This window comes from Macaca fascicularis, chromosome 7 (assembly GCF_037993035.2).
Source record: "Macaca fascicularis isolate 582-1 chromosome 7, T2T-MFA8v1.1".
NCBI classification, from domain to species: domain Eukaryota; kingdom Metazoa; phylum Chordata; class Mammalia; order Primates; family Cercopithecidae; genus Macaca; species Macaca fascicularis.
This window is the reverse complement of record NC_088381.1, coordinates 35058663-35342475: the sequence shown is the minus strand read 5'-3', so window position 1 is coordinate 35342475 and position 283813 is coordinate 35058663. Positions and strand designations below refer to the sequence as shown.

General features: G+C 39.3%; 2 protein-coding genes, 2 non-coding genes and 1 pseudogene across 17 annotated transcripts; 4 read left to right on the top strand and 1 right to left on the bottom strand.

Moving 5' to 3' along the window:
- Positions 1-18422: 18422 nt before the first annotated feature.
- MINDY2 (MINDY lysine 48 deubiquitinase 2) lies at positions 18423-103361 on the bottom strand. 13 transcript variants are annotated; one of them, XM_065547971.2, is made up of 10 exons: positions 102425-103361; positions 85816-85873; positions 71347-71411; positions 63291-63449; positions 55786-55888; positions 54323-54445; positions 45827-45969; positions 28440-28613; positions 23645-23839; positions 18423-21205 (listed from the first exon to the last, which is right to left on the bottom strand). In XM_065547971.2, the coding sequence occupies exons 1-10, from the start codon at positions 103265-103267 to the stop codon at positions 21077-21079; spliced, it is 1992 nt and encodes a 663-aa protein (XP_065404043.1). In that variant the 5' UTR covers positions 103268-103361; the 3' UTR covers positions 18423-21076. The 13 variants fall into 13 exon arrangements, 8 of the variants coding, with proteins under 8 accessions (XP_065404043.1, XP_065404044.1, XP_065404045.1 ...); XM_065547972.2 differs by having other exon boundaries at positions 18423-21202; XM_065547973.2 differs by having other exon boundaries at positions 63393-63449.
- Positions 103362-114694: 11333 nt separating this feature from the next.
- Positions 114695-114908, top strand: LOC123574993 (small nucleolar RNA U3). The gene has a single exon (XR_006700164.2). It is a non-coding gene; the product is annotated as a small nucleolar RNA U3 (small nucleolar RNA).
- An 11256-nt stretch (positions 114909-126164) lies between these two features.
- Positions 126165-283225, top strand: ADAM10 (ADAM metallopeptidase domain 10). 2 transcript variants are annotated; one of them, XM_065547970.2, is made up of 17 exons: positions 126165-126461; positions 126904-127145; positions 159762-159912; positions 195130-195248; positions 198173-198331; positions 212907-213007; positions 231657-231806; positions 233861-233953; positions 236895-237078; positions 244501-244664; positions 250286-250469; positions 256510-256660; positions 265777-265960; positions 266671-266779; positions 267266-267486; positions 278553-278679; positions 280653-283225. In XM_065547970.2, the coding sequence occupies exons 4-17, from the start codon at positions 195146-195148 to the stop codon at positions 280745-280747; spliced, it is 2025 nt and encodes a 674-aa protein (XP_065404042.1). In that variant the 5' UTR covers positions 126165-126461; positions 126904-127145; positions 159762-159912; positions 195130-195145; the 3' UTR covers positions 280748-283225. The 2 variants fall into 2 exon arrangements, with proteins under 2 accessions (XP_065404042.1, XP_065404041.1); XM_065547969.2 differs by lacking the exon at positions 126904-127145.
- LOC141407204 (putative heat shock protein HSP 90-beta 4) lies at positions 184273-187034 on the top strand (annotated as a pseudogene).
- On the top strand, positions 278044-278147 carry LOC123575030 (small nucleolar RNA U13). The gene has a single exon (XR_006700199.2). It is a non-coding gene; the product is annotated as a small nucleolar RNA U13 (small nucleolar RNA).
- Positions 283226-283813: the final 588 nt, after the last annotated feature.

The window sequence follows — 283813 nt, the reverse complement described above, 5'->3', positions numbered from 1 at the left end:
CACTAAAAGTTTCCTTGTGCTCTTTCCCGGTCATCCTAAACCACATCTCCAGCCCCAGGCAACCACTTATCTGCTTTCTACCACTGGAGACTTTGTCTCCTAGAGTTCATATAAACAGGATCATACAGTAATGTCTTATTTTGTGTCTCGTTCCTTTCACTCAGGGCAGTGTTTCTGCAATTCAGCCATGTTGCTGTATCAGTCATTCCATCTCTTTGTTGCTGTGTAGGTTTCCAATGTATGGATGTACCACAAGTTTTTGTGCATTCACCTATTGATGGAAATTTGGTTGTTGACAATGTTTGGCTATTATGAATAAAACTGCTATGAATATTTGTGTACAAGTCTTTGTGTGGACACATTTTCTTTCTTTCTTTTTTGAGACAAGAGTCTCACTCTGTCACCCAGGCTGGAGTGCAATGGCACGATCTTGGCTCACTGCAAGCTCCACCTCCCAGGTTCATGCCATTCTCCTGCCTCAGCCTCCCGAGCAGCTGGGACTACAGGCACCCGCCACCACGCCCAGCTAATTCTTGTATTTTTAGTACAGACGGGGTTTCATCATGCTAGCCAGGATGGTCTCGATCTCCTAACCTTGTGATCCGCCTGCCTCGGCCTCCCAAAGTGCTGGGATTACAAGAGTGAGCCACCGCGCCCAGCCGACACGTTTTCATGTCTCTTGGGTAAATAGGACTGGATATATGGTAGTGTATATTTAACATTACAGGAAACTGCCAAAGAGTTTTCTGAAATCGTTGTGCCTTTGTGCATCAGCAATGTAAAGGATTCAAATTGCTCTACAGATGCACTAGCACTTGGTATTGTCAATCTTTTCAACGCTACCCTTTGTTAGTGGGTATGCTGTACTATTTCAGTATAGTTGAGTGTAGTTTTGTTTGTTTTTGTTTTTGAGATGGAGTTTTGAGCTTGTTGCCCAGGCTACAGTGCAATGGCATGATCTCGGCTCACTGCAACCTCCACCTCCCAGGTTCAAGTGATTCTCTTGCCTCAGCCTCCCAAATAGCTGGGATTACAGGTGCCGGCCACCATGCCCCGCTAATTTTTTGTGTTTTTAGTACAGACGGGGTTTCACCATGTTGGCCAGGCTGGTCTTGAACTACTGTCCTCAGGTGATCCACTGGCCTCGGCCTCCCAAAGTGCTGGGATTACAGGCGTGAGCCACCGTGCCCAGCCCAAATGTGTGTACATATTTTTCTGACTAATGATGGTGAACATGTTTTTAATGTGCTTATTGACCATTAATATATCTTCCTTTGTGGATTATTATTATTCTTTGAGATGGAATCTCTCACTGTTGGCTGGGCTGGAGAGCAATGGAACGATCTCAGCTCACTGCAACCTCCACCTCCTGGGTTCAAGTGATTCTCCTGCCTCAGCCTTCTAAGCAGCTGGGATTACAGGTGTGTACCACCATGCCCGGCTACTTTTTTTTTTTTTTGTATTTTTTAGTAGACATGGGGTTTCACTATGTTGGTCAGGCTGGTCTCAAACTCCTGACCTCATAATCCACCCTCCTCAGCCTCCTAAAGTGCTGAGATTACAGGCGTGAGACACCATGCCCGGCCATGAATTATTTATTTAAATCTTTACTCCATGTTTTAACATTTTTGTAAATTATTTTATTCTTTCACAATGATTTAGAGAGACTATCTTCGAGCCAGTACAAATATTTCATAAATGGTATGTGGCCGTTTTCTAACCAGTTGAATAATGTGTTGCACAATAAGCCACCTCACATCTTTCAGCAAGAAATCAGATTAAATCTGAATAATAAAGACATGACACACTGAATTAATATACAACTAAAATTTGCTTTAAATATTTCTTTGGGGGAGTGTTGTGGGAAGTCAGGGACCCTGAACGGAGGAACTGGCTGGAGCTGAGGCAGAAGAGCATAAATTGTGAAGATTTCATGGACATTTATCAGTTCCCAAAATTAATACTTTATAATTTCTTATGCCTGTCTTTACTTTAATCTCTTAATCCTGTTACCTTTGTAAGCTGAGAATGTATATCACCTCAGGACCACTATTGTACAAATTGATTGTAAAACATGTGTTTGAACAATATAAAATCAGTGTACCTTGAAAAGAACAGAATAGGCCGGGCGCGGTGGCTCAAGCCTGTAATCCCAGCACTTTGGGAGGCCGAGACGGGCGGATCACGAGGTCAGGAGATCGAAACCATCCTGGCTAACACGGTGAAACCCCGTCTCTATTAAGAAATACAAAAAACTAGCCGGGCGAGGTGGCGGGCGCCTGTAGTCCCAGCTACTCAGGAGGCTGAGGCCGGAGAATGGCGTGAACCCGGGAGGCGGAGCTTGCAGTGAGCTGAGATCCGGCCACTGCACTCCAGCCTGGGAGACAGAGCGAGACCCCGTCTCAAAAAAAAAAAAAAAAAAAAAAAAAAAGAAAAGAACAGAATAACAGCAATTTTCAGGGAACAAGGGAAAATAACCATAAGGTTTACTGCCCGCGCAGTTGGGCAAAATACAGCCATATTTTTCTTCTTTCAGAGAGCCTATAAACTGATGTGCAAGTAGGAGAAATATCACTGAATTCTTTCCCCAGCAAGGAATACCCTGGGGAAGGCATGCATTCCTGGGGGGAGATCTATAAACGGCCACTCTGGGAGTGTCTGTCTTATGTGGTTGAGATAAGGACTGAAATACTCCTGGTCTCCTGCAGTACCCTCAGGCTTCCTAGGATCGGGAAATTCCAGCCTGGTAAATTTTGGTCAGACTGGTTCTCTGCTCTCGAACCCTGTTTTCTATTAAGATGTTTATCAAGACAATACATGCACAGCGGGACATAGACCCTCATCAGCAATTCTAATTTTGCCCTTTGCCTTGTGATCTTTGTTGCCCTTTGAAGCATGTGATCTTTGTGACCTACTCCCTGTTTGTACACTCCCTCCCCTTTTAAAATCGCTAATAAAAACTTGCTGGTTTTGCGGCTCAGGGAATATCACGGACCTACCGATATGTGATGTTACCCCTGGAGGCCCAGCTGTAAAATTCCTCTCTTTGTACTCTTTCTCTTTATTTCTCAGACTTGTTGACACTTAGGAAAAATAGAAAGAACCTAGTTGAAATATTGGGGGTTGGTTCCCCCGACAGAGGAGAGGACAGCACCCTCTACTCAATAAAGACAATTTTTTTTTTTTTTGAGACAGAGTTTCGCTCTTGTTGTCCAGGCTGGAGTGCAATGGTGCGATCTTGGCTCACTGCAACCTCCATCTCCTGGGTTCAAGCAATTCTCCTGCCTCAGCCTCCTGAGTAGCTGGGATTACAGGTGCCTACCACCGTGCCTGGCTAATTTTGTATTTTTAGTAGCAATGGGTTTCTCCATGTTGGTCAGGCTGTTCTCGAACTCCCGACTTCAGGTGATCCGTTCGCCTCAGCCTCCCAAAGTGTTGGGATTACAGGCATGAGCCACCATCCCTGGCCAAGAGAAACATTTTTTACAGTGCAGAAGTCTTTTATTTTTTTTTAAAACACCTATTATGCTATGAATTTGTAGGGAAGAGGTTCCAGCAGCTCAGGCTCCTTCCTATTGGTTCTCACAAAGTGTGCTTCTCTGGGTACAGGCTGCTGCTTCAGGTGAACCCAGGTGCTTTTCTCTTTGACTTCTTTCTTTTTCTGATCATTTTCCTTCACATGTTTCAGGAAGCTATCTTGGCTTTTAGAGTGCTTAATGTGCTCAATACACACATTAATTCTCTTGGCAAGAATCTTGCCCTTAACTTGTTTACAACAATGCCAACAGCATGCTGGGTCACACTGTAGACTCTCCAGTTTAGCCATGGTAACATTTGTGGGGCATTCCTTTTTGAACAGTACCCATTCCCTTGATGTCTACAATATCACCTTTCTTATAGATTTGCATATATGTGGCCAAAGGAACAACAACAAGTTTACTAAAAGGCTGAACATATACTGGGTGCCTCTCCTCTTTCCCTTTGTGTTCATCATTTTGGCAAATTACTGGAAGATGGTGGTTCTGGCCATCTTTAATTGTATTTTTAAATTTCGATGAAGTGGGCTGGGTGCGGTGGCTCACGCCTGTAATCCCAGCACTTTGGGAGGCCAAGGTGAGTGGATCATTTGAGGTGAGGAATTCGAGACCAGCCTGACTAACACGGCAAAACCCCATCTCTACTAAAATAAAAAAATTAGCCAGGCATGGTGGCGGGTGCCTGTAATCCCAGCTACTCAGGAAGCTGAGGCAGGATAATCACTTGAACCCAGGAGGTGGAGGTTGCAGTGAGCCAAGATTGTGCCACTGCACTCTAGCCTGGGCAACAGAGTGAAACTCCATCTCAAAACAAAACAAAACAAACAAACAAAAAAATTACGATGAAGTTAGGCTGGACACAGTGGCTCACACCTGTAATCCCAGCACTCCGGGAGGCTGATGATGTGGGAGGACTGCTTGAGCTCAGAAGTTCAAGACCAACCCGGGCAACAGTGAGACCCCGCAACTCTATTAAAAAATTTTTTTGATGACGTTCAGTTTATCAACTTTTTTTCTTTCAAGGTTCATGGATTTTCTTTTGGTGGGGGGGGGGTCCTATCTAGGAAATCTTCACCTACCTCATGATCACATACTTTTTTTCTCCTATGTTTTCTTCTAGAACTTTTATAGTCTTAGTTTTTATAGGTTATTTTGTTGAGACAGGGTCTCCCAATATTGCCCAGGCTGGTCTTGAACTCCTGACCTTAAGTGATCCACCTCAGCCTCCCCAAGTGCTGAGATTATAGGTATGAGCCACTGCAACTAGCCTTACATTTACATAAAATCTATTTCGGGCCAGGCAGACTGGCTCACACCTGTAATCCCAGCACTTTGGGAGGCTGAGGCGGGTGGCTCACCTGAGGTCAGGAGTTTGAGACTAGCCTATCCAACATGGTGAAACCCCATGTCTACTAAAAACACAAAACTTAGCTGGGTGTGGTGGTGTACACCTGTAGTCCCAGATACTTGGGAGGCTGAGGCAGGAGAATCGCTTGAACCCAGGAGGCAGAGGTAGTAGTCAGCCGAGATCTTGCCACTGCACTCCAGCCTGGGCGACAAACTGAGACTCCATCTCAAAAAAAGAAAAAGAAAAAAGTCCATTTCTAATTAACTTTTGTATGGCATAAATTAAGGATTAAGGTTCATTTTTATCTGTATGTGTACCAGTACATTCTCACATTACTATAAAATAACTGAGACTGGGTCATTTATAAAGAAAAGAGGTTTACTTGGCTCATAGTTCTGCAGGCTGTACGGGAAGCATAGAGGCTTCCGCTTCTTCGGAGGCCTCAGAAAATTTACAATCACGGCGGAAGGCGAAGGGGAAGCAGGCACATACCTGAGCAAGAACCTCTTGCTCAGAGCAAGAGCAAGACAGCGAAGTGTGGAGGTGCCACACACTTTTAAACAGCCTCCTCTTGTGAGAACTGTATCACAAGAACAGCACCAAGAGGAGGGTGTTACACTATTCATGAAGGATCCATTCCCACGATCCACTCACCTCCCACCAGGCCCCACCTCCAACTCTGGGGATTACAATTTCACATAAGATTTGGTGGGGACACAGACCCAAACCATATTAATACGGATATCCAGTTTTTTCAGTATTATTTGTTGAAAATACTTATTTTCCTATCCGGGCATGGTGGCTCATGCCTAGTAATCCCAGCACTCTGGGAGGTTGAGTTGGGTGCATCACTCGTGGTTAGGAGTTTGAAACCAGCCTGGCCAACATGGTAAAACCCAAACCAGCCTGGCCAACGTGGTGAAACCCCGTCTGTAGTAAAAGTTCAAAAATGAGCCAGGCGTGGTGGCGGCCCCCTGTACTCCCAGCTACTCAGGAGGCTGAGGCGGGGAAAATTGCTTGAACTGGGGAGGCGGAGGTTGTTGTGAGCCAAGATCGCGCCACTGCACTCCAGCCTGGGCAACAGCACGAGACTCTGTCTCAAAACAAACAAAAACAAACAAAACCCAAAACCAAAAAACAAAACAAACAAAGAGTACTGAATCTGTCAACCCATAAGTAGCGTCTCTCTTCATTCAGCAGGCTGTAGGCCTTCATTAATCTCTCTCAGTAATGTGTTATAATTTTCATTGTATAGGTCTTACACATTTTTTTTCTAACTCTCACTGCATCCCAAATGGAAGGGACTGTTTTTATTTTGCAAGATATATACATTAAAAGCAATAATAACTACCAAGTGTACTTTTACCATCTTTTCCTAAAAGGACATTTTAATGCCAAAGAAACAGATGGCAGGAGGTCAGAGTGGTTACAGTGGCTGAAATCTACCTATATGGCACCCACGCCGGCTCCTGTTCTGAGGAGTCATGAAAAACGGAAAGGGAGTAACCCTGAGGCCGACAAATCCCATGTTAGTTCTACTCCACATCCAGTTCACCCTGTGTTCATCTCATCTCTATGGCAGACAGAAAAATGGCCCAAATATGTACCTGGCCTGATACCCAGAACCTGTCTCACAGGCCAACAGGGACTCTGCAGATGGGAGAGAATTAAGCATTGACACGGGGAAACTATCCTAAATTATCCTGATGGGCCCAGTCTTATCACAGGCATCCTACAAAGTGACCACAGGACTAAAGAGGGTCAGGGTCAGAGGAGTGACAGGGAGACGGAAGCAGAGGTTGGAGTGCAGCACTCTGAGGACAGAGAAAGGGCCATGAGCCGAGGAATGCAGGCAGCCTCTAGGACCTGGAAAAGGCAGGAACCGGATTCTCCTCTAGAGCCTCAGGAAGGAATGTGGCTCTGCAGACACCTTGATTTTGGGCTCTGAGACCCGTTTTGGACTTCCGACCTCCAGAACCATAACAGACGTGTGTTATTGGTACGCCACTGGGTTTGTGGTGATTTGATACAACCCACTTTAGGGAACACTGACCCAGAAGGAGGGTGAGGATAGAGAAGCCATAATCAGCACAGAGGTGCCTGGAGGTGGGAGCAGAGGAGGGGTGAGCTGTATCCCAGATAGTAATGGGGGAGAGTGTTTGGGGGCTGGTCAGGTTGCATAAGAAGGCAGATGGGGCCGGGCGCGGTGGCTCACGCCTGTAATCCCAGCACTTTGGGAGGCCGAGACGGGAGGATCACGAGGTCCGGAGATCGAGACCATCCTGGCTAACACAGTGAAACCCCGTCTCTACTAAAAATACAAAAAACTAGCTGGGTGCGGTGGCGGGTGCCTGTAGTCCCAGCTACACGGGAGGCTGAAGCAGGAGAATGGCGTGAACCCAACCCGGGAGGCAGAGCTTGCAGTGAGCTGAGATTGTGCCACTGCACTCCAGCCTGGGGGACACAGTGAGACTCCCTCTCAAAAAAAAAAAAAAAAAAAAGAAGGCAGATGAACGGGGCCACTGGGTTGGGTGGCGCAGAGGCCATTGGGTTGGGTGGCGCAGAAGCCACTGGCAGCCTTGACAGGAGCTGCTCCCTCTGGAAGAAAGGAAGGACGCCCTGCTGCCGTGGACTGAAGGCTTTTGCTCGCTTTGCCTCACCTAGACGCCCCCTTTCTGCTGCTACATCCCAGCACCCAGCAGGCACTCCGTACACACCTACGATGAACACCCGACTGCTCTGACTCTTCACCCTCCCACCTCCGGGGACTCCAGCCTTACTATTAACACTCCCTTATTCACGGGCCCCTCTGCTGCTCGAGGCGCCTCAGGGCCTTTGCACTGGCTGCTCCCGTGGCCTGGACCACTCTTCTCAGAGATCTCTGCGTGGCTGCCCGCTGCTCATCACCCAGGCCCCACACAGCAGCCTCCCGGCACGTGAGAGTGTCACGTATTGAGAGGAAAATATTTTGAAGACATTAGGGTCAGTGAAGTAGGTTATCAAAACTAAATTCACCGGTTTCTTTTCACCTTTTTTAACGTGGCGACTAGAACACGTAAGATGGCGTCTGCGGTTCACATTACACATCCTCCCTGGGCAGCGTACTCCTAAGCCAGGCTGCAAGCTTCCCCTACAGGGCCAGACAGGAAATGCTTCCAGCTTCTCAGGCTGTCTGTCGTAGTTACGGTGGCAACAGTCAGCCACAGATGACGTAAGTGAATGGGTATGGCTGCGCACCAAGACTTCACAAAGACAGGTGCTGGGCTGGGCTAGGCGGGCCCCAGACAGTGAGTCGGCCCATGCCTGCTGTGTGGTAAAGAACCCAAACCTGGGGCCCGGAGCGATGGCTCACGCCTGTAATCCCCGCACTTCGGAAGGCCAAGATTAGGTGGATCACCTGAGGTCAGGAGTTCGAGACCAGCCTGGCCAACATGGTGAAACCACATTTCTACTAAAAATACAAAAAGTTAGCTGGGCGTGGTAGCGGGCGTCTGTGAGCTCAGCTACTCATGAGGCTGAGGCAGGAGAATCACTTGAACCCGGGAGGCGAAGGTTGCAGTGAGTCGAGATCATGCCACTGCACTCTAGCCTGGGCAACAAGAGCGAAACTCTGTCTCAGAAAAAAAAAAAAGAAAAAGAAGAAAGAAAAAAAAAGAATCCAGACCTGCCCAGAGAGAGGCCTGGCTTTTGCCCTCAGCCCCTGGGAAATCATCTCTGAACCTCTGGTGCCTCACGCATGAGGAGGGTCTGACTGCCTGGGGGCCTTAGGCCAGCCCACAGCAAGATGAATTTGGGGTGGAGTTTGGGCCAGATGGTATCCCTGAGCTTGGGGGGGCTGGAGGCTGAGGTCAGCCACACAGAGAGGGGAGGAGTCCCCAGTAAGAACAAGAACCCAGGGCACAAGGTCTGAGGAGCGTCCCTGGCTGGCAACACTCCCTGCGTGCCGGGAGGAGTGAGGGGAGAGGACAGCTGATACCCAGTCTCCGTGGAGCCTTCCGCGCCCTCTTCCCGGCTGCTTCCAGCGCGTCCTTCTCTATGATAAGCGTGACTGTGAACATGGCTGAGTCCTTCTAGAGAACTCGCAAGTATGCCAAGGTCTTGGGGGCCCTACCGACTTGCAGCTGGTGTTGGATGGAACCCCACATGGACTGTCCCTCTGCGCCGTGGCCTCCCCACCATGGGTCCCACTGGTTTTCGGGGGCTAAGCGGCGGTCTTCCCTCGGCTTCCTCGTGGCTTCCCCGCTCCCCTGCCTCCTCCCCTCCTCCGTCGTAGCCCCGTCAGGCTCACCCAGAACAACTCCAGCAGGGCCACCGCCTCCTCCCCGCTGCACACCCAGGCCTGCGTGTCAGCGGGCAGCGCGCTCAGGAACTGCTCCAGCACCAGCGGCTCCAGGACCCGCTCCTTGGTCTGCACCTCGGGCCGCAGCCGGTCCCGACACAGGGCGCGGAGCAGCCCCAGCGCCTCGTGGGGGCCCGACGCGTCGCCCAGGTGGAAGCGGCGGAAGCGGTGCCACGAGGAACCCGGCGCCAGGCCCTCGGCCTCCTGCTTCACCGGCACCACCGGCTCCATGGGGCCTCCTGGATGGCAGCGCCTGCCCCGCGTGGCCCAGGGGGCAAAGAGGTCTCTGTGAGGAGCGGCGCTCACTCGGGCGGTGAGGAAAGGGTGTCTGTCTCGTGGGATTCCACGGAGTCAAGTCCCGGCTTCTCGCTGGGCCCCCTTCGCGGCTTCTGTACCTCAGTCCTGCAGCTCCTCCCGCAGCCTGTCCTACAGCACAAAGGCTCTGGAGCAAATTCCAGCTCTGCCTCCCACCAGCTCTGTGTCCTTGGACAAGGTACAAGGCACCTTTTGTGATACACTGTATGTCCATGTCCTTGACTCACTCAGGCGAGGCTCCCCAAGACCCCTTACCTCCCCGCACACGTGCACAAAGCTCACCGGGACTCCTCTTACACATTTTTCATTATTCGTTGCCGGTACATAGAAATACAATTTTTTGTGTATTGATCCTTCTATCCAGTGACTTTGCAGAATTTACTTATTAATTCTAGTAGCTTTACTTTAGATGACTTAGGGTTTTCCATGTATACGATCATGTCTTCTGGGAATGAAGGCAGCATTATATCTTCCTTATTAATTTCAATGCCTCTTCTCCCCCTTGCCTTACTGCATTGGCTGCTATCTCCAATAGAGTGTCAAAAGAAGTGGCGAGGGCAGACATTCTTGCACAGTTCCCAATTCTAGAAAGAAAGTATTCGGGCTTTCACCATCACTATGTGTGGTGTCAACTTTGATTTTGCCACTTATATCCTTTATGAGGCTGAGGAAATTCCCTTCTATTCCTGATACGCTCAGAGTTTTTATTACAAATGGGTATTAAATTCTGTCAAGGGCCGGGCGCAATGGCTCACGCCTGTAATCCCAGCACTTTGAGAGGCCTAGGTGGGCGGATCACGAGGCCGAGAGTTCGAGACCAGTCTGGCCAACATAGTGAAACAGCGTCTCTACTAAAAATACAAAAAAAAAAAAAAAAAAAAAAAAAAAAAAAAGCCGGGAGTGGTGGCAGTCGCCTGTAGTCCTAGCTACTTGGGAGGCTGAGGCAGGAAGATTGCTTGAACCCAGGAGGCGGAGGTTGTGGTGAGTGGAGATTGTGCCATTGCACTCCAGCCTGGGCAGCAGAGTAAGACAAAAAAAAAAAATTCTGTCAAATGCTTTTTCTATGTCTGTTGAGATGATATGATGATATTGACAGGGGTTTTCCTCTTCATTCTGTTAATATGGTTAATTACACTGACTGATATTAAAATATTAAACCAATGTTGTAAGTTGGGGAAAATTGACACTTGGTTATGACACTGGGTTCAAGCAATCCTCCTGCCTCAGCCTCCCAAGTAGCTGGGACTATAGGCGACTGCCACCACTCCCAGCTATTTTTTTTTTTTTTTTTTTTGTATTTTTAGTAGAGACGCTGTTTCACTATGTTGGCCAGACTGGTCTCGAACTCTCGGCCTCGTGATCCGCCCACCTAGGCCTCTCAAAGTGCTGGGATTACAGGCGTGAGCCACTGCGCCCGGCCCTTGACAGAATTTAATACCCATTTGTAATAAAAACTCTGAGCATATTAGGAATAGAAGGGAATTTCCTCAGCCTCATAAAGGACATAAGCGGCAAACTCAAGGTTGGCACCACATGTAACACACATATATATATATATGTAAAACCAAATCTTACTGGATTTGATTTGCTAAAATTAAAACCTTTTCTTTTTCAAAACCATTTTTTTGGCCTGGTGTGGTGGTGCATGTCTGTAATCACAGGACTTTGGGAGGCTGAGGTGGGCTGATCACTGGAGCCTAGGAGTTGGAGACCAACATGGACAACATGACAAAACTCTGTCTCCACTAAAAATACAAAAATTAGCCGGGGGTGGTGGTGCACGCCTGTAATCCCAGCTACTCAGGAGGCTGAGGTGGAAGTCACTTGAGCCCAGGAGGTCAAAGCTGCAGTGAGCTAAGATCGCATCACTATACTCCAGCCTGAGAGACAGAGCACGACCTTATTTCAAAACAAACAAAAAACAAAACAAAACAACAACAACAAAAAAGTTGGTGCGGTGATTCACAACTGTAATCCCAACACTTTGGGAGGCCGAGGCGGGTGGATCACCTGAGGTCAGGAGTTCGAGACCAGCCTGGCCAACATGGTGAAACCCTGTCTACACTCAAAATATAAAATGAGCCAGGTGTGGTGGCACACACATGTAGTCCCAGGTACTCGGGAGGCTGAGACAGGAGAATAGCTTGAGCCCAGGAGGTGGAGACTGCAGTGAGCTGAGATGGAACCACTGCACTCCAGCCTGGGCAAGACAGAGCAAGACTCTGTCTCAAAAACAAAACAAAACACACACACACACACACACACACAAATTATTTTATTGAGATAGGATTCACATGCCATACATTTCAAATCAGCCACTTAAAGTGTATAATTATTTTAGTATATTCTCAGATACACACCATTATCACCACAATGAATTTTAGAAGACTTTCATCACCTCATGAAGAAATCCTATACTATACTTCTTTTTTTTTTTTTTCTGGTTTCGCTCTTGTTGGCCGGGCTGGAGGGCTGGGATTACAGGTGTGAGCCACCACCACACCTGGCCAGAAATCGTATACTCTTTAGTTGTCACTGTTGACCCTCTCTTCCCAAGTCATAAGCATCCACTAATCTACTTTATCTTCAGAGTTTACTGTAGAGATTTTATTAAATGAAATAATATAAAATGTTATCTTTTGTGACTGACTTTTTTCCCTTAGCATGATGTTTTCAAGGGTCATCTGTGTTGTGGTATACAGCAGTACTTCATTTCTTTCTAGAGTTGAATAATGTTCCATTGTATGATCTACCACATAGTGTTCATCCATTCATCAGCTGATGGGCATTTAGGCTGTTTTCACCTTTAATCTATTGCAAATAATACCATTATGAACATTCCTGTACAAGTTTTTATTTTATTTTATTTTATTTTTTTGAGACGGAGTCTCCCTCTGTCGCCCGGGCTGGAGTGCAGTGGCGCGATGTCAGCTCACTGCAAGCTCCGCCTCCCGGGTTCACGCCATTCTGCTGCCTCAGCCTCCCGAGTAGCTGGGACTACGGGCGCCCGCCACCTCTCCCGGCTAGTTTTTTTGTATTTTTAGTAGAGACGGGGTTTCACCGGGTTAGCCAGGATGGTCTTGATTTCCTGACCTCGTGATCCGCCCGTCTCGGCCTCCCAAAGTGCTGGGATTACAGGCTTGAGCCACCGCGCCCGGCCACAAGTTTTTATGTTTACATGTGTTTTTATTACTCTGGGAGTATACATCTGGGAATGAATTGCTGGGTCATATGGCAACTCTCTCTCTCTCTCTCTCTCTCTATTTTTTTTTTTTTTTTTTTTTTTTTGAGACGGAGTCTCGCTCTGTGGCCCAGGCTGGGGTGCAGTGGTCGGATCTCAGCTCACTGCAAGCTCCGCCTCCCGGGTTTACGCCATTCTCCTGCCTCAGGCTCCTGAGTAGCTGGGACTACAGGCGTCCGCCACCTCGCCCAGCTAGTTTTTTTGTATTTTTTAGTAGAGATGGGGTTTCACCGTGTTAGCCAGGATAGTCTTGATCTCCTGACCTAGTGATCCACCCGTCTCGGCCTCCCAAAGTGCTGGGATTACAGGCTTGAGCCACCGCGCCCGGCCGGCAACTCTGTATTTAATCATTGAGGGAACTGCCAGATTGTTTTCCAAAGTGACTGCCCCAATTTATATTCCCATCAGTCATATATGAGGGTCTGTTTTTTGTTTTCTCACCAACACTTAAGCTTGTTTTTTGACACAGGGTCTCACTCTGTTACCCAGGCTGGACTGCAGTGACATGATCATGGCTCACTGCAGCCTCAGCCTCTTGGGCTCAGGAAATTCTCTCTTTATCAAAAGTTGGCCCAAATATTCTAAGAGTTATAGGTAAATGTGAATCAATATGTCAGTTCCCCATCTCCCTGCTCATCTTTCTGAACTTTGTAGCTCAATTACATGAATATACAGAGCAAACAGACTTTGGTCTAAATATCAAAGTTTATTGAAATAAAATATAATCTATAATAAAAAATACTACAGGTGTTATTCACTGGTTACAGTTTTAAGTATATTAACAAAAACAGCCAACATTTTAATCCAACAATGACACTATCTTTGTGGTACAATAACAAACATGAAAGTAAATGTTGAATAATACTGAATAATTCTGTCAGAAATATTTTATATTTTACCATCTATGTATGCCTTTTTAGGAATATCCTCCCAAAGTGAAACTTTTGAAACTGAAGACACTGTTTTTAAGAATTAAGTAGTTTTAGAATAATTAGTATTTAAAACAAATTTATTTCACAGAAATTCAGTTCAACCCTAAGCTGGGTAGATGGTTTAGGTATCTTTATTAAAAAAATGTTTTTCAATGCTCTTTCCTATGAATCTCTAGGATTGCTATTATTCCTCAATTGAAATTAAAGCTGGTCATAAAGCAAAACAGATTAATTATTTCAGAAGTAAAAAGGGTATTAAGACAGAAAATGAAAGGAGGAAAAAATAGGCACTCATATGCAATCTATATATTTAAACGCTTTGAGAACTCAGTAGCCAATCTTGGCCTGGCACAAAGAGATCTTTGCTATGTCACAGCAAATTGACCCAATTAGTCCAACAATAAAGTGGAGAAAGAAAACTTATTTCTCTTCCTTGCTATATTTCAAGATAATTTTCTCTGTAGTCATTATACCATTCCACTTGCTACTCCTCAAAATATGTGCCTCAATCCAATTATTCTGCACAATTCAAGGAAAAAGATTCACATGCACTAGCTTCAGGAAATGACTTTCAGGGTACCTCTGAAGTTTCACAAGCAAACATGATCCCTTTTGCTGACTGCTGTGAGGCAGTCATACACCAATCTCCTGTTATATTGTCCTACTTGTAATGTGTGAATCTGTAACAAGTTGTCATTTATTAAGCAAGATAGTCTTTTAACAAAAACCTCTGAGGGCTTTTCAAAAACTCATCTTTAAAAATATGTAAAACAAAGATACTCTATATACCCTGAAAAAAATGCTTATTTCACATATGTGAAAAACAATAATAAAAATTCTGACAAAATTGAGAGACATACAAGACAGGTCTTCAAGGATTAAATACTGTTAAGTCTTAAAACATGTTGCAATTATGTTCACAATGTAAGGTTCATTAAACATTTTTAAAAAACACATTGCATTAGTTAGAACTGCTTCGTAAGGTATTTCAGTTACAAGGCCTATTTTGACAGGTCACCGATTTGAGAACTTAACTGAGAATTTCAGTTTCTTGACTTTTTTTTTTTTTTTTTTGAGACAGAATCTTGCTCTGTCACCCAGGCTGGAGTGCAGTAGGGCAATCTTGGCTCACTGCAACCTCTGCCTTCCAGGATCAAGTGATTCTTGTGCCTCAACCTCCCCAGTGGCTGAGATCACAGGCACATGCCACCACACCCTGCTATTTTTTTTTTTTTTTTTTTGTATTTTTAGTAGAGACAGGGTTTCACCATGTTGGCCAGGCTGGTCTTGAACTCCTGACCTCAGGTGATTCTCCCACCTCGGCCTCCCAAAGTGCTGGGATTACAGGCATGAATCACCGCGGCAGGCCAGTTTCTTGACTTTTTATTTACAGTTATAAAACAATTATGAGAGCCAAAGGAGCCAGGATCACCTTCCAAAACATTTTGTTTTGTACTTCCCTGATTTATGAGGCATTCTTCTCAAAGCAGGATATTACAGTGCAGATTAAAACCGGATATTAAAGTTAATAGTGACAAATTATTAAGTGGTTTGAAGAAATCCTTAGAATATTAGATACAGTAGAGAGACTTACTGGCAGAATAAGAAGTCTACTGGGGTTCAAAGCTTAGATTTTATATTTCTGCCATGGTATCTCAACACTTTCTCTGGGATAGTACCATGCCCTAAAAAATACCTGTTAGGCAGACAAGTCTAAATCTCCTTTTTCAGGACAATAGGACAAAACTGAACTTGAGGCAATAGTTGAAGAATTTTACCCTGTTTTTCAAGTTTAATTTTTTTGAGATCAGAAAAGTAAAATTAGAAACTAGAATCCTTCATGTAAAAAAATATATGCATATCACAATTTATTAAACTCTAACATCTAACAGCAGAAACACCAGGATTAAGTAAGAACATGCATGAACTAAAATTTAGATAAGATATTCAAAATAAGTTAAATTTACCAGAGTCCTGCATTTGGCCTCTCTCATGTTATTGTCTCTATTTTGCAATTTGTTTTGTTCAGGAAGCCTCTGATTTTAATATTTAAAGTGTCACCTGAGAAGAGTAACCTCAATTCTTCATGTTTTCTCAACAGTCTTAGAGGTGTTGGACATCATTAATAAAAGATACTAAATCAGAGAACCTAAGAACTCTAAGATTCTGTCGAGTTCCTTTACCATTTTCAGTCACTTTCTAAAAGGGATTTAACTTCACATTATCAAATAACATTTTACACTAAAAACACAATTTATATAGCCCTAAAATAACAGCACTTAAGAGATCTAAATGAATTCCACCAATGCAAACAAAGGTTATATACTGTATTAGTAATTTTATACCACTGTACTTTATTTCATGGAGAAAAAGGCAAAGAGAATCTAAATATTTAGATCTGTGAAAGATACTAGAAAAAAATAGATTTTTAAATGCTTCTGATCCTCCCAAAATACTCTTGATTTTGACTCTATAGTCTATAGAACACAAAAGCAACTGTAAAATGCATTTGGGAAGAGATGATGCCATACTCAAAGAAACTACAAATTTTGACAGCATTAAAAAAAACTGACAAGATACATTTTGTTATTGAGAAAAAAGTGTGCACACTGAAGAACATAGGATGTGTAATATTTGTGATAATTTAAGTCATACTTTGTGCTTATACTATGCCCTTTATTCAGGAGTGCAAAACACTTAATCAAAAAGAGCATCCTTCACATATTTAGAGTACACTGAGGCACAGAAAGTTTGCCCAAGGCAAGATAGAAAGTCAGGTTTATAGACACAAAATGATCTAGAATTGTTCATGTCCAATTCCTTAAAATACAAATTGTAGACTATTCGTTATGCCTCCATCTTATTTTATCAAACATTAGTAATTTTACTAAGTTTATGCATAAGTACTGTGTGATAGGTAATGCCCAGAAGGTTTTTATCATGTTTTAAAATAACTAGTGCATGGAATAGGAAAAGTTAATCAAATGTAAATCAATTCACTTTTTTTTTTTTTTTTTGAGATGGAGTCTCGCTCTGTCGCCCAGGCTGGAGTGCAGTGGCAGGATCTCAGCTCACTGCGAGCTCTGCCTCCCGGGTTCACGCCACTCTCCTGCCTCAGCCTCCCAAGTAGCTGGGACTACAGGCGCCCGCCACCTCGCCCAGCTAGTATTTTTGTATTTTTTAGTAGAGACGTTTCACCGTGTTAGCCAGGATGGTCTCAATCTTCTGACCTAGTGATCCGCCCATCTCGGCCTCCCAAAGTGCTGGGATTACAGGTTTGAGCCACCGCGCCCGGCCACACTTTTGCTTTTTAACAAAACTTAAATAAATGAGCTATTTGCGGACAGTTCTGGAAATTCTTGCCTTGATTTTTCTCCAGCAAGATTTTAGATATGTAGTTCACATGTCAATGTTAATATATGAATAATTATTTTCTTATTTATTGGACTTCTAGTTCTCCTTCCTCTCATGATCCATCTCTTAGTGAACTGACTTTCTGATTCATTGAAAGCAAAATGCTAAGAAGGTTTTGTGCAAGTGCAAAATGGTTAATCTTGGGTTTGGTCAACTAGTCTCTGATATTAACTTCTTTAGTTAAGCCAAGATCAAGAAGTATGAGAAAGAACTTGAAATATGAGAATTTGACACATAATATGGGATAAGTAGTCAATATTAGAAATATGAGACAATAAAAACAAGATATATTCCAAAGCCTAATCCTAAACTTAAATCTACGCTTCATTCAACTCTGAACCTGACCTTGAAACACGGAAGAAGTTACTTTACCTAAGCACACTGGACCAGTGTAAAACCAATGCCAATTTTAGCTGCCTCATACTGCTTAATGTGTATATGTACACATGTATTCTTAAAATGGTGATTCTTAAATTGAAGGGAAGTTCTGAATTCTTTTGAGACTCTAACAGAGGTCCTGATAACTTGCTTCAGAAACACACACGTACAGTAAGTGTTGATCATGTACTACAGATCACAGCATTGTGGATGCAGTGGGATTAGACATGAAGAAAAATTTTAGATTTTCAGTAACGACTCTGGTTACTAACCTTAAGGAATATACTTAGACTCGGAAAGTAAAAGGACAGTGCAGTGACCATATTTGTTCATTCATCTGCCTATTTTCAAATCTAACGATGATGTGCTGGATGCAAATGTGTCCCTAATCTAGGCTATAAATGATAAAAACAAAGATGTTTAAGTTCTAACTTTTGTTAGCAGTATACATCTAATAATTTCCAAGTATTACAAAATACTTGGAAGGAGAGACTTTAATATACCACTATCAAAATCCTATGTACCCAAACCAGCAATGAAATGGCTGGATATATAATGTTACCTTGGGCAAAATTTAAGAAAATAAAGACACAGTAGCGCTACATTTTTTTTTTTTTTTTTTTTTTTGAGACGGAGTCTCGCTCTATTGCCCAGGCTGGTGTGCAGTGGCGTGATCTCAGCTCACTGCAACCACTGCCTCCTGGGTTCAAGCGATTCTCCTGCCTCAGCCTCCCAAGTAGTGCCCACCACCATGCCTGGCTCATTTTTGTATTTTTAGTAGACATAGGGTTTCACCATGTTGGCCAGGCTGGTCTCGAACCCCTGATCTCAGATGATCCACCTGCCTCGGCCTCCCAAAGTGCTGGGATTACAGGCATGATCTAAATTCTTTATACCCTTTAAGGACAGGAAACCAGTATCTCTGAAAAGTTTGTGTGTTTTAATACAATTTACATTTCATTTTTCCCCCCACAGTAATCAAAGCAAACATTTTATCATTATTATTCTTGGTATATCAAACTAAATTCCAGGAATGTAAGAAAGTCTGACTTGGAAATATTACATAGAAAAAGGCTGAATTAACACATTACATTTTTTAGTTTTTCCTCGTAAGTATATATTGACATCTACTTATCTGATAGCAGCACTGCTGGTTTTGAGTGAGTTTTGTTTTGTTTTGTTTCCTTCCAGAGGGAATGCAGTATGGCAGTATTTTCTTTGGAACAAATTAAGAAGATAGTAACAAATAACAGAAGAAATACTTCTACACATATATTTTCCGTGGGCAATAAATAGATAAGTATATAATTATGAAAAAATATGCCTCAACTATGCTTTTTAAAATTTCTCAAGGTTTACTGGTTTTTCTTATTAAAATATAATGCACTATCACTACTATCTGTCCCGAGAAAAACAAACCCTGAGGTTTGAGTTTCCACCTTCAGCCAATAGTGATATCAAGAGTAAACTTGGATTGAGGTCAACCTGTTTGAGCCAATAGAGAGTTCTGCAGTATATCGGGTTATTATTACTAATGTATACATATTCTAGGTTATAATCAAGATACTCATGAAATATTTTCTATCAGAGTTTTATATCCCAAACAGGTTCTTTGATGATTTATCATACTACCATAGGAAATTTGAAGAAATAACGAATTGTATAACAGAAATAGACATGCAATATAGAGGACATAAAAGATACAGCTTGACCCTGGATTTTTCCCTTAGAATAATTCCTTCCATAAATAAGACTTTATTTTTACATATAGATTCATCCTATAACTGGTCTAGGATCATAAAGTTAATGACGTAGTTGAAAAAATCCAGACCACACATTTCTGTGGTCTTTTGTCACCCTAGACCACACACACAAAAAAACATTCTCCAAGTGGATGCTCAGGTCAGATGATGATGCTCTTAAATAAAGAAATGTACTGAAGCTTAGAATGTAAAGTACACAACTATTTGCAGCAGCAATAGTCTTTCAAAATGACTAAAACAAACTTTTAAATATAAGGCATATAAAACAGACTATTGAGGACAGTTTTCCAAACTATATATAGAAACACAGGAAAATATGTGTGGCCTCATAATAAAGTTAAATAAATAGTATTTCTGAGTTCTATAAACACTATAAGAGGTTATAGTTTTATTTGGTTCCCATAAGTTAAAAACTCTGATTGCTTTTACATTAATTCCTCCAAATTCTTAGCTACTCTCAGATTATTATTTTTTTTTTTTGAGATGGAGTCTCGCTTTGTTGCCCAGGTTGGAGTGCAGCAGTGCGATCTCAGCTCACTGCAACCTCCGCCTGTCGGGTTCAAGCAATTCTCCTGCCTCAGCCTCCTGAGTAGCTGGGACTACAGGCGCCCGTCACCATGCCCGGCTGATCTTTTGTATTTTTAGTAGAGATGGGGTTTCACCATGTTGGTCAGGCTGGTCGTGAACTCCTGACCTCAGGTGATCCGCCCGCCTTGGCCTCCCAAAGTGTTGGGATTACAGGTGTGAGCCACTGCGCCCGGCCCTCTCAGATTTTTATTAATGTCTTTTCACAAGACACAGAGATTATCTCTAACTTCCTTTCAGAAATGTGCTTTTTCATTGGTTTTAATAAGTACATTTAATTTTCGAGCAATAAACATGACTTAAAATTTAAGGTTCAAGGTAATACTAGAAAAAGGTAGACACTGAACTATCTGCTTTTCTACATCCCCATATTTACAAGGCCTAGCATCCACTGTGCTTTCCTCCATATACTCAATCACATTGCCAATAAATAGTAACTGTGGTCCAGGTTACCTATGATAAAGACTCCAAAATTCCTCAAAATTTTACAACACTACAAAGTCATTAATATCTGATATTGATAGGTTATAAGTATTAGTGTTATGCAACCTTTTGCTATTGGAAAAGAAATACAAATCTTTATTTTTGCTATCTAAATTAAATCTAAGCTCCATGATCAATTCTCAAGATAATACCTAAAATGTACATTCCTAAATAAAGGTAAAGCTGTTTAAGGGCTGAACTAGTCCAATATACAATTAAGGGTTATTTATTCCTATTATTTTGTTTGTTTTTGTTTTTTTTTTTTTGAATCCCTATGTTAAACCCGTGGTTTCTCATGGATTAGATCATAATTTAACATTGTAAAATTTCAGAAACTATTGTGCTAATATTTAGATTTCAGGAAGGAATCAGACTAAATCAATTACCTCCATTCATTGTTAGAACAGAAGATATAATAGCTTACTAACTGATATGAGTTATGAATGTCACTATGACACAAAATTTGCTGTGATTTGCTTATCTGGCTACAAGTGCAGTATTTTTCATGAATGACAACACACAGCATTTCCAACTTGTAACACGAAACTCCAGCTCATAAAGAGTGTATTGTGTGACTTGAAAAAGTCTGATTGTAACTAAGTAACAACCTTTCCCCTGAAAAAACATGAACAAAATCCATTGGGAAATCAGGCACAGACGGTATTGATCGGGTTTTCTTCCTTTCCTCCTGTGGTTTTGTTTCTCAAGACATATAGGTGGTTCCAACAGAAGCCAACACTTGTTACAAAATAACACAGCTATTTTTTTCCTTTTCTTTTTCTTTATCTTTTTCTCGCGGTTCCTTCCGTTTACGTTCACTATTCCCAGATTGTCTTCCACTTGATGGAGAGGCTTGTGCTGGCTGGCCCTGCTTTAAGAAAAATACGCAGGAAAAAATTAATCTAAGGGACTTATTCATGGTTATATAGAAACAAAAATCATAACAGTGGAAGGAATCACTGATGGAAAAAGAAGTTAGCTATTGGTATACAGATTTGTTATATTACGTGGTATATGAGCAGTTGCCTCTACCATTCTGGATATAATTAATGCATTCATTATTCTAAATAAATAAAATTTCTTTTTTTTTGAGACAGAGTCTGGCACCGTTGCCCAGGCTGGAGTGCAATGGCATAATCTTGTCTCACTACAACCTCCGCCTCCTGGGTTCAAGAGATTCTCCCGCCTTGGTCTCCCACGTAGCTGGGATTATAGGTGCCTGCCACCACGCCCGGCTAACTTTTTGTGTTTTTAGTAGAGACGGGGTTTCACTATGTTGGCCAGGCTGGTCTCGAATTCCTGCCTTCTTGATCCGCCCACCTTGGCATCCCAAAGTCAGTATTTCAAACAGTAAATAACATAAGATTATATTGCCTAAAGTCAAATTGAAGACACATTTGTCAAAAGTTTAGAAAATGTTAAAGAAAGTGACACCTTTTGATAAACTATAATAGTTCTTCAAAACCTCACTAAATTCCATAATAAACAGATTTGTTTTTTTTTTTTTTTTTGAGATTGAGTCTCAGTCTGTTAGACTGGAGTGCAGTGGCATGATCTCAGTTCACTGCAACCTCTGCCTCCTTGGTTCAAGAGATTCTCCTGCCTCAGTCTCCTGAGTAGCTGGGACTACAGGTGCATGCCACCACGCCCAGCTAATTTTTTATATTTTTAGTAGTGACAGGGTTTCATCATATTGGCCAGGCTGGTCTCGAACTCCTGACCTCGAGATCCACCTCTCTTGGCCTCCCAAAGTGCTGGGATTACACGTGTGAGTCACGGCACCCAGCCATAATAAACAGATCTTAAAAGGAGAAAAGAACCCCTGAGAACTGGGAGTGTGGAATGTGAAATAAGACACCTTTTTTGAGTGAAAAGCTAGGCATAACGTGGTAGGATTTAACTATTAAGCTTGGAGTAGTCAATATTTGAGCTAGAAATAGAAATTTTATACTTATTTTAATGGGGACTTCTATATTTAGTTTTATGAGACTTAAAGGGGCATCTTGCTTTTTTTGTATGCCCAAATCAGAATTTCTTGTATATCTGAATCAAAAGGAACAGTCTAGGCCAGGCACGGTGCCTCACGCCTGTAATCCCAGCACTTTGGGAGGCCGAGGTGGGTGAATCCCTTGAGGTCAAGAGTTTGAGACCAGCCTGGCCAATATGGTGAAACCCCATCTCTACTAAAAATACAAAAATTAGCTGAGCGTGGTGGCACACACCTGTAATCCCAGCTACTTGGGAGGCTGAGGTAGGAGAACTGCTTGAACCCATGAGGTGGAGTTTGCAGAGAGCCGAGATTGCACCACTGCACTCCAGCCTAGGCGTCAGAGTGAGGCTCCATCTGAAAAAAAAAAAGAACAGCAGTCTGACATGGTATAAATATAAAAGGAGGGGAATATTTTTAACTTAATGAAATGAGATTTAACATGTAGAATCTCACCATTATATTTTGAGTGCTTTAAACGGTTTACGGAAAGTGAAAAGTAGGGAGATGTCAATCTTTGTTGAATACCTAGTACATGTTAAACATTGGGCTAAGCCCTAATATTATTTGTTGTTCACAACAAACTTAAGAGTTCTTCATTTTACAGATAGGGAAAATGAGGCTAAGAGAGGCAGAGGATGTCATCCAAGAGATTGCAACTAGAAGGAAAGACAGGAGCAGGAAATGCAAATCTACATTTATCTGGATCCAAAGTCTATATTTTTTCTAGTAGTACCTCATACTGCCCTCTAGTTGATAGAAAGGACTTCGTCCAAATTGACTTATTTTCTTGGCAGCTATTACGAATTTTAGAAATAAATTTGAAAATCAGAACCTCAGGAGAAAATATTTTACTAAACGAGATACAAGCTTAGGACAATGTCATAAAACCCATGGGTGCTAAATTCCTAACAAAATGGAAGAGTTAATACCTAATTTAAAATTTTTTATCTCAAGTGAAATTTACTGCTAAGGTGATCATCGCCTTTTTTTTTTTTTTTTTGAGAAGGAGTCTTGTTCTATCATCCTGACTGGAGTGTAGCGGCACAATCTCAGCTCACTGCAACCTCTGCCTTCCAGGTTAAGCAATTCTCCTACCTCAGCCTCCTAAGTAGCTGGGATTACAAGTGTTCACCACCACGCCCGGCTAATTTTTGTATTTTAGGTAGAGACGGGGTTTTGCCATGTTGGCCAGGCTGGTCTCCAACTCCTGGCCTCATGCAATCTGCCTGCCTCGGCCTCCCAAAGGGCTGGGATTACAGGTGTGAGCCACTGCACCCAGCTGTGATCATCACATTTAAGACTCAGAACACTAGTTTTTACCTGAGCCTGTGTAGAAGCAGCAGCAGCAGCAGCTGCTGCTTGTTCCTGTTCCTGATAGTATTGAGAAGCCCGTCTGTCCTCTTCCTCTTGGAGTTTCTTTGCTAGTTCCAAATCACTGATTCCTTCTGGGATTTGTTCCCAATTGATCTCTTGGCTCTGCTGTTCTTGTTGTAGAGATAATGCCATAAGATAATCCTAAGAAATTAAATTATAACCATCATTAGCCACGAGATTTTGCCCAAGAATGAATGACTGCAAATATAGATGTTATATCTATAAAGCTGTAAGAATGGCTTTAAAAAAATATGCCACGCCCGGGCAATATAGCAAGACCCTGTCTCTACAAAAAAAGTTTAAAAATCAGCCACGTGTGGTGATGTGCACCTGTAGTCCTAGCTACTTGGGAGGCTGAGGCAGGAGGATTGTGTCAGCCCAGGAGTTTGAGGTTACAGTGAGTTATGATCTCCTCACTGCACTCCATCCAACACGGGTGACAGAGACCCTGTCTATAAAAATGAATAAAAACAAAAAAAGAAAAAGAAAACAATATAAAATGACAAATAATTAAAATAAAATAAAAACCATTTTATTTTAAATATTAAAATGACAGTTATCTTCCTAAGTATTTCCCTTGGGGAGCTATGAACTTATTTCAGTGATTCTGTCATTGTTCTAAATATTTTTGGAGGCCAGGTGCGGTGGCTCACGCCTGTAATCCCAGCACTTTGGGGGGCCAAGGCAGGTGGATCGCTTGAGCCCAGGAGTTCAAGACCAGCCTGGCCAATATGGTGAAACCCCATCTCTATGAAAAACACAAAAATTAGCCAGGTGTAGTGGTGCACACCTGTAATTCCAGCTACTCGGGAGGCTAAGGCAGGAGAATCACTTGAACCTGGGAGGCGGAGGTTGCAGTGAGCCAAGATCATGCCACTGCACCCCAGCCTGGGCGACACAGCAAGACCCGGTCGCAAAAAAAAAAAAAAACTGGGGGGAACGTATTTGAAATTGTTTTTGGAAGCCATATATAGGCAGTCAAGAAAGCTAAAAACAAAACAAAACAAAAAGTAGAGGGGAGCCAGGTACAACGGCACACACCTATAATCCCAGCACTTTGGGAGGCTGAGGCAGGCAGGCTGCTTGAGCCCAGGAGTTTGAGACCAGCCTGAGCAACATGGCAAAACTCTATTTCTGCAAAAAACACACAAAAAATTAGCTGGGCATGGTGACACATGCCCGTGGTCCCAGCTACATGTAGGGGAGGCTGAGGTGGGAGGATCACTTGAGCCCAGAAAGTTGAGGCTGCAGTGAGCTGTGATCACACCATTGCACTGTAGCCAAGGTGACTGAGACCCTGTTTCATGTATAAATAAATAAGTAAATTGGTTTAAAGAATTTTTAAAAGTTCCCCATTTACAAAAGAAACACATGCTTATAGGCAATTCAGACAAAACTGAAAACCATAAATAACAAAATTTAAATCACCATAATATCATTACACAGAGACAACTACTGTTAACAGTAGTTTATTATTATTTTTCTACATTCCCAAACAAATTCAAACCAACCCTCTGAAACTACTGCAATGTTTTCTTTTCCATTTAGTGTCCTAAAAGTCTTCTGTTTTAAAAAATAAGAATTTCCCAAGATTATTAAATATTCTTCTAAAAGATGATTTTTAAAGACAACATAGTAGCCATCATATAGTCTTACTCAGTTATTTAACCATCTCCTTCCTACTCCCATGTACACACTCAGATTACTTTCTATCAGAAAAAGTGCATTTTGGTCAAGCGTTAACTTAATATCCACTTTATTAAGAGTCAGTGCTGACTAAAATTTGACCAGTCTGTGTACCTCCTCCCCCATCTACCCTCAAAATAAGATAATTTTAAATAATACAGAGGATGGGTAAACGGTTTTTGCCTGTGGCCAGGTGGGGTGGCTCACGCCTGTAATCCCAGCACTTTTGGGGGCCAAGGCGGACAGATCACTTGAGCCCATGAGTTCGAGACCACTGTGGGTAACATGGCGAAACCCTGCCTCCACTAAAAATACAAAACTTAGCCAGGTGTGGTGGCACATGCCTGTAGTCCCAGTTACTCGGGAGGCTAAGGTGAGAGAATTGCTTGAGCCTAGGAGGTGGAGGCTGCAGTGAGCCAAGATCGCACCACTGTACTCCAGCCTGGGTGACAGAGTGAGACCCTGTCTCAAAAAATAAAAAAGGTTGTTGCCTGTAAAGATCTTGTCATACATATAGCATGACTATCTCATGGATATAAAGATATAAATAATTTGTCCTTCAAGTTCTTCTGATTCCTCAAACTCTGCTCTTTACAAAGCCTCATGGTCTTGAATCCACTTCTTCCTTGCTGCTTCCAGATAACAATCTCAACACCTTATCTGGACTACTGTGACAATCTATTGCTTTGCCTTCATTCCCCTGCTCCAATTTTTTCTTGGCTCACTGCAACCTCCGCCTCCCGGGTTCAAGCGATTCTCCTGCCTCAGTCTCCCAAGTAGCTGAGACTATACAGGTACATGCCACCATGCCCAGCTAATCTTTTGCATTTTTTAAATTAGAGATGGGGTTTCACTATGTTAGCCAGGATGGTCTTGATCTCCTGACCTCGTGATCGGCCCGCCTTGGCCTCCCAAAGTGCTGGGACTATAGGTGTGAGCCACTGCGCCTCGCCTTTTTTTTTTTTTTTTTGAGACAGACTCTTGCTCTGTCACCCAGGTTGGAGTGCAATGGCACGATCTTGGCTCACTGCAACTTCTGCCTCCTGGGTTCAAGCGATTCTCTCACCTCAGCCTCTCGAGTAGCTGGGGTTACAGGTGCGCACCACCACACCTGGCTAATCTTTGTATGTTTAGTAGAGACAGGGTTTCGCCATGTTGGCCAGGCTGGTCTTGAACTCCCAATCTCAGGTGATCCACTCACCTCGGCCTCTCAAAGTGCTGGGATTATAGGCGTGAGCCACCATGCCCGGCCCAATATTTTTGATATATAATATAACGCTTAGAAAAATCCCGCACATTTCTCTTAACATTTAAAACACAATACCCGTGTATAGCTTCTGAAGGAAAATGAGCACAATGACTTTCAGAACTGTTTTTCAAAGAAAAGTCCTAGAAGCATATTTGTTTGAATTAAATATTCTTTTGTGTACTTGATACCTGCTCTTCAAATTGCCATTATAGGACTTAACATATAACATGCGTTGGTCAAATATCTTCCTCCCCTACTAGGCTCAGCATCTTTAAGGACAGGACAGAATGATTTATCTTTGTATCCCTAGGACCTAAGTGTCATGCCAGGAATACAACTCCTCACTGAATATTGGCTAACTGAACACAGTCTTTGTGCACTTAAATTGTTATGAGTGAAATATATGCCAACTGTTGTTTTTTTTTGTTTTTTTTTGTTTTTTTTTTTTTGAGATGGAGTCTCGCTGTGTCGCCCAGGCTGGAGTACAGTGGCCGGATCTCAGCTCACCGCAAGCCCCACCTCCTGGGTTTACGCCATTCTCCTGCCTCAGCCTCCCGAGTAGCTGGGACTACAGGCGCCCGCCACCTCGCCCGGCTAGTTTTTTGTATTTTTTAGTAGAGACGGGGTTTCACCGTGTTAGCCAGGATGGTCTCGATCTCCTGACCTCGTGATCCGCCCGTCTCGGCCTCCCAAAGTGCTGGGATTACAGGCTTGAGCCACCGCGCCCGGCACCAACTGTTTAATATGACCATATTTTTGCTTCAGTCAGGGAAGAATTCACATCACCATCATGCCTCTAATAATAAACAGACCTGTGGCTCCAAGCCTGCCCACTTATGGCAGGCAAAAATCTCATCTGTCAAAAAAAAAAAAAATCTCATCTGTCTCATTTCTAAATGCAAGTTCTATTCACTAGTGTGCCTCCTGCTATAAATGTCTACTCCTTCTTACCTTGGCCTCTAAGGTTTAGAATATCCACCCATTCTTTATACAGTATATGCTACCTTCCAGATTCTCTCTCCTCTACTTTTTCTTTTTTTTTGTTTTTTTGTTTTTTTTTTTTGAGACGGAGTCTCGCTCTGTCGCCCAGGCTGGAGTGCAGTGGCCGGATCTCAGCTCACTGCAAGCTCCGCCTCCTGGGTTCACGCCATTCTCCTGCCTCAGCCTCCCGAGTAGCTGGGACTACAGGCGCCCACCACCTCGCCCGGCTAGTTTTTTGTATTTTTTTTAGTAGAGACGGGGTTTCACCGTGTTAGCCAGGATGGTCTCGATCTCCTGACCTCGTGATCCGCCCGTCTCGGCCTCCCAAAGTGCTGGGATTACAGGCTTGAGCCACCGCGCCCGGCCTCCTCTACTTTTTCTAACTAGTCAAAATATAACTCAGATATGTGCTCATCTCTTCATCTTTGCCACCGAAGGCTAAGCCATCATCAGCTCTTGCTTGGACTGTTTGTCTCTGCTTAAACCTGTATCCTTCCTATGTATTCTCCAAATAGCAGTCTTTTAAAAAGGTAAAGAAGATCCCATCACTTCCATGTTTAATGCTTGACATAGCTTCTCTACTGCAATTAGAATAAAATTCAAACTTCTCACCCTAACCTTCACAGTTCAATATGATCTGGCCTTCTGCACCAAAGTACATAATTAATGTACATGTAGAATGATCACCAACTATTCAGAAGTGTCAGGAAAATTTCACAAGTATATTGATGAATTAATCTTTAGTTGAAAAATTTTGGATAACTGAATTCACATTTGAAAAAAATCAGCATTTTAAGCACTATAAAGAAGACAATACAAATTTACCTGATCTATCTGATCTTGTTGTCCTTTGTATACAGTTTCAGGATCTGAAGGAGGCCGAAGACGAAATTCTGAGTCACAGAAATTTCCATCACCATCTACGTTGTGTAGGCTTTCCCAAACAACTTTTTCTTCAGTAAGAAACCCCTGGTCCGTTACCAACAAATACAGTTGACCCTTAATAAGAAGTAACAAAAGAAAAAAGACTGTTAAATTGATCAAAACTAGAAATATAGTATTTAAGGAAAGTTTTATAATCTATATCTTCAGAATGTATTAAACATTCCTACTGTTTAGATCTGTACAACACGATAAATAGACCAAGTAGATATTTTACTTCCTCAAATCCACTCGGCTTTGAATATAGTTTTTATTTGGCACACTACACTATAACAAGAAATAAGAGCTCTTGGCATGCTCAGCTAATGTATGACTTATAAACACCTTTGGGGGGTTTATATTCTCATTTCACAAAATAGAAAAACACCATACAAATTCCTGAAAAAGATATTACAGTCATAAAAAATGATACCATGTTGCCTATTTTTTTTCCAATTAAGCCTATATGACTAATCCAATCCATACCAATTTTTCCTTTCTCTGCACCATTAGTTACTCTTGTTTTATACACCAATAATACTTTTCACCTACTCTGTATTATCAATGTACTTCTTTTGTATACCAATAATACAGATACAATGCAATTGTTTTGTACTTGTTTTGTATCACCAAATTGCCCAGTATTGATTGTATTTTCCTGCCTTATCCCATAGCCTCTGTACCTACATAAAATTTTTTTTTTTTAATTTTTGTGGATACATAGTAGGTGTGTGTATTTGTGGGTTACTTGATTTTTTTTTTTTTTTTTTTTTGGAGAAGGAGTCTCACTTTGTCACCCAGGCTGCAGTGCAGTGGTGTGATCTCAGCTCACTGCAACCTCTGCCTCCCGGGTTCAAGTGATTCTCCTGCCTCAGCCTCCTGAATAGCTGCGACTACAGGCATGTGCCACCACGACCGGCTAATTTTTTGTATTTTTAGTAGAGATGGGGTTTCACCGTGTTAGCCAGGATGGTCACGATCTCCTGACCTCGTGATCTGCCCGCCTCAGCCTCCCAAAATGCTGGGATTACAGGCGTGAGCCACCGCGCCCAGCCTACATGGTATTTTGATACACGCATGCAATGCATAACAATCATGAGGGTAAATGTGGTATCCATCCTCTCAAACACTTACTGCTTGTGTTACAAACAATCCAATTACACTCTTTTAGTTATTTTAAAATGTAAAATTAAATTATTTTTGACTATACTCACACTCTTGTGTTAGCAAATGCTAGGTCTCACTCATTCTGTTTTTTTTTTTTTTTTTTTTTTTAACATCCATTAACCATCCATCCCGCCTGCCTCCAAATACCCATCCCAGCCTCTGGTAACCATCATTCTACTCTCTTATCTCCAGGAGTTCAATTGTTTTAATTTCTAGCTCCAAAAAAAAAAAGAAAGAACATGCGAAGTATGTCTTTCTGCGCCTGGCTTATCTCACTTAACATTATGACCTCCAGTTCCATCCATGTTGTTGCAACTGACAGGATGTCATTTTGTTTTGTGTGTGAATAGCACTCCATTGTGTATGTGTACCACATTTTCTTTATCCACTTGTTTGTCAATGGACACAGCTTGATTCCAAATCTTGTCTAGTGCAAATAGTGCTGCAATAAACATGGGAGTGCAGATACCTCTTTGATACACTGATTTCCTTTCTTTTGGGTATATTCTTAGGAGTGGGATTGCTGGACTGTACAGTAGCTCGATTTTTAGTTTTTTGAGGAACCTCTAAACTGTTCTCCATAGTGGTTGTACTGATTTATATTCCCATCGACACTGTATGAGGGTTCCCTTTTCTCCATATCCTCACAAACATTTGTTGTTGTCTTTCAGAAAAAAGACATTTTAATTGGGGTGAGATGATATCTCATAGTTTTGATTTGCATTTCTCAGATGACCAGTGATGTTCAGCACCTTTTCACATACCTGTCTGCCATATGTATGTCTTTTTTCTTTAAGATGGAGTCTCACTCTGTTGCCCAGGCTGGAGTGCAGTGGCATGATCTTGGCTCACTGCAACCTCCATCTACCAGGTTCAAGTGATTCTCCTGTCTAAGGCTTCTGAGTAGCTGGGATTACAGGTGCCCACCACCACACCTGGCTATTTTTGTATTTTTAGTAGAGATGGGGTTTCACCATGTTGGCCAGGCTGGTCTCGAATTCCTGACCTCAAGTGATCTGCCCACCTTGGCCTCCTAAAGTGCTGAGATTACAGGTGTGAGCCACCACATCTGGCTCCATTTGCATGACTTCTTTTGAGAAATGTCTATTGAAATCATTTTGCCATTTTAAATTTGATTTAACTGATGAGATTTTTTTTTTTCCTAGAGAGCTGTTATATATTCTGGTTATGAATCCGTTGTCACATGGGTAGTTTGCAAATGTTTTCTCCCATTTGGTGGGTTGTCCCTTCATTTTTTTTTTTTTTGTTTTTAGGCAGAGTCTGGGTCCCACTCTGTCGCCCAGGCTGGAGTGCAGTGGTGCGATCTCGGCTCACTGCAGCCTCAGCTTCCTGGGTTCAAGTGACTTTCCTGCCTCAGACCCAAGTAGCTGCAACTACAGGAGCACACCACCACGCCTGGCTAATGTTTGTATTTTTAGTAGACAGGATTTTGCCATGTTGGCCAGGCTAGTCTTGAACTTCTGAGCTCAGGTAATCCTCCCACTTCAGCCTCCCAAAGTGCTGGGATTACAGGCATGAGCCACCACACCCAGCCACTTTGTTGAAGGTATCCTTTGCTGTGCAGAATTTTTTTAACTTGATATGGTCCCATCTGTCCACTTTCACTTTGTTGCCTGTGCTTGTGGGGTATTACCCAAGAACTCTTTGTTCACTTCAGTGTCCCAGAAAGTGTCTCCAATGTTTTCTTTTAGTCATTTCATAGTTTGAGGTCTTGGATTTAAGTCTTTATTCCTTTTTTTTTTTTTTTTTTTTTGAGACAGAGTCTCGTTCTTGTTACCCAGGCTGGAGCACAGTGGCATGATCTTGGCTCACTGCAAGCTCTCCATTCTCCTGCCTCAGCCTCCTGAGTAGCTGGGACTACAAGCACCCACCACCACGCTGGCGAATTTTTTTTATTTTTAGTAGAGACGGGGTTTCATTCACTGTGTTAGCTGGGATGGACTTGATCTCCCGACCTTGTCATGATCCACCTGTCTCAGCCTCCCAAAGTGCTAGGATTACAGGTGTGAGCCACCATGCCCGGCATTTTTTTTTTTTTTTTTTGAGACAGAGTCTCGCTCTGTCATCTAGGCTAGAGTGCAGTGGTATGACCCCAGCTCATTAAAACCTCTGCCTCCCAGGTTAAAGGAATTCTCCTGCTTCAGCCTTCCAAGTAGCTGGGATTATAGGCATGCACTACCACACCCAGCTAATTTCTGTGCTTTTAATAGAGACAGGGTTTCACCATGTTGGCCAGGATGGTCTAGAACTCCTGACCTCAAGTGATACATCTGCCTTGGCCTCCCGAAATGCTGGGATTACAGGTGTGAGCCTGTAGAGGCGCCTGACCGCTTTAGTCCATTTTGGCTTGATTTTTGTATATGAGATATGGGAGTCCAGTTTCATTTTTCTGCATGTGGATATCCAGTTTTCCCAGTACCATTTATTGATGAGACTATTCCTTCCCCAACGTATGTTCTTGGCACCTTTATTGAAAATGAGTTCATTGTAGGTGTGTGGATTTGTTTCTGTGTTCTGTATTCTGTTCCATTAGTCTATGTGTCTGTTTTCTTTTTTTTTTTTTTTTTTTTTTTTTTTTGAGACGGAGTCTGGCTCTGTTGCCCAGGCTGGAGTGCAGTGGCCGGATCTCAGCTCAAGCCCCGCCTCCCGGGTTCACGCCATTCTCCTGCCTCAGCCTCCCGAGTAGCTGGGAGTACAGGCGCCCGCCACCTCGCCCGGCTAATTTTTTTGTATTTTAGTAGAGACGGGGTTTCACCGTGTTAGCCAGGATGGTCTCGATCTCCTGAACTCGTGATTCGCCCGTCTCGGCCTCCCAAAGTGCTGGGATTACAGGCTTGAGCCACCGCGCCCGGCTATGTGTCTGTTTTCATGCAAGTGTCATGCTCTTTTGGTTACTATAGCTCTGTAATATAATTTGAAGTCAGGTAATGTGATTCCTCCAGTTTTATTCCTTTTGCTTTGGATAGCTTTGGCTACTCTGGCTGTTTTGTGGTTCTATATAAATTTTAGGATTTTTAAAGTATTTCTTTGAAGAATGTCATTTATATTTTTATAGGGATTGCATTGTATCTATAGATTGCTTTGGGTAGTACAGAGATTTTTAACAATACTGATTCTTCCAATACATGAACACAGATCATCTTTCTATTTTTTGGTGTCCTCTTCAATTTCTTTTTTGAGATGGAGCCTCTGTCATCCAGGCTGGAGTGCAGTGATATCACAGCTCACTGGAGCCTTGAGCTTTTGGGCCCAAATAATCCTCCCACCTCAGCCTCCAGAGTAGCTAGGACTACAGGCATGTGCCACCATATCTGGCTAATTTTTTATTTTTTCTAGAGATGGGGTTTTTCTGTGTTGCCCAGGCTGGTCTCAAACCCCTGGGCTTAAGCAATCTGCCTGCTTCGGCTTCCCAAAGTGCTGGGATTACAGGTGTGAGCCACCATACCTGGCCTTCCTAACATATTTTTAATACCCAGCTTGGGTCTACCTCATCCTATGATAATTTAAGAGAAAAACAAAAAGTCCTTTCCAGCTAATTTTCCACTGAATAGATCTGACCCTTCTCTTTATACTTATCACAACTCATTTCAACATATCATTTAATATTACATAATGTCTCTGTTTTACAATTTATGTAGATCATATATTACACTGGCTATTTTCCAACCATAATCTTATTAGTAATTTTCCCCCAGATGATGCTTTAGTATGAGGGTTCTTCTCTTTTTTTTTGAAACAAAGTCTTGCCCTGCCACCCAGGTTTTAGCACAGTTGGGTAATCTTGGCTCATGGCTCTGCCTCCCAGGTTGAAGTGATTCTTGTGCCTCAGCCTCAATAGTAGCTGGGACTCCAGGCGCACGCCACCACACAGAGCTAATTTTTGTACTTTTAGTAGAGTCAAGGTTTTGCCATGTTGGCCAGGCTGGTCTGGAACTCCTGGCCTCAAGTGATCCGCCCATCTTGGTCTCCCAAAGTGTGGGGATTACAGGCGTGAGCCACAGCACCTGGCCACGTGAGTATAAGTTTTAACTAAAAGGGTATTCCTTTCTTGGTACAGCTGATCTGTCTTCTCATAGATCATCAGCCTCAATTTCCTCCTTAGATTTTGATATTTATTTTTTGTTGTTGGTGGGTTTTTTTTTGAGACAGAGTCTTACTCTATCACCTAGGCCGGAGTGCAGTGGCACGATCTCAGCTCACTGCAACCTCCGTCTCCCAGGTTCAAGTGATTCTTGTGCCTCAGCTTCCCAAGAGTAGCTGGGATTACATGCACTTGCCACCACCCCCTGCTAATTTTTGTATTTTTAGTAGAGACGGGGTTTCACCATGTTGGCCAGGCTGGTCTCGAACTCCTGACCTCAGGTGATCCACTGCCTCAGCTTCCCAAAGTGCTGGGATTAAAGGCATGAGCCACTGTGCCCCACCTGACATTAATTTTTTAAAAAAACTATAACTGGTTCACTGTCAACAATGCAGATTATTAGTCAAAAGTTCCTTTATGTAATTATAGCATAGAAGAGCAAAATATCTGTGACTATAGTACTAGTTTAGGCCCATCTGATCCTGAGAGTCTACGGTTAAATCACTAACAATAATATTTCTTGCATTGATATTCCAGCACTTTTGCTACATTATGCAGTCAGTGCTTTCTTAACATTCAAATTTTCCAATTTCATTCATCAGTTTTTAAAATACTGAAAAATTTCATAAATAATAATATAGAATAGGTTTTAATGCATTAAATTCTTAATTATGTATTAGTTCATATTATATAAAATGTCATATTGTCACAATTTGTAAATTTATAAAATATTATTAAATTTGACAAGTTTTCTTCATCAATTTACAAATTGTGATGATATTGTCAGGTATGTTGTTACTGCAAGTGACTACTCCATGTAGAATTAATTTACGAGGGTATTTTTATATAGAATAGGTTTTCATTCAGTGTTCTTTTGTGATCCAATATGGAGGAAAGCACTGGCTAAATATTTTTGGTTAACTAACTTGTATTCAAATTACTTAACATCTCTAGGTCGGGTGTGGTGGCTCATGCCTGTAATCCTAGCACTTTGGGAGGCTGAAGTGGGCATATCACTTGAGGTCAGGAGTTTGAGACCTGCCAGGCCAATATGGTGAAACCCTGTCTCTACTTAAAATACAAAAAGCCAGGTATAGTGGTATGTGCCTGTAGTCTCAGCTACTTAGGAGGTTGAGGCAGGAGAATCGCTTGAACCCAAGAGGTGGTGGATCCAGTGAGCCAAGACTGTGCCACTGTACTCCAGCTTGGGCGACAGAGCGAGACTGTCTCAAAACAAACAAACAAACAAACAAACACCAAAAAACCTTTAAAAAATTACTTAACATCTCTAGACTTTAGTTTTTTCTTCTTAGAAATTTTGAAGTTTCTAAGGTACTTTATAATTTGAAAATGTATACATTTCTAAGAGAGTTTCTAAAGTATTTTAAGTACTCAAAAATGAACTTACTACTCCTACTTAACAAACGTAGCCTTATCCACAAAGCACTTTCTTATCCACCCAGACAGGCAGTGAAGCATAGCTGTTGACTTGAAAGTCAAGTTGAAAGTCAGATTGGAAATGCTTATAAGCTAAGTGGTCTTGGGCAACTTACTTAGGGTCTTTATGTCTTCCCTCAGCTTAGGGTCTTTATGTCTTCCCTCAGCTATTAAGTGATAATAATAATATCCACTCCTCACAAAGGAGTTGTGAAGATTAAATGAGATAATCAATATAAAATGCTTAATAAAGTACAAGGCCCCTAACTGCTTCATAAACAGAAGATATATTCATGAGTATCACCTAAATCGATCTCAATTTCTGCGTCTATCTGCTTCTGTCTCCTATTTAAGAGAAAAAGATGAATGTCTCTGCTTGTACTATGGAATCATCACTTTCCTTATTCCAGTTTCCAATTCCCCCCCTCCCCTTTCAATTTAAAAAGTGACAATTTTTGATATATCAACCAGCTTTAAAAATAGCTAAATTTAATAGATTGTTACTTAAATGTAGCATTCTGTGGAAAAAAATTTCTACTATAGCATTAGTCAAAGAGGAAATAGAATAAACAAATTTATTTCTTTAACATGGTTTTAGTATTTATCCAGAATTGTACCTCCTTCTAAACTACTTTTCACTTCTAATCCCTAAACATAAAGTAAAAAAGCAAACAAAACCAACCTCAAAACTCATCTGGCTGAGTTTATGGTAAAAAATAACAACACAACAACCAACCTCAAAAACCTTGGGACTGAATATGCTTCAGAGAGATGTCAGTAATTGAAAACCAAGAGATAGGGGAAACAGTTATGACATGAATATAAAGGTCGATATGGTAAAAGCACAATCAAGGAGTCATAATAGGAAAAGAGCTATACAGATATCATTATATGAACCAAACATCTAGAAGCTATGTGATCTAGACAGGGGCCATGTCATCTTAGTTAAGAGCAAGCAGAAGTTATCAGAGGGTGGTGAAGGCGGGCTACGAAAATGAAATGGAACAACTAGACCTAGGATACAGAATTAGGTAAGGATAGGAATCCAACAGTCATGATCATGAAAAGCTAAACTAACTTAAAATATGAAAAGCTAAACTAACTTAAACGGGTCTGTTTCTAGAACAGAAATGGTTTATTTACAACCCATCTTTATACTTTCAAATTTCCTGCATGGATAAATAGTCATCTCACTATCTAGACCCACAGGAAGAGTCCTGAAAGCATTTGCCCTCTTATGGTCTCCTCACTCTGCTCGTAGAAATCAATCTAGTTATGCTGTTGAAAACCATAGATCAGTCGGGCGCGGTGGCTCACGCCTGTAATCCTAGCACTTTGTGAGGCCAAGGTGGGAGGATCACCCGAGGTTGGGAGTTCAAGACCAGCCTGGCCAACATGGTGAAACCCCGTCTCTACTAAAAAATACAAAAAATTAACTGGGTGCAGTGGCGTGCACCTATAATTCCAGCTACTCGGGAGGCTGAGGCAGGAGAACCGCTTGAACCAAGGAGGCAGAGGTTGCAGTCAGCTGAGATCATGCCACTGCACTCTAGCCTGGGCTACAGACCAAGAATTTGTCTCAAAACAAGAAAAAAAAAAAGCACAGATCTTCACGCTGGGCGTGGTGGCTCACGCCTGTAATCCCAGCACTCTGGGAGGCCGAGGTGGATCACCTGAGGTCAGGAGTTCGAGACCAGCCTGACGAACATGTTGAAACTGTGTCTCTATTAAAAGTACAAAATTAGCCAGGCATGGTGGCGTGCACCTGTAATCCCAGCTACTTGGGAAGCTGAGGCAGAAAAATTGCTTGAACCCGGGAGGCAGAGGTTGCAGTGAGCCGAGATCACACCATTGCACTCCAGGCAGGGCAACAAGAGTGACACTCTGTCTCAAAAAAAAAAAAAAAAAAAAAAAAAAAGGCATAGATCTTTATAGAATCATGAGCCTCCCAAAGTGTTGGGATTACAGCCATAAGCCACTGTATCTGGCCCCCAAATTAGCCGGACATGGTAGTGCGTGCCTATAATCCCAGCTACTCGGGAGTCTGAGGCATGAGAATCTCTTGAACGCGGGAGGCGGAGGTTGCAGTGAGCTTAGATCATGCCACTGCACTGTAGCCTCGGTGACAGAATGAAAGTGTCTCACACACACACACAAAATAAAAATAAAAAAAATAGGCCAGGTGCGGTGGCTTACACCTGTAATCACAGCACTTTGGGAGGCTGAGGCGGGCAGATCACAAGGTCAGGAGATCGAGACCATCCTGGCTAACACGGTGAAACCCCATCTCTACTAAAAATACAAAAAAAAAAAAAGAAAAAAATTAGCCGGGCGTGGTGGCGGGCGCCTGTAGTCCCAGCTACCCGGGAGGCTAAGGCAGGAGAATGATGTGAACTCGGGAGGCGGAGCTTGCAGTGAGCTGAGATTGTGCCACTGCACTCCAGCCTGGGTGACAGAGCAAGATTCCATCTCACAAAAAATAAAAAAGTAAAAAATAAAAAATAAATACAATAGTGAGGTGAATGTATATTTTGCAAGGATGATCTGCCCAGTTTAATTGTAGAAGACCAGGTGGATGTACAAGGAAAGAAGTGATACAAATGACAGCAGAAATTAGGGCTATTCCTATTTGTTGCCAATGGATAGATGAGGAATAAAAAGTTTAATGAAGAGTTCATGGAGGATATTACAAGTAATAACTAACAGAGATGGATTTCACTTTGCTAATAATGAAAGAAACACAAAGGTATTTTTCCAGAATTTAGCAACAGTAAACCACAAAACTAGGAATAAAAGGACTTTCCAACAATAGGAAGTCAATTAATATCTGTGGTCAGAGAAAATGTCCTGTGTAATAAAAATCATTGTTTGTACCATATTCGTTCAGAAGTGTGAAGTTGATTGGTAGATACTATTCACAAAAAATGAGTCAGTTTGATTAACACATCCATTGTGACCTCATGATGGCAGAAGGCTTAAAAAAGTCTGTAAAGATAAAATCAAGGCTAAACATGGTGGCTCACGCCTGTAATCCTAGCACTTTGGGAGGCCAAGGTGGGCAGACTGCTTGAGGTCAGGAGTTCGAGACTAGGCTGGGCAACATGGCAAAACCCTGTCTCTACTAAAAATACAAAAAATTAGCTGAGCGTGGTGGCACACACCCGTAATCCCAACTACTTGGGAGGCTGAGGCATGAGAATTGCTTGAACCTGGGAGGCAGAGGTTGCAGTGAGCCAAGATTGCTCCACTGCACTCCAGCCTGGGTGACAGAGTGAGTCTCTGTCTCAAAAAGAAAAAACAAACAAACAAAAAAGATAAAATCAACTGTGGTAAAAATAAATAAACAGATGAAGATGAAATCATGAAGTTAATAAACAGGGAATACTTTGTCCAGGTATAGGTTTTAGAAACATTTATATACTTTTCAATGGTTTGGTGTATTGAAACACCACCTAGTGGTCCTCTAAACACCACTTTGGTGTATAGAGGGTCACCAAAAAGCCTAACCCTAGGCTTATTATTATAAGCCCCTAGGCAGGGTGTGGTGGCTCACACCTGTAATCCCAGCACTTTGGGAGGCCAAGGTGGGTGGATTGCCTGAGGTCAAGAGTTTGAGACCAGCCTGGCCAACATGGTGAAACCCCGTCCCTACTAAAAATACAAAAATTAGCTGGATGTGGTGGCAGGTGCCTGTAATCCCAGCTACTCGGGGGGCTGAGGCAGGAGAATCACTTGAACCGGGAAGGTGGAGGTTGCAGTGAGCCAAGATTGTGTCACTGCACTCCAGCCTGGACAACAGAGTGAGACTCCATCTAAACAAACAAACAAACAAACAAAAAAACTCCACAAAGAAGAGTCTAACTTAACAGAGAATTCGCTCTGCTTCTATCCAATACCTTGAGATGGGAGTTAGAACAAAGATGTAATACTAAACAACACCATTCATAACTAGAAAGCATGTATACCTCCCTTACCCTCTTGTCAAAGAAGAGCCCACAGCTCAAACATCTCTAGAATTCCAAAAGACTTTGGATGACAAAAGATTTTAACACACACTAAAAAAAATTAATTAAATAAATATTAAAAAAAGCTTTCCATAAATAGGGTTTAGTAAATTCCTATGGAAATTGGTACAACCAGTAAAGAAACTGGAGGTTTCCTGGGTAATCATTTTTGTCCTGCCATCATGGACTTTCCCCTGTTGGCCTAGGTCTTGATAATGATATAAGATAATCATGAATACCTGGAAGCCTAAAGATCCTCTCTGAAAAGTCGTAATAAAAATTAGGCCACGCTCAGTGGCTCACGCCTGTAATCCCAGCACTTTGGGAGGTCAAGGTGGGCGGATCACTTGAAGGCAGGGATTTGAGACAAGTCTGGACAACATGGTGCAACCCATCTCTACTAAAAAAAAATAAGCCGGGAGTGGTGGTACCTGCCTGTAATCACAACTACTTGGGAGGCTGAGGCAGGAGAATCGTTTGAACCTAACAGGTGGAGGTTGCAGTGAGCTGAGATTGCGCCACTGCACTCCACTCCAGGCAACAGAGTGAGACTCCATCTTTTTTGTTTTTTTTTTTTTGAGACGGAGTCTCGCTCTGTCGCCCAGGCTGGAGTGCAGTGGCACGATCTTGGCTCACTGCAAGCTCCGCCTCCCAGGGTCACGCCATTCTCCTGCCTCAGCCTCCCGAGTAGCTGGGACTACAGGCGCGCACCACCACGCCCGGCTAATTTTTTGTATTTTTAGTAGAGATGGGGTTTCACCGTGTTAGCCAGGATGGTCTCGATCTCCTGACCTCGTGATCCGCCTGCTTCGGCCTCCCAAAGTGCTGGGATTACAGGCGTGAGCCATGGCGTCCGGCTGAGACTCCATCTTAAAAAAAAAAAAAAAAAAATCTCTAAAAAGTAGCCCCACTAACAAAATAATAGAAGTATAGATATTTATGTCTGACTGCCAGTTTATTATAGACTGGCAATTTATTATTATAAGCCCATAGGTGTAAACACCACTGAGGTAAAGCATTCTATCTAGATGTTAAATTTGTTTGTTGAAAGTATATCTTTTTTGTTTTTTTTGAGATGGAGTCTCGCTCTGTCACCCAGGCTGGAGTGTAGTGGCATGATCTCGGCTCATTGCAACCTCCGCCTCCTGGATTCAAGCAATTCTCCTGTCTCAGCCTTCTAAGTAGCTGGCATTACAGGCACGCACCATCACGCCCAGCTAATTTTTGTATTTTTAGAAGACATGGGGTTTCACCACGTTGGCCAGGCTGGTCTCAAACTCCTGACCTCAAGTGATCCACCTGCCTTGGCCTCCTAAAGTGCTGGGATTACAGGCGTGAACCACCACGCCTGGCCTGAAAGTATATCTTGAATTCTGTGGGATGAAATGTATTTATATGACAGATGTTTCAAAGAAAAAGAGTTCACAGGAGTAGAAAGATGGAAAACATGGTGACCATTAAATATAATTTTTCCTTTTTTTTTGAAACAAGGTCTTGCTCTGTCATCCAGGCTGGAGTGCAGTGGCACGATCACAGTTCACTGTAGCTTCAATCTCCTGGACTCAAACAATCCTCCCATCTCAGCCTCCCAAAGAGCTGGGATTATGGGCATACACCACCATGCCTGTTTTTTGTTTTTTTGTTTTTTTTAAAAAAAACGTTTTAAAAGTTTTTTGTAGAGACAAGGTATCACTTCATTGTCCATGCTGGTCTCTAACTACTGGGCTCAAGCAATCTTCCCACCTCAGCCTCTTAAAGTACTGCGAACACATGTGTGAGCCTGGCTGGTCATTAAATATGAAAGCATAAGATGTCCCTAAAAACTCAGAGTTCCTCAAGAGTGAAATGCTAGAAGGCAGTAGGAAGATATGGAGGATGTAGCTTTGAAAGTAGTCATAGTTTGTTTAAAAAAGGTTTTTTTTTTTTTTTTTTTTTTTGGTGCCATCATGGCTCACTGCAGTCTCACCCTCCTGGGCTCAGGGCTCAAGTGATCCTCCCACCTCAGCCACCAAGTAACTGGGTCTATAGGCACATACCACCACACTGGCTTACTTTTCAAAATTATTTGTAGAGACGGGGTCTTCCTATGTTGTCCAGGCTGGCTTTGAACTCTGGGCCTCAAGCAACTGTTCAGCCTTGGCCTCCCAAAGTGCTAGGATTACACGCATGAACCGCCTTGCCCAACCTCTATTTTTAAAAATTATTATTTGTGTCCTTACTAAATTACACATTCTCTGGGGCTCAAGTTTATAAAGAGCTACAAACAACTCAGGAATTAGTAGGACAGAGTAATAGTCTTAATGCTGAACAGCCTTAATAGAACAAAGGCACAATCCTCTCTCTGCCTTATTCCCTTAATGAGCAAATGGACACCATGCTGGAAGAACCCCTTCCCTAAATTTTATTTGGCATTTATTTAGTAATTTTAAAGTATTCCTTTAGGGGTTCTATTCTATATCAACAGCCAAAGTGTTATAGATTCTGTTGTAAATCAGGTAATCTGTCACTGGGTCAATGAAGAAGACATAATTTTGACCCTTATAAAGAATGCACTCATGTCTGGGTGCAGTGGCTCACACCTGTAATCCCAACACTCTGGAAGGCTGAGGTGGGCAGACTGCTTGAGTCCAGGAGCTCAACACCAGTTTGGACAACACAGGGATATCCTGTCTCTAAGAAAAAATTTTTAATTTGCCAGGTGTGATGGCATACACCTGTAGTCCCAGCTGCTTGGGAGGCTAAGCCATGAGGATCGCTTGAACCCAGGAGGCAGAGGTTGCAGTGATCTGAGATTGCACCAGCACACTCAAGCCTGGGCGACAGAGCAAGACCCTGTTTCAGATGAAAAAAAAAAAAAAAAAAGGCACTCACTGGGTACTCTGTCAGAAGTAAAGCAGTGTCTTATCTAAAGACTGAGGATTGGAAAGCTGGTATAATAGGAATACAGGAAATAGAACCGAGAACTGTAATGGGTCATAAATAATCGCCCAAATGCCCATAGGATCCCTGGAGAACACAAGATTTGGATCATATTAAAACGGAGTTACTCTATCAAATGCAATGCATGGTCTTTGATTAGATCCTGGTTTGAACAAATCATCCATAAAACTATTTTGGGGACAAGTGGCAAATTTGAATATGGACTAGATTTTAGATATTAAGAATTATAGTAGCCACTGCGCTCCATCCTGGGTGATGGAGTGAGACCCCACCCTGTCTCAAAAAATAATAATAATAATAATTATAGTTAAGTTTGAGATGCAATAGGCCGGGCGTGGTGGCTCACACCTGTAATACCAGCACTTTGGGAGGCCAAGGCGGGAGGACCACAAGGTCAGGAGATCAAGACCATCCTGGCTGACAGTGAAACCTCTACTAAAAATACAAAAAAATTAGCTGGGCGTGATAGTGGGCGCCTGTAGTCCCAGCTACTTGGGAGGCTGAGGCAGGAGAATGGCATGAACCCGGGAGGTGGAGCTTGCAGTAAGCCCAGATTGCGCCACTGCACTCCAGCCTGGGTGACAGAGCAAGACCTCATCTCAAAAATAAAAATTAAAATTTAAAAAAACCCCAACACTTTACAAGATCTAATCCCTGTCTATCTATTTAGCCTTTCTTCATTCCTTTTATTTGCTATGCTTCAGGCACACTGACTTTCTTTTAATTCCTCAGGAGTCAAGCTCTTTCCTTCCTCAGGGCCTTTGCATACATGCTCTATCTGCTTAGTTACTCTTTTTTGGCCAACTTATTAAACTAGAAGATTCACTTTTTAGGTATCATTTTATTTTTATTTAATGAATTAATTTATTGAGACAGAGTTTTGCTCTTGTCACCTAGGCTGGAGTGCAACAGCATGTTCTCAGTTCACCGCAACCTCTCCCTCCCAGGTTCAAGCGATTTTCCTGCTTCAACCTCCCAGGTAGCTGGGATTACAGGCGCCCACTACCATGCTCAGCTAATTTTTGTATTTTTAGTAGAGATGGGGTTTCACCATGTTGGCTAGGCTGGTCTCGAACTCCTGACCTCAGGTGATCCACCCGCCTCAGTCTCCTAAACTGCTGGGATTACAGGCATGAGCCACCATGCCCAGCCTCAGGCATCATTTTAAATGTGACCTTCTCAAATATATCTTTCCTGACACTCCCTAAGTTGTAAGTCCTGATAAAAGCAACTAAGTTATAAATCCTGATAAAAACACTCATAGCTTGTGATATGTATCCTTAACAAAATGTATCTCAGTAGAAATAAATTAACAATTATTTGTGTAATTATTTAATATCTGCCCCTTGTCAAACTAGGAGGTCCTTAATAGGCAGACACCATAGCCGCCTTGCTCGTGCTGTATTCCGACTACTAGTGAGCACCCAGACATGACACCTGCTCAATAAATATTTGTTAAATAAATGAATAAATCCTAGACTTGAAAGGTCAGGTTAAGTAAGAAATAAAATGATTTAGCAGTATTCACCATGTAGCAATAAATCTGATCCTTATATCCTTTGGCCTCAGAATTCTGAGGAGTATGGATGACTCTGGGCCCATATCTGACCTAGATATAGCTAAAATGTTGAAGTTATACAAATGAGCTGTTGCTATAACCAAGATAGGGAGAGCCAGGGCTTTAAGGGTATTCTTACACAGGCAAACAAATCATTATTTTATACTACTCTGTGTAATTCACTGACTAAAGTGTTGAAGAAAATATGAAGATGTAATTCATGACCTTAATAAGATACTTTCGTTTAGGAAAAAAAATGACACATTTACATGGAAAGAAAACTGGTAACTAGGTATTAACCAATAAGGGCTAAAAAAAGATGATGTAGCCAATAACAGCTAGATGATGGTTAGACAATTGTACTCTGCCTTAGCTGCACATTAAAATCACCTGAAAAGCACTCAAAATTAATCATGCGCAGATCCCACCTCCATTTAATGGAGTTGGTGGTAGGTTCTGAGGACTGGCATTTTTAAAAAAGCTTCCCGTACAGTTTTAGCATACAATTTGGGTTGAGAACCAGTGGTCTGAGGAAAGTAGAAGTAGCTTTACTAAAGAGTTAGTATTTGAAATGTTTCTTAAAGGATGGGTAAAATTTGGACAGGCAAAAAGGAATGAGAAGAGCTTTCCAAACAGGGCTTAAGGAGTGAGATATGGCAGGAAAGTGCAGAAATTAGAAGGTATAATGTATGTATGGGATGGAGGGTTATCAGTGAATAGACACCATTTTGGCTGAAGTAAAGTATTGGTGAATAGAACATATCTTGTATTTTTATCCCCATGCATGAAGTGCTACTGAACATTTTTGGTATATTATTGACGGCATCAGTACGGTATTCTACTGTACTATTGAAGGAATCTATACCTTCAATAGGTATAAGGTGACAAACTTCTGAACTAAGTGAAAGCTCTAACAACAAAAAGAATGGCTATAAGAGATAAAAAGAGTAAACCAGTAAATGACAGAGCCATAAATGGCACTATAGGAAGAATTTAAAGCTACACATTATTAAAGAATTTAATGTTTGGTCACACCAAATTCATTAAACTTTAGTAATAGCAAACCATCATAAAGGCAAATCATCTAAATAAATAAAAAAGTTTATTCTAAATTCCTTTAGCACTGAAATATAAACTTCCATCATTAGATGTCATCCTAGTTCTGGCCGGGCGTGGTGGCTCACGCCTGTAATCCCAGCACTTTGGGAGGCCGAGGCGAGTTATCACCTGAGGTCGGGAGTTCAAGATCAACCTGACCAAAATGGAGAAAGCCCGTCTCTACTAAAAACACAAAATTAGCCAGGCATGGTGGCGCATACCTGTAATCCCAGCTATTCAGGAGGCTGAGGCAGGAGAATTGCTTGAACCCAAGGTGGAGGTTGTAGTGAGCCAAAATCACGTCATTGTACTCCAGCCTGGGCAACAAGAGTGAAACTCCATCTCAAAAAAGAAAAAAAAAAAAAAAAAAAAAAAAGCCTGGGCATGGTGGCTTACGCCTGTAATCCCAGCACTTTGGGAGGCCAAGGCGGGTGGGTCACCTGAAGTCGGGAGTTCGAGACTAGCCTGACCAACATGGAGAAACCCTGTCTCTACCAAAAATACACAAAAATTAGCGGGGTGTGGTGGTGCATATGCCTGTGATCCCAGCTACTCGGGAAGCTGAGGTAGGAGAATTGCTTGAATCCGAGAGGCAAAGGTTGCGGTGAGCCGAGGTCGCGCCATCACACTCCAGCCTGGGCGACAAGAGCAAAATTCCATCTCAAAAAAAAAAAATAAGTCATCCTAGTTCTATCTCTAGGGTTTATCTTTTTTTGATTCTTAGAAAGAAAATAATAAAATACTTATTGCAAAGATCTGTGAAAAAGAAGTGGAGAATTAAAAAACAAAAAGTGATTTGAGGTAACACTTCAATTGTTAATCCATCCCATCCTTATAAAGTACTGTATTTAATAATTACCTTCATAATTTGATGGTTACAAAATATTATGCTAAAATCTTTTATTTATAAGCAGATCAAAAGACATCTCTAAATCAAGCTCTTTTGATTTAGAATCACAATTAAATAGCTATTTCTATATCATACCTTGTATTTGGTCATGGTGCTAAAATGATTATTCCGAAAGAACACACAAAGTTCTCCTTCCTGAACCGTTGAAGTTAGTTCACATAATCCATGGTATGTCAGTTGAGTGGCTGTGTTATTTAGAAACTGCTCAGCTACAAAGCCTATAGAACCAATGCATAATATTAGATAGAATAATTTCAAAATTAAAAAGTTATTCTTTTTCTATTTAAAGTGTGTTCCAAGCATGGAAAAAGGCCTATCATTATAATACTTTCCCTACTACTTTATGATGACTCCAAATTGGACATCTGTGATTTTAATTTTGCTATGAAATATGTGTATACAGAAATTCCTAACCTAAAGAAATAGTTACATGAAATTCTTTTTTATAAACAAATGAATTTACTTATACCTCACCTACTATTACAAAGGATTTCATGCAGGTTGCAGTAAAAAAGCAGACACAATAAAACTAAAACTCATCAAAGCAAATAAAAAGACAGGTGTCAGGCAATTTTAAAAATGGGTAGGAAAGAAAAATGTCAGTCAACAGCTACCTTCCCAGTAGCAAGGTGTTTTCACATTAAAAGATTTTACAAAAATCCTAGATAATTCTTAAACTTCTCAATTCTTAATTGTAAACTTCTCAATTCTTGCTTTAAAACTACAAGTAGGCATAAGGCTGAAGAGAAAGCCGTGGGATAAATGATGCCATTTGTAATGGCTTTTTATGCCATTTTTATTCTAATCTCCTCCAACATATGCCACTCATGTAGCTGTATCAAGTTTGGAAACAGATCTTATGGCTTTTGTTTTTGAAATACAATAAAATATGCAGAAGTGATCTGGGGTATAGTTTAAAACATATATATACACACACACACACGCACGCACACAGCTGATCTTCATAAACACAATTGATCCTCATTGCAAGTTCGTATCTGCAAGTTCATCTGCTGGCTAAAATTTATTTAGAACCCTCAAATCAACACTTGCAGCATTTTTATGCTTGTTTGTGGACATGTGAAGACCGGTGAAAATTCTGAGTGGCCCAATGTGCACATTCCCAGCTGAGGTCAAACAAGGCAACATTCTGCCTTCTTGCTTCAGCTCTCTCACATACTGTAAACAAGTGTCCCTTTCATGGTCTATTTAGTGCCAAGTTTTTCACATTTTTATGCCTTCTGTTGGTGATTTTGCTGTTTCAAACAGCATCCAAGCATAATGCCAAAGTGCTGGCTAGTATTCAGTAGACAAAGGCTGTGATGTGCCTTACAGAAAAAATACATGTGCTAGGTAAGTTTCGTTCAGGCATGAGTTATACAGGTTGAGAGGCTAAGTATCACTTATCTGAAATGCATGAGACTAGAAGTGTTTTGGGTTTGGATTCTTTTGGATTTTGCAACATTTGTGTTATACTTATCAGCTGAGCATCCCTAATCTGAAAATGAGAAATCTCAAATGCTCCAATGAGCATTTCCTCTGAGCGTCATGTTGGTGTTTAGATTTTGGAGCATTTTGGATTTTGGATTTTCAGATGAGGCATATTCTATCTGTAGTGCTGTTGGCTGTGAGTTTAATGCTAGTGAATCAACAATGTATATTAAATAAGGTGTGTTTAACAGAAACACACATAAAACAAGTTTATGTATTGATCAGTTGATGAAAATGTTGTTACCAAAGGCTCCTTGGAAACTAACTCATATTTATCCTAGGGACAGTGGTTCAGCATTCACTAATTCAGTGTTCACAGCAACTTTATAGAACATAGCTATCATAAATAATGAGAATCAACTGTATACATATTTTTTTAAACTTGTATTTCTCTTCTTTGCCTCCTTCCTTTTGGAGTAAGGAGAGATGTCTCAGAAGCAATGGAAGAGGAGGGAAGGGAATGCCCTAAAAAGTTTCATAAGTGATCTGAGAGATACAGATATAAGGACTAAAGATAAATCTGTGGTATGAAACTAACACTTCAACAATAAATTTAAAATAAAACTTGGTAGGGCCAGAAGCAGATAACATAGGTTTATTCCACTCCCTAGACATCCCTTAGTGTCAAACCATAGTACTTCAAGCTACAAAGTAGTTGTAAAAAGTTACCACACTATAGTTATCACACTACTGCAAGGACTTTGTTATGACAGAAAGTACAAAAATTATAAAGAGGTCTATAGTCAAAAGAAATTCATTGAATACTTGCAACTTTTTCGGTTTATACATTTAGATATAAGAAGTTTCTCCACCTGATTACTGTTGTTACTTTGCCAAGTACTAAGTTACCATATACTAATGAATAGCATTTATGATGTACACTAGTAAATAGCATTTACTATTATGTAGCATTTAAAGAGTAGGCATTATGCCTGTGCTGAAAAGTACCACTGCTATCTGTAGTATCTGTATTACTAAATGTTCCCTTCACAAAGATGTTTTTAAATGCCCCTTCCATACCTTACTCACACAATATCCTCTCTACAGATCCCTCTCAAAAAGATAGAGAAATTCAGTAGATATATAGCACATTACTTTCATGTTAGTGTGAAATTCAAAAATTCAATATTAGAAAGGTCTTTCTCTGCTACTTCTTTTTACAGAATAGGACATAGGCTCAGAGACAATAAGTGACTTGCCCAAGGACATAAAACTAGTTATGGCAAAGTGAAGACTGTAACCTAGGAGAATTATTATGGGTATTAAGTTTTAAAATTTATTGCAGATGAGTATTATAAATGCCACCTGAATTGTATCTCTCCCAAAACCATAAAGCATAACTTATTAAAAACTAGGAAAAACAATGTTTCGTAATTCTCCTGTCATCTCTTAAACAGTGGTTTTAGTGGAAAAGGCTAATCTAGTTTTAACTTTTTACAACTATTTAAACAAATTTTGGAAAACAACTCTAAGTGATACACAGTGGTTTATTTATCTGTAGACTTATCAGAGCATCATTATAATGCTCAAAGAGGTGTTACTGATTCAAATAATCCATGGTTTATTTACAACATTCACATTAAATCTCAATTTTATTGTTAGATACTGTTATTGATGATACTAAAGGTAAAAAAATTCACATAATGATAATAGAGTATTATTCATGAGAATAAATGTAAGCCCTATTTTCCTGAGAAGATTACTATATTTGAAAATATTTCTTATATTCAGAAATTCAAGGCTGGGTGCGGTGGCTCACGCCTGTAATCCCCGCACTTTGGGAGGCTGAGACGGGCGGATCATGAAGTCAGGAAATCGAGACCATCCTGGCTTACACAGGGAAACCCCTTCTCTACTAAAAATGCAAAAAAATTAGCTGGGCATGGTGGCAGGCGCCTGTAGTCCCAGCTACTCAGGAGGCTGAGGCAGGAGAATGGCATGAACCTGGGAGGCGGAGTGTGCAGTGAGCCGAGACTGTACCACTGCACTCCAGCCTGGGCGACAGAGACTCTGTCTCCCAAAAAAAAAAAAAAAGAAAAAGAAAAAAGAAATTCAATAATAAATTAGTTCATTAAATTGTTTTCCTCTATTACTGGACAGTTATTAGAGAACATGAAAGTAATGAATGCCTTAGAGATGGTGAAGTTAGAAAGACAGGTACTATCATTAGGTAAAAAGGAATAGAATGTAGAAATAGGAAGGAAGGAAATTTGATTTATTTAAAAATGTTGCCTAGATGTGGTCCTGTCTGAGATTTGTGTTCAAATTTAAGCTTAGTCAGAACTTAACTTGTCACTGTGACAGCTTTAAACAATCTAATTTTAAAGAATTTAATCTATATTTAAGTTTCAAAGATCAAATACATTATATGAATGTATTTTTTTCTCAAAAGGATGGGCAAAACAATTTATTTTAATGACAAATGCCCAGATTTTACTTGAAAAGATAAAAGCTCATACAATTTTTTTTTGTTTTTTTTGAGACGGAATCTCACTCTGTTCCCAGGCTGGAGAACAGTGACGCTATCTCGGCTCACTGCACACCTGGCTAATTTTTTGTATTTTTAGTAGAGACAGGGTCTCACCATGTTGGCCAGACTGGTCTCGAACTCCTGACCTCAGGTGATCTACCTACCTCCCAAAGTGCTGGGATTACAGGCGTGAGCCACCGCGCCCAGTCCACTCATATGATTTGATTCCAGGAGTGCAGTAGGGAGCCCAGAACATTTTACTGTGCCAAAAAATAAGTGCTCAAGGAAAGATGAGGAGATACAAAAGAACACAAGACCCAACTTGAGGGCATCCCACTGGCCATATCATATTTAGAACAATTAAAGCATCAAAAAGAATAATGATAATGGATTATAATACACTGAATAAAAAGGAATCCATGAGTTTATATTGATATAATTTTTTTTAATGGGGAAGGAGGAGAAGGAAGAGAAGTGAAAACTGTTCTGTTACAGAAGAATAACAACTAATAAATAGAAGGAATAACAGAAATTATGACCACCACAGTAATAATTGATTCAGGCAAGAATCAATGGATGCCAGATCTACTGGGTGAAAGATTATTAAGGAATAGCATATTCACACAGTTCAAAGAATAACATCACAGGTGACTCATTAACTACCAAGGGAAAAGGGCATCTTTACAGTATTAAAACCTGGCAGATATTATCTTATATTTGAACATCACCAAGAATGAGATAATCAGGCTCATGTGCCCCCGATTTGATGCACTGGGAAAGACATAATGTCACCTATGTAGCATCCCTGCCAAAAATATATAACCTGAATCTACTAATGAGGAAATAATCAGATGAATCCAAATTGAGGAATATTCAATGGAACAACTGGCCTGGACTATTTTAAAAAGTCAATGTCATAAAAGACAAAAAAGGAAGGAAAGGAGGGAGGAAGCAAGGAAGGAAACGAGGGAGGAAGCAAAGAAGGAAGGAAGGGAGGAAGCAAGAGAGGAAGGAAGGAAGAAGGTTATAGAACTATTCTACATTACAGAAGACTAAAGAGATGTGACAACTAAATGATTCTTAATTGGAGCCTACATTGAAAAAAATTAAAAGCTGTAAGGGGCATTACTGGGAAAATGGGATAATTCTGAATATGAACAATATATTAAATAATATTGTATAAATGCTAAATTGCTTGAGATAATTGTATCGTGATTATATAGGAGAATTTATATAAGAGAATTCCTTGTTTTTAGGAGACAAATGATGAAGCATTTACGGACAAAGTGCTTTATTTGCAATTAATTCTCACAAGATTTAGGGAAAAAAGAGTGTGTGGGGCTAGGTGCAGTGGCTCATGCCTGTAATCCCAGCACTTTGGAAGGCCAAGGCGGGCAGATCACCTGAGTTTGGGAGTTTGAGACCAGCCTGACCAACATGGAGAAACCCCATCTCTATTAAAAATACAAAATTAGCTAGGTGTGGTGGTGCATGCCTGTAATCTCAGCTACTCGGGAGGTTGAGGAAGAAGAATCGCTTGAACCTGGGAGGCAGAGGTTGTGGTGAGCCAAGGTTGCATCATTGCACTCCAGCCTGGGCAATAAGAGCAAAACTCCGTCTCAAAAAAAAAAAAAAAAAAAAAAAAAAAAAAAGATTATGTGTTCGGTGTGTAGGAATACAGAAAAAAAGAAAACATTCAATATATTAACAATTGGTAAATTTAGGTAAAGAGCATATAAATGTTCATTGTGCCATTATAATATTTTTTATGGGTTTGAGATTTTTCAAAATAAAAGTTGAAGAAAGAAAAAGGAAACCAATATTATTTAATAAAAATAATAAGCCAAACTATAATGTTCAGTATTTATGGCACATAATAAAGGCTCAATAAATATTTTAATAAATGAGTAATACATATCCTAGAAATATTTTTATAAGTGTATTTTTGTCCTAGGATCAACTGTTAAAGAAACATTCCTAGGCCAGGTATGGTAGCTCACACTTGTAATCCCAGCACTTTCGGAGGCGGAGGTGGGCAGATCAGCTGTCAGGAGTTTGAGACCAGCCTGGACAACATGGTGAAATCCTGTCTCATCTAAAAATACAAAAGATTAGCCAGCGTGGTGACGTGAGCCTGTAGTCCCAGCTACTTGGGAGGCTAAGCCAGAACAACTGCTTGAACCCAGGAGGCAGAGGTTGCAGTGAGCCGAGATTGCACCACTGTACTCCAGCCTCCAGCCTGGGCAACTGAGCAAGACTCTGTCTCAAAACAAACAAACAACAACCACACACACAACAAAAAAGAACGATTCCTGAGAGCATCTGGAATTAAATGAATAGCTCTGGTGAAGTCTGGCTGCTGGTACTGTGCTTTTTTTAAACTTGCTGATTTTTGCTGCCATGAAAAATCAGCATCATCACAACCAGATTCAAAAAGGTATTGTTTCTATTCATCACTATACTGGAAAAAAAGTAGAAAATAAAAAAGGTATCAACACCCAAAAGCACTGTGTTCTACAAATAAGTATTCTACGTAAAGTAAAAGTTCTATACCTTTACTTACAAGGTATTTGCATCAAGAAAAGTGAATGTTATCTAAAACAAGTTGAAAGAACACCTAACTCTATTTGATTATTTGCTAAATAACATTTCTTTTTCCTTAAAAAGGAATTTGAGGGAATATATTTCTTATTCTCCATACCTTGATAGGAAATAAAATGTGTGAATTTTTAAAAAGTTATCACCTGTGACCAAAACTTATTATTATTTTTTTAATAAAGATTAGAAATAAGTCAGCTTTGAGGTATTATACTGATTTAAAGGGAAAGCTACAATTGCAGGCTAAACAGAAAAAGAAAGCAGATTATTTCAACTGAACACCACTCAAGATAATATGATATATGATGGGCTGGCTGAGGTGGCTTATGCCTGTAATCTCAGCACTTTGGGAGGTCGAGGCTGGCAGATCACCTGAGGTCAGGAGTTCGAGATCAGCCTGGCCAACATGGTGAAACCCCATCTCTACTAAAAATACAAAAATTAGTCAGGCATGGTGGCACATGCTTGTAGTCCCAACTACTCGGGAGGCTGAGGCAGGAGAATTGCTTGAATCCAGGAGGCAGAGGTTGCAGTGAGCCGAGATCATGCCACTGCACTCCAGCCTGGGTGACAGAGCGAGACTGTCTCAAAAAAAAAAAAAAAAAAAAGATAATATGATGAAGAAAAATGATGAAGGAAACCTAATTGCTAAAAAGTAAGTAAAAATGTCTATTATGGTCTATTATGGCCTTTTATTTTCCATGATTTCTTAGTGTTTTATACAAGTAACCATTAGTGTTAAGTAATTATTTCAAATGAACTACATACTTGTAGTCACTTATGAACAAATATCTAGTTTAGCTTTTTAATTATGCTGAATGACACATATAATTATTCTTTAATATGGAAATCTGGCATGTAGAATTTCACCACTATGAAATTTATATATCAAGGAAGTAATCAATAAATATACCCAGTAGATATTCCCTAAAAATTCTATACCATTTTAGAGGGTTTCTTTCTTTGCTTTTACCATGATGTTCTTCCTAAATTATCAATAACACATATATTAACTATAGTTTTTCGTTATCCTGAGGAATCAATGTCAGAAAAATAATAATATTTGTGACATCAGGTTAAGGAAAAAGAAGTAATGAAGGGATTGACTTTTTTGTTCATTTTATTAATTATTGTAGTACTAAGTCCCATCCTTACTGTATTTGTAGCCATAATTGGGAAAGATGTTAAAAGTGTTTCACATAACTTCATACTCCATAAGTCAGTTTATCCAAGTATTACTTCTTGGCTAGCATTCTGTCTGTTACCACTTTCTGAATCATATTGTTCCTTCAAGTACTACTGAATAGCATACTCTAGTATACTGGACATTACTGAAGAAGGATTCCATAGATAGACATTTTTAAAATAGGAGCTTCTTTTTAGTAATATATCTATGGTAATGAGAGCTTGTATAGGAATGCAAACTTCTAGTGAGTGGAGTTTTTCCCCCCTACAGTCTAGTTCATTGAGAAGGAATTTTGTTAATTGAGATAAAACACTTTTCTAACAGTTTTTGTTGCTTCTTTCCCTCCTAAAATTTGAACATTGCTGCCTCATGCTGTAACGAAAGAGTTGTCAGAGAAATCAACGATCAACGACTGTATAATGTTTTTTGCTTTTTGTTTTTTTTTTAAGACAGATTCTATTCTGTTGCCAAGGCTAGAGTGTAGTGGCATGATCTTGGCTCACTGCAGCCTTGACCTCCTGGGTTCAAGTGATCTTTCAGCCTCAGCCTACCAAGTACGTGGAGCTACAGGTGCCTGGCTAATTTTTTATTTTTATTTTTTAGAAATGGGATCTTGCTACATTGCCCAGGCTAGTCTCAAACTCCTGGGCTCAAGCAGTCCTCCTGCCTCAGCCTCCCAAAGTGCTGGGATTACAGGTGTGGGCCACAATGTCCAGCCTGTCCCTGTATCTTTATATGTTTATTGCAAGTAGAAGACTAGCATAAACATCCCAGCCTGATCAAGACAAAATCCCATCTCTACGAAAAATACAAAATTAGTGCATGCCTGTAATCCCAGCTACTCGGGAGGCTGAGGCAGGAGAATGGCTTGAACCTGGGAGGTAGAGGTTGCAGTGAGCTGAGATCGCACCATTGCACTCCAGCCTGGGCAACAAGAGTGAAACTCCATCTCCAAAAAAAAAAAAAAAAAAAAAAGATTAGGATAAACCTTAACTAAAATACTATGCATTTTCTTATTATTTTCCTCTTTTGCAAAAATGTGTTAAACTTCTGGATAATTAAGTAATATAATTAGTTGGGTTCTGATTAATATAGATGGAATTCATGCACATATCTTTTATATGCTCATATGTTCTTGTAGTCGTCAGTTTTAATTCTTAAAAATGTGATTATTGTAATAAACTTTCATTATATCTTATGTAAAATAATTGTGTGTCTGAGACAGACTAAAACTCACGCTCTACTTCTCATAATTTCTCTTTCTTTTTTGTTTACCTTTCATAGAAAGAAGAAGTATAGCCTCAGTATTTGTGTGTATTTTTGAAAGAGTAAAATGGGGACTAAGAAGGTATATCTACATGCTATGCCTTTTGATAGCATTCTGTTTCAAATCTCCACTTCTCATCATTGACTGGAACACAGTTGAAAAAATATTAAACTGATTTTGTGATGATGAATTTAGGAATTCCAGTTAGCTAAGGATTAGGAAAACTGATTTTCAGAGGCATATTTTGATCCAGAATGGGGCTTTAATATATTATATTATACTGAAACGTAAGGCAGTAGTCTACTAAAATAGAGTACTTGAGCACCATAATACTCATCTCAGTCAATTGAAGTATTCAGGATCAATGATAAAGTCCATTCAGTACTCCTAAATAATAAACCTTTTTTAAAAAAGTAATTATCAGTAACCTCTGGGTACATGACCATACCAAAGTTAGCAAGTGATTCCAAAGATTTTTAATAGAATTGAGGCCTGATTTTACAAGTTAAATGAAAAAGAATTCTAGGAAAAACCTTTCATTGGCACCTTTATGAAGGATTACTTCTTTTTTTTTTTTTTTTTTTTTGATACAGAGTCACTCTGTTGCTCAGGGTGGAGTACAGTGGTGCGATCTTGGCTCACTGCAACCTCCGCCTCCTGGGTTCAAGTGAGTCTCCTTCCTGCCTCAGCCTTCTGAGTAGCTGGGATTACAGGCATGCGCCACCATGGCCGGCTAATTTTTTGTTGTACTTTTAGTAGACACGTGGTTTCACCATGTTGGCCAGGCTGATCATGAATTCCTGTCCTCAGGTGATCCACCTGCCTCGGCCTCTCAAAGCGCTGGGATTCCAGGCGAGAGCCACCATGCCCAGCCTATGAATGGTTACTTCTTAAAATTCATACAAGTAATATGACATGTGTTTTTTAGAAGTCTTATTTAATAAATTTGAAAGATATTAAATTATTAGAAAAATTGTCTTGCCAAGAATTTCAAAAGTCAGGAAACAGCAGCACTCACCCACCTTCACTAACCAGCTCACTATTGTCTGACTGTTTACAAGAGATGATCTTCTCCACTAGTTGGTTGTAGCTGCAGTTACCAACAGCTTTTACGATGTCATCAATCTAGAAAACAAATGACTGTCTCACTAATCATGGTAAGATTAGAAACAAAACAAAAGAAAGCCATATCACTCTTTATAATTTTATTCTAATACTAAATATAAAACTATTATTTAAGAAAAACAAAATCAGCACTAAAATCAACACCCAACAGTTTCCAAGTTTGTTTACAGCTCAGTATGACACATTATGAAAAATACTGCAGTTGTATTATTTTAATTATGCAAAAAAAGATTAAATAGGATTATTACATGCAACTTTATTTCTTAAGGTCATAAACATGTATTTAAGTGATCAAAATAAAACATAAACTATTTCAGGAGAAAAAATAAGAAAATATCAATTTTTTTCCACCCAGCATAAACTACCAAGCAACAGTTTTTTTTTTTTTAAAGTAAAAAACAAATGTTGCACATTTAAAGCAAGGCAACTTTAAATATGTTAATTTATAGGATTAATAAAATTATTACATTTTATTACTTATTTCCTAGAGAAGTATAGTGGAGATGTGAGTAGAGATAACTAACGTTATTTTCCTGAAGAAAAGTATGTTAATCAGGAATGGTATCTGCTTCATGGTTCTTATTTAATCTTTGTTTTTGGAGGTACAGCAGAAGAGTAAATTTAAACTTTTAAGCTACAGGAAAATAAAATTGGGCTTCTTTTTTTTTTTTTTTTTTCAGACGGAGTCTCGCTCTGTCGCCCAGGCTGGAGTGCAGTGGCCAGATCTCAGCTCACTGCAAGCTCCGCCTCCCGGGTTCCCGCCATTCTCCTGCCTCAGGCTCCCGAGTAGCTGGGACCACAGGCGCCACCACCTCGCCCGGCTAATTTTTTGTGTTTTTAGTAGAGACGGGGTTTCGCCGTGTTAGCCAGGATGGTCTCGATCTCCTGACCTTGTGATCCGCCCGTCTCGGCCTCCCAAAGTGCTGGGATTACAGGCTTGAGCCACCGCGCCTGGCCAAAATTGGGCTTCTTTACTCTGTCTCCATTACACTTTGCTTTGACTATAGAAGAAAAAGAGGTTTCTACTGTCTAAACAACTTACATAGTTGCCTTTCCATACATGAAAATATATTTATTTATAAATTATTTACATGTATTGCTGTATTAACAAGTTATATACCTAATAGATACAAATTTTAGAATTATATAAATAAAAATAAGAGGGCCAATGTTTTCTTCCTACATTCAAATGATCACCTTGAGGACTTACTCTTTGAATACCACAGGTCTCAACATATATCTGCACATACTCAGCAGTGGTTTTCAAACTTGGGGAGCTTATTAAAAAGATGTAAAAGAATTTCAGGCTCAAGTTGCTTCTCAATTGTGTAAGTTTTCATTCCACTGCGCAGGTGATTCCGATGCATAACAAGTTTGAGAACCACCATTCTAGGCTATAATTTATTTTCCTTGTTTATGAAAAAGTCTACAATACTAAGAGACTCTTAACTCATACAACTGGAACTGATGATTGGTTGAGACGACAATCAGTTAATTCAAAACGTCAAAGCAGGAAATTGTGGAAAATGTTTACAGGCATAGATATCTTAAACATTTTTTTTAGTCGGGGGAATGGAGTCTCATTCTCTTGCCCAGGCTGGAGTGCAGTGGTGTGATCTTGGCTCATTGCAACCTCTACCTCCCAAGTTCAAGTGATTCTCCTGCCTCAGCCTCCCGAGTAGCAGGGATTACAGGTACCCGCCACCACACCTGACTAATTTTTTTGTTTGTTTTTAGATGGAGTCTCGCTCTGTCACCAGGGTAGAGTGTGGTGGGGCAATCTTGGCTCACTGCAACCTCTGCCTCCCAGGTTCAAGCGATTCTCCTGCCTCAGCCTTCCTAGTAGCTGGGAGTACAGGCGCCTGGCACCACGCCCAGCTAATTTTTGTATTTTTTAGTAGAGTCGGGGTTTCACAATGTTGGCCAGGATGGTCTTGAACTCTTGACCTCAAGTACTCTGCCTTTCTCAGTCTCCCAAAGTGCTGGGATTACAGGTGTGAGCCAATGTGCCTGGTCCATATCTTAAACATTTCATATTAACTTAAAACACAAAAATGTATTCAATGGTCAATCTTTTGATGCAGAGCCAAACAAATCCTTTTCTTTGCGAGAGGATCCTTGGGATAAGATTCTATGTAGATCGCACAAAAAACATCTATGAGTTCCAGCTTTGATTTATGTAAAATGAGAAGTTAGACCCTTAAGAAACAATTTGAGGGCACAATCTCTTCAGATGTTATTTTCCTCAACACCTTTACTTTATAGTGCTTTTCATTAGTGACTCAATTTCAGTAAGTCTTTTTAAGAATCTGAATTTTCAATTCTAAGAAATCCACAAAAATACAGCTACAATAAGTTGGCTGTGGTGGCTCACACCATAATGCAAACACTTTAGGAAGCTGAGGCAGGAGGATATCTTAAGGCCAGGAGTTCAAGACCAGTCTGGGCAACACAGCAAAACTCCTGTCTCTAAAAATAAAATAAAATATTTTTTTGAGATTTTTTTTCTTACTCTGTCTCCCATGCTGTGTCACCCACAATGGAGTGCAGTGGTGTGATCTGGGTCTCACTGTGTCACTCTTGCTGGAATGCAGTGGTGTGATCAGAGCCCACTGCAGCCTCAACCTCCCAGGCTCAAGCAATCCTTCCACCTCAGCCTCCTGCATAGCTGGGACTATAGGCACACGCCACCACACTCAGCTAATTTTCAAATTTTTGGTAGAGACAGTCTCATTATGTTGTCCGGGCTGGCCTCAAACTCCTGGGCTCAAGCAATTCTCCCACCTTGGTCTTTCAAAATGTTGGGATTACAGGCGTTAGCCACCATGCAAGGCCTCTAACAAAACATTTTTTAAAAAATTAGCTGGACATGGTGGTGCACGTCGATAGTCCCAGCTATTCAAGAGGCTGAGGCGAGAGGATTGCTTGAGTCCAAGAGTTCAAGGCTGCAATGAGCTATGATCATGCTACTACACATCAATCAGCCTGGGCAATGGGGCAAGACACTGTCTGTAAAACAAAACAAAACCCCCCAAAACCCAACTACAATAATAAACACAAGATCAACAGGCTGGGCATGGTGGCTTATGCCTATAATCCCAGCACTTTGGGAAGCTGAGGCGGGCAGATCACCTGAGGTCGCGAGTTCCAGACCAGCCTGGCCAACAAGATGAACCCTCATCTCTACTAAAAATACAAAAAATTAGCCAGGCGTGGTGGTGGGCACCGGTAATCCCAGCTACTTGGGAGGCTGAGACAGGAGAATCACTTGAAATCGGGAGGTGGAGGTTGCAGTGAGCCAAGATCACGCCACTGCACTCTAGCCTGGGCAACAAGAACAAAATGCCATCTCAAAAAAAAAAAAAAAAAAAAAAAAAAGACCAATATACAAGAATCAAATATATTTCTCTAGAGTAGCAATAAAAAAGATTTCAAATATTCATAGGCAGAATCCAGAATCTGTACATTAGTGTTTCACTCAAGGCCAGGTGTGGTGGCTCACGTCTATAATCCCAACTTTAGGAGGCTAGTGGGGGAGGACTGCTTCAGCCCAGGAATTTGAGACCACCCTGGGCAACATAGCAAGACATTGTCTTCACAAAAAATACAAAATCTAGCCAGGCATGGGAGTGTGTGCCTGTAGTCCCAGCTACTCAGGAGGCTGAGACAGGACTGCTTTAGCCCAGTAGTCCCAGGTTGCAGTGAGTTATGATCATGCCACTATACTCTAGCCTGGGTGTCAGAGTAAGATCTTGTCTTCCCCACCCCAGAACTCCATTCATCCAATTTATTTGGATGTCTATTACATACTACTACATACAAGGTGCCATTAGAGAATCTATACACACAACAGTGAACAAAATAGTTTATGCTTTCATAAAGCTTATATTCTAGAGTAATAATAAACCAAATCAACAAATACATAGTGTAAGGTTGTTGTATATAGTGGTATGCACATGTTTGTTTTCATTGTAGTATAGTATTCCATAGAATATACCATAATGTGGTTATTCATTTGTCTTTTGATGGTTATTCAACTTGTTTTCAGTTTGGGATTATGGCAAATAATACTGCTGTGAAAAACTCTAGGACATTTATCCTGTTCCACTCATCAGGAGTGTATGCCTTGCCAAATTGCTGGGTCTTAAGGAACGCTTAGCATCAACTTTAATGGATAAACTAAACTGGCTTCCAAAGTAAATGGTCAATTTCCATTCTCACCACAAGGAATGAGACTTCTCCATGCTGCACATCTTTGCCAACATTTAATATTGTCAAATTTTTATTTTTTTATTTTTGTTTTTTGAGACAAGGTCTCACTCTGTCGCCCAAGCTGGAGTGCAGTGGTGCATTCTCAGCTCACTGCAACCTCTGCCTCCTGGGTTCAAGCAATTCTCTCTGCCTCAGCCTCCGAGTAGCTGGGATTACAGGCACCCGCCATGACAACACCCAGCTAATTTTTGTATTTTTAGTAGAGACAGGGTTTCGCCATGTTGGACAGGCTGGTCTCGAACTCCTGGCCTCAAGTGATTCACCCGCCTCAGCCTTCCAAAGTGCTGGGATTACCGCGTGAGCCACCAGGCCCAGCCTACAGCAGTTTTATCATGATGGCCAGGGACTGGAAAACGCCCAGATGCTCTTTAACAAATAAAAGCACAGTATGTCCACACCATAGAATAGTACTCAGTAATAAAAAGGAACAAATTATTGATAGATGCAACAATCTGGATGATGCTTTGGAGACTTATGATGAATCTGAAATGCCAATCCAAAAAGATTACACACTGTATTATTTTGCTTATATAATATTCCAGAAATAACAAAATTATAGAAATGGAGAAAGATTAGTGGTTGTCAGGGGTTAAGAAGAGGGTAAGGGTGTGAAAGAAGTGGGTGTGGATATAAAAGGGCATCAGGAGGGATTCTTGTGTTAATAGAAATGTTCCGTATCTTGACTTTATTTGTTTACTTATTTATTTATTTTGAGACAGGGTCTCGCTCTTTCTCTCAGGCTGGAACGCAGTGGTGTGATCACAGCTCACTGTAGCTTCAACTTCCTAGGCACAAGTGATCCTCCCACCTCAGCTTCCTGAACAGCTGGGACTACAGGCATGTTCCATCATGCCTGGCTAATTTTTGCATTTTTGTAGACATAAGGTTTTGCCATGTTACCCAGGCTAGTCTTGAACTCCTGGGCTCAAGTGATCCTCTTGCCTTGGCCTCCCAAAGTTCTAGGATTATAGGCATGAGCCACTGTGTCCAGCCATGTATTTTGACTTTATTAATGTCAATTTCCTAGTTTTGATATTTTACTAAATTTTGCAAAATTACTAAATTTTCCCCTTGGGGAAAACTGGGTAAAAGGTATGAGGGATCGTTCTTTATTATTTCTTTTTTTTTTTTTTTTGAGATGGAGTCTTGCTCTGTTGCCCAGGCTAGAGTGCAGTGGCACCATCTTGCCTCACTGCAAACTTCGCCTCCTGGGTTCAAGAGATTCTCCTGCCTCAGCCTCCTGAGTAGCTAGGATTACAGGTGCCCGCCACCACACCCGGCTAATTTTTGTATTTTTTAGTAGACACGGGGTTTCACCATCTCGGCCAGACTGGTCTTGAACTCCTGACCTCATGATCCACCCGCCTCGGCCTCCCAAAGTACTGGGATTACAGGCGTGAGCCACTGCGCCCAGCCCATTCTTTATTATTTATTACACTGGCATGTGAATCTACAATTACTTCAAAATAAAAAGTTTAATTTATAAAAAAGGTAAATTCTCACCTCATACCATAAAACAAAATAAATTTGAAAGGCATTGGCTGGTAGGAGTCCTTTGTCTTTTTCTTTTAAAGTTCACAATTAACCAATATTATTTTGAAATTTGAATCTTACTTATGTTAAAAAATGTAAGTAAGTGAAAATAATATTACAACAGTATAGGAATAGACATAACAGATCAGTGGAAAAGAGAAGACTCTAACCTATATAAAAATTTAGTATGTGATAGTAGAATTATTTTTTCCTTTCATCCTTCCAATTGACTCTCCATTTCTTCTCTATTCGGGAGACTAACCTCTATGGACTGCAGCAACTGGAATTCTTACTTTCTAGTTATCAGCTGAGTTTGGCCACTGGGAGCTACTGGAGGAAATCAGAAAGTGGCAGTCAGAGAATGTTTTACCTATGCTCTTTCCCTGCCGGGCCATAGCTTGGTGGTAGTATTCTGCTCCTGCAGGTCACATCTCCTGGTCAGGAGCTCTGTGCTTTACTAATCAATCTTGCTGTGTTCTGCTAAGTATTCCCTCTCCTTGTCTCTTCAGAGTTAGGAGTGGCAATCGTTTTCTGCTGTTGCTAGGTCTAAGATGCTTCACCAACCTTTGCTTGTTCCCCTTAATTTTGTCCACACCTTTGTAAGTAGTCTCTTCATTAAACTTCTGACAGTTATCCTTAAGTGTGTCATCTACTTCCTGCCAGGACCCTGATACCCTTGACAAGAGGCAAAATCTGGATTGCTAGAATGGAAAGATGGCAGTGCCTTTTTAAAATAAATGTTTGGGTAATACAAAATCTCTTTTCAAAGCTATGCAATAAAGAATATGGTCTTGCCCAAAGAGAGGTTTGACCTTTGTCCCGGCTCCTATGAAATAACTTCTAAATCTTGGCAATTCCGTACCAATAGGACTAACTGTGTTATTTATCGTGGGCTCCTTGGGCCACACCTGCAGTTTATACTAATGATGGATCCCTTGAACCACATGGTGTCAGCTCAGCTTCCAGGGAGGAAAGGGTAGGAGTCTGGGTTCAATTACATGGGCAATAAATTAAATCATACCTACATAATGAAATCTCAAGTAAAAATCTGAACACTGAAGGTTGGGTGAACTTCCAGGATTGGCAGCACTCCATGCATATTGTCATACATCAATTCCAGGAGGGTATGATGTCCTGAGGATCCAAGGGGAAGCTTCACAGTTGGAACCCTCCGAGATTCTGCCATATCTCTCTCTTTCCTTGGCTAATTTTAACCTGTACCTTTGCCCTGTAATAAACTGTAATGGTGAGTATAATAGGTTTCAGGGAGTCCTGTCAGTCACTCTGGTGAATTACTGAACCTGAGGGTAGTTTTGGGAAACCTCTGAACTTGTGATTGGTGTGAGAAGTAAGGGTGGTCTTCTATGAGCTCTTCCCTCTAACCTTGTAGTTGGGCCCTAGCTCCTTGCAGTTGGGGTCAGAGGTCTTGGGCAGACTTAGTAGTCTGGAGGACTGCGCTCTTAACCTCATAGTTTGGCTAATTCCAGGCAAAAGTGCAAAAAAAGTAAGTAACAAAAAATATAAATTGAGATTAATTTTCCAAATTAATACATTTTTCCTGCATTTGTGTTTATATAATTTAAATTCTTTGACTTACCTGAGGGTCTACTAACCACCCATGGTACAAAGGAATATCAAGAAGATCAAATACTATGCATTCTGGTGTATATTCAAACACTCGAACACCAGTGAATCTTACATTTACATCCAGGCCTGTCTGTAGTTTGTGCAGAATTGCCATGGCATCACTCATATTCTGAAAATAGAAAAGGGGAAAGTTGTAATTCAGAAACATCAAAACACGAACAAAAAAGATATTCAAGTACAAGTACATTTACTTTTAATTTTCCATTTTATCCAATAAATTCAATTCAACATATTTTTATTATTGAGTATCTACTATGTGTCAGGCACTAATTGGAGTTTGAAAGATATAACAATGAATAAAACAGACACTGAGGTGGGCGGATCACTTGAGGTCAGGAGTTTGAGACCAGCCTGGCCCACAGGGTGAAACCCTGTCACTAAAAATACAAAAATTAGCTGGGCGTGGTGGCATGTGCCTGTAGTCCCAGCTACTTGGGAGGCTGAGGTGGGAGGATCACTTGAACCCAGGAGGTGGATGTTGCAGTGAGCCGAGATTGTGCCACTGCATTCCAGCCTGGGCAACTGAGTGAGACTCAGTCTCAAAAAAACAAAACAAAACAAAACAAAACAAGACAAAGTTCATGCTCTTATGCAACTAATATTCTATTGAGAGAGATAAACATGTATATATATAAAACAATGTCAAGTATTAGCAAGAAAAACTGAGCAAGAAGAGGTTGTAGAAAGTAGGAGAAATGAAGGACCTATGTTAGACCAGAAAGTCTAAAGTCAAATGTTTTTAAAGTCAAAGAGGAAGGCCTCTTCTACTGTTGAATCTAAAATAATTGAAAGTAGGATCTTGAAGAGATACTTGTACACCCATGCTCATTGCAACATTATTCGTAATTCTTTATCTATTCTTAGTTACAACTGACAAATGAATACAGAAAATGAGGTATATACATACAATGGAATATTATTCAGCCTTAAAAAAAGAAGGAAATCCTGTCATATGCTACAACCTGGATGAACCTTGAGGACATCTTGTTGAGTGAAATAAGCCAGTCACAAAAGTAAAAATACTGTATGATTCTACTTATATGAGATATTTAGAGTCATCAAAACCATAAAAACAGAAAGTAGAATGGTTGTTTCCAGGGGATTGGAGCAAGTGGGAAAGGGGAGTTGTTTGATGGATATAGGGTCTCACTTTGCTGCTCAGGCTAGAGTGCAGTGGTGTGATCATGGCTCACCACAGCCTCAAACTCCTGGGCTCAGGTGATCCTCCCGCCTCAGCCTCCCATGTAGCTGGGGCTACAGGTACACGCTACCATGCCCAGCTAATGTTTTTGATATTTTGTAGAGATGGGCTCTTACTATGTTACCCAGGCTGGTCTTGAATTTCTTAGCTCAAGTGATTCTCCACCTCATCCTCTCAAAGTACTGGGATTACAGACACAAGCCACCATGCCTGGCAAGTTTCAGTTTTAAAGATGAAAAAGTGGCCGAGTGTGGTGGCTCACACCTGTAATCCCAGCACTTTGGGAGGCTGAGGCGGGTGGATCACGAGGTCAGGAGATCGAGACCATCCTGGCTAACATGGTGAAACCTCGTCTCTACTAAAAATACAAAAAATTAGCTGGGCATGGTAGGAGGCAACTGTAGTCCCAGCTACTTAGGAGGCTGAGGCAGGAGAATGGTGTGAACCCGGCAGGCGGAGCTTGCAGTGAGCCAAGATTGCGCCACTGCACCTCCAGCCTGGGCGACAGAGCAAGACTCCGCCTCAAAAAAAAAAAAAAAAAAAAAAAAAAAGGATATATTTTATATTGTGTGGTTTCTAACACAATTAAAAAACACAGAAATGAGCTATCAAGCCATGAAAAGACACAGAGAAAACTTAAATGCATATTAGTAAAAAAACAAGCTAATCTGAAAAGGCTACATACTGTGTAATTCCAAATGACATTCTGGAAAGGGCAAGACTATAGAGACAGTAAAAAAGATCGGTGGTTGCCAAGGATTAAGTGAAGGGAGGAGTGAATAGGCAGAGTACAGAGAATTTTTAGGACAGTGAGACTATTCTGTATGATACTGTAATGATTGATACGCATCATTATACATTTTTCAAAATCCACAGAATATACAAAACCAAGAAAGAGTAAATTATAGACTCTTGGTGATAATAATGTGTCACTGCAGGTTTATCAATAAATGAACCACTCTGGTGCAGGATGTTGATAGTGGGGGAAGCTGTGTGTGTGGGGTTAGGAGGAACAGTGTAGAAATTCTCAGTACTTTCCATACTCAATTTTACAGTGAATGCACTGAAAAGGAAGGAAGGATGGAAGGGAGGGAGGGAGTGAGGGAGAGAGAGAGGAAGGGAGGGAGGGAGGGGAGTGGGGAATGTAAATGGGAGAGGAAAGAAGGAGAGGGAGGTGAGGGAGACAGGCCTCTTTGAAAATGACACTAGAATAGAGACCACAGTGAGCACTGACTCTTAGGAAGCTCTGGACAAAGAGCATTCCAGACAAAGTAGACATCAGTGCAAAAACAAGTTTATTACTGTGTCCGTGGAATAGCATGGGGCCCAGTGTGGCTGGGACAAAATAAAAATGAAAAATTGTAGGAGATGAAGTCTAAGAGACAGGCAGAGGCTGGATCACAAACACTTGTTTGTCAAATTAAGGAGTCATTCTGTCCACATCAGTTTTCTCAATAAATGTAGTCATATACATCTGGAATAAAGACTATTTTTAAATGCTTTTCTAAGCATGTTAACACATTAAATATGGACATATGTATAGAAAGTACACTTGAAAGAATAAAGAAAAACCGATACATAAAATGTAACACTTTTACTGAATCCTTACTGCTAATCAGACACTGTACAAGATACTAAAGACACAGAATATGAACAGTAGACTACAGTCTATAGAGGGGTTTGATAATAAAAAGGGTGAAAATGAAGGAAATCTTCTTATATTAAAACTAGGATTCTCTTTCAAATTTGAAAAAGACAAATTTAGGTTATAAAAACAAAGTTCTGTTTTATGAAATAATTCATAAAATTCCATTCTAACAGACTGTACACACTGTAAACAGGAATCATTCAAATGTTTTAAATTCATGAATGATACATTTATAATAGGATAACATTGTTATACTGCAGCCTTTTACCTTTGTCAGTTTCATCTCTTCCTACTATGTATGTTTCCCCCAAACAATGTATTTTCTCTACCTTCCCAAAAATTGAACCCTTAAAAACAATCAGCTTACATTTTTTGCCTTAAGTGTTTTCGAACTTTTCTTAAATCTATAGCAATGATGAATCTGAAAAAATACTAACAATAGCAATCTAAGAATTATAGTTTTACAATCACCAGATTTTCCTCTATTTTTGTAAATTCTTGGTTGTCAACCACCCAAATTCCTTCAGGGGCAATATGATTTCTAATGGCTCTGGGTTCAGGCTTATTCCTTCGTATATTTGCTACATTATTCCCCCTTATTTAGTATTAAAACAACTGAGTTAACACCATTTGATATCTTCATAAAGATTACTAAAACTGATGAAAGAGGCCAGTCACAGTGGCTCATGCCTGTAATCCCAGCACTTTGGGAGGCTGAGGTGAGCAGATCACTTGAGCCCAGGAGTTTGAGGCTGCAGTGAGCCACGACAGCACCACAGCAATCCAGACCATGTGACAGAGTGACAGACCCCGCCTCAAAAAAAAAAAAAAAAGGCTGGCACGGTGGCTCACTCCTACAATCCCAGGCAGGCAGATCACTTGAGGCCAGGAGTTTGAGACCAGTCAGGCCAACATGGTGAAATGCCATCTACACTAAAAACAAAAAAATTAGCCAGGAGTGGTGGCACGTCTGTAATCCCAGCTAATTGGGAGGCTGAGGCATGAGAATCCCTTGAACCTTAAAGGCAGAAGTTGTACTGAGCTGAGATCGTGCCACTGCACTCCAGCCTGTACAACAGAGGGAGACTGTCTTTGTTTTTTTGAGATGGAGTCTCGCTCTGTTGCCCAGGCTGGAGTGCAGTGGCGTGATCTTGGCTCACTGCAACCTCCACCTCCTGGGTTCAAGGGTTTCTTCTGTCTCAGCTTCTCAAGTAGCTGGGACCACAGGCGCATGCCACCACGCCCAGCTAACTTTTTGTATTTTTAGTAAAGATGAAGTTTCACCTGTTAGCCAGGATGGTCTCGATCTCCAGACCTGTGATCCCCCCGCCTCAGCCTCCCAAAGTGCTGGGATTACAGGCGTGTGCCACTGTGCCCGGCCGAGACTCTGTCTTAATAAAAAACAACAACTGATAAATTAAACAAACTTATTTTAAAAGGGTTTTAAACTCTTGGGTAAGTATTTTACCACTTTGTTCCTAATTCTGAATTATACTTAATATTATAAAATACAAATGTGAGCTATGGTTGCTTGCCTTACAAGAAGGGAGTACTACTGGAAACTTTAAGGCAGTGGTTAAACTGTTTCTTAGAACTCTTTTCAAAGGAAATTTTAACATGGTCAAATATTTTAAATTTATTTATTTATTTTTATTTTTTTATTTTTTTTGAGGCAGAGTTTCACTCTTGTTGCCCAGGCTGGAGTGCAATGGCACGATCTCGGCTCACCGCAACCTCCGCCTCCTAGGTTCAAGCAATTCTCCTGCCTTAGCCTCCCTAGTAGCTGGGATTATAGGCATGTGCCACCAGATCCAGCTAATTTTGTATTTTTAGTAGAGACGGGGTTTCTCCATGTTGGTCAGGCTGGTCTCGAACTCCCGACCTCAGGTGATCCACCCGCCTCAGCCTCCCAAAGTGCTGGGATTACAGGCATGAGCCACTGCGCCCGGCCTAAATTTAAATACAAAATATATTTTAAGAATATATTTGCACTCATTAAAAATTTGTTATGAACACACACACATCATGTTTTCTTGTACTGTCAGTATATTATTAGACAAAACTGGAAAAAATAGGCTCTTTGCTTACATTACAACTTCTGGTAAAGAGTTTTAATTGGGAATATTGCAGCTCTGTGTTGGTCTTTCTAAAATTAGATTTGAAGAGGTCTGCTCAAGTAAAATTATACAAAAAAGAACACTATTACATCACACTTGTGGAACATTACACATTAGCTCAGACCGAGCCCAGCCATATAAGCTTGACATACACTATTTTCAAAACTAACGGTAATGTAATTATAGCACCTTACAGTTTCAGTGTTTATTTTAAAAGCAGGGTACTTTTTGCCTGATATGTTTATGAGAAATGCAAGCAGTTGTTAGATATCCTTTGTTTCAACTTTGAGCCAATATTTCCAATCTCTCTTTAAGAATCCTGATCAGTGTAATGGGAATGTATTCTAAGACTGCAAGATGGACTTAAACCAAATGCTGATAACATTTGCAAGCATTTTTATTTTTCTTTCTTTCTTAATTTTTTGATATGCAGTCTTCCTATATCACACCCAGATTGCTCTTGAACTCTTAGGCTCAAGTAATCCTCCTCCCTTAGTCTCCTGAGTGCCTGGAATTACAGCTGCGAACCACTGTGACTGGCTGCCAACAGTTTTCTTTTCTTTCCTTTTTTTTTTTTTTTTTTTTTTTTTGTAACAGGGTCTCACTCTGTTGTCCAGGCTGGAATGTAGTGGTGTGATCTTGGCTCACAGCAACCTCTGCCTCCTGGAAGGGATCCTCTGACCTCAGCCTCCCAAGTAGCTGGGACTATGGGCGTGTGCCACAATGCCCAGCCAGTGTTTTGTATTTTTTGTAGAGATAGGGTTTTGCCATGTTGCCCAGGCTGGTCTCACTCTTGGGCTCAAGCGATCCGCCTGCCTTGGCCTCCCAAAGTGCTGGGATTACAGGCATGAGCCACCATGCCTGGTGCCTGCAAACACGAAAATTAAGATTTTCTCATTTCAATCAAGATTTTCTCAGGATTAGGCAACGAAAGTAAGATGAATTTGGAGGTTGATATCAGACTGCAACTATCATCCACAGTCCCTAATTTTAACTTTTTAATCAAAATAGCTTCATGATTTCAGTAAGAAATGATATAAATTTCATAAATACATGATATAAATTGAACCACTTTATACTTATCATGTACTGGTTTTATATACTGGAAGGTGGATAAGATTTCATTTGAAAAGAGGTTTCTATTGCTAAAAATGTTTAAATATCACTGTTTTAAGGTACAAATTCCCCTGATAAAATTTAAATGACTTAGAATACAAATTTGGCTTTAGCTGTAGATTTCCTTTCTTCTCCTTCTCCTTTTTTTTTTTTTTGTTGAAAAGGAGTCTCGCTCTGTTGCCCAGGCTGGAGTGCAGTGGTGTTATCTCGGCTCACTGCAAGCTCTGCCTCCCGGGTTCACGCCATTCTCCTGCCTCAGCCTCCTGAGTAGCTAGGACTACAGGCACCCGCCACCATGCCCGGCTAATTTTTTGTATTTTTTTTTAGTGGAGATGGCGTTTCACCATGTTAGCCAGGATGGTCTCGATCTCCTGACCTTGAGATCCGCCTGCCTTGGCCTACCAAAGTGCTGGGATTATAGGCGTGATCCACTGCCCCCGGCCTCTTATTATTATTTTTTGAGGCAGAATCTCCCTCTGCTGCCCAGGATGGAGTGCAGTGATGCAATCTCGGCTCACTGCAATCTCTGCCTCCCTGGTTCAAGCATTTCTCATGCCTCAACCTCCTGAGTAGCCGGGACTACAGGTACGCGCCGTTACACCCAGCCAATTTTTGTATTTTTAGTAGAGATGGGGTTTTGCCATGTTGGACAGCTGGTCTCAAACACTTGAGAGTGACCCACCCACCTTGGCCTCCCAAAGTGCTGGGATTACAGAGCCACAGCATCTGGCCTAGATTTCGTATCTTATGATATGATGCAACGTAAGTTGTTGATTCTTCTTCTTTTTTTTTTTTTTTTAATGAGACAGAGTCTCGCTCTGTCACCAGGCTGGAGTATAGTGGCGGGATTCCAGCTTGCTGCAACCTCCTCCTTCTGAGTTCAAGTGATTCTGCGGCCTCAGCCTCACGAGTAGCTGGGACTACAGGCGCGCACCACCCTGCCCAGCTAATTTTTTTTGTATTTTTAGTATAGATGGGGTTTCACCGTGTTGGCAAGGATGGTCTCCATCTTCTGACCTTGTGAACTGCCCGCCTGGGCCTCCCAAAGTGCTGGGATTACAGGCGTGAGCCACCACGCCCAGCCAACTTGTTGATTTTTCAAATTCTATAGGACTAGATTATCTGAACATTAAATTCAAGAAATTTTTCAAGACTGAAATGAGTTATGCTTTCTTTTTGCAAATCTGATACTGGTGAAAGCATGTTAAAATGGTTGCTTTGAAAGTAAATGTGAAGGTTCCAACGGTGTCTCTTTCTTCCCTGGCTGATACTTCCTTCCACTCTAAGAAGCCAATCCCTTCTTGCCTTTGCCAAGTAAAGGAAGAATACTGACGAAAATAAAACTCCGCTTGCTTTTTCCCAGCACCAACAATTTTGAGCCTAGTGATACCTCCTACAATGCAGAACAGGATCTCTAAAGAACATGTCAAGGAATGTGGATACTGAAACTATCAAATAGCAAAACTTGCCCTAATGACATTCCATATACATCATTTGTTCAACTCTCTCCTGAACATAACTTAATTACAAAATATAAATAAAACTAGGAAAGATACATCAATGACAAATTCACCTGGAAGTCAGTTTTTCAAGAAAAACACTAGGTTTGATCCGTCATGGAATGAGAAAAAAAAGGAAAAATATTGAGGAAAAAAATGAGAAGAAAAAGGAAAAAAAAAAAGAGAAAAAAAGGAAAAAATCTGGCTGTGAGCTAAAAATGGATTTTATATTTCTAAAGAGGTATAAAAAAAGAAAACAAAGAATATGTAATAGAGACTGACCACATGTGGCCTGCAAAGTCTAAAGTGTTTACTATCTAATCCTTTATAGAAAAATGCTGCCAGCTACTAATAGAGACCAATGTATATATTGAAACTTTCAAATTATATACTTAATATACTTTAACAAAAATTGTGTTTATTACCTGTTCATAATTTAAACGTTGAATTTCTGAAATTTCTTTTGGCTTTGCATCAAGCATGTAATCTCCTGTAAAAAAAAGAATTGTAAAATTGCCTTTTAAAAACTTTTTTTTTCTGATTACAAAAGTAATAGATCTTAATTATAAATGTTAAAACACTGTAGTTATAGCTAACATATAAAGTTGACTCACCAATCCTACCCAGAGAGAATCAATGTTAACTTTTCCTATCACCTCAAATATTTTTTCAATGTATATACTATAGTGCTTTTGAACTTTTTACTTCCATTTTATAATATATTTCAGCAGCATTCCACGTTACTATGTATAAAGGTCCAAAAGGTTGTACCAAATTTCATTGCTGTCAACAATATAACTATTTCTGATTACCTCACCAACAATGGGTATTATCAGTCTTCTAAATGTTTGCAACCCTGAGAAGTAAAAAAAAAAAAAATTTAGCATCTGGCCGGTTTGGGTGGCTCATGCCTGTAATCCCAGCACTTTGGGAGGCTGAGGTGGGTGGATCACCTGAGGTCAGGAGTTCAGCCTGGCCAACATGGTGAAACCCCAACTCTACTAAAAATACAAAAATTAGCCGGGCATGGTGGCGGGCACCTGTAATCCCAGCTACTTGGGAGGCTGAGGCAGGAGAATCGCTTGAACCTGGGAGGCGGAGGTTGCAGTGAGCTGAGATCGTGCCACTGTGCTCCAGCCTGGGCAACTGAGTGAGACTCTGTCCCAAAAAAAAATTTTTTTTTTTTTGCATTTAAAAAGATGGTATTTTTATATATGAGTTTTTATTTGGTATCACCTTTTAAATATATGTATAACCTTTTGGTATACGTGGCAACTTTTTAATATATGTAGAACCTTCTAAAAATATGGATCACAATTTTAATACTTTTAAATCTATGTATTATCTTTCAAATTATGTATTAACTGTATGTACATACTTTTTTCCTTTGAATTATCTACCTATATAATTTTTTTTTTCTTTTTTTTTTTTAAGAGATGGGGTTTCGCCATGTTGCAGCATCCCAAAGTGTTGGGATCACAGGCATGAGCCACTGTGCCTGGCTTATCTTTTCTTATTGAACTGTAAAAGCTAAACTGGGCTGGGCATGGTGGCTCATGCCTATAATCCCAGTGCTTTGGGAGGCCAAGGAGGGTGGATCACTTGAGGTTAGGAGTTCAAGACCAGCCTGGCCAATATGGTGAAACCCTGTTTCTACTAAAAATACAAAAATTAGCCAGGCGTGGTGTTGTGCACCTGTAGTCCCAACTACTCAGGAGGCTGAGGCAGGAGAATTGCTTGAACCCAGGAAGTGGAGGTTGCAGTGAGCCAAGATCGCGCCATTGTACTCCAGCCTGGGTGATGGAGCCACACTCTGTCTCAAAAACAAAAACAAATTTTATTTTTTTAAAATCTTGTCAACTGGTTAATCTGTCTCTACCCTTCCAGACAACTAGTTAACTGATTTTTTGTGAGATCTAGACTTAGTGACGTAACTGAGACTGCACATTTTAGAAGACTTTTTTTTTTTTGAGACGGAGTCTTACTCTGTTGCCCAGGCTGGAGTGCAGTGGCGTGATCACAACTTGCTGCAATCTTAACCTCCCTAGGCTCAGGTGATCCTCCCACCTCAGCTTCCTGAGTAGCGGGGACTACAGGCATGTACCACCACACCTGGCTAATCGTTTAAAAAAATAAATAAATAAATAAAGCTAAACTGGATGCAGAAAAATAAACTTGGAAAGGCAATGGGAGAAAAAGCATCTTTTGAGGGGAAGAATGAATGGAGAAAACACATATAAGAAAGATCATGTCACATGGACAACTTATAAGAAGATTTAATACAAAAGATTTATATTGTAAAGTAGTGGCAAACACGGTTGAATGAGTAAACTTGAACAGATTTTAGAAAATCCTAAATAATATGCTGATAAGTTTGGCTGACTGTAAAAGATCACACGGATCTTTATACTATATTAAGTAGAGAAGTGAAGGATGAAATTGATGCTTTAGGAAAAGCACACTGATATGTAGGCTAATTTAGAGAACAAAGAATGATACAGTCTGCAGGTAAATCAGGTTGTAAAGTATCAGTATACAGAAACAGAAAAAACTTCAAGGAAAGAATATAACCTTGCTACTAATGGGATATTTTAGATAAACAGAAAACAAGAAACCAAAATTTGACAGCTACTTTAGGCCAAAAAAATGGAAGAGACGGTTTGGCATAAGTTTACTAACTTATACCAGGTGAACATTTGGAAAAAGGAAATACAGGCAACTCTGGGAGAAATTAAAATGCTTCAACATTGACCTGTCTTTATAGCGTATTTATATTCAACAGATAAAATAATTTTTTCAAAGTCAGACAATGCCACCATCTCTATTATTTTCCTTACTTTATACTATGCCAGTCTTATCATCATACTAACAATATCAGATGGCTGAAGTCACAATATACATTCCAGTTTATGTTGAGTTTCATATTCCTGCTCATTTCCTGCCTTCTCCCTCCATCTCTTCCCCTACCTTACTTTATTACTCTTCCTAACACTTCCTGGGTATAGTGTTTCTTTCTCTATGCCAAAGCCCTCCAAAAAGCCATGTCCATGTCTGGCTCTGCTCTCATATTCTAGTAACAGAAATTTCCAGATTGAAATTCACCACTCTTCTAATCTTTGCCAATCAAAATTCCCATTTCCTTGGGGTACTTCAGCTAGGCACTAGGAAAGCAATTATTAGTTTCTCTTACAATCCCTCTACTAGTGTTTGCTTTTTAACTAAAAAACATCTTTTTTCTCCAGAGAAATGGAGTAATCTCAACAGGAGAACATCTAAATAGCTTAGAAAATTAAACAATTTGTTCTGGCACGATTGACCCTGAGTAAAGTTTACTTTTGGTGAGGCAGAGCCTTCAGAATTTATTTGCCTACACCGTTCTTGTTCACTTCTCCCCCATATCCCATTAAAATATTACTTTTACACTGTCACTAATAGCTAAGTCCTCTCACCAGTGATTCCCAAACCTCTTTAGCTATACCAGGTCTAGCTATTTCCCCACTAATTTTTCTTTTTCCTTATTAAAGTTATCTATCCTATGTTCTGCTTCCTCAGGGCTTTGCTAGCTAAGAGTTAGATAAATTTAACACACCAAGATGTGTTAACTATTTCTTTTATTACTCTTTCCAAGAAAAATACCATGCTGACATTTTCGTGGTTAAAGTACACTTATGCAGCCACATTAACTACATGTTGACACCTCCAAATAACTAGCTCACAGTACATACTCAGTAAATATTTACTGGATTGCTGGGCGCGGTGGCTCACGCCTATAATCCCAGCACTTTGGGAGGCCAAGGCGGGCGGATCACCTGAGGCCAGGAGTTTCAAACCAGCCTGGCCAAGATGATGAAACCCCATCTCTACTAAAAATACAAAAATTAGCTGGGTGTGGTGGCAGGCACTTGTAATCCCAGCTACTTGGGAGGCTGAGGTGAGATAATCGCTTGAACCCGGGAGGCGGAGGTTGCAGTGAGCCAAGATTGGGCCATTGCACTCTAGCCTGGGTGACAAGAGTGAAATTCCATCTCAAAAAAAAGAAAAAAATTTTGCTGGATTAAAAAAGGCAAGAAAAGGGGCTGGGTGTGTGACTTATGCCTGTAGTCCCAGCACTTTGAGAGGGCAAGGTGGGTGGATTACAAGGTCAGCAGTTCAAGACCAGCCTGGCCCACATGGTGAAACCTCATCACTACTAAAAAAAAAAAAAAAAAAAAAAAAAAAATACAAAAATTAGCTGGGTGTGGTGGGGGGGGCGCCTGTAATCCCAGCTGCTTAGGTGGCTGAGGCAGGAGAACTGCTTGAGCCTGGGAGGCGGAGGTTGCAGTGAGCCAAGATCGCACCATTGTACTCCAGCCTGGGCAAAAGAGCAAGACTCAGTCTCAGGAAAAAAAGAAAACAAAAGAAAAGAAAGAAAAACACAAGTAGAGGAAATTTCAAACACCAAAAATACTTTGGGATGATAGAGGGGTAAGAGGGATATATTTTTGAGTACATGAGCTTTCAGCATTCTTTAAATCATAGAAAGTGCCCAGAGGGAGACAGCACATTAACTCCTCTAAACATCGGTTTCCTCATCTGTAAAACAGAGGCATTACAATTTTGTGATGGCTTTATTTTTCCACCAATCTCATCCTTTGTACTATTAGTATTTCTGCACTTATGGCTCTACTCATCGGTTCTCTGCCACCACAACTGTATTTCTTCATTTGCAGAACTCATGGCAAAAGAGCTCATTTTGTCTCAGAAGGTACGCAGACAAAGTCAAGTAGAGTGCTAGTGATAATGAGCAGGGAAGAGGTTAGGTAAACGGCATCAACTTGTGATAGCACAGAAAGTAGAGCCAGAATGAAGATAAGAGCTATGGAGTGGCAGCACAGTTTAACACTGTCCAGTCGAAATATAATGCAAGCCACAAATTTGAGCTCAAATGTAATTTTAAATTTTCTAGTAGCCACATTAATAAAAGTCAAAATAAATAGGTAAAATTAGTTTTTGTTTTGTTTTGTTTTGTTTTGTTTTTTGAGATAGGGTCTCACTTTGTCACCCAGGCTGGAGTATAGTGGCACAAACATGGCTCATGGCAGCCTTGAACTTCCAGGCTCAAGTGATTCTCCTGCCTCAACCTCCTGAGTAGCAGGGACTACAGGTGAGCTTTATTACACATGGCTAATTTTTAAATTCTTTGTAAAGACAGGGTTTTGCCATGTTGCCCAGGCTGGTCTTGAATTCCTGAGCTCAAGTGATCTGCCTGCCTCAGTCTCCTGAAGGGCTGGGATAAAAGGCATGAACCATCACACCTGGCCAAAATTAATCTTAATAATATATTTTATTTAACCTAGTATATGAAAATTTCAACAATCAATATTTTAAAATCACTGATATTCTTTTTTAACCAAGTCTTTGAAATCCGGTGTATATTTTACATTTACAGAACATCTCAATTCACACTGGCCACATTACAAGTACTCGATAGCCGCATGTCCCTACCGGCTACTATATTCTTCAGTGCAGGTTTAGGTGATATATGGTAATGACCTAACAAAGAATAGTAAATGAGTCCAATTTGACTCAATCTGCCTTACACAATTCCATCTGAGAACAAGGAAAGGAGGGTTGAGAGTGGATGGATATGGAAGAGCTGGATAGGAAACAGGGTCAGAAATACATGTAACTCATTACTTAAATTATATATAGTTATATATAAATGGCCAGGTGCGGTGGCTAATGCCTATAATCCTAGCACTTTGGGAGGCCGAGGCAGGTGGATCACTTGAAGCCAGGAATTCAAGACGAGCCCAGCCAACACCGGGAAACCCCGTCTCTACTAAAAATACAAAAATTAGCCAGGCATGCTGGCGGGCACCCGTAATCCCAGCTACTTGCGAGGCTGAGGCAGGAGAATTGCTTGAACCTGGGAGGCAGAGGTTGCAGTGAGCAAGATCATGCCACTGCACTCCAGCTTGGGCAACAGAGAACCAGTTTCAAAAAACAAAACAAAATAAAACTACATTTAACTTTTTATTATCCCATTTAGGAAACTAAAATAGATTAAGCATCCTATTACAGTAAATTCAAACTTCCTGCCTGGCTCACAAGACTCTCTTGCCACAATCTACTTATCTCTATTTCTTTAACTATACAACATGCAGATTTACCAAGTATAGTCAAATTAGACTCATACACTGTTCCTTCAATATGCCTTACATATTTCCACCTCTAGCTTGAGCTTAAGATAGTTTCCACCCAGCCCTCAAACAACCTTTTTTATTCTTTACAACAGCATAGATTCTAACTATCCTTCAAAGCCCAATACAAGTCACATGTTCTCCTTTAAGCCTTTTCTACTCCTTACCCACTTCCCATACCCATTTGTGCCCAAACTTCTCAAAAGTTTTCTGCCCTTGAGGCTCCACTTCCTTACCTCCCAGACACTCTTCAACTCACCACTCCATTTCCATCTCATCACTGCAGTGACACGGTTTGATGAAGGTCACAATAACCTTCACACTGCCAAGTCATAACGGGAGTATTCTCCAGTATTCAATACCCTTTCTCCTTTCTTCTAACAATCTTCACCTTCTCTGGGCTTCATTATAGCACTCTCTCCTGGCTTTTCTCCTATCTTACTACCAGCTACTTCTTCACTATTTCTCTGTCCTCTACTTCATTCATTTTAGCAGAGGTGATGTTGCACCTAAAGGAGCAAAAACTGGTTCTTGGTGCAGGAGGGTGGGTGGCAAAAAAAAAAAAAAAAAAATCTTAGATAGTATAATGGCTTATAGCCTTCAAAGGGCCACAGTACAAAAAAAACCCATACAATAGAACCACACAAAATGGCTCAAGCCTGTAATGCCAGCACTTTGGGAGGCCGAGGCGGGCGGATCACGAGATCAGGAGATCGAGACCATCCTGGCTAACACGGTTAAACCCCGTCTCAACTAAAAATACAAAAAATTAGCTGGGCCTGTTGGCAGATGCCTGTAGTCCCAGCTACTCGGGAGGCTGAGGCAGGAGAATGGCATGAACCGGGAGGTGGAGCTTGCAATGAGCTGAGATCCAGCCACTGCACTCCAGCCTGGGCAACAGAGCAAGACTCCATCTCAAGAAAAACAAAACAAAAACCAAAAAACACATACAATATATTTACATTATTAAAATGTCCTGAAGTGAGCCATTAGGACAAAAGTGTCTATAAAGGCTCCTCAGAATGGCAATAATGAAAAGAAAGTTGAAACACTGCTCCACCTAATCTCTACACGCTGGGAAACTTCAGGGGAGAATCCTGGACCCTCTTCTTTTCTCTCTCTATTATCTTATCAACTTCCACAGATTTAAATACCATTTTTATACTGATGACTTCTAAATTCTTATCTCAAATTTCAGTGTTCTCTGGAACTCATAGTCTGCCATTAGCAAATTCCCTAGATATTCAACTTCTCTGAATGTTCCCTTCACCTTACTATCTGAGTATCTGGCTCTGTCTTGATGACAATGCAGTTCTCTTAAGTGATAGTTCTGTTCTCTCTCATACTTCTTTTACCAGTGAGCCTCAAAGTGGAATAGGTACCCACTTGTTGTTGAAAGTAAGAGGGAAGGTATAAAATAATTGCCTAGAGAAATGGGAGAGTGAATGGATTAGAGAGCTGTGGTATGATTTTGGGGTGTTACCTTTGAGGTTATTCTCTCCCTTCTTCCTCCCTAAATTCCTCAGTTTTAAAACTCAGATAATTCTACCCATTATCTACCCACCTTGTTGCAGTTATCTACTGAGCTCCAGGCCAATACCCTTTATTCTTAGCTCCTTTCTCCAACACAAATCCCGTCATTTTTGGTAATTTCAATAAGCACGGGGATGTCTCTTCCAACACCCTGCCTCTCTGTTCCTTGGCCTCTTCTCCAACGAAGATACTTTATTCTTAAAACACACCCACACACACACACACCCAGAAAAACAACCTTTTATTCTACTTCATCTCAGAAACTCATTTCCCATGGTAATACGTTTCATTATTACCAAAAATTCCTCAGCTGTATCAGGAATCGAGACTTACAATCCATTAATCTCATTACGTTTTCCTTCCACACACTTACATCATTTCCTCTTTACGCAGCTTAAATTCTATGGCCCATGATTATAATCACTCTCTATACACACCTTCATACCTTAGACTACTCCCCTCATCCCCCACCGCACAACCCTGGCCCCACCACTGACGACATGTAGAGCAACATACCCTAGATTCTTTCGTCAACACACTCATCAGGCAAAAATTCAGCTCTGGTTAAATCCTGGCCTCCCATCATTCAGACCTGGACTCGTGCAGCTGAACACGACTGAGAAAACGTAACGCCATCCTAGCTGGTTTCACTAACCTCAAAGGTAACATCCCAAAATCCTACCACAGCTCTCTAATCCATTCACTCTCCCATTTCTCTAGGCAATTATTTTATACCTTCCCTCTTACTTTTAACAACTCCTCCCTCGTCCTCACTCCCAATTGATGACTTTGTTTCCTATTTCATTGAGAAAATAGAAGTACTCAAGAGACTAGCTACAACCACATCCACCCACTTACCTGCACCTCTTTGTAATATGTTCTGTCTTTCCTCCTATTACCATGGATGAACTATCTAAGGCTAGATTTTCTATTTGTATAAAGTACTTTCTGCAGCTCCTTTTCTCTAGTTTTCTCTTTTATAAAATGGCTTTGAAGTATAATCCACATCCCATACAACCTACCCACTTAAAATGTACAATTCAATTATTTTTTGTAGTATATTCACAGGATTATGAAACTATCATCATGATCTAATTTTATTATTGACTGATTGATTGATTGAGACAGAGTCTCACTGTCACCCAGGCTGGAGTGCAGTGGTGTTATCTCTGCTCACTACAACCTCTGACTGCTGGGTTCAAGCGATTCTTCTGCCTCAGCCTCACAAGTAGCTGGGACTACAGGCATGCGCCACCACATCCGGCTAATTCTTTGTATTTTTAGTAGAGACAGGGTTTCGCCACGTTGCCCAGGCTGGTCTTGAACTCCTGAGCTCAAGTGAACCACCCACCTCAACCACCCAAAGTGCTGGGATTACAGGTGTGAGCCACCGTGCCAGTCCCATTTTGGTCCTCCCTAAAAGAAACCCTGTACCCATTAGCAGTCAACCCCCATTTCACCCAATCTCTTTCCCAACCCTAAGCAACCACTAAACTACTTTCTGTCTCTATAAATTTGCCTATTCAAGTTTTTTTAAATTTTCATTTTTTAGAGATAAGGTTCTTGCTCTCTTACCCAGGCTGGAATGCAGTGGTATGGTCATAGCTCATTGCAGTCTCAAACTCCTGGGTTTAAGTGATCATCCCACCTCAGCTTCCCAAGTAGCTGGGACCATAGGCATGCACCACCAGCCTGACTAATGGATGTTTCATATAAAGGGAATCATACACTCTTTTGTGACTTTGCCTCTTTCACTTAAATGTTTTAGGGTTCATCCATGTTATAGCATGTATTCATACTTCATAGCTTTTTATGGCTGAATAATATTCCATTGCACAAATTTACATTTGTTTATCTGCTCATCAGTTGATAGACATTTCAGTTGTTTCCATTTTTTGACTACTAAGAATAATGCTGCTTTGAACATATTTTTTTTTTTTCCCTGAGACAGAGTCTTGCTCTGTTGCCTAGGCTGGAATGCAATGGCATGATCTCAGATCACTGCAACTTGCACCTCTCGGGTTCAAGTGATTCTTCTGCTTCGGCCTTCTGAGTAGCTGGAATTATAGGCACATGCCACCACGCCTGGCTAATTTTTATGTTTTTAGTAGAGACAGGGTTTTACCACCTTGGCCAGGCTGGTCTCAAACTCTTGACATTGTGATCCACCCGCCTTGGCCTCCCAAAATGCTGGGATTACAGGCATAAGCCACAGCACCTAGCCCGAACATTTTTATACAAGTTGTACGGACATATGTTTTCACTTCTCTTGGGTAAATACCTAGGAATGATATTTCATGGTCATACGGTAATTCTCTTTAACTTTTTAAAGAATTGCCAAACTGCTTTTCAAAGTGGCTGTATTATTTTACATTTCTACTGGCTAGGTGTGAGGGTTTCCAGTTTTCTCTTGTTTCCAGTCAGGTTTTCATCCCATACTCTCATCAAGGTTACCAATGACTTCCTTATGGCTAAATAGTCAATTTTTAGTCTTCCTCCTGTTTGAGCTATTAGCAGCATTCGATTCAGCTCATCTCTCACTCTTCCTTGAAACATTTCTTCATTAGGATTCTAGGAAATCACAGCCTCCTATTTTTCTTCTACCTGGCTGGGCATGCTGGCTCTTTCTCCTTCCCCATCTTCTAATCACTGGCATATCTTGGACTCAGTCTACTGACCTTTTCTTTTCTATCTACTACATTCCTTCCCTTAATGATCTCACCCAATCTAACTACTGTTTATATATGTTGTCTGTAAATACATATTTATAGACTAGACTTGTACTGTCTAATACAGTAGCCAGTAGCAATATGTGGCTATTAAATTTAATTTACATTATATAAAATTAAAAATTCATTTCCTTGGTCACATTACACACACACACACCCAAACACACATACACACACACAATTTTGAGATAGGGTCTTGCCCTGTTGCCCAGGGTAGAGTGCAGTGTTGTGATCTTGGCTCACTGCAGCCTCTGAATCCTGGGCTCAAGCAATCCTCCCACCTCAGCTTCCCAAGTAGCTGGGACTACAGGTGCACACCATCACGCCTGGCTAATTTTTGAATTTTTAAGTGGAGATGGGGTGTCACCATGTTGCCCAGGCTGGCCTCAAACTCCTGGGCTCAAGACACGAGCTACATTTTAAGAGCTTGAGGGCCACATGCGGCTAGTGGCTACTAAACTGGACAGTACAGATACAGAACATTTCTATCATTACAGAAATTTTAATTGTATAGTGCTGATCCAGACCTCTCCTCTGAACTCAAGATATATATATATCTCTCTCAATAATTGCTTTCCTGATGGCTCCATTTTTTTTTTTTTTTGAGATGGAGTCTCGCTCTGTCGCCCAGGCTGGAGTGCAGTGGCGCGATCTCGGCTCACTGCAACCTCCGCCACCTGGGTTCACGCCATTCTCCTGCCTCAGCCTCCTGAGTAGTTGGGACTACAGGCGCCCCCACCACACCTGGCTAATTTTTTGTTTTTAGTGGAGATGGGGTTTCACGGTGTTAGCCAGGATGGTCTCAATCTCCTGACCTCGTGATCTGCCTGCCTCGGTCTCCCAAAGTGCTGGGATTACAGGCGCGAGCCACTGTGCCTGGCCTGATTGTTCCGTTTTGATGTAGATAAACATCTAAAAACAAAAATCCTGCAATTTCTCCCTAAAAACCTTGCCCCTTCCATTTTTTCCTATTTCAGTTTTCCTATTTCCATCCTTCTACTTGTTCAAACCAAAAACGATGAGATAACCCTTGACTCCACCTTCATTCTACATCCAACTGATCAGCAAATTCTGTCAACTCTCTATCCAGAATCTAACCGCTTCTTACAAATTTCACTTATTTTACCTTGGTTAAAGCCACCATCTGTTGCTAGTTGTAATAACTTCCTAAATGGTTTTCCCGCTTGTCCTTACCCCGCTAAGGTCTATTGTCAACATAACTGCTAGAGAATTCTTATTAAATCCAAAGTTAGATCATGTCAGTCCTCTGTTCAAAATCCTCCAACAGCTTCCCAGCTTACTTATGGCAAAAACCAAAATTGCTGTTACATCCTTAGGGCCCCATATGATCTGACTGCGTCAACTCTCTGATCTCATCTCCTACAACTCCCCTTTGTGTACTCCTTGGCAGTCATATTGGCTATTCCTCAAAATCACCCAGTATATTTCAGCCTTCCCCATAAAATATAACTTAGGAATCACTAACTTTAAGAATCATTTATCAAGCAGCGTCCCGTGGGAAAAAAAATAAAAACTTTAAATAATAATAAAAATTAAAAGAATCACTAAGCTAGCCTAAAAGAGGGATTTTCTTTTTAAACCAATTTGCAGACATCTAGGTATTCAGAGTAATCTACCCTTAACTATGAGGTCCCTAGCCAGTGAATGGGGATTAAATGATACGAATTATATTTTCTTTTTTTTTTTTTTTGAGACGGAGCCTCGCTCTGTCACCCAGGCTGGAGTGCAGTGGCCAGATCTCAGCTCACTGCAAGCTCCGCCTCCTGGGTTTATGCCATTCTCCTGCCTCAGCCTCCCGAGTAGCTGGGACTACAGGTGCCCGCCACCTCGCTCGGCTAGTTTTTTGTATTTTTTAGCGGAGATGGGGTTTCACCGTGTTAGCCAGGATGGTCTTGATCTCCTGACCTCGTGATCCGCCCGCCTCGGCCTCCCAAAGTGCTGGGATTACAGGCTTGAGCCACCGCGCCCAGCCTCCAATTATACTTTCTAAAATAAGGGTCTTCCTGCCGGGTGCAGTGGCTCATGCCTGTAATCCCAGCACTTTGAGAGGCCAAGGCGGGCGTATCGCTTAAACCCAGGAGTTCAAGACAAGCCTGGGCAACACAGTGAAATCTGATCTCTACAAAAATAAAACTTGACCAGGCACGGTGGCTCACGCCTGTAATCCCAGCACTTTGGGAGGCCGAGGTGGGCGGATCACCTGAGGTCGGGAGTTCAAGACCAGCCTGATCAACATGGAGAAACCCTGTCTCTACTAAAAACACAAAATTAGCCGGGTGTGGTAGCACATGCCTGTAATCCCAGCTACTCGGGAGGCTGAGGCAGGAGAATCACTTGAACCCAGGAGGTGGAGGCTGTGGTGAGCTGAGATCATGCCATTGCACTCCAGCCTGGGCAACAAGAGTGAAACTCTGTCTCAAAAAAAAAATCAAAAATCTAAAAATTAGCTGGATGTGGCAGCATGTGCATGTAGTCCCAGTTACTAGGGAGGCTCACGTGGGAGGATCACCTGAGCCTAGGGAGGTCGAGATTGCAGCAAGTCATGATCACGCCACTGCACTCCAGCCTGGGCGATAGAGTAAGACTCTGTCTCAAAAGAAAAAAATAAAAAAAGAGTCTTCTAAAATTTGCAGTGTCAGTTATATCACTAAGTCTGTATCTCACAAAAAAAATGAGTTAACTAGTTGTCTGGAAGGGTACGGACAAATTAACCAGTGGACAAGATATTTCTTTTCTTTTCTTTTTGAGATGGAATCTTACTCTGTCACCCAGACTGGAGTGCAGTGGTGCAATCTCGGCTCACTACAAGCTACGCCTCCCGGGTTCACATCATTCTCCTGTCTCAGCCTCCCAAGTAGCTGAGACATCAGGCGCCCCCCACCACGCCTGGCTAATTTTTTTGTATTTTTTAGTAAAGACAGGGTTTCACCATGTTAGCCAGGATGGTCTCAATCTCCTGACCTCGTGATCTGCCCACCTTGGCCTCCCAAAGTTCTGGGATTACAGGCATGAGCTACCGTGCCCGGCCCCAGGTGACAAGATTTTTAAAAAATAAAATTTGTTTTTGTTTTTGAGACGGAGTCTCACTCCATCACTCTGGCTAGAGTGCAGTGGCATGATCTCAGCTCACTGCAACCTCCACCTCTTGAGTTCAAGCAATTCTCCCACCTCACCCTCCCAAATAGTTAGGACTTACAGGTGCATGACACCACACCTGGCTAATTTTTGTAATTTTAGTAGACACAGGGTTTCACCATGTTGGCCAGGCTGGTTTCGAACTATTGACCTCAAGTGATCCACCTGCCTTGGCCTCCCAAAGTGCTGGCATTACAGGCGTGAGTCACCACACCTGGTCTTAATAATAATTTAAATACTAAAAAAACTGTAAGAATACGGATTAAGATTTCCTATTTGGTAATAGTATAAATATATAAATTCTTATTTGCCAGATTATAAAAGGCCACAATGTGATGTACAACTGCCTGCTCTCTAAACAAGTTCAACTCAATGTAGCCAGTCTACAAACTATATTACTGGTCTGTTTTGAAATAAGCAGCTTAGGCCGGGCGCGGTGGCTCAGGCCTGTAATCCCAGCACTTTGGGAGGCTGAGGCAGGCGGATCACAAGGTCAGGAGATCGAGACCACGGTGAAACCCCGTCTCTACTAAAAATACAAAAAATTAGCCGGGCGCGGTGGCGGGCGCCCGTAGTCCCAGCTACTTAGGAGGCTGAGGCAGGAGAATGGCGGGAACCCAGGAGGCGGAGCTTGTAGTGAGCCAAGATCGCGCCACTGAATTCCAGCCTGGGTGACAGAGCGAGACTGTCTCAAAAAAAAAAAAAAAAAAAAAAAAAAGAAATAAGCAGCTTAGAGAAGAATGCAATTCAATACATTACTTCCTTCAACAAGAAAATTTTCCTATAAAAAATTTCAGTTGAAATGAACACTGTGCTTACTAATGTAAATATTTTACATCCTAGGAGAAGATTCTATCTCACTGCAGACTGATAACTAACATTTTGTAGACTGGCATAGGTCCATGAATCACACACTTTCAGTAGCACTGCTCTAAATCACCTCCTTTGTCTTTAATTCAAGTCTACCCAATATTTTTGAACACTTTCCACATGCAATGTCAGCGATTCTGTGCCATCTCCCATTCTACAATTTATTGGGATTAAGATGTATCTTGTTTTCTAGACGTTACCTAGATTCCTCATGTGTATTACAGAATTTCAATGCTGGTCAGAAAGAAGACTATACCATCTAAGAACAGTAACATACTGATAAAAATTTTTAATTAGCCGATTCAAAATTGTAATTTTAAAATAGATTATATAATAGCACTTCAGAAAGGTGAGACTGGGTAATAAACTAGCTTTGAAAATGTTTGTTTTGAAAGAGATATAAAATCCACTTTTCAACACTAACCTAAATATTCCATCAGCTGCTCAGCAGTTATGATTTCCATCATCGGTGGAAGTTTCACCTGAAAAACAAAATATTATTTCTATAAAATTAAATGTTTTAGGTGACTAAAGTGTTTCTTGCAGTCAGAAACACAAATACTTATGTCTATATTATGGATCTACTATACTTATACATTAGCATTCACATATATTAGAATCTTTATAGCCAGTCTTTTTTTTTTTTTTTTTTTGAGACAGAGTCTCTCTCTGTTGCCCAGCTGGAGTGCAGTGGCGCAATCTTGGCTCACTGCAAGCTCCGCCTCTCGTGTTCACACCATTCTCCTGCCTCAGCCTCCGAGTAGCTGGGAATACAGGCGCCCGCCACCACGCCCGGCTAATTTTTTTGTATTTTTAGTAGAAACGGGGCTCTATGTGTTAGCCAGGATGGTCTCGATCTCCTGACCTCGTAATCCACCCGCCTCAGCCTCCCAAAGTGCTGGGATTACAGGCATGAGCCACCGCGCCTGGCCTATAACCAGTCTTTACTATATTATTCTATTTATTAGGTTGATACAAAAGTAACTGTGGTTTTTGCTATTAAAAGTAATGCAAAGCTTAAAAACAGGCAAAATTTAACTATATTGTTTAGAGCTGCACATATACGAGAAAAAACTATTAAGAAGTAAAGAAATGGGCTGGGCACAGTGGCTCACGCCTGTAATCCCAACACTTTCAGAGGCGAAGGTGGGCAGATCACTTGAGGTCAGTAGTTAGAGGCCAGCCTGGCCAACATGGTGAAACCTCCCGTCTGGGCAATAGAATAAAAAGAAAAAAAAAAAGTAAAGAAATAGGCTGGGTATAGTAGCTCACGCCTGTAATCCCAGCACTTTGGGAGGCTGAGGCAAGCAGATCACTTGAGGTTGAGAGTTCAAGATCAGCCTAGCCAACATGGTGAAACCATCTCTCTACTAAAACTACAAAAACTAGCTGGGCATGGTAGCGCATGCTTATAATCCCAGCTACTTGGGAGGCTGAGGCAGGAGAATCACTTGGACCCAGGAGGCGGGGGTTGCAGTGAGCCAAGATTGTGCCACTGCACTCCAGCCTGGGTGACAAGAGTGAAACTCCATCTCAATAAAATATAAATTAGTAAGTAAAGAAAAGGATGCTATAAAAAAAAAATCAAGATTACCAGCTATCTGTGGTAACAGAAGGAGTTATAGTTGGAAAGGGGCTTTTAAGGGGATTCTGACATGCTGACAACGCTCTATTCTTTGACCTTCTTGACCTGCAATGGTAGTTCCACTGATGTTTGCTTTATAATAATTTATTAAACTGGACATCTATTTTATGTATGTTTCTATGTGTTACATTTCACAATAAAAAGTTTAAAAGTAAATAGATACATTACAGTGATATTTAAACTAAAAACCCCAGAAAATCCATTAAAATTAATTCAGCTGCAACAACACATTAGTCTAAATTAATTTTTCAAATGCATTGTCAAATGAATGACATAGATATTACAGTCAATGACTGCAAATACTTTAACTGACAGTCACAAGCACACTCCAGGGTATATTTATAGACTAGGAGAAAAAATAAATACTGTAGGATGGACACTCAAAGTAATTACTGTATCAATGATAGAAGAATAGTAACATTGTTAAAAATTCTTCAGCAATTATTTTGTGTTCAACTAAGGAAATCCTTTAAATCAGCGATTCTTCCAACAATTCTCCCAAATGTTGAAAAAGGTCCTCTAGGTGTTTATGTTATCAAATGTAATAATGTCACAATTTTGTTTTAATCAACAAGTAAAATAAGTTTTTAAAAAGACCCCTATAAAACAGAATGGTCTGAAGCCCTCTGTAAGCATAGATGACAGTCAATAGTTATAATTAGTCATCTAGTAAATTTATTATTCAGTAAAAACCAAGAGATGTCTTTGAGGTTTGATCATCATTTCATTCTAAATTATTTTTATTGTCTGTGACTTTTTTTTTTTTGAGATGGAGTCTCGCTCTGTTGCCCAGACTGGGGTGCAGTGGCGCGATCTCAGCTCACTGCAAGCTCCGTCTCCCGGGTTCATGCCATTCTCCTGCCTCAGCCTCCCGAGTAGCTGGGACTACAGGCACCTGCCACCATGCCCGGCGGGTTTTTTTTTGTATTTTTTAGTAGAGACGGGGTTTCACCGTGTTAGGCAGGATAGTCTCGATCTCCTGACGTCGTGATCCGCCCGTCTCGGCCTCCCAAAGTGCTGGGATTACAGGCTTGAGCCACCGCGCCTGGCCGTTTGTGACATTTTTAAATAATTTCAGGTCAGGCCCGGTGGCTCACACCTGTAATCCAGGAGGCTGAGGTGGGCAGATCACTTGATGTCAGGAGTACGAGACCAGCCTGGCCAACTTGGTGAAACACCGACTCTACTAAAAAAACACAAAAATTGGCCAGGTGTCGTGGCGCACACCTGTAGTCCCAGTTACTTGGGAGACTGAGGCAGGAGAATTGCTTGAACCCAGGAGGCGGAGGCTTCAGTGAGCAGAGATCGTGCCATTACACTCCAGCCTGGGTGACACAGTGAGACCCTGTTTCAATTAAAAAAAAAAAAAAAATTCAATAGACTATTTTTTTTAAAGCAGTTTTAGGGTTTACAGAAAAACTGGGCAGAAAGTACACAGAGTTCCCATAAATGACATATTTTTAAATTGAAACTCTGGCAAATTACTGTTGACTGTTTGTTTTTCTAAATAAACTTTCTTTTGGAACACAGTCCCTCTCATTTGTTAATGTACCGTCTTTGGCTGCTTTTCCACTACAATGCAGAGATGAATCTGCGCAGCAGGGACTGCAGGGTATGCAAAGCCTAAAACATTAGTATTTACTATCTGATCCTTTACAGGAAAAGTGTGCTGATCTCTGCATTAGATGATTTTTTTAGAAGCAAATACACAAATATTTCAACTCACTTATTTACAAGCAGTCAGTAGTATATTCATTTCCTGAATTGTAGCCAGTAAAGTACTTTGGATGTTTATTAAAACTAAAAAGTGCCTACTTCACACTAATACTATGGAGCCATCCACAGATCTGAATTATTTTTTTTAACCATTTAAGATCTTCCCAAAAGCTTGCTTCTTTTTTTTTTTTTTTTTTTGCTTTCCTTCACCAGCATCACCTCAAAAGCAAGTGCCAAGGGTTTTGTTAATAACCTAATAAGGCTCTGTTAATAACCTAAAAAGAGTTGTAAGTCTTTTTAGATTTTTTCAAAGGAGAAACAAGTTATGAGATAGCTGGCTAAGAATATAGAACTAACAGTTGTGGCAGTCTGTCTGAATCTCTAAATTTTAAGTTTTACAATGAAAAAAAATAACTGGCTGGGTGCGATGTCTCACGTCTATAGTCCCAGCACTTTGGGAGGCTGAAGTGGAAGGATCGCTTGAGCCCAGGAGTTTAGACCAGCCTAAGTAATATAGGGAAACCCTGTCCCTACAGAAAAAACCCCAACACAAACAACAAAACTTAGCCAGGTGTGGTGTTGCATGCCTGTAGTTCCAGCTATTTGGGAGGCTGAGGTGGGAACATCACTTGAGCCCAGGAATTTTGAAGCTGCAGTGAGCCACTGTCATGCCACTGCACTCCAGCCTGGGCAACAGAGAGAGACCCTATCTAAAAAAAAAGAAAGAAGAGAAAGAAAAAAATGACAAATCAAGTATGACCTCTTTTAGTAATTATCTACAACATATTGTTTATAATAAATGAGTACTTTAACAAATACAAAGGTACTTGGAAGACACTTTAAGTAGTTTAAATATTCCTCCTAAAATCTGAGCAAAGTATCTCAACATATATTAAAAAATAGCTCCCAATTAATAGAGGCCAAATAAATTTTTATTATCTAGGAAAATGTTCTACCCTATAAATATTACTGAATTAACTGGATTTCCTGAGGAAATTATTATTATTATTTTTAAGACATGTTCTCACTGTCCTCCAGGATGGATCGCAGTGGCAGGATCATAGCATACTGCAGCCTTGACCTCCTGGGTTAAAGCAATCCTCCTACCTGAGCCTCCCAAGTAGCTGGAACTACAGGCATGCACCACCACACGACTAATTTTTGTATTTTTTGTAGAGGTGGGGTTTTACTACATTGCCCAATCTGGTCTTGAACTCCTGGCCTCAAGCAATCCTCCCACGTCAGCCTCCCAAATCACTGGGATTACAGGTGTGAGCCACCGCACTCGGCCCTGGAAAATTATTAATATAAGCACAAGAATATTTAAATCAATAAAAGAAAAAAGCTACTCAGACTCCAAATGTTCCACTATAAGGTAAAACCTAAAAAATCTAGCTCAATTATTCTATCGTCCAGGCTAGAGTGCAGTGGCAATATCATGGCTCGTTGTAGCCTCGACCTCCCCGAGCTCAGGTGATCCTCCCACCTCCACCTCCCAAGTAGCTGGGACCACAGATGTGTGCCACCATGCTTGGCTACTTTTTTGTATTTTTTGTAGAGATGGGGTTTTGACATGTTGACCAAACTCCTGCTTAAATCTGCCTACCTCAGCCTCCTAAAGTGGTAGGATTACAGGTGTAAGTCCCCATGCCTGGCCCATTCTGTAATTCTTAATCATCTAAAGAAGAAAGTAAATCTGGGAATAGACTCAAGCAAGACCAAAAATAGTAACAACAAAACCTTCTGTTTAAACTGTAAGTGAAATCTTAAACAGGAATGTGAAACATCCTAAGAATGATATGCCAAGGTTTTGACACCTGTGATTTTGATAACCCAAAGGAAAAGATAAATGCAGAGGACTCAGCAATAACTAAGAAATAAGAAGTACTTTATATAGGTGATGGCAAGTACAAAAATTACTACTAGCCAAATAATGTTTTTAAATGCTTAACAATTAGAATACCAATATAATAAGTATTCAAGAAACACACACTTTGAGTTCCAACACCTCTTCAAAGTTGGGAAGATACTTGAGAAAATATAAAATTGAGTTATTTGCCAGTCTCTGCTCTTTAGAAAAGAGAAGTCACGGGCTGGGCAGAGTGGCTCACTCCTGTAATCCCAGCACTTTGGGAGGCCGAGGTGGGTGGATCACCTGAGGTTAGGAGTTCAAGACCAGCCTGGCTAACATGGTGAAATCCCATCTCTACTAAAAATACAAAAAATTAGCCAGGCGTGGTGGCAGGCACCTGTAATCCCAGCCACTCAGGAAGCTGAGGGAGGACAATCACTTGGGCCAGAGAGGCAGAGGCTGCAGTGAGCCAAGACCATGCCACTGCACTCCAGCCTGGGTGACAGAGCGAGACTCTGACTCAAAAAAAAAAAAGAGAGAGAGAGAAAATTACATATATTGAACATCTACTAATTGTCATTCAATTTTATGTTACCTGAATCCCCAGCAATCCTATGAAGCAGGCATTATTAACCCCATTCAAAGAATAAACTAAGGCTTTAAAACGTTAATTTATCCAAAGTAAGTAGAAGTACTGTGATGGGAAGTGAGATCAGACACCAAAGCCAATTGCCTTTTCCATTATACCAATACTCACAGGCTTTTCTAACAACAGCAGAACACTTTCCACTCAATGAAATCTTATATAAAACATCATCTGTAACATATTTTAAATCAATAATTGATAGAACTTTGTGACCAGGGAAAAGTGGAGCATCATGGGGAAAGAATAATCAAAGTTGACTCTAAGGCTCAGGAAACTAAAAATCAAGATCCATACAATTGATAGCAATGGAAATTTGGCAAGTGAAGATAAGTTTGTAGAAGAAAATGATGTCTGCTTTGGAACTGTGACATTTTTAGTTTGACATTCAAACAGGGAGTTGAGTTTGGAACAAAGAAGATAACATTTTTATATTGCAGTTTATTTTTGTATTACTTACGTATGGCAAAATGGACCCACTAAATAATAGTCAAATTTCACTAATATGAAATATGCAGTGTTTACATGCATATGTGTGTATATATGTAGCATTTATATATTCGGCATGAATATATAGTATTCATGATTTTTTAGTTGAAATTGTAAAGAAATTATTCTTTAGAAAATATTAGAAGTAGGCCGGGCGCGGTGGCTCAAGCCTGTAATCCCAGCACTTTGGGAGGCCGAGACGGGCGGATCACGAGTTCAGGAGATCGAGACCATCCTGGCTAACACGGTGAAACCCCGTCTCTACTAAAATACAAAAAAAATTAGCCGAGTGAGGTGGCGGGCGCCTGTACTCCCAGCTACTCAGGAGGCTGAGGCAGGAGAATGGCGTGAACCCGGGAGGCGGGGCTTGCAGTGAGCTGAGATCCGGCCACTGCACTCCAGCCTGGGCAACAGAGCCAGACTCCGTCTCAAAAAAAAAAAAAAAAAAGAAAAAGAAAATATTAGAAGTAATAATGGGAATCAAAGAGAAGCTTTACCCACTTTTTTCAAAATAAGGACTCAAAAACTTAAGGATTCTTTCAACATGCCTTTAATTCTGGCTCCAGCAAATAAAAATGTATGTATTATAATCTATTACACATCATGCTTTACATTTTAATTTCTTGTATGTACTATTTATTTACTACTAATAATATAATACTTACTAAAAAATACTCAAATTCAGACTTTTTAGTAAATCTAATTGGCTTTCTACTTGCTATCAGTATTTCTTTCTTTTTTTTTCTTTTTTTGAGATGGAGTCTCGCTCTGTCACCCAGGCTGGAGTGCAGTGAGATAATCTCGGTTCACTGCAAACTCCGTCTCCTGGGTTCAAGCAATTCTCTACCTCAGCCTCCCAAGTAGCTGGGATTACAGGCACCCGCCAGCACGCACGGCTAATTTTTGCATTTTTAGTAGAGACAGGGTTTCACCACCTTCACCAGGCTGGTCTTGAACTCCTGACCTTGTGATCCACCCACCTTGGCCTCCTAAAGTGCTGGGATTACAGGCATAAGCCACCGCGCTCCGATGCCATCAGTATTTCAAAACAGAAAAATTTTATGAGACAACCCACAAATTAAAAAGGCTTTGAAACTCTGAAACACTTTTGTCAGTTTTTAGCATAATTTAGACCCTATCCTCAGAGTAAGACCAAGGCCTATTTAAAACTGTCAGACACTGCAGATATATTCACACATATTAAATTTGCAGGAAAGTCTTATTTTATAAGCACTTCAAAGTGTTTTAGAGCAATAAAGAATGTTGTTGCAGTGAGATTTACTAATAAAAGATTTACTAGTAGGCTGGGTGCAGTGGCTCATGCCTGTAATCCCAGCACTTTGGGAGGCCAAGGTGGGCTGACTGCCTGAGGTCAGGAGTTCGAGACCAACCTGGCCAAAATGGTAAAACCCTGTCTCTACTAAAAATACAAAACAATTAGCTGGGTGTGGTGGCAGGTGTCTGTAATCCCGGGTACTTGGGACACTGAGGCAGGAGAGTAGCTTGAACCCAGGAGGCGGGGGTTGCAGTGAGCCGAGACTGCACCATCGCACTCCAGCCTGGGCAACAAGAACTAAACTCTGTCTGAAAAAAATATATAAAAATTTACTAGTAAAAGAAGGCATCTTCCATTCAGAATTCACCATGTATATTTAAGAAGCTCAGCAAGCTTACTATGCTGAAAAATCTCCTCCCCAAAATATTAATAATTAAACTTTTACATTAATTGCTTGAAAGATAGATGAGAATAGGGTAAGGTAAGAGACCATTTTGAAGGCTACTAAGGTAGTCCAGGTGAGAGATGAAGGCCTGAACTAGGGTAGTGGCAGTAGAAAAAGAAGTTACTAATTGCTGAAAAACATCTAAGAATGTATTTAATAAACTACAATGGGAAAGTCAAGTTTATTCACCATAGTACCCCAAAGAGACTCTGAAATTAGAAGTGTCAGACACTTCAGAAGACGTAAGATAAAGCACAGAGAGCTAAAAACGGGAGTCTGTATAAAGAGCAACTAGTACCAGATTGCAGAATTTGATCTAAGAAATAATGAAGTCTATTTCTGCTTCTCTGACTTTATCATTGGCTCTCCCATCCTGTTTTGCCCCAGACCTATTGTCCACCAGACTTAGTGCTATCTTGAACTTTATCTTCCCAATCAAACATCCTGAGTGAGAGCTCTGGTTCTAGAGTAGGTGATAATCTTACCTTGGGCTAGTTATTTAAACTTTATGCACTTCAATTTTCTTTTTTTTTGAGAACGGAGTTTCACTCTTGTTGCCCAGGCTGGAGTGCAATGGCATGATCTAGGCTCACTGCAAACTCCGCCTCCCAAGTTAAAGTGATTCTCCTGCCTCAGTCTCCTGAGTAGCTGGGATTACAGGTATGCGCCACCACGCCCAGCTAATTTTGTATTTTTAGTAGAGATGGGGTTTCTCCATGTTGGTCAGGCTGGTCTCAAACTCCTGACCTCAGGTGATCTGCCTACCTCGGCCTCCCAAAGTGCTGGGATTACAGGCATGAGCCACTGTGCCCGGCCTCAATTTTCTATATACATAAAATAAGAACAACAGTCTACATAAGGATTTCATGATGTGGTTGAGAAAATTAAAAGAGAAAACATACAATGCATGTAAAATAATGCACAGTATCTGGACACAAAAATAATTGAGTACTTACTATTATTATTCAAAGTCCCTATGATTGTTAGTACCACCTGTGCCCAAATGTCCTTCACCTGGGACTCAACAGATAAGGTTGGATAGGGAGTGAGAAGGTTTTTCACTAAAAGACTACTCATATCAAGGGGAGAAGAAGAAATGAACACATCTATCACTATTAGAGGGCAACTCCTACTGGCAGTATTTATTCTCTCCTCAGCCCTTGTCTACCTTATCTTACAAATCCAGAGTTACAACACCAATTCTTGGAAAAGACTGGGAATGAAAGCCTCAGAAATGTTCTTAAGTCTTTTGTGTAAACAAAACCCCACAATTGTGTGAAGTTTTAATCTCTTTTTACAGGATCTATATTTAAAAACAAGGTGGGCAGAGGCTAAGATGGAACCTTTGGCTCACCATCTGTTTTTCCTTTTTTATAAGTAATAAACACACTTGGAAAACCTCAAAAGAGCTCTGTGCTTACTTCAGGAAAAGAAAATTTGTGTGATTACAATGTTTCTGCAAGTCAGGGGAAAAAGCATAACCTAGATGGAAGTTAGAAGTGTCTGTGAAAGGATATGAGGTAAAAAAGTCATCAAGGAGGGAGGGAGAACTAGAGAAAAAACTCACCCCTGGCAAAAAGCTCACCTTCATCGTGCCTCACTTCGCAGGTGATAATGAGACAAAAGCGTATGTCCATTTGAACTTTGAATTTTCTGTTAATAGCCTTTTGTTCATTTTGCCATTGTGCTGCTCATCTTTTTCTAATTTATAAGGGCTCTTTGTAAATTAAGAAATTAGGGTTGGCCATGGTGACTCACGCCTGTAATCCCAGCACTCTGGGAGGCTAAGCCAGGATTACTTGAGGCCAGGAGTTCAAGGCCAGACTAGACAACATGGTGAGACACATCTCTACAGAAAAAATAAAAAAGAAACTGGTTGGGCACAGTGGCTCACACCTGTAATCTTAATACTTTGGAAGGCTGAGGTGGGCAGATCACTTGAGGTCGGGAGTTCAAGACCAGCCTGGCCAAGATGGTGAAACCCTGTCTCTATTAAAAATACAAAAATTAGCCGGAAATCGCATGAACCCAGGAGGCAGAGGTTGCAGCGAGCCAAGATCGTGCCACTGCACTCCGGCCTAGGCGACTGAGTGAGACTCCGTCAAAAAAAAAAAAAAATTAGGTGGGCATGGTAGCACACACTTGTGGTCCCAGCTGCTCAGGATGCTGAGGCTGGAGGACTGCTTGAGCTCGGGAGGTCACGGCTATAGGGAGCCATGATTGCACCACCACGCTCCAGCCTGGGTGACAGAATGACAGTCTATCTCAAAAAAAGAAAAAGAAAAAAAAAAAGGGAAATTAGCCCTTAGATAATCCAGCAAATAGTTCTCTTGGTTTAGTGGGTTTTGATTTAGTTTGTGTCTGTTCTTTTTTTTTAAGCTTTTTTATATTTTACAGAATCAAATATATGAATCCTTATTTTACAGTTTATAGGTTTGATGTTTGGAGAAACCAACTTTACATTAAAAATCCTTCTTCAGGACCCCAGCATCCCTCCCATGACTTGGAACAGGAGATAATCTCAGCTTATACTAAGCAAAGAAAAAAACCGGGAAAAGAATTCCCTACCAAAAACAGTTAAGAAGGAGAGGAGATGTGTTTCCAGCATCTTAAATTAGTGCATTCATTTTTCTACTAAAATGCTATACAATGATTAAATATTGCAATACTCTATCTTCTCTATCACAACATATAATATAGGTTATATGTAAGTTTTTTTGTATGTATATTGGCCTCAGAACCTATAACATTCTAAAAGAAAAAAAAAAGTATAACCAAGTAGGGATTCCCTCTATTATTAAAGAAATACCTTTGTAAGCACTAAAATATATATGTTATTTACCTCTAGCTTAACTTCATAAACACCTAATTACATGGGTTACAGCCCTCAAATATACCTATAAAAAGCATTTTTTTACAGCTAAGATTTTAAAAAATTATTAAAAATCAAACATAGTCAAAAAGAAGCAAAATAAAAATGTATTCTAAGTGATACATTTGATACATTTTGATAAGTTTACCTGGTATAATTTGTAATTTGAGCCCAGGAGTTTGAGACTAGCTGGGGCAATATAGTGAGACCCCATCTCTACAAAAAAACAATTAAAAGGAAAAACACAGAGGTAGATGAAATTATCTCTTGAAAATGAGAGGTAAACAGAATTATAAATTTGAGCTTGAATTAAATGTAATAGATTTCTTTCTTGATTTGTTAAATTATCACAGCTCAACTATTTAATAGATTTTCTTTTTTTACAATTAAAAAAAATTTTTTTTTCTTTTATAGAGATGGGGTCTCATTATGTTGACCAGGCTGGTCTCAAACTCCTGGGCTCAACTGATCCTCCGGCCTTGGACTTCCAAAGTGCTAGGATTACAGGCGTGAGCCACAGTGCCCAGCCAACTATTTAATAGATTACGAATGATCACCTACTCTCTATCAGTTCTGAACCAATACTTTCAACTCAGTCCTTACCCTGTTTGATCACTTTTACTGTCACTTCTCATCCAGAACTACTACACTTATGCCTTTGCTCAAATCCTCCCAGTTTGTTCAGTCTATTGATTTTCTAATAATTTCATCCTCTCCCAAAAGAGATGATCAGCTGTTTTCCCTTTCAATTCTCTAATTCTCTCCCCCTACACCCCAGGTGTCAGTTCTTGAAAGAAAAGCCCAAGTCTTGATAACTCTAACCAGTCATTCTTCCTGCTCCTATTTCCAGACATAAGCAAACTAGGGAAAGACCAAAAACAAAGCAAAACTGATAATCTAATCGTTTTTAAAGGATACCTCAATTTATCCATGCTACTAATTGGCAGTCTTTCTGTTTGTGCCTCAAATTCCTAAGCATAATCTCCACTGAGATTCTTCTTTAAAATGCAATATACTTTTCTCACAAAATTCACCCCGTCAAATGCTTTACAATCTTAATTATTAATGAGTTCAATAGTTACTGCTTATGAGTTCAATGATTATTTTGCCAAACTGAAAAATACAAGGCTTCAGTTTTCATCTACCTCTCTTTTTTTTCCTTATTATTATTTTTTTACAGACATGGGGGGTCTCACTACATTGCCCCAGCTGGTCTCAAACTCCTGGGCTCAAGCGATCCTCCTGTCTTAGCCTCCCGCAATGCTGGGATTACAGGCATGAGCCACCACACACGGCCAACCTCTCTATCTTAACGTGACCTTGTCTCTGTATTTTTCTTGTTCCATTCCTCCCAATACTTCAGAAAATACAGTTGTTGTTCCTTTCCTCTAAAGACAACTGAGGATTCCATGTTATCCTGACTTTTCAGTGACCTTGTCCCTACACCTGTCATCTTCGGCAGAATCTTCCCTACTCCATCAGCTCTCTGATGCTGCTGCATTTGACAATAGTAATGTACTAAATTTTTAATACATTATCTTTCTCTGAATACTCTCATGACATTGCCCTATTTCTAGTTCTCATTCCACATCTCAAATTGTGCCTATGCTGGTTTTTCACTCCCTCACCCTTAATATTCTTCCCTTCCTCCCCCAATTTGATCTTTATTCCTCTGTTTTCTCTCTGTCTCCTGGAGAATGAGGTAGGGGAGGAGAGGGAGTGGGGAAATTGAGGCAGGATGGAGAGGATGTTTCTGCTGGCAATTTGTCACTCTCACATATTGGGATGGCAAAAAAAGTTGAGAACTATTGCTCACTACTCTCTGGAGAATTCATTTAGTCTCAGAACTACCATATTTACTCTAGGTAGTAATTCTCCAATTTGATTTTTCTCTATAATTTTATAGCCTCTTGCAGGTGGATCACCTGAGGTCAGGAGTTCAAGACCAGCCAGGCCAACATGGTGAAACCCTGTCTCTAATAAAAATACAAAATTAGCCGGTGTAGTGGCACACGCTTGTAGTCCCAGCTACTGGAGAGACTGAGACAGGAGAATCACTTGAACCCAGGAGGCATAGGCTGTAGTGAGCCGAGATCCTCCCACTGCACTCCAGCCTGGGCAAGACAGAGTGAGACTCTAGAAAAAAAAAAAAAAATCAGCCTCTTTCCTGAGACCCAGTCCATGCTTCTAACAGCATAATGAATATTTATATTTTTATGTCCCACTACTGGACATTTCCAACTAAACACAACCAAACTTTGGCATCAACTTCCCCATCTAAAATAATTCGCTTAATACCTTCCCTATCTTTTGAAAGATCCAACCAATCTTTGTTACTCAGGTTTGAAAAATGGTGTTACTGTCTTCACTTCTTATAGCCAGTCAGTGATGAAATCATCATTGGGAATGCTACATTATCCTCATCAAAGAGAGGGGGCAAAGAACTCTAACCAAAGCGCTATCCGCATCAATTCTTCCTGCTACACTCACTACAATCTTACTTCTAGCCTAATATCAAAGTAAAAGACCACTTTCTTCATGTCATTTCTTTATCTAGCAATTTAGAATAGCTCCAATATCAGCTATATATAAAGTCTAAACAGCTACATCAATGGATCCTCTGAAATCTGACAACCACCTTCACACCCCATTTACTATTTTTCTCTACTAGAGCATTTCTCAACCTTTTTGTTCCCAAAGCCCTTTACAGTCTTAAAAATGATTGAGGACCCCCAATAACTTTCATCTATGTGGATATCTATCTATATCCACCTTATTATAAATTAAAATTGAGAAAAATTTAAAACACAAAGTACAGAGGCATACACTGCATTAACTGTCAGAGCGATGCCATTACATCATGTAGCCTGAAAAACTCCATGGACACTTGTGAGAGAATGAGAGTGAAAAAGGCAAACAGGCCGGGTGCGGTGGCTCAAGCCTGTAATCCCAGCACTTTGGGAGGCCGAGACGGGTGGATCACGAGGTCAGGAGATCGAGACCATCCTGGCTAACACGGTGAAACCCTGTCTCTACTAAAAAAAAAAATACAAAAAACTAGCCAGGCGAGGTGGCGGGTGCCTGTAGTCCCAGCTACTCGGGAGGCTGAGGCAGGAGAATGGCGTGAACCCGGGAGGCAGAGCTTGCAGTGAGCTGAGATCTGGCCACTGCACTCCAGCCTGGGTGACAGAGCAAGACTCCATCTCAAAAAAAAAAAAAAAAAAGAAAAAAAGAAAAAGGCAAATAACTTCTTAGTATTATTATAAAAATAGTTTTGACTTCTAGTACCCGGCTCACTTTGAGAATACTGCTCTACTTTGCTTCTCTCATCCATCTCTTTATCAATCATCAATGATTACTTATGACTGGTTTTTGTGTGCATCAATAGGCTGGAGGAAAAAAAAAAACACTGATAACCACAGATTTACAAAATAATCTCCAAATTCATTAGCATGCTTGCTGATTCATAATCTGACAAAACCTGTCAATTTTATTTCCTGCTATTACCACCATTTCCTTTACCTCCTATGCTGCACAATTCAACCCAGGTTGAAGGTCCCAAGTAGAAGAAATCCTTTTCTGCTTCAGTATCTTTTAATACACTATTCTCTTTGCCCAGAAGGTCTTCTCTCACTCATCCTTTGGATCTAGTTCACAGGTTATCTCTTCTATGAAGTCTTCCCTTGATAATCCCCTCCCCAATTACCCTTTTCTCTGGGCTTCCATAGCATATTAGAGCTTCTCACATTGCACTGTAATTATTGTTTATATGTCTGTCATCCCACTAGATAGCTACGTGAAGGCAGGTTTGCATCATACTCATCTTTGCATTTCCTTTTTTTTCTTTTTTGGGGATGGGGTTTCGCTCTTGTTGCCCAGGCTGGAGTGCAGTGGCTTGATCTCGGCTCACTGCAACCTCCACCTCCTGAGTTCAAGCAATTCTCCTGCCTCGACTTCCCAAGTAGCTGGGATTACAGGTGCCCACCACCATGCCCGTCTAATTTTTTTGTATTTTTAATAGAGATGGGGTTTCACTATGTTGGCCAGGGTGATCTCGAACTCCTGACCTTACGTGATCCACCCGCCTCGGCCTTCCAAAGTGCTAGGAGTACAGGTATGAGCCACTGCGCCTGGCCTCATCTTTGCATTTCTAGTACCTCACACATAGTGGGAACCCAAATATTTGATCATTCACTTGAATCTGTCTGAATTGAATGAGTCAGTTTAATATGCATCTATCCCCAAATACTCCAGACCACAGTACTTGCCCTTTCCTCTGAATTTCTGCAGTACTATATCAGAAAAAGGACTACAGGAAAGTAATAGCTATTCCTTCCTACAAAAAAGATTAGGGACTCTGGCCCATTAGAGCAAGTCTAACTCCCCAGTTGAGAGCCTCTATCACGTGGCTCTTCTTTACCTTTTCAACCTTATTTTTCATTATTCTCCAACATTAACTTACCACCTCTGTCATTTAATAAACATATAAACACACAATATCCATTCTATTTTCATTCCTTTGGTTTATACTCTTCTCTCCCCTGGGAATTCCATTTCCCTGTTATTCTAAATTCTCTTCCTTAAAAGATCTGTTAAATTGCTCTAATGGTGGTGTCTTTTTAAAAAAGAAAGAAAAAAAAAAAGATTGGTTCAAGATCCATAAATCCCATGAAGCTTTCTAGGACTATGCCATACCAAATGAAAATTTCCCCTTTCTGAATATCAAATGCATTTCCACAGATTTACCACAATTTACCTACCACTTGTCTCATAGAACTTACTATTTCTTGTTCTTAAACAGTTTCAAGTAAGTCAATGATGCCACCTCAAACAGCTTGACAGCCTTTTAAGGGCAGGTACTGTCTTCACTCAAAACATCTCAGTGCCATTATGCACCAGACAGTGGCAAGGTTTCTAATTTTATTTCTTTTGTATCAGCCCTTGCTAGTGACAGGAAAATAAAGGCATGTTTGATAAACACTATTCCCTTTACGTGATTTTCTTCCTAACTGTTCAGAAGAATCCAGGTTATTTTTTTCTTTTCTTTTTCTTTTAATATAGGGTCTCACTATATTGCCCAGGCTAGTCTCAAACTTCTGGGCTCAAGCGATTGTCTTGTCTCAGCCTCCAGCGTAGTTGAGCTTACAGAGTAGCTGAGATTACAGGCGCACACCACCACACCCAGTTTGGGTTATTTTTTTTTCTAGGAAACATTGCATCTATAAATATAATTACCAATTTGAAAATAAAATAGGTGCTGTGAGATGCATCTTCTTAGCACCCTAACACTGCAAGCTTAAATACGACACTTCATTTTACAGGTAACTCTCTCTGAGTCCTCATCATACCTATTTTTAAGGGTCCTTCCTTTTTTTGCTCCTTCACCTTAGATATATCTTTTCTTACTTTAGTTTTTAAGAGTTTTAGCTCCTTTAACACATTCGGATGCATGGTTACTGGTAATAATGCCAAACCATTTGAGAGCCAAAGAAATGAGGCAAGTAAAAATCATGCATAAAATGAAAACAATCTTTGAAAACCAAGAAGTTATGGTAATTGGGTCTCAGACCAATGCTTTTCCTTAAATGGAATTTGTCTAAAGAGCCACATCTTTCCCATCACCATTCTCTTAAGTATCTACACACGAATGGGGCATTAGTTGGAAATCAGACTAAACATAACCATCAAAACTTAGTCCATGATATCACGGATTGATGGTAACTTCTGAAGAATACTTTCTCCAATTCTTCACTTTTTTGCATATGTGATAAAGTCGGCAAGAAAACATAGGAAATTATAGTTTAAAATAATCATAAGATTAAAGATACTCTAAGTCCTTCTTGTTTCTAAGTGTATCAACCACAATTGAACGCTGAAACAACACTACAAGAGAAAACGGAGGTTAGGGGCAATTCTTTTCGATATATGTACAAGGGAATATTCTTTCAACATGGAAGTCTTGGAATGAATTTCATGTAAGAAGGGGACTGATGAATGAGGAAAGAAAGGAAGCCATCACCTGACATGCAGCAGCTCCCTCACCCCGTTTTCCTCCACCCCAAAAGCTGTAGGAAGTAGAAAGCTGCAGAATGTACCTTCCAGGCCAGGAGCAAAACATTGAGGATGGCCAGCAAGGGGCAGGGTCCGTTCTCATTCTGGGTGATGATGGGTGTGTTCTCTTCCTTCCACTGGATCCACTTGATGTGATATACAGACTGTCCCGGGAAGCGTTCCTTGGAGGCCGCCAGCACCTGAGCGGTCTCCTCCTCCTCCTCCTCCCCCTTGCACAGAGGAACAGCCCCGGGCAACACCGCCGCGCCCTCCTCCTCCTCAGGGACCCTGTTCTCCGCTCCCTCCTCACTATTGAACTCGCAGCTACTGGGAAAAGAATGCAGGTTAGAGAACGACTCCAGAGAGTCCAGGCTCGGCGATTCCCCAGGAGGGGTCGGGTCGCTGCAACTGCTGCTGAGGCCGCCGGCGCTGCTGGGCTCTTCGGAGCCGGCGGCCGTCAGCTCTGCTTGGCAGGTGCCGGCGAGATCCGGGCGGTCTCCCGCGTCTCCGGCGGGACCCAACTCATGACCCACTCCGGCCACGGCTGTCTCCGGGGAGGCGGTCACCTTGTACTGCCCTCTCAGAGGCGCCTCGGCGGCAGCAGGACTCTCCACACCACTATCCTTCAAGTCCAAACCCGGGGAGGAGCTGCAAGGTCCGGGAACCTCAGGAGAGCCCGCGGGAGAAGCCGAGTCCGGGAGGCTCCTGCTGGCGGCCGCCGCCCCCAGCCCATTCCCGCCGCTGCTCTCCGCCGCCCATACCCCAGGACCATCACCAGCGGCAAGCCTGGTCTCTTGTAGCCCTTCCTGCGAAGAACCTGTCCCTGACGCTGGCCCGGCCGCCACCCCGTGTTCTAGCGGCTGCAGGCTCTCGGGGCTGCTCTCCATACCGGGCCGCCCGCCCCCAGCTCTATGGAGACCGCGGCCAGTTCTCCGCAGCCAGCGCCTCGGACGCCATGACAGCTGTATTGGCAGCAACAGCGCCCTGGCGCGGCCCCGGCCAGGCACGTCACCGGGGAGGGCACTAAGAACGCGCGCGCGCGCGCTACCGCGCTCTCCGTGCGCTCTGAGCTTGCCTCCGCTTGACTGCGCGCTGAGGGGCGAAGGCGAACCACTCAGCAGCCTCCCACGTGGCCCAGCCCCTTCCGTGTGCCCGCCCGAGCTCGCGCTCCGAAGGCCGGGCGTGGAGGGCGTGGCTAGGAGGGCGCGGCCGGGGGGCGCGCCCCCGCGGCTCAGCTCCAGTAGGAAAACATCCTCTCACTATGTGGCCGGAAGTTGAACTCCGGGGCAGCCCGCTTGTGTGCGGCTTCTTTAAAGGCAAAGCAGGCGGCGGAGAGCTTGGTTGTAACCCTTTAGCGCTGGGTCGTGTGTGGCCCACCCTCGGGCTCAGGCGTTGTGGAGTGGTTGGAGGTGGTTGTAGTATTTGGCAAAGAACTTGTCCCTGAAGGGCTCAGGAGACCTGTTTTCTCAGCTCCTAATATGGAAAATTGAAGGCATTTCTTACGAGATGCAGATTTTAAAGCGGGCATATCTACTCGAGGGGTTTGGATTACTGCACTGCACAAGTTCCAGTATCTCTCGGTTTTGGCTGAGAAGAGCTGTGCTTCTCACCAGCTACTGGTGAGACACTCGCCCTACAGGCAGAGTCAGTATGGTTGTGGACATTGACCTGCGCAGCAAAAGAAAGTGGCTAATTTGCGCCACTAATAATAAATTAGCTTGTGTTTGAATTAGCCAAGTGTTTGCGGTTTTGCTAACTTGGCTTCACTTTGCATGGAGTGGGAAGTGCCTGCTTCTGAAAAGGTGACTTTTTTCCTAATTAGAATAGACTCCTCTTAAGGCCATGCAGTTTTCAAAGAAAAAAGACAAGCTGGACGTTTTTTAGTAACAAAATGTATGTGGGTCCTATTCTAACTTGTTCCAGAAAAGGGCTTTTCCCCCCATTTTTTTCCTTTCAACATTTTCTGGGCTGTTGGGGATACAAAATTTAACAAGACAGGTCTTCCTTCGCAGACATATAAATACCTCTGTTGGTTAGAGAAGGCAGACAAAATTGCAAAGTAGTATTTCATTCAGTCGTTTAATACATTTTAGTACCAAGTAAGTTGCTGGATACTGTCTGGCACTGGAGATGCCATAGTGGATCACAGAGCTTATATCTTCGTGGAGCTTACTGGGTTTGTGTGTGTGTGTGTGTGTTTTTTTTGTTTTTGAGACGGAGTCTCGCTCCGTGGCCCAGGCTGGAGTGCAGTGGCGCGATCTCGGCTCACTGCAGGCTCCGCCTCCCGGGTTCATGCCATTCTCCTGCCTCAGCCTCCCGAGTAGCTGGGACTACAGGCGCCTGCCACCACGCCCAGCTAATTTTTTGTATTTTTAATAGAGACAGGGTTTCACCGTGTTAGCCAGGATGGTCTCGATCTCCTGACCTCGTGATCCGCCCATCTCGGCCTCCCAAAGTGCTGGGATTACAGGTGTGAGCTACTGCACCCGGCCAATGTTTTTTTTTTTTTTCTTATTGCTATATTTTTAATGCCTACTTAGATGGTTTTTTTTTTTTTTTGGAGACGGAGTCTCGCTCTGCCCCCCAGGCTGGAGTGCAGCTCCACCTCCCGGGTTCAAGCGATTCTCCTGCCTCAGTTTCCCAAGTGGCTGGGACTATAGGCGCCTGCCACCAGCTAATTTTTTCTATTTTTAGTAGAGATGGGGTTTCACCATGTTAGCCAGGATGGTCTCGTGATCCGCCAGCCTCGGCCTCCCAAAGTGCTGGGATTACAGGCGTGAGCCACCGCACCCGGCCACACTTAATATGTATTACATATAATACACGCATGTTTAATACTTATATTCTTGTTTACCTGAGAATGCAGAAGACTGTGCCTTTTTTTTTTTTTTTCTCTTGAGACGGAGTCTGGCTTTGTCACCCAGGCTAGAGTACAGTGGAGCAATCTTGGCTTATTGCAACCTCCACCTCCCACGTTCAAGTGATTCTCCTGCCTCAGCTTCCCGAGTAGTTGGGACTACAGGGGCACACCACCATGCCTGGCTAATTTTTTTTGTATTTTTAGTAGAGATGAGGGTTCACTAGCTTGGCCAGGCTGGTCTCGAACTCCTGACCTCATGATCCGCATTGACATGATACTATGATATATGTCTAACTGTGAGGTCCAGCCCTAGGGAGCTTAGCGGGTATTCTCCCCGTGTGCGGAGACGAGAGATTGTAATAAATAAAGACACAAGACAAAGAGATAAAGAGAAAACAGCTGGGCCTGGGGGACCACTACCATCAACATGCGGAGACCGGTAGTGGCCCCGAAGGGCTGGACTCGCTGATATTTATTGCATACAAGACAACTGGGCAGGGTAAGGAGGGTGAGTCTTCTAAATGATTGACAAGAGAAGCAAGTCACGTGATTACAAGATAGGGGTAGCTGAAGCCTAGCGAGAAGGCAGCATACCTCAGCGTTTTCTTCTCTGCACTTGTAAGAAAGATCAAAGACTTTAAGACTTTCACTATTTCTTCTACCGCTATCTACTTACGAACTTCAAAGAGGAACCAGGAGTATGGGAGGAGCATGAAAGTGGACAAGGAGCGTGACCATTGAAGCACAGCGCCACAGGGAGGGGTTTAGGCCTCCAGATGACTTCGGCCAGGCCTGGATAATATCCAGCCTTCCACAAAAAGCTGGTGGAGCAGAGTGGTCCCTGACTTCTCCAAGGAAAGGACACTCCCTTTTGCCGTCTGCTAAGTAACCAGTGCCTTCCCAGACATTGGCCTTAACCACTTGACCAAGGAGCCCTCAAGCGGCCCTTATGCGGTCATGACAGGAGGCTCACCTCTTGCCTTCTAGGTCACCTCTCACAATGTCCCTTCAGCACCTGACCCTATACCTGCTGGTTATTCCTGGGGTATATTAGTAATGCAACAAAGAGTAATATTAAAAGCTAATAGTCAATAATGTTTATAATAATGATTGATAATCGTCCATAATCATCTCTATATCTAATTTGTATTTTAACTATTCTTATTCTAACTGTTTTCTTTATTATACTGAAACAGTTGGTGCCTTCAGTCTCTTGCCTCCGCACCTAGGTAGTCCTCCGCCCACATCCAAATCTTGGACAACAGGAACATTATAAAAGATAATGGAGAGCTTTTTCAGAATGTTGAATTTAGGAGTTGTGTGTGCTTTTGATCTTCATTGTCAATCCATAAACAATAAATCTTGTTCTTAAATTTGAATTTGTTGCCTAAAATAGAATTGGAGATGTTAATAGATTAAAATATATGCTGCTGGTTTAAGCATTTTATGGTATTTTAGGCCATGAAATATAAATAAGAATAGTACAGATTTCAAGGCTGGGCGCAGTGGCTCACGCCTGTAATCTCAAGACACTTTGGGAGGCTGATCACCTGAGGTCGGGAGTTCAAGACCAGCCTGACCAACATGGAGAAACCCCGTCCCTACTAAAAATACAAAATTAGCTGGGTGTGGTGGCACATGCCTGTAATCCCAGCTACTTGGGAAGCTGAGGCAGGAGAATCGCTTGAACCTGGGAGGCGAAGGTTGTGGTGAGCTGAGATTGCGCCATTGCGCTCTAGCCTGGGCAATAAGAGTGAAACTCCATCTCAAAAAAAAAAAAAAAAATACAGATTTCAGGAAATTTAGAATTTAGCATGGTACCTCAAATGTAAAAAGGAAATCTATAAAGCTGTGTTATATGAATAAATTAAATGAATGAATCATTTATAGGCCAGTGGGCCATAGGAGAGCCAAAAATCATGGCATACACTTCTCAAACAATGGCCTTTCACCATTTTTCAAAACCTTTACTTGGATAAACCTATACTTGCTGTGGTAGTTTTTCTTGGTATGTCTTTCAGCTGCTCACATGGCATCATTTAATAATTTATTTGTAACAAACAGAACCAGTTTTTATTTTCATGTGTTGTCAACAATTAAGCCTAGATAAACAGCTGTGAAAATATAGTTAGTTATTTAAGTTCATGAAAATATACATAGTTATTTTTTAAGGGAGGTGAGGAGTGGCGTCTAGGGAGAATACCAGAAGAGAAACTGATATTTTATTCTTATTTTGCGTATATGTATCTTTAGGTAAACTCGGAGGTAAGATTGCCATTTTTAAGTTAAATAGTTACCATCCAAATTTAATTAAATTAATTTATTTAAGACAGGGTCTCACTCTGTCACCCAGGTTGGAGTGCAGTTGCACAATCATGACTCCCTGAAATCTGAACCTCTCAGGTTCAAGTGAGCCTCCTGCCTCAGTCTACTGAGCAGCTGGGACTACAGGTGTACACCACCATGCCCTGCTAGTTTTTAAAATTTTTGTAGAATATGTTGCCCAGACTGGTCTTGAACTCCTGAGTTCAAGCAATCCTCCCACCTTGGTCTCCCAGAATGCTGTAATTATAGGCATGAGCTAGTGTGCCTGGCTACTATCCAAATTTTAAAAATTATTTTTCAAAGTATCAGATGTAATAGTCTTAAAAGTTAAATAATTTATATAAAAACAAAGCAGTTCCCTGTTCTATCCTTCCAGACCCTTGAGTCCTGTTCTTTATAAACAGCCTCACAGTCTCTTTCAACTCATGATCATCGGTATGACTGATCATACTGCTAACTCTGTGGCTAAATTAGTGGGAAGTGAAGAATTAAGCAAATAAAATAATGAGGCAAGTGAGTAATTTTTGTTGTTTGTTCTTTTTCATTCTTTGAGACAACTGTTAATTCCAAGACAGGCAAAAAGCTTAACACAAAAATAAATCACAGTAAAATACCTGACTTAGCGGTGAATACTTACGTAGCTCTAACGCTTTAATCTTTGAGTATGTAATCAAAAATTGTTTAATAACTGGAAGATTGGAGCAATAGGAGGAGCAATGATATAAAAGGAAAGAACTAAATCCTCATCTTCCATGGGAATAAATCAATAAACAATATATACAATTATTTTTTTCTGTCTAGTGAATGGAATACTGTGTTTTGGGTTTTATTCTCATGATTTAACTCATGATCAGTTCCTTTTTTTTTTTTTTTGAAACAGGGTCTCACTATGTTGCCCAGACTGGAGTGCTGTGGCTATTCACAGTGGCTGTTGTGGCACACTACAGCCTCTAACTTGGCTCAAGCAATCCTACTGACTCAGCCTCCAGAGTAGCACAAACTACAGGTGCTCACCACCACACCCAGTCTCATAGCTGTTCGTTAGCTCTTTGTACCCTTGTTTCTGAGAAACAAGTTTACACTCTGGTTTCTTCATTTAACAATTGTAGGCTGGGTGCTGTGACTCACTCCTGTAATCCCAAAACTTTGGGTGGCCAAGGTTGGAGGATTGCTTGAGCCCAGGAGTTCGAGGGTGCAGTGAGCTACAATGGCCTGGATAACAGAATAAGACCATCTAAAAAATAAAACCCAAAACACTGTATTCCATTCACTGGACAGAAAAAAATAATTGTATATATTGTTTATTGATTTATTCCCATGGAAGATGAGGATTTAGTTCTTTCCTTTTATATCATTGCTCCTCCTATTGCTCCAATCTTCCAGTTATTAAACAATTTTTGATTACATACTCAAAGATTAAAGCGTTAGAGCTACGTAAGTATTCACCGCTAAGTCAGGTATTTTACTGTGATTTATTTTTGAGTTAAGCTTTTTGTCTATCTTGGAATTAACAGTTGTCTCAAAGAATGAAAAAGAACAAACAACAAAAATTACTCAGTTGCCTCATTATTTTATTTGCTTAATTCTTCACTTCCCACTAACTTAGCCACAGAGTTAGCAGTATGATCAGTCATACCAACTTATTCCTCAGGTCCATGTTAATACTATATACATTCTTCCTGGAACAGTCACTTCTTTCCCTCTGCTCTGGACTTTTCTTTTATAAGCCTGCTACACAGGTGTCATCCTGGGATTTCTCTTTATCACTTTTTGAGGAATTCCTTCTTCTGTGTTGATTCCTTTGTTTCTTGGATCTCCTTTTTCTTTAATGATGCATATTTTTGCTTTTTTTAAAAAATAATAGAGATAGGGTCTCCCTCTGTTGCCCAGCCTGGAATGCAGCGACACGATCATGGCTCATAGCACCCCCAAACTCCTGGGCTCCTGTGGTCCTCCTGCCTCAGCCTTCCAAGTAGCTAGGATTACAAGCACATGCCACCATACCTGGCTCATTAAAAAAATAAATTATTTGTAAACATAGGTTCTCACTATGTTGCCCAGCCTTATCTCAAACTCCTGGCCTCAAGTGATCCTCTGCCTTGGCCTCCCAAAGTGCTAGGAATATAGGTGTGAGCTGTGACACCCAGCCAACTGTATTCTTTTATTTTTTATTTTTTTGTGGGTCGCAGTCTCGCTCTGTCACCAGGCTGCAGTGCAGTGGCATGATCTCAGCTAACTGCGATCTCCACCTCCTGGGTTCAAATGATTCTCCTACCTCAGCCTCCCTAGTAGCTGGGACTACAGGCACGTGCCACCATACCCAGCTAATTTTTTACTTTTAGTAGAGACAGGGTTTCACCACGTTGGCTGGGATGCACTTGATCTCTTGACCTTGTGATCTGTTCGCCTCAGCCTCCCAAAGTGCTGGGACTACAGGTGTGAGCCACCACACCCAGGCTTTTTTTGTTGTTGTTGTTGAGATGGAGTCTAGCTCTGTGGTCCAGGCTAGAGTGCAGTGGTACGATCTCGGCTCACTGCAACCTCTGTCTCCTGGGTTCAAGCAATTTTCTGCCTCAGTCTACCAAGTACCTGGGATTATAAGCACCTGCCACCATACCCAGCAAATTTTTGTATTTTTAGTAGAGATGGGGTTTCATCATCTTGGCCAGGCTGGTCTTGGACTCCTGACCTTGTGATCCACCCGCCTTGGCCTCCCAAAGTGCTAGGATTACAGGAGTTAGCCACCACGCCCAGCCCAAATGTATTCTTAATTAGCTTCCTGAGGAAGAGTGCAAGGGAAGTAAATTTTTGTAGACCTTGTAGGTTTTTACATTTTATAGTTTGGCTGGGTATAAAATTGAAGATTGGAAATACTTTTTCTTCATTTTAAAGTAATTTTTCAATTGTATTCTAGCTTCCAGGTAATTATAGAGAAGTCTGATATTATTGTGACTCCACAACCTTTGTCTATAACCTCTTACTTCTCTCTGAAGTTTATTGATCTTCTCTTATTCTTGATGTTCTGACATTTCAGTATTTGATATATCTTTGTGTGGTCTTGCTCTGTTTATTGGGCTGGCTACTTGTGTGATCACATTCCGTGTAGAAACTTACGTCCTTCAGTTCTGTGAAATTATCTGGTTTTATTTTATAATTCTTATCTTTTCTCTGATTTTACACTCTTCATCTTTTTATTCTACTTTGCATGTTTAATTTCCAATAAATCATTCTAGTTTTTGTTTAATGGCATCCTGACCTTTTATCATCTTTTAGAATATTGATTATAATTTTTAATATATCCTTTATATTTTTCAAAACATATCTGAACCATACACTTCAGAAAAGTATACTTAGTGAACATATAGTTAGTGATTGTGCTAGAGAGTGAGATATGGGGGATATAAGTGTAAAACATTGGACTTATTTTTTGGGAGTACAAAGTTGTTTGGGGAATTAAGAAGTATGTTCACATGAAATGATCATTGAGAATACTCACTTTATAATTAACCCTAAATGACTAGCACAAACAGTAAATGTTATAAAAGTTCAGATGAAGAAAAATGTTTTAGTGTGAAATAAGGAAGATTTAAGCTATACAGTGCTTGTCTAATTAAAATAACAGGCTGATTACTACCTCAGGCTTAAGAAATCCAAAAAATACATCAAAATGATTCTTTTAAAATTCAGTTTTTCTTTTTTTTTTGAGACAGAGCTTCACTCTTGTTACCCAGGCTGGAGTGCAATGGCATGATCTCGGCTCACTGCAACCTTGGCCTCCCAGGTTCAAGCAATTCTCCTGTCAGCCTCCCAAGTAGCTGGGATTACAGGCGTGGCCATTTATATTTTTAGTAGAGATGGGGTTTCTCCATGTTGGTCAGGCTGGTCTCCAACTCCCGACTTCAGGTGATCTGCCCACCTTGGCCTCCCAAAGTGCTGGGATTACAGGCGTGAGCCACCACGCCTGACCTAAAATTCAATCTTTCTTAGTTGAATTGTATTATGTTTGGCTATCATGACAGAAAATGTGGTGCCATCTTTGATTTTTACGCTAGTTTACTGATTATTATCTCATCGATAAGTCTTGCTGATATTATATACCCCTTTCCTTAATTCCCTTTGGGGCCACTCCTGAGTCCTTATCTCCTTACCACTAGAGTGTAGCAGCATTCTAATTATTCTCCAGCCTATGATCTCTTCCTTATCTTATTCTGCATAAACCTACAAGAGCTATAGTTCAAACATCTTGGCTTTGTTATGTTGATGATGCTATGGAAAATAAACTGATCGTTCTTTATTGTTAGCTGCGTCAAAATTAGCTCAGACCAGAAGATTGCACAAGTACAGGGCATATATACATTTACTCCTCCTCTTTTAGCCTTCTATTCAAGATATGTGAGAAAATTCTGAGTTAAAAATCAAAGGTTTCCATGTAACTCAAATTGCCCTGGCTCTGGCCTTCAACTGCTTGCAGAAACTCCAGCCTCCTGCAAAGAACATCCCCGACTCAATTATTTCTGAGAGCCCCCATGGGGAGTCCCACACCTGTTTAGAAATAAGTCCAATCCTATGATATTCCACCAGGTGCTGCTTCTACTCCATGCTGCTTTACCAGATGCCCATCTGTCCTGGTAATGTTAAAAATACTTGATGGTGAATGGAGGGAAATAATTTTCTCTTCCCTCTTATTATAGCCCTAATGTGCGACAGTATTAATGAAACAGTTCTCTCAGTTTTACTTATGTAGTCCTTTATGTAGTCCTTTTTCAAAGTGAGGGCAAAATGTGATTCCAGGTAGGTTGCACCAGAAGTGAACGTAAGAAATATATAACATCTTCAACTTAGAATCCCTGCTTCCCTAGTCTTATGGCCAATGGTTAAAATTTTGTCATTGGATCACGTATATTATGCCTGCCTCATTCTTTCCTTAGAACTTTTCTCAGAAATACTTCTGCCCTGCCAGCCCACCAGTTTGTCAGACATCTGTCAACTCTAGTTCTCAAAGTATGGTTTTTGGGTTGGTAGTATCAGTATCACCTGGGAACTACTTAAAAATGAAAATTCTCGAGCCCTACTCCAGATCTACAGAATCAGGAGCTGTGTGTTTTTTTTTGTTTTTGTTTTTTCTTTGTTTTTGAGACGGAGTCTCGCTGTGTCGCCCAGGTTGGAGTGCCGTGGCCGGATCTCAGCTCACTGCAAGCTCCGCCTCCCGGGTTCACGCCATTCTCCTGCCTCAGCCTCCGGAGTAGCTGGGACTACAGGCGCCCGCCACCTCGCCCGGCTAGTTTTTTGTATTTTTTAGTAGAGACGGGGTTTCACCGTGTTAGCCAGGATGGTCTCGATCTCCTGACCTCGTGATCCACCCGTCTCGGCCTCCCAAAGTGCTGGGATTACAGGCTTGAGCCACCGCGCCCTGCCAGAGCTGTGTGTTTTAACAAGACTTCTGGGTGATTCTGATCTTTGATAAAGTTTGAGAATTACTACTCTAGCATTGGGGGAAGCAACCCCTTCTGACTTACGTGACAAATAAATAAACCTGAGCAAGAGACAGCGAGAGGCTTCTAAATTCACCCTCCATATTCACTGTTATTTTTCATTACTCTTCTGGAACTATGCAATCCTCCAGAACTATGCAATGCTCTTTTGGCTGTGTTTTTCTATATACTTTTCCTTGAGAGGGGTGTGTGTGTGTGTGTGTGTGTGTGTGTGTGTGTGTGTGTGTGTAGATAGATATACTTTCAAAGTAATGTCTAAGACTATATTTATCATTCTGACGTCAAATTGTTTTTGGTTCTTGTCTGTCTCATGTTTTTTTTTCATATTAGTATCATTCTCTCAGTCAGTCAAGTGGTTCTGTTTTATTTTTCTCACAGTCAAGAAGTCCTATTTTGAATTTGAAAGGTTTCATTCTTTCGCCCAGACTGGAGTGTAGTGGCACAATCAGAGATCACTATAGCCTTGAACTCCTGGGTTCAAGCAATCCTCTCACCAGTCTCCTGAGTAGCTAGGACTATAGGCATGTACCACCTCACTTGGCTAAAGAGAATGGGGTCTTGCTATGTTGCCCAGGCTGGTCTCAAACTCCTGACCTCAAACGATCCTCCCCACTCAGCCTCTTACAGTTTTAGGATTACACCACGCCTGGCCTAATTTTGCTTTCTTAAGACAAAACCTAAACATACCCATTTTATAAAAACTAGTAAACCACTGTTTTCTTCAAAGGCTACTACTAAATCAATGGTGTATCTTACAATTGAGGGTATCTTAGAATTGGGGAAATATGTCCTCTCTTCTGCTGTTTTTATGCGTTGACACTGACTTTCCAGCACTACCTGGTCTTTTATTTTCACTACATCCCTTACTATGTTTGTTTAAAACCGCGGTTGCCAAACTTTAGTGTAATTAACTCCCATGTGGGAAGTCTATTAAAATGGGTTTCTAGGCTCTATCCCCAGGAACTCTATTCAACGGAACTGGAGAAAAGCTCTGTAATCTGCAGGGGTTTTTGTTTGTTTGTTTGTTTGTTTTTTGAGATGGGGTCTCACTGTGTCGCCCAGGCTGGAGTGCAGTGGGGGTATCAGGGCTCACTGCAGTCTTGACCTCCTGGATTTAAGTGTTTCTCCCTCCTCAGCCTCCAGAGGAGCTGAGACCACAAGGGTGCGTCACCATACCTGTCTAATTTTTAAATTATTTGTGGAGATGAGTTCTCTCTATGTTGCCCAGGCTGGGGACTCTGCGGTTTTGATAAGCATCCTAAGTAACTCTAATGCAGTTATTTCCTGAGCTATACTTTGAGGAACACTGACCTAGAATGATATCAGGCAAAAACTACTTGCATCGTTGAGAAGTATAGTTTTGTTAATATGCAAACAGTAAGAATTCGGACCCATTTGGTTTATAATCACAATAATGAACCTCATAATTTTCACCGACTGTCTACGATGTGGTGCTTTGGGGCACAAAAGAGAATATGAAGCATAGTCATATGGAGGCAACCCAATGTAGCCAAAAGTGTGATGAATGGAGACTACAAGAACCTGGTCCTGCCACTGACTAATTTTACAAGCTTGGGTAAAAGTAAATTCATAAATTTACTTCAGTTTTCACATTTTGTAAAAGAAACGAAAAAAGGAAGACTATACTTTCAGGGATCATTTCTATAGTTCGTTACTAGAGAAGTTTCTCTGAATGTGTAGAACATCAGAAGCCATGAGGAGGAGGCAGTGTTGTCTCCCGAGCGTGAAGCCGGGTCCTGGTGTTGCTTCGCTGCAACTGCCATTTGCCATTGATTATAGTTTTTCTCTTCCTTTGGGTAAGTAAGAGGGAAAGGATGCAGTCTGAGTGGTTCCTATTAAAAAAAACAAAGAAAGAAAGAAACAAAAAAACCAGGAGGAAAATAGCTTGGATGATTTTGCTATGTGGTACTGTAGATGAAATGGAACTTATAATAAAGAGTTTATAAATTATAAATATATTTTTAAATATATTCTTATTGCCACTGCCCTCAAGTTGGTTAGGAAGACAAAACGTAAGTGTCTATAAGTAAAATAAAAATATGACCCCTATAGGCAGTGCTTAAGGGGTAGTATGAAGTGCCTCTCAGATAATTAAATAACCAAATCAACAGAATAAATCAGCTTAGCTATTTTTATTTGTTTGTTTGTTTGTTTGTTTTAGATGGAGTTTCGTTCTTATCACCTAGGCTGGAGTGCAATGGTGCGATCTCAGCTTACTGAAACCTCCACCTCTTGGGTTCAAGCAATTCTCCTGCCTCAGCATGCCTGGCTAATTTTTTCTTTCTCTTTTTTTTTTTTTTTTTATAGACGGAGTCTCACTCTGTCGCCCAGGCTGGAGTGCAGTGGCACGATCTGGGCTCGGCTCACTGCAACCTCCACCTCCTGGGTTCAAGCAATTCTCCTGCCTCAGCCTCCCAAGTAGCTGAGACTACAGGTGCCCACCACTATACCTGGCTAATTTTTTTCTTTTTTTTTTTTTTCTGAGACAGAGTTTCACTTTTTTGTCCAGGCTGGAGTTCAGTGGCACGGTCTCGGCTCACTACAACCTCCGCCTCCCGGGTTCAAGCAATTCTTCTGCCTCAGCCTCCCGCTTAGCTGGGATTGCGGGTGCCCACCACCACACCGGGCTGATTTTTTTTTTTTTTTTTTTTTGGATTTTAGTAGAAACGGAGTTGCACCATGTTGCCCAGGCTGGTCTCGAACTCCTGAGCTCAGGCAATCTGCGCATTTCGGCCTCCCAAAGTGCTAGGATTATAGGCGTGAGCCACCGTGCCTGGCCTAATTTTTTATATTTTTAGTAGAGACCAGGTTTGACCATATTGGCCAGACTGGTCTCAGAACTCCTGACCTCGTGATCTGCCCACCTCGGTCTCCCAAAGTGCTGGGATTACAGGCATAAGCCACCATGCCTGGCCTAATTCTGTGTTTTTAGTAGAAACAGGGTTTCACCATGTTGGCCAGGCTGGTCTGGAACTCCCGACCTCGGGTGATCCACCTGCCTCAGCCTTCGAAAGTGTTGGGATTACAGGCGTGAGCCACTGTACCCGGTCAGCTTAGCTATTTGTAACAGTTACCTTAGAAGACAGGATTTGTTCAGTGTTTAAAAGAAGTGAGAGTAAGGCTGGAAATAGAATCAAAGTCTGAATAAATGCAAAAAAAAAAAAAGTGGTCTAATCAATTATATTATTTCTAAAGAAATCATATAATAACAGGAAGGGAGATAGTGGTCTGCATGGAGTCCAGAGAATATCCCACAGCATAAGGGTTTGCTGAAGTGTGCTTTGATCACCATCTATTGTGGAGGTCCCTGAACATGTGGATGGTCTGGTACCAATCTATTCCCTCGATAGATTCGATTGTGGCATAGTAAGTTGAATAGTTGGATGAATTAGCCAGAAAAATCATTCAGTTAATTTTTTCTTCAGTGATGCCTTGCTTACTAAGCCACTTTGAATTATGCTTTAGCTTATCAACTATTGATAAGACATAATGCATTGACTTGCTAACGTGAATAGCTAACTTATAAAATTATGAGGTGACATTTTAAGACCTAAGTCCCTCAAGAGTTTATCTCCTTGTCATTTGATCAAATCAGGTTGCACTGAGAAAAATCTAGCTTCTGGGTCTTAAAAGCTAACAGGTAGATTCTGTACCATGGCAATGATAATAAGGATGGATTTACCCAGTAATTCAAAAGACTAGACTACAAGATTTGGAGTCAAACAACTTGGGTTAGAAGCCTGGTCTGCCTGTTTCCTCATCTGTTAAATGAAATATATCTACTTCAAAGCATTGTTACAAAGAGTAAATGGAATCATGTATATAAATTTCTTATCAAGGTGCCTGGTACCATGTCAGGAATATTGTTTTGGTAATCTGGAAATCCTCATAATAGGAACAAAATAAATACTTGTCAAATGAATGAACGATTATTATCATCACCACCCTGTAAGCTTTTGGGGTGCCCTCTGCTTTGCCTCAAACTTTTCTATCTCTGCTCTCTTTAACACTGGGATAATAGAATTTCCAGAAAGTAACACATGATTAATTGCAGATGAGAGATATAAATAATAGGTGTTTCAGGCTAAAATGTGATTGAGATTACTATGGCAAGGGGGATCTAGGAAAAAACTTCAAAGACTATTGTGAACTTGGTCTAGTTTTTAAAATGGGTCATATACTCAAATACTGACAGGGATAACTGGGGTGGGGTTAGATTAGACAAACCCAGACCAAAGAGGGCAGCCTCTACTCAGTTTCTGCCAATTGATTCTGTGCAAGGATCTAGGTTGGCTTGACCTTTCAGTTTCCATGGAAAATCTAGAATCTTGGTTTAACCATGAAACCTTACAATTATTTAATATTGATGAATAATTGAGAAAAAAAATTTTGACCAGACGCAGTGGCTCATGCCTATACTTCCAGCACTTTGGGAGGTTGAGGAGGGAGGATCACTTGAGCCCAGGAGTTCAAGACCAGCCTGGACAACATACAGAGATCCTGTCTCTACAAAAAAAAAAAAAAAAAAAAAAAAATAGCCGAGCATGGCAGTGCATCCCTAATACCTATATTCCCAGCTACTTAAGAGGATGAGGCAGGAGGATCACTTAAGCCCAGGAATTTGAGGCTGTGGTGAGTCCCACTATACTCCAGCCTGGGTGACAGAGCAAGACCCTGTCTTAAAAAAAAAAAAAATAGAATGGGGATGATATTTAAAAAAATACAATACAGTTTGATAAAGCTACATTAGAATTATATAAATGGTAGCATTAAGTTTTGTCTAGAGGGGAAGTTTAAAATTTTACAGAAAGGAAGAAGCCTAAGCCATATATTTAACAATGTCTATTCCTTTACATTTTAAAGGAATGCCTTCTAATTGCTGTAAGTTACAAACACCATATTTCACCGTTCTCCTTTCCCCAGACGTGGATTTTTTTTTTTTTTTTTTTGAGACAGGGTCTCACTCTATTGCCCAGGCTGGAGTAAAGTGGTGTGATCACAGCTCACTGCAGTCTCAACCTCCTGCACTCTAGTGATCCTCCCACCTCAGCCTCCCAAGTAGCTGAGACTACAGGCGTGTGCCACCATGCTCGGCTAATTGTTTTATTTTTTGTAGAGACAGGATCTCGTTGGTCAAGCATGGTGTTTCATGCTTGTAATCCCAGCACTTTGGGAGGTTGAGGTGGGCAAATTACTTGAGGTCAGGAGTTCAAGACCAGCCTGGCCAACATGGTGAAACCCTGTCTCTACTAAAAATACAAAAGTTAGCCAGGAATGGTGGTGCATGCTTGTAATCCCAGCTCCTTGGATAGCTGAGGCATGAGAATTGCTTGAACCCAAGACACAGAGGTTGCCTTGAGCCGAGATTTCACCACTGCACTCCAGCCTGGGTGACTAAGTGAGACTCTGTCTCAAACAAACAAACAAACAAACAAACAAAAAAGGCCAGGCACGGTGGCTCATGCCTGTAATCCTAGCACCTTGGGAGGCCGAGGTGGGTGGATTGCTTGAGCTCAGGAGTTCGAGACCAGCCTGGGCAACACGGTGAAACCCCTTCTCCACTAGAATACAAAAAATTAGCCAGGCGTGGCAGCGTGTGCCTGTAATTCTAGCTACATGGGAGGTTGAGGCAGGAGAATTTCTAGAACCTGGGAGGCAGAGGTTGCAGTGAGCCCAGATCGTGCCACTGCACTCCAGCCTGGGCTACAGAGCGAGACTCCATCTCTTAAAAGAAAAAAGAAAAAGAAGACAGGGTATTGTTATATTGCCCAGGCTGGTGTTGAACTCCTGGACTCAAGAAATCCTCCTGTTTTGGCCTCCCAAAGTGCTGAGATTACAGGCATGAGCCCCTGTGCCCAGGCCCAGAAGTAGTTTTTTAAAGTCCTTTTCTTCTCTGATTCTTCTTTTATACAGCAAGTAAAATCCTAACCAAAAAAGTGTCTTAAAATGAATTATTGAAAGGATTCTCTGAGCCTAATTTCATAGAATTTATAGGATAAATGGGAAAAGCATTTCTCCTGGAGGGAATAACAAGTGCAGAGATGTCAAAGAGGGAAGTGATGTGTATTTGGGAAACCAACTGCAGTTGAACAGCAGCATATTGTGATTAAAGCACACGCTCTTGAGGCAGATCTAACTTTAGGCATTGGTTCTGCCATGCACCAGCTTTCTGACTTTGGGCAAGTTATTTAAGTTTCCATTACCTTACCATTCCTCGAACTCCTGACCTGCTATTACTGTTATTCTAATTTTTGTAACTGCTACTTTTAGAAGATAAAGTAAGAAAGAGCTGGCCATTGGGGACAGCAGACTTTTCATCCTAGAAACATGGCCCAGTTTGTCTAAAACCTTACTGAGAAGGCCCCAACACCACCGATGAACACTGCCGTGACTTACTTGAAGACCTGGTTGGCTATATTTTGGCACTGTGCCAAGGTTGAGCTGGTTCCTCCAACTCCTGCTTAGATTCCTAGTTATTCAGAGCTTACAAATAATAGCTGGGCATGGTGGCTCACACCTATAATCTCAGCACTTTGGGAGGCCGAAGGGGGTCAGATCACTTGAGGTCAGGAGTTCGAGACCAGCCTGGGCAACATGGTGAAACGCCATCTCTACTTAAAACAAAAAAAATAGAAAAATTAGCCAGGCATGCTGGCGTGTGCCTGCAATCCCAGCTACTTGGGAGCCTGAGGCAGGACAATCACTTGAAGTTGGGAGGCGGAGATTGCAGTGGGCAGAGATCATGCCACAGCATTCCAGCCTAGGCGGCAGAGCAAGACTCTGTCTCAAAACAACAACAACAAAAATCACTCAGTAACACTCAAACTGATAGCTTGAAACAGCTCACAGTTAAGGAAGCTATGCTGAATGGTTTGGTGGCCACTGAGGTGTGGATGTGATTTCATATCCAAGAATACAAAGGCAAACATGACATCATTGGCTATAATGTTTGAAGACCAACCTTAAACATCTGATTCTATTTCATTTATTTTTTGAGTATTCTTGGACTATGTGTGATCAGACTGCTATGTGTCAAAAAAAAAAAAAAAAAAAAAAAAAAAAAAAGAGGAGTGGTGAAAGACAAAGCTGGCAAGGAAAACAATGACTAGATCATGAAGATCTTGGTGTTTTTTGTTTTTTTGTTTTTTTTTTGAGATGGAGTTTCTCTCTCGTTGCCCAGGCTGGAGTGCAATGGTGCAATCTTGGCTCACCGCAACCTCTGCCTCCTGGGTTCAAGCGATTCTCCTGCCTCAGCCTCCCGAGTAGCTGGGATTACAGGCATGCACCACCATGCCCGGCTAATTTTGTATTTTTAGCAGAGATGGGGTTTCTTCATGTTGGTCAGGATGGTCTTGAATTCCTGACCTCAGGTGATCCAGCTGTCTCAGCCTCCCAAAGTGCTGGGATGACAGGTGTAAGCCACTGCGCCTGGCTGAAGGTCTTGTATTTTATCTTGCAGATAAAAGGATCTGTATTTTCAAAAGACTGGCAGGTGGGGAAGGGGTGGGCAGGAGATCAGGCAGTGGGTATGTGAGAGAGGAAGACCAAGGCTTGGGCTGTGGCAGTAAAGGTAGGTAGAGGGACTTCATATGCTGGAGAATAAAGATGACTTGATGATCTATCTACTGGGATGGGAGTTTAGGTAATTGAGTGAATGGTGTTGCCATTAACCAAAATAGGGAATTTAGGAGGAAGAGAGGTTCGGGTAGGTTGATGTAGGGGTTTTTCCAGTTTGGGACATGTTACGGGTATGGCTGTGTAATTTCAGGTAGGAGATGACTAGCAAGAGTTGGATATGTAATAATAACAACATCTAAAATATTTTTATAATAGTAATTGTGTGCTATGCACTGTTCTTAGTACTTTACATCTGTTAATTTATTTGACCCTCATAGCGACACTCTGAGGTAGATACCACTATTTTCCCCATTGCAAAGATTAGGAAACTGTGGCACGGGTGCCTTAACTTACCTAAGGTTAGGTGGCTAGGAAGTTGTGCAACTAGTATATGGGTCTTGGGTTTGGGGGCATAAGAAACGTCCCAAGAAAAAATTATTGGAATACTGTTCCAGGAAACTTGCTGACAATGTGCACAATGTGCTAGGCATTGTCAAGACAGACTCAGGCTTTGTTTCCATGGAGTTTATAGCCTAGTGAGCTGTATACATTTGGGGGTAGTAAAATATCATGCAAGTGAAAATGAGAAGAAAGCTAAGGGTAAAATCTTGAGGATCACTAATACTTATGTGGTAAAGAGAAGAAAAAGTCACAGGAAAAAGATGTAGATGAAACTACGACTAAAAGTAAAGACGAAAGTCAAGAGTAAATGAAGGTTTATAAACTATTAGAAGAGGGAGTTCTGAGGAGAGAGTGTTTTCTGAAAGGTCCAGTAAGGTAAGGAGTGAAGGTGTCTAGTGGAATTGATCACTAGCAGATCTTTGATGTCTTTGATGGCCCTAGCAAGAGTAGCTTCTTACAAAGCTAGGTGGGAACAAATTGCAGTGGATTAACAAGAAGTTTGAAAGCAAGACCAAAAAGAAGAGAGACTGGAGTAAGGGATATAAGTTAGGAGTTCTGCAGTAATCTAAGCAAGATAAAATATTATAATTAAAGTAAAGCAGTGGTTCAAACTTGTAACACTGGAATACCCTCAGAGTGCTAGCCAATCAGAGCAACAGCAATGAGAAGGGGAGCATTAAAAGCACAAAGACATTTTTAGGGAAGAATCAATATGACTTGGTGACAAAGGAATAATCTAAAATGATGCCCTCCCTGACTTTTTTTTTTTAAATAGAGACGGGACCTCACTATGTTGTTAAGGCTAGTCTCAAATTCCTGGACTCAAGTGATCCTCCAGCCTTGGCCTTCCAAAGTGCTAGGATTTCAAGCGTGAGCCGCTGTGCACAGGCTAAAATGATTCCAGATTTCTGGGATAGTGGTAGTGCCAGTATCAGAGATAAGAAGTTAAATATATTGAGTTTAGCATGACAGTGGGACATCCAGCAGGCAATTTAGCAGAAGTTGGAAATTCACAATGTAATTGTTGAAATGTTTACCAGCATTGGCCTTCAGTCTGTGCAACAAACATTCTCCTCTAGTGTTACTTGTCTATTACACTGTATAATATATGAGCATTTGCTTACAAGGTGAATTTCCCATTACTAAAACTTGAGGATAACTTTTATTATACTGGTAATATCAAAACTGTATTGTTCCTGAGGAACTAATGCTATTAAAATAATTATTGCTTTCAAGTGGATGTTTGAGTGTTCATGCAGTAACCATATATTTATATTTTTTTACTTAATAGTCATATAGCAAGTATTATATGCCAGGTATATTATTACAATTGCTTTATAGATATTAACGAATTTAAATGTAATCATTAAAACAATCTGCTGAGGCAAATATTTTTTCATTGTCATTTTACAAAAGAGATATTGAGGCCAGGTGGAGTGGCTCACACCTGAAATCCCGGCCCTTTGAGGGAGACAAGGTGGGCAGATCACTTGAGCCCAGGAGTTTGAAACCAGCCTGAGCAACATGGTGAAACCCCATCTCTACAAAAAATACAACAAATTAGCCTGGCATGGGGCCCCCGCCACCTGCAGTCCCAGCTACTTGGGAGGCTGGATCACCTCCGCCCTGGAGGCTGAGGCTACAGTGACCTGTGGTTGCACCACTGCATCCCAGCCTGGGTGACAGAGTGAGTTCCTGTCTAAAAAAAAAAAAAAGAAAAAAAATATTGAAGTTAGAAGTCAAAAAAACTTGGCCAAAGTCACACGGTTTATAGATGGCAGAGAGCTAGGAGTCAAACCCAGGCAGTCTGTGATAGTGCAGATGCAGATCTTATACTTTAACATTTCATCAGTTTTCCAAACATTTGCAAAATATCAATAATGAATTAAGTTAAAATAGTAGCCCAAACTTGTAACACTGGAATACCATTCATTATGATGCTGGTATGTAATGCCATTCGTGCTTTGCAAATAAAAAAAATACAGTTTTTCTTTTTTTTTTTGAGACAAGGTCTGTCTGTGTTACGCAGATTGGAGTACAGTGGTGTGATCGCAGCTCAATGCAACCTGAACCTCCAGGGTTCAAACAGTCCTCCCATTTCGGCGTCCTGAGTACCTGGGACTACAAGTGCATACCACTGCACTGGCTATTTTTTTTATTTTTAATTAATTAATTAATCAATTTTTTTTGAGACAGTCTTGCTCTGTCTCCCAGGCTGGAGTGCAGTGGCGCCATCTCGGCTCACTGCAACTTCCGCCTCCCATGTTCAAGCGATTCTCCTGCCTTAGCCTCCCGAGTACCTGGGATTACTTGCCTCAGCCTCCAGAGTAGCTAGGATTACAGGCACATGCCACCATGCCCGGCTTTTTTTGTTTGTTTTGAGACGGAGTCTCGCTCTGTCACCCAGGCTGGAGTGCAGTGGTGCGACCTCGGCTCACTGCAAGCTTCGCATCCCGGGTTCATGCCATTCTCCTGCCTCAGCCTCTCGAGTAGCTGGGACTACAGGCGCCCGCCACCACGCCTGACTAATTTTTGTATTTTTAGTAGAGATGGGGTTTCACCATGTTGGCCAGGCTGGTCTCAAACTCCTGACCTCAAGTGATCTGCTGACCTTGGCCTCCCAAAGTGCTGGGATTACAGCTGTGAGCCACCGTGCCTGGCCAAAATAAATTTAAAAAATTAAAAAAAAATACAGTCTTTATAAATGTAATTTTCAGTAATCACCTTGGTAATGCAAAATATGGTTTTGGAGTTTTTTTCCAGTTGAATTTTAAGGGAAAGTGTCATTTGCTTCTAATCACTGGAATTCATTATAAAAATATTGTGCAACAGAAAACGTGCTACAAGGTGGTTTAAGAGCTAGAAAAGGCCGGGCGCGGTGGCTCAAGCCTGTAATCCCAGCACTTTGGGAGGCCGAGACGGGCGGATCACGAGGTCAGGAGATCGAGACCATCCTGGCTAACACGGTGAAACCCCGTCTCTACTAAAAATACAAAAAACTAGCCGGGCGCGGTGGCTGGCGCCTGTAGTACCAGCTACTCGGGAGGCTGAGGCAGGAGAATGGCGTAAACCCGGGAGGCGGAGCTTGCAGTCAGCTGAGATCCGGCCACTGCACTCCAGCCTGGGTGACAGAGCAAGACTCCGTCTCAGAAAAAAAAAAAAAAAAAAAATACAAAAAACTAGCCGGGCAACGTGGCGGGCGCCTGTAGTCCCAGCTACTCGGGAGGCTGAGGCAGGAGAATGGCGTAAACCCGGGGGGCGGAGCTTGCAGTGAGCTGAGATCCGGCCACTGCACTCCAGCCTGGGCGACAGAGCGAGACTCTGTCTCAAAAAAAAAAAAAAAAAAAAAAAAAAGACCTAGAAAATAAAAATACCATTTGTTGACAGCACTACCACAAGACATTAGTAAAAAGCACAGGTAATATGTGATGTAATGTCTGCAGGTAACTATTTCCTAAGACTGAGTATTTTAACGAAGGAAAAAAAAAATTTGTGAGATTCTGCCATCCTCTGATGATTCCATGTATCTCATTATAAATGGATACAATTATGATGGTTTTGAAACGTCCATTTTTGAGCTTATTAACGTTGCAGCAAAAATAGAATCATTCATTTCTCAAACTGAGAATTAAAGAATATTCTTATGGCCGGGCTCGGTGGCTCCTGCCTGTAATCCCAGCACTCTGGGAGGCCGGCGGGTGGATCACCTGATGTCGGGAGTTCGAGACCAGTCTAACCAACATGGTGAGACCCCGTCTCTATTAAAAATACAAAAAAATAACTGGGCGTGGTGGCGCATGCCTGTAATCCCAGCAACTTGGGAGGCTGAGGCAGGAGAATCGCTTGAACCTGGGACGTGGAGGTTGCGGTGCGTCAAGATCACGCAATTACACTCCAGCCTGGGCAACAAGAGCAAAACTCCAGCTCAAAAAAAAAAAAAAACTTGATTTATGTTAATGGTAACAAATGGTATAAAATACACAGGCAACAGTATAGGAATTCCAGTTTATTATGGTATCAATATTAAGGCCAAGCGCAGTGGCTCACGCCTGTAATCCCAGCACTTATGGGAGGCCAAGGCGGGAGGATCGCTTGAGTTGGAGGTTACAATGAGCTATGATCACACCACTGCACTTAAGCCTGGACGAGACAGCAGAGACTTTGTGTTTAGAAAACAAAACAAAACAATTTACACACATACACACACACTCCCTAATTCAGCCTACTCAAGCACGATACCAAATAGATGAAGAATATCTAATTAAACGGCCATAAAAAGTTCTAGTTCATGACATGCAAGTTTAAAGAATCAAAATGAGTTACAAGAAAACAAATACAAGCTTTAAGAAGTTGGGGAGAAGATGTGCGAGGATTCGCTTCAGAGATGTGACAGAGAGAGAGAGGAAAGAGGACATTTTCTGGACTGGAGATTCAAGACCGTCTGGTTCAGGCTGCATGTTTTTGCAAAGGCTAAAGCCTTAGTCTGTGAAATAAATTTGTAAAGAGCTCGGAAAACTACATCTCGGACATGGTGTCTTTTCTTCCTGCTGCTTGAAGGTCTTTGCATGTTCCGATCACTAGGGCAGCTGCCGCTATAATTACTGCTTGCTGGGAGTTTTTGTTTACTTGGTAGCTGTGGTGCACCAGGAGAGGCAGAGAAAGAAGAAACAAAAACCTCTGTTACTTGTGACGTTAAGAAGCGGAAAGCAGCCCCGCTTACATCTTCCATGGTCCATTTTAGCCCAAGGGAAGGTCCTCAGCAGCTCTAACACGTAGCGGAGCACTACCTTCGCGTAGGAGCGCACCCGCCTCGGGGCGGGACCAAGACAAACCCCGCCTCCGAAGCCCAATCCCAGTTCTCCGCCGGCGGACAGGAAGCGGCGGCGGGTCTAGCAGCACGGGAACCGTCCCCCGCGCGCATGCGCGCGCCCCTGAAGCGCCAGGGGGACGGGTAGGGGCGGGAGGTAGGGGCGCGGCTCCGCGTGCCCGTTGGGTGCCCGCGCGTCACGTGGCGAGGAAGGAGGCGGAGGTCCGAGTTTACAGGGAGGGGGGGAGAGAAGAGGGAACGAGCAAGGGAAGGAAAGCGGGGAAGGGAGGAAGGAAACGAACGAGGGGGAGGGAGGTCCCTGTTTTGGAGGAGCTAGGAGCGTTGCCGGCCCCTGAAGTGGAGCGAGAGGGAGGTGCTTCGCCGTTTCTCCTGCCAGGGGAGGTCCCGGCTTCCCGTGGAGGCTCCGGACCAAGCCCCTTCAGCTTCTCCCTCCGGATCGATGTGCTGCTGTTAACCCGTGAGGAGGCGGCGGCAGCGGAAGATGGTGTTGCTGAGAGTGTTAATTCTGCTCCTCTCCTGGGCGGCGGGGATGGGAGGTGAGGCACGACTGCGAGCGCCGGGGGCGCCGCGACCACGGCGGAGCGGCGGCCGGGCCGAGAGGAGCCCAGTCGCGCCTCGCGGCGTGCGCGTCAGTCAGCCCAGCCGGCCAGCGGCGCCACTCTGGCGGGCCGCGCTCCCCGCTCCCTATTGTCCCCCGCGCCCCGACCGCTTTCCCTTCGGTGGCGGGCCGAGGAGGCTCCCAAGCCGCCGGCGAGGCCTTCCCCGCCCCCCACCGCCCTGGCGGCCCGGGAGGCGGGGGTCGCCTTCCAGAGAAGCGAAGTCGGGGCATTCGCGTCGCCTGGCGAGAGCGGTGGAACCCAGGCTGGTGGCTGCATCCCTCCAGTCTGCTCGGCGGGTGCCCGTGCAGGCAGCCGCAGCGGGGCTGGCGGTCTCGCCGTCCTCGTTCAGCGCTCATCCTGCTCACCATTCCTCCCCCAGCCCCTGCCCGGTAGCGGATACCGAAGTCCTCTCCGCCGCCGAGACCCGCCGCGCAGACTCGTGGGAAGTTATGTTGTTTGCGGCTGGGCTCGTGTATTGTTCTTTACCGGGCGCGCGGATCCTGACCGACCCCATTCTGCAGAGGGGCCGCCCGTGGAGTGGCAGCAGTCATCACCCGCGTGTCTGAGACTAGTGGCCTCGGTTCTTCCTGTGTCCTGTGTTTGGAGAGAGATCACAGGAGGGTGTGTTGGTGTTCAGTGAAAACATTCTGTCGCCCAGGGGAAGGGTAAACCATTTGGGGATGTTCTTTGATTTGTAGGCTGGATTGGGTCTCCTAGAGTAGAAGTTCGGTCCCTGGGTGACCCAACTTGAAGTTTCGTTAAACTCTCAGGTGGAGTAGATGTGCAGTGTAGTTAGTGGGTTGTCAGAACGGTGCCCCCTCCCCCCTACAAATGAAAGTTAAATTTGCTAAAAGCATGTCATTTCTTGTTTCGGATTTTGAAGACGACGATTTTTATTTCCGGTGTATCCTACGACCAGCTGCATCATTTTATTCTTGTGTAAAGTGCTTTATTTTAGGTAAGCTTTTTGACTTGCCCCAAAGCAAACTTGAAAACCTCAAAGTGTGCCTAAAAGCAACGAATTGAAAAATTTTGAGGAATGCTTTGGATGAGTATCTGTAGCCTTTGATAACTTAGAAAATATCTATTTCATGTATTGTTTCTGTTTTTTTCTTTGCCACTTTGACTTATGACTGCAGGGCCAAGTGTGTTTCTGTCCTGTATTCTACCGAGTCCGAGGGTGGTACTGCGTAGGCAGACTTCTGTTATAGTTTGTAGTGTTCGGTTTTTTTGTTACACATTTTGTTTTATTTTTTTCAATCCAAGTCATCAAGCAAGATACACATTTTAGATTCAGATCTGATAATAGATGTTTAGTTTTAAAAAGGATTATGTGCGGGAGACCCCGTTAGAGCCTTTTCATCTGACATTTGTTATTTCTGTTCTAAACGTGGCTTTCAACAAATCATTTTCCTATCTGTTTTCACTTTTTGTGATTAAATTCAGGAGTTAAGACACTTCTCTGTAAGGTAATAAAAAGTAAGACAAACACATGAGGCACTTTACTGAATAGCAGTATAGCAAATGTTCTTTTAAAAATAATGAAAACAGTAAGAAACTGATGTAGTCTTATGTTTGAAGAAAAAACAATTGAATAACATAATGTTTGTGGGTTAAAACCTGTATACAAAAATTTTCTAAACTCAGATTTCCAGAGTCCTTTATTGCATTAAGCATTGATTAAAAGCCTAAGTTTTGGTATTTCTGTTAAGCAGAACTTTTTCAAAAAACAGAAGACAAGTTTTATTAGTTTTATTTTAAAATTAGTATCAAGATTTTAGCTTTTGGGTACTTGAAGATACTTGTAATTTTATTGTAACTGTGAGGTATTTTTATTTACTGATCTGAACTGTTTATGGTCACTTGTAAGATCTTTGTATGATGATTTGTAGACTTCAGCACATTCAAATTGAATGTGTCTTTTAGCATATGAGAGAAAGGAGAAATTTGTGTAGATTAGAAGTTGTGGCGGAGATTTAACTTAAAGTAGAAATCATTTTCAGGTAGTTAATAAACCCTTTTTGTTGCTTCCACCTCCCCAATTTGTCAGTCGCTGTTGTGTGTGAAAATTTTCTTGCTTTATATATTACTGGGATGGGAAGCTGGAAGGAAGAATTAATGTAGTTAGAATCATAAAACATAAACTTAATGTAGTTAGAATCATAAAACATAAACTTTCCTAATGGTGTCCATTTCCAGCACAGCCCCATCCTATGTTGTAGTTGTAGGAGCATACCATGTTTTTTTATTTTATTTTTTTAATTTAATTGATGTGTTTGAGAGCACAAAAGGTATTTCAACTGTAGCAGTAAATCCCATAATGTTTTGGTTTGATGAAATCATACACGAAATGAACTTGAGTATAATATGTCTCTTATATTTAAAAATCTGGTGTAAGTGCTTAGCTTTGTACAGTATGCTCAATAGAAATAAGTTTTCTGGAAACTCGACCAGAGCTTTAAAGGTAGTAGAGCTGAAGCAGTTAAACCTTCTCTTACTCTGACTCGGAATCTACCAGCAAATAAGAGTTTAATGAAAGAGACAGACTAATTTTGTCTTTATCCTTAAGGATCTCTGACTCTTCATCTTTTTTAAAACTTCAGTTTGAGTCCAGTTAACTCCATCATCTTTTTTAAAATTTGTTTTATTTATTTATTTTGAAAAGTATGACAGGGTCTTAATATGTTGCCCAGGCTGTTCTCAAACTCCTGGAGCCTAGCGACTCACCTACCTTGGCCTCCCAAAGTGCTGGGATTGCAGGCATGAGCCACCCCGACTGGGCAATTCCTTCTCTTGTTAAGACATTTTTCTTAACAAGAAAAATTTACATATTACATATTACTAGTAATTTACATATTTCTAGGATGGGAAGCTGCAAGGAAGAATTAAAGTGTTTAGAATTATAAAACATAAGCTTTCCTAATGGTGCCCGTTTCCGGCACAGTCCCATTCTATGTTGTAGTTGCAGGAGGATACCATTGCCTACATTAACAGTATTTTCTGTGTGTATGTATACAGCCTCTCCCAGCAGGCATGGCAGGCACTTCTCTGATGTGCTTTTAATAACTTGTTTAAGACCTTCAAGGATGTGTATTATCTGATCTCTTTAAAATTTTTCTAAGGACCTTAAGAATTTTGGGGGGTAGGGTGAATGGAACGTTTCTGTGATGCCTTTTGTGTATCTGAATACTGTGTTAGGAGTTTCACTTTTCAATAGTTATGAGAGAGGGGTGATACGCAGTTGAAGAAACAGACTTGAAAATACAGTTCTTCTAGCATCATCCACCACTTATTTAGACATTCAAACTCAAGCTGGTTTGACCTTAAACCCTAATAAGCTTTTTTATCCATTGCCCCCTCATGCGTTTTTGAAAGTGGCTTTCATACATTAGCTCAAAGGTGGCCACTGGACTAAACTACCTTAGAGGTATATTTTATTTGCATTGACTTTAAGTTTGAACTAATGATTAACATTGGGATATTTCTCAATGAAATTGGGAAAAATTGGGATATTTCTCATTGAAATTCATGGATTTCTGGATTTTAGGGGAAGACTTGGAAATCCAGGTACTAGGGGGCTATATTCCTATTGTCCAGAGCTGAGCAGTAGGGCAGTAGCCACCCTCTTTAAACTGGGCATGTGCGTACCCGTTACTGCAGTTCCCATCATTCCTGATGATACATCTGGCCTTTTTCACTCATTTTTGTTACCTGCCTGGGTGCTGTGGGTATGTTGTTCACATCTCTGCCTATCTTGTATAGATACCTCCAACTTTTAAAAAATGTTTGACTGTGACCTCTTACTCAACTTTTAATGTTTTTTTGCAATGTTTTTCTGTAGTCTTAAAAATTGGTTTAAAAAGAACATGGCATACACCATACTTTTTATTCAGCATTAGGTTATTAGATTTAAAAAAAAAAAAAAACCCTATTTTTATAATAGTAACAATTTGAAGGTCTTTAAGATAGAATGATTGTTAGTCTCTCCACATGTCTTTATCTAAATGAGTAAATAAGAAACTGTTTCTTTTTCTACTGGGATGAGAACCACAGAAAAAATTAGTTGAGGGTCATATTAATAAAAACCAATTTAAGAATAGGATACAAACATAAACTCTGCTTTTGAAATTAAGACAATGAAATGGAGGAGCAATAACTTCAGCAATTAGCTACATTTTCCTAACATTGTTGGGAGATCACAGGTTCAGATATGAGATGGTGTCCATATAACAAACTCTGGGAATACACTTTTTTTTTGAGACAGAATATCGCTCTGTTGTCCAGGCTGGAGTGCAGTGGCCCTATCTTGGCCCACTGCAACCTCCGCCTCCTGGGTTCAAGTGATTCTTCTGCCTCAGCCTCCAGAGTAGCTAGGACTACAGGCATGCGCCTCCAGGCCTGGCTAATTTTTGTATTTTTATTAGAGACCGGGTTTCACCATATTGGCCAGGCTGGTCTCAAACTCCTGACCTCAGGCAATCTGCCCGCCTTGGCCTCCCAAAGTGCTGGGATTACAGACGTGAGCCACTGCGCCTGGCCGGGAATACACTTGTACATTTTTTGTGTGTTTCTTTTTGTTGTTGTTGTTGTTGGTCTTGGTTAGAGATGAGGTCTCACTAGGTTGCCCAAGCTGGTCTTGAACTCTTGGCTTTAAGCAATTCTCCAACCCTGGCCTCCCAAAGTGCTGGGGTTACAGCCCAGTTTTGGGTGTATCTGGTGGAAGTTTTTCTAAAATATAGAAAATTTACTGTAGACACATTTATCTCCTTAAAATGGACTGAATTTAATCTTAAATGATTAAAGTTTAATTGGGAGAAGAGTTGTTATTCTGGGTTCTATTGTAGTTTCTGTTTTTACTTTTTCCAGAAATGATTGAAATGGCCTGGTAGTTTATTATTTTATTATTCTAGATGATTGTGCATTTTATTCTTGGATCTAGTTGTAGCAGTATTTCCAACTTTTTGGTTAGGTTTCTTTGCTTTCTTGTAAATCTTGAAGATGTCACCTTCTAATTAGTTGTTTCTAGTACGTTTTGTGTAGGAAAACTAAATGATTATACTTAACAAACACGCTTGCACGTGAAATGAAATAAGTAAGTTCTAAATCTTCTATGGAATAAAGTACATGGGCTTTAGGTAGTTTTTTCTTTCTCTCTGCCCCCCACCCTTACCCCTCACCTTTCAATATGTATAGCTTGGCTTTGTAGAGTTTAGCATTGAGGTTGCCTGGCTCCTAACTTTCTAAACAGTTGGAATGATGTGGTACTAGTGTGTTTTGCTAGTTACAGTTAAGCAGGGAAGAGTGGAGAGAAAAAACTGATGAATAACCAGGAAGGTACAGCAAATAAAATGTATACTCATTTGGTTGCAGATAGATTATGTCCTAGAGCTAAATCATGAGTACTCTGGTTTTATACTAATATACTAGATTATTGGTATTAAACATACTTTAAAATGTCCAACTATAATATTCTCTACAAGAGTAGAAATTGTGAATTAAGAAAGAGTATTGACTGGATGTGGTGGCTCATGCCTGTAATCCCAGCACTTTGGGAGGCCGAGGCAGGCAGATCACCTGAGAGGTCAGGAGTTCGAGACAAGCCTGTCCAACATGGCGAAACTGCCTCTCTACTAAAAATACAAAAAATTAGCTGGGCGTGGTGGCGGGCGCCTGTAATCCCAGCTACTCAGGAAGCTGAGGCAGGAGAATCGCTTGAACCTGGGAGGCGGAGGTTGCAGTGAGCCGGGATTGCACCACTGCACTCCAGCCTGGGCAACAAGAGTGAAACTCCATCTCAAAAAAAAAAAAAGGATTTTATTTAAAGGAAATTCGGTGAAAGGTAGATGACAGAGGCTCATGGTATTGTGCTTGTTTCTAGTAAGTAGCTGTGTTACAGTAACTGTGTTACCATTTTGGTGATTTTTACATTTGTATAAAGTTAAATTTCTTGTCTGTCTTTAATTGTATTACATTATAATGGTTAGAAAAAAAAATTTTCTGAAGTTGAGGCATAGTTTTGGAAGCGTCTAGCTTAAAATATGGTCCATGTGGAGTACCAAAAATGTAGTTTGTGTGGAGAAGGTTGAAGGCAAGGGCAGTCATTGGCCACTGCTGCCAACACTAAGTTTCAGTGAGAGGCCTATGTGAGATAAATTGTGGGTAGGAAAGGCTGTGGACAGAAAAACACATAGTGATTTCACATCTGAACCCCCCCAAGCCCAAAATCACAGGGTCCAGCCTTCCTAATTGTGGGAATGATTTGCATTTTGTTTGATTTTTACATGGGCAGCTCTATGTGATGCGCTGGGGTAAAGAGCCCCAGGTTTTTGTTGTTGTTTTGTTTGTTTTTGAGACAAAGTCTCATTCTGTTGCCCGGGCTGGAGTACAGTGGTGGGATGTCAGCTCACTGCAGCCTTGACTTCTCCAGCTTAAGCGATTCTCCAACCTCAGCCTCTCCATAGCTGGGACCACAGGCACGCGCCACCATGCCTGGTTAATTTTTTGATTTTTTTGTAGAGATGAGGTCTCACAGTGTTGTCCAGGCTGTGTTGTTCTTTTCTAAAGGAGTAATTGATTTTATTAATGATCGTTAATGATCTTCCAAGCAACCCTAAAAAGTCTGCTTGTTCTGAACAAAAATCTAGTAGTGATAATTCTAACTAGTCTAGCTGTTGATTTTTTTTTGTTTGTTTGTTTTTTGTTTTTTGTTTTTTGAGACGGAGTCTCGCTCTGTCGCCCAGGCTGGAGTGCAGTGGCGCGATCTCGGCTCACTGCAAGCTCCGCCTCCTGGGTTTACGCCATTCTCCTGCCTCAGCCTCCTGAGTAGCTGGGACTACAGGCGCCCGCCACTGCGCCCGGCTAATTTTTTGTATTTTTAGTAGAGACGGGGTTTCACCGTGGTCTCGATCTCCTGACCTTGTGATCCGCCCGCCTCGGCCTCCCAAAGTGCTGGGATTACAGGCGTGAGCCACCGCGCCCGGCCGCTGTTGATTTTTATATTAGGAAAAAGGAAGTAATGTTAAGGATAAGTGGAAAATCTATGATAATCCTACCACTTGGATTCCTGTAAGGGCATCCAAAAATCTTCATATTGTCCAGCAATATGAAGATTTTGCCTTAGTATCACAATAGCCATTTCCAGCTAGTTTGCAGGAAATAGCAGTCCTGAGAATATTTCTCAGGGAGTGTAGTCTCCCTTTGATGCTGAGTGAATTCATTTTGAAGCTACTACAGATGCTTCTTGACTCATTGATAAGTTGAAAATACCGTAAGTCGAAAGTGTATTTAATGTTGGCAACAGAGATGATGGTTCAACTTAGTATTTTTCGACTTTATGATGGTGAGAAAGTGATACGCGTGCAGTAGAAACTGTAACCCCATTGTAAGTTTTAAGGAGCTCTCCTCCACTTAATGATGGGATTATGTCACAATAAACCCATCATAAGGTTGAAAAATATGAATCATAGTAAGTTGGGTAACATATGTACGGTCCACTTGTACTACTCCAAGTAAACAATGTGAGATGTATACAGTGAGAACTTTGTTGTTTAGTCACCAGGATTTATTGTGTGTCTATGACTGTTACGAGTCATGAAGCCACAATACTGAGTGAGAAGAAAAGTAAAAAATACTGAGTTTGTTGGAGTAAATGAAATGCCAACATATAAATATATACTTCTAATTATGTATTGTAGTTGCACCTGAAATGAGGATTTGTTAAGCTTGAGGGACATGAGCAATTGGGGAAGGCTTTTTGAGGTAGAAGAGAATGGCATATAAGATGCTTGTAGGTTTACTTGCACGGAATTGATAGTCTGTGTCAGGAAATCAGGAGAATTGCTAACTGGGCCATGATAATCAGGACTCTGATTATTCTAGGCCACGATAACCGTGAGATAGAATATTATGGAATGTTGGTTGGAGTCCCTGTTGAAGAGTTAGGTTATGATTGACAAATTGGGTGATTGAGTCTTGGATTAGAATGATTGTAGAAATAAGTAAGGATAGAACAAGAAATGACATGGAAGAAAAACTGATAAAACTGGGCAAATGTTTAATGTGAAAGTAACAAAACTTATAGAGGGCTCACTCTGTTGAATGTAAATATTAGGCTGTTTCATTGGAGGGAGTGTGATTTTATAAAACTTTGAAGACCTCAGTCTTTGAAGTTGAAAATGTCTTAAGATTTTGAGTCTGGATAGAAGCTTATAGATTGGGATGGGTGTCAGAGTCTGGGATTTTATCTTATTTGCATGCTAATACTTGGAAACTGGATAAAACTTTGCACAGATCTTAAATCTCTGGCTAGTTATTTGGGAAGCAGTGCTTTAGGTAGTTGGGTTATAGAAGTTTAGTGAATTTGGAGTGGAGATAGAGATTAGTTTAAAGATATACTAACACTATTTTTTCTTATTTAAGTTGGAATTAGGCTATTCAGTTCAAAAATATGATTGACTCTTGATTTCATGTGAACTGTGAACTTCTGTTTCTGAGACAAATAGGGGAAAATAATGTGATCTTTGCATTTTAGGCAAATGTACATATATGATTTATGGAGCAGAATTTACTTTCCATCTGTTTTTGCTTGTATTGATGGTGACAGGACACAGATATACATACATTTGAACTTTGAATTTAGCTTTCAAATGATCTTTGCATTTTAGGCAAATTTGCGTTAAGTGATTTGTGGAGCAGAATTTGCTTTCCATCTGTTTTTGCTTGTATTGATGATGGCAGGACACACATATACATAGATTTGAACTTTGAATTTAGCTTTCAAAAGAACACATAGAATTCTCTGTGAATTGATGGGATATTAATTTACTATCCCTTTTCCTAGGAATTAAGTGAGATAATTTGTAAAAGTGCTAAAGACTTTAAAGTACTATGTAAATATTATTAAAATTATGTCATTTCCAGACCTACTTTCATTTGGGATCTATCAATTACAAAATACAGATGGATAAAATTTATTTTTAGTAGTTGGAATATTAGAACATCATTACCAAACATTAGAAAATAGAATTAAAGAAAATCCAGAATTCCTCCTCCAACACAATTTTATCGCTTTTTAATATTAATCATGTAATCTTTTAAAATACTTATGGGTTTATATTATAGTATTTGTGTAGTTCTGTATACATTTAAAAAACTAATGTGTAGTTGATGGCTGGGTGTGGTGGCTCATGTCTGTGATCCCAGCACTTTGGGAAACTAAGCTGGAAGGATCAGTTGAGGTCAGGAGTCTGAGACCAGCCTGGTTAATATAGCAAGACTCTATCTCTATGCCAATAATAATAATAATAATAATAATAATAATAATAATAAAATAAGTAAAATTAAATAGAAGAAAAACCTAATGTGTAGTTAAAACGTGTATATATGCAAAGCAGACATTGAGATATTTATAAGTAGTAAAAAGTGAAATCATGTCATTCCTGTTTATACCGTATTTTTTCTATTTTATGGATATTGCTGTTCTTTTTTTCTTCCCACCCTAGAGACAGAGTCTCGCTCTGATGTCCAGGCTGGAATGCAGTGGTGCAATCTTAGCTCACTGCAGCCTCCGCCTGCTGGGTTTAAGTGATTTTTGTGCCTCAACCTCCGAGTAGTTGGGACTACAGGCGTGTGCCACCAGGCCTTTCTCATTTTTGTATTTTAAGTAGAGATAGGGTTTCACCATGTTGGCCAGGCTGGCCTTGAGCTCTAGACCTCAAGTGATTCTCTTGCTTTAGCCTCCCAAAGTTTTGAGATTACATGGGCGAGCCACCGTGCCGACTTTGATATTGCTGTTCTTTATTTCAAGCTTTATAGTTAAGTTACTGATCTGTGTCTTTACTAGAAGGGGAATGTTAAGAGGGAAGTAACTGCTTGGTAAGTGGACTGCACTTCTCGATATATGTTATGTACCCGTTTTCATTCAGCAGATACTGGCATTAGTGAAGCAGCCTTCATAGTACTGGCTGTCAGCTATATTACGGAAATAGTCTTGTTACATGAAACTGAATGTCATAATGATTTTTGTTGAAATTGGAGTATTGCTGTAGTAAAATCAGAAAGTGACCTCCTCCAATTAGTACAGTATATTATCAGAACCCTCAAATGTGTATTATAAAGGTTAGGTATTCTAATCTAGCATAATGGAGAGGACAGTTTTGTTGACAGCTTTGGAGATGGATTGGCACTGATGCTTATAAATTGGTTCAGAAATCAGAATTTAATTTTGGTGAGAATTTATAAAATTTAAGAATTTATACATTTTCCTGGTAGCCCATAAATTCACTTGTATCCATCCAGTCATAGAAATCTCTTAGTAACTCCATGCTCCTTAGGAACAGCAGGCCATTTAGTAAGGAGGAGCTCTTTTTCTTTAGTGTAGAGCACACTTTAGCATAGTGGTTCTCAACTAGGAGGCAGAGGTGGATGTTTTGGGGTATCTTATGGGAGAAGGGTGAGTTAATGACAATGGGTTTAATGTGAAATGGAGTGAGTGGGACAGATGTATATCAAAAGTGGGGTGCTGGCTATGTGAGTATGAACGTGATGTAGGTAGATTGAAAGTCATACTCTGTTACTGTCTGTACTTCTATCTTACTAGAAATTGTATGAAAGATTCAATATAACCCACAGGTTCAGAAAAAGGAATAAAAAAAGATTGTATAAAAGAGTTTCAAATCAGCATAGAAATCTTATGTACACATTTCAATCTTTTGATTTTTAAATTGTATTTCATAAGTTAGTGGTAGAAATTTAATACATTCAATAGATTTTAATCATACGTGTTTTCTGCACTTTGTGTATAATTTATAAAAGAGCTACTTTGACTTCTGAGCCAGCTTGTGTTATTTTTACTTCTTAGAGACTAGCTGATTTCAAAAAGTGGGTGTGTAGAAATATACTTTTAATTGTAGACACTCCCTCCTATCTTGTACTTTAACTTGTAACTGTTAGGTGTAGCTGTTTGCTTCTGGTAGTTGATTTGGCTGGTTTCTAGTGAAAAAATAGATTCTGGCTTAAGTTTGAAGTCACATTGTAGAAGTAGCTTTTCAAAGAGTGCATTAAAGGCACTTAAATATATTACTGAAATATAGGGCATGATAGTTCCTGGAAGCCTACCTTTGTCATACAGGAGAACAGTTTTGTTAGTGGTATTTAGTGCCTGAAGATCTGAGTGAATATGTATATCAAATAAAGGAAGCATTGGTCAACACAGTGTGATGCCTGTGACATGTAGTTGATGACTCAGTAGGAAGGAAATATATTTTTACGTTGGGGAAAAATGCTGTTGGTACCTAATTTTGAAATTATACAAGTGAAAAGTCTGTTGAAAACAAGTTGATTACAAGTAATTTTTTTGAGGAATGCAAATATGCCATGCTTAGCTTACTCTTACATCCTCTCATTTATTGTAATTGAGTTTTTCTGTAAATAGGAAGATCTGTAATATCAACACATTATTGCAGATTTTCTTCTCCCATTCTTAAGATTGTACAATCAACTTTTTGTGTATATATAGGAGAACACTTGCCTGTTATATGATATTTCTGTCTCACACCAAGGTGGTGATGTTGACCCACCATCAGAGAGTTATTCTTTGTTTTTTCTCCTGATGTTAATGAAATTTTCATTCTGTATTTTTTCACCCAATTCTTTAATTTAGATTGGAACAGAAGATTGTAAGTTTTGGGTTCAAGGATTGGGAAGTTAGCTTTTGCTTAGAAGGGTACTTGGGAAGTAAGATGCTACCTACCCATGGAATATGGAAAAAAAATCATAATGGCTGGCATTTGTTGGGGTACTTAATGCCCGGCACTGTTGTTAGGTCGTTTTGTGTATCATGTATTAGCTCAGTCTTCACAGCATCTCTATGAGATAGGTGTTGTTATTTTCATTTTATAAATGAGAGAGAAGGATCAAGGAGGGTTACTTATCCAGAGTCAGGAAAGTCAAATAGTAGTTATCAATTGAGGGAAGCCAGTATTTGAATATACTCAGTCTGGCTCCAGAATCCCTCCTCTTATATACTATACTGTCTCCAAGAAACATACCCCAGGCTTTAAAAAGTTTAGTATACTGGGATGATTTATCGTTCTTAGATCTTGCCTTTACATGTAGGCTAATTTTACACTCAAAGCATAATTTAGGTTCTTTGTACTTACAGTATTTGAACCATTTGCCTTTTAGTCAGTGAGGTTCTTTATAGAAGGTATTTTATTTTTTGGATGTGAAAAAATGTTTACAGTTGAGGGGAGAAAAGCACCTTACAGAAAGAACATGCATAAAACCATTTCAGTTTTGTCATAGATAAATGTATATGTAATCATTTTTAGAGAACAGATACCAACTTTCTGGGTAGTAAGATTCATAATGCACTTCTGTGATTAGGAAAAATAATTTTTTAAAAGGCAGATTAGTAAATACCAGTATCCTGGCGACCTTGAGAAAAGTTAAGGAAGATAAAAATACTGCTCTCAAATTGTAAACAGTTCTCCTAAGCTCTCCTGTGACAAGGAAGCCAAGTTGTGTTTTTTCTATTTCTTAGAACCTGCTGGTCATTTTTCTACCACTCTTGCATGTGATTTTTTTCGTATTACTTAGTTTTCCCCCTTCAAGAAAACCCAAAAAATTAGAGATTGGGGTCTTACTGTGTTGCCCAGACTGGTCTTGAACTCCCAAGCTAAAGTGATCTTCCTAAACAATCACTTTCGACTTCCCGAAGTGCTAGGATTGCATAAATTTTGATAAAGAATCTGTTTTCTCTATCTCGTAGATCCAGCCTAGTTATTCTTCTGGCAATTTTACATATAGGCTTTGTTCAATATACCGTGTTTCTTTTTTTTTTTAATTCTTGAAAATGTTTATACTTTCTAAAAGGTTGAGGGTATACTAGTAATTAATATTTGTATGCCTTTCACCTAAATTTATGAATGGTTACCTTTTACCACATTTACTCTCTTTTTAATAATATATTCTTTTTTCCCCTCTGTTTGATTTGAAAATAAGTTGTACTCTAAACACTTCAGTGTGCTTGCCTTTCATAAAAGTAAGGACATTCTGCTACATAACTAAGGAGATTTTTTTCTTAAGTGTGGAGATGTTCAACTTTCCCATGGGGCTTATAAGTATTAGGTACCATGCGACTGTAGTATATGCTTTGTAGTATATGCTTTTCAAATTTCCCATGGGGCTTTTAAGTATTAGGTATCATGTGACTGTAATATATGCTAGCTTTCTGGCAACTAAAACAGAGAACGAGAAAGTAAAATGCTGTTGGTGCGCTTTTCTGTGTAGGTAAAATAAAAGAAGAGAAGGGAGAAGATGTTGACTTTGCAGAGTAACCATCCTGTAGGGTGGAGCTATTTTATGTAGGAATAATATCTCAGTAACATAACCTTGAGGTTATTGCATCATTATGGCTTCTTCTGGTGAAGATGTTAATAAGGATAAACCTGGCTTAAGAAGAACACGTTAGGCCGGGCGCGGTGGCTCACGCCTGTAATCCCAGCACTTTGGGAGGCCGAGACGGGCGGATCACGAGGTCAGGAGATCGAGACCATCCTGGCTAACACGGTGAAACCCCGTCTCTATTAAAAAATACAAAAAACTAGCCGGGCGAGGTGGCGGGCGCCTATAGTCCCAGCTACTCGGGAGGCTGAGGCAGGAGAATGGCGTGAACCCGGGAGGCGGAGCTTGCAGTGAGCTGAGATCCGGCCACTGCACTCCAGCCTGGGCGACAGAGCGAGACTCCGTCTCAAAAAAAAAAAAAAAGAACACGTTAAAGTAGGAGGAAAATTAATCATCCTTCAAATAGAAAGATATTTAGTAAGATATAATTACCTAGAAACTGTCCTTAGTGGAAGCTGTCATTTTCCGTTGGTGTCAGATTAGTAAAATTTTATTGTCCTCTAGGTTAAATGTATTTTATTTTCATCATTGTCAGGTAACATCTATTTATCCACTGTTAAAGTGTTTATGTGAAAATGACTTTTTTAAGTACAGTTGAACCTCTGTATGTGTGAGTTTCATATTCATGGATTCAACCAACCACAAATGAAAAAATTCAAAAAATAAAATTGGGTCTGTACTGAACATGTACAGAGTTTTTTTCTTGTTATTCCCTAAACAACACAGTACAACAACTATTTATATAGAATTTAGATTGTATTATGTATTATAAGTAATCTCGAGATTATTTAAAATATACAAGGTATGTGCATAGGTTGTATGCACATACCACATCATTTTGTCAGAGATTTGAACGTCCATGGATTTTGATATCTGTGGGAGGTCCTTGAACCAACCCCCCAGGGATACCAAGGGACAATTGTATTCTATTCTTTATCAGAGAGATAAAATTAGGAATTAAGATTGGCATTCTTTGAGTACTTCCTTTTTGTTCATTTTGTCCTGCGTGGGTAAAATATCTAATAGTGATGAAAGAACCTGGACTGGGACAGTCTAGCAAGTAGTAAGGATCAGGATAGAGTAGATGATAAGGAATCGGAGTAAACGATTAGGCAGCTTGGAACTAGGGAATCAGGAAGATCTTATAACAAGGAGAGATTCCCAGATACAAAGGTGAGTGGGTCAGAGGCCGAGCTCTGTTCAGATAGAGGTGGGTGAATAGTTAACATGTTTCAGTGAGATTTGATGATACCGCATGCTCTATCTATACTTTTTGAGCTCTTGACTGATTGCTAAAGTTTAGAAATAAATCTCAGTTGATAGGTCCAGTCTCTGCATGTGGGAACAGGCAATTTTGTGGTGTCTGACTGAGGTAAGCAGTACAAGGGTTGAAGATGAGTCAGGGCTCCTGTGGAGTAAACCATGCCCATTGCAATCACTAGCTGTGGAAATCAAGGGTATACATACATACATACATACATATGTACATATATATATGTTTTTTTTTTCTGTCTATAAAAAGTATATTCTTTAGTATTGCATTACTTGTTTTCCCCATCTTAGAGGTAGACGTCAGTTTAGTTTTTGAAGGCTTTTTGCCATGTGCTGTATTTTGATAGTATTTTTTTCTTTTCAGTTTTTTTTTTTTTTCCCCAGACAGCGTCTCACTTTATCACCCAGGCTGGAGTGCAGTGGCACAATCTTGGCTCACTGCGGCCTCAACTTCCCAGGTTCAAGCAATCCTCCCACCTCAGCCTCCCAAGTAGCCGGGACTACAAGTACATGCCACCGTGCCCGGCTGATTTTTGTATTTGTTGTTGAGATGGGGTTTCGCCATCTTGCCCAGGCTGTCTTTACAGTTTTTTCAGTCATATCAGAAATATGGTGACTTACCTTATTTATGATGAAGGTAATTTGACTCATCGTAGATTATCATGAAATCATTGAAATAAAAATTGAGTTCTTGGCACAGCCTCCTATTTGCTCTGTGACATTGGGTTTGTTACATATCACTCAGACCTTAGTTTTCTTTAAAATGGGCTAATAGTTCTCACTTGATTGGGTGGTTTAAGTGAAAAAAATGTAGAGCAATACAGAGCCTGGCAAATAGCAAGTGCTTGATACATTTTAATTATCATGACATCCAATTCATAAGCATTGTTGTTTAATTTAGGTAAACAAGAAATTGATGTAATCAGGATATTTTTCTATACATGGTAAGATTTCAGGGTACATTTAAAAAATTAGGATACTTTAAAAAATAAAATAGGCATATATAGTTTGGAATTTTTAATTTTTCCCCTTTAAATATATGAAATGTGAAACTTAAAAAGTCATTTAAAAAATGTTTTTTAGTGAGGTGTTAATGTGAATTTGAGTATATTGAATTTCTAAAATAAGAATGAGAAGCAACAGCCTTAGTGTAATATTACATATATATATATAATGTAATGAAAAACCAAAGATACTCTATTAAAGTCAGGGACAAAGTAAATATGCCCACACTCGTTGTTATTCAGCATGGTTTGGTAGTCCTAGTTAGTGTAGTAAGTTAAAAAAAAAAAAGATAAAATTATAAGTAGATGAATAAAAGATGTAAATGTGCAAAGCAGAACCAATAAAAGGCCAGGAAAGAAAATAAAGTATATTTTTGGAATTTTGCCTGCAAAATTTAGGGGCTCATGAATCCCCTAGAGAGGTTGTGCAGTTTCTCCCTTGGTATCCTTGGGGACTGGTTCCATGAATGATCAAGTGCCTTATATAAAAAGGTATAGTATTTGCATATAACCTATGTACATCCTTTCCTGTACTTTATTTTTGTTTTAAAGGGTTAAACAATAAGGCCTTATCTGCAGAAATCAGGACAGAATGAGGCAGGCAGTTCCGGGATTGGCTGATTCGGAAGCTGGCTAGACAAATCCATCTCAGCTACCATATGGAGAGCCAACATTGTCCACGAAAAAGGGGGACCTCTGGAAATACACAGCAGATCCCAGCCCAGGTCTTTTGGGCAAGAGCTGGGTCATTTCCACACTGAAACCACTCTGAGGGAGGGGGTGAAGAACCACCACGTTCTGTTCACTCACCTAGTTGTAGGTAATCTCTACATTGTGGATGGACAGAGCGGTTCAACTTGTGGCTGACAGCTCCTACTCAAAGGTCACTGTCAGCTCTTCTCTTTTATGATCACGCTGTGTTGAACAATGAGATAGCACCTTCCATGCACTCTTTTTTTTCTTTTTTTTGAGACGGAGTCTCGCTCTGTCGCCCCAGACTGGAGTGCAGTGGCACAATCTCCACTCACTGTAAGCTCCACCTCCCGGGTTCACGCCATTCTCCTGCCTCAGCCCCTGAGTACCTGGGACTACAGGCACCCGCTACCACGCCCGGCTACTTCCATGCACTCTTAAGGCCTCTCTCCAGTGTGAACTCCAATGCCTAATGAGGTTAGGCTTTGACTGATTGCTTTTTTACATCCGCTACACTTCTACATTTATAAGACCTTTCTCTGTGTGAACTTTCATGTGCCAAGCAAGGTGGAAGTTTCTGCTTCTCCATATTTCCTGCATACATAAGGCCTTGTTCCATCATGAATTCTCTTATATGCTATAAGATAGGAATTGTGGCTGAAGAATTTTCCACATTTACAACACTTAGAAGTCTCTTTTCCAGTGTGAACTTTCTGGTGTTCAGCAAATGTGTCTTTATAGATAAAAAGACTTGCCACATGATCTGCACTCATAAGACCTTTCTCCACTATGAATTCTCTGCTGCTGAACAAGATAGGATTTTCTGATAAAGGATTTATGACATTAAGCTCACTCTTTTTTTTTTTTTTTTCTTGGAGGCGAAGTCTTGCTCTGTTGCCCAGGCTGGAGTGCGACAGCACCATCTCGGCTCACTGCAACCTCCGCCTTCCCCGGTTCACGCGATTCTCCTGCCTCAACCTCTCTAGTAGCTGGGACTACAGGTGTGTGCCACCACGCCTGGCTAATTTTTGTATTTTTAGTAGAGACGGGGTTTCACCATGTTGGCCAGGCTGGTCTTGAACCCCTGACATTAGGTGATCTGCCCGCCTCAGCCTCCCAAAGTGCTGGAATTACAGGCGTGAGCCACTGTGCCTGGCCTTAAGCTCATTCTTTGTATGACCTCTTTAGAGTATGAGGTTTGGAGGTGGAGTCAAAGAATTTCCCGCAATCACTGCATTTATAAGGTATTTCTTTGCTGTGAATTCTTTTCTGTACTGTAAAGTAGGAGCTGTGACTAAAGGTTTTCTCACATTCACCACACTCCTAAGGCTTTGCTCCATCGTGGATTTTCTGTTGCTGAACAAGTGTATCTTTGCAGTTGAAGGCTTTCACACACTCACTGCACTGCAGTCCCTTTGTCCAATGCGAAAGGCCTCCCTACTCTCAGTACTTTGGTGTGACTTTTTCCCCGTTGGGAGGGGCCTGGTGCTTGAAAACTTCAAAGCTATTCAAGAAGTATTTCCCACCCTTCCTGCTAGTGAAAACCTTCTTTGACATGTAGGATCTGCAGATCTTCACAAACACTAGGCTCTTTTGCTTCTAGAAGATTTCTGTCTATTGCCTCTGGATCTGGTCTAGGTTACAATGAACCAGAAGTCTCTACCTCATGACTCACACATGTGTGGTTGCTACTCAGAGGATGTTCCCCTTGTCCAGCAAGATGGAAAAACATCTTTCAAGACCAGGCCGCACATGTCATGGGGTGGGCTTTCTGACCTGCCTCAGGGGTTCTCACCTGTGACACTCTGAAAGAAACACCCTGCTTGGAAGGTGCATATTCATTCTCCACTCCATACCACCTACCTTGGGTGGAGTTACGTCACGGTGCTTGTTGTCTTCTGAGCCTCACTGCAAAATGCCCTCTCATACTTTAATTTTAATATTTTTATTTTTTTGAGACAGGGTCACGCTCTCTCACCCAGGCTGGAGTGCAGTGGTGTGATTACGGCTAACCTCAGCCTCTACTTCCTGGGCTCAGGTAATGCTCCCACCTCAGCCTCTTGAGCAGCTGGGACTACAAGTGTGTGCCACCACACCTGGCTAACTTGTTGTATTTTTGTTGTTGTTGTTGAGACAGGGCTTTGCTGTGTTGCCCGGGGTGGTCTTTAACTCCTGGGTTTAAGCGATCTGCCTGCCTCGGCCCCCCAGAGTGTTAGGATTACAGGTGTGAGCCACTGCACCTGGCCCCTCCCATATACTTTGAACCATCTCCAGATTTCTTGTAATACCTAATATAATACCAGCACTTCATTTGTGTGGATTCAGCATAGTGCTTGGTGCACAGCAAATTCAGGTTTTGCCTTTTGGAACTTTGTGGAATTTTTTTCCCCTTCAGTATTTTGAATCCAGTTGGTTGAATCCACTAATGTAGAACCCGTGAATACAGAGGACTGACTATATCAGTGAGGGTTTTCCGGAGAGACAGAACCAACTGGATATGTATATGTACAGATAGATACATGAGAGAGGATTTATTAGGGGAGCTGGCTTGTGCGATTATAGAGACTGAGAAGTCCCATGATAGGCAGTCTGCAAGCTGGAGACCCTAGGATGCTGGTAGTATGGCTCATTTTAGTCTTGATGTCTGGGAACCAGGGAAGCTGATATTTTAACTTTGTCTGAGGCCGAAGGCCGTAGAGGCTGGAGCCCTGATGTCCAAGGGGAAAGAGAGGGAGAATTTTCTTTTCCCCTACCTTTTTGTTTTTTCCTGGCCTCTAGCCAATTGGATGGTGCCTGCCCACATTGCAGGTGGATTTTCCCCAGTCAGCCCACCACTCCACACGCCAGTCTTCACTGGAAGTACCCTCAGAGACACATCCAGAAATAATGCTTTACCAGCTCTCTAGGTCTTCCTTTATCTAGTCAAGTTGACACCTAAAATTAACTACCAGGTTAATTAACTACCAGGTTCGTGGATTTCAGGTATTCCTCTTGTAGAGGAAAAAAAGGTGAATTATAACCAAAGGTGGATGAATCTAAGTGTTTAAGTGACTTACCAAAGATTTGATACCTCTTCTGTAACATTTTGTAATACTTGGCTTATTCAACTCTGCTGTTGTGTGAAAGTAGAGATAGAAAATATGTAAATGAATGAGCATAGCAGTGTTGTAAAAACAGGTGGCCAGCTGGAACTGGCCTTTGGACAACAGTTTGCCAACCCTTGTTCTACATTATTTGGAAACTTTTTCTACTCAGTACAATGCCTGAGACGTCAGTAGAGGTATTTTTTGCTTAAATGATAGCTCCATGAAGCAAGTGTGTAGAAAAAAAGAGGTATTAGCTGAGTATCCTTATTTGAAATACTTGGGACCAAAAGTGTTTTGGATCTTTAAATTTTCAGATTTTGGGAATATTTGCATTATGCTTACCATTTCCTAATGTGAGAATCTAAAATGCTTCAATGAGGTTTTTTTTTTGTTTTTGTTTTTTGTGACTGAGCCTCGTTCTGTTGCTTAGGCTGGAGTGCAGTGGCATGGTCTCGGCTCACTGCAACCTCTGCCTCCTGGGTTCAAGGGATTCTCCTGCCTCAGCCTTCTGTGTAGCTGGGATTACAGGGGTGTGCCACAACTCCTGGCTAATTTTGTATTTTTACTAGAAAAGGCGTTTCGCGATGTTGGCCAGGCTGTCTCGAACTCCTGACCTCAAGTGATCCACCTGCCTTGGCCTCCCAAAGTGCTGGGATTACAAACTTGAGCCTCTGCGCCTGGCTGAGCATTTCTTTTGAGCATCATGTCGGAGCTAAAAAAATTTTAGATTTTGGAACATTTTGGATTTCAGATTTTTGGATACTCAACCTGTATAGCTGCTGGTAGAAGTCAGGGAATTTCTGAGTGAAGAAAGGTTACAGTGCCTCTCAATCTTGAATGTGCATACAGATCATTCTGGGGTAGTCTGGGGTAGAGCCTGAGTCACTTGTGCGGTCAGTAGATCTGCGGGGAGCCTAAGATTCAGCATTGCTAGCACTTTTCCTGGAGATATCTATGCTGTTAGTAGCTGAAACACAGTTTGAATTAACAAGGTTCTGTGTTCAGAAAATTGCAAAATGCTAGACACGGAAAAAGATTTAATTGGATAAAGACGTAAACATCCATAAACATAATTTCCAGTCTCAGTGGTAATAGTTGAAAGAACTTGTTAGTTGAACACATGATGAGTAGTAGGCCTCCATATTTTCTTTTCTTTCTTTTTTTAAAACATAGAGACAGTGTCTTGCTATGTTGCCCAGGCTGGTTTCAAACTCCTGGGCTCAAGCAATTCTTCTGCCTCAGCCTCCCAAAGTGCTGGGATTACATGTGTGAGCCACTACACATGGGTCATATTTTCTTTTACTTTAGCTTCAGTTTTGAGTTGGACCTTCTGGTCTTCTAAGTAGTTCTTGAAAATGGTTTAGTTGCTCTTTTCTCAATGGATATTTTGCCTTGATGTTGGTTTCCCCCAGTGTTCTTTTAAGACCTGTAGTCACCGGTTGTCATTTAATCTTTTATTTCGCCATCTCTTACTACTTATGTCCTATTAGCAAACTACAGTTATGTAGAAATATTAATACCGAATCATTACAGGCTGCTTAGTATTGGAAGTAAGTAGAATGTTAACTTCATTTATTTTACTGAGAAGATAAGTTGAAATATTTTGAATTGTCTTTTTGATTTGTCTTTGTTTTTGATCCTGGCCCCTTTTAAAAAATTTTATAACTTAGAGAAAGTTTGTAACTTTTGTAACTTTTATAAATTTTCTATCTTAGGAAAAAGGTAGGAAGGTCAGAAACCCATATACCTATCACTTTGAAGCGACATTTTTCTTTTTTCTTAAAAATAGAGATGGAATCTCATTATGTTGCCTAGGCTGGTCTCGAATGCCTCACCTTAAACTGTCCTCCTCGGCCTCCCAAAATGCTGGGCTTAAAGGTGTGAGCCACCATACCTGGCCTCAATATTTTTATTAAAAAAAATCTAGTCAGCTTTTTTGAGATATAGTTTACATACAATAAAATTCAACAGTTTTTTAAGTGTACAAATTTATAAATTTTGAGCAATGTATTTACTTGTATAACTACCTCCATAATCATAGAACATTTCTATCAATCCAAAAAGCTCCCTGGACTATTTGCAGTCATTTCAGAATACTTTCTTTTTTTTTTTTTTTGAGACGGAGTCTCGCTCTGCCGCCCAGGCTGGAGTGCAGTGGCCGGATCTCAGCTCACTGCAAGCTCCGCCTCCCAGGTTCACGCCATTCTCCTGCCTCAGCCTCCCGAGTAGCTGGGACTACAGGCGCCCGCCACCTCGCCCGGCTAGTTTTTTGTATTTTTTAGTAGAGACGGGGTTTCACTGTGTTAGCCAGGTTGGTCTCGATCTCCTGACCTCGTGATCCACCCGTCTCGGCCTCCCAAAGTGCTGGGATTACAGGCTTGAGCCATCGCGCCCGGCCAATTCAGAATACTTTCTAATTTCCTTTTGATTTCTTCTTTGACCCATGAACTACTTAGAATTGTAAATTCCTAATATTTGGGGATTTTCTGCATATCTGTTACTGACTTAATTCTACTGTAGTCAGAAAACATACTCTTAGATTTTAGTCTTTTAAAATGTATGGAAACATGCTTTGTGGCCTAGGATTAAGGTCTATCTTTGTGACTGTTCCATGTGCCCTTAAAAAGAAATATATTCTATCTATCCAGTCAAGTTCTTTGTGTTTAAGTTTTTAGTAATCTTACTGATTTTTTTTGTCTACTTGTTCAGAAAGGAGTGGTATGATTTCCAACTCTAGTTACAGAGTCTACTTTTTTCTGTTCTATCAACTTTTTCTTCACATACTTTGAAGCTCTGTTATGTACATACATCTTTAGGCTTGTTATGTTCTCTTCTTGAATTATGAAATGTCCCTCTTTATCCCTTATAATTTTTTTGTTTTGTTTTGAAGTTTGCTTTTTCAGCTATTATTATAGCCACTCCAGCTTTCTTTGGATTAGGGTTTGGATGTTATATATTTCCCCATCCTTTTTACTTTAACTCATCTTTATTTTTTTGTGTCTGTTAGCATATATTAACATTTCCCTTTTTAAAAAAATAACAAGGCTGGCGTGTCATCTCATGCCTGTAATCCCAGAACTTTAGGAGGCCAAGCCAGTAGGATTACTTAATACCAGGTGTTCAAGACCAGCCTAGGCAACATAGTGAGTCCCCATTTCTACAAAAAATAAAAAAGATTAGCCAGACTGGGCACGGTGGCTCACACCTGTAATCCCATCACTTTGGGAGGCCGAGGTGGGTGGATCACCTTAGGTCAGGAGTCTGAGACCAACCTGGCCAACCTGGTGAAGTCTCTACTAAAAATACAAAAATTAGCTGGGCGTGGTGGTGCATGCCTGTAATCCCAGCTACTGGGGAGGCTTAGGCAGGAGAATCACTTGAACCTGGGAGTGGGAGATTGCAGTAAGCCGAGATCGCGCCATTGCACTGCAGCCTGGGCAACAAGCAAAACGCCGTTTCCGGAAAAAAAAAAAAAAAAAAAGATTAGCCAGGCATGGCGTGGTGGTGCACCAGTTTCCAGTTACTTGGAAGGCTAAGGTGACAGGGCTGCTTGAACCTAGGAGGTGGTGGGTACAATGAGCTATAATCATGTCACTACATTCCAGCCTGGGCAATGAGTAAGACCCTGTCTCTTAAAAAACAAACAAACAAAAATATATATAAAGACAGCTTTTGCCTTTTAATTGTTACGTTATATCATTTACTTTCCCTTCTGCGTCCCCTTCCCTTCCCCTTCTCCTTTTCCTTTCCTTTCCTTTCTTTTGGAGATGGGGGTCTCTCTCTGTTTTCCAGGCTGGAATGCAGTGGTCATTCACAAATGTTATCATAGTGCATTGCAGCACCAAACTCTTAGGCTCAAGCAATCCTCCCACCTCATTATCCTGAGTTGCTGGGACCACAGGTGCATACTACTGTACTCAGCTAGATCATTTACTTTTAATGTGATTATTCATATGGCTGAGTTTTAAACTATCATCTTTCTATTTGTTTTCTATTCCATCTGTGCATAGTTCTTTTTCCTGCATTTCTCAGGAGTAATATACTTTTTTTTTGTTTCTCTTTTGTTTTTGGAAACTGAGTCTCGCTCTGTCACCCAGGCTGGAGTGCAGTGGCGCGATCTTGGCTCACTGCAACCTCTGCCTCCTGGGTTTAAGCGATTCTCATGCCTTAGCCTCCTGAGTAGCTGGGATTACAGGCACCCGCCACTATGCCCTGCTAATTTTTGTAATTTTTTTTTTTTTTTTTTTTTGAGACGGAGTCTCACTCTGTCCCCCTTGCTGGAGTGCAGTGGCCGGATCTCAGCTCACTGCAAGCTCCGCCTCCCGGGTTCAGGCCATTCTCCTGCCTCAGCCTCCGGAGTAGTTGGGACTACAGGCGCCCACCACCTCGCCCGGCTAGTTTTTTTGTGTTTTTTAGTAGAGACGGGGTTTCACTGTGTTAGCCAGGATGGTCTCGATCTCCTGACCTCGTGATCCACCCGTCTTGGCCTCCCAAAGTGCTGGGATTACAGGCTTGAGCCACCGCGCCCGGCCTAATTTTTGTATTTTTAATAGAGACGGGGTTTCACCATGTTGGCTAGGCTGGTCTCGAACTCCTCACTTCAAGTGATCCACCCGCCTCGACCTCCCAATACATACTTAAAAAATGATTCAGTTTTATCTCTGCTATTGGCTTTATGATATACTTGTTTTGTTTTGTTTTGTTTTGTTTGTTTGTTTGTTTTTTGAGGTGGAGTCTCGCTCTGTCACCCAGGCTGGAGTGCAGTGGTGCCATCCCGGCTCACTGCAAGCTCCGCCTCCCGGGTTCATTCCATTCTCCTGCCTCAGCCTCCCTAGTAGCTGGGACTACAGGCTCCCGCCACCCAGCTAATTTTTTGTATTTTTCGTAGAGACGGGGTTTCACGGTGTTAGCCAGGATGGTCTCAATTTCCTGACCTCGTGATCCACCCGCCTCGGCTTCCCAAAGTGCTGGGATTACAGGCGTGAGCCACCGCGCCTGGCACCTGTTGTATTTTTTAAAGGTTGTTCAGAGTGTATAATATCTTAACTTATCACTGTATACTTTCAAATATTATTTCACTTCTTATAGAGTGTATGTACACTGCATTTCTCCTCTGTTTTGTGCTGTTATTGTTACACATTTTAATTCTGTGTGTCATAAATTCCACAGTAGATTGTGTTTTAAAAAATATATTCACTTAACTTTAAAAGAGATTAAAAATGAGAAAAAGAAATCCTTTTTATTTTCTTATATATTCATTATTTCTGTCACTATTATTTGCATCAATGTAGATTTCCATTTGGTATTATTCCTTCTGTCTGAAAAACTTTATTATTTCTATTAATGGAGGCTACTAGTGATGCATTGGAAGCTTTGAAACCCAAAAGGGCTTTGTTTTACCTCCTCTTCCCACCTTCATTTGTGAAAGTTATTTTCACTGGCTATAGAATCTTAGGTTGATAAAGTTATTTTTTTCTTGTAGTACTTTAAATATGTTGCTCCATTTTCTTCTGACTTAACATAGAGTGTGCTGTCAGTTTTATCTTTGTCCCTCTGTTTATAAAATGTGTCTTTTTTTCTGGCTTCATTGGTGCTTACCTACCCACAAATGATTTTAAGATTTTTTTCTCTCTAGTTTTTAGTCATTAGCTTATGACATGCCTTTATGTGGTTTTTATTTATTTATATTTTTAATTTTAATTTTAATTTTTGAGACAGGGTCTCACTTTGTTGCTGAGGCTGTTGTGATCATAGTTCGCTGCAACCTCGGACTCCTGGGCTCAAGCAAACCTCCTGCCTCAGCCTCCTGAGTAGCTGGGATTACAGGTGTGCAATAAAAATGCTTGGCTAAGTTTTACTTTTTTTTTTTTTTTGTAGAGACAAGGTCTTGCTATATTGCCCAGCTGATCTTGAACTTCTTGGCCTTGAAGAATCCTCCTGACTTAGCCTCCCAAAGTGCTGGGACTGCAGGCATGCACTACCACGCCTGACTAGTTTTCTTTTATTTTTCATATTCGTGTAATAAATACTTTTTATTTGTTTGTTTGTTTGTTTATTTTTGAGACAGGGTCTTGCTCTGTTGCCCAGGCTGGAGTGTGGTGGCACGATCATAGCTCACTGCAGCTTTGACTTCCTGGGCTTCAAGCAATCCTCCCACCTCAGCCTCTCGAGTAGCTGGGACTGTAGGCATGTGCCACTCTGCCCAGCTAATTTTTGTATTTTTTAGTAGAGTTGAACTCCTGGGCTCAAGCAGTCCACCTGCCTTGGCCTCCCAAAGTGCTGGGATTATAGGTGTGAACCACCGTGCCCAGCCTCTGTGGCTAATTTCACTCCACTAGTAAGGTGTTATTTTTCTGAGGACTGTAGCAATGCTCCATGCATCACAAGGTCTTCTCTAGACGGTAGGAATATGAGCATTGCCCAGCCCTTGTGTGAGCTTTGAGGATTGTTTTGCTTCCTTCTGCTGGTGGTTCATTTTTTCTGAGGCGGGATAGTTTATTCTCTCACATGCTTAGATCAGTAGTCAGCCAAACCCTTAGGGAACCCTCACTTGAGGTGGCTGGAGCTCTCTCTCTGTTCAGGTTCCTGCTTTCTGACACTCTGGCCCATAGATTCTAAATACCTGATCTCCCTGAACTCAGAGGTCTGTCTCAATTAAGTGGAACCTTCAGGCTCTTGGTTTCTCCTCCCTGCTGTTTGGCCTGGAGACTGCTTGCAACAGTCTCCAGGCCAAACAACCTTGGCCAGTTGTAGTAGATCTCACTTCATTTGTTTCTCTTGTCACATCTTTGTCTAGTTTTCTAATTGTTTATAGTGGTAGGCTAAATTCAGTCTCTGTTACTCCTGAAGTGGCTAGTGATTTAATAATTCGCATATTTTTTCTTTTTACCCTGTCTCCTACCCTAGAGTCACTCTAGTGTGAATTGTGGACATCATGTCATTTTACCCTTAAATATTTAAAATGTACCTCCCCAAATTTAGAAAATTCTCCTCTTCCATAATCACAATGTTGTTGTACTAAGAAAAATTAATATAAATTTCTCTCTCTCTCTCTTTTTTTTTTTTTTGAGACGGAGTCTCGCTCTGTTGTCTAGTCTGGAGTGCAGTGGCGCGATTTCGACTCATTGCAACCTCCGCCACCTGGGTTCAAGCAATTCTGCCTCAGTCTCCCAAGTGGAGACAGAGTTTTACCATGTTGGCCAGGCTGGTCTCGAACTCCTGATCTCAGGTGATCCGCCCACCTCGGCCTCACAGAGTGCTGGGATTACAGGTGTGAGCCATCGCGTCTAGCCAATATGAATTTCTTAATATCATCTAAGACTAACTCTGCTTTGTCTAGGATTGTTTCCAAATGTCTTTTATTTTCTTCTCAATAGGATTCTTTTTCTATTTTCCTTTTATTGTTTCTTTCATGTTTTTTTTGTTTTCTAGTGTGTTTTTACAATGTTATGTTCATGGTTGTGTGGATCTTCTCTGCCCAGATACTCTTTTTGCTATGATATAAAGTGGGTGACTTTTTTTTTTTTTTAAGACGGAGGCTCTTCTTGCCCAGGTGGGAGTGCAGTGGCATGACGTCTGTTCACTGCAACCTCCGTCTCCTGGGTTCAAGCCATTCTCCTATCTCAGCGTCCCAAGTAGCTGGGATTACAGGCACCTGTCACCACACCTGGCTAATTTTTTTGTATTTTTAGTAGACACTATGGGTTTCACTATGGGTTTCATCACTGTGTTGCCCAGGCTGGTCTCAAACTCCTGACCTCAGGTGATCTACCCACCTCAGCTTCCCAAAGTGCTGGGATTACAGGCATGAGCCACTGTGCTTGGCTGGTGATTTCTTTTTACTTTTCTTTCTGCCTCTGAGACCAGTGTATTTTTTTTCCCCTTCAAATCATAGTTTGAGGGGCTGATTATTTTGTGTTTTATTCACTTTTCTGCAGTCATGGGGCCGTGATCATATATAATTTTTTTGAGAATTCCAAGACTCCATTCTCTTGAGATTTTTAAATAAGTGAATTGTGTGGCATCTGAGGGCTAGGGGCAACATCAGAAGTCCAGTGTGCCATGCTTTTCCACATTTTCATTAAAATATTGTTTCCTTTCTTGGCTGTCTGTTTGAAAGATTATATTATTAGGTTATGACCAGTGTTGTATTTAGCACACTCTCTTGAAAAAAAGAAAAAAAAAATCCTCTGATTTGGCTGGGTACGGTGGCTCACACCTGTAATCCCAGCATTTTGGGAGGCTGAGGCAGGAGGATTGCTTGAGCCCAGGAGTTTGAGACCAGCCTGGTCAACACAGTGAGACCCTATCTCTACAAGAAATACAAAAGTTAGCCAGACATAGTGGTGCATGCCTGTAGCCCCAGCTACTGGGAAGGCTGATGTAGGAGAATCCCCTGAGGCCTGGAGGTCAAGGCTGCAGTGAGCCTTGATAGTGCTACTGCACTCCACCTGGGCAACAAAGCGAGACCTTGTCCAAAAAAAAAAAAAAAAATTCTCGAATTTGTTGCCTTTTCAATGTCAGTTTCGGTGGTGTAAATACTCCCTTTGTGGCTGATTTCAAGCTACCAACATAATGTTACAGAGCATGAAGTTGGGAAGGGAACTGACATTCATGAGCATGTATCAGCCAAATTGCTTATCTTTTTTTATTTGATTTTAGTTCTTTTTTTGTTTTTTGTTTTTTTTTTTTTTGAGATGGGGTCTGTGTCACCTAGACTGGAGTGCAGTGGGCCATTATCATAGCTCACTGTGGCCTTGAACACTTGGGATTAAGTGATACTCCCTCAGCCTCTTGGGTAGCTTGGATTACAGGTGCATACCATCATGCCTGCCTAGTTTTTATTATTTATTTATTTAGTTATTTTTATTTATTATTATTATTATTTTTTTTTGCGATGGAGTTTTGCTTTTGTCACCCTGGCTGAAGTGCAGTGGTGCAATCTTGGCTCATTGCAACCTCCACCTTCTGGGTTCAAGTGATTCTTCTGCCTCAGCCTCCTGAGTCGCTGGGGTTATAGGCGCACGCCACCATGCCAGGCTAAGTTTTGTATTTTTAGTAGAGACTGGGGTTTCACTGTGTTGGCCAGGCTGGCCTTGAACTCTTGACCTCAGGTGATCCACTTGCCTCAGCCTTTCAAAGTGCTGGGATTACAGGCATGAGCCACCATGCTGGCCTATTATTTATATATGTATTTATTTATTGATATTTATTTATTTATTGAGACAGAGTTTTGCTCTTGTCACCTAGGCTGGATTGCAATGGCACGGTTTTGGCTCACTTGAACATTCGTCTCCCGGGTTTAAGCGATTCTCCTGCCTCAGCCTCTCGAGTAGCTGGGCTTACAGGCACCCGCCACCATGCCCAGCTACTTTTTGTATTTTTAGCAGAGATGGGGTTTCACCATGTTGGCCAGGCGGGTCTTGAACTCCTGACCTCAAGCAGTTCACCCCCCTCGGCCTCCCAAAGTGCTGGGAGGACTACAGGTGTGAGCCACCACGCCTGGCCACTTGGCTAGTTTTTAATTTTTTTGTAGAGACAGTGGCCTTTCTGTGTTGCCTAGGCTGGTCTCGAACTCCTGGACTCAAGTGATCCTCCCACTTTGGCCTCCCAAAGTATTGGGATTACAGGTGTGGGCCACTGCATCTGACCCGGTTTCAGTTCTTGAAGTTTGTTCTGTGTGTGTGTGGAGTGGGGGCGGAGGGGCAGGTAGGCTGCTTTATCCTCTACCCACGGCCCCCTTATTTCCCTCTTCGTTAAGTATTGGGGAATAGAAACTACGTAATTTGATTTCATGCATTATCTTAATGTAAGTTTTTCTTTTTTTTTTGCAATACTGAGATTACACAAATGCTGATATTTAGGCATAATTAAGATGAACATTCATAGGTCTTATATAGAAGATGATAATGAGATGGACTTGGTAACTGTGTGTCGCTGGGAAGTGTTTTTAAGTTTCCCAATTAAACCCTGTGAATCATGTTCTATCGCAGTTACAAAGATTCAGAAAATCATTAATCAGGTCTTTTGCCAGTGAAAGTGAATATTATGTTGCTTTTATATAATTTATTTGTATGTGGGACAGAGAAAAGATGACTGTTTAATAACTCTCCCAGTAGAATTTGAGCTGTGTAAATAGTTGAGCTTTTGTCGTGCATGCTTCGCTAGAACAGCAATAGTTATTGTTTTAAATTATCAGAAGTGACAAAATACTTTTTCTGAACTGTGACTTAAAAACTTGACTTTTTCCTAATTTAGCACCAGAGACAGAAATAAAAACCAGCTTGATGCCTTTGGTGCTGAAAAAGGAGTGGAATCCACAGTTCTACAAAGCCAAGCTTGTGCTATGGCAACTCAGACCACTTAAATCCAATTCAGTTATCCAGTGGAAATTTTCAAAATGGAAGAAATTATTCAGAAGTTCTCATACTTCCCCATTCTTGATTTCTTATTTTTTGCTAAACTCAAGTATACTACATTTATAAGTATGTTTAAAGGATACAGAAGATGCATTGGTATATTTGATTCTATTATTTAGTCTTGATTTTTAAAAGTTCCATGCTAGTGGGTTTTATTATCTCTTAGAATTGGCTTCACTGTAATTTCTTTGCTACTTGTGAAGATAGTTTTGGACTCATTCCTCTCACCTCTCTTGGGAGGAGTGCGTTCAAGAGGAGGAAGAAGTAACTCAGTAATAGTTTAAGTTGAATTGTCCTTTTATGCCGTTCTTTGTGCTCATGAGCTTTTTGCATGCATTTAAGGTAGGCATTGTTGTCTCCATTTTACAGATTAAAAAACTACCTCCTGAGATTTAAAAAAGTTGAAAAATTACCTAGCTCATGTGGTTATGGCTAGGAAGTATCAGAATTCAACCCAGTTTTATTTTTTTATTCCTGAATTCTTGGCTTCGATGTGTGTATATTGGTCTGAAAGGCAAATGTGGGAGAAGGAAGAAAAGGAGGAAGGGGGTAGAGATGATGATGATGGATAATTTATTGAACCTTGCCTCTTTGGTAGGCTCTCTAATATTAATTGTCACACGTGGTTTAAATCATTTAATCTGTGAGTCTTAAAAGAGAGCTACTCTAGTGTCTTCATTTTATGGATGGGAGACTGAACCTGAGTAGTTTTCTGTTCTAATAACTGAAGGTAGTGATATTCAAACCCAGATCATTTTTTTTTTTTCATTCTGGTAAAAAATGCTTAAGGTAAAATGTACTGTCTTAACCATTTCTAAGTATACACTTCAGTAGTGTTAAGTATATTCACATCGTTGTCCAACAAATCCTAGAACGCGAACCCAGATAATCTGACATCGGAGTTTATGCCCTTAACCACTTAGTGCATAAACAGAAAATTCGGTGTTGGATTACAAAATTTAGTGTTGGGTAATAGATGAACCATTTTTAGAGTACTTATTTGTTTTATAAAAGATGACAGTTTTCTTTAGTTAAAAATTTTACTTGATTTGTCAAAGAATCACTTTTTTTTTTTTTGCTTCTCTTGAAGATGGAGAAATAAGGACCAAGTTTACATTCCTGCCTGAAAGGAAACAAGGAAACCAGGAAAAATACAGAAAGACAATGGCTGTTTTTTTTGAGATGGAGTCTTGCTCTGTCACCCAGGCTGTTGTACAGTGGCGCAATCTTGGCTCACTGCAAGCTCTGCCTCTCAGGTTCAAGCCATTGTCCTGCCTCAGCCTCCCGAGTAGCTGGGACTACAGGCACGGCCACCATGCCTGGCTAATTTTTTGTATTTTTTAGTAGAGACAGGGTTTCACTGTGTTAGCCAGGATGGTCTCCATCTCCTGACCTCGTGGTCCACCCACCTCAGCCTCCCAGAGTGCTGGGATTACAGGCGTGAGCCACCGTGCCCGGCCTTTTTTTTTTTTTTTTGAAACAGTTTCACTCTTGTCGCCCAGGCTGGAGTGCAGTGGTGTGATCTTGATCTCGGCTCACTACAACCTCTGCCTCCCGGCTTCAAGCGATTCTCCTGCCTCAGCCTTCTGAGTAGCTAGGTTTATAGGCACCCACTACCACACCCCGCTAGTTTTTGTATTTTTAGTAGAGATTGGGTTTCACCATCTTGGTCAGGCTGGTCTTGAACTCCTGACCCTAGGCGATCCACCTGCCTCGGCCTCCCAAAGTGCTGGAATTATAAGCGTGAGCCACTGCGCCCGGTGAAACAATGATTTTTTTTTTTTTTTTTTTTTGAGACGGAGTCTCGCTCTGTCACCCGGGCTGGAGTGCAGTGGCCGGATCTCAGCTCACTGCAAGCTCCGCCTCCTGGGTTTACGCCATTCTCCTGCCTCAGCCTCCCGAGTAGCTGGGACTACAGGCGCCGGCCACCTCGCCCGGCTAGTTTTTTGTATTTTTTAATAGAGACGGGGTTTCACCGTGTTAGCCAGATGGTCTCGATCTCCTGACCTCGTGATCCACCCGCCTCGGCCTCCCAAAGTGCTGGGATTACAGGCTTGAGCCACCGCGCCTGGCCGAAACAATGATTTTTAAGGTATTGGTCATCAGGTAGTGAGGGACCCTGAGTGGCGAAACAATAAGGTTGGCCCTTTGTGCCAGCTTTCTGCCTTGAGAGATTTCTGGGTTATGGTGCTATGAGAGGGAACCTAGGTAGAGTCCAGTGAACTCCCTCAGCTGAAGAGATGAAGACCAAAGTGGCTGGAGTTCACAGACAGAATATCAGGGTGAAGAGAGAGCTGCACAGAGGATCCCTGAGATCTGCAGAGACTTCCACTGTAGTGTTTAGCAGAGCTCTGATCAGCTCCTATGAGGAAACTACCTGAGGCTCAAGAATCATCCCAAAAGATTAGATTGAATGGTACCTGGTGCTCAGATAGGGCTGTAAGTAGTGCCTTTTTTTTTTTTTACCAGGTAGACTGGAAGAACTCAGTTCATGGAGCATTGGATAGACTATTGAGATAGGTCTTGTCTCAGTAGTGGGAAATAATTAGCCCCAGACTGAGCACTCATTCTACATAAATTTGTCCAGAGAATTGAAGAAGAGGTAATACTTCTCAACACATTTTTTTACCCCAATACCAAAACTTGACAAAGATAGTACAAGAAAAGAAACTGTAAGCCAGTATATCCCCTGAACACAGATAACAAAATTCTAAACAAAATTATAGTAAATTGAATCTGACAACATGACCAAGTAGGGTTTATCTCAGGAATGCAAGGTTGGCTTAACATTCAAAAATCAGTAAATTTAATTCACCATATTAATAAATTAAAAAAAAAATATGATCATCTTAATAGATGCAGAAAGAGCAGGTACAGAAATAAGCATTTATTCCTGATAGTTTTCTTTTAACTTTTTATTTATTTTTGTACTTTTTGTTTATTTTTATTTATTTTTATTTTTATTAGGGATGAGGTCTTGCTATGTTGACCAGGCTGGTCTCGAATTCCTGGCCTCAAGCAGTCCTCCCATCTCAGCCTCCTAAAATGCTAGGATTACAGGAGTGAGCCACTGCACCTGGCCCTGATAGTTTTTATCAGCAAAATGTGAATAGAAGAGAACTTGCTCAGCTTGATAAAGGACATCTAAAACAAACTTACGGCTAACATCCAAACGTGTGTGTGCGGTTGGAATTACTGTCATGATAAGTTTTAATAATATATGTGTTAATGGAGAATTCGTAATAGTGCTGGGATTAGGGAGAAATTGTTTCATACATATTCATAGATACATGAATCATGTTAGAACTAGAAGGGGTCTTCAAGATGATACTAATTCCGACTGTTGTTTATTTTTTATAGGTCAGTACGGGAATCCTTTAAATAAATATATTAGACATTATGAAGGATTATCTTACAATGTGGATTCATTACACCAAAAACACCAGCGTGCCAAAAGAGCAGTCTCACATGAGGACCAATTTTTACGTCTAGATTTCCATGCCCATGGAAGGTGAGTGAATTTATTGCTGACTGTGTCTGAAGTTCCTCTGTGTTCAATCTAAGTTGAAGAAGAAATTTATATCCTTAATTTTCCTTCTCTAATGCAAGGTCTTCATTTGGAAATTCCATTTCCACTGGAATTTGGTATATGCATTAGAAAATGACTTATTTTAAAATGGATTGCCCTTTTATATTGTTGAGGAAACAGTCAAATTTAAATGTTTTTGAATTTATGAATCAGATCTTACGTTAGTAAAAGATATGTCTTTAAAGAAGTTTCTGTGTTCATAGTTTCTTACTACTTTGTATGTTTTATGGTCAATATATCTATCTACTGGTGCCAGCAGTGAAGGTAACTACTTGTATGCCATTGAATACATCATTTACTCAGTTTTACCAGTTCTAAAATGACAGCTGGTAGACAGATTACCTGCTGTATTGTTCGATTCTCAGTCAGAATTGTTAAGTGATAAAGGGGAGTCAAGGGAGAGAAGTTTAAAAAAATCACTTATTGAGTACCTGTTGTGTTCTAGATACTTTATATGCATTTTCTTGTTTAATCTTCTCAACATCCAGACACAGGTAAATAGGTTTTTACATCCGAGGAAACTAAGGCTCAGAGAAGTTAAATAGCTTACACGGCACTGATTTTACTGAGACCTGGCTAAACACCCCTTTTTTTTCCTCTATCTATTAGGGACTCTTACAGAATCTTGGAGATCTTTGTGAAGCCCTCTCTATCTTATGTGTAATTATTAAATCTATTCCTTTTGTACTTTTTCTAATGATGTAACCCTGATTGATTACTGTAGTATTCACTTCCCAGTAAGTTTCCCAGCTTCCACTCTGTTTATCGTTAAAGCTATTCTACTGCTATGAGATGACTTTTCTCTAAATACTTACTTTTTCATGTCAGCTTATTGCTCTAAAGTCTTCAATTAATGATTGTTAGCCAGATTTTCTTAATTTGACTTTAGTTTCTCTGTAAATTAATCCTAGTCTATTATTGTAAACTTACTTTGTTTTACTTCCCAGCATCAAGTGTCTGTTTCACCCAGAATGATCTTCTAGTCACTGAATATACCACGTAAACTTTGTTCTCTGTGTCATTTGTCCTAAATCCTGATCATCTTTTAATGTACAATTCATCTTCTGCCTCTTAGACGCTTTACTTTTTAATTCCCTCTAAACTTTAAAATTGCTTATCGGAATCATTGGCATCTTCATTTGTGCTCTCTTCCTTTTTGTGGGTACTTCTTATTAATTTTTCCATAACTGTGTTTTCTGTTCCTCACAGGCATCCTGGCTACTATTTGGTATTATCTATTATATGGCACATATGGTACATGTGCTTAAAAAACATTTTAATGGATGAAAAATCTGATAATTAGGAATGCTATAAAACTTAAAAGTATTTTGTACATGGAAATAAATGTGTTACTTAAATTAATGATTCTCCATATTACAAAAGTAATGATTATTGTTGAAAAAATTACTTTCAAGTTATAAAATATTTATTTGAAGGAGGGAAAAAGGTTTATTTCAGGGTCTTTACTTCTAGATAAACATTTTAGTGGCAGCAGTTTATGTAAATTTTTATGATCCTTCAGATGTTTTAAAATTACTCTTTCTTTATTAGTATGTACTATGAAATTACAAGCAATCATTAGTCTTACTGTTTTTAATGAGCATCTCAATATATTTAGTATTATTAATTATATTAATATATACCAAATACGATTTGACTGTCAAAAGGAGAAGATTTTAGCTGCTTTTGGCTTGAATATCTATTCCTAATAATCAGATTTTTGTTAGCTATATCATGTAATTCATATTGAATAAATGGCAGAACTAAATCCCTAGCTCCTTTGTGTGTGTGTCAGTGAGTGAGAGAGAGTCGGGAAAGCGAGAGGGTTTGCATGAGTGAGTGGGCTGCCATATAGTTGTCCAAAAAAATGTTTATTGACTGCTAGTGAAAAGTTACTTAGTGTAGGCTGTGGGTGATAGAAACATAAAGCAAACATAGATCTCATAGGAGCGGTTAGATGTGCCTAAGTTATTGTATAAGACACATATGATGTGTTACATTACAGATAAAATGCTGTAGGTATTCAAAGGAGGGAGAACTTCTTGCTGAGGCACTAAACAAAGGACCTGAAACCAGGAAATCTCATGTAATGTGGTCTCATTTATAGGGGTCACTTTAGGATACCTTTTTTTTTTTTTGAGACAGAGTCTTGCTTTGTTGCCCAGGCTGGAGTGCAGTGGTATGATCTCGGCTCACTGCAACCTCTGGGTTCAAGTGATTCTCCTGCCTCAGTCTCCCAAGTAGCTGGGACTACAGGTGTTCACCACCATGCCAGACTGATTTTTGTATTTTTAGTAGATACGGGTTTCACCATGTTGACCAGGCTGGTCTCGAACTCCTGATCTCAAGTGATCTGCTCACCTTGGCCTCCCAAAGTGCTGGGATTACAGGCATGAACCACCATACCTGGCCCATTTTAGGGTGCTTTTAACACAAATCTGCTTAACTATACAAACTTACTATATTTTCTAGAATTTCAGATAGTTTATTTTTCCAATTTTTATATGTTCACACCGTCTCAGAATTTGTGCCCTAAAACATGGTCATTGTAATTACCTTTTAAAATACTTTAATTAAGTATGCAATGGTCTGATGATCTTGTTCCTCCCTTTCCTTGAAAATAGGCCTACAAAATGACTGGAGTAGTATAATTATAGATTTCCTGCTAGGTCTTTCTTCCTCTTCTATCGTCTAAGAAATACTAGTCTTGGTACACTATAACTCCTCCTAACAGGATTTCTATCTATATATAAATTATTTATTATTTGTTAATAACAATTTGTAGTAATTAGTATTTTATTTTTATAAATTCTTATTTTTTGTATTTAATATGAATATGTTTTATTTTTATTTTTAGGTAGATTGGCTCAATATATAATAAATATAGTTTTGAAATGACTTTGGGTTAGAGTTACTTGTAGTCCAGCCTATAAGATGTGTACTATCAGGCCGGGCGCGGTGGCTCAAGCCTGTAATCCCAGCACTTTGGGAGGCCGAGACGGGCGGATCACGAGGTCAGGAGATCGAGACCATCCTGGCTAACACGGTGAAACCCCGTCTCTACTAAAAAATACAAAAAACTAGCCGGGCGAGGTGGCGGGCGCCTGTAGTCCCAGCTACTCGGGAGGCTGAGGCAGGAGAATGGCGTAAACCCAGGAGGCGAAGCTTGCAGTGAGCCGAGATCTGGCCACTGCACTCCAGCCTGGGCAACAGAGCAAGACTCTATCTCAAAAAAAAAAAAAAAAAAAAAAAAAAAAAAAGATGTGTACTATCTTATAGTCCAGCCTACAAAATTGTACTGTCTTATACCTGGTGGCTAGAATTGTTATCTGTATTTCACCCTTTAAAAAAATATCAAGTAGAGTTTATTTCGTTTCATTCACATAGTAGGCTTTAGTCCCCTAGAATCTGATCAGTATAATTTAACATGTAATAGAATATATTAAATACTATGGAGTTAACTTAGACATACCAAGAAGAATATACTTGGAAAGGGTTTTGCTTATACATTTATGACTACATTTCTGGGTAGTAGCACAGCTTCCCTCTCTCTCTCTCTCTCTCTCTCTCTCTCTGTGTGTGTGTATGTTTAAGTATTAAAGTAATTTTTTGTGGTGTTTACATCTAAGCACATGAACATACTTTCAACATGGCTTCCAAGTTTTCTGATTAACAAAGGGTATATTATATGCCATGGTTACAGATGTTACTGTTAAGTGAAGAAACGTTTAGATTTTTCCAAACCGAAAGTCCATTCTTAGGAATTCTGTCGCTAGGTGTGGTGGTTCATGCCTGTAATCCCAGCACCTTGGGAGACTGAGGCGGGCAGATCGTGAGGTCAAGGCCATCCTGGCCAACATGGTGAAACCCTGTCTCTACTAAAATACAAAGAATTAGCTGAGTGTGTGCCTGTAGTCCCAGCTACTCAAGAGGCTGAGGCAGGAGAATTGCTTGAACCGGGGACACGGAGGTTGCAGTGAGCCGAGATGACGCCACTGCACTCCAGCCTGGCGACAGAGCAAGACACCGTCTCAAAAAAAGAAAAAAAAGAAACAAATTCTATGAAAAGCTGTTGCTCTTGAAATAAAGCTTAAAGCTGTTTGAAAATAAAAGTACCATTTGAGTCAGTGCCACAGTCATTAAGGAAACAACTCCAGTAATACTTATTAGAAGATTAAACTATTTTGATAATAGATATTAGGGTAAAATACATCTCTTAGCTTGGCTGAGAAATTAAGAATCACTTTTCTAGGTTTCAGAAATTACTTCACTGAATAAGTTCTGATGAATTGGATTGCTCACTTAGCAATGCTGTATATATATCAGTTATGGCATTTATCACATTATAACTTTATTTACATGCATATGTCCTCTGCTCCTTGTGAGCTTGAAGTGTAGAGTGTGAGTCTTATTCACCTTTTTTATGTAGAGGATGGTCATTTTAGCTATATTGAGTGAGTGAATTGCTGGACATGGTGGCTCATGCTTGTAATCCCAGTATTTTGGTAGGCTGAGGTGAGAGCATCACTTGAGCCCAGCAGTTTGAGACCAGTCTGGGCCACATGGCAAGATCCTGACTCTACAGAAAGATTAGAAGAAACTTAGCTGAGTGTGGTGGTGCATGCCTATAGTCCCAGCTACTTGGGAGGCTGAGGTGGGAGGATCACTTGAGCCCGGAAAGTTGAGGCTACCGTGAGTCATGGTTGTGCCACTGCACTCCAGCCTGGGTGACAAGAGTGAGACCCTGTCTCAAAAAACAAAACACCACCAACAAAACATTTAAGTACATAGATACTAGGAAACAGATTTTCTTCTTAAATGTTTTATACTCTATCTCATCCTCTTTGGTAGTTGTTCTTAATGACTAAGTAATAAGCAGATTTGTCATATTGTGGGATGCAGGACTTTTGTTCGAAATTTGTTTTCTCTCAGTCCTCATGTTCATGTGAAAGTGTGTGATGTATCAGGGACTGTCTGTTGTAATTTCCCTTCTCTTATTCTTAGATACCGTGTTGTCCTGCCATTCCTGTCTTTTTTTTTTGAAACAGGGCCTGGCTCTTTTGCCCAGGCTGGAGTACAGTGGTGAGATCTTAGTTCACTGCAACTCTTGCCTCCTGGGCTCAAGCCATCCTCCCATCTCGGTCTCCTGAGTAGCTGGGACTATAGGCACACACCACCATGCCTAGTTAATTTTCATATATTTTTTTTTTTGGTAGAGATGGGGTTTTGCCATGTTGCCCAGGTTCCCTTGGCCTCCGAAAGTGCTGGGATTACATGTGTGAGCCACCGTGCCTGGCCATCCCTGTCTTAACCATCATGTACTTTAGCATACTATAATTTCCAGAAATTTTGCTTATGTGGTTTTTGTAAAATGCAGGTTAATGTTGTTTATGTTTTGATTCTATATAATATGTTGGAATATCACTATATCACTTATATCAATATAGGTGAAAATTAGAATAAATATCTGTCTTAGATTTAACCAAGGTTATTAATATAGCATGAGAAAAACTTCATTGCAAGATCGTATAGTAATGATCCCTTTTATAGCTTTTAGTATGATTTTTATGTTGTATATATATTTTTTAACTTATGCCTTTTATTTGCACCTGTCATTGAAGAGAAGCATCTGGGATCACTCTAGTCTTTCTTCTTCCTAATAGAACTTGTAGGAATTTTCTGAAACACCGTTTTAAAGTGGTAGTTAAAAAAATAAGTAAAATGAAGTATCTGCGACCTCTTACTTAAAATGATTGTCTGTTATGATATACTTTATCTTTTTGGTAGGAAGTATATATACACTATTAGATTGAATTATTTTTGTTGTTGTATGTATATGTATGTTTAAACCTTTTCATTCTTCATATCTTGTTTTCCAAATTATATACTTTGGGATGGACATCTTGTCTTTATTTTCTGGTCTTCTCACCACTTTGCTAACTTGTCTTTGATAGAGTTGGTAGTTTACAGCCACCAACTTTGCATTTGAATAGGAAACCACTTAGTAAAGAATTCTGTGATTTTATATATATGTTGGAGTAGTCATAAACTGGGTAGTGAAAGGAGTAGTGTGGTTAATTCAGACTATTCAGACTGATTGACTTTCCTTCTGACTTGACGTGAAATCTAGAGATTTCTTCTGAGCCTCAGTTTCCTCATTAGTAAAACCTTGAAGTTTAGACAAGATAATGTTTAAGCTCCTTTCTGCTTTAAAATTCTACTAAATAGTATACTAAGTTTAAAACATTAAAACACTGTCTAGTCAGTAATAAACCATATTTTTCTGCCTGTTTATGTATTTGGGTACATCAGTCCGTACATCAGAAATGATTTTTATCGAATATGTGATTTGTATATAGTATGGAAGAAACCGAAAACTTTCCTTAAGTGCAGCATAATTGTTTGGAGAATATACAAGTTTGTTTTTTTCTGAATTGACAAGGTAATTCTTCCTGTAGCCTTAAGAGTAAGTTTCCAAACTGTTTAAAACAGATGATTAGACATTTGGTTGAAAGTTTTCTTTGTGGTTTGGGATTTGAGTTCTCGCTACTCCTGAAATGTGGAGGTTTCAAGAACATGGCCTAGGTAACCTGTAAAAGGCATAAATATTCCCATCGCTGGTTCTTGACTGGAGTTGGGTTAGTCTGGAGATGTCTTGGACTTTATCTCTGTTATATCATGAGTCAGGTAGAAGAAACCTAGGACCCTTTTAAATCTGTAGACAAACCAGCAGACTTTGAGAAGCAGATGTAAGAGTCTAGGGAACACAAATGAATGCCTGATCATAAAGAAGAGCTAGGGAATAAATTTGAATGGTGTAAAAATGCTATTGTTATGGATGTCTAAAAACAAAAATTTAAAGAATACTGATGGTAATTAAATCTCTGCCAACAAAATTTGAGTAAAAATTCCCAAAGGAAAATAATATTTATTTAGTACCTACTTTGTGTCAGGTATAGTGCAACATACATTAGTTTAAGTACATTTTACATTGCTTTTTATCTCAGTATTGGATTTTCTAGGATATGATATTCTTTATTCTTGCCTGGTTCCTCTTTATATGGAAATTAAAATCCCAAGAAAGCTGTTTGTAAAGAAATCTGAAGGGATAATGGCTACTTGAATTACTTAACTGAAGCCTAAGGAAAAGGAAAAGTTGATCTGTGTTCATGTTATTTTCGTATGACTAAAAGTAACTGTAATATTATTGATGAAAGGGTATATGAATTTTATATGACTAAAGGTTATTAGGAGCTGATCATTGCTTTGAGTTTAGTGTCTTAGATATAATTTTAATATGAAATATCAATTTTATTTTCCACGTTTTTCTCCAGGCTGGGGTACAGTGGTGTGATCTTGGCTCACTGCAACCTCCGCCTCCTGGGTTTAAGCGCTTCTCCTGCCTCAGCCTCCCGAGTAGCTGGGACTACAGGCACACGCCACCACACCCAGCTAATTTTTATATTTTTAGTAGAGATGGGGTTTCACCGTGTTGTCCAGGATGGTCTCGATTTCCTGACATGATCCTCCTGCCTCGGCCTTCCAGAGTGCTGGGATTACAGGCGTGAGCCACTGCACCCGGCCTATTTTACATGTTTTTAAGCACTAACCAGGGCGTACCTGGAAGAGAGGGAATGAAGGTTTTTGTTGTTGTTTTAAAATACAAACTCAACTTTCTCCCTCCTCCTTTGAAGAGGGAGTGAAGTAAGAGTGTAAGAGTATTTTTCTGGCTGTTTTTAATTCTTCGGAGAAATTGTTTCCTCTAAAAGTTAATCTAAAACAGGTTTATATCTGATGGCTTGTTTAGTGGTGTATTTTTATTTATTTATTTATTTATTTTTTGAGATGGAGTCTTGCTCTGTCACCCAGGCTGGAGTGCAGAGGCGCAATCTTGGCTAACTGCAACCTCTGCCTCCCAGGTTCAAGCAATTCTCCCTAGTAGCTGGCATTACAGGCATGCACCACCACGCCTGGCTAATTTTTGTATTTTTAGTAGACACAGGGATTTCACCGTGTTGACCAGGCTGGTCTCGAGCTCCTGACCTCAGATGATCCGCCCACCTCGGCCTCCCAAAGTTCTGGAATTACAGGCGTGAGCCACCGCACCCAGCCAGTGGTGTAGTTTTTAATGCCAGAGTTTCTAGAGTTGGTGACCTAGACAGTGAATGTCAGAAATTAGGTATATGCCTAGTAGAAGAACTTATATATTGTTTTTCTTAATTATGTTATATTTCATGCTAAAATGTTGCATGTTCAGTTGGGTCTTTTGTGACATAAGTACCCTAGCTCAGATTTTATCCAGATTTGTAGTCAACCTTGGTTTTTTCTGTTTTTCAAGTGGTTAAACTCTTTGTAAGGTTGTTGTGGCGTTTTCTTAAAGGTGCAGCAAGGATTTTATGTGACTAAAGGTTCTTTTAATGTTTATCCTGTTTCATTATACCTGAAAGTCTTTTATAGTAACTGTGATGAATATGTTTAGTTTATTGGTTTTAATATGTTTTTTTGGTGTGTTTTATTAAGCATCAGGGAAACCTTGTATTATAGTGTAATAGCTTTAAACTGATTAAAAATTCTTTGGTCGTCATATATATATAGTTCCTTTTTGATACAACTTCTAAATACTTATTCTTCAGTTGATTGTATAAAACCTCTTTAATTTCTTAAAGTCATTCTGTATCTCTGCAGGTTGTCACACATTTTTGATACTTGTATATAGGAATAAAGTTGTTAATTTGTATGCATCTCTGAAATCTGAAATTATAATCACTAGTAAGTTTCCAAAATAGTCTATACTGAGCCAACAAATCAAGTATAAACACAAGGTCTAGCAAATCAAGAGTCTTAGTTATCATGGTGTGGGACAAATAGTTGTGTTATATGCCAGTATCAGTTGCCAGGTTGGTATTTTATTATTTATTTAGGATGGAATGAATGACATGGTCTTGCTGTGTTGCTCAGGCTGGCCTCAAACTTCTGAGCTCAAGCAATTCTCCCACTTCAGCCTCCTGAGCAACTGGGACCATAGATGTGTGCCACCATGCTTGGCTGGTTTTTAATTTTTTTGTAGATATGGGGTCTTGCTGTGTTGCCCAAGCTGGTCTCGAACTCTTGGGCTCAAGCTATCCTCCCACTTCAGCCTCCCAAAATGCTGGGATTACTGGTGTGAGCCACTGTGTGCGGCCTCAGTTATTTTTTTTTATCTGTCACCAGGAAGATGTTGTGCATTTTGCCATCCCCGGGGTTCCCTTATATATCCTAAGCAAGGAATTATAGTTTGGTGTGACGGAAAGACTGTTTCAGATTTAAACTCTGATTTTGTGTGCTCTTGGTCAAGTCAAATCAACCTTCACCAATTTATTAAATTAGTAAATTTAGGTGATTGTTATTTTATACATTTGGTTTACATTAGATATCTGAACAATGGAAGTCTCCCTCTATTCTTAAATCCTGTCATTGTTTTATTTTATTTTATTTTTTATTGTTTGTTTGTTTTTGAGACCATGTCTCACTCTGTTGCCCAGGCTGGTGTATAGTGGCGCAATCTTTGCTCACTGCAACCTCCACCTCCTGGGTTCCAGTGGGCCTTGTGCCTCAGCCTCCTGAGTAGCTGGGATTTTAGGTGGTCACCACCACACCTGGCTAATTTCTGTATTTTTCATAAAGATGGCGTTTCACCATGTTGGCCAGGCTGGTCTTGAATTCCTGACCTCAAGTGATCCACCTGCCTTGGCCTCCCAAAGTTCTGGGATTGCAGGAGCGAGCCACCACATCAGGCCCTTAATGTTTTATATACAGTAGTTTACTTGCCAATTATTTAATTACATAGTTGCATGAGGTTGGAAAGTTTTTATAGAAACCTTTTTTCTTTTCAGTAGGTAAATCTGCTTATTCTGTAATCATGTGTAATATGTGTAATCATGTGTTCTGTAATTATGCCATCATGACAGGTTCTTTCCATTGGCTCTCCTTTATATGAGACTCACATTTTTGTTCTGTTTGTCTTCTTACATCGGATGAAGTTACTCATTTAAGTTATAATTTTATTTTTGTCTTCCTCAGGAACTCTCGTAGATTTGTGTTTATGTATTTTTGCTTACAATTTGAGGTAATTCATTTACTTCAGGGCTATCAGTTAAGCCTGGAACTGTGTTTTCCTTTTCCTTTTTCTTGTTCTTGTTCTTTTTTTTTTTATTAGATGGAGTCTTGCTCTGCCGCCCAGGCTGGAGTGCAGTAGCGTGTTCTCGGCTCACTGCAGCCTCTGTCTCCCAGGTTCAACCGATTCTCCTGCCTCAGCCTCCTGGGCAGCTGGGATTACAGGGGCCCGCCACCACGTCTGGCTAATTTTTGCATTTTTAGTAGAGATGGGGGTTTCACAATGTTGCCCAGGCTGGTCTCGAACTCCTGACCTCAGGTGATCTACTGGCCTCAGCCTACCAAAGTGCTGGGATTACAGGTGTGAGCCACTGTGCCTGGCTGAGCTTTTTTTTTTTTTTCCCCCAAAGTATATAGCCCTAGAATTTTTCTTTTCTTTTCTTTCTTTTTTTTTTTTTTTTTTTTGAGACGGAGTCTTGCTCGCTCTGTCACCCAGGCTGAGGTGCAATGGCACGATCTCAGCTCACTACAACCTCCATGTCCTGGGTTCAGTCTATTCTCCTGCTTCAGCCTCCTGAGTAGCTGGGATCACATGTGCATGTCAGCATGCCTGGCTAATTTTTGTATTTTTAGTAGAGATGGGGTTTCATCATGTTGGCCAGGTTGGTCTCGAATTCCTGACCTCGTGATCCACCTGCCTTGGCCTCCCAAAGTGCTGGAATTACAGACGCGAGCCACTGTACCCGGCCAAGCCCTAGAATTTCTGTGGGAGATGCCTGGTGGAGTGTACATTGGCTGACTCTCGACCCTTTCCCCCTTTCCCCTCTGCAGACCTGTTCCTTTCCTTTCCAGTTCCCCTCCCCTCACCCCACTTCTCCTTTCCCTTCCCTATGATAGCTTGAAAAAAGGACTTTTCTATTTCATAAAGTATAGTAGTGGAAGATAATTGATTCAGAATAACATTTGATGTTAATATTGGCAACTTACCTTGAAAAATAATTTGGAGACTCAAGCATCTTAATTAAGAAGGTGAAAGTTAAGAGGAAATGAGTATCTGGAAACATCAGAAATGTCTTAGTTAAGTACAGTTATTCCTACTAACCACTAACCCAGGCCTGTCATAGGCCTGCTCCATTTTAGATATGATAGAACTCTATTCATGAAGACAGTGCTTTCCTCTGGGACTCCTGGATTACTCTGATAGTAACTTGAAGCAAGGATTTTGCCCTCAAATTTCCTGTCTGTATGGGCAACGTACTTCATTAGTTGGGACTTTATGTCCCATTATTACTTCAGTTAAAAGGATGCACCCTGTATCTTGTTTTCTTCTGAGTATTAGAACCATACTATCTTTAGCTAAAATAGCAACCCCGTGGGAAAAGGCAACTTCTTTTTGGTCTATAGTAGTCCATCCTTGTTTGCAGAGGGTATGTTCTAAGATTCCCCAATGAATGCCTGAAACTGTGGATAGTACCAAACCCTAAATATATTATGTTTTCCTATACATAAATACCTATGATAAAGTTCAGTTTACAAATTAGGTACAGTAAGGGATTAACAACAATAACAACAAAAGAGAACATTTATGACTACTGTAAGTTATGTGAATGTGGTCTCTCTCAAAATATCTTACTGTCCTGTACTCACCTGTTTTCAGACCACAGTTGACGAGGGGTAACTGAAACAGTGTGGGTAAGAGGAGACAACTCTATATTCTAACTATTCTAACCTATAGAAAGTATTTCTGTATATTAAAATGTAGAAGGTACGTAACTTTCCTGAAAACTTATGGAATGACATCCTAACATAATTTATTTTGTTGAATTGCACCAAAGGTGGTTTTGGTACATCTATTATTTGTCTGGTTTGGATGTAAAATGCTTTTCTAAAGCCTGAGAAAGAAAAACCAGCTATTACTACCACGTGATAAAACTGCATATTCAGAGCACTGAAACTAGGGACTCAGTATCTGTTTGGTTATTTCAAAAAATTGCTATCATTTGTTAAACTGATTTTGTCCTCCTATAACTTCACTCCATTCTTTATAATATTACTATAATGCCAACGCCAAAAAAGAATTATAATAGAACTACTATAATCAAGATGAGAAACTTAATACTATTGATTCATAAAATCAATACAGTGGTTAAATCCGAGGGTAGGAAAACATTCCCAGTGGAAATAATGTTCTTTATACAGGACATCTTGCCTCCTCGAGGAAATCTACAGTTTATTTTTGATGATGGTGTAATATATTATAAAATAATAAAAAGAACTACATTTGCTGAAAGAAACATAGTAAGAGTGGACAGAGTTTAGCTATAGTCTTGAAAGTGGCTCAAGCATTAAAAATCAGAGAGAGTTTTTTTGTGGTAATGTTTAAAACACAATTTTCAGTGAAAGCCAAATTAGGTTATAATTTTTGTTTCTATATCTTACTTGCGTTTGTTCAGATTTTAAAAGGTGACTTTTAAAAAGTGACTTGCTGGAAACTAATGATGGTACTTTAAGACTACTACAACACTCTGCAGGTGTTAGCTTGACTTTTTCCATCATATGCTTGAGAGGCATTCTTTTTTTTTTTTTTGAGACAGAGTCTCGCTCTGTCGCCCAGGCTGGAGTGCAGTGGCCGGATCTCAGCTCACTGCACGCTCCGCCTCCTGGGTTTACGCCATTCTCCTGCCTCAGCCTCCCAAGTAGCTGGGACTACAGGCGCCTGCCACCTCGCCCGGCTAGTTTTTTGTATTTTTTAGTAGAGACAGGGTTTCACCATGTTAGCCAAGATGGTCTCGATCTCCTGACCTCGTGATCCGCCCGTCTCGGCCTCCTAACGTGCTGGGATTACAGGCTTGAGCCACCGCGCCCAGCCTGAGAGGCATTCTTGATATGGTAGAAAGAGCAACATGCAGCAACCAAATACTGGAGTTCTACTCCTAATTTTAGTCTTATTACCCTTTGATTAAAATATTCGTCATGTCTCCTTTGTACTGTTACTCTGAGAGTAAGATGCAGTAATATATGTAAAAGTGCTTTGCAAACTGCAAGCCTCTGTACTGTATACATTTAAGAAGAACGTTGTAATCTCATCATTATCTTCGCATACCATCATCTCAACCAAATCCCTTGGGACTTTAACCATTATGAAAGATGGCCACACAATATGATTTTATACCCCAGCTTTTTGGAATGCAGTGATTTTTAAAAATTTATTTTTATTGTAAAATAACAAAAAGTTACAATTTTAACCATTTTTAAGTGGTAAACAGCAAGATTTTTGCCCTTGGATTTCCTTGTTGTATTGCCAAAGTTCATTAGTTGGGGCTTTATGTCCCATTATGGCATCAATTAAAGGAATGCATTAAATGGCAGTAAGTACATGCACAATGTTGTGCAACCATCACCATCATCACAAACAGAAAGTATGTACTCATTAAACAGTGACTCCCCATTTTTCTGTCCCTCCAGTCCCTGGCAAACAACTGTTCTACTATCTGTCCCAGTGAGTTTGCTGTTCTAGGTACCTCATATACGTGGAATCATGGATTATTTATGACTGACTTATTTCACTTACTGTATTAGTCCATTCTCACATTGCTAGAAAGAACTACCTGAGGATGTGAGGGCAATCTGGCTGCAACATTTGTCACACCATTAATCTCCAGGGTTGATTCGACTGATCTGGCTGGCTAGATGGGTGTCCCTTTACTCCCTCACTGCTCCATGTGCATCCCTCCTGAAGCTGCATGCTTGGTAGAGGAGAACTGGTCTTTAGTCAAGTTTATAAGAGTAGCTGTGCTTCCCTGCTGGAACCTCCAAACAAGCTTTCAAGAACTACTTGAGACTGGGTAATTTATGAAGAAAAGAAATTTAGTTGGCTCACAGTTCTGCAGGCTGTACAGGAGGCATGGCTGGGGAGGCCTCAGGAAGCATACAATCATAGGAGAAGGGGAAGCAGGGACAATCTTGTGAGAACTCACTCACTATTACAAGAACAGCAAGGGGGAAATCTGCCCCCATGATCCAATCACTTCCCAGCAAGTCTCCCCCCAATACTGGGGATTGCAGTTCAACATGAGATTTGAGTGGGGACAGAGAGCCAAACCATATCACTCACCACAGTGTCTGACTTATTTAACTTATCATAATGTTTTCAGGGTTCATCCATGTTGTAGCAAGAATCGGAATTTGATTACTTTTTAGGGCTGAACAATATTCTATTGTATGTATACATACGTACTTTAAAAAAACCTACTCATCTGTTCGTGAACATTTGGGTTGTTTTCATTTTTTGGCTACTGTGTTGCTATGAACATTGATGTGCGACTATCCGAGTTCCTGCTTTCAGTTTCTTTGGATGTGTACCTACAAGTGGAATTGATGGATCATACGGTAAATCTGTGTTTTTTTTTTGAGGGAACACCAAATTGTTTTCCTGGAATACAATGATCATTATAAGGCAATATATACTGCAGTTTTTCTGACTGTTGAACCGAAGTCTAAACAATTAAAGAATCTGGTTGTTTTCAGATAGCTTTTTGTTGAGGGCTTGTTAAAAAACTAAAAAGGTAGTATGTGGTTGGGTTGTTCCTGTCAGCTACTTTTTATTATTATTTCTTAATATGTTATCCAAAGGAATATTGCAGAAAATTTACATTTTATAAAATGCTAAAATAGCATAAAGATGTGAACTGTCAAACAGATTGTAGTAGAATTAAAATTAGAAAGTTATAATCCAGTCGCTTGGTTAACAGAATAAATTATGTCAAATACCTGATTATTCCTTTGTGGTTTTACTATTTTATGGATTATGACAACCTTTAATTTGTTCTGGCTTCTGTCTACTATTTACCTGCCTTCTAGGCTCTCCCTCATTCCTTCTTCTGTTCATGTATGTTTTAGATACAAGTTAATTTTGATGTTAATAAAAGCAGTGAATTTTGATACGTGATTTAAATTTGATTTTTAAATTATCTGTACTGCTACTTGACTGCATATATAATTGAGAACTGATTTTATATATGGTTTTAATCCAATTTAAATCAATACTGGGAATGTTTTGTATCTCAGACATGGTTTTCTTTTAAAAATCATTTTAAAAATATTTAAAATAAATACGTAATATTTGTACATATTTATGGGGTATGTGTGATATTTTGTTACATGCATGCAATGTGAAATGATCGAGTCATAGTATTTGTGTTGTCCGTCACCTCAAGTATTCATTATTTCTTTGTGTTGGGAACATTTCAAGTCCTTTTTTTTAAGCTATTGTGAAATATACAATGTATTGTTGTTAACTGTAGTCACCCTACTCTGCTATCAAACATTCATACTTACTACTTCAATCTAATTGTATGTTTGTACCCATTAACAACCTCTCTTCATCTCCCCTCAAGCCCCACCCATGCACCCTCACCAGCCACTGGTATCTATCATTCTACTGTCTACCTTCATGAATGAAGATCAACTTTCTAATCTCACCCATATGAGTGAGAACATGGGATGTTTGTCTTTTTGTGGTTGGCTTAGTTCACTTAACATAATGACCTCTAGTTCCATTCATATTGCTGCATATGATAAGGTTTCTTTTTCTTTTTCTTTTTTTTTGAGACAGAATCTTGCTCTGTTGCCCAGGCTGGAGTGCAATGGTGTTATCTTGGCTCACTGCAACCTCCGCCTCCCGGGTTCAAGCGATTTTACTGCCTCAGCCTCCTGAGTAGCTGGGATTACATGTGTGCGCCACCATGCCTGGCTAATTTTTGTATTTTTAGTAGAGATGGGGTTTTGCTGTGTTGGCCAGGCTGGTTTCAAACTCCTGACCTTGAGAAATCTGCCCACCTCAGCCTTCCAAAGTGCTGAGATTACAGGTGTGAGTCACCGCTCCCAGCCTTATTATTATTTTTTTTAATGGTCAAATTGTACTCCATTGTGTATATATGCTACGTTTTCTTTAAACATTTATCCGTTGATTGACACTTAGTTGATTCCATATCTTGGCTATTATAAATAGTCCTGCACTAAACATGGGAGTGCAGGTATCCCTTTGACATACTGATTTCTTTTCCTTTGGATAAACACCCAGTAGCGGCATTGCTGGATCATGTGGTAATTCTGTTTTTGTTTGTTTGAGAAATCTTTATGCTGTTTTCCGTAGTGGCTGTACTAATTTCCATTCCTATCAACAGTATAGAAGAGTTACTATTGCTTCACATTCTCGCCAGCATCTGTTATTTATTATCTTTTTAATAACAGCCATTCTAACTGGGATAAGATAATATATTGTGGTTTTGATTTGCAATTTGCATTTCCCTGATGATCAGTAATGTTGAGCATTGTTTTTTATATCTTTTGGCCATTTCTGTGTCTTTTTCTTCTTTATTTTTTCATCTCAAAGGACACACACCAACATTTCTATTTCTTCTTTTGAGAAGTGTCTGTTCATGTCCTTTGTCCACTTTTTAATGGGATTTTCTTTAAACTATTAAGTTCCTTGAGTTCCTTGTATATTCTGGATATTAGTCCCTTGTCAGATGAGTAGTTTGCGAATATTTTTTTTGGTATTCAACAGACTATCTCTATTCTCTATTTTTTTCTTGATTAGCAAGTGGTCATTGATTTTATTTATCTTTTCAAAAAACAAACTTTTGGTTTTGTTGATCCTTTCTATTGTTTTTGAGTGTCTATTTAGTTGAATTCTGCCCTTTTTTTTTAAGTTGGAATTTTGTTTTGTCACCCAGGTTGGAGTGCAGTGGCCTGATCATAGCTCACTGCAACCTTGAACTCCTGGGCTCAAGCAGTCCTTCCACCTCAGCCTCCCAAGTAACTGGAACTACAGGGCTCTGGACTGTATTTTTTACATTTTTTTAGAGATGGAGTCTTGCTGTGTTGCTCACGCTGGTCTCGAACTCCTAGCCTCAAGTGATACTTGAAGACCTCAGTCTCTCAGGGTGCTGGGCTTTCTTCAGGCATTGAGTCACTGTGCCCAGCTCCTTTATTATTATTATTTATTTTCTTCTACTAATTTTGGGTTTGGTTTGTTCTTGCTTTACTAGTTCCTTGAGGTGCGTCATTATATTATTTATTTGAAATCTTTACATATTTTTTGATGTAGGCATTTATTGCTGTAAATTTCGCTGTAAGCACTGCTTTTGTTGTATCCCATAGATTTTGGTATGTCGTGTTTCGAATTTTCATTCTTTTCATTTGTTTTTTGATTTCTTCGTTAATTTCTTTCTTGATCAGTTAGTTGTCTTTCAGGAGGATGTTTGTTTAATTTTCATGTATTTACAGTTTCCAAAGTTGTTCTTGTTCTTGGTTTCTAGTTTTATTCTGTTGTAGTCTGACTTGATATGATTTCTATTTAAAAAAATTTGTTGAAACTTGTTTTGTTTTCCTAACATATGGTCTATCCTGGAGAGTATTTCGTGTGCTGATGAGAAGAATGTTGCGTACTGTAACTGTTGTATGAAATCTTCTGTAAATGTCTTTTAGGTCCATTTGGTCCAATGTGCAGTTTAAATCCAATGATTTTTTGTTAATTTTCCGTCTAGATCTGTTTAATGCTGAGAGTGGGGTGTTGAAGTCTCCCAACTATTATGGTATTGTAGTTGGTCTCTACCTTTAGATCTAATAATATTTGCATTACATAATGGGTGCTCTGTAGTTGGGTGCATATGTATTTAGCTACTTCTGCTTGCTTTTGGTTTCCATTTGCATGGAATATTTTTTTCCATCTCTTTACTGTCAGTCTGTATGTGTCTTCACAGGTAAGATGAGATTCCTGTAGGCAACATATAGCTGAGTCATGTTTCTTTTATCCATTTAACCAATGTTTATCTTTTAAATGGAAAGTTTAATCCTTTTACAGTCAAAGTTATTATTGGCATGTGAGTGCTTAATTCCTGCCATTTTATTAATTTCTTGTTATTTTGTATACTTTTTGATTTTTGTTGGCTTTTTTTGAGATGGACTGTCACTCTGTTGCCCAGGCTGGAGTGCAGTGGTGCGATCACACATGGCTCGCTGCAGCCTTGACCTCCTGGGCTCAGGTGATCCTCCCACCTCAGCCCCGCTTAGTTGGGACTAAAGGTGTACACCACCATGCTTGGCTAATTTTTAAAATTTTTTATAGAGATAAGGTTTTGCCATGTAGCTCAGGCTGGTCTCAAACTCCTGGGCTCAAGCAACCTGCCTGTTTTGGCCTCTTGAAGTGCTAGGATTACAGATGTGAGCTGCTGTGCCCAGCCTGTATATTCTTTTGTTCCTTTCTTTTTCTGTTATTGTTTATCATTGTGGTTTGGTGGTTTTCTGTAGTGGTAACATTTGACTTCTTTTTCTCATTTGTATATCTACTCTACCAGTTAGCTTCATATTTCTGTGTATTTTCATGATGATGATCATCATCTTTGCTTTCAGATGCAGAATTCCTTTGAGCATTTCTTGTATGGTTGGTCTAGTTGTGACAAATTACCTGTTTTTGCTTGTGTGGTAAGAACTTTATTTCTCCCTCATTTCTGAAAGATATTTTTCTTGGGTGTAATCTTGTCTGCCAGGTATTTTTTTCTTTTAACACTTTGAATATATCATCCCATTTTCTCCTGGCCTGTAAGGTTCTGCTGAGAAATCTGCTGTTACTCTGATAGGGGTTCCCTTGTAAGTGGTGAGATGCTTTTCTGTTATTGTTTTTAGAATTCTGTCTTTGTCTTTGACTTTTCACAGTTTGACTGTAATGTGCCTTGGCAAAGACCTTTTTGAATTGTATCTATTTGAGAATCTCTGAGGTTCCTATATCTGGGCGTCTAAATTGCTTTCTAGACTTGGTAAGTTTTCAGCTCTTATTTTGTTAAGTAGGTTTTCTGTCCCTTTCATTTTTTCTTTGCCTTCTGGGGCACCAAAAATTTGAATATTTGGTCACTTTATGGTGTCTGTATTGTCATGTATGCTGTGTTTATTCTTCTTTATTTTTATGTTATTGGATTATTTCAAAATACCTATCTTAAAGTTCTGAAATTCTTTCTTCTGCTTGATCTAGTCTATTATTGAAGCTTTTGAAAGAATTTTGTATTTCATTCATTTAATTCTTTACTTCTAATAGTTTCATTTGGTTCTTTTTGATGATATCTATCTTTTTTTTTTTGGAGACAAGGTCTCACTCTGTTGCCCAGGCTAGAGTGCATTGGTGTGATCTTGGCTCACTGCAACCTCTGCCTTCTGGGCTGAAGCAATCCTCCCACCTCAGCCACCTGAGTAGTTGGGACTACAGGTTCACGCCACCACACCAGGCTAATTTTTTTTGTATTTTTTTCTTGGTTTTTTTTTTTTTTTTTTTTTTTTTTTGTAGAGATGGGGTTTTGCCATGTTGTCTAGGCTGGTCTCAAACTCCTGGGTTCAAACGATCCACCTGCCTCAGGCTTCCAGAGTGCTGGGATTACAGATGTGAGCCTGGCCCTCTGATATCTGTCTTTTTGGTAAATTTCTTATTCGTATTCTAAATTTTATGATTTCTTGGTATTGTGTCTGCATATTGTATCTCACTTAGCTTTTTAAATATTATTTTGAATTCTTTTTCTGGGATCTCATAAATTTCTTTTTCATTGGAATCTATTGCTGCAGAATTATTGTGTTACTTTAGAGGTCATATTTCCTTGCTTTATCATGTTTCTTGGGTCCTTACTGCGCATATGGTATACAGTCACTTCTTCCAGTTTTTTGAATTTGCTTTGTTAGGCAAGGGCTTTTTCCTGAAGATGTGCATATGATGTTGATTGGGTAGGGCATTTTGGCATTAATCTGGGTGCATGCAGTGGTATAGTCTCCGTATAAATTATTCGGCTATTTACAGCGTTAGTAGTGTCTCTGATTTTCTCAGTGATGTAGGGTTTGGTTTGTTAGTGGAGTCTGCGGTGAGGCTTAGCTGGGGACAGGTTCACCAAGTGGGCCTGTCCTTGGGCCTCAGGGCAATGTATGCTGGCACTGGTATTAGCAGGTCTGGGTGGGCTGGTTCTTGGGCCTCCAGGTGGCTTACTTGGGTGTTGGTAGGGGCAGTGGCTGGCCAATTGGGTGGGCAGATTCTCAGGCCCCTGGGCAGCTTATGTTGATAGTGGGAAAACCCTCTGTTTTCCAAGTGGTGTGTGCTGATATTGGCAGTGGCTGTAATGGGCTGGGCAGATGAGTCTCCAGGCCTGCAGGTGGTGTATGTGATTGGGGACCAGCTGTGGTATTTAATGGCAGATTGAGTGGGCTAAATCTAGGCCTCTAGGAGAAGTGTTCACATGTTAACGGTGGTGGAGGGGGCTGGGTAGACCTGTCCTCAGGCCCACTAGTAATGTGTGTGGGTGTTGGCTGTGGTAGGCGGGGGTGGGGTGATCCCCATGGCCCCAGTGGAGTGCTCGAGTGGGGCCCTGCTACTGGAGAGAGAAGGGTTGCTTTCAGTGGCACCAGACATAAGCAGTCAGCTGATGAGTGGGTCCTTGGGCCCCAGGCGGCAGCTGTGGACAGGGTAGACTGTCCTCAGGACACTTGTAAAGGTGTAGTAGCTCCACTGCTTGGGGCAGCAGGGTCACTGCCAATGGTTTGTGGTTTAGCACCAATGGCAGCAGCCAGCAGGAGTGGTAGCTTTGGGTGGTGGGTGTCTATCATTCTAACCTTAGGCCTCTTTGGGGCACATGAAAATGCACAGCAGCTCTGCTGCTGCCAGTGGTTTGCACTTTGGCTTGGGGGCAGCATCGGATCACAACAGTGGCTGTAGGTGGGGGATGTAAGTGGACTCCAGGGATATGGAGATGCAGGGGCTGTTTGGCTCCAAGGCAGGATACAGTCTTGTTGGGGCTGGGCACTCAAAATGTGCTGTGCTGTAGCTGTTTAGGACCAAGGAATGGAGGAGACCCCTCATGAGCAATGTCATCATGTGGTCTCCAGACAGCTCCCTTTGTCAGTATGAGATGATTTTCTTACTATGAAATCAATATTGGCCAGGCACGGTGGCTCACACCTGTAATCCCAGCACTTTTGGAGTCTGAAGCAGGTGGATCACCTGAGATCAGGAGTTCGAGACTAGCCTGGCCAATATGGTGAAACCCCATCTCTACAAAAGTAACAAAAATTAGCTGGGCATGATGGCGGATGCCTGTAATCCCAGCTGCTTGGGAGGCTGAGGCGGAAGAATCACTTGAACCTGGGAGACGGAGGTTGCAGTGAGTTGAGATTGTGCCATTGCACTCCAGCCTGGGTGAGAGAGAGTGAGACTCCGTCTTGGGGGGGGAAAAAAAAAAAGAAAGAAAAAAAATCAATATTAAGACTGTAAGGGGCCTACGTCAAGTGTTCTTAACTTCTGTTTTCCTTCTAAGTTGTTTATCTAGCTTGTACTTAGACACCTTAATAGATATATAAATATTTCTTTAGGTAGGATCCATAGCATAGAATTTTTGTTGTTGTTGTTTTTGAGATAGGGTCTCACTGTCACCCAGACTGGAATGCAGTGGCGCAATCTCAGCCCACTGCAGCCTCTGCCTCCCAGACTCAGGATTCTCCCGCTTCAACCTCCCAAAGTGCTGGGAGTAGTGTGCACCACTACCACCTGGCTAATTTTTGTATTTTTATTTTAATTTTTGAGGTAGAGTCTTACTCTTGTTGCCCAGGCTGGAGTGCAGTACAGTGGTGCAATCTTGGCTCACCTTAACCTCCGCCTCCTGGGTTCAAGCGATTATGCTGCCGCAGCCTCCGCAGTAGCTGGGATTACAGGCATGTATCATCACACCCGGCTAATTTTGTGTTTTCAGTAGAGATGAGATTTCACCATGTTGGTCAGGCTTATCTTGAACTCCTGACCTCAGGTGATCCACCCGCCTCAGCCTCCTAAAGTACTGGAATTACAAGCGTGAGCCACTGCACCCTGCCTAATTTTTGTATTTTTAGTAGAGACAGGGTTTCACCATGTTGGCCAGGCTGGTCTTGAACTCCTGACCTGAAATGATCTATCTGCCTCGGCCTCCCAAAATGTTGGGGATTACCACCAACACCGTGCCCGGCCAGGATGTTTCTTTTTTTTTTTTTTTTGACAGAGTCTCGCTCTGTCAGCCGGGTCTTATATTAAATATCTTTTTGTCGCTTTTGCCCTCAATTTTTTTTTATTCCGTATAGAATACTAGTGCTTTCACTTAACAGTGGTTTCAGGGTACCCTTTTGCTGAACAGTAAATCTTCTTATTTTTTTTACTTTTTTTGAGACAGAGTCTCACTCTGTCGCCCAGGTTAGAGTGCAGTGGCGTGATCTCCGCTCACTGTAAGCTCCACCGCCTCCTGGGTTCACGCCATTCTCCTGCCTCAGCCTCCCTAGAAGCTGGGACTACAGGCGCCCGCCACCACACCTGGCTAATTTTATTTGTATTTTTAGTAGAGACGCTGTTTCACCGTATTAGCCAGGATGGTCTCGATCTCCTGACCTCGTGATCCGCCCGCCTTGGCCTCCCAAAGTGCTGGGATTACAGGCGAGATAGTGTTTTTATAGTAACTGTAAATATGTAGATATGATAAATTAATGATTTTTCAAAATAGTATGATCCTTTATAAATAGAATCTATGTATTTACAGTCAAATATATGGCCCAGAATTTCCTATCAGTTTTCACAAATAATTTTATGAAAATACATGATAGGCAGCAAAAATTGAGGCAGGATACTTGTTTGTTCAGGAGAGTCTATTTTTAAGTTTGTGAAGTTCCCATTTAGAAGATGTATTTGGCTTTGTTGATTACTTATAGCAGTAGCTTGGGTCCCTAAGGCTCTAAGGAGAAAGCCTGGAGTCCTTGTCACGGTACCTGGGAATCCCTGGGAGTTTTTTGGCAAGAGGAATGTGAGTACAGCCTCAAAATAAAAGGGTGCCAAGATTGACATGAAATGAAGGAAAAGAGAAAATAGACAATGTTTAAGAATGGACACAATATTTTGAAGCTAGTAAATATATGCTACTGACTCCTATTTACATAAAATATATTCATGTTAGGCATATAGTTGGAGGTACGTTTGACAAATGTATATACTTAGACAACTGCCATTGAAATCAAGATAAAGAATATTTCCATCATATCACAAAATTCCCTCATTACTTTTTATTGTTAGTCTCCACCCTAGGCAACTACTGATCTGCTTCCTATCGCTATAGATAGATTTTGACTGTTCCAGAATTACGTATCAATTGAATTAGACTCTTCATTCTTTTGTGTCTTAACAAAAGTGCATATTTTCAGTAGTTGGCATGTTTTCTTTTTTTAATTTCTGAGTAGTTTGCCATTATATAAATACATCTTTCTCTTTACTTGTTGATAGACATTTAGGTTATGTTCAGTTTTTGGCTATTATAAATAAAGCTGCTGCGAACATTTGTGTTCAGTTATTTGTGTGGATATATGCTTTATGTTTTCTTTTTTCTTGAGTAGAATTGCTGGGTCATAAGGTTTTTCTTTTTGTTTGTTTTTAGAGGGAGTCTTCCTCGGCCTCCCAAAGTGCTGGGATTACAGGCATGAGCCAACTCGCCTGGCCTTGTTTGTTTTTGTTTTGAAATGGGAGTCTTGTTGCGATCTCAGCTCACTGCAACCTCCTCCTCCCGGGTTCAAGCAATTCTCTTGCCTTAGCCTCCCAAATCGCTGAGATTACAGGCACCTGCCACCACACCTGGCTAATTGTTGTATGTTTAGTAGAGAAGGAGTTTCACCATGCTGGCCAGGCTGGTCTTGAACTCCTGACCTTCAGTGATCTGCCTGTCTCGACCTCCCAAAGCGCTGGGATTATAGGCATGAGCCACTGTGCCCAGCCCAGTTTTTATATGTTTGACTTTGTAAGAAAGTGCTGAACAGTTTTCCAAAGTGATGTTGCGATTTTGCATTTCAATCAGTAGTGTGTGAGTTCCAGGTACTCAACATCCTACTAATATTTGGAGATGTTATTCTAGCAAAGGGTATGTAATAATACATTATTCTAGTTCTGATTCACATTTCTCTGTTGACTAATGATGTTATGTAGGTTTCCATATGCTTGTCACCTGTATATCTTCTTTGTGAAGTGTTTTTTCACATTGTTGACTGTCTTCGAATGATTGTCTTATTATTGATTTGTAAGAGGTTTTAAAAAAGATATTCTGAACAGAAGTTCTTTGTCAGACCATATGTATTGCGAATATTTTCTCCCAGACTGTGGCTTGTTTTTTTTTTTTTTTTTTTTTTAACTATTTCTCAGTGGGTGGAAGTTTTAAATTTTTAAGAAGCCCTTTTAATGAAAAAATTTTTTTCTTTTATAGTTTTTGCTTTTGTTTCTTAAGATAGCATTGACTACCAAGGCCATGACAGTTTTCTTCTAGATGTTTCCAGTTATAGTTTTACATGTAAGTCTGTATTGCAATTCAAGTTAATTTTTCTTTATGATAGAGGTAAGGGTTAAGGGTAATATTTTTCACATGGATATCAAATTTTTAGCGTCACGTTTTGAAAAAACTATCCATTCTTCATTGAATTACCTTGGTCTATATATGTTGAGACCTATTTATATATTCTTAGGTCTTCCATTTCAATGATCTGTCTATATTTTTATGCCACTGTTTGATTATTGTAGCTTTATGGTACATGTGCTAAGCAAGGTGCATTTGTGAGGCAGAATCCATACAGTAATTTGAAGAATGAAATTTTAGTATAAAGAATTAGCTGTTGAGTCACCGCCATTTAGCCTTGGTGCCATGTGCATTTTGGATACCCAGCCCACCTTGCTCTGTAGTACTTATATAAGCCTTTTCCTTTCAAGATGCCTGAGGTGTACCATGGAGAAGGGGAGGTGGAGACTTTTGCCTTTTAGGCAGAAATTGCCCAACTCATGTCTCTTGTAATCAATACCTTCTATTCCAACAAGGAGATTTTCCTTCAGGAGTTGATCTCTAATGCTTCTGATGGCTTAGACAAGATTCGCTATGAGAGCCTGACAGACCCTTCCACGGTGGACGGTGGTAAAGAACTGAAAATTGACATCATCCTCAACCCTCATGATTACATTCTGACTTTGGTGGACACAGGCATTGGCATGACCAAGGCTGATCTCATAAATAATTTGGGAACCGTTGCTAAGTCTGGTACTAAAGCATTTATGGAGGCTTCTCAGTCTGGTGCGGAAATCTTCGTGATTGGGCAATTTGGTGTTGGCTTTTATTCTGCCTACCTGGTGGCAGAGAAAGTAGCCATCAAAAAGCACAATGATGAAGAACAGTATTCCTGGGCATCTTCTGCTGGGAGTTCCTTCATTTACTTGTTGACCATGGTGAGCCCATTGGCAGGGATACCAAAGTGATCCTTCACCTTAAAGAAGGTCAGACAGAGTACTTAGAAGAGAGGTGGGTCAAAGAAGTAGTGAAGAAGCACTCTCAGTTTATAGGCTGTCTCATCACCCTTTTTTTGGAGAAGGAACCAGAGAAGGAAATCAGTGATGATGAGGAAGAGAAAGGTGAGAAAGAAGAGGAAGATAAAGATGACAAAGAAAAGCCCAAGATTGAATCCTGAGGTCAGGAGTTCAAGACCAGCCCGGTCAACATGGTGAAACCCCATCTCTACTAAAAATACAAAAATTAGCTGGGCTTGGTGGCACTTGGGAGGCTACTTGGGAGGCTGAGGCGGGAGAATTGCTTGAACCTGGGAGGCGGAGGTTGCAGTGAGCCAAGATTGCCCCACTGCACTGCAGCCTGGGTGATAGAGCAAGACTCTGTCTCAAAAAAAAAAAAAACAACAAAAAAAAGAAGAACAAGAAGTGGCTTGAGCTTCTCTGGGCTGGCAGAAGACAAGGAGAATAACTAGAAATTAGATGAGGCATTCTCTAAAATCTCGTGGCTTGGAATCCATGAGGACTCCATTAACTGGCGACACCTGTCTGAACTGCTATGGTCTCACACTTCCCAGTCTGGAGATGAGATGATATCTCTGTCAGAATATGTGTCTTGCGTGAAGGAGGCACAGAAGTCCATCGATGACATCATTGGTGAGTGCAAAGAGCAGGTGGCCAACTCTGCTTTTGTGGAGCAAGTGTGGAAGCAGGGCTTCGAGGTAGTATATATGAGTGAGCCCATTGATGAGTACTGTGTGCAGCAGCTCAAGGAATTTGATGGGGAGAGCCTGGTCTCAGTTACCAAGAAAGGTCTGGAGCTACCTGAGGATGAGGAGGAGAAGAAGAAAATGGAGGAGAACAAGGTAAAGTTTGAGAACCTCTGCAGGCTCGTGAAAGAAATCTTAGATAAGGTTGAGAAGGTGACAATCTCCAGTAGACTTGTGTCTTCACCCTGCCACATTGTGACCAGCACCTACGGCTAGATAGCCAATATGAAGTGGATCATGAAAGCCCGGGCGCTTTGGGACAACTCTATCATGGGTTGTATAATGGCTAAAAAGCACTTGGAGATCAACCCCAACCACCCCATCGTGGAGACACTGCAGCAGAAGGCTGAGGCAGACAAGAACAACAAGGCTGTCGGTGACCTAGTGGTGCTGCTGTTTGAAACCACACTGCTCGCTTCTGGCTTCTCCCTTGAGGATCCTCAGGCCCATCCACCTGCATCTACCGCATGATCAAGCTAGGTTAGCTATTGATGAAGATGAGGTGGCAACAGAGGAACTCAGTGTTGCTGTTCCTGATGAGATCCACCTCCCTTGGGGGCGATGAGAATGTGTCTCACAGGGAAGAAGTAGATTAAGAGTTTATACTTGGAAACCTTGTGCCCCATGGCTCCCACTGCAGCTTTGAGTGGTCCTGTCCCACCTGGCTCTCTCTGCTCATGTCTAGTAATTTTTTCTCTCCAGTCCTTGTGTCTAAGGCAGGAAACAGGGGCGTCAAACCCTATTCCCTCCCTACTTTGACAGCAGAATTGGATGTTGTGTATCATGTTTTGTTGTTGTTTATTTTGTTCTGAAATTAAAGAATGCAAAATAAAGAATATGCTGTTTTTATACAGTAAAAAAAAAACACAAAGAATTACTATTTCTGGGGTTTAGCAACTAAAAGAGGATGAAGGAAAAAAAATTCTAAAAAATACCCTAAAGCTGAGAGACATTTACCAAAGAGACAAATTTGGATAGGGATCCTTTCTTTAAAGTTGGGATTCAGAAATTACTGGCAAGGATGTGGCAGCTCATCAGAGAACTTCTTCCCTGGGCCAGAGCTGGTCCACATTTGGTAGGCCAGTATTGGTGGGTAGGGAACCACCAGTCAAAACTGGCAACAAATTTTGCTGAAGGGTGAGCGCCACAGGGTGTATCACTTGCATGTCTCTGGCAGCTGGAACAGAAGCACCCTGAAACCAGAAAGAAAAGTACTACTTCAGAGCCATCTGTTGACAAAGCTTATCACTAGCTGGCAAAAAGAGAAATGTTTACAGGGTCCAAGAAGGCAGTGAAGTGTAGATTAGGAGGAACCCGGAGGCAAGAAATTGATAACTGGCATAATGCCTTGTAATCTAATAGTATCAGTCATCTTTTTTTTCAGAATTGTTTTGCTATTCTAGGTCCTTTGCATTCCCATATACATTTTAGAGTTCCTTCTCAGTTTCTACAATAAAACTTGCTGGGATTTTGATTGAGATTATGTTGAATCTGTAGATTAATTTGGGTACAGTTGACATTCTAATACTGTGGAGTCTTCACATTCATGGACATGATGTCTCTCTCCATTTACTTAGGTGGTCTTTAGTTTCCTTCAGAGTGTTTCATTGTTTTCACCAGAGGCATTGAACATCTTGATTCTTAAGTACTATAAAAATGCTATTGTAAATGAGATTGTTTTTTAAATTTCATCTAACAGTGTTTGCTGCTAATACACAACATATTATTTTATTTTTTTTTTTGAGACAGAGTCTTGCTCTGTCGCCCAAGCTGGAGTGCAGCGGCATGATCATAGCTCACTGAAGCCCTGATCTCCTGTGCTCAAGAGATCCTCCCACCTCAGCCTCCTGAGTAACTGGGATTACAGCCACACACCACCATGCCTGGCTAATTTTTAAAACTTTTCATAGAGACAAGATCTTGCTATGTTGCCTAGGCTTTTCTCAAACTCATGGGCTCAAGTGATCCTCCTGCCTTGGCCTTCCAAAGTACTGGGATTATAGGTGTGAGCCACCACCCCCAGCCCTACTATTTTATTTTTGTATGTTAGTCTCGTATCATGTTACTTTGTGTTAAACTCATTTATTCTAGTAGATTTTGGGTAGATTTCTTAGGATTTGCTACATAGAAGATAATATTGTCTGTAAATAAAGGCCGTTTTATTGCTCCATTTCCAAACTGTCTCTTTTATTTATTTTTCTTGGCTTGTTATGGTATCTGTAACATCATATTGAATGTTACAGAGTTGCATAAAAGTGGCAAGTGTGAACATCTTTGCCTTACTCCCAGTCTTAGGGGAGAAGCATTCAGTCTTTCACTTGTAAGTATGATGTTAACTGGAGTTTGCAGATGCATTTTATCGGGTTAAGGAAGTTCCTGTCTCTTCCTAGTTTGTTGAGAGTTTTATCATGAATGGGTGCTAAAATTTGTTAGATGCTTTTTCTGTACCTAATGAGATGATTTTGTGACTTTTGTCCCCTTTGCATGTAGTGAATTACATTGATGATTTTAGAATGTTAAACCAGCCTCTTATTACTGGAATAAACTTCTTTTGCTTATGATGTATTGTCCTTTTTATTTATTACTATGTTCAGTTTTCTAATTTTTGTGTTTATGTTCATAAGGAATATCAGTCTTTTTTTTTTTTTGGTCTGTCTTTGGTTTTAGGATTAGGGTAATGTGAGTCACATAAAATGAGTTGAGTACTCTTCCCTCCTCTTTTCTTAAAATAGTTTTATAGGACATCAGGGGAACCATCTGGCCCTGGTATTTTCCTTGTGGAAAGGCTTTAAATCGTGAATTCATTTTATTCAGTAGAAAGGGGCTTATTCAGATTTTCTATATTTTGTGATAGTTTTCATAATTTGTACCTTTTAAGGAGTTTATTTTATCTAAGCAATTGAATTTATTTTCATTATGCTCATAATATTACTTTATTACTCTTAATATCTACAGTACTATGATGTTTTCTTTTCCATTCTTCATTGACAATGTATTTTTGAATGATCTTTTTTGAGTATAGAATTTGGATTGACATTGTTTTTCTTTCAGCATTAAAAAAGTTACTCTAATAATTTCTAGCTTGCATTATTATTATTATTATTATTTTGGAGACAGAGTCTTGCTCTGTCGCCCACGTTGGAGTGCAATGGCGTGATCTCAGCTCACTGCAACCTCCGCCTCCTGGGTTCAAGCAATTCTGCGTCATCCTGCCAAGTAGCTGGGACTGCAGATGCATGCCACCATGCCCGGCTAATTTTTTGTATTTTAGTGGAGACGGGCTTTCACCATGTTGCCCAGGCTGGTCTTGAACTCCTGAGCTCAGGCAGTCTGCCCGCCTTGGCCTCCCAAAGTGCTAGGATTACAGGCGTGAGCCACCACACCCGGCCTGCTTGCATTATTTCTAATGTTAAATCAGCGGTCATTCTGCATATAATCAGTCTCTTTTTGATGGATTTTAAGATTTTCTCTTTAACACTGATTTTCAGCAGTGACTGTGGTGTGTCTTGTGGGTTTTTCTTTGTGTATATCTTTCTTGGTGTTTGTTGAGCTTCTTAGACTTGTGTTTAGAGTTTTATCAATTTGGAAGTTTTTTTTATCATTTCATCAAATTTTTTTTTTCCTGTCTCCTCTCCCCTCTTTATTTACTGTTTCATAGGTTACTGAGGCTCTGGTTTTTGTTTTTGTTTTTTTTTAAACTCTTTGTCTCTCTGAACATCAAGTTAGATAGTTTTTGTTCCCCTGTCTTCAAGTTCACTGATATTCTTTCTTGCAGTATCTCATCTCCTCTTAAGTCAGTCCAGTGAGATATATTTATGATTTTTTTTTCCACTTTAGAAATTACATTTTCCAATTCTGGAAGTTTCCTCCCCTCTCGTCCCTTTCCCTCTCTCCTCCCTTCCCTGTCCCTCCCCTGCCCTCATTCTACAGTTTCTGGTTTCTCCTTATTATGCTTATATTTTCCCCATAGTTCTTTTAACATATTTACAATATAAAGACACTAAATCCTTGTCTGCTAATTCCATTATCTCTTATTCTGAGTTTTTTTTTTTTTGGACTAATTTTCTTCTTTGTCACATTTCTTTATAGTTAGTGGTTGGGTTTTTTCTCTTTGGTCTTTTTTTTTTTATAGTTAGTGGTTTTTAATTGGATATTTCACATTTTGATTAATACTTAGTGTCTCTTTGTTGTTGTTGTTGTTTTAAATTAGAGATGGAGTCTTGCTACATTGCCCAGGCTTACTGCAAACTCCTGGGCTCAAGCGATCCTTACCACCTCGCCCTCACAAAATACTGGGACTACAGGTGTGAGCCACTGTGCCCACCTGTGTCTGGATTTTTAAAAAACTTTTAATTTAAAAATAATTGTAGATTCACAGGAGTTTGTACTGGGAAGTCCTGGACATCTTTCCCCCAGTCTCCCTCAGTGTTCACAATTTGTGTAGCTATATTACAACATCAAAACCAAGAATGATATTGGTACAATGCTTAGAGTTTATGTGGACTTCATCAGTTTTACATTTACGTGCATGTGTGTGTGCCTGTGTGTAATTCTGTGCAATTTTGTCTCATGGGTAGTCTTGTGTAATTATCCCTACAATCAAAGATACTCAGTGGTAGCATCACCAGACTCCTTTGTGCTACCCTTTATGGCCATGTTCATCCCCTCCCCCGTCTGTAATCCTTAACAACCATTAATTGGTTCTCCATTTCCATAATTAGATTATTTCATAATTGTTGCATGAATCATATTATGCAGGTAGTATCTTTTGAGATTGACTTTTCCACTCAGCATTATTTTTTTGAAGTTTGTACAGATTGTTGTGTTTATCAATAGTTTGTTCCTTTTTATTACTATATTCTATCCTATTGTATGGATATACCACAGTTTAACTGTTTGTATTTTTTTAAAAAAAGTATGGAGTTTTGTTTTGTTAGATAGTTGAGCAAGTTGTGGATCAGCTTGACCCTTTTGAGCCTTGTTTTTAAGCTTTGTTAGGATAGGTTTGAAGTAGCTTTTATTCTAGGAATAGTTTGTTCCTATTTCCAGGGAGTGGCTTTTCTGGGTTCTCTATTAAATGACAACAAAGTCTGTCTTCTGTGCTTGATCAGATCTTAGATGTATCCCTGTCTCTTGCAAGATCCAGTAGTTGGTCAACTAACAGCTCGCCAATAGTTATTTTTTGGCCCACCTTTGTAGAGTCTCTCTTTATGCATCCATGATAGTATTGAGCCAAAGACTACAGTTGAACACCTGTGCAGATTTCTGGAGTTCTTTCTCATTGTTGCATGTTCCTTTTTTCTTAAATCATAGTCCTTCACTGCTTGTTGTCTGTTGTCTGAAAGCAGTTGTTTCATTTATATAACTGAAAAGTTGTATTTTTCAGGTTGATAGGCAAGTCCAGTAATGGTTTCTCCACCATTGTACGCAACAAAACTTTTTGTTTATTTCCAAGTTAGTAGTTTGAAAGTCAGAATTGATTCATCTGTCCAAAGAGCAGTAGTTTTTGTTTTGTGTCTTAAGGTGTTATTTTAATTTACATTTTATTTTTTGAATAAGAAATATGTTCATATATTTTAAAATTTAAATGGCACAAAAGATATACAATGAGGTATCCTCCCCTCTCTTATTTCCCAGTCACCCACTTTCCATTCTTGTGGACAACCATTGTTATTAATTTATTGTGTATCTGTCAAGAAATTTGATGCACATTCTGATAACGTGTATCTTCCTCAGAAATTCTCTACACAGAACTGTATCTTTCTTTTTTTTTGTACCTTTTTTTTTTTTTTTTTTTTTTTTTTTGAGATGAAATCTCGCTCTGTTGCCCAGGCTGGAGTGCAGTGGCACGATCTCAGCTCACTGCAAGCTCTGCCTCCCCTGGGTTCACGCCATTCTCCTGCCTTAGCCTCCCAAGTAGCTGGGACTACAGGCGCCCGCCACCACACTCAGCTAATTTTTCGTATTTTTGGTAGAGACGGGGTTTCACTGTTTTAGCCAGGATGGTCTTGATCTCCTAACTTCATGCCTCGGCCTCCCAAAGTGCTGGGTTTACAGGCATGAGCCACCACGCCCGGCCTTTCTTTCTTTTCTTTCTTTTTTTTTTTTTTTTTACTTAATATTACTTAGAGATCTATGATTTGATTACGTGTAAATATTTTATATTTTTTTCAACTTTGTAGTATACAGTTATATGGATATACCCATAAATATGATTATGTACCATAAGTAAATTAACTAGTTCTGTTTTTATTAATCATTTACTGTTTCAAACAGTGCTAACGTGAATAATCCTTCTGGGATATTTTCCAGCACCAGCACCCAGTTCTCTGATTCTCCGGACACCAAGTGGGTGTTCAACAATTCAGTGTAATTCAGTTCTCACAGTAAATATCTGGAGCTAGTGCAGACCCAACAGCTTAAGGGCCCATTCCTACAACACTGCTTTCCACTTCAGACACCATTTGTAAGTCCTGGGCCACCTGTATTTCTGACCACCTGCTATAAATTGGGGGTTCCCTCAGCCTCCTCCTAAGGTTAGCTAATTTGTTAACCTGGCTGACGGAACTCAGGAAAACAGTTTACTTACTCTTGCTGATTTTATTATAAAGGATACAACTCACGATCAGCTAAATGGAAGAGGTGCATGGGAATGTGGGAGGCAGCGCAGTTTCTATGTGCTCTCTTGGTGCACTACTCTCCAATCAACTCAGGGTGTTCACCAGCCCTGGAAACTGATCAGATCTCATTGTTTAAGAGTTTCTGTAGTTTAATCTCCTGTCTTTCCCACCTTACTTTCTGGGGTGGAGTCAGTGGCTAGGGCTGAAATTCCAGTGCTCTTATAATTTGATCTTTCTGGTGACCAGCTGTATTCCAAGGTCACCTAGGGGACCCACTCTAAGCCACCGCATTAGCATAAACTCAGATGTGAGTGAAATAGACTCATTATGAATAAGAGTGAAGAGACACCTATCACTGAGGATATTCCAAGGGTTTTAGTAGCTCTGTGCCAGGAACTGGGGACAAAGCTCAAATAGATTTGGCCCTCTACATCTGTGGATTCAGTCAGCCTTGGATTGAAAATAATTCACATGGTAGCATCTGTACTGAACATGTACAGAATTTCTTCTTTGTCATTATTCCCTAAACAATACAGTATAAGAACTATTTACATAGAATATACACTGTATGAGGTATTATGAGTAATTTTGAGATGATTTAAAATATATAGGAGGATGTGTATATACAAATACTGTACCATTTTGTATAAGGGACTTGAGTATTTGTAGAATTTGGTATCCTTGGGGGTCTTGTAACCAATCCCCCGTGGATACTGAGGGACGACTTTATATTTCTTTCTCTCTCTCTTTTTTTTTTTTTTTTTGAGACAGAGCCTCACTTTGTCACCCAGGCTGGAATGCAGTGGTATGATCTTGGCTCACTGCAACCTACCCCTCCCAGGTTCAAGCAGTTCTCCTGCCTCAGCCTCCCCAGTAGCTGGAACTGGAGGTGCAAGCCACCATGCCTGGCTAAATTTTGTATTCTTAGTAGAGACAGGGTTTCATCATGTTGGCCAGGCTGGTCTTGAACTCCTGATCTCAGGTGATCCACCCGCCTCAGCCTCCCAAAGTTCTGGGATTACAGTCGTGAGCCATTGCACTTGGCTCGACTTTATATTTCTTATGCCACATTCTTTGTAGTATGGAAGTAATTTCACTTATGTGCAAGTATATATAAGATAAATTTCTAGAAGTGGAATTCTTGTATCAAAGGCTATGTGCATTTGTAATTTGGATTTTTTTTAACCCGTTTTCCCGCCATATTGTACAAATTTATTCATGTCACAAATGTGTGAAGTGACTGTATGTTTCCCCATACAACTTAATGTGTTACAAATTTTTATTATTAAAAAAAACAAGGTTCTTATAGTACTCTGGAAAACATATATATGTAAAAAAAGAACATAATATTTTGTTGTAATTGTCAAAAAAATTGAGTAGAAATTCCATTATGTTCAGACTTCTATAGCAATTGTAAAAGACTTGATACACTTTTAAGAGTTGAGTAATGTTAGCTAATTTGTTGCCATTTTATCATATATCTCCAATGTGCCAGGTACTGTGTTATGACTTTATATACATTATAATCTCTAATATTTAAAGTAATTTTACAAGATATATAGAATTTATTACCTTTATTTCACAGACAGGAGTCTGAGCTAGTAAATTCTAGGCTTAAGATTTGATTCCAATTTGATTCTAAATTCTAGATTTTTGTCGTATCTTCAATTAATTTTACTTCAGTATTTTGATCTTTCCCTTTTTTTATGTAGAGGAGTAAAATTCCTCTGATTTCAGCCATTATCCTGGTCTTTTGGGGTTCCCAAATTGAATTTAGGAAGATTTATGTTATTTGCAACAGTTAGAAGCCCCAGGGTAAAACAAAGCATACACACTTGTCTTTCTGAGAAGAGATGTTAAATACCCAATATATATTGCTGCTTTCGTATATACTTTCTTATTTGACTTGTAGAAAGTAGGGGAGAATAGCAAAGCTACAGAATTACTAGAGAGAGAAGACAGGCAGTGGTAAATAATAGTAATTGGGTCAGGAAGCCTGTTTTAGTCTCCAAGTAACTCAGTTGCTCTTTGAATATCTTGTTTTACTATGTGAGAATCACTCTATAGGCATTTGTTTTTAATATCCTAGACAGTTACTGTTTAATTTATCTTATTAGAGTCCTACCACAGCTACTAAGTTGACTTTTAGAGCAGAATGTTTATTTAAAAATCTTGGTCAGTCAGCATATTTCACAAATAGACAAATTTCATAACAGTCCACATTTTGTAGACTTTTAAAAATAAAAAATAATTGTTTAAAATTTGGATCTTTTTAATTTCAGTTTTTCCCCCTTCCCATCCCATTTTACAGACATTTCAACCTACGAATGAAGAGGGACACTTCCCTTTTCAGTGATGAATTTAAAGTAGAAACATCAAATAAAGTACTTGATTATGATACCTCTCATATTTACACTGGACATATTTATGGTAAGTTGGACCTAACAGAACCCTTTTCTTTCATTTTTTTTTTCTACACAAAGATACTTATTTTGAAGTGTAAGCAGATATTTCAGAAAAGGTTATAAATCCAGAGGAGATTGAAGTCATCATGAAGGGTCTTTGAGAAATGAAGTAATGTTTGAATCTATCTTTACATGTATGTTTAATAGTGAATTATGAAATATCTGGCTTCTGAAAGGTATGAAATTTTGACTCAGTACCTTTAAACTATTAGAATTTTAAAAAATTTTAATGACTTCTATAATTTTCTGATTTTCCAAGTAAGAAATTAATAGTAACTTTGCTGTGTTTTATAAGAAAACAGGAAAAATCTAAAAGGAAGCAGTAAAGATTATCTTAGCCAAAGATAATGTAACAAAGTTATCTGTAGGAAAGTCCTCCCAAGGCCCTTCTTCCTCAGAATCTATTTGCTTTATTCACAGTTCTAACAAATTTTTCTTACTGCATCAAATTAAAAGTGCATATTGGGGAGCGTCAGTGGCACACTTAACCCAATAGAAAGTTACATCTACTAGTAGTGTTGAAAGAACAGAACAATTATAGAAATCATAAAAAAGCTTAAAAAATGAAAATCTTCTGGGGGCGTTGAAGAGAGGCAAAATGTCATTGTTTTGTAACTGTATATTAATAAGTATTCAAGATGATTCTCAGTTAAGACGGTGTTGAACTGTTTGAGATTATTTCTACGTGAGTGGTTTCTACTGAAAATAATAACATGAAAAATTAAGTGCTTAAAGAATTTTTTCTCATTTTTTGATTGTGCCAGATGAGGCATTTCTATTGTAGAATAAACCTAATAAATTCTTTAGCTTTTTTGTACTCTTACAATTCTGTAACCAAAATAAAGCATTTTTCATCAGTAGATTTTCAATGTCAAACCTTAGTGTTCTATTATCTTCTTGATTATTTATCTTGCTGGGCAAATAACTTAGTAGTTCCTGCCCTTTTTTGCTAGGTGATGAGATCAAGAAAAGTACAAGGCTGTAAATGAGTTTGCAGATAAAAATCATGTTATTTAGGTCAGGCATGGTAGCACTCACACCTGTAATCCCAGTGCTTTGGGAGTCTGAGGCAGGAGGATTGCTTAAGACCTGGAGTTTGCGACCAGCCTGGGCAATATAGTGAGACCTTTTCTCTAAAAAACGTAAAAAAAATTAGTTGTGGTGGCAAACCCGTAGTTTCAGTTAGATGGGAGGCTGAAGTGGGATGATTGCTGAGCCCAGGAGGTTGAGGCTACAGTGAGCTATGATTGTGCCACTGCACTATAGCCCAAGCGATAGACAGAGCCCCTGTTTCTTTATTTAAAAAAAAAAAAATACTTAAAATACCAGTGTCTTGGGCTTTTACCTCCAGTCTATGATTAATGCAAAGGCAACTAATTAATGTTATTCTACAACTTAGAAATTGTGGAAGGCCTGATTTTTATTTTAATGAGAGAATTGTAATGGGTAAATTCAAGGTTTAAAGCCCTCTCCCTCTACTTTCACCCTTTATGTCATTTGATTTTGGTGCTCACCTTTTCATTGTGATTATATTAAAAACGAAAAGTACCTTTTTTCCTATTATTTCCTTTCACTGGAGAAGTATAATTGATGGGATAGTATTACAAATTTTTGTCCTATATCTTTAAAAGTACTATTGGTATAGTTTTGTTCAAAGTTCCTCTGAAATATTTGTCACTGTTCTGTTTAAAAGTGTATTTATAGACTGGGCATGGTGCCTCACGCCTGTAATCCCAGCACTTTAGGAGGCCGAGGCAGGTGGATTGTTTGAGCCCAGGAGTTCCAGACAAGCCTGGGAAGCATAGCAAGGCCCTGTCTCTATCAAAAATACAAAAATTAGCTGGAGATGGTGATGCACGCCTGTAGTTCCAGCTACTAGGGAGGCAGAGGTGGGAGGAGTGCCTGAGCCCAGGAGGTTGAGGCTGCACAGAGCCATGAGCTTGTGTCACTGCACTCCAGCCTGGGTGACAGAGCAAGACCTTGTCTCAAAAGCAAAACAAAACAAAACAAAACACAAAACCCCTAAGCATAGCGCAGAAGCCAAAAGGCCTGGCCCATTTGCAATATATCGGATGGGAAAGGAGGTTTTTTCCTTGTGGTACCTGTAGCAAAATTTTCAAAAGATGCTTTGGATGTCTTTATTCTGAAAGTGTGTATTTTATCAGTAGGTTTGCTTGCTTTCTTTTAAGTTTAAATTAATTTAACTATTAATTGTTTTGTTTTGTTTGTTTTGTTTTGTTTTGTTTTGTTTTGTTTTGAGACAAGGTCTTGCTCTTGTCACTCAGGCTGGAGTTCAGTGGTGCCATGTCACCTCACAGCAACCTCCACCTCCAGGGTTCAAGTGATTCTTCTGCCCCAGCCTCCTTAGTAGCTGGACTTACAGGCATGTGCCACCAGGCCCAGCTAATGTTTTCTGTGTTTTTAGTAGAGACAGGGTTTCACTATGTTAGCTAGGCTGGTCTTGAACTCCTGATCTTGAGTGATCTGGCCGCCTCGGACCCCCAGAGTGCTGGGATTATAGGTGTGAACCACACTGTGCCGGGCCAATTTACAGTTGTTGATGACTATTGCATACATGCTAGGCACTGAGCTAGATGCAAGGAATGTGGTTGGTAACAAGGCAGATACTCTATTTTTCATTGCTGTTATTAGTAGTTGTATATGTTTTAACTAAATACCAGTTGCTGTTCACATTTCACATTCTGCTTGATATATTTTATGTGAAAATTTCCATGGTAAATTTATATTCAGGAATTAACCATATATATGTGTATATATGTATGCATGTGTATATATACACACACACACACGTATATACACATATATATGAACAAATTTAACATTCATGTGCAAATTAAATTGTCAAGAATTTGTTGCTTTCATTAATAGGTGAAGAAGGAAGTTTTAGCCATGGGTCTGTTATTGATGGAAGATTTGAAGGATTCATCCAGACTCGTGGTGGCACATTTTATGTTGAGCCAGCAGAGAGATATATTAAAGACCGAACTCTGCCATTTCACTCTGTCATTTATCATGAAGATGATATTAGTAAGTACTTAAATTTTATCAAGTAGCCTTTTTCAAAAGGCATATAATAGTTAAAACTATGTGGAGACAAATGAAGCATTAGCTGTTGTCTTTCCTGAGTTACTAATCAGGCTAGAACATAGTTTTTACTAGCAATTGCTATTTAAGGAATAGTAGATATATGTAATGAGGCAATTTCCTTGTCAATCCATTGCCGGTACTACTTCGTTGATATGACACAACTAATTCTGTTTGAACTGTGTGAGTCAACCAAATCTGACTGAACTGGAAATTGTATATTTTGACATCAGCCAGTCTGTGTAATGCTAATACCTTTGTGTGTGTGGCCTACTGAAGGTAGAAGAGCATCATTACTTCTTATGTAAATTTCAATGTGGGTATTTGTGTAGTATTTAAGGAATATTTTAGGTATTTTTGTAATTTTTAAGTCCATTGAGTATTTCTTTTTAGAATCTTAAAGTAATGACTTGACCTTAAGAGTCCAACTTTATCATGGATTTTGTTCTCTGCCATCTTTATATGATAATATTTTTCTGTTTTAAGAATAGAAAATGTATTTAGACTTTACCTTTTAATTATATTGTCTGTATATCCACAGTTATCCAGTTACTGGAAATGCTTCTTTGAAGTACCACAGAAATACATTTCTCTAATTTATATAGCTCTTAAATACCCATTTATTATTTTTTGACTGTAATTAGACTAGTCTCTCAATTTTTGCCTACTTTCCTAACTCGGCAGCTTCTTCCTACGTAAGTTTTCCTTTGCATAGACAGGAATTTATTGTCAATGATTTTATTCTCACCTCTAGTAATACACTGACAAGCATTAACCATTTTGACTTTTTGCTCCATCAGCTCTAACAGTTTCTGTACTTCATCTGTCCAACTGCTCATTATCTCTGCTGCTAGATTACTATAGAAAATAGCATACGTATTCTAGGTAGGATGCATTTATGATTTTTAGCTACTTGTTAAATCATAAGCTTATCGGTGCTACTTGCCTGTATTTTCATTCATCTCTATTTGATTCCTTTTCCAGTTTTAACTCCTGGTATTTCAAACTCTACCTTTCTTTTCAAGCTCTAAGCTATCATTCTCCTTCATAAGTAGGAATATGCATTCCTTTGCTTTCTTTTCTTTCTGCTGACAAAATTATTATTTACCTGGTTTGTGTCTTGCTTTGTAATTTCCTTAGTAATTTAACCTTTTTTTGCAAGGTTACCTCCCCTGTCAGGGTATGTAAGTTCTCCAGATATAGTTTCTGTTTCTTTTGCTCCTTTAATTCCAGGTATAATTTTTCTGTGCAGCAGGCTTTTCATAAATACTTAATGAAATATTGGAATATTTTTCTAGAATGTTTTATCAAAATCAAGTAAAACCTTTTGAGGAAGGAAGGAGAGGAAAAGAGTAATCTGCCAGAATATTTTTTCCTTTCTATCATATTGTAATTATACTTTCTCCATTGCTTTCTACTTCCTATCAGTGCCCTCTACTGTATTTGTTCTGCCTGTTTTGACTTTGGTTACTGTGCCTGTCTCTCGTTTCCTTCTTCTGTTATCTACTTGAGTGTAGTTTAAGAATATTATTTTTTTCCACTTTTATTTATTTCTTGTAATATAATTGTATTTTTCACATATTGCTTCCAACAGTAATTTCCAAATATCTTAATAGGTGTCAATCTTTTTTTTCCCCCAAAGATGATGAGTTAGCTTGGAGGATGAATGACACTGCATGTTACTTGATTTTTTGTTCTTTTTGGCGTTTAAATGCTTTACCATTGATACCAGCTTTTATTTTATACTTGTTTAAGTAAATATATGTTTGTGGTAAGGAGACCTTTTTAACGTTCTTTTTATTATTAAGTATCAATGGTGGTGTTAGAATTTAAAAGCAGCCATCTTTAAGGTGATTTTATTTGTAACTTCTCAGGTAATTGGAATTGTAGGATGTGAGGATGGAAGTACAGAAGGAATAGCCTTAAACAGAGTTTTTAACGTTTACAAATTTAGACAATTGCTTTTGAAAAACTATCTAAAAATCTGTCAAGTGAACCATGGTTTAAGACAAGAAAACATCCATGTATTAGTCTTTTAGTCTAAATAGTTGCTATATTTATATTCTATACCATGGTTGGGAAATTCTCTGCAGAGGGACAGATAGTAAATGTTTTTGGCTTTGAGAGCTGTATGTTTTATTGCAGCTACTCAGCTCTGCCATTGTAGCACAAGAACAGCCAAAGAAATACATAAATGAATAAACATGGGCTTTAAAAAAATTATTATTTATCTGTCTATTTTTTTGGAGACAGAGCATTGCCCTGTTGCCCAGTCTGGAGTGCAGTGGTGTGATCATAGCTCACTATAGCCTCAACCTCCTGAGCTCAAATGATCCTCCTACCTCAGCCCTGTAAGTAGCTGGGACTCCAGGCATAAGCCACGGCTCCCAGCTAGCATGGCTGTTTTTAATAAAACTTCATAGACACTTAAAATTTTAATTTCATATATTTTTCATATGACATAAAATATCATTCTTTTGATTTTTTCTTTAACCATTTAAAAATGTAGAAACTACCCTTAGTTTTCATGTCAAACAAAAACAGATGGGAGGGCTCACTAAATTTAATAATTACTTTAATTGGTTCTTTAAATTCTCTGTGTAGAATATGACAGGTTCTAGAAGTAGTAGCAGGAGCAATAGTAAGAGTAACTATTATGGCTTAATGTATACCTGACACTGTATAAAAATCTTTACTTGCGTTATTGAATTGAATTCTCACAATAACCTTATGAGATACTGGCACACCTATTATTCCCACTTTATAGGTGAAGGCTTAAACTGAGGCTTAGAAAACTTTTGTCACTTGATTGTGGACCTCCTGTTCTTTACCCTGTGCTCTTCTGCTTCACTCATGGAAGAAAGCTGTAAATTCTCACTGCCTTTACTTCAAGGATTTCTGGGGCTTTTCTGAAATCTGTAAGCCTCTCTAAAATCATACATTTGCATCTATTGCTGTTTTAAGCCGATATATCTCTCTTTAATATATTTAGTAGTGTTTATTTTATAACTAACAGGGAAAGGATGCCCTTTAATGTATATTATTATTTTTATATAATTGGTTTAAGTACCAATAATTTATTTTCAGAAGTAAAGTACTGCATGATTGTATCACTGTGAATGTTCTTAATTGAATTTGGTATCCTTGTATGTGTTATCCTTATCAAAAAGAAGCAAATGGTAGGGGAGGCATACTAACGTTGGATATAGCTTCTGGTGAGAATTTGGCTACCCTCTTCTTACGACTGTTGTTGCAACTGAAGGCATAAATGTATAGAACCACCATGAAAAATGATACTGCTGTTCTCCAGAACCTTGGGGAACGGCTTCTGAGACTGTACCAGAACACAGAGATAGTTTTCAGTGAAAATACTTAATAATTCCTCTAGATGTGATCGTGATAACTACATATTGTTATCAGCTTAAAATGCATACTTATTTAATTCTGTACTTAGGTAGTAAAAAACACTCTCTCCTAGGACGTGGAAGTGTGAACAGTTAATGACAAGGTAAGAATACCACTTAGTCCTCTGCTCCTTAGCACAGTTTATTTTAAAGAAACTGAGAAAAACTGTTCCGTAAACTAGAATAGTGTTGTTATTAACATGAACAGGTTTTAGGAATATCTGACTATATGATTGCTTGGAATTATTAGTTGTAATAATTCCCTTGTACCTTTTTTGTATACTACCTATCCAAGAGCTAAAGGTCTGAGTAATTTTTGTATGCTATACTTATAGAGAAATACTTTATCTCCAAATTAAAAAAATATATTTTAATTGTATATTAAAAGCTGTAGAATAAGTTATTTGGGTTTATTGCTTTTATTTCAAATTTATTATTTATTTTCCTTTGTGGGGTATAGGAAAGCCCAGAGAGGTTGAATTTGCCTCTGTCACCCAGGCTGGAGTGCAGTGGCGCCATCTTGGCTCGCTGCAACCTCCACCTTCTGAGTTCGAGCAATTCTCCTGCCTCAACCTCCCAAGTAGCTGGGACTACAGGCGTGCGCCATCACGCCCAGCTAATTTTTGTATTTTTAGTAGAGACAGGGTTTCACCATGTTGACCAGGATGGTCTCTATCTCTTGACCTCATGATCTGCCCGCCTTGGCCTCCCAAAGTGCTGGGATTACAGGCTTGAGTCACTGCGCCGGACCTGAATTTGTCTATACCTTATAGTAGTAGGGCACCCTTACTTTTAGAATGTGTGTTAGCCATACCTATACTTACTTCTTCTTTCTCTTGTGCTTCAATGGGAAGACTTCCTGTTTCTTGTTCTAAAAAATTAAGATTGTTAAACTTGGCCGGGTGCAGTGGCTCAAGCCTGTAATCCCAGCACTTTGGGAGGCCGAGACGCGCGGATCACGAGGTCAGAAGATCGAGACCATCCTGGCTAACACAGTGAAACCCTGTCTCTACTAAAAAATACAAAAAACTAGCTGGGCGAGGTGGCGGGCGCCTGTAGTCCCAGCTACTCGGGAGGCTGAGGCAGGAGAATGGCGTGAACCCAGGAGGTGGAGCTTGCAGTGAGCTGAGATCGCGCCACTGCACTCCAGCCTGGGCGACAGAGCGAGACTCCGTCTCAAAAAAAAAAAAAAAAAAAAAAAAAAAAAAAAAAAAAAAAAAAAAAAAGATTGTTAAACTTTATTTTACCATTTCAAAATGGGGGCCTCTTCATTCATGTAGAGGCTTCCTCATCTGTGGAAATGTCGGGATGTTGCATCTAAAACTTTTAAAAAGTCACTTAGTTCCATATTGTGCTTTTGAAGTTGTTTTGTGTCACTTAGTGACAGAGACAAAAGGAAGGAATATAAGAGGGAAGAAATAATTGAATTGGTAAGTATTGATAATAGCTAGCATTGTTTGTATCGTTCACATATAACAGGAAAACTGTTTTAAAAAGCATTCTGGCTATACTTAGGTCCAATCTGGAGACTGGAAATCTGCATAAGCATGCTGAGTTGTGACAAACTATGTAGCCAGCTGAAAAGTTGAGGTGTGGAGTGCTCTGATTGTTTGACTTCTGAACTCCCACAGTGCATATAAGTGTATTGATTAATCTCTCTACTATATGTTTTAATTTGTATGCTTTACTAAGCATTGACGTTAAATACTGAACTTATTTATACACAGTGATAGTATTTGAAAGAAATATAAAAATTTAGTGGTATTGTTGACTCTGTCTTTTCCTTTTTTTCTGAGTTAATCTCTAGGGAAGTATAAATTAATTTTTCTAAACAACTCACAGACACAAAAGCCGAAAAGTTGAGAAGGCCACAAGATACGGGAGTTATTTAAAGAATAATATTTAATTAGAAATGTAGGATACTACATTGGAAACTTAAAAAAAGTCACAGAAAAAGAGACAGTGGCCGGGCTTGGTGGCTCACGCCTGTAATCCCAGCACTTTGGGAGGCTGAGGCGGGTGGATCATGAGGTCGGGAGATCGAGACCATCCTGGCTAACACAGTGAAACCCCGTCTCTACTAAAAATACAAAAAAATTAGCCGGTCGTGGTGGCGGGCGCCTCTAGTCCCAGCTACTTGAGAGGTTGAGGCAGGAGAATGGTGTGAACCCAGCAGGCGGAGCTTGCAGTGAGCCGAGATCGCCTGCACTCCAGCCTGGGTGACAGAGCGAGACTCTGTCTCAGAAAAAAAATAATAAAAAAACAAGAGACAGTGAGGGACTTAATTCTTTTTAGCAGAATCTGGAGAAAATATGCTTAGACTTTTCATATTATGCATATTATGCATTTCATATTATGTAACTTTATATAAATGGGATAACAGTTGAAAATTTTAGATCAGGTTCTTTTCTGATTGGTTATATATGTATGTATATGTATACATGTATATTCATATATATTTGTCTTAAAACATCAATATGAAATATTTTAGCTGTAATGAAATACAATGAATTATTTCAGAAATATAAGAGTTTTAAAACTAAAAAATTGTTATTAGAAGCATTTACAGTGTCAAAAAAACAGCTGCAGCTTTTTTTTTTTTGGCAATTACAGAGTGGTATTCAGTTAAGAGTAATACTTATTTTGTATAAGCTGCATCAGAGAGAAATGAAGATGAAAAACTACCATCTCCATATATAACTCATTTGTGCTGTGCACCAATAAGAACCTGTTTTAGATTTTCATGCTGGCTTACAACTCTCATACTGATTTAGGCAAAGTTAATGGTTATTGAAAATACCACCAGGATGGACTGTCTGTCTGTCCTTCCATCTATCTGTATTTTTTTTCTTTTTGCTCTCTCATCAACTGACTCTCAAGGATGGGCTATCTAGAGACACATTTGGTAGTGTGGTTAACTGTTAGTGTGTTAACTGTACAGTTTAAAAACAAAGCCTTACCTTTAAAGGCTTTAAAAGGAGTGAGTTGTGTATAGGGATGTTAAATAATTTGTAAACAAAGACAAACACTGTGCTAGAACCAGCTTATTCATTATGATCATCTTCATCTTCCTCCTCTTCCTTATCCTCTTCGTCCTCCTTTTCCTTATTCTTTTCAACTTCCTCACCTTCCTCCTCTTCTTTTTTTTTCAGCATTGACGTCTCCCCCCCTGCTTTTTTTTTCTTTTTGCTGCATCAGGCCTTCCTTTAGCTCAGTATGCAGCAATATCCATTTCTTAGTTTTTCTTCAGCTTCACAGCCTTCTTTTCATAAGGCTGCTTGTCATATGTACCTTACTGACTTCTTTCCAAGTTTCTTTGGAACATCACCAATGGATAGGTTTGGATATTCTCCTTAGATTTTTGGGCAGTACTCAGAACAAAATAAAAAGACTGAAGGAGCCCTCTTGAGTACATTGGGATCCCTAACCTTTTTTGTTTCTTCTTTAGGATGGATATAAATTTCTCTTTAATAGCCATCCTTGTCCCCTTTGTCATGTCTTCAGATTTTCCTTTCTCTTTAGCAGATACAGTTTTCCACCTCTCTGAGCACTTTTTGAAAATTCCGAGAAGTTAACTGAAGCATGAGTGCTGCTGCTTGTTCTCGTCCTGAAAGTTTGCTCTAAGAATGCATATGATGACATTTTGCCTCTTGGCTTCTTAGGATCTTCTTTTACCAAGTTTAGTTATTTTTCCTCAGAGAAGCACAGAGTCACCTAGTGCTCATCTGGCTGTCACTTGCCCCAGCACCATCTCTTTGGAGGTCAGTGTACTGTAATGGCTATCAGAAATACATGATTATTTGAAAATAAAAAAAGCTTTTATGTTGTAAAGCAACTTTGAAAGTCACCCTAACAAGTAAAATTATATTTGAAATTTTTGTTTTTTTCTTTTGAGAACTATCTTCTCATGATTTTGTAGTGTTTGAAGTGTTTTACAGATAAATTGAATAAGAAATTTTATAATTTTAGTATTGTAAAATGCACTAGAATTCAACCCTCTAAAGATGACGGAAACTGAAGCCTAGAGTTATAAAACTTGTGCAGTATGACATGGATCCATGTCTTTTTGGCTTCCACTCCAGTGCTTTATTTCTGTTACGTTTTGAGTTAGGAGAGTTTAAAGGCAAGAACTTAATGACAATAGAGACAATGACAGTAAAGATTAAACAAAAGAGTTATTTTTGGTATTGATTTTGAAGGTGAGCCATATTTACTACTGAAAAGGCAAATTTATATTTTAGGCTCACTGGAAACAATATGTATATATATTTATAGAGGTCTCACTATGTTGCCAGGCTTGTCTCGAGCTCTTGAGCTCAAGTGATCCTCCTGCCGCGGCCTCCCAAAGTGCTAAGATGACAGGTGTGAGCCACCATGCCTGGCCAAGGCTCAACTCTTATGAGTGATAAGTTATAGAAAAACTAGAAGAAATAGCATTTAGGAGTATGCGTACGTATATGTCCTAGGAATACTCGGAGCTAAACCTCAGGCTTTCACATCTCTTGTAGCATAATTCAAAGATTGATGTTTGTACCAGTGACCTTGTAAGAGTGCCTGAGGATATTGGTCCAGGACTCTGGCCCTGGAAAGAGCTGCTTCTAAAGAGGCATTGTGAGATCTGGTTTATTATAGAAATGTTATATTCTCTTCATGATTTATAAATTGGGGGATTAGATAGAAAATCTCCATAAAGCCGTCTTGCTATCTTGTGTTTATATTTGAACATAAGTCTAGAATTCACCGATGTGGATTTTATTGGTTTTAGCTTCTAGAGACTTCTTAGTATCATTTTTTATAGGCAAGCTTGTAGATCTACTAGTTAAAACTGTTTTTTGGTTTTAATTTGTTTGCTCAAGACCATACAAGTTAGTGGTCATGGTACATGGTAGGGAGAAGGCACAGAAGGTAATATGTCAAAGAACTAAGGCATGACATACGTATGAAAAGAGTTAGAAATAAAATCAAGGTGATATATTAAAATGGCTTTATAACCTTATACAGGTAATGTACTTTTTCTTGGTCTCATTTTCTTCAGGTATAAAATGAGGGTGTTAGATCATGGTGCTAATATCTCTTATCTCTTCTAAAAGTTAATGGTTCTGAACTACTTTTCCTTTAAAGGTGGAACTATCTTGATGGATCATGGCTGAGAGAAATAAAAAGTAAAAATAAAATAAAATATTTTTGTGCTGATTACCAAATGACTATATAAAATGGCTATTCTTATATGTAAATTAAGTATTTTGCTTAAGTAAATTAAGTATTCTTTTATGTAAATTAAGTAAATTAAAATGAAATATGTCCACCCCGTTAACATTTTTGTGAATAGCCCTTCAGATCTCACATGCCATTTTAAATTTCGTTTACAGTATATCTTAGATCTCTTTCTGTGTCGATAAACATAGCTCTACATTTTTCCTTTAAATGGCTACATAAAATTTTGTTGTTTCCTTGATAAATGTATTATTTACCAACCTGCCAACTAATGGATGTGTAGATTGTTTCCTCTTTTTTACTGTTAAAAATTGCAACAGGTAACATTCTTGCACATATTTTCTCCCCTCAATATTTTTATGGTTATTTTCTTAAGATTAATTTCCTAGAAGTAGCATTGTGAGACATTTGCATTTTGATATATATTGCCAGATATCTCTTTAAAAAGGTTACATAGATTTATACTGTTAGACCTATAAATTAAATATTGACTTAATAATACCTTAGTGTATAGTCTGTGGACACACTTACCCAATTACTTAACAAAAGTGTCTCCTATTTTTTTTTTTTTTTTAAATACAGGATTTAATCAAGGTCTACACATTACCGTTGATTGTCACATCTCTTTAGTCAGTATTACTCTTTTAACAGCTTAATTGAGGAAAAATTGATAGCAATAAGCTGCTTATATATAAAGTATATAATTTGATAACTTTCAACATATGCTTATGTCTATAAAACTATCATAGCATTTAAGATAGTGAACATGCCCATCACCCCCAAAAGCTTTCAGTGTAATTCTCTCCTCTACTCCCTGCTACCCTCTTGCACTGATCTCTAGGTTAGTTTGTGCTTTCTAAAATGTTATATAAACACAGTTATACATTACGTACTCTTTAAGAAAATCTGGCTTTAACTCAGCATAAGTATTTTGGAATTCATCCATGTTGTATGTATTAAAAGTTAATTTTTTGTTGATAAATAGTAGTCTGTTGTGTGGATACCATGATTTATTAATACATTTGCCTGTTAAGGGACAGTTGGGTTGGGTTACTACAGACAAAATTACTATAAGGTTTTTTGTATTAACTCATCAAGTATTACTTGATTAAAGAGAAGATAAATTTTGAAGAGGCAAGGGGATGAAATAACTACTAAGGACCAAAAAGTCTTGCTGTTTTGCCTGAGCTCTAGAGAGGGGGCATTTGGAAACAAGACAAGCAAAATACCCAAATAATTTTAATTTAACCTAGTAGCATATGCAGCATATACATTCTCTCTCCTCCAAGCTGATAATACAACTTAGGTGTAATCTCCTAGAATTTTTTCCAGACCTCACAGTTCTGGGTATCCTCTCTTTACTGCTGTTTATGTATTGATGAGTCTTCCTTATCTTTTGAATCCAGTAGGTTACAGGTCTTGGTCATATGACTGACCTTTGAGAGGCATGGAAGGAAACCAGCTGTTGACTGGATGAGTAAATTAAATTCAACCTGTGTTTAATAACCTGTGAATGATTGCAGGGAGACCTTAACACTTGGGAAGTTGGTACTTAAATGCCATGCTTGTTTACATGTTGGACACCTCAGCTAGACTGAAAGCTCTTGAGAATGCATGTTCTATGTCATTTATTTTTGTATCCCTGTTGTTTGGCATATAATAATTTTTCTTATTTGTTTGCTTAATAAATTAATGCAATTAAAAATAACATTGACATGTGATTAGGAAATTTATGTGTACACAGGTCTTAATTTTGAATGTTCTGTATGTTATAGTCAATCTGTAAAGTAGTTAGGAATTTAGAGCACACTTTGCTGTAGAAACAATTTAAAGTGTTAGACAATTCTATTTATTGTAGGTGGAATGAAGGCTAAAAGGAGGTTAAGGGAACCAGCAGTTTACAGGTCTTTGGTTACCAGATGACCTTTGAAAAGAGGCATAGAAACCAGATACTGGCTGAAAAATTAAATTCAACAAGTATTTATTGGTTTGTGAATATACAGGAAAGAGAATTTTAAAATTTCCCCTGAAGATTAAAAACCTTCAGGGGAATTTTCAGTAATAGAGAATCAAAATGTGGTAAATGCTACAACAAGAATGTCATCAAAGCCCTGGGGTAGTGCATACTACCTCAGTGAGGGAGCTTTAGGGAGATTTAGGAAGACTTCCCTGGGGAGGTGGAATTTGACTTGAACCTTGGAGATCTTTTGATTGCTAGAGGAGAGAATCTGTGATCACAGAAGGGTCAGCCCTATTACTCTGGCTGCAACAATATTTCTTTTCAGTTGTCACAGCTTGGGAACTAGAGAAAGGAAAAGAGATTCACATGTTCTTTGGCCTAGAGTCACCCATTTATCCCTGTGTATAACTGTATAGTCCCAAGTCAAATACATGTAAATAATGGACACTTAAAGTTGGTATGTTACAAGTTTTCATTCCAAGTGTCAGTTGTAAGTTTTACAGGTTTAACAACTGATTAATTTGTTAATCAACATTTTTTGAGGGCCTAATCTGTACAAGACACTTTTAGAAACTATCCATACAATAATGAATAGGGCTAAGGTTCTTGCTTAAACACTTTAGAGTCAAGTAATTCTATTTGTAATTGATCAGAACAATAAAGCAACATTTCTCTGGTTGACCTGACTCCCATTATCCCTTTGGCTGCCAATACTAACCCTTTCTTTCTAAAACCCATGGGGTGGGGAGTGACATGCCTGGCCCTCCTCCTCATCTCTGTTTCCAGAGAGATCAGTGTTGTAAGTGCATGTGGAAAGTGGGGTCATCTTCAACTTCCTCCTTTTTCAAGGGACAATCACTCTGTGCTTTTCTTATGCCCACTTACCCTCCCAAAACAGAAATTAGACATGGGGATTGGGAAGACATGGGAATTGGTACTAGGGAGAAAGGACCTCCCATCCACTGGACTTAGGAGGAAGAACATTTGGAGTTCTTTCCTGTCTCCAAACTTTTCATTTCTTCTCAAAAGGAAAAAAAAAAGCCTATCCTTTCTTCTACTCTCCATCAGTGAATCCTTGTTGATGTTGGCAACTTTAGGAATATATGGCGATTTTCATGGATAAGGACCCCACCCCATGATACTCTGGATATTAACAAAAGTAATTTTTATGCAAAATAATATTATTCTTTAGAAGTCATTCTATTTTAAATTCAATTAATGTAGATTTTTAAAAATTGGATTTGGTGATTCATGGCATATTATTGGAGGGATTACCACCCAGTTTTGACTATTAGAGAGTCATCTCATAGCCAGGGCCTTGGACCTAGCAGTTAAGTTTCTGAGCTGCCAGTCACATAAGGTGGAGGGGTACCCTGCTGGAAGTAGTGAGGATGCAAAAAGTGAGTATTTTATGCCTAGTTCTTTTTGACAGAGAATCTGAACTGTAAATATTCCTCCTCAAAAGAGTGGATGATTGAGAGTTAACTAGAGCTATTTCCTGCTTGAGGTAGAATCACAATATATGTACTATTTATATTTGTGTCTTGAACAGCAAAACAAAAGCAAGAGGCTGGCAGAGGAACTGGAAGAAAGGCAATAGATCTGAAGCTGATCTTTGTTTTAAATAGGCTGAATATTCTACACCCATGACTCATTCTTTGTGAAAGAATATGCTGTTTGGCCTTTTCAGGGGAACTACAGTGCATCCTATGATTTAGCATCTCAATGAGGGCTTATTCATTAGTTGAACAAAGGCTTTTTCTAGAAATGAGGATTATATTGTTAGTAATTTTAGAGGGAAAATGTCATTGTCCATTTTTATAGTTAATGTGGTGACCAAGGAAAACAGTGTCTTTTAGAAGTTTTGAAAGTATATGGGAAAAATTGTATGCTTGACCCTTTCTATTGGGAGAGTTTTGTGCTGACAGAATTTGAAGCATATATAAATACTGTTTTGTTGCTTTGGAAATATTTGGAAATTTTTTTTACCCTAAGTTTCAAGCTTTCAAAAGGAATTTATATTTTTAATTCATGATATTTGAAATTCAATTTATGAAGAAATAAAACACTAATTCTTTTAAAATTCTAATGTTTTAAGTAACAGTGTACTAAATAAATGTTTTATTTTTTTGTTCCCCTATACATTAATAACCAATGGTAAGTGAGTTTTAGTGTTTTGACAAAAGATTTTAAAGGTCACAGAACAATTGTAATTTTTTCCCCGTTGATTATTAAGATCATTTTGCATAGTTTCAGCTTGCATGGTCAGTTTTATGACTGGCAGTTACTGGTGTGGCAAAGTAAGAACTGCCTGGTGTTAACTAGGTGAATGAAATTGAGAATAGACTGGAAATTCAGTTGCTAGCTGGCATTAAGGAACTGCTTGAGGTTATAGATTATGACTTTTAAATGAGACTGGTCATAATTACTAGTTTTTCTTTAGCCTCATTCAGCTTCAGGAGGAGCTTCTCTCCTCCATAGTTACACTTCTGAAGTAAGAAAGACACCACTGCATTCACCATCAACTCCCTTCAAGGGTGTTGGGGTGGAGCACAAGGGAGTTGATGGTGAATGCAGTGGTGTAATTATAATAATAATTGACTATGGGATTTATTTATTTATTTATTTATTTATTTATTTATTTTTTGAGACGGAGTCTCGCTCTGTCGCCCAGGCTGGAGTGCAGTGGCGCAATCTTGGCTCACTGCAAGCTCCGCCTCCCGGGTTCGCGCCATTCTCCGGCCTCAGCCTCCCGAGTAGCTGGGATTACAGGCGCCCGCCACTGCGCCCGGCTAATTTTTTTCTATTTTTAGTAGAGACGGGGTTTCACCATGGTCTCGATCTCTTGACCTTGTGATCCGCCCGCCTCGGCCTTCCAAAGTGCTGGGATTACAGGCGTGAGCCACCGCGCCCGGCCTTGACTATGGGATTTAAACTAAATAAGGAAGAAAAAGAATATCTTGTGATAGACAAGAAGGTGGTAGCATTGAATTAAAGGGTCTTACTGATGTTAAAGGGTTGTTGGAGCCTAGAGGGAATGTGCTGAAAAGATAAGTGGTGGAAAGAAAGTAGAATACTGGAAGTTGAGATTATGAAGCATTTTCAGTTACCAATAATGACAAGTTCAGAAGTGTAACTACGGAAATGAGAAGCTGAGGTAGGAAAAAAATCATTGGAGAAAAGAACTGAGTGTATTGGAAAGATCATCGTCATGAATGATGAATGATGATGAGTGAATGATGAATGATGTCATCAGTCATGATGATGGGGTGGTGTCAGAGAGACTGACAGTGGGTCAGGATCTAAAAATAAGGAAATAAGGGCAGTAGTGACTTGGGTGACAACAAATGCCTGTAATAAGTTGAGGTAGTCAGTGATATAGTCTTATGACTGTAAAAATTGAGCTACTGTGAGAATAGTCTTAATGGTCCTAAGGGAGAAAGTGGTAGAAAGTCGTGTTTTGTGAAATGAGGGGTGGGGGAGTATCTTCCCAAGAATAGGAAGAGTTTTGGGGTTCTCCTTTATTTTTGCTAGTGTCCTCCTGATGGAGGTCAGGAATGCTGCAGAAGGATTCTCTTGACCCCTGCCAGATGATGAACCAGAAACATAGATATTCTCTTGATGACAGCCAAATTCAGTATATTGATGATAGGGTCAGAATAATGAGTGATTACTGTCCTTTTTTAGAAATCACAAATCATCTGTATGACAAAAAGCTCAAGACCAGTGGTTTTTATTGAGGGAGAACCTAGGAACCTGCTAGGTTTTAACATTAAAATGCCTAGCATAATGCCTTTTCCATAGGTACTCAATAAACATTTACGGTTTTCATTAGTTAAGACAGTTAAATTTTTATTTATAAGATTTATAAATAAAAATTATTTATAATTGGTTATACCTAAATATGTGACAGTAACGATATTTCTTTTTTGTATTTTAGACTATCCCCATAAATACGGTCCTCAGGGGGGCTGTGCAGATCATTCAGTATTTGAAAGAATGAGGAAATACCAGATGACTGGTGTAGAGGAAGTAACACAGGTAAGGATTTTAACATTAGCTTGCATTTAGGAAATGGAAATGAACTTGAGGATGTATATCTACATTTAAAAATGTATGTTCTAGAATTTCTGAAAGATTTATACCACTATGGGGAGTGGTTTTTAATGCTCAAAGAGGCCAGGTAACAGGCCAGTAACAAAAAGATGGGGCTGAGGTTTGAATACAAATATATGTGACCCAAGAAAAATTACACGTCTAAAATATACTATCCTTTACATATTTTGTTATAAAAGAAAACAAATGTTTTATATAAATGTAAATATTTATATTAGTATTAAAATTAGAGTGACCACTTGCCTTGGTTTGCCAAGGTATTCCTCATTTTCAACACTGAACGTTGTGTGTTGACAGACAATCTGATTAGTCATGTTAATAAAAATCTCAGGGCTTTTCATATTTTAATTCTTCTTTTTTTCCCCTCCTTTTTCTTTAGTCATAGGTGACAGGTTATAGTTATTCAAAACATAAGTTCAAAATGAGAAAACATTTTTTCTTTTATGATAAAACATTTATTGTATATTTTGGACATCCTTTCTAAAAGTAGTATGGTAGAGTAATGTTTCCTGAGCCATGAATATTTGTATTCAGATCTATTCCTTGATCAGTAAAATGGCATAAACAGTTCTGTTTCAGGTGGGTCTTTCTAGTATTAAGTGAGATTTTATTTTTACATATATTGAAGAGATACATATTGATCTTCTGCCATATGTCAGAGACTGTGGAAAGTTCTGGGAATATGTGGAGATTACGATGAAGGCTTATTCTCAAAAGTTTATCGTTTAATTGGAGACACAGAGAAACAATTTAGAGTTGTGGGAGATAGAAGAGGATTAAGTATAGGATGATATTCTACACATAAGAGGAATAGCTGATCTAGCCTGATAAGTATTTGAAGGCAATAATCAGACCTTAAGAATAAGTAGGAGTTAGGTTGGCCACGAGGATATGGAAAGACTATTCCAAGCAGGAGGAACAGTACGTATGAAGGCCAAGGAGACAGAAAGATCAGTAAAGAATTTTTAACATGGGGGTAGAGTTTAAGACTAGAGTTTAGGAGACTAATGAGAAGTTGTTGTAGTTATTCAGTTGAGAAGTGATAGGGGCTTGTACTGATGTATTGGCAATGTGGGTAGAGGGGATGAGATTACAGACTGTTAGATATGATAGAATTTAGCAGGGTGGCTTGATAAAATATTAAGATACAACAGTAGGTTGCATTTATTTATACCACGAGTAGATTACCAGAAATATAATGAAAGAGTGGATATTGTTAATAGTATCAGAGAATATTGTGTATTATAGAATAAATGTAACAAAGAATTATAAGACCTATATAAGGAAAATAAAAACTTTATAAAAATATTAAGGAAGATTGATTTTAAATGAATGGAGAGATATACCATATTTGGGAAATAATATTTAATATTATAAAAATGTCAGTTCTCCCTGTATTGATTTGTAGATTCAATGGTAGTCCAATACACATTACAACAGGCTATTCACAACACTCAATGGGTCAAAAATGTTACATGGAAAAGTAAGGACTAAGAAGAAGTAGGGCCCATTTAAAGATGATGAACAGGAAAGAGGGAAAGAGGATTTACCCTAGGAGGTATTAAGACTTGTAATAATAATTGAGAGTGTGATAGCACAGGGATGGACAGATTAACTAGTGGAATAAAAATGAGTGCTTAGAAAAAGACCCATGCATGTATGAAACTTTGTTATGTGGTAGAGATGCAATCCCAAATTAGTAAGGAAAGTAGTGGGTACCATTGAATAAATGGATCCAGAAAAAAAATGTTTATTTGAAAAAAAGTCGAAGTTGGATCACGATCTTACACCATATTTACAACAAAAAAGTCCAGATGGATTGAAGTATTAAATGTCTAAAATGAAAACTTTGAAACTTGTGGATTTTGCTTTCAAGCTGTGATAGAGTAACTGTTATCTAACTAGGCTTTCTACAATAAACAACTAGAAAACCAGACAAAGTATTTCTTTCTTTCTTTTTTTTTTTTTCTGAGACGGAGTCTCGCTTTGTTGCCCAGGCTGGAGTGCAGTGGCGCGATCTCAGCTCTCACTGCAAGCGCCGCCTCCCGGGTTCGCGCCCCCTCCCGAATTCACGCCATTCTCCTGCCTCAGCCTCCGAGTAGCTGGGACTACAGGCGCGCACCACCACGCCCGGCTAATTTTTTGTATTTTTAGTAGAGACAGAGTTTCACCGTGTTAGCCAGGATGATCTCGATCTCCTGACCTCATGATCCACCCACCTCGGCCTCCCAAAGTGCTGGGATTACAGGTGTGAGCCACAGCGCCCGGTGTCAAACAAAATATTTCAAACAATTATTTTCAAACATTAGAAAACAAGCATTGCAGGATTGAGATCTCAGAGTGAGGAAATAAATATCTCTGTGATTTCCCTGACTTTTTGAGTGGAGTCGAAATTTCAGATATGACACACAGAAGGAGATCTCAAGAAGAGTAAGTACACAACAATGTTGCTAAGTTGAAGAGTTAGAAGTCAGAATTCAGGAAGACTGAGGTGTCTGGACTTACAGGCACAATACCTGAGAGGAGAGAGCTTTGCTGAGAAAAAGCTCCAGATATCTGCATAGGTGTTGCCTTCCTTGAGTCTTAACTGAATACTAAGCTGTGCCTGCCTGCATAGGATGAAATTCTTTGAGAAAACTATGAGACAAAGAAGAACTACTGGGACTCTGTGAAATGAACAACTATCAAAAACAGTACTTGGGCCGGGTGTGGGTGGTTCATGCCTGTAATCCCAGCATTTTAGAAGGCTGAGGCAGGAGGATCACTTGAGGCCAGAAGTGCGAGACCAGCCTGGGCAACCTAGCCAGATCTCATCTCCATAATTTTTTTTTTTTTTTTCTAATTAGCTGAGTGTGGTGGTGAGCACCTATAGTCTCAGCTACTCTGGAGGCTGAGACAAGAGGATTTCTTGAGCCCAGGAGGTTGAGGCTGCTGTGATCCATAATTGTGCCATGGCACCCCAGTCCGGGCAGCAGTGCGAGACCCTATCTCTCAAAAAATTACACTTAGTAGATACCTCAAGCCATGGTAGCAGGGCTAACCTAGCCCTAGAGTAGAAGCTACTTCAGACCTGCCCTTCCTAAGCAGAAAAACAAGCCTCAAAAATGTCAAACTGCTTTTCAAATAAATTAGCTGTCTGTCAGAGAAAAGCTCAATAATATTTCTTTAAGGAGGACATTAAGTCCAGATACTCAACAATATAACAGTGTTCAACATTCAAAGAACATTACTAGATGACAAGAAACTGAAAAATATGATTCATAATAATAAGAAAAGCCACCTAAATAGAAACACAACCAGTAATTACAGACATTAACAGGCAAGGACTTTAAAATAACTATTATTAGTATGTTCAAAGAATTAAAGACATGAACACAAAAAGGAGAGAATGGAAATTCTAATAAAAAACCAAAGGAACTTCTAGGGTGAAAAGTATGTTATCTGAAGTAAAAAATTTATTGGATAGGCTTAAAAGAAAATTAATTACTGCGGAACTCAATATGAGTATACTTGAATAAAGGAAAATGAAACAGTAGACAGTATCCATATCTAAGCACAGAAGAAAATAATAGACGTCCGGGGGAAGAGATGCAGAAAAAAAATTGAAAAAATAATGCCTCCAAATTTTTCAGATATGAAGAAAAATTTCAATTCATGGTCCAAGAAACTCAATGAAACACATGCAGGATAAACACAAAGAAAACCATACCAGGGTATATTGCAATTAAATTATTGGAAACACCTGAAAATCATAAAAAACCATAAAAGCAGCCAGAGAAAAGGAGATAAATTTATATACAGGGGAACAAAGAGAAGTATAACTGGTGACTGCTCATCACACAGTGCAAACTGGAAGACACAGAATAACATCTTCAAAGTGTTGAAAGAAAATCTGCCGAATTAGGATTCTATATTCAGTGAAAATAATTTTCAAAAACAAGGGCAAATTAAATATCTTTTTAAATAAAAATTGAGAGAATTTGTGTCTAAGTGACCTACACTGTAAGAAACATTAAAGGAAGTTCTTCAGGTAGAAAAAGATACCAGATGGAAACTCAGATATACACAGAGGAGTGAAGAACATAAAATAGTAACTATATCGATAAATATTAAGCAGTTTTTTTTCTCATTTAAAAAAATCTTCAATAGATTATTACCTAAGTCAAAATAGTAAGGTATAATGGATTTTGTAATATACAGAGAATCAAAATTTATGACAGTAGCACAAAGGACAAGAGAAAGAAGAATGGAAGTATGTTTCTTAAACAATTTGTGAAGTGGTGTAATTTTGGCAGGTAAACTGTGCCGTGATAAAGATGGATATTGTAAACCCTAGAGCTGGGGTCAGCAAACTACTGCCTGTGGGCCAACTGTTTGCTTTTGTAAGTAAAGTTTTATTAGAACACAGGTACACCTATTCATTGATAGGTTGTCTATGGCTGCTTTTACATTATAGTGGCAGAGTTGAGTAGTTGTGATAGAGAACAACTACATGTTGCTTAAAAGTCTAAATGTTTACTATTAGGCCTTTTAAGAAAAAGTTTGCAGGAATTTCCTCTGCCCTGGAGCAACCATTGAGAAAAGAAAAGGAAATAATTTAACAGGTTAATAAAATAAATCAAATGTAATTAAAAACAGTTAAGAGAAGTTAGGAAAAAGAGAAAAAGGAACAAAAAACAGATGGAACAAATAGAAAATAAATAGCAAGATGGTAAGTTTAAATCTAATCATATGAATGACTGTATTAAATATAAATGGACTGCTGAGGTGTGACGATTGCTTGAGGCCAAAAGTTCAAGACTAACCTGGCCAACGTAGTGAGACCCTGTCTCTGTTTTTTTTAACTAAAAAAATACAAATGGACTAAGCACATTAAGAAACTGAGATGGTTAGAGTGATTAAAAAAAAAAGCCAGACCAAATTAGTCTAAAAGAAATGCAATTTAAATGAAAAGACACAGTTTTAACATTTAAAGAGCTAGGTGAGATGGTTCACTCCTGTAGTCACAGCTTGTCGGATGCTGAGGTAGGAGGATTGCTTGAATATAGAAGGTTGAGAGTGCAGTGAGCCATGATTGATTGCGCCAGTATAGTGTACTCCAGCCCAGGCCACAGAGTGAGAACCTATTTAAAAAAGAAAAAAAAAACTTATTGTTTTGGATTTGGGTCATAAAATGATGGAAAAGAAATTGGGTTTAGTTAATTATGCTATGTATTAATTTATGGATCCATATTCTCAGAGTTTATCATTAAGGACAGTCTTAAAGTCCTTAAGAAAATACAGAGAAAACGGCCGGGTGTGTTGGCTCACACCTGTAATCCCAGCAGTTTGGGAGGCCGAGGCAGCAGGATCACGAGGTCAGAAGATTGAGACCTTCCTAACACAGGTGAAACCCCATCTCTATTAGAAATACAAAAACAAAATTAGCTGGGCATGGTGGCAGGCACCTGTAGTCCCAGTTACTCGGGAGGTTGAGGTGGGAGAATGGCATGAACCCGGGAGGTGGAGCTTGCAGTGAGCTGAGATCGCATCACTGCACTCGTGACAGAGTGAGACTCTGCCTCAAAAATAAATAAATAAATAAAATAAATAAATAAGGAGAAAACTTCACATTTTATGAGGCCAGTGTTACTTTGATAGTCATACCAAACAGAGACATTACAAGAAAACTAAGCTACAGGCCAATATTCCTCATGAATGTAAAAGTAAAATTTCTTAAAATATTAGCAAGTGAAATCCAGCAATATGTTAAAAAATAACACATTATGCTCAAATGAAGTTTATACCAGAAATGCAAAATTAACATTAGAAAATTTGTGTAATCCACCACATAAACATAATAAAGGATGAAACCCCTCTGATTATCTCAGTAGACTAGTAAAAAACATTGCCAAATTTTAACACTCAACACATGGCAAACTAAAAATAGAAGGAAGCTTTCTTAGGCTAGTAAGAGCTTTTATAAAAAACCTACAGCTGATACCATGCTTAAAAGTGAGAGACTAAGTCCTTTTCCTTTGAGACCACGAATAAAAGCTTTTTTTTTTTTTTTTTTGAAACGGAGTCTCACTCTGTCACCCAGGGTGGAGTGCTGTGGCATGATCTTGGCCCACTGCAACCTCTACCTCCCAGGTTCAAGTGATTCTCCCGCCTCAACTTCCTGAGTAGCTGGGATTACAGGTGCGCACCACCACATCCACCACTTTTGTGTATTTTTGGTAGAGATGGGGTTTCACCATGTTGCTCAGGCTGGTCTTGAACTTTTGACCTCATGATCTGCGCGCCTCGGCCTCCCAAAGTGCCAGAATTACAGGTGTGAGCCACTGCGCTCAGCCAAGGAACAGAAACTTTTACTCAGCATTGTACTGAAAGTCCTAGCCACCATAATAAGGCAAGAAAAATAAGTGAAAGGCATACAGATTATAAAGGAAGTGGTTAAAGGTAATACAAGAGTATACCTAGAAAAAGTTGCTAGAATCAATAAGCAGACTTATCAAGGACATAGACTAAAAGTTGATATAATCAGTTGTATTCTATATACTGGCAATGAATATTTAGAAAATGAAAAAAATAAGTAAAACAGCATCAAAATATAAAATATGTAGAATAAATTTAACAAAATATGTGCAAGATGTGTACATGAAAAACTAGAAAATATTGCCAAGAAAAATTAAAGATCTAAATAAATTGAGAAATGTACTCTGTTTGTGGTTGGAATCCTCAATGTTAGTATGTCACTTCTCCCCAAGTTGTTCTGCAGATTCAGTGCAGTCAGTATCAAGACTTGCAGTGGACATTTATCTAGTAACTGACAAACTGATTCTAAAAGTTATACTGAAAGGTAAAAGACCTAGAATAGACAAAACAATTTTCAAAAAAGAACAAGGATGGAAGATTCAATAGTATTTGGTTTTTAAGACTTAGTATAAAGTTACAGGAATCAAGATAGGGTCATCTTGGCCTAAGGGTAAACATATAGGTAAATGTAGCAACATAGAGAGTTCACATGGTCAGTTGATTTTTGCAAAAGTCCCAAGGTAATTTAAAAGAGGAAAGAACAGTCTTTTCAACAAACGGTACTGGAACAACTGGATATCCATATGAAAAAAAAATTGAGATTCACCTATACTTCACACCTTATACAAAAATTAACTCAAAGTGGAAAGTAGACCTATATGCTAAAGCTAAAACTAAAACTAGGGAAAAACATAGGAGAAATTTTTGTGACTTGTGATAACAATTTCTCAAGGCACAAAAATTCCCTATGAAAAGCATGTAAACTGGACTTCATCAAAATGAAAAACCTTGCTGCAAAAAACATAGTTAAGAAAAATGAAAACAAGCCATAGACTGAGAAAATGTCCACAATATCTCTGATAAAAGGCTTTTTTTCCAGAATACGTAAAGAAATGTTATAACTCAATTAAAAAAAAAAAAAAAAAAGCACAAATGCCAATTAAAAAATGGACAGTGCACCTGGAAAGCCTTTCCAAGAAGGATAGGCACAAATAAGCCCAGACTGGGATGACTACAGTAAATACATAACTCCTCATTGCCCAGACATGAACCACCATCCACAAGCGTCCAGACCATCCAGGAAAACATGACTTCACCAAATAAACTAAATAAGGCACTAGGAACAAATCCTGAAGAATGGATCCATAGATAGGTGACCTTTCAGACAGAGAATTAAAAATAACTGTTTTGAAGAAACTCAGAGAAGTTCAAGATAACACAGAGAAGGAATTCAGAATACTATCAGATAAATTTAAAAAACAAATTGAAATAATTAAAAAGAATCAAGCAGAAATTCTAGAGTTGAAAAATGCAATTGATGTACTGAAGAATGCATCAGAGTCTCTTAGTAACAGAATTGATAAAAGAATTAGTGAGCTTAAAGACAACTTTGAAAATATAAAGTCAGAGACAAAAGAAAAAGGAATACTCTAAAAGAATGAAGAACACCTATAATATCTAGGAAATAGCCTCAAAAGGGCAAACGTAAGAATCATGTCCTTAAAGAGGAGGTAGAGAAAGAGATAGGGGTAAAAAGTTTATTCAAAGGGATAATACCAGAGAACTTCTCAAACCTAGAAAAAGATATGAACATGAAAGTGTAAGGAGGTTATGAAACACTAAGCAGATTTAACCCAATGAAGACTAACTCAAGGCATTTAATAATCAAACCAGCAAAGGCCATAAAGAAAAGGTCCTAAAAGCAGCAAGAAAAAAGAAACAAATAACCTACAGTGGAGCTCTAATAGATTTGGCAGCAGACTTTTCAGTGGAAATTTTACAGGCCAGGAGAGAGTGGCATGATGTGTTTAAAGTGCTGAAGGAAAAAATTTTTTATCCTATAGCAGTGTATTCAGGGAAATAGCCTTCAAACACGAAGGAGAAATAAAGACTTTCCCAGACAAACAAAAATGGATAGATTTCATCAACACCAGACTTGTCCTACAAGAAGTGCTAAGGAGAGTACTTCAGTCAGAAAGAAAAGGATGTGAATGAGCAGTAAGAAATAATACGATGATATAAAACTCACTGGTAATAATAAGTACACAGAATATTGTGTATCTGTTATTGTATATAAATTGCTCATATCTTGAGTAGAAAGACCAAATGATGAACTGATAAAAAATAACTTTTCAGGATATAGACACTACAATAAGGCATGAATAGAAACAAGATTAAAAAGCAGGGGGACAAAGTTAAAGTTTTTATTAGTCTTCTTTTTGCTTCTTTATGCAATCACTGTTGTCATCAGTTTAAAATGATGATTGTAAGATAGTATTTGCAAGCCTCATGGTAACTTCAAATCAAAAAACATACAATAGATACACAAAATAAAAAGCCAGAAATTAAATCATACCACCGGAGAAAATCAGCTTCACTAGAGGGAAGACAGGAAGGAAAGAAGGAAGAGAAGGCCACAAAACAACCAGAAACAACAAAATAGCAGGAGTAAGTCCTTACTTATCAGTAATAACACTGAATGTCAATACACCAAACTCTCTAATCAAAAGACATAGAGTAGCTAAATGGATTAAAAAACCCCAAAGATCCAGTGATCTATTGCATACAAGAAACACATTTTACCTGTAAAGGTACACATAGACTGAAAACAAAATGGTGGAAAAAGATATTCCATTCCAGTGGAAACCAGAAGAGCAGGAATAGCTATACTTGTATCAGTCAAAATAGATTTCAGGACAAAAACTGTAAGAGACAAAGACGGTCACTATATCATTATAAAAGGGGCCAGGCCTGGTAGCTCATGCCTGTAATCTTAGCAGTTTGGGAGGCTGAGGTGGGCGGATCACCTGAGGCCAGGAGTTTAAGACCACTCTGGCCAACATGATGAAGTCCTGTCTCTATTAAAAATACAAAAATTAGCTGGGTGTGGTGGTGGGCATCTGTAATCCCAGCTACTTGGGAGGCTGAGGGAGAAGAATCACTTGAACCCAGGAGATGGAGGTTGCAGTGAGCTGAGATCGGGCCACTGCACTCCAGTCTGAGTGACAGACCAAGACTCTGTCTCAAAAAAAAAAAAAAAAAAAAAAAAAAAAAAATATATATATATATATATATATATATATATATATATGTCAAGGAGTCAATTCAGCAAGAGGATTTAACAACTGTAAAAATATATATTAATATAGTTTGGATATTTGTCTCTGCTCAAACCTTCTGTTGAATTGTAATCCTCAGTGCTGGAGGTGGGACCTGGTGGGAGGTGTTTGGATCATGGGGGCAGATCCCCCATGGCTTGGTGCTGTTTTTGTGATAGTGAGTTCTCGTGAGAATTGGTGGTTTAGAAGTGTGTGGCACCTCCCCCTACAGACACTCTTGCTTGCTCCTGCTTCCAGTGTGTCATGTGCCTGCTCCCCCTTCACCTTCTGCCCATGCTTACAAGCTTTCTGAGACCTCTCTAGAAGCCAAGCAGATGCCAGCACCATGCTTCCTCTAAAGCCTGCAGAACCATGAGCCAATTAAACCTCTTTTCTTGATAAATTACTCAGTCTCAGTTATTTCTTTATAACAACGCAAAAATGGCCAAATACATATATGTACCCAACACTGGAACACACAGATATGTAAAGCAAATATTATTAGAGCTAAAGAGAGAGATATTTCAATACAATAATAGCTGAAGACTTTAATACCCCACTTTTAGCAATGGATAGACCTTCCAGACAGAAAATCAACAAAGAAACATTGGACTTAATCTTCAGTATAGAACAAATGGACCTAATAGGTATTTATAGACCATTTTATCCAATGGCTACAGAATACACATTTTTTTCTCCTCAGCACCTGGGTCATTCTCAAGAATAGACCATATGTTTGGTTATAAAACAAGTCTTCAAACGTTCAAAAAATTGCAATAATATCAGGTATCTTCTCTGACTACACTCGAATAAAACTAGAAATCAATAACAAAAGGAGTCTTTGAAACTATACAATTACATGGAAAGTAAACCATATGCTCCTGAATGACCAGTAGGTGAGTGAAAAAATTAAAAAGAAAATTGGAAAATTTCTTGAAAGAATTGATAATGGAAACACAACTTACTGGCTGGGAGTGGTGGCTCATGTCTGTAATTCCAGCACTTTAGCAAGCTGATGTGGAATGATCATTTGAGCCCAGGAGTTTGACACCAGCCTGGGGTCTGTAGTGAGAACTTTTCTTTACAAAAAGTTTTAAAAGTAGCCAGGTATGGTGGTGCATGCCTTTAGTCCCAGGTCCTTGGGAGGCTGAGACAGGAGGATTGCTTGAACACAGGAGGAGGAGGTTGCAGTGAGCAAGATTGTGCCACTGTACTGCAGCCTGGGCAACAGAGGGAGATGCTGTCTCAAAAAAACAAAGAAAACACAACATACCAAAACCTATGGGATACAGTAAAAGTAGTACTAAGAGGAAAGTTTATGTAGCTATAAATGCCTGCATCCAGAAAGAAAGAAAACTTCAAATAAATACCCTAATGATGCATTTTGCAAGAGCAAACCAAACCCAAAATTAGTAGAAGAAAAGAAATAATAAAGATCAGAGCAGAAGTAAATGAAATAGAAATGAAGACAATATAAAAGATCAAAGAAACAAAAAGTTGTTTTTTGAAATCATAAAATTGATAAACCTTTAGCCAGACTAAGAAAAAAAGAAGACCTAAATAAATAAAATCAGAGATGAAAAAGGAGACGTGTTGTAAGTGGTATAGATGAAATTCAAAGGATCATTAGTGGGTACATTGAGCAACTATATGCCAATAAATTGCAAAATGTAGAGGAAATGGATACATTTTTAGACACATACAACCTACCAAGATTGAACCATGATGTTCAAAACCTGAACAGACCAATGACAAATAATGAAATTGAATCTGTAATAAAAAGTCTTCCAGTAAAGAAAAGCCTGGGACCCAGGGGCTTCACTGTTGAATTCTACCAAATATTTAAAGTATAACTAATACCAATTGTACTGAAACGATTCCAAAAAATAAAGCAGGAGGGAAAATTTCAAACTCATTCTAGGAGGCCAGTATTACTCTGATACCAAAACCAGATAAAGGCAGCAAAAAAAGAAAACGGCAGGCCATCATGTCTCATGAATATTGATGGAAAAATTACCAACAAAATCCTAGCAAACTGAATCAGCAATTCATTAAAAAGATCATTCATCATGACTAAGTGGGATTTATCCCAGGGATGCAAGAATGGTTCAATGTATGCAAATCAGTCAGTGTGATACATCATAACAGAATGAAGGACAAAAGTTATATGATCATTTCAACTGATGCTGAAAAAGCAGTTGATAAAATTCAACATCCCTTCATGATAAAAATGCTCAAAAAATTGTGTATAGAAGGTACGTATCTCAACATAATAAAAGTGATATACAGCAGATCCATAGCTAGTATCATACTGAATGGGCAAAAACTGAAAGCCTTTTTTGTAAGATTGGGAACACAAGAAAGATGCCTACTTTCACCCCTGTTACTCAACATAGTACTGGAAGTCCTAGCTAGAGCAGTCAGAGAAGTGAGAGAAATAAAGTGCCCCTAGATTGGAAATGAAGAAGTCAAAATATCCTTGTTTGCAGATGATATAATCTTATATTTGGAAAAACCTGAAGACTCCACCAAAAAACTATTAGAACTGACAAACAAATACAGTAAAGTTGCAGGATACAAATTCAACATAAAAATATCAGTAGCATTTCTACTGTTGTTTCCAACAACAGTCTGAAAAAGAAAAGCAATCCTATTTGCAATAACCACAAATAAAGTTACATACCTAGGAATTAACCAAAGAAGTGAAAGATCTCTACAATGAAAGGTATAAAACACTGATGAAAGAAATCGAAGAGGACACAAAAAAATGGAAGGACATTCTATGTTCATATATTGGAAGAATCAGTGTTGTTAAAATGTTCATATTACAAAAAGCAATACAGTTGCTACCAAAATACCATTGTCATTCTTCACAGAAATAGAAAAAACCATTTGAAATGTTTTATTGGAGCCAGAAGAAACTCAGAATGACCAATGCTGTTGAGCAAAAAGAACAAAATTGGAGGAATCCTATTACCTGACTTCAGATTATACTGTAGAGCTGTAGTAACCGAACAACATGGCACTGGCATGAAAACAGACACATAGACCCATGGAACAGAATAGAGACCTCAGAAACAAATTGATACACCTACAGTGCATTTTTTACAGTGGCGCCAAAAACACACATTGGGGTAAAGATAATCTCTTCAATAAATGGTGCTGGGAAAACTGGATATCGGTATGCAGAGGAATGAAACTAAACCTCTATTTCTCACCATATACAACAATCGAATAAAAATGAATTAAGACTTAAATTTAAGTGCTCAACTGTGAGACTGCTACAAGAAAACATTGAAGAAACTCCCCACTTTATGTGGACAAAAATTTATTGAGTAAAACCCCATAAGCACAGGCAGCCAAAGCAAAAATGGACAAATGGATCACATCAAGTTAAAAGCTTCGGCTCAGCAAAGGATACAATTAACGAAGTGAAGAGACAACCCACAGAATGGGAGAAAATATTTGCAAACTACTTGTCTGACGGGATTAATAACCAGAATATATAAGGAGCTGAAATAACTATATAGAAAAAAATCTAATCTGATTTAAAAATGGCCAAAATATCTGAAGAGACATTTCCTAAAAGACATACAAATGGCAAACACGCATATGAAAAGGTGCTCAACGTCACTGATCCTCAGAGAAATACAAATAAAAATTACAATGAAATATCGTCTCACCCCAGTAAAAAATGCTTTTATCCAAAAGACAGGCAATAACAAATGCTGGTGAGGATGTGGGGAAAAGGAAACCCTCATACACTGTTGGTGGGAATGCAAATTAGTACAACTACTATGGAGAATAGTTTGGAGGTTCCTCAACAAACTAAAAATAGAACTACCATAATCCAGCAATCGCACTGCTGCAGATCTACCCAAAGAGATATATCATAGAGATAGCTGCACTTCCATGTTTGTTGCAGCACTGTTCACAAAGGCAAGATTTGGAAGCAGCCTAAGTGTCCATTAATAGATGAATGGATAAAGAAAATGTGGTACATATACACAATGGAGTACTGTTTAGCCATAAAACAGAATTAGATTCTGTGATTTGTGACAACATGGATGGAACTGGAGGTCGTTATGTTAAGTGTAATAAGCTAGGCACAGAAAGACAAACTTCACGTATTCTCACTTATTTGTAGGAGCTAAAAATTAAAATAATTGAACTCATGGAGATAGAGAGTAGAAGGATGGTTACTAGAGGGTGTAATAAGTATTAGAGCAGTGGTGGGGGAAGTGGGGATGGTTAATGGGCACAAAAACATGTTAGAAAGAATGAATAAGACCTAGTATTTGAAAGCACAGCAGGGCAACTATAGTCAATAATAATTAAATTGTACATTTTAAAGTAACTAAAAGAGTGTAATTGTATTTTTTGTAACAAAAAGGATAAATGCTTGAGGGGATGGGCTCACCATTTAACATGATGTGATTTCCACGTTGCAGTACTGTATCAAAGTATTATATATCTTATGTACCCCATAAATATATATACCTACTATGTACCCACAAAATTTAAAAATAAAAAAATTTAATAGATAATGGGCAAAACATTTGAAAACACACTTCACAAAAGATGTTATAAAATATTTTGGATTTTGATCTGGAGAAACGTTTTGAAAACATAAGACTTTTCAGTATAAAAAAGATGAATATATTTTACTATATGAATATTAAAAATAAAAGGCATCTTAAAGTGAAGGCAAGTTATAAAGTTTGTATAAAATATTATGTGTTCACAAAGTATAAAATTAATAAAGAATTGTTTTTAAGTAGAGAACAACTGATTAGTACAACTAATATAAAGCAACTTGGCCTGAAAATAAAAATATTTTATTTTTATTTGTATATGTATATCTCCATATATGTGTTTTGTATATTTGTATGTATTTATTTGAAGGCATTGGAAAGATAACATGATTGTGAAGTAGTATGGGACCAAGATCTCAGAAAAAAGTATACACCTAGAATGGTGATCCTGGTATTTGGTTCTACCTTTTCTCCTGGTGTGTCTTTGAGTTTCTGAGGAGGTAGCTGAGAGACTGAGAGGGAGAGTAGAACTGTGCAGATTTATTAGGTTGAGGATGAAAATATTGTTTAGGATCTGCCCAGAAGAGCTATTGGTTGGGACCTTGAAGGACTACTCCCTAAGAGTAAAGGTATAAATCATAAAATGTTCAACCTCTCCTCACAGAGATTAAAGTTTCACACCACATCTCAGTCCCTGATTGGATTAAGGTGATGCAGGATTACTAGTGCACCGAGCCTAACTCTGCTTACCAGAAGTGAAAGTAAATCTTTTGAGAAAGGTGTCAGTCACAACCTCAAATTAAATCTGTGGTTATCCACATACATAGCCTGGCACTCAGTTCAGTGTAACCAGTATATGAACTAACAAAACAACATGATGGAAGAACAAGAGAGTCAACCGACAAAGGAAATGGTACCTGGATAAGAAAATTATCTGACACAGACTTTAATATATTCAAGTCATAAAGACTAAATTTAAAATTTTAGCAGAAAATTGAAAATTAAGAAAAGAACTGGTGGGAAATTTAGAATTGACAAATATAACAAAAATTAGGAATTTGATGGATTTAGATTTGGATAATATAAGAAAATAGAGCCAATTGCTAAGAAAAGGATGGAAAATACAGAAAAGAGCATAAGAGAAATAGATGATACGTTCAGAAAGTCTGATATATGTATTATGTAATTGATGTCCTAGAAGGAGGAAAATGGAGAGTCAAGTAAGGACAGGTAATGGCTGAGAATTTTTCAAATGTAACAGAGAGATATCAAACAACAAATTCATTAAGCCCTGTAATTAGGACAGGATAAATACTTTACAGTGAAAACAATACCATAGCACATTATTTGAGAAGTCTGAAAGCCCAAGATATAATCTTAAAAGCAACCAGTGAGAAAAAGTTTAACCACTCTTAAAAAAGCAACAGAAAACATAGCAGCTCATTTCTCATTGGAAACAGTTGAAACCAAAAGACAGTAGGATATGCTGAAACAGAGAAACTACCCTCCTCTAGGATGCTGTGCTCAGAAAAATAGATAAAAGTAAAATTAACACATTTCAAATGTAATATATAACCATCTGACACACTGAAAGTAGTTTTTTTCCTGATGAAAAGATTGCAGGCTCAAATGCTAACTTGTAGATGAAGTATTGAATAAAGAACACGTTAGATAATTTTAAATTAATTTTTACCGTATACTACAAAGCACTTTTTCATATTTCAGACTGATTTCTTATTTAAAACCTTTCTTTAAATAGGATTTTCACATTAAAGCATCCAGGTTTTTTTGTTTGTTTGTTTGTTTGTTTGTTTTTGTGGTCTGGAGTAGAAAATCTTGCATATATAAAACTTCAACATTAGCTAAAATAAATTCCTTTTTGTGTAGAATGACATGATTGTAAATATTAACTGCATTTCACAAATACGTGGATTTGAAATACTTCTCAGTATTTGAGTCATTTACAAACTGTGTTAACTGAGACCTGGAGACCATCTAAATGAAAATCCTGAGTAGAATAGTATTCAAGGTAGGCTTTGGGGACAGTTCCCCCAAATGTTACACTATTTCAGTAGTATTGGTACCCATGAATAATACAAATTGTTTTAAAAATGAGTTTTATTGTGTATATATCAGGTATACTACATGATGTTATGAGATACATGTAGATAGTCAAAATGGTTACTATAGTGAAGCAAATAAACATTTCTATCATTTCACATAGTTACGCTTTTTTGTGTGTATGGGATATAATACAAATTTTTCATTTTGTGTATGTTCACATGGAATTATTAAGGGAGAAGGAAATGTCAAGAAAGAAGAAATTGTGATTTAAAATTCAATTTGGGTTCTATATTACTGTGCCATCAAAAATATTTAAGGTGATCCTTTTAGGTGTTTACATATGTTTGACTCTTTGGATTCAACAGCAGTGGTAATTCTTTGAAGAAATACTTATTGAGGCCAGGCATAGTGGCTCATGCCTATAATCCCAGTACTTCGGAGAGCTGAGACAGGAGGATTACTTGAGACCGGGAGCTCATGACCAGCCTGGGCAACATAGGAAGACCTCTGTCTCTATAAAAAAAATTAGCCAGGCGTGGTGATACATGCTTATAGTCCCAGCTACTTGGGAAGTTTAGGCGGGAGGATTGTTTGAGCCCAGGAGTTTAAGGCTGCATTGAGCTGTGATCATGCCACTGCAGTCCAGCCTGGGTAACAGAGCGAGACTCTCAAAAGAAATACTTGGTGGGTGCGGTGGCTCATGCCTGTAATCCTAGCACTTTGGGAGGCCAAGGAGGGCGGATCATGAGGTCAGGAGATCGAGACCATCCTGGCTAACATGGTGAAACCCTGTCTCTTCTAAAAATTCGAAAACAAAATTAGCCAGGCGTGGTGGCGGGCACCTGTAGTCCCAGCTACTCCTGAGGCAGAGACGGGAGAATGGCGTGAACCCGGGAGGCGGAGCTTGCAGTGAGCCAAGATCGCGCCACTGCACTCCAGCCTGGGCGACAGAGTGAGACGCTTGTCTCAAAAAAAAAAAAAAAAAAAAAAAAATAGTGTGTACTTTTTGCTGCCAAGTCTTTGTTAGGTGGTAGCATTACAGTGAGGATCAAACAGAGATAATTTCTTCTTTCCAGAACTTACATTCTAGTGGGTGATGTGGGATGTGGACAGAAATTAAATAATCCCACAAATAAATGTAAGGTTGCACTATGTAAGAGACATTGGTATATGGTTCTGTGGAGTGGTATAATGGATAAATTGACCTTCTCGAAGTCTAAAGGAAGAAGGAAGCCATTAACAAGATCAGAATAGGTAGTGTCAGCACGTGCAAAGACTGTGGCAGGAGATAGACTGTGTGTTGGAGGATTGGAAAGAAAGCGTGTATAGCTGTACCACAGACAGCTAGAGTTGGGTAACATAACAGGGTTTCTTTGTGAAGTAATATGGAATGAGAAAAGCTGCATAGTTAAGTAGAGGCTGTGCAATGTTGATATTTGGGGGAGCATGTAAAGAAGATTGGGCTTAATCTTTAGAGCAATAGGAAGTCATTGAAATACATTATTGAGGTGGATGACATATTCAAATTTGCAGTTTGAAAAGATTGCAGTATGGAGAAGAGATCTAAGGCCATTAGTGGCTATTGGTTGATTAAATTGATTTTACTACAGTATTCTAGATAAGAAGTAATGGTAGCTTGGGCTAGAGTGGTGGAGCCAGAGATAATGGGTAGATACCTTAGGTATTTAAGAGATAAACTTGACAGAACTGGATGGTAGATGGGTATTAGATGTGAGGTAGAGAAGATATCAAAGTATTATAAGCTATTACACAACTCGCTTTAGATTTAAATGAATACATATTAAAATATATGTTTTGAAAATGTTTAGGCCGGGCGCGGTGGCTCAAGCCTGTAATCCCAGCACTTTGGGAGGCCGAGATGGGCGGATCATGAGGTCAGGAGATTGAGACCATCCTGGCTAACACGGTGAAACCCCGTCTCTACTAAGAAATACAAAAACTAGCCGGGCGAGGTGGCAGGCGCCTGTAGTCCCAGCTACTCGGGCGGCTGAGGCAGGAGAATGGCATGGACCCGGGAGGCGGAGCTTGCAGTGAGCTGAGATTCGGCCACTGCACTCCAGCCTGGGCGACAGAGCAAGACTCCGTCTCAAAAAAAAAAAAAAAAAAAAAAAAAAAAAGAAAATGTTTAAAAGTTAAGGAGTTCCTTGAATAGATAGTAAATTATCTATATGGAGAAGATTATGAGACAAAGTGATTTTAGGAACTTTTAATGACAGCAGAAATACCTATGGTGTTATATAAAGCAGAGTAAGAAATTGTTTATAGTATGTATTCTTAATTAGATAAAATGATAGTATTAAAGCATGCTAATTATCAAAAATGACTCTTTTTGATGTATAGATACCTCAAGAAGAACATGCTGCTAATGGTCCAGAACTCCTGAGGAAAAAACGTACAACTTCAGCTGAAAAAAATACTTGTCAGCTTTATATTCAGACTGATCATTTGTTTTTTAAATATTACGGAACACGAGAAGCTGTGATTGCTCAGGTATTTCTGATTATGCACTGTTTTAGTAGTCCCTGTATTGTTTTATAATACCTTTTCTTTCCTTTAAAAATTTAAGTTAGTATATTCTCTTTTTGGGAAAAAGTATGCATTTTCAGTTGTGACGTGATAAAATGTGTAAGATAAGTACATGGATAACTGAAAGACGAGTTGGGATATTTTAGTGTCAAAAGACAGGGGTAAGACAATGATTTCCTGAAGGAGATGATGACACTGAAGTTTAGCTTTGGAAAGGGAGTTGAATTTTCATTTGTGGTCTTAAAGGACGGAAAGATGGAGGAATCCTTCCAACTGGAAGTATTTAATTATATTCTGTATTTTTACTGTATGTAGCACTTTCTTAGTTACATTATTATTTGCACTTGTGTCTTCTCAACCCTCATTAAAGTATAAGTATTTTGCGGGTACCCTTCAAAATGTCCTTCGTGTTGAAGGTACCCAGTAAGAATTTGATGAATGAACTTTTGACTGAAAGGATTTGAAATGGATAAGATGGAGGTACCACTAGTATAAATGATTCATTTTGGTGGTGAGGATGAACTTATTTTTAAACATGTGTAAAAGCTGGGTGGTTCTTCCCTTAGGATTTTGAAAATGTGAAACTAGAGCTTGAGGGAAGGGTTGCCTTGAGAGATTGAATGTGGAAAGAATGAAACCAAAGGAGAAGAAATTGGAGCTATCTGTATATGGTGAATAGGTTGAGGAAGAGAAGCTAGTGAGGAAAAACGTAATAGTTAATGAGGTAGGAGATTTTCTAGGATTTACCAAGGAAGAAATACATTTCAAGACAAAAATAGCATGAATTTATAATGAGCCCTATGAGCACAGCTAGGAATTTCATTAGCAGTGTTTGGCAGCCTGGGCTACCTTTGAAGTGATTATTGTTAATGCTTTTACTTGACCATCTTGTTTTATGTTTTTACAGTTTCTTTGAAAATAACTTTGAGAGTATATATATATGTTTTTACACAAATCGTAGCAAGAGTATTTTTTGTAAATGAAGTTGGGAAGGTTGTCTACAGAGTGGTTTAGAAGCTAGAAAGTTTAGTTGGGGGTCAGCTAGGTAAACGGATGCTTTTGGGTTTATCATCGTTTATCTCCTTGTAGAATTTAGCAAAATCTGAATGTATATTTATTATATTTGTATTATCTCCCTCTTTTCTTCCCCTACTAAAGTAAGCCTCTGTAAATTTATAGGGACCTTCTGTATTTTGTTCACCACTATATCTCCATTGCCTAAAACAGTGCCAAGAATATAGAAAGTGGTCAACAAAGCTTACAGAATGTGTACTAGCGCAGCAATAGAAGGATTAAAGTCAGGGAATGACTGTGTGTTCTGAACTGTCAGGGAAGTTCTTATAAAAATGTTTGAGCTGAGTCCGAAGGATAAATAGAGAAAGATACTCCAGGCATAGGATGTACGTGAAAAGGAATGAACGTGTGACATTGTAGGATTGGATTGAGGAAACAAAACTTTTATGTGACTGAAACAAGAGTGTATGTTTGGGCCGGTTGTGGTGACTCATGCCTGTAATGCCAGCACTTTGGGAGGCCGAGGTGGGTGGATCACTTGAGGTCAGGAGTTCGAGACCAGACTGGCCAACATAGTAAAACCTGTCTCTACTAAAAATACAAAAATTAGCTGGGCATGGTGGTAGGCGCCTGTAATCCCAGCTATTCGGGAGGCTGAGGCAGGGGGATCACTTGAATCTGGGAGGCAGAGGTTGCAGTGAGCCAAGATTGCAGCACTGCACTCTAGCCTGGGCAACAGAGCAAGACTCTGTCTCCAAAAAAAGAAACAAAAAAACAAGTGGGCATGTTTGTTGTTGGCCAGAGGAGTCTGGAAAATAAAATAGAATCTCCCCTGTCAGCGCAACTCACTAATCTTTTTCATGTTTCTGTCCAGTATATAATGTTGACATTTTAAAATGTGAATGTGGTGGGACATGAATAATTATTGATTTTGAAAATGGAAATTTATAATCTTTTTCATCTTTCAACATTGCCTCTAAAATGTTCTGTTTTTTAAATCATAGATATCCAGTCATGTTAAAGCGATTGATACAATTTACCAGACCACAGACTTCTCCGGGATCCGTAACATCAGTTTCATGGTGAAACGCATAAGAGTAAGGAACTTAAATAGTTAAAAACACTTAAAAAGTGCAACAATCCAGACCATGTTTACACACACACAAAAAAGCTTGCTTTTAATTTTATCTTTATGAATTAAATAATTTAAATTAAATTGTATCTGTTGATGCAGTTTTTTACTCCTGGCATTTACACATGTACACACACACAGATACTTGGGTTTATGATTTAAGAATTAAATGTATAAGGTCTTAATCCGGACTACAATAGAGGTAAAGTGTGTTTTCAGTCTGTCTGATTAACATATTATTAAGAAAGCTCTGACTCTTCAATAACTACGGATATAGTACCTGACTTTTTCCCCCTAACATTATCCCTCAGTTTCCTAAAATTTGCTTTGTACAATATTTTTCACTGTGTGTTCCATTTGGTGTTCCAGGGGAAAAAGAGGATAAATACAGTGTTTAAATAAAATTGGAAGTTGGAAAAACCCTTAATACTATAATCTTCTTGAAAATTCACAACTCACAGTAACATATATCAAGTTTTGAGAAGTCTTCAGGAAAGAAACCCATATTTTTCTAAATTTTTGACCATGAAACCTTTTTTTAGAAAAAATATATTAACATGAACAGATTCCAAAGTACTTTAGGCATTTTGAGAAAAGCTGATCCAGAGCCATAGGGTCACATAGTATTAGTTTTAATGTTATAAATTACAGGTGAATAAATAAATTACTGACAAATTTAGGCTATTTTTTCAAAAAATTTCTGAATATTCTAAATATATATGTATAGCTTTTTAAGAAACAGTATTTATATACTAAATAAACAACCGAACTTAAAAAAATCATCCTTTCACAAAAGTATTTGCCGCAGGGTTCCTTAATATTTATGCTTTCCTAGTTTTCTTCAAATATGGTTAGATAAAATGTCTATACTAGAAAATTTTAGTATATACATTCAGCCACATAGCTGTAGGTAGTCCTTAAATTTAGAAGTAGTATGATTAAATCTTAAATTGAATTTTCTTAAGGTGAAATATGATTTACTGATTTACAGTATAAGAATTGTTCATAATTAATTGCTTTCATGTATTCTGTGAGCAATATAAATTCTTAAATGAGCAAGTAACAATGATAAGAAGTATTAAGTGTTGCTGTTTAGTAGGCAGAGCAATAAAATGCAAGTAATGAAAAGTAGAGAACACCTCAACACATTTTAGTGATGCCCTTTGAGGAAAATGATTTGTATTATGAAGAAATGCATGTGTATAAGTAAATAATGTGGTAGTTGGTTGTTTTTAGACCTTAACTCTTATTAAAACTTTAGTAAAGTTTTATCTGTTGAAGTTTGTTCACAACCTATTAATTTAAAATTTATATTCTGTCAGCAAATATTAATAAGCCATTTAAATAATAGGTAATTACAATTTAGATGCAATTTTTTCTTTTTTTTTCGAGAAGGAGTATCACTCTGTCGCCCAAGCTGGAGTTCAATGGCGCAGTCTTGGCTCACTGCAGCCTCTGCCTTCCAGTTTCAAGCGATTCTCCCACCTTAGCCTCCCAAGTAGCTGGGATTACAGGGATTACAGGCACCCGCCATCATGCCTGGCTAATTTTGTATTTTTGTAGATACAGGGTTTCATCATGTTGGCCAGGCTGGTCTTGAACTCCTGACCTCAGGTGATCCGCCCGCCTTGGCCTCCCAAAGTGCTGGGATTACAGGTATGAGCCACCGTGCCTGGCCTTAGATGCCATTTTTATTTATAGCCAGTATTAGAAAATTACTAGAAAATTTTGTTTTTATATTTAGTGGGAGAAAGCCATCTACAGCATGTCTTCAAGCATGGAGTATCTGTAAAATACAGTGTGTTTGCTTTTGAATTTTTTTAGTGTTAAATGGCTGTAACTGATTGTTTTTGGTTAATTGTTAATAGATAAACCAGATGTTCTAAAATCTATTCTTAAGCAGTTGCCCTCAATGGTGTTTTTGCCTTCCTGCTTCTGAGCCTCTTGGTTTTACTGGAGAGTACGGGTCATAAAGAGACCTGTAATTCTTGTTGTATCAACCATTATGTGATCCTCTTATTGCCAACATTTTCAAATAGACTGAGGTTTGCCTTTCAGTAAAAACATTTACTTTCATATTGTAATGCCTTAGCTTACCTGGGGAAAGCCAAATTGTTCTAGGACTTCATAGGAGACAGACAGGTCTCTGAAAGGATGCAGGGGCTAATAAATAAAAGCTTTTGTTTAGTAGAAGTCTGGTATTGGAACAGATTATTCAGATTCCGAAGGAGGAACCTGTGGTAGGAGTATAGTAGCTAAGTGTCAAAAGAAACATTCTGAAATAACTCAGTTTGAAATAGTAAAAGAAGTGAATTTGAATTAGAAAGCAAAATTCTTGCCTACAATCAGGAAAAAAAAAATAAATTTGCAGTTAGTGTGGTTTGGCCCATGTGACTCTCTAGGCAAGGAAAACCAGGAAAATGATTTGTCTGCTGAACTGACAGTCTTGGGTTTGATACCTATTTTATATTCTAGTAATTAGCTAAAGTACAGGGTTTTATATCCTTGTAGGTGTCACCATATGTAGGAGATTAGGACTAAAGGAGACTTGTTCAGATAATTAAATTTGAGAAACTATACTTCCTTTACTGAGCTTCTGAAAGCAAAACTTGTTTTTTCTTCCCAAGTGTTCAGTGTTCAGGAATCTGGTGAATACTTGCTCAGAAGTATGACATCTTCAATTTTAATTTCCCTACCTAGCCTTTCTTTTTTATTTGTTGTTATTGTTTTGCCTTCTGTGATCAGCTCAGGGATGTGGGCAGTGGGAACAACCTTAGAAGCCTTAATTCAGGCCTGATTTCCATGGGAGCGTATTGTCCAGGTATATGCAGAAGAAGGTGAGCAGACATTTACACTAAAGCTCTGCTAACATTAATTACTTACTAAATTATTGTTTTGAATTTTAGATCAATACAACTGCTGATGAGAAGGACCCTACAAATCCTTTCCGTTTCCCAAATATTGGTGTGGAGAAGTTTCTGGAACTGAATTCTGAGCAGAATCATGATGACTACTGTTTGGCCTATGTCTTCACAGACCGAGATTTTGATGATGGCGTACTTGGTCTGGCTTGGGTTGGAGCACCTTCAGGTAGTTTATCATATTAAATATGTCTTAACTTACTACTTGAAACAAAGAGGAGTTTTCAGGGAATGTTGAATTTTCAAATTATAGGAGAAAGTGATGCCTTACAATATCTTAAATTATGCTACTTGAGTTAGGCAAGACTCATAAGCATAATGGAAAAGGCATAATAGATGAAGGAGCTTTTCATTTTGAAATGCATATAGGGAAATATCCTGATTCCTGACATTTGAATAGACCAAATGAAATAAATAATTTTGTGAGAAAAAGTGGTAATTCTGAAACCCAAAGGGAAATTTTATTTTTCCACAATAAAGTTAATAAATGTTATATATTTCCCCAAAATAGGGTACTTAGAATGAAAAGAGGAAAACTGTGTCTTGCTCTCTCTTCTGTGGTGAGATAAAGAGCAGAGAAATCCTCATCAAGAGTGGCAAGTAGAAAGAAAAGAAAGCCTACCTTTATTATTTTATTTCTAGCCTTTATTCGAATAAAAGGGAAGCACTGCATGAAAGAGATGGAGGCAGGAAGTCCCTGGTACCCACAGCTCCATTGACATCATCACCTGGGTTCATACTCTGCTGAGTTTCTGCCTTAGCTATGAAAGCTATTGTCATTGATAATGTTGGGATGGGACAATACCCTTCCCATTACAGTGGGGGTGGAGTGTCGTGGAGGAGCTGTGATTTACTGTATAAATTCAGTTTCCTAGTTTAGAAATCCAAATTTATTAACTGAAAGATGAGTGGAAAGGACCCCAGGCTCTTTGAATATAAATTGTGCCAAGTAGAGTTTAATCAATAGTATATTATCTTCTGAGCTATATACAACAAATTCTCCTTCTGATAATTCATTTCTATGTTTAAAAAAAAAAAAAACTTCTGCTTTATCCAGAGTAATAGAAACTTTTGTATTCCTATTCTTATTAGTTTATTCTTTGATTTGTTTTGTATATTTTAAGATCTTAAGTAGTTCTTTATTTTCCTTAATTTATATTTTTCTCCTTTTTTAAAAGTCATTATTTTAAGTCAATATTTTTACAATTGCCATAGCTTCTTTTGTTTTTCTTCTATGTTTTAAAGTGTACTCAATTTCATGATGTCATTTTAAAGTACAAGTTTATGTCATGGGCTGCATATTAATAGTGCAGTACTTTTGGATATTTGTCTTTTATGATAATCTGTGCTTTTTTTTGTTACTTGGATTGGTCAGCAGATTGTACAGCTCACTCTTTCCTGTGATTTTTCATGTGTAAAACTTCTATACTCTGAAATCTCTTTGCCCCTTCAATGTTTGGATGATTTTATCACAAAGTTTGTGATTTCTTCTCCCTATTCATTAGTAAGTACTATTAAAAACTCAGGGTCTCATATGATTTTATTTGTATATATCCATTAATACGGTAGTTCTGAAGTCTCAAATGAGTGGTTCTCAAAGTGTGATCCATGGACTAGCACCATCATCATCACCTAGGAACTTGTTAGAAATATAAGTTCTTAGGCCGTACCCGGGTCTCTTGAATGAGAAACTATAGGTGTGGAGCCCAGCAGTCTTAGTTGGAACAAATTCTCAAAGTGATTCTGATGCACACTGAAGTTTGAGAAGCACTACATTAATATTGTTGTCTCTAAAGCTTGCTCACAAAATGCCTCCTGGGTAAGTGAGTTTGATCTTAAACTAAAAACTTCCTGCCATTTTGCATTTTCAGTTATAGACTATTGTATTTAAGGATGTAATGATTCTGTGGGAATTTGGTAAAATTCTTCCTAAATCTTCAGATATTCTCACATCTTTAGATTCAGCTACTTATTTTTTTTTAAAGTAGGCTTTATTTTTTAGAACAGTTATAGATTTATAAAAAATTGAACAGATTAGATATTCTCAAATCTCCATCCTCCCTCCCCTGACAGTTTGGGGGAGTACTGGTCAGGTACATTTTAGAATGGTCCTCTATTTGGAATCTGTCTGATGTTTTCCTCATGATTAAACTGTAGTTATGGGTTTTGGGGACACTCAGTGTTTATGTCTCATTGTTTGTGATAATTGGATCACCATTTGTGATGCTGCTCATTTTCCCGAGTTGGGCAGAGTTTTGGATTGAAAATGGTGGGGCATGTTACTTGTATTTTCTTTTCTGTCTTTTTTTTTTTTTTTTTTTTGAGACAGTCTTGCTCTGTCACCCAGGCTGGAGTGCAGTGGTGTGATCTCCACTCACTGCAAGCTCCACTTCCTGGGTTCACACCATTCTCCTGCCTCAGCCTGGTGAGTAGCTGGAACTACAGGCGCCCACCACCGTGCCAGGCTAATTTTTTGTAGTTTTAGTAGAGACAGGGTTTCCCCATGTTAGCCAGGATGGTCTCGATCTCCTGACCTCGTGATCCGCCCGCCTCTGTATTTTCATTATTAGGGTCTTCATAAAGGTGAAACAAGATACTTCCTGTGTACTTCATGAGCAAAAATATGGTGATTGGCAACCAAAATAGAAAACTGAGACTCCTGTTATTAACCTTCTATCCCCATTTTCCCCGCCTCTGCCTTTTTTCCTTTTATATTATTATCTCTCTTTATTTCAGACGTTAGATGTCTGCTTCGATTACTCTATGTTAAACCCCTAACTTCAGCTCTTGGAAGCCATCTTCTTTTTTTTTTTTTTTTTTTGAGACAAGAGTCTAGTTCTGTTGCCCAGGCTGGAGTGCAGTGGCGCGATCTCGGCTCACTGCAAGCTCCACCTCCCGGGTTCACGCCATTCTCCTGGCTCAGCCTCCCGAGTAGCTGGGACTACAGGCGCCCACCACCGCGCCCGGCTAATTTTTTGTATTTTTAGTAGAGACGGGGTTTCACTGTGATCTCGATCTCCTGACCTCGTAATCCGCCTGCCTCGGCCTCCCAAAGTGCTGGGATTACAGGCGTGAGCCACCGCGCCTGGCTTGGAAGCCATCTTCTAAGAGCTGCTGGGGAGGGGCTAGGCAGGCACAGAAGAATAGAGACCAGAGTGGGAAAGAAAAGGGATCTTTGTTCCTTTGGTCCAGCTTTTTCTAGTGTAGGTTATCTGCCCTGAAATAACGTTGCCAGCTTTCTTCTTCACTTGTCTTTGCCCTTACTACTAGCTGAACTGAGTTTCATATTTGACTTAATTTTTTTCTAAAACAGGGAATGTTATATATTTAGTCTTGATTATTTCAATACCTTTATGAGGTGTAGGTATTATTGTCTCCCCTCTACAGATGGGGAAACTTGTGTTCAGAAACTTTGTGACCAACCTAATATCACACAGCTAGAGGTGGAACAGGATCTGGAATCTGGACCTTTTGACTCCAGATTCAGTTCATTTGGTAATTATATTACTAGGTATTTTATATGTGTATAAATAAAATCTACACACACACACACACTAACATCCTAGCCTTTTCTTAGATGTTTCAAATAAGCAGCTGAAATGTTTTCTGCTTCTTAGTAGAGGTTATATATTGATGGAATATGTTTTCTTGAGAGAGAATAGTTATAAAATCATACTAAGCTATGATATTTTGATACAATTTTGGGTAATTGTCATGGCATAATGGGAAGAGCAATGGATTGAGAGGTGGGAGACAGGATTCTTGTCTTTTCTCTGTCTGTAAATTCAGGAAAATAATTTTTCTTCTGGTTGTTTATTTTTTTCATTGTAGTTCTATCTTTGCTCTTCCTTTGAGTCTTCATGTTTCTACCTATAGGTCTTATCAGTTAACTGAATGAACAGAGTCTCGGTTCGGCCTGATCATTGAATGAGGCTGGCTTTGGAATTCATCTCTGTAGTTAGTCCTGAAACCTTTAGTACTCCTCTATTTGTGAAGAACATTTTTTGAGGCATTTCATTTGGTAGAAATAGTCTCTTCTGTTTTTTTAGATTCGATGTTTTAGTTTGATATTACATATTAAAATTTGAGAGCGTAGAGAACTTAACACAGGGTTCTCGGGAAAACCCACAGCTTATTCCTAACCCATAGTTTAAAAGTATAATTTCAAATGTTGGGAAAATTACATCATTAGAATATTGCAATAGAACACTTTCTATTGGCATTTTGTGCTTGTCTGGACCCCTTGTATATTTAACATCTTTGATCCCTACCCATTACATGTGAGTAGTGCTCTCCAGACTTGAAAGCCAAATGACTGTGCTCTCACATTTCCTAGTAACACTTCTGGGAGTAGTACTATGGTCTGGTCCAGAATTACTGCTCAGATTAGTATTGTATGATCAGCATGTTACTATTAGTTTTTGGCCTCCTCACATCAAAACTGTATTTATGGAATATGTCAAGGTATCATATTACTCTTGTATTTTTTTCTAAGACTTTTTTTTTGGGGAGTGGGGTGGAGTTGGTCTGTTTTGAAGTTTAGGACGGATACTCTGACTTTAGCTCTCAAACTATCCTGCAGATAGAAAATTGTCATTATACTTCTTTGTTGCTTATTGACTCATTCATCAATAATTACTTTTGACCTGAATTTAAAACATTTCACCCTTCTCATTGTTATTCACAACTTGTATTTGTCAGTGATGAATATATGTATAATAAAATCTTAAATTTAAAATATGTAGCAATTGAGTTTGAGTTAATGGTTTAGCTGTGGGTATATGTAATACCTCATTACTGAGTTTTCTGGCATATCAAAACTAGTTGCAGTATTTAAAAAATTAAACCATAACTTTCAGAGTTACAAATAGTATTTTATTTCTTCCTGTATAATTAAGTTTCTCCAACATATGCTGTTAGCCTGCAACAAATATTAAACTTCCATTGATCGACTGATTGATTGATTGATTGAGACAGAGTCTCGCTCTGTTGTCCAGGCTTGAGTGCAGTGGCATGATCTCTGCTCATTGCAACCTCCACCTCCCGGGTGCAGGTGATTCCCCTGCCTCAGCCTCCGGAGTAGCTGAGATTACATGCATGTACCACTTCGCCTGGCTAATTTTTGTAATTTTAGTAGAGATGGGGTTTCAACATGTTGGCTATGCTGGTCTCCAACTCCTGATCTCAGGTGATCCGCCTGCTGCGGCCTCCCAAAGTGTTGGGATTACAGGGGTAAACCACTGTGCCCGGCTATTTTAAACTTTCATATAAGCAATAATCATAAAGACCAAAAACCGTTTTTAAGAAGCAATATATAAATTACTATATTTCAGAATAGTATATTCTAATTTATGTATACTCTTCTCTTAAATTAACCAGACCCTAAAAGTGCATAAAAATGTATATTATCAGAGATTTAAAAATATGCCTATTTACCTTTTTTTTTTTTTTAACTGATAAAAGATTTGAAGTGTGGAGTCTTCTATGCTTAATTCAAGTTTGACAGTACTGCATTGGACCAATATGCACGTGACAAATCTTCACTAAGGCAGGATATTAATTTACTATTTGTTTAAAACTATGCTGTGTGTACAATAATAATTATATACAGAATACTTATTTATATATTTTCTCGTTTCCAGAAATAATGATGTGTTCCTCAGGACTCAGCTCCAAAAGTAGAACTAGCTTAGGAAAATATAGTAAATACTGACAAATTATTTGGTATTTTCTCTCTACTCAGTTGTCAATGTAGAAAAGGTAGTAAATTTTGAATATCATAAAGGTTCTCAACCCCTTGCTGGGTTAAATTTGCCTATGACTCAGTCTTTTAGTTTACTTTTCTTTGAAACACAGTTTTCATTTCAGCTTTCTGAATTATATAGTAACAGTAATTCAAATTTGTGTTTTGTTGCCATATAGTTTTCTTATATTTAAGGGGAGCAAGGCAACAGTCATAGTATAATACCTTCTTGCAGACCTATTTTGAATTGCGTTCTATTACATGCTTTATTAGTGATTCTAAATATTAGACTTGTTTTTGAAGCGGGGCAGAATGGGAAGGGGAGGAGAAGCAATATTAGACTTTTTTTTTAAAAAACAGTTTAGTAACTTTGTTGTAACTTGTGTATAGAAAGCTAATTTGAGCAGTTATCTTAATACCCTTATCCATTTGATTGTATTTCGTTTAAAAATCAAATAGGGAAAAAACTTTTAAGTATAAATATAAACTAAATAACTTCTCACTGAAAATCTTAATAATAAAGTTAATTAAAAGAAAATATGATCTTACCAATATAATGTCTATATAAAGGCATGAATTGACCAGACATTTTCTGATTTTCCTATTATTATTTTTCCAGTTTCTCATAATTGATTTTAGCTGTGAGAGCACTGTCATTTTGCTATTAAATTCTAAAGTCACTGTTAATGAACAGATGAAGTACAAAATGATAAAAATATTTAAGTGGAAATATGGCTTTTCTTTTAAATTTTTATAGTGCCCTAAAGACGTATCGTAACAATCATAATTCAGTTTTTAAATTTATTTTGAAAATTTCAAGCCTGCGGAAAGGTTGCAAGAATAGTATGGTGAAATTCTTCTTCTTCCTTTTTTTTTTTTTTTTTTTTTTTTTTTTTTTTTTTTTAAGACAGAGTCCCACTGTGTCACCCAGGCTGGAGTGCCGTGGCACAATCTCAGCTCACTGCAACTTCCACCTCCCGGGTTCAGGCAGTTCTCCTGCCCGAGTAGCTGGGATTACAGGTGTGCAACACCACACGCAGCTAATTTTTGTATTTTTAGTAGAGATGGGGTTTCACCATGTTGGCCAGGCTGCTCTCAAAGTCCTGACCTCAAGTGATCCACCTGCCTCGGCCTCCCGAAGTGCTGAGATTACAGGCATGAGCCACTGCGCTGAGCAATGGTGAATTCTTGATAGATTAATCAATCATTAACCTTTTGCCGCATTTGCTTTCTATCTCTTCCTTCCTTCCCACCCGTATTCTCTTTTTCCTTCTTTCCTCCACCCCCTCTTTTTTTTTTTTTTTTTTTTTTAACTTTCTTGACATAATTATTTTCTTTTTTTACAAATACATTGTATGTTGTATCTCAGGACATGTACTCATGTGCCTCACTGCTTTTTGTAGAAGTGACTTTCTCAGAATCTTCTTGAGGATATTTTGTTCAACTTTCATTTAACTTAAAATCATAAGATTTCTTTTTAAAAGATGAGAGGAAGTACACTTTGACTCAGTGTAAATATTGATATATTCAAATTGAAAGGAAATGTAAATATTTGTTTTCCTAAATTAATGGGAACAAAATTTGGGGGACATTTTGATTATGAAGAACATTTTGTGAAGATTGTGTACTCAGTCCTGGAAGTTTCTTTATGAGTGTCATTAAAACTTTTATTTGAAGTGACTTCTTAGTCTTGGACCAAAGAAACTTTCGCGTACGTGATACGTTTGAGTACCAGTTCTATTTTAGATTAAAATATAAAATGTTTTCATTTAATATAGCATATATTACCTTTTTAGGGGATAAGGGGAAATAGATGCTAACTTAACCATTTTTTTTGTTCTGGATTAGGAAGCTCTGGAGGAATATGTGAAAAAAGTAAACTCTATTCAGATGGTAAGAAGAAGTCCTTAAACACTGGAATTATTACTGTTCAGAACTATGGGTCTCATGTACCTCCCAAAGTCTCTCACATTACTTTTGCTCATGAAGTTGGACACAACTTTGGATCCCCAGTAAGTATTGTTTAATTATTAGCTTAAAAAATACTTATTAGTCTGAGTTTTGTGTTGAGTGATTTATTTTACATTTACAGTGAAAACAAATGTACTTACGAGTGTTTACTTTTTATGTCAGAGCACGGTAATGTATTTGACCATACTGAAAGGGAGGAAGATAGAATGTTTGTGATTAAAATAAGAAAAGTAAGCATAACAATGCCAGAATTCTGTGAAGGCAAGGAATTTCATCTGGCTTATTCAGACAAAATAATATCTGTATCTCCTGGCCCTAGAACAATGCCTAGTACCTAATGTACTCAAATATCTTTTGAATGAGAATCATTATTCATTGTTTAAAAGTACATTTTGAATATTCAGCAAATTGTGAGAAATTTTTTTTTGTTTTGTTTCTGTTAAAGCATTTTTAGGGAATGAGATATTTAAAAATCTTTACTGTGGAATGAGATTGATATTTTAAAGTCTTTTATCTACTGTGGAATGAGATTGATATTTTAAAATCTTTTATTATGAGAAAATTCTAATATACTCAAAAGTAGAACAAATAGTGCAACAAAGCCTTACATGGCCATGATTTAGAAAAAGGATCAGCAAACATTTTCTGTAAAGGGCCTGCTAGTAAACATTTTAGGCTTCAGGAGCAGCGTTTGGTTTCTGTTGTACGGTCTTTGTTGCTTTTACAATTTGTTAAATGTGGAAAAGCCATTCTTAGTTAAGCCATATAAAAACAGGCTGCTGGCTACTTTGTCAACCCCTAATTCAGAGCCAATAATTGTGAAGATTTTGCCATAACTTCTATCTGTATTTCTTTCTTTTTCTTTGCCATTTAAAGGAACTCTGTTTATCCTTACATATTTCAGCATATATTCCTGAAAAAATAGACATTTTCTAATATAACCACAATGTGGTTATTATACCTAACAAAATTAACAACAATCTTTGGTATTTTCTAATACCCAGTCCATTATATTGATCTTTTAAGTGATCTTAAATATCAGTACAACACAGAAATATTTAATACTGAATGATATTCTCTCTTTGTGATTTTGGTAGAGCTTATTAAAGATAACATTTTGGAAATGTACACTTGAGAACTGTATAGAAATTCATTTTACTTTCACCTTATCACTTGCAAAAGTGCAAGTTTTTATGATTTTTAAAAGTAAGTCATCTACTTGTAGCTTAAAATCCCCAAATGCACTTCTCTAATTTTTCCCATGTTTGTAAAATAGGTGCCATCTCACTAAGTTGCAAGTCTTTCTTATTCTACGTCCCAATCAGAAATTGATAGATTATTATTAATGTTCTTGTATAAGGTATTTAAAATGTGCTTAATCTCTGTAACTCTTGACTGCTTTTGTGATCTGTTCTAAAAAGAGTACTTGGAATTTTAGAGATGAGCAGAGAATTATTGTTCATAGTTGATCTGCGTTTTCAAGAGCAAGTCATCTTGGTTCCAGGCCTTACCAGGTGAATTTTAGTACCCTTCCAGCTACTTGTCTGGCCTATAGTCCCAGGTCACTCATTTTAATGTGCATATATATCACCTGAGAATCTTAAAACACAGATTCTTTTTTGATGGGGCCTGAATTTCTGTATTTCTAACATGCTCCCAGACAATGCTGCTGCTGCTGGTACTCATCTGTGAACTGCACTTGTAGTAGGGAATCTAGACCTTTCTCTTTTCACTTCTTGTCTAGTCTCCTTCCTACCTAACTGCCAGTGAGATGTTTTTATTAAATTAATGTTATATTATTGTTCAATGGAGAAATGGAGAAATTGGTTCACATTATTTGCCTACAACGCTCAATTATACCTCATTCTTTTGCACATGTTGTTAATTCTGCCATCTGTATCCATAGTAGATGGTTGTCTTCATCTGTTTTGTGTTATAAGGGAATATCTGACGGTAGGTAATTTATAAAGAAAAGAGGTTTATTTGGCTCATGATTCTGTAGGCTGTACAAAAAGCATGGTGCTGGCATCTGCTCACCTTCTGGTAAGGGCCTTAGGCTACTTCCACTTATGATGGAGGTAAACAGGTGGTGGCATGTGCAGAGATCACATGGCGAGAGTGGGGGCGGTGGGAGCGTGGGGTCGGGGAGAGAGGGGGTACTAGGCTTTTAACAGCCAGCTCTTGCAGGAACTAAGAGAGTGAGAATGTACTCATGCACCCACCTCCAACCCTTCGGGAAGAGCATTAATCTATTCATGAGGGATCTGCCCCCATGACCCAGGCCTCTCTTGTTAGGCCCCACCAACAACATTGGGATCAAATTTGGGGGGACAGACATCCAAATTATACAATGCTTAATAAATATTTGTTGAGTAACTTAATAGTAAGATCAGCCAGACTCATAAACACCTGAACCCGTCTCCCTTAACATCTTTATCTGAAATCTCTTTCTCTCTTACACATTTGTACTAATGTCAATGTTACTTTTTCTGAGCGGTTCACATTATTTCTTATATTTATTTATCCTATCTGAAATATTTATTGTGCACCTATTATAAACTGCTTTATAAACTTTGTTGTGGAAAGTTTTAATCACAAATGAGACAAAGTTCCTGTCTTTCAGGGTGAAAATTCTAATATGTACCTACTCTCACCAGATTCACCTTTGTGTAAATACAGTGCTAATAATACCACTTCTGCTTACAAACTTCTACTACTTTCTAATATTGCTGATACAATTTCCTTATCTTAATGTTTAGGGTGTTTGATGATTTGGGGTTTAAGAATATTTCTAGTGTTATCTCCCCTCATCTGTCAAATTAAGTAATTCACAGACCTTTAAAACTTTCCTCCACTAGGAAGTCAGTTCCTTCCCATGTCTGCCTATTGAAATCTTGATCCATGTTGTTATATGATGTAAATGAATATGGCCCTTTATAAAAATTAAGAAAATATAACCATTGTAGTTTTATTTATAATACCAAAAAGTTTTAAGCAGCCTAGATGGCCCTACAGTATGAAAATACCACGGAATGTTCTGCAGTCATTTAAATATCAAGTTTTGCGGTGCTCATTTTATACTGTTAAGCTGAAAGAAAGGTGTGTATAACTGTACACCTGGAGGGTGGCTGTGGTGACTCACACCTGTAATCCTAGCACTTTGGGAGTCCGAGGCGGGCAGATTGCTTGAGCCCAGGAGTTCGTGACCAGCCTGGGCAACATGGCGAAACCCTGTCTCTACCAAAAATACATACAAAAACCATTAGCTGGGTGTGGTTGCCTTTACCTGTAGTCCCAGCTACTTGAGAAGCTAAGGTGGGGGAGGATGATTTGAGTCCAGAAGGCCAAGGTTGCAGTGAGCCAGGATCACGCCACTGCACTCCAGCCTGGGGGACAGAGTGAGACTCTTGTCTCAAAAAAAAAAAGTTATAACTGTACACATGGTATAGTCCAAACTTTATATTAAAATATGATATAGCTCAATATAAGTCAGATAGGAAATATATCAAAATTTTAATAGTTATCGTGCATGGTAGATTATGATTGAGGTTTTTTAATGCATTTTTTTGTTTTCTTAATTTTCTTTCTTATAGTTAGAAAAATTTTTCTGTTTTCTTGTCAAACAGATTATAGTTTCTTTGTGAAACCTTTCTCTTGATTTGAACTCTCAATACTTGTGCGTGTCCAGTCAAGATGGCCTTTATGTTCTATTTTATGTTTTGCTTATTCATGTGCTTGTTTTATTCGTTATCTGAGGATGGCAAATAGCTGGCATGCTTGCTTACAATCGGTTCTCCCTTTTATTCCTGTTAATGATGATCTATTACAATATCCCCTGGCCTAGTAAAATAATATTTGACTAGCAATGTCTGTAATGGATTTATGCAGCAGCGGTCAGACTGAGTAGATATGTCAAGATTTGCTATCCTTTAAAAATAGAATGTAAGTGCCTTGAAGGCTAGGGATAATACTTTTCTCATCTTTATATTTTTAGATTTTAGTGCCTCCTTTTATAGCACTGGACATTCATTAATATTTACGGAATTGAAAAGTGGCAAGATATTCTGTGATGACCTCAAGAGTTATACAGAGTTGGGATTTTTTTTTTTCCTTCCTAAAACTCTAATGCTGAGAATAATTGTAGTGCTATACCTTTTTCAGAAACTGCATTATGTTTTTAGGAATAAAACATAAAGCAAGATAATTTTGGTGAACAGTATAGAGTTGTTAAATGCTGAATCTAGATTCAGGAGAAAGGCAAGAGGTATCAGGAAGAATAAAGGTGATAGTAGAGGACACGTTTTTTAATTTAACAGTTGCCTCAGAAGAGGGAATAGAAAATGAAAGTAACTTAGTTGGGCTCCAGGAAAAAGCAGAACGCCCTTGGGTAGTCTTTTTCTATCTTGAGAGTGGAGTTGTTGGGTATTTAAAACAAGATTTTAATTAAATAGCACTATTACTCTAGTGTCCAGTGTTTTTTGCTCCTTCCGATGTGTTGTAGTTGTTTGAGGGGCATTGTGAGGGTTTTTTGTTTTAGTGCATATCCCCCAGGATGGCAGGGGCTGCTGGGATCTGGTAGTAGTGTTCTGTTGCTTGATCTCATAAGCATTACATTGAGAAAATTCAGGGAGCTATGCTTTGGTATTTTTCTTTTCTTTCTTTTCTTTTTTTTTTTTTTGAGACAGAGTCCCGCTCTGTCTCCCAGGCTGGAGTGCAGTGGCGCGATCTCGGCTCACTGCAAGCTCCGCCTCCCAGGTTCATGCCATTCTCCTGCCTCAGCCTCCCGAGTAGCTGGGACTGCAGGCGCCCGCCATCACGCCCGACTAATTTTTTGTATTTTTAGTAGAGATGGGGTTTCACCGTGTTAGCCAGGATGGTCTCAATCTCCTGACCTCGTGATCCGCCCGCCTCGGACCCCCAAAGTGCTGGGATTACAGACGTGAGCCACCGCACCCGGCCTATTTTACTCTATGTATCTGACACTTCAATAAAATTTATCAAAACCAAACACCACTTATGTGCATGTATATGTTACATATACACAGAACTCTGTTTCCTGTTTATTCGGCAAAGCACTATTTTGGTTTTATCTCTAGGCTTTTACCATTTTTCATTTAAAAATATGTCATTGTGTTTCTGTTCCTAGTCAGCATTTTTACTTATCTTTCTTATGTACTGGCTATTAAGTTAGCTGTCTTAGATTCCTGTTCTGTGTATATTTAGCCCCATGCCAGTCTCTTGATTCTTTTGTCTTTCCCCACCTCTATCTTCTCTGAACTAGTCATAACATGTAATTTAACGTATATGTTAGAGACTATTTAGTAGTTTTAAAGTAGTTTATTTTACTGTTACTGGTTTTAAGAGTAAGTGAGCTTATTTTTAATAGACTTTTATGACTGTCTGTCCTCAATTCTAGTCACTGCTTACAAAGTTATAAATTGTTCTGGCTAGAGCTCCACTGATTTTCCTTCTTTTCTAAGACAATGACCCCTAAAAGTGCAAATTCTTTTCCTACTCAAGGTGTAAAACAATTGTAAGATTCTTTTTAAAGGAGAGTCCACAAGCTTCCATTGTTTTCCTGATGAGAACATTACATTTAATCAGTTGACCTGAAAACCTTATTTTACTTCCTGTTTATGTAACTTTATATTCTTTTTGACAGCATGATTCTGGAACAGAGTGCACACCAGGAGAATCTAAGAATTTGGGGCAAAAAGAAAATGGCAATTACATCATGTATGCAAGAGCAACATCTGGGGACAAACTTAACAACAATAAATTCTCACTCTGTAGTATTAGAAATATAAGCCAGGTTCTTGAGAAGAAGAGAAACAACTGTTTTGTTGGTATGTATATTTTCCTAACATTTTGTTATGAACATTTTCAAACATTCAGACAACTTGAAATAATTCTACAGTGATTACTGACATACCCACCACCTGCATTTTACTATTGCTAACACTTTGCTGTATGTCCTTTATCTCGTTATTTCTTAATCTTGCCATGTCTCAATTCATGATGTATTGCAATTTAAAGTAAGTTGCAGCCATCAGTATGCTTCACACTTAAGAACATTTTAGTCTACAGATCATTAACTAGAGTTCAATAGTGTTTATGGTTCTTTTTCTGTTTTCTACGTAAGTGAAATGCACAAATTTTAAGTTCATCATTTGATGAATTTTGACAGAGGCATTTACCTGTGTAAACTACCTATCAAGATACAGGACATTTCTGTCACCCCAAAACTTTCTTTTATCACCCTTCCCAATCAAGCTCTGTCCCAACACACCCTCAGAGGCAACCGCTATCTGATTTATTTCACTATACATTGGCTTTGTCTTCATATAAGTGGAATTACACAGTTTGTACCCTTTTGTGGAAGGCTGTTTAACTCAGCATACAGCTCTGAGATTCGTCATTAGTATTTTGCTCCTTTTTATTGCTGAGTAGTATTACATTGTATGAGTATGTCCTAGTTTGTACATTTACTCTCCTATAATGAATACCTTGGATTTGGGATAATGTGAATAAAGTTACTACGAGAGTATTTCTTATTTTAGCAAAATATATATAACATAAAATTTGCCATTTTAAACTGATTTTAAATGTACAGTACTGTGACATTAATTATATGTACAGTGTTGAATGTGAATGTAATCAATTATATTCACTATTCATTTGCAAACTTTTTCATCATCCCAAACAGAAATTCTATAACCATTAAGCAGTAATGCTCTGTCTTCCTCTCAGCCCCTGGTAATCTCTAATCCACTTTCTGTCTTTATGAATTAGCCTATTTTGGGTATGTAAGTGAGGACATAACAATATTTGTTCTTTTGTGCCTGTCTTATTTCACTTAACATAATATTTTCAAGGTTTATGTGTGTTGTAGCATGTATCAGAGTTCCATTCCTTTTTATGGCTGAATAATATTCCATTGTATGTATAGACCAGATTTTGTTCTTCCAATAATCTGTTATGTCTTTCTTGTGGCATTGTACATACTCTAAATATTTACTTTGTATTAGGGTTTTTTTGTGTGTGTGTCCTTGTCCTATTTCACATAGGTTTCTTTAGGGGAAACACTGAGGCTTATTCATCTTTGTACATTAAGAGCACTTAAAGAGGGGTTAAACATGTGACAGCAAAGGAGAAAGAATTGAGGAAGATTTCCAGATAAACATGGGATTTTGTTTTTAATTGCAATTTTATTGAGACGATTATAGATTCACATACAGTTCATAAGAAGTAATATATTCTCTGTACCCTTCACTCAGTCACTCAGTTCCCTCCAATGCTAATGCCTTGCAAGACTGTAGTACAATATCATGACCAGGATGTTGAGATTCAGAAAATCCATAGATCTTATTCCAATTTCCCTAGTTTTTTTGTTCTCATTTCTCTTCGTGTATATTTAGTTCTATACAATTTTATTACATGTGTAGATTTATGTATCCACCGTCACAGTCAAGAGTCAGAACAGTTCTGTCATTATAAGGATCCCTCATTGTTTTATAACCATGCTTACCTCCCTTCTGTTGTTCCTCCCTCTGCCTACTACCCTGTTCTCCATATGTAAAATTGTGTCACTTCAAAAAAAAGTTATATAAATAAAATCAGATAGTATACAACCTTTTGGAATTGCCTTTTTTCACTCAGCATAATTCCCTGGGGATTCATCTAAATTGTTGCTTTATCAATAGTTCGTTCTGTTTTATTTCAGAGTAGTATTCCATGGTATGTATGTACTGCAGTTTGTTTAACCATCCATTTGAAAGACATCTGGGCTGTTTCCAGTGTTTGGCTATTATGAATAAAGCAGCTGTAAACATTCATGTATAGGTTTTTTGTATAAATATAAGTTTTTACTTTGAGATAAATGCTCCCAAATCTAGTTATTGGACCATATAGCAATTGCTTGTTTTGCTTTGTACAAAACTGCCAAACTCTTTTCCGGGGTGGCCATACTATTTTATGTTCTCACCAGCACTGCACAGATGTTCCAGTTTCTCTGCATCTTCACAACCATTTGATGTTTTCACAGTTTTTTATTTTAGCTGTTCTGATGGGCGTGTTGTGATATCTCATGGTTTTAATTTGCATTTCTCTGGTGGCTAATGATGCTGAACATCTTTTCATGTGCTTATTGGCCATTTATAAATCATCTTTGATGAAATGTCTGTCCATGTTTTTTGGTCATTTCTAGTGGGACTTTTTTCTTTTCTTGGGAGTATTGAGAGTTCTTGATACAGTCTAGATACTAGTCCTCTGTCAGATACTGGTTTCCAAATATTTTCTCCCTGTCTGTAGCTTGTCTTTTCACCCTTTTCACAGTTCTTTCTTGAGCAAAAGTTTAAAATTTTGATAAGGTCCCAGTAATCAGTTTTTTATTGTATTGATTGGCCTTATCTTTAAAGCCTTCTTTTTCTAAGGGCAGATTGAAATTCCATTGATATTATAATTTGTTACTGTTATTATCAGTGGTTGTTTTTCTAATGCTTCTTAATGTACAGGTACATTAAGATTCTTCATTTGTAAACTGGATTTTCACAGTAAACCTTCTGATATAAGTTGACTTTTAAAAATGTACATATTGCTTTGTAGGTATTAACAGGAAAGAAAATTTTTTCTTAAATTATAACAAAATGTGTACCTATTATAATTTTTGCATTTAAACAATATTTTTAGGCCAGGCAGGGTGGCTCATGCCTGTAATCCCAGCACTTTGGGAGGCCAAGAGAGGCAGATTGCTTGAGGCCAAGAGTTTGGAACCAGCCTGGCCAACATAGCGAAACCCTGTCTCTACAAAAAATAAAAAGATAAGCGAGCTGTGGTGGCATGCGCCTGTAGTCCCAGCTACTCGGGAGTCTGAGGCACAAGAATTGCTTGAACCCAGGAGTTGGAGGTTGCAGTGAGCTAAGATTGTGCCACTGCACTTTAGCCTGGGCAACAGAGCGAGACTCTATCTCAAACAAACAAATAGTACCTTCACTGTTGTTTAAACTGTTAGCAAATAACTAACTTGAAGTACTAATTTTATATGAAATAAAAATGTGTGGTAAATAATGTGTCTAACATTTTATGACTTCATTATTTTTCTTCTAAATTACGTGTCATGTAAATTATAAAATTATTACTAGACTCATAAAAATCATTATTTACCTAGTATATGTGTGCAGATGCATACTTCTAGTTATTTTTGGTTTTGTTTTGCTTTTTTTTTGAGACAGTGTCTCACCCTGTCACCAGGCTGGAGTGCAGTGGCACGATCTCGGCTCACTGCAGCCTCCACCTCCCAGATTCAAGCAATTCTCCTGCCTCAGCCTCCCGAGTAGCTGGAACTACAGGTGCGCACCACCACGCCCAGCTGATTTTTTTGTATTTTTAATAGAGACAGGATTTCACCATGTTGGCCAGGATGGTCTCGATCTCTTGACCTTGTGATCCGCCTGCTTCGGCCTCCCAAAGTGCTGGCATTATAGATGTGAGCCACCTCACCTGGCCTTTTTTTTTTTTTTTTTTTTAAATTTCACTTTAAGTTCCAGGATACAAGTGCAGAATGTGTAGGTTTGTTACATGGGTATACGTGTGCCATGGTGGTTTACTGCACCTATCAACCTGTCATCTAGGTTTTAAGCCCTACATGCATTAGCTGTTTGTCCTAATGCGCTCCCTCCCCTTACTCCCTACCCCTGAACTGGCCTTTGTATGTGGTGTTCTCCTCCCTGTGTCCATATGTTCTCATTGTTCAACTCCCACTTATGAGTGAGAACATGTAGTGTTTGGTTTTCTGTTCCTGTGTTAGTTTGCTGAGGATAATGGCTTCCAGCTTCATCCATGTCACTGCAAAGGACATGATCTCATTCCTTTTTATGGCTGTGTAGTATTCCATGGTGTATATGTATCACATTTTCTTTATCCAGTGTATCATTGATGGGCATTTGGGTTGATTCCATGTGTTTGCTATTATAAATAGTGCATGCTTCTAGTTTTTGAGAACAAAAGAGATGGCTTAAAGTGAAACAGAGGTGAAGCTTCAATAACCTCCAAGATTTTTAAAAATAGTCGATGTGGTTAAGAATGAACTTTCTGCTTTCACCTAGGCCAGTTTGGCTCTGGAGAGCAGGGGCCTCCACAGCAACATCCTTGGGGGCCCTGAAATCGAGGTTCAGCTCCTCTGTGCCCTTAGGGTCTGGGTTCTCAGCCCTGTTGCCAAGTGGCTTTGTCCCAGCTCCTTTCTTCTGGGCCAGTGTGAGGGCATATGTTCATGCCAAGCTTCTGTTTTATATTGCAGATATAAATAAAGGAAGATAATTTACCATAAAGAAATAATTCTCTGAATATAAAGCCAGTCTTTCTAGAACATTTTTGATTTAGATGGGCCTCATGTGGGATTGTATGGGTTCCTGTGTTGAGATGTATGTGTTCCCTTCTACTTATTCAATTCTCAACTTAAAGCCTGTACAATGACTGTTTTCCACGTTGATCTGGTATAGTAGAAAGAAAAGAGCACCAGATTGTAGACCTAGAAAACCCTAGGTTTTTGCCTATACTGGGGTATATGGTCTCTAGCAGGTTACATACTCCTTGGAAGTTAGTTTTATTTCCTAGAATATTTAAGGCATTTGATTTTTATCATTCTTTGCAGTTGCCAAAGCTCTTTGATTTTATGATCTTACAAAGAGGAGTATTTCTATTCCAATTTTAAATTCCATTGACAAAAATCAAAGAACTTTAGAAGACTGCTGAAGAAATTTTCTAAAATTATTCACTATGCTTAGATGAGACTGTCTAATCTTAATCAACCAAGATCTGGCTCAATACCATTAAGGTCTGTGAGAATACAGAAGATATAAATAATACATGTTTTTTCCCTTAAGGAGCTTGGTTTAGTTCAGCAGCAAAACTAATGTACATTAAAAAAAACAAAAAACAAAAAAACCTACTGATTGTATTACAATCAGCTAAATAGAATGTGGAACATTTCATAGACAAAATCACCCAACTTCTTTAACAGATCAATGGTGTAAAAATAAATAAAAATGGGGAAATCTATTATACGTTAAAAGAACATAAGAGACCTCTCAGAAAGCAACCATGAGGGGAGGAGATGGGGTTAGGGGAAGCTTGTTTGAAACTTGATTCACAGCAACAAATTGTAAAGAGACAGTTGAGGAAAACTGCACATGACTTGGCTGTTAGATGTTATTAAGCATGTTATTAATTTTGTTAGATATGATCATGATTATTATGGTTAGGTTTAAATAAGAAAAAAAACTTTATGTCTTAGTGATACATCCTGAAGTATTTACAGGGACAATAATATGTTAGGTGGGGTTGTTTTAAAATACCGCAGAAAAAAATTATGGTAGTAAATGAGATAAGAGGAGCATATTGTTGATAATTGTTAAAGATGAGTGACTGGTACATGGGAGTTCATTGTACCTATTCTTTTAGTACTTTTAGGTATGTTTGAAATTTTCTGTTGCAAAAACAGGCTTAATTTTTTTTTTCCTGGTTAGTGAAGCCCTAACTTGATTTGTATTTGTGTGATATAAATAGTACAGTCAATAAAGCTCAATGTAGCATGGCCTAAGTTGCAAATTACACTTCGAGAAGGGACCCTCTGTCAAATCCCCTCACTGTACAGATTAAGAAACTGAAGGCCCCAAAAGGCAAGTGACTTGCCCAAGATCACATTGCTAGTTAGTAGCAGACCCCCTGTTAGAATTAGGTCTCGTGGTTTCCGGATTTCCTAGTTTGTTCTACTTACTCATCAAAGTTTTCCTTTATCCCTTTGTTATGATGATCTAAAGAATTTGTGAATTTTAAATAAAATTAATGTGTGCATGCAATTGTTTACCTTGCCTTGTTTATTTTCCTCAGAATCTGGGCAACCTATTTGTGGAAATGGAATGGTAGAACAAGGTGAAGAATGTGATTGTGGCTATAGTGACCAGTGTAAAGATGAATGCTGCTTCGATGCAAATCAACCAGAGGGAAGAAAATGCAAACTGAAACCTGGGAAACAGTGCAGGTACCTTGCTAATTTCAGTGATGTTAACATTCTTGTACAGTTACCTGAATGCAGTTGTGACAAATTTAAAATTGAGATGCATATGGTTTTGAAACTTTGCTTTTATTTGTTTTCTTTTTCTGAAATAGTGTTGGTTAGTGCTCTGTTATTGGCAGATTGAACTACTTTTCTTTTTCCTTTTCTTTTATTTGAGATAGGGTCTCACTCTATTGCCAGGCTGGAGTGCAGTGGCGTGATGTCGGCTCACTGCAGCTTGCACCTCCCGGGCTCTATTGATCCTCCCACCTCAGCCCCCTGAGTAGCTGAGACTATAGGCATGTGCTGCCACACCCAGCTAATTTTTGTATTTTTTTGTAGACAGAGTTACGCCATTTGCCCAGGCTTGTTTGGACTACTTTTAATAGTAATTTGTGTAGTGAGTATTAACAAAAGGATATACTAAAAGGACATACTAAAAAGAATCCTAAAACATACATATTCTTTAGTTACTTATTGTGAAAATGTAACTATCTTCCATATTTTTAAAATCTTTAAATATTTGGTTAATGTGGAATCCATTTACTTTTCTAACTTGGCGAAATATAACTATTTCACTTATCAGATTTACTTTGGTAGCAGTGTAAGCAATTGTTTGTACAAGACTTTTTTTTTTTTTTTTGAGATAGAGTCTCAAAAAAGCCTGTCGCCCAGGCTGGAGTGCAGTGGCATGATTTCAGCTCACTGCAACCTCTGCCTCCCAGGTTCAAGCATTTCTACTGCCTCAGCCTCCTGAGTAGCTGGGACTACAGGTGTGTGCCACCATGCCTGGCTAATTTTTTGTATTTTTAGTAGAGTTGGGGTTTCACTATGTTGGCCAAGTTGGTCTCGGACTCCTGACCTTCAAGTGATCTGCCCACCCTCCCCTCCCGAAGTGCTGGGATTAAAGGTGTGAGCCACTGCACCTGGCCACTTCAGTATGTTTTAAACGGCTGGTCTGTATATCCTAGTTTGATTTTAGCATGAAAATGTGAGAGAAAGTAATAAATTAACTAATGTGTGATGTAACTGAAAAAATACTGATAAATTGCCTAATATTCAATCCATTTTCCATTGTAGCCTTTTACTAAAGGTAAATAGGGCAAGAATGTGGAATGTAGTACGCTTTGACTATTAAAAAAAAAAAAAAAGACACTTAAACACTTTTCTTGACTGTTTGGTTCAGTAACTTCGTATTCCTTTTTTTTTTTTTTTTTGAGACAGAGTCGCGCTCTGTCGCCCAGGCTGAAGTGCAGTGGTGCCATCTCTGCTCACTGCAAGCTCCGCCTCCCAGGTTCACGCCATTCTCCTGCCTCAGCCTCCTGAGTAGCTGGGACTACAGGCGCCCTCCACCACGCCCAGCTAATTTTTTGTGTTTTTTAGTAGAGATGGGGTTTCACTGTGTTAACCAGGATGGTCTTGATCTCCTGACCTCGTGATCCGCCTGCCTCAGCCTCCTGAAGTGCTGGGATTACAGGCATGAGCCACTGCGCCCAGCCCCTATTCCATTTTTAATTGATAAATAATAATTGTACATATTTACGAGGTACATGTGATATTTTGATACATGCATACAATATATAATGATTATACAATATGTAAGATAATTAGGATATTTATCTCAGATATTTATCATTTCTTTGTCTTGGAAACATTTCAAATCTTCTACTTTGAAATTTACAATTAGTTATTGTTAATTGTAGTAACTTTACTGTGCGATCAAACACTAGAGCTCATTCCTTCTGTGTGTTTGTGACCATTAACCAATCTCTCTTTATCCACCTCCCCACTACCCTTCTCATCCTGTTGTAACCACCGTTCAACTCTCTACCTCTATGAGATCAACTTACTTTGCTCTCACATATGAGTAACAACATGTGCTATTTGTCTTTCTAGGTCTGGCTTATTTTATTTAACATGATGACTTCTATTTCCGTTCCTGTTACTGCACATGACAGTATTTTGCTCTTTTTTGTGATCAAGTATATACCACCTTTTCTTTATCCATTTGTTTCTTGGTGGACACTTAGACTGATTCTGTATCTTGGCTATTATGCATAGTGATACATAGGGCTGTTGGTATCCCTTTTGTATACTGACTTCCTTTTCTTTGGATGTATACCCAGCCGGATCATATAGTAGATCTATTTTTAGTTTTTAGAGGAACTTCTATACCAGTTTACACAGTGGCTATACTAATTTATATTCCCACTGGCAGTAAACTAATGGTTCCTGATCTGCACATCCTTACCAGTATCTTTGTTTGTTTATTTTTGATCATTTTGATAATGGTCATTTTAACTGAGTGTATCTCACCATGGCTTTGATTTGTGTTTCCCTGATGGTTAGTGATATTGAACATTTTTTCATGTATTTGTTAGTAATTTATATGTCTTCTTTTGAGAAATGTTTATTTAGATCATTTGTCTACTTTTTAGTGAGATTATTTATTTTTTTGCTGTTGAGTTGTTTGAGTTCCTTGTACATTCTGTCAGTCCTTAGTCAGATGAATAATTTGAAAATGTTTTCTCCCATTCAGCAGATTGTCTCTTCACTCTGTTGATTGTTTCCTTTTCTGTACAGAAGCTTTTTAGTGTGTGTAACCCTATTTGCCTGTTTTTGCTTTTGTTGTCTGTGCTATTGAGGTCTTACTCAAAAATCTTGGCTCAGATCAACGTCCTTATGTGCTTCCCCAGTGTTTTCTTTTAGTAGTTTCATAGTTTCGGGCCTTAAATTTATATCACATTTTGATTTGGTTTTGGTATGTGGTGAGACATAGGGGTCTAATATCATTTTTCTGCATATATATATATATATATATATATATATATATATATATATATATACAGTTTTCCCATCACCACTTATTGAAGAGACTGTCCTTTCCCCACTGAATGTTCAAAAATCACCTTTGTCAAAAATCAATTGACTGTAAATATATAGATTTTTTTCTGAGTTCTCTGTTCTGTTTTATTGGTTGATGTGTGTTTTTATGTCAGTATCATGCTGTTTTAGTTGCTATAGCTTTGTAGTATATTTTGAAATTAGGTGGTGTGATGCCTCCAGCTTCGTTCTTTTGGCTATTGGAGTCTTCTGTGGTTTCATATGACTTTTAGGATTGTTTTCTCTTTATCTGTGAAGAATGTCATTGGTATTTGGATAGGGGTTACATTGAATCTGTAGATTGCTTTTGGTAGTATGGCCATTTTCACAGTATTAATTCTTCCAGTCCATGAACATGAAATGTGGTTTTTTGTTTTTTTTGACTTGTTCAATTTCTTTCATTAGTGTTTTATGGTTTTCCTTGTAGAAATTTAATAAACTTACCTCCTTCTGTTTATTAAACTCACTCTTTTTTTGCAGCTATTATAAATGAGATTGATTTCTTTTTCTGCTATTTTCTTGTATATAGAAACACAACTGATTTTTTAATGTTAATTTTGTATCCTGCAACTGTTCTGAATTCATTTATCAATTCTAAGAGTTTTCAGTGGAGCTTTAAGGGTTGTCTATATATGTAAGATTATGCTGTCTACAAACAGGAACAGTTTGGCTTCCTTCTTTCCAGTTTGTATATCCTTTTTTTTTTTTCTCTTGCCTAATTGCTCTGGCTCAGAACTTCCATTACTATATTGATAAGAGTGGCAAGAGTGAACATTCTTTTCTTGTTCTAGTTCTTTTTTTTTCTTTTTTATTTTACCTGGTGATCAGGAAGTATTGTTGGGAGACTTTTTTTTTTTTTTTTTACTGATTCAATCTTGTTACTTGTGATTGGTCTGTCCAGGTTTTCTATTCTTACTTCAATCTTGGTAGGTCGTATGTGTCCAGGAATTTATTAATTTTCATTCGGTTTTCCCATTTATTGGCATATAGTTTATTGTAATGGACTCTAGTGATTCTTTGTATTTATGTGGTATCAGTTATAATGTCTCCTTTTTTGTTTCTGATTTTATTTGGATTTTTTTCCTTGTCTGGTTAATGGATTGTTGATTTTATCTTTCTAAGAAACCAACTGTTCGTTTTGTTGATTTTTTTTTTTTTTGAGACGGAGTCTCGCTTTGTTCCACAGACTGGAGTGCAGTGGCGCAATATTGGCCCACTGCAAGCTCTGCCTCCCGGATTCACGCCATTCTCCTGCCTCAGCCTCCTGAGTAGCTGGGACTCCAGGTGCCCACCACCACTCCTGGCTAATTTTTTTTTGTATTTTTTAATAGAGACAGAGTTTCACCATGTTAGCCAGGATGGTCTCGATCTCCTGACTTTGTGATCCATCCACCTCAGCCTCCCAAAGTGCTGGGATTATAGGCATGAGCCACCGCGCCCAGCCTGATTCTTTGGATTTTTTTTAGTCTCAATTTTGTTTATTTCTGCTCTGATCTTTATTATTTCTTTTCTTCTAATTTGTGGTTTGGTTTGTTCTTGCTTTACTGATTCCTTGAGGTGCATTATTAGGTTGTTTATCTTTCTACTCTTTCTATGTAGACATTTATTGCTATAAACTTCCCTCTTAATATTGCTTTAGCTGTATCCCATAGTATTTGGTATGTTGTGTTTTTCTATTTTTAGTTGTTTCAGAGAGCTTTTAAACTTCATTTTTAATTTCTTCAGCGACTCATTGGTTGTTCAGAAGCAAGTTGTTTAATTATGTGTTTGTACAGTTTCTAAAGTTCCCCTTGTGATTGATTTCTAGTTTTATTCCGTTGTGTTCAGAAAAGATACTTGATATGATTTCTGTTTTTAAACATCTGTTGATAATGGTTTTATAGCCTAATAGGTGGTCTGTCCTGGAGAAGGTTTCATGTGCTAATGAAAAGAATGTATATTCTGCCATAGCTGTTGGATGAGTGTTCTGTAAATGTCTGTTAGATCTATTTGGTCTAAAGTGTAGTTCCAATCCAGTGTTTCTTTCTTGATTTTCTGTCTAGATCATCTGTCCAGTGCTGAGAATGGACTGTTGAAGTCTCCAATCATTGCTTTATTGGAGTTGATCTCTCTCTTTAGATCTAATGGTATTTGCTTTATGTATCTGGGTGCTTTGGTGTTAGGTGCATATAGATTTAGAATTGTTATGTCCCCTTGCTGAATGGAACATTTTATCACTATATAATGACCTTTTTTGTCTCCTTTCACAGTTTTTTTTGGAGACAGGGTCTTGCTCTGTCACCCAGGCTTGAGTGCAGTGGCATGATCTCAGCTCACTGCAACCTACACCTCCCGGGTTCAAGTGATTCTCCTGCCTCAGCCTCCCAAGTAGCTGGGACTACAGGCATGCATCACCATGCCCGACTAATTTTTATATTTTTAATATAGATGGGGTCTCGCCATGTTGGCCAGGCTGGTCTTGAACTCCTGACCTCAGGTGATCTGCCCGCCTCGGCCTCCCAAAGTGCTGGGATTACAGGCGTGAGCCACCGCACCTGGCCCTCTTTTCACAGTTTTTGACTTAAAATCTGATTTATCTGATACAGGTATAGCTACTCTTGCTTACTTTATTTCTGTTTGAGTGAAATATCTTTTTCCATTCCTTTACTTTTAGTCTATATATGTCTTTACAAGTAAAATGATTTTCTTGTAAGCAGCCTATAGTTGGGTGTGTCATGTGTTTGGGAGGCCGAGCTGGGAGTTTTGCTTGAGCAGGAGTTCAAGACCAATGTAGGCAACATAGTGAGAACCCATTTCTACAAATGAATACATAAATCATTTAAAAGCTACAGAGGGGGAAGAGATTACAGTAGACCCATTCAGCCAGGTTGTGTCTTTTAAGTAGGGGGATTTAATTGGTGTATATTCATGATTGATATCAATAGGTGAGGACTTCCTCTTGTCATTTTGATAATTTTTTTTTTTTTTTTGAGATGGAGTCTTGCTTTGTAGCCCAGGCTCGAGTGCAGTGGCACAATCTCGGCTCACTGCAAGCTCCGCCTCCCAGGTTCTCCTGCCTCAGCCTCCCGAGTAGCTGGGACTACAAGTGCCCGCCACCACGCCCAGCTAATGTTTTGTATTTTTAGTAGAGATGGGGTTTCACCGTGTTAGCCAGGATGGTCTCGATCTCCTGACCTCATGATCTGCCCGCCTCAGCCTCCCAAAGTGCTGGGATTATAGGCATGAGCCACTGCGCAAGGCCTTCCTTTTTTTTTTTTTTGCATATTCATTCTTCCTTTTTTTCTCTCATTCAGCATTGTGGTTTGGTAGTTTTCTGTAGTAGTAACATTTGACTCTTCTTTTTCTCGTTTGTGTATCACAGTGGCCTGCGCTGTACAGCTTTGCAGTAATGGCGGCAGTGGTGGTGTAGGTTGTTAGCATTATAATTCTGTGTGTTTTCATAATGGTGATTATTGGTTTCTTTTGCTTCCAGGTGCAGGACTCCCTTGAGTATTTCTTGTAGGGTCAGTCTAGTGGTGATTAATTTCCTATTTTTGCTTGTGTGGGAAAGACTTTATTTGTCCCTCATTTCTGAAGGATAGTTTTGCTGGGTATAGACTCTTGGCTGCTAATTTGTAAACTATCCTTCAGAAACGAGGGACAAATAAAGTCTTATAGATTCTTGGCTGCCAATTTGTTTTTTCTTTCAGTGCTTTGAACATATCCCATTCTCTCCATGCTGGTGAAATTTCTGCTGAGAAATCTGCTGCTAGTCTAATAGATATTCCCTTATATGTGACTTGATACTTTTCTCTTGCTCTTTTTTTAGAATTCTCTTTGTCCTTGACTTTTTACAGTTTGACTATAAATCCTCAAGGCAGACCTCCGTTTTCAGCTATTATTTTAATAAATAGGTTTTCTTTTTTTCTTTCTTTTTTTTGAGACAGTCTCACTTCATTACTCAGGCTAGAGTGCAGTGGTACAGTTTCAGCTCACTGCAACCTCTGCCTTCCAAGTTCAAGCGATTCTTGTGCCTCAACCTCCTGAGTAGCTGGAATTACAGGTGCGCGCCACCCTACCCAGCTAGTTTTTCTCGTATTTTTAGTAGAGACGGAGTTTCAAGCTCCTGACCTCAAGCGATCCACCCGCTTTGGCCTCCCAAAGTCTTGGGATTACAAGCATGAGGCAGCACACCCAGCCAAAACATAGGTTTTCTGTGCCTATTTTAATCTCTTCTCCTTCTGTAGCTTTTAAATGATTGATTGATTGATTGCAGAGATGGGATCTCACTACATTGCCTAGGTTGGTCTTTAACTCCTGGGGTAAAGTGATCCTGCCACCTCAGCCTCCCAAAGTTCTGGCATTACAGGCATGAGTTACTGCACCCAACCTTCTGCAGCTCTTGTAATATGAAAATTTATTCACTTTGTGGTGTCCCATAAGTCTTACAGGCTTTCTTCCTTTTTTTTTCCTTCCCCTAAATGAGTAATTTCAAACATTCTATCTTGAAGTTCAGAGATTTTCTTTTGCTTGATCAAGTCTGCTGTTGAAGTTCTCTATTATGTATTTTTATTTTATTCATTGAATTCTTAAGCTGCAGAAGTTTTGTTTCTACTTAATAATATCTATTACTTTTTTGAATTTCTCATTCATATTAATTGTTTTCCTAATTTCGTTGAATTTTTTATCTATATTTTCTTGTGTCTTTTCCCTCAAATCATCATTTTGAATTCCTTTTTAGGCAATTTATTGATTTCCTTTTCATTGGGACCTGTTGCTAGAGAGTTAATTATGTTCCTTTGGTGGTGTCATATATATTTGTTTTTTCATGTTTCTCGAATCCCTGTGTTGATGTCTGTGTACCTGTCTGGTGGAACAGTCATCTCATGTAAATTGTCTATAGTGGCTTTCGTGGAGATACACTCTCACCTGTAGCTGGATCTTAGTGTACCGGTAGGGAAGGGTGTGATGATTCTGTTTCCAGGTAGGTGCAATGGTATAGTCTCCATGCAGCTTCTTCAGCTGTATTCAACATCATCAATAACTGTAGGCACCTCAGTGACTTGTGCTGTAGAAGTTTGTGGTAATGGATGCTGGTGGTGTAGGTTGTTAATGTCCTCAGTGGCAACGACTTTTGGGGCCCTCCTATTCTCATTTTTCCCATAATGGTGAGACTTAGCCAAGGGGATCCCTCTTGATGTCAGGTCTGACATGGCCTACAAGCACCTGCTGCGGTGCTGGCTTCCAGTTGCAGATGCGCATAGTAACTATGGGGCTGGAGTTCTAGGCTCAGGATCTCACAAACCTATTATGGTACTTGTGTCTTGCAGTGCATGTTTACTGTCTGTGGCAAGATTGAATGTAGGTTGCCTATAGCACCAGGATCTATGACTCTGGTTACTCCCTAGCAGCTTGGGCCTAGCAGGCCAATCTGTAGCTGTGATTATACACTTTGTGGGCAGGGCATAGCCCTGGTTTGAGTCCAGGAAAGAAGAGATGCTCTGGAGATTTGAGCCCAGAGCCCAGTGCATGGCAGTAATTTCGGAGCCTGAGCGAATAGGACTCAGTGGCGAGTTGGGTCACTGGGGATGGAGGTGTTGGTGAGTCTAGACCCTGGGATGGTGGGGCTTGGTGGTATCCCAGAGTCTGTGAGACCAGGTGCAGCAACAGCAAGTACCTCAGAATGTTCAATCAAGCACAGCTGTCGTTTGGGCCCTAGGAGGCAGGGAGCAGCACAGTGATGACTGCTCTGGGGAGAAGGGTGTCTCAGCAGCTCAGACTCTAGGGGGCTAGTCTAGCTCCAGGGAAGCAGGGTGCTAGAGTTGTTTGGCCTGTAGGCATAGTATCCCAGTTCAGCCATTGATATTTCCCTGGGTTGTGAGTTATTGTGTTGGCTTAGCCCTGGAATGCACAGCTCCTCAACTTGGCCAAGGCATTGTTACCTGAAGGAGCAATGTGCTGCTTTATCTCGTGCCCTGCAGGGTGTGACTTTTCCGGTAGGCCCAGGCACTGTTTCTTTGGGACACACGGCTCTACCAGTGCACTGTTTACTCAGGAGGCAGTGTGCAGTTTCAGGTTATTGAAGTTGTATACCAGTAACATACTTATCATTCAAATGATGAGACTTATGATTTAAAAATTGGTACTGTGTCTGATAATGTGGATCTAATCTAATATCTAATAGTATATAGGAAATAACTAGTGATTTACTTTGTTTAATCACTTAATGTTTCTTCTAGTCCAAGTCAAGGTCCTTGTTGTACAGCACAGTGTGCATTCAAGTCAAAATCTGAGAAGTGTCGGGATGATTCAGACTGTGCAAGGGAAGGAATATGTAATGGCTTCACAGCTCTCTGCCCAGCATCTGACCCTAAACCAAACTTCACAGACTGTAATAGGCATACACAAGTGTGCATTAATGGGGTAAGCATTTAACTATATGTTTTTAAATTTAATTTTAGAAAACTTGTTTCTCAGAAGAATTATTGATGCTTAAAGCTACATAGTTAAAGTAATTAATCTTGGTCTCTGTTTAAGTAATATCCCTATCTATTCCCTTACAAAACTATGAGTATATTATGTAGCATTCAATTAACTACTAATTTGTTTTTCATCTTCCCATGTACATGTGGTTGATATTCTCTAGAGAAACATAGTTGTACAACTCGGCATGTGACTTGTCTATAATATTTAAGTTTTATAAAACAATATTTCAGTAGCCTAAATAAAAGAACTCTTTGGTCATCTTCTCTGAATTTGAAACCTTTAAAGCTTTTGTGGCTGAATATCACTTTGCTCTACATGAAGAAAATTTAATTTGTCTTGCTTTATAGAAGAGCCATAATAACCAACATAAAATCGATTCTCATCTAATCTATTTCTCTGCTTTTATTTCATTTTTTAAAGTTGCCATTCCTTTAAAAGATTTACTGTCTTACTTGTATTTACTGTTTTTCAGTTTTTTTCAAATGTATTTAGGTAATTCAGTTTTGATACTCAACTCTGTTTGTTTTTCACTTTTATATCCATTTAAATATTTTGACATTGGAAGTTTATACTTGGCTGTCTATTACTATAAACAATAGGTTTGACTGTATAGGGATTAAATAAATTGTCTTTTATTTTTCTTCTAGCAATGTGCAGGTTCTATCTGTGAGAAATATGGCTTAGAGGAGTGTACGTGTGCCAGTTCTGATGGCAAAGATGATAAAGAATTATGCCATGTATGCTGTATGAAGAAAAGTAAGGCTTTTAAAAGTACAAGAGTATAAAATTTGCCTCAAACTATTATTTTCTCCTAAATTTTAAGTGTTAAACTTTGACCTGTAGTTTGGCCAGATAGTTTCCAGCTCAATCTGTCCTCTTGAGGAGATTATAAATGTAACATAGCATTGTGTCTCTATCATTATGGTCTCTACGATGTTTTAAAAATCATAAACTAGACAAAACATTGCCAGCTTTACAGTAATAATTTACATAAACACTGTTAGACTTTAAGTCATTGTGGACACTAAATCAAGACTTTGCTGGTTGCTTGTTGACATTGTAACATTTAATGTGAATTACTAATGGCATTACCCAGCCTAACTAGAGAAGGTCTATATAATACGTTATGGTAATGATTTCAGACATTTTTTTTTCCCTCTTTATATTTCCCCAACTGGAAATCTGATCTTCAACTTATATTTGAATCTGATCTTCAGCTTATATTTGGCATTTCTTTTCCAGTGGACCCATCAACTTGTGCCAGTACAGGGTCTGTGCAGTGGAGTAGGCACTTCAGTGGTCGAACCATCACCCTGCAGCCTGGATCCCCTTGCAACGATTTTAGAGGTTACTGTGATGTTTTCATGCGGTGCAGATTAGTAGATGCTGATGGTCCTCTAGCTAGGCTTAAAAAAGCCATTTTTAGTCCAGAGCTCTATGAAAACATTGCTGAATGGATCGTGGTAAGTATAGTTTTTATTTACAAAGAAAACTTAAAGTGGTTTCATCTTAATTTTACTTGGCCAGAAGTCATCAAAGTTATGAGAAAACAACTTAACTATTTATATTAGAATGACTTTATATGAATATTTCTGGTTATTATTTCCTTCTGAAGTGATCAGAATAATGTGTATCATTCATAGATTGCTTGGTAGGTGATGGGAGTCATTCTGTTTTACTGCGTTCCTTAGTCCATCTCCTGGATGGGTTACTTCTTTTGGTGCATATAGGGCATTTTTATGGGACTTTAAAAAGTTTTTTTGTTGTTGTTGTTTTTCAAGACAACTTATTTGCCCAAATCATGGACTAATTGGTGATTTTTCCTGATCTTTCAGTATAATCTCTGCGTCTTCATCTTGTTTGTAATAGGAAATGTTGAACAGAGTAAGATCAGATCCACAGCCTTTTGTAGATCTACTAATGATTATGGACGTTCATCCAGTAGTAATCCACTGAATGCTTATTTTTAAGCCCACTTATCTCCAAGTTGTACAAACATGGAATTACCTGATGTTTTCTTAAAAGATTGTCAAGAATGACTGTCTCAGCTTACTTAACTGTTCATGCTTTAAAAGTGATTACATTAAAATATCTATAGGAAGCTTGCAGATGATATATTTGAGAATGTGCTATAATTGAACTGAAAGTAGTTTGCTTTGGAAATTGACTTATAACTCAGATTCCCCTTTCTCAGATTATTTGTGTGTGTGTGTGTGTGTGTGTGTGTGTGTGTGTGTGTGTGTGTATGTGTGTTCAGGACTATGGATGCCTTAAAGCACAAAAGATGTTGTTTGGGATGTCACTCTTTTTTGATACTCTTCTAATAACATTCTAGAGTAAAAATTTTATAGTTACCTCCAGCATTTAAAATGATGTTTACCATTCCTAGGACACTTTAGGATATGTGGTTTTTAGATATGTAATAATCATGGAGTAGAAGGATTGTTGAAATTGGATTTAGGAGATCTTCGTAGGTTTCAAACCAAATACTTGAGCAGTTGACTTAACTTAGGTTTCCTTAAAACATGTTACTCTCTTTTTTTTTTTAATTCCTGTGCTTATTGCATAGTAAGTTCTAGTAAATACCTGTCAAACTGAACTTCTCTTCTGGTACAATGGTATAGTGGAAAGAGCACAGGTTTGAGAATCACATAAGGATTCAAATAATCTTTCTGGCATTTATCAATTCTATGACTTCAAGCAACTTACCTTTCTTGGCCCTTCTTTATTTTCAACTCAGCTTTTTTTTTTTCCCCCTGATTATATCTAATAAGAAAAGTTGAAATTTGGTATACTTGTCTACTATAGAGGACAGTGTATGCAGAAAAGGAAAGGGGATCTCAGAATTACGTTCTACTGAGTATATATTGTGCTAGATACTTTGGATTTTTGGGGTACTAAATCATATCATCTAAACATAGTATTTTTTCACTTTTCTCTGTTAGCTCTAATTTTGACTCATTACATTATTTAGAATTTCAAGTGCTCATTTATTTTCACTTTAAAAATATCTAACAGACATGATCTTCTAAGGATTTTTAAGACCTTTTCTCCTCGTATTTTAGATGTGAGGATTAATGAAATGTTTCACAATGAATTGGCAACATGAAGTCTTTTCTTGTGCTCTAGAACTAATTAATCAGACACTTTCACGTTTATAGACATTGACTTTAAGTGTGTGTAGGGTAGAACATACCTTTATTTTATATCATCGTTGACAGTCATATGCCAGTCTTCCGAATAGCATGCTCATAATGTGTGAAGAATACCGCTAGGCTGTTGGTGCATTTGTGGGCATTAACCACATCAAGCAGTAAGATAATAAACATCCACTTCTTTGCAAGTTACTTGTCTCATTTGCTTATGTGCATAGTTTACTTGCATACCAGGGTTTATCATGTTAGCGAAGTGCCCTTGCAGTTAGTAATACAGATTATCAGGATGCTGTGGTGTAAGAAGCTGTGAAAGAAGTGAGGGGTTAGTTTCACTACTTTCCTTTCCAGTGGTGTCTGGTGGCCTTTTGTCTTCTTTCTGTGGTACACTATGGCAGCTTTTCTCCTCATGCAGGGTAGAGTAAGAAGAACTTTAACAGCCGGGCGCGGTGGCTCACACCTGTAATCCCAGCACTTTGGGAGGCCGAGGTGGGCGGATCACAAGGTCAGGAGATTGAGACCACGATGAAACCCTGTCTCTACTAAAAATACAAAAAATTAGCCGGGCGCGGTGGCAGGCGCCTGTAGTCCCAGCTACTCAGGAGGGTGAGGCAGGAGAATGGCGTGAACCCGGGAGGCGGAGCTTGCAGTGAGCCGAGATCGCGCCACTGTCTGGGCGACAGCGTGAGACTCCGTCTCAAAAAAAAAAAAAAAAAGAAGAACTTTAACAATTTAGAACTTCAGTGCATGGGTTATTGACTGCTGCTACTGGTACCATGGAAGCGATACTTTCTTTTTTGTGTTGACAACTATGTTTTGATTTTTCCAAATATATTTACTGTATTTGCTGAGTGCCTGATGTGTGTCTGGACAGGAGAAAATGATAAACATCCTTTGGACTTATCAAAGAGTCATCTAATTCTTGAAACGTTTAAGAGCATTCATCAGTGAATCTGTTGAGACCTTGTTTCGGCATCTCCTTTTCTTTAATTAGGGATTGAGGGCAGTGGTAATTCATTTCCAGTTTCTTCTGTAGTTAATGTGTTCTGATTTTCTGTATCTTTCATGTTAGGTTTGACATTGTAGAAAACCACCTCTTACCTTGACTTTTTTTTTCAAATTTATTGTTGTGTTTCCCCTCCTTTTAAAAATCATTGCCTGATAATTTTGTGGCATTTTTCTTTTTAATTTGTATGGATTTATCAGGAGTTTGTATTTTTTTATTGCTAGTTTTTCAAGAGTCAAACACCTTCTCATTTTAAAATTAATTTCCACTGTCATATTTTGCTATAATTTTATGCATCTAAGTATTAAGTGTCTGGTATTCTTTATGAATGAAAGATTTAGAGCACTGTTTCCCAAATGCTTAACAGAACACTAGTCCCATTAGATGTTCTAAGGCTTCAATGGTCAAATGAATCTGGAAAACACTGCTCCATACTATAGACCTTTCTTGGAGATTCGTGAAAAGATTATAAGAAGTCCTGCAATAAATAAATATTTTAAACTTCATTTTCCAAACTTACCTAACCCTAGAACCTTTTATCGTGAAAAGACTTAAGTCATAAATATCCTTAGATGTCATTTGGGAAAATATTGATTAATAGCGGTAGTTCTCAATCCTGGTTGTATACCAGAATCACCCTGGGGTTTGGACTAATTAAATCAGAATCTCTTGGGTTTAAGTATCTGGGTCTTACAAAACTCTCCAGTTAATTCTGATGAAGAGCCAGGGTTAAGAACCACTCATCTAGAATGGGGTTGGCAAACTATGGCCCATGGGCCAAATCTAGCCCATGCCAATTTCTGTGTGGCTCAGAAGCTAAGAACAGTTTTTACGTTTTTAAATGATTGAAAAAAAAATTTTAAATTATCAAAATAACAGTCTTTTAAAAATCATATGAAATTCAAATTTCTGTATTGTTAAACAACATTTTATTGTAAAATGGCCACACCCATTTGTTTACACATTGTCTGTGGCTGCTTTGGCACTTTGAGTGGCTGCAATAGTGACTGTATGACCCCACCAAACCTAAAATGTTTATCTGGGCTTTTATGGGAAATACTTGCCAACTCCTGATTGGGAGTGATGATCTCAAAGTGTAGGCCTGAGAAGTAGCATCAGCATCCCCTGGGAACTTCATAGAAATGCAAATTCTCAGGTTCCATTCCAGACCCACTGAGTCAGTGGTTGAGGGTGCATGCTAATAGTTTGTCTGCCTTTTTTTCAGTCTCTGCGATATGATGACTCCTTTTTAAAAAGATTTGTAACAGAAATTTTCCATTTTGTCATCCTGATATGTTGAAAATAGAAGGTGGTTTTCATTGCTTTGTGGAACAGGCCACATAGATAGCATAGCACTTATGAAACTTTAACAACAAAGATATAATATTATTGGAGGGTTTTTAGCATATAGTGAGGACACAGTATACATCTGCTAGATGAGTGAAGCGGATTTCTCAAATGTAATAATTTATATGGAAAAGAGTAAAAATTGTGCATATTAACTTTGAAACTGGAATGTTTTCGGGTTCCTGTTAGTGAGATTTTATGTTACTTGCCCTGGCTGAGCTTGAAGTAACCAAAAGTTTAGTAGCAAGTTGCTTTCTGCTTGGCAGATTGCCGTTGCTGCTGCTGCTAGTGGTGGTGGTGGGAGTTTGAAGGATAGGAGGAGTGTATGGTCAAAGTCCAGACTGCCCCTATAGGGATGACATAATCAGTATCATGACAAGGAACTGTGGGCCCCACATGGTCTTGTGACCCATGGAAACTCAAGAATGCATTTGCTGAGAGTGAGCATTGTTCATCACTGGAGTATTCATTGAAAGGAGTATATGGTTGACTTTCTAGAGGTCTTTAAGAACAGTAGATTATCTTATGTCTGAAGAGACTTGAGTGCATGTGTTCCCTGTCCTCGCTCGTGCACTTTTTTTAGATGATACTTGCTTTATCGTTTTGTTACCATACAGGTTTTTTTCTTTTTGTTTATATTTAGATTATCATATTAAATACTATTGTAATTAAGACATAATAAATTAGACTTTAATTTTGACTTTTTACTTTATTATTGGCTATGTTTAAGTGCCTGTATTAAACATCATCTCTCTGTTTCTTATGTAGAATTATTTTCTGAGTTGAAAAACTTCTTGAGTTTTTGAAAAATGGTTGGATGTCTTCTCTTTGTCCCTAAAGTTTTGCTTAACACCCTTGTCTCTGAGATATAAGACCCTGGCAGTCAGTTTACACTCAGTAAATGTTCATTGAATGAATGACAGCTCCCCTTTCATTCAGACTAACAGGTGGGCAATTTGTGATCTTTTCTTTTGAGAGAAATGCATATTTTATATTTACTAGCCTAGTTAGTATTCCTTTCCCTGATTTTATAGTATGTTTAAAGGAGATAGCATGCAATTTAGCATTTAACTCATTCTTTTTTAAAAAAAAACTATCAAAGGTGGCCGTACTTACTCATGTTTTCAGATACACTGTTGTTTTGTTTAGTTTTTCTTGCTATCTTCTGTCTGTTGCCATGTTCCATTTCACCACACGCTAAATTCACAAAAGCTACTATCATTGCCACTAAAACATCTCGAGCATTGGGCTTGTGATACATAGTTACCTGAAAAAATTTAGAAGAAAGCCAGGAATACTGTGCTAGAAGGACTGGAAGTTCTCAAGGGCTTGAGTGCCATACTTTATTATATATCTGTTGATCTGAACTGGGACTAGGTTCTTTTTACCTTTGTTTTCTACAGTTTTAACCTCTATTAAATATGGGCTTTCTGTCTCCAGTCTGCCTCTCTTACTGCCATAGTGTATACTTCTATGGTGCTTTATTTAAATCTATAGGCCAGGTACGGTAGCTTATACCTTTAATCTTAGCACTTTGGGAGGTTGAGGAGGGAGAATTGCTGGAGAACAGCAGTTGAAGACCAACCTGGACAACCTAGCAAGACCCTGTGTACGCAAATAAATAAATAAATGAATTCGCAGGGTGTGGCAGCATGTACCTTGTAGTCCCAGCTACTCAGGAGGTTCACCACAGCCCAGGGGGCAAGGCTGCAGTGAGCCATGATTGCACCATTGCATTCCAGCCTGGGCGACAGAGCAAGACCCTGTCTTTTAAAAGAAAAGAAAACAAAACAAAACAAAAAAAACAAACCAAAGTGTGTAGGTACTAAAAAGACTATCATTAAATATATCCAAACCAGTTTTACTGTCCTATCTCTGTTGTAATGGCCTTGTCACATTATTTGTATGTGTAGGCAATCTAGAAATAATAAATGAGCTGTTAGATATGTTTCAAGGTCAGTATTTAAATACTGACTTACTTGTAATAACTAGTTCAACAGGTATTGTGTTTGTTGGCTAGGTACTGAGGTAATAGGATATAAGTCCAGGGAGCTCACAGGTCAGTTTGGGATAGAGAACACGGGCCAGAGAAACGTATCTTCAGTCTGTATGCTGTTTTCACAGAACTAGGAGAACCTATTAGGAAAAGCCTTTAAGGCGGTAACGCCAGAACTAAGTTCTTTTTTTATTTATTTTTGAAATGGAGTCTCACTCAGCCACCTAGGCTGGAGTGCAGTGGCGTAATCTCAGCTCACTGCAACCACCATCTCCCAGCTTCAAGCGGTTCTCCTGTCTCAGCCTCCCAAGTAGCTGGGATTACAGGCACCTGCCATCAGGCTTGGCTAATTTTTGTATTTTAGTACAGATGGGGTTTCACCATGTTGGCCAGGCTGGTCTTGAACACCTGACCTCAGGTGATCCACCCGCCCCAGCTTCCCACAGTGCTAGGATTACAGACGTGAGCCACCATGCCTGGCCAAGCTAAGTTCTTAAGAATTAGTAGAAGTAGAGAGTACAGAAATATTTTATGGGGATAGAGCCTGTGAAAAAGTCACAGAAGTATGAATTTTGCAAAACAAACATTTTTTTTTTCTACTTTTTTTTCTTTTGAAAAGTTTGATGATTATTTCTTTAATTGACAAACTAATACATTCAAAAGTAGGCCTTTCCCCCCGGACCCCCAGTCTTTCCAGGATGGATTTCTTGTGTATTCTTCGAAACTGTCTATACCACTCTAAGGATATATACTTTTAAAAAGGTGGAATCATACACACTTTGCTGTACTTTATCATGTGCTCAAGTTTTTGCTTTTGCTGCTTTTCCTGTCTCCTACATAATGGTCTGTCTTGGAAATCTTTGGTGGGAAGCATTCAAAGAAGGGTTTGACACAAAGGAGTAACATGGTCAGTTCCATATTTTAGGTAGCCATAACACTGATGGCCATATTTTCATAAAAATGAAAGTAAAGATGAAGGAAGGAAATATATTCAAGATGATAATGACTTTAGGAATAGATCTGTATCTCCTGTACCCAACTTGCCCATCAACCTGAGAAAGCTAGTGGGAAAACTCTTAAGCCTTTGCACTCATGAATTGGCTCACATTAGAGGTGTTGCTACTTCCCTACCAGGTGTTTGGAAATGTACGGTTGTTGTCAGAGTAACTGAAGGGGCTCTACAGGCATTTGATGGATGGGGGCCAGAGATGCTAAACTGCATTACTCAAAATGGTCCCATAGTGTTTTGACAGACTGAGAGTGGCCTTCTACCCTGTCTTAACGATAAGTAGCAGGTCTGTTATTTGAGGATGAATAAAAACAAAAAACAATAGGAGTCTATGGAATATCTATATAATAAAGGAATGGGAACATCATCCTAAAGACTAACAAGGAGAGCAGAACTCTGAACATGATTTTTATAGGAAAAAAAAAAATCTGACAGTCTCAAGAAGTGGCTTTTAAAAAGTAGATTGTAAAGTTTTAATTTCCAAGGCAGATTCAGCCCTGTCAGCATGTTTTTTACAGTCTACACATTGTTTTAAGAAATTTCTCACAAGTTTGCCAGCATTTAAAAATAGATTTTAAATAAAAATTCCAATATATTGCTTCTCTTGAAAAATCAGATCTTTAAGCAGTAAGGTTGAATTGCATTCCACCTTACCTGCCATGTAAGCTTTTTAGTTTGCAGTCCCTGCAATAACAAGCAATGGTCGGGACAACCATGATACAGTTTTTACAGATTGAACAATAAACATGAAAATAAAGAGAAGGAAGGTGTTTGTGGGACTCTTCTGTACAGAAATTTAATCTGGGCCGGGCGCGGTGGCTCACGCCTGTAATCCCAGCACTTTGGGAGGCCGAGGCGGGCGGATCACAAGGTCAGGAGATCGAGACCACGGTGAAACCCCGTCTCTACTAAAAATACAAAAAATTAGCCGGGCGCGGTTGTGGGCGCCTGTAGTCCCAGCTACTCGGGAGGCTGAGGCAGGAGAATGGCGTGAACCTGGGAGGCGGAGCTTGCAGTAAGCCGAGATAGCGCCACTGCACTCCAGCCTGGGCGACAGAGCGAGACTCCGTCTCAAAAAAAAAAAAAAAAAAAAAAAGAAATTTAATCTGAGAATTAAACAAGACTGAGAAATGACAAGTATAAATCATTCCAAGTTTGATTTTAAAATTGAATATATATATATAAGTATGTGTGTGTGTGTGTGTGTGTATGTATGTATGTATATATCTCCCTTTTTTGTTCCCTCTCCTTTTTTTGAAGCAGTTAATTCCTAAAGCCATTAGGTGAGCCCAAGCAAGGTAGGCATCCACGCCACACTCAGTGGCACAGAGCAGAGTGTTGGAACCTGACCAGGTTCAGAAGGTGTGGGATGGGGAAGACTACCAGTATGGGGTTTCAGAGCCCAAGCAGAGTGAGAAGTGCACCCCTGTGGAGGAATGACTGGCATGGGATGTCAAGAGTGCAAGTAGGATGAGGAAGGTGTCTACATAGGAGGGTTAGGACTAAAAGAAACCAGGGCTTTTTGGAGAAATGGCAGATTCCAAGGCTGGAGTAGGAAAAGAACAAGATAAATCTGGAACTTCTTGTTCGGCCAGAAAGTAAGAAAGGGCTCAAAGAATGATGAGGACATGTTCAAAAAACACAATAATGTCTATAAAATAGGAAACCATGAGGGAATAAGTAAATGAATACATTGAAAGTTTGATGAAGAACAGGATATTTACATACTTCCGAATTATGTCCCTCCAAAATATTCATTGTCTACAAAAGAGAAACAAGAATCATGGTAAAATTTGGCAGATAATACCTTAAGCCAGTGATTAAGTTAACATCAGCAGTAATGAAATAAAAATCACGTGTTACCTGATAGGATGCAGTGAGAACACAGCATCTGTGATATTCTTACCAAAGACGTGTGACCTGAATTTGATCACAGAGAAACACCAGAGAAACCCAAATTGAAGGACATTCCCATACAAAATAACTGCCCTGTAATCTTCAAAAGTATCAAGGTCATAAAAAACAAGGAAAGACTGGAATATTTCCAAATCAAAGGAGAGTAAAGAAACATGGTGGCTAAATATAGCACACGATTCTGAACTGGATGGTATTGGGACAAATGGCAAAACCTGAATGGGGTCTGAGGATTAAATGTTAGTAATATATCAGCCCTGATTTCCTGATTTTGGTGATTGTCTTGTTATCTAGGAAGCCACCGTTATGTTGTAGAAATTATATGCCAAAATGTTCAGGAGTAACAGCATGGTGCTAGCAACTTACTCTGAGGTGCTTCCAGATTTTTAAAAGGTTTTTGTTTTTGTTTGTTTGTTTGTTTGAGGTGGAGTCTCATTCTGTGGCCCAGGCTGGAGTGCAGTGGCACAGTCTCGGCTCACCGCAACCTCTGCCTTCCGGGTTCAAGCGATTCTCCCTGCTCAGCCTCCTAAGTAGCTGGGATTACAGGCACCCGCCATCATGCGTGGCTAATTTTTGTGTTTTTAGTAGAGACCAGGTTTCACCACGTTGGCCCGGCTGGTCTCGAACTCCTGACCTCAGGTGATCCACCCGCCCCAGCCTCCCAAAGTGCTGGGAGCCACCGTGCCCGGCCTCAGGTTTTAAAAAGGTTTTTGAATTGTACTTGCAACTTTTCTTTAAGTTTGAGTTCAAAATAAAACAAATTTTTAGAAAGTAGGAAAGGCTTTATGTACACACAGAAAAAGTGGCTTGGGATATTTTGCCACAACGTGCCTTTTAATTTTAGCATTACTCTCATTAATGCTAAAATTAGCATCAGTATTACTTTAATTACATAAAGACTGCTGGAAAAAGTAAACAGTGTAGAAATGGTACCCAGTTTAAGTCCCTAAGTCATAGAAACAATCAGTAGTAACTATATATGTGTTACAATGATCTGTGTTAAATAAATGTAAAGGTTCAGTTTTAAAGTTGTAAATATTTTGTATGATGTTTATTAGTACATGTCTTAAAACAAAGTTTGAATATTTGGAATTGCAAAATATAATTTGAGACTAGACACATTAATTTTCCTATAAATTTATCAATAATTTTTGAAGGTTTTTCTGTTTGGCTAATTTATTTGTTTAATATAGTTGAGTTTAAAAGTGAAGTTTTGGTTTCTTCTAAGACTGGATGAACTTTGCCTGTTGCTAAAATATATATCTTCTTCCACCTTTCATATTTAAAATTAAAGATAGTTAATCTATAAACTAATGAATAAAATAAAGATATTATATATAATATAATGAAAACTAGTGTACATAAAAAGTAATTTCATAACTAGTCCGAGTCTCAGATTCCAAATGAAATAGAAGAGGAAAAGGGTGTCTCAAAAGAGATAGAATTTCAGTGTTAACTTTGATAATTAGAAAGCAATATAGGTTAAAGAGTAATTTTAAAATCTGTTCACTAGCAGAATTTAAAGCAAGTTACATGCTTTCTAAGCCATGGAAAATATAAACGCAAACAAAACATAGTCTGTAAGAGTAAGAGGAGATCCTTTTGTAGTTCATAAGTGTGATGATTGGCTTTGCACACTCTTATGTAAGATGTGCCTCCCTCAGACCTTGTTAGGGCATTGTCACATTAGCCATTTGAGGGAGAAAAAAGAGTAAGGGGAAAACACAAAGGAAATATAAACCAGAAAATATTTAATAATGTGGGAAAATACAATATAACTATATGCAAGATGACCCCAGTTTTGTATTTGTGTTCATGTGTATGACAAATGTCATTATATGTAGAAAAGAGACTGAAAAAAATCAGATTGAGCAGTTTCCTCTATGAGATGAAATTATGGGTGATTTCCATTTTCTCCTTTAAACTTTTTTTTTTTAATTTAAACAATATACATGTGCAAATATCTAACATATGTATACAACTCCTAAACAAATTTTCTTTAAAAATTACAATATACTGTGTTCTATTCTATCTTTTAAATACTATAAAAGATATTCTAAAATATTTTGTAGATTTTTTCAGTGGAAAAATCTGTTTATTTCTAGGCTCATTGGTGGGCAGTATTACTTATGGGAATTGCTCTGATCATGCTAATGGCTGGATTTATTAAGATATGCAGTGTTCACACTCCAAGTAGTAATCCAAAGTTGCCTCCTCCTAAACCACTTCCAGGTAAGAATATTTGAGCAAGATACATGTTTATGTAACTCAGAATTGTTTAGCAGGTAGAATTGAATTATAAATGAGTCTTTAGTAACTAATGTTATAGTACTTTCTCCTTAAGAATGGGATTATTGGATGAATGATTTAGTTGATATTTGTGTGATTTTTGTCAATCCAGTCTGGCCAGTGACTGCTAAGTTAATGCTAATTTATCTGAATGTCTGAATATTTAGAACTAGAAATTTTAAATTTTGCTTGGTATTTGTTTTCTTGGTTATATATATACATATATATATTCTAACTATCTAACATCTATACATACATATACATATATATATTCTAACATCTTGTCATGATTATGGTAAACTACTTTAAAATTATTGATCTTTCTATTCTAATAGTTGTGCTTTTCATATTGTTGTCCTTCCTCCCCTTCCATCTTCCCTTTCTCCCACCCTCCCTTCCTTCTTTTTCTTTTTCTTTCTTTCACTATGTTGCCCAGGCTGTACTTAATCCAGAGCTCAAGCAATCCTCCCCGCCTGAGCCTCCTAAGTAGCTGGGACTGCGGGCACGTGCACTGCACCCAGCTCTCTTACTGTTTTTACTGTTTGTGCTCTTGAAATATTTTCTGGCACATAAGCTTATTTTCCCCCAGGGTGATGCTTATGGGGAAATACAGATCCCAGTCTGTGGGAAAGTCTTAGAGTAGAGGATTCATTCACCAGATAAGCATAGTCAAGTATTCTCCATTCCTGAAAACAACTCTTTAGTTCTGGTCTCCACCTTTTTCCTCTCAGGGAGACATAGCATGAGGAAGGACCCTCTTTAGATGAGCTGTGGGCATTGGAAGGAGAAAAGGATAGGAAATAAACCCTTCGTATTGTTTAGTCCCCTCTGTTTATCCCTCCCCCTCTCCAAGGTATTTGTAGCTATTCTCTACAGGTGTGGGGACAGACATTGTCTCAGGGCAGCGGCAGGGGAGAACCAGAGCTAAATGACAGCAGTTCCCTCTCCTGCCGCTCTCAGACTTCTCATAAAGTGTCTTGCCTCAGGCAAATCCACTACCTTACACAAAGTAGTTCAAAACTAGATTTCTTATGCTTTTTCCCTGTTTTCCCTCAGTTGTTCACCTGCATTTACCTGTCTGGAGCAAGATGGCCAATACTCGTGCTAGGACAGTATCTTAGTGAGAATTAGAGAAAATTTGATTTTTACGTCATTGCTTTTCTTAAATGCACAATGTTAGTTAGCACTCTGGAACTTACGTTAGTATTTAAGGAAGTTCTAAGGGCCACATGACACTTTTTAGATACTGTTACCAATTGTCTCATTCAGTGAAACATTTTATGTGTATATTAATTTCATTTTAAATAGCACCTTTAAAAGCTTAGAAAACTAGCTGTCATTTATTGAACTCTCACAAAAAGCATTAAACATTTTTATATGAATTATATAATCTTTACAACAGGCTATATACATTAATTATCATCCCTGTTTTACAGTGTAGGCATCTGAGTCTCAGGTTAAGGCGTTTGCTCAAAGACACTTAGTAATTCCCTCATATGGATTCCATCCACAGAATCTGTGATATTAATCTAGATTAATCTAATACATGTGGCTGTTGAGCACTGAAATGTTGCTAGTTTCCATTGAAATGTGCTGTTTTAATTAAGATACATGCCAGAGTTTGAAGATTTAGTATAAAAAATGAAATATTTTGTTAGTAATTTTTTATATTGATTACATATTGAAATAACACTTTGGCTATGTTAATTTAAATAAAATAAAAAATATTATTAAAATTATTTCACCTTTTAAACTTTTTTGTTATGGCTGTCAGAAGCTTTTAAATTACATTGGTGGCCCATATTATTGGACCAGCACTGAACTAAAACCTTTCTTACTGAAACAGCAGCTTTGCTTTTAAAGATTGAAAAGCTCATGATAAATAAATCTGTTTTGCTTTTGTTTGTGGCTCACAGGCACTTTAAAGAGGAGGAGACCTCCACAGCCCATTCAGCAACCCCAGCGTCAGCGGCCCCGAGAGAGTTATCAAATGGGACACATGAGACGCTAACTGCAGCTTTTGCCTTGGTTCTTCCTAGTGCCTACAATGGGAAAACTTCACTCCAAAGAGAAACCTATTAAGTCATCATCTCCAAACTAAACCCTCACAAGTAACAGTTGAAGAAAAAGTGGCAAGAGATCATGTCCTCAGACCAGGTGGAATTACTTAAATTTTAAAGCCTGAAAATTCCAATTTGGGGGTGGGAGGTGGAAAAGGAACCCAATTTTCTTATGAACAGATATTTTTAACTTAATGGCACAAAGTCTTAGAATATTATTATGTGCCCCGTGTTCCCTGTTCTTCGTTGCTGCATTTTCTCCACTTGCAGGCAAACTTGGCTCTCAATAAACTTTTACCACAAATTGAAATACATATATTTTTTTCAACTGCCAATCAAGGCTAGGAGGCTCGACCACCTCAACATTGGAGACATCACTTGCCAATGTACATACCTTGTTATATGCAGACATGTATTTCTTATGTACACTGTACTTCTGTGTGCAATTGTAAACAGAAATTGCAATATGGATGTTTCTTTGTATTATAAAATTTTTCCGCTCTTTATGAAAAATTACTGTTTAATTGACATACTCAGGATAACAGAGAATGGTGGTATTCAGTGGTCCAGGATTCTGTAATGCTTTACACAGGCAGTTTTGAAATGAAAATCAATTTACCTTTTTCTTATGATGGAGTTGGTTTTGATACTCATTTTTTTCTTTATCACATGGCTGCTACGGGCACAAGTGACTATGCTGAAGAACACAGTTAAGTGTTGTGCAAACTGGACATAGCAGCATATACTACTTCAAAGTTCATGATGTAGATGTCTGGTTTCTGCTTACGTCTTTTAAACTTTCTAATTCAATTCCATTTTTCAATTGATAGGTGAAATTTTATTCATGCTTTGATAGAAATTATGTCAATGAAATGATTCTTTTTATTTGTAGCCTACTTATTTGTGTTTTTCATATATCTGAAATATGCTAATTATGTTTTCTGTCTGATATGGAAAAGAAAAGCTGTGTCTTGGCCGGGCGCGGTGGCTCAAGCCTGTAATCCCAGCACTTTGGGAGGCCGAGACGGGCGGATCACGAGGTCAGGAGATCGAGACCATCCTGGCTAACATGGTGAAACCCCGTCTCTACTAAAAAATACAAAAAAAACTAGCCGGGCGAGGTGGCGGGCGCCTGTAGTCCCAGCTACTCGGGAGGCTGAGGCAGGAGAATGGCGTAAACCCGGGAGGTGGAGCTTGCATTGAGCTGAGATCCGGCCACTGCACTCCAGCCTGGGAGACAGAGCGAAACTCCGCCTCAAAAAAAAAAAAAAAAAAAAAGAAAAGCTGTGTCTTTATCAAAATATTTGAAGAGTTTTTTCAGCATATCATCACTGATCATTGGTAACCACTAAAGATGAGTAATTTGCTTAAGTAGTAGTTAAAATTGTAGATAGGCCTTCTGACATTTTTTTTCCTAAAATTTTTAACAGCATTGAAGGTGTAACAGCACAATGTCCCATTCCAAATTTATTTTTGAAACAGATGTAAATAATTGGCATTTTAAAGAAAGAGAAAGCAAAAACATTTAATGTATTAACAGGCTTATTGCTATGCAGGAAATAGAAGGGGCATTACAAAAACTGAAGCTTGTGACATATTTATTGCTTCTGTTTTCCAACTACATCACTTCAATTAGAAGTAAAGCTATGATTTTCCTGACTTCACATAGGAGGCAAATTTAGAGAAAGTTGTAAAGATTTCTATGTTTTGGGTTTTTTTTTTTTTCCTTTTTTTTTAAGAGTATAAGGTTTACACAATCATTCTCATAATGTGACGCAAGCCAGCAAGGCCAAAAATGCTAGAGAAAATAATGGGATCTCTTCCTTGTAAACTTGTACAGTATGTGGTGACTTTTTCAAAATACAGCTTTTTGTACATGATTTAGAGACAAATTTTGTACATGAAACCCCAGATAGACTATAAATAATTCTAAACAAACAAGTAGGTAGATATGTATGTAATTGCTTTTAAATCATTTAAATGCCTTTGTTTTTGGACTGTGCAAAGGTTGGAAGTGGGTTTGCATTTCTAAAATGGTGACTTTTATTCTGCAAGAGTTCTTAGTAACTTCTTGAGTGGTAGACTTTGGAACATGTAAATTTTTTGCTTGTAATGTTATCCTGTGGTAGGGTTTTGGCAGGTACATACACTGCCCTATTTTATTTTGAGTCTAAGTTAAATGTTTTCTGAAAAGAGATACATGCACTGAACTCTTTCCACTGCGAAACAAGATGTGGTAAAATAAAAGGATCAAGAAAAATGAGATCTAATACTACTGTCAGTTTTAATGTCCACTGTGTTTTATACAGTATCTTTTTTTGTTCACTTTGGAAATTTTTACTAAAAATTGCAAAAAATAAAGTATTGTGCAAAGATGTAAGGTTTTTTGAAACTTGAAATGCATTAATAAATAGACTTGATTAAATCAACTTGAAGGTTCTATACTCTTTGAACTTGTGAGAACGATCACAGGAAGCTTCCCACAAGGCAGGTTTTCTTACAGTTGTCTCTTCCTGCAAAAGTATAGATTATCTTTATCTTAACACCCAACTAATCTCAACTGCATTACGTTGTTTCTAATCAATATTCAGTGCTTGTCTTGGTGGAAGAGGTGAGTCATTTTGAAAACTTATGGTCTTGTTTATATGTGTTTTTCAAAGTTTTTAATGCTAAGTACCTCATTTATTTTAAAAAGCCTGGTTTAATGATAAGTCTATTTAAAATTTTGAGCCAGCATTTTTCTGTTCATAGCAAATGTGGAGAGAATTGACATTTCAGTGTTATCTAGAAAAGGAATTGTAAGCCCATAATAGTTCCCTGCATGGGGTAATCTGCTTCAAATTCTTTTTTCTGTCAAGGTTAGCTATACTTGTTGAATGAGTAAATATGTAATACTTTGTGAATTACTTTGTTAATTTAGGAGCATCAAATGTATATTATGTTTAGTTATTTATGAAACTCTCAATATTGATTAATTTGGGTAATTATAAATTAGTTATTTTTACTTACAATCGAAT

Coding starts and splice junctions, on each gene's coding strand:
- MINDY2 (XM_065547971.2), bottom strand. CDS start 103,267: ATGGAGAGCAGCCCCGAGAGCCTGCAGCCGCTAGAACACGGGGTGGCG. Junction 71,412..85,815: donor GCAGCTGATGGAATATTTAG/GTTAGTGTTGAA, acceptor TTTTTTTTACAG/GAGATTACATGCTTGATGCA. Junction 21,206..23,644: donor CTGCTTCTACACAGGCTCAG/GTAAAAACTAGT, acceptor TTTTTCTTAAAG/CAGGGCCAGCCAGCACAAGC.
- ADAM10 (XM_065547969.2), top strand. CDS start 126,407: ATGGTGTTGCTGAGAGTGTTAATTCTGCTCCTCTCCTGGGCGGCGGGG. Junction 267,487..278,552: donor ACATTGCTGAATGGATCGTG/GTAAGTATAGTT, acceptor GTTTATTTCTAG/GCTCATTGGTGGGCAGTATT. Junction 278,680..280,652: donor TCCTCCTAAACCACTTCCAG/GTAAGAATATTT, acceptor TGTGGCTCACAG/GCACTTTAAAGAGGAGGAGA.